Raw genomic sequence first — 216,917 nt, forward strand, 5'->3', positions numbered from 1 at the left:
TATCCACCGATTTGATTTTTAACATTCTCCTATAGGTACCCCATTTCAAAAGCTTTTTATCTTTCCTTCTCAGATACTCCAATTGTCAATGTTTCATTTCCATATAAAACGACACTCCAAATGTATACTATAAAAAATCTTTTCTTGTAATTTATATTAATTTTTAATGTAAACAAATTATGTTTCTGACGAAGGCTCGTTTCCCCTGTGCTATTTAGCATTTTATGTTGCTCCTGCTTCGTCAATTTTTAGTAATTCTACTTCGCAACTAACAAAATTCTTATACCTCCATAATCTTTTCTCCTCCTATTTTCACATTCAGTGAAATCTGATGTTTGTTATTTCTACTACATTTCATTACTTTTGTTTTGTTCTTGTTTATTTTCATGCGATAGTTCTTGCGTAGGACTTCATCTATGCCGTTCATTGTTTCTTCTAAATCCTTTTTACTCTCGGCTAGAATTACTATATCATCAGCAAATCGTAGCATCTTTATCTTTTCACCTTGTACTGTTACTCCGAATCTAAATTGTTCTTTAACATATGGCTTCTTTCTTATGTTCTTCAATTGCTACTGTTGCTGTTTGGTTCTACTTCGCAACTAACAAAATTCTTCTACCTCCATAATCTTTTCTCCTGCTATTTCCACATTCAGTTCTTTGTTATTTCAACTACAATTCATTTCTTTCATTTTGTTCTTGTTTATTTTCATGCAGTATTTCTTGCGTAGGACTTCATCTATGCCGTTCATTGTTTCTTCAAAATCCTTTTTATTCTGAGCTAGAATTACTATATCATCAGGAAATTGTAGCATCTTCATATTTTCACCTTGTACTGTTTCTCTGGATCTAAATTGTTCTTTAACATCATTAATTGCTAGTTATATGTAAAGATTAAAACGTAACGGTGATAGGGAACATCCTTGTCGGACTCTCTTTCTTATTACAGCTTATTTCTTATATTCTTCCATTATTATTGTTGCTGTTAGGTTCCTGTAAATATTAGCAATCATTCTTCTATCTCTGTATTTGAACCCTAATTTTTTAAATTGCTGAACATTTTATTCCAGTTTACGTTATCGAATGGCTTTTCTAGGTCTTTAAATGCCAAGTATGTTGGTTTGTTTTTCTTTAATCTTTCTTCTACTATTAATCTGGGCCTAAAATTGCGTCACTTGTCCCTATACTTTTCCTGAAACCAAATTGGTCTTCTCCTAACACTTCTTCCACTCTCCTCACAATTCTTCTGTACAGAATTCTTGTTAAGTTTTTGGTGCATGACTAGTTAAGCTAATTGTTCTGTATTCTTCACATTTATCTGCTCCTGTTTTCTTTGGTATCACGACTATAACACTTTTTTTGAAGTCTGAAGGAACTTCCCCTTTTCCATAAATATTACACACCAGTGTGTATAATCTATCAATCTCTTCCTCACCTGTACTGCGCAGTAATTCTACAGGTATTCTGTCTATTCCAGGCGCCGTTCTGCCATTCAAATCTCTTAATGCTTTCTAAAATTCAGATCTCAGTATTGTTTCTCCCCTTTCATTCTCTTCAACTTCCTCTTCTTCCTCTGTAACAATTTTCTAATTCATTTCCTCCGTATAACTCTTCAATATATCCCACCCACCTATCGACTTTACCTTTCATATTATAAATCTGTGTACCATCTTTGGTTTCTTCTTCCACGTTTCTTTAATCCATTCTTCTTTCGCTAGTTTGCACTTCCTGTTTGTTGTATTTCTTGTTGTTGTTCCACCTAAGTTCACTTCTGCTGATTTCCTTTATAAAATTCACCCATTCTTCTACATTTTCTGCTTTATCGTTTTTACTGAGACCTCTTGCGATGTCCTTTTCAAAAATCCTCTTACCTCCTCTTCATCAAGCTTCTCTAAATTCCACCGATTCATCTGACTCCTTTTCTTCAGGTTTTTAAACCCCAATCTACATGTCATTATCACCAAATTATGGTCGCTATCAATGTCTGCTCCAGGGTAAGTTTTGCAGTCGGTGAGTTGATTTCTAAATCTTTGCATAACCATGATATAATCTATCTGATACCTTGCAGTATCGCTTTGCTTTTTCCGTGTGTATATTCTTCTACTATGGTTTTTAAACTGGATGTTGGCAACTACTAAATTATACTTCGTGTAAAACTATAAGTCGGTCCCCTCTTTCATTCCTTTTGCCCAGCCCGTATTCACCCACTATATTTCCTTCCTTGCCTTTTGCAATGATTGCATTCCAGTCTCCTATCTGTTATTAAATTTTCATCTCCTTCTATGTATTTAATTGCTTTGTCAATTTCTTTGTATACACACTACTTCATCATCATCGTGGCCGCTTGTAAGCATATAGATGTTAACAATCATTGTCTGTTTAAGTTTTGATTTTATCCTTATTACAATGATTCTAATTAGAACTAGTTTACCTCCGGAATATTTTACCAAGGAAGATGCCTCCATCATTGCTATACCAAAATGCAGAGAGCTACATTTTCTTGGAAAAAAAGCTGCTGGAGTTTTCCATTGGTTTCAGTTCGCAGTATTCAGAGGACTGAGTACTACTGATAGGACTGAGTGATGTTGATATGACCCCGTCCTGACCTACACCCTTAACAACTACTGAAAGAGCTGCTGCCCTCATTCAGGAATCATTCCTTAGTCTGGCTCTCAAGAGATACCTCTCTGATATGGTTGCACCTTCGGTCCAGCTACTTTGTATCACTGAGCACTCAAGCCCCCATACCAACATCAAGGGTCTCATGTTCGTAGAGGGAGATGTTCACTAGCTAACGCTAAATGTCATTGCTGCATGTTAATTAATTTCGTTATGTTTTTAAAGATCTAAAGTTTGTTGCTCATATATTTATCTTAAAATCAGAACACATTTAAGAATCTTTTAAATAAGACCAATTATTCTTCAGCAGGTTATAAATTGCATTAAACACTTGTAGTATGAAACTGAATATATGTGATTTAGAAACATGATAACATTTCTCTAGAAATGTATAGCTCACTCTTGTAGGTAAATAACACAATTATTTCATTCAAGTTTAATCTCAGCAGACATTGTTTTTCTCATGGCACTCTCATTTTTGTGTATCAGAATGTATTAAAGAGAAATTAAAATCTTTGTTTGACATTTTCATGATCTACTAATATAATTTTGGATCTTCAGGATATAATTCTTTCATTATTAACTTGACTCACCCATCCAGTCCTAAACCTGTTTTCCCTTATTTTTCACTTCATTCAATTCTTCCAGTGGATGAATATCTAATGAAAATGATAAACTGATCTTATTACTCTTCTCTGTGTTTGATTTTTTAAGAACAAATGTAATGACCAATATCTTAATCTGTGGATGAGTTTGGAAAATACCTACACTTATTGTCAGGTTTCTATTTTCAGTTAATTTAAACAGAAATAAACTACAGTAATTATTTTTAAATTTGTTTTTTTTTATTCTGCATTATGAAATTGCTTGTTGACTGACCAGTTTTAATTTCTGCGCAATGTAGCATATAGTTTGATTGTGTTACATTTTGTCCTCTGTATTTTAACTGCTAATACTAATGAAATTTTTATTTTTGATAATTTGAAACAAACATAATGTGCTTGCTTAAATGTAAACATAAGATATTTAATATTAAAGTATAAGTTGCCAATTTGTAGTTGGAATTATTAAAAATAACAAAATTTTACGATAGATTTTTAACTTAACAGTTTTTTTTTTAGGATCTTATTGAAGAAGTTATCGATAATGTGGAGGAATGAATAACTGAAAGTAGTTTATAGAGATCAAAATGTGTGGTTTGCAATAAATTTAAATATAAGTGCATTTGTGATTATGTCATCGATGAAGAATATGATGATTTCAACACTTTTTCTTTTAAAAAAAAAAGTGCTTGCAAATTACAGAAAAACCAGTTAGAGAAAGGAATATCATATCTTCTCATCTTCCTATTCACACAAGTGTTTTTTGTAAGGAGTCTTTCACTCAGGGATCTACATTAGAGTCACACTTATCTATTCATGTTGTCAAAAAAAACTTAAAATGTAATTTTTCTAAAAAAATGTTTATTCGACACAGTAAGTTAAAATCACATATCTCTACTAATACAGATGAGAAAAAATACACTTGTAATTTTTGTAACAAAACATTTATTAAAAAGGGTAATTTATTAACACATCTCTCAATTCATACTGGTAATAAGAACTTCACTTGTAATTTTTGTAAGAAAATGTTTAATCATAGCAGTAATTTAAAAGCACATCTCTCTATTCATACTGGTGAGAAGAAATTCACTTGTAATTTTTGTAAGAAAACATTCAGTAGAAAGAGTAGTTTAAAAAGACATCTCTCTATTCATACTGGTGAGAAGAACTTCACTTGTAATTTTTGTAAGAAGACATTTAGACACAGCAATAGTTTTAAAACACGTCTCTCTATTAAGTTCACTTGTAATTTTTGTAAGAAATCATTTAGTCAAAAGAGTAATTTAAAAACTCATCTCTTTATTCATACCGTTGAGAAGAAATTCCCCTGAAATTTTTGTAACAAAACATTTAGTCAAAAGGGTAATTTATTAACACATCTCTCTATTCATACTGGTGAGAAGAACTTCGCTTGTAATCTTTGTAAGAAAACATTTAATCGAAAGGATAATTTAAAAATACACCTTTCTATTCATATTGGTTAGAAATATTTTACATGTAATTTTTATCTAAAACCTTTAAAACAAAAGTTAAATAAGGTTGACAGAGTGGTATAAATTATCTCTATTTAGTATAGGGTCTTTGCAGTTTGTAGCTATTTTTTTTTCTTTTGCATTGCATATACACTATTATTAAAACTAATTATTTTATACATAAGATGATTTGGAATGATTTATATAATGTATGTATAATTCTTTTAATAAAAAAACTTTTTAATAACTTGTTTATTAAATGATTCATATTTCCTTGTTTTCAGTTTGTCTAAGAAATATGGAGACATGTAGGACAAATTTGTGAATACATTTATGGTTATTGAAAATTAACTTTTTGAGACCACATGCAAGATTTTTTTTTGATAAACTTCTAAAATTTTTCCATCAACACCATAAACCCTACACTATAGAACTTCCATGGTTTCTATTCACCAACTTTTGGTTTATGGCTTATGGTTTCACAGACCTTTTTTGAAACTAATTTAACACCATTCAGGGTGTTGTTGCAGAGACTGAGACAAATTATATGCTAACGGTATTATGTACAGCTATATGGTGGACGCATCAGAACCTTACAGTCAAGTTCTCTCAATTGTTGACAGGTTGTTAAAGATGTATGTGGTGTGGCAGTTAACACCGTGTCGTATGAAGTCCTTTCTGTTGACCAATTGAGGTCGTTTCTTTTGAATTGCTAGGTGCAATAACTTAATTATCAACACTACAGGTCTGAGTCTGTCATACTGCCTGGCAGCAGCAGCTTGTGATGCACAGTGCCGTTCAAGTCTCGCTAAACACACAGCATAATCTTCCTGGTCATCAGCGTGGGCTTTGCCACAGACTATGGAGTTTCTCTTCACTTCAGTCACAATGTTTTTCGCACGTTGTTTTCTTAATTTTTAAGCTTCCATGTTGTCAAAATTAAAGACTTCTTACAGGGGATCTTTCATTTGTACAAATTCACGTTTAAAATTTATATTTTAAATACTGGTCTCGTTCGTACCCCGTGTTTTATTTCTATCGAAATAATTATTTACTTTTAGAAAAGGACATTTAAAATCAAACACAAAAAAATAAATAGATGTATAAACTATATTTATATTTGCATTTTTAAAATCAAAGGCGTTTAAAATTTTAATACCAAATTTAAAGAAAGAGAAATTAGATTCTTAACGATTCAGAAAATTGCACCTCGATTATTCTGATAAGTAGAAATAATAATAAAAAAGATAGATTTCTAAAAATCTTTATAATTCATTTTTTTTATTTTTAACGAGCTGATAAACTGCATTTGAAACACCGAAACACAAAATTTGAGTTTAATAATATTAACGTATTTATCTGAGTATTGAGAGTTAACCCCTCCCCATAGTTTACGCAAAACATTTAATGGGATAAACCGTTTTAAATAGTTCTTGGTATGTCATAATGAATAAACGAAAACAGAATTGTCACACAGTTATTATTGCTTGACTTGCAGTAAATAGTTTATGTTCAGCTTATGGTTTTTTGACAAAAATATAATACATACAGATACACACCAATTTAAAGTTATTTTATATAAGACATATGCATTTGAAAAGCAGATAATAATTAAATAATATTAAAGCCTTTTGTTTTAACGTGATTATAATTTATTTTAAACAAAAAATTTTGCGGCACGATCTTCTAATAAAATGTTATTACAAAAATTTATTTTTATTGAAATTCCTTAAATTCTATTCATAACAATCTATAGACAATCAGGAAAATGTATTGGGATTTGGGAAAAGGTTTCATACTACTCTTCTGATAGATTATTTCGGGATCGAAAATATTCTTTAAAGATTAATCAATGCAAAACTCTATTATTAATTTTACCTATAAATTAAAAAAAATTGTTTTTATTGTATAAAATTAGGGTATTTTTAAAAACTGTGAGAAAAATAGGATTAAATTCTTTAATTTCTAAAATTTTAGAAAAAAATTTTTTTCACTTCTTATTTTTATGTAATATTTAGTTAATCCTGTTTCTAACTTACTAGAAATTGTATAACTCGTTGAAAGGATGCTGATTTGTATACCCAGTCCATGAAGCGCTGAATACATCATCTACTTTTGAACGGCATTGTCATGCTGATACGTGAAAGTAAATTCGGTTCAGCGAAGAAGGTATGGAAAAAATACTTCAGGCCTCGTTTATTTTAGTAAGCCTGACACATGATGTTTGTAATTATCAGGAACGGCGACGTAATTTTTAGAGGTGATTTTTCCTGTGTCAGGTTGCCGATAATCTTTTTAATTACGATACCCGTTATAACGGGTACCGACTTAAAAGAGAACCGCTAACGACTAAACTCAGTCGCCGCATGTAACATTTTACGAATGAAATGAACGAGTTAAATTAAATTCTACAACAACATTACCAAAAGTTTATATATTTACCAAATTTTTACAAAACACGTTCGAAATAAGCGGTCCGACGGAAGCATGCATCTTTGTGCTCGAAAGAGCTTATTGAGAGACGCGTGACGCAAAATGTTGAAAATTCGTTATCAGTTCATCGATAATGTGGAGGATTTGGTTCGTAAACTCTTTCCTTGAAAAAGCCCCAAACGAAAATCTGAAGAGAAATACGGCAAACGCTGAATCCATCGTCCTCTACTGACAATTCGTTCTTTTACACACAAAAAACCGCACGAACGCGTGCTAGTGAATTTTTTTTATGTTTCTCCGTCGTATTTGAAGAAGCCGTCCCCTTTTCACCATTTGTTAACCGATAGTAGAAATCGACAAAAACTGTACGGTAATACTTCTGTACCGACAGTCCGGTCGCAAAATAAAGTGCTGTTCGATATCAGAATCGTATCATACACCGAATTTCTCATCATGAAATGGACGAATAAAAATCCGGTGTCGCTTTTCAGTCATCCTGTACCTTCTTTTCTTTTTTTTCTGTTTAGCCTCCGGTAACTACAGTTTAGATAATACTTCAGAGGATGATATGTATGACTGTAAATGAAGTGTAGTCTTGTACATTCTCAGTTCGATCATTCCTGAGATGTCTAGTCATCCTATACCTGGTGCCAATCGAATTAACACGCCCGGTTAAATGAAACCGTGTTTCGACCGACATGAAATTGAGTCTATTTCTTCATCGATAATGTTTTTTAAACGCCGGACAGAACAATTAAAACTTTTCAGTTTCTATTCTAATAGATTTTTGCAAAATTGTTACACGATACGATTTCAAATTAAAATCGTGAAGAATCTTACGGCAAGATCTGCATTTTTTAACGCTTTGTTGTGATAATTTATATATAAATGTTTTCCGACAGGCAGAAATTCTTTGAATATCAGCTTTTGCCTCCGGAATCGTTCATTTCGTTTTGCCTTTGAAACCTATCCCGTTGAACGTTACTTTTTAAACAAATCGCGTACGCTATTCTGCTGGGCTACTGGCATTCGGAAATCTTTCCGCGATTATTTGACGCGTTTCCTGAAAGGATCCAGAACGCACTTACCGTTTCCCTTTAAAACCTCTTCCCTCGACCGAATAAGGCGTTTTAGAAAAATACAACTGTAAAGAACGAAACTATACAGCGCTGAACCACGAACGGTTTGCAACCGACAGTTAACAGACGTAAACATCTGATTCTTTTTCAGTTCAATTCGATGTTTAACTTTAGATGTTTTAACAATTCGATGTTTTAACTTAGAAGCCTATCGCTTCTAATGCGCATGCTCTCTTTCTGTTCTTCGCCCGAGTTTAGCCGTTCATCTCTGTTCATACTCCTGTTCGACCCGGTTGAAAAAACATCTGATTTTTTTTCAACCGTTTATATTTTTTTATTTGGGCCTACTCAATTTCGTAAGATTTTTTTACTTTACATAATCAGAAGACGATTTTTTTCTAAATGTTTATCGGTATTATTTTTTTAAATCATTAGTTTTTACGTAAGTAGATATTTTATAAGCACTTTTAAAAAAGTATATTTTGTTTTTAAAATTATAAACATGAGCTGCAGAAAAAGAATCGCGTCTGGACTTGCTTTTCCGAAGCAAGCCCCGGAAAAGCTTTGTGTAATCTTTGCCGTAGTTCATTATCCTGTGCCGGTGGGACGACTAGTATCTATCTCGTCATATTAAAGTTAAACACCCAGGAGTTGATATTCCAAGACAAAAAAATCCTTGTCCTGATTATGTTTCAGAAATGCATTATAATTTAAATCCTACTACGTCTACTGCGACTGAACCAAATGAATCGCAGCAATTAGCCCTTAAATTAACAAAACTTGTTGAATCGCCTAATCCTTCTTCTGTGCTTCCAATAACATCTTTGTCCTCAATAAACAGAAAAATACAACAGTTGTCCCTTACTTTGTTACAAAACCTGTTCCTCAGAGTAAAAGCCGAGCGTTAGATATTCAATTAATTAGGTTAATAACTAAAGAATATCAACCTATTTCACTCGTTGAGGATGAAGAATTCAAGAAGTTTGTTCGTACGTTAAACCCTGGGTATTCGCTTCCTTGTCGGAAAATAATTACAACTAGTTTAATTCCACAATTATACGATAGAATTTCTTGTGAGATTCGTAAGTCATTATATAATATAGAAGCATGCGCAATAACCACTGACAGTTGGACATCAGTTTCAAATAATAATTATACCGCTATCCATTTCATTGACCGTGATTGCAATTTAAAAACCCAGTTACTTACTTGTATGGAAATCTGCAGTCAACATACGGCTGAAAACATTGCCATTGAATTACAAGGTAAATTCAATGAATGGGCTATTACTGACAAAATAGGAGCGGTTGTTAGTTACAATGCAGCAAATTTAACAGCTGCTACTTGCAATTGTCGGCTACGCCATATTCCTTGCTTAGCGCATACAATTAATTTGATTGTCCAAGCAGCAGTGTCTGAAGTAAAAGCAATTGTGGTAAAATCGAAGGTAATTGTTGAATTTTTTAAACGACGTTCTCAATAAACTGTCACTATTTCAAAAATGTGTTTATTGGCGCGAGCGATGACAAGACACGTACTTGAAATCGTTAAAGTATGTAACAAGATGTTAGACCAACCACAACATAGATTTAAGCATGTTGAAAATAATATTTTGCTTGAAAGCACGCTATTAGATCCTCGCTTTAAAGATGAAGCATCTTACCAAAATGCTTACACAATACTTTCACAGAAGGTTTTGTTTTTATTATTGAACTCTCCATTTCAACTGCATAGGAAGATTTCGATAAAAAGGTAACGCCAATTTTAACTAATTCAAACGCAACAATAGCAGGAATTTTAGAGCTAGATAAATAAATAAATGAACCGCTCATCTCAAGAACACAAAATCCTCTCTCTTGGTGGAAAAGGCGGTTAATTTAAACAAGATATTTAAAAATAACGCAAACTAGACTTTCCATTCTTACAACCTCTGTTCCCTGTGAACGAATTTTTTCAAAAGCGTCTTTTTTTTCATTTTTTTTTTTTTATTATTTTTTGTGATAATAGAACCAACAATTTTTAAAAACAAAATTTTTGTATTTGTCTGTATAAGTATTTAAGTATTTATTTTGTCTGTATTTCATAAAGTAAATTTAAAATAACATCAATGTGATAAAAGAAAACAAAGACTGAATCAATGGCCCGCTCAAAAATAAGGTACGGTACAAGCTATATTATTTTGCATTATTCATTTTTTCGTTTATAGCTTTAAAGAAATTAGTATAAGATAAATTTTCTAGTTGTAAATACTTTTACCCCCCCCCCCCCGGGTTGGTCTAGTGGTGAACGCGTTTACGCAAATCGGCTGATTTTGAAGTCGAGAATTCTAAGAGGTTCAAGTCCTAATTAAGGCAGATACTTTTATACGGATTTGAATACCAGACTGTGGATGCGGGTGATCTTTGGTGGTTGGGTTTCAATTAACCACACATTTCAGAACCGGTCGAACTGAGACTGTACAAGACTATACTTCAGTTACACTCATAGATATCACCCTTAATCACCTTCTGAAGTAATTCCTGACTGTGCTACCGAAGGTTAACAAGATATAAAAAAAGATATAAATATTTTTAATGAGTTGAAAAAAAATTTTGCTCTCATTTCGCTGTAGTTGATGATAAACAAAAATTGTTTTATGAGGCTTACAGATAAAATTTAATTGTTTAAGATTAACTCTGTTAAATAGCACAGTTAATGAAAATATTTTATAATCAGAAGTAATAAATTTGCCTAATGTCAATAAACATTTATTTTTTACTTTTCCCGCTAAAGCGATATTTACTGCTACAACAGCTGTAACGGGAAATAGCGAGTAAATCGGTCAAAAAAAATGTCTAAAAAATTAGTATTTTTTTTAAGTTTGGTACCTTAAGGTGACGTTAAAAAAAACCCACCCTTCCAAAAAAAAAATTTTAAATAATCTGCAATTTTTTTTTATTCCAATACTCCAAATTAAAAAAAAAAAAGTTTTATCAGTCGGACGTTTGTGCGTGTGTAGTTTGGCTTGTGTTTTGTCTCATAATTCTGGAACCCGTGGATCGATTTTCTTTAAACTTGGTAGACAACAGGCACTATCTTCGCGGTGGGGGGGTAATGTATTAAACGTTTGCGAAAACCGGTAAAAGGGATCAGGGTGTTTGGCCGAAATACAATTTCAAATTTTTAAACGAGGCACTTTAACAAACAAAAGTTGAAAACGTTTTTAATCGATATGAGAAATTACAAAAAAAAATATATATTTAATATTTTTCCCAAAGAATGTATATTTTTTATTTACTATACTTTAATTAGGGGTACGGTCGGACCGGGAATAAAATTTAATAGAATTATACTTATGCAGAGAAATATTTTTCCCGTTTTATGAATTTTTAGTTACCCGTTTCGGAAATATATTATAGAAACTCTATAACAGTTAAGCTACAAACTATCGACTGACAGACTTCGATACTGCAAACAACTGGTATATACAGCACTGTACCAAATTTTTAGATCCTATAATGCCTCTACAAAAATTAAAAATTTTTAATATTAAAAATTCTTGGGGGGCGATAAATACCCCCGCTTTTTTAAATAAGTTCAAAATTTTATGTTATCAATGCCTTATATTTATGTGTTGATATACAGCAATATATGAGCTAAATTTCAATTTTTAATGGTTAACGGGGTCACATTAAGCAGGTAATGAAAACAAATACAACAAATATAATTATAAATAAATAATATTTATTTTTCTTATTTTAAATGCGAATAAGGATACCAAAGATTAAATTCCACGAAAAACTAAATGAACTGTTCCGGCATTTGCCCTATTGTATCAAGGAAAACCGTTGCAAAACCTTGATAAGAACAGCTTGACAATATTTATGTCTATGATAACATTATCAGATTACAGGCATATAACATAAGTAAAAAAAAACTTATACGGTATGATAATACTGAAAGTTTAATTATAATAAATCTTTTTATTTATAAATTTTTTCCACATCTGATATCCATCCTTTTCCCCTGTACAAAAAAAAAAATATAATAACGATCTACAGTCGCTTATCAATAAAAAAATTGTTACATGTTACCCCCATCTTCAGGAGAATATAGAAAGAATTGAGTGAAAAAACACATCTATAATGATGGTTTATTGCAAGTAAAAGAAAATCAGTTATTTTCCCATTATAAATAAATAAAAAAATTATTATGCTTTAATGAGCAAAGATTGTTTAATATGCTCAATTTACAATGTATGAATAGAATTGTGCCTTTCATATGAACGACGTAAACAAACAAATCGATTTCAACTTTAGATGACGGAGATAACATTTAACGAATCAAACTTTTTTTTTTAACTAATATTTCTTCTGCTACCAATTTAGGCCACGTATCGATGGCATATAGACCCACAGTCCGATCTTTGGAACTCTTGCTAATTGTAATCTTACGTAGCAATAATTTTACTGATAAAGCTAAATATTTAAAACTTATATTTAGGTTTAAAATAAATAATAGGGTACATAGGCATGCTAGGGACAGACTTTACTTTTATGACTAGACTGATTTACCGTTAACAACTCTTCTTTTAGCTGGGCGATTATTGATGTGGTCGATGTCTGTACACCGTTATGGTCACAAGCATGAATTTAGCCGATGGCAGGATCTACCTTCACAAAAACAGACTGTTGTCTATAGTTGAATGAATCGACTGATTCCCGTACATTCACTTCAGCAGTAAGGCTTATACCATAATCGTCACCCTTAATGACAGACCGTTGTTCCTCTTGGCTATGTTACTGTCTAGCAACCAAGAGTGTTTATTTAATCGAGTTAATTAAATCTTGTATTCTGATCGTTAAATAATAAATAATACATTAAATACATCGTTATGCTACTCTGTGGATTATAACACAGCAGCGTTACAAAATCATAATTCTTAAAAAAAAAAAAATTGATGTGATTAAACATATATATATATATATATATATATATATATATATATATATATATATATGTACTTTTTTTTTTTTAAATTCAAATATTTCATCAGCATATTGACCACTGTGCTAATTAAATTTATAAAAATAAAAATTATAAATAACATTATTGAATATAATGAATGCTACAATAAAAAATATGTTAATTCCTGAATTTAAAAATCATAAAATTTGTTTACAAACATAACAAATGCCTAATTATTATTCAGAACTAATCCATTAGTGGAAAAAAAACTCTATAGAATTTTTAGATTTCTTAGTTCTAGTTTATTAAACTGGAAATGAAACTGTAATGTTGCAAAGAAAGAAAATGAGGTATAATATGAAATATGGAACAAAAGAACTAAGATTTGAAAGGGTTCAGAAAAAATTCTAACTTATTTTCCTTGAGTTTACTTGTTTCTTACAACTCATAATGACTTCTAATTAAAAATATAAGTACTGTATTTCTTTGATTTTGTTTTTGTCAGAATTATGAAAAATCATTTTAATATAATGATTTTTTATCCTGTTAGTAGTACTGCAAAAGAAACTTCTTTAACCCTTGCATTACCAAGCAGGGCATTCTGAATAATCCAGGTTTATTTTTTCCTATAATAATTTTATCCGAAGAGATACATAGTTGTGTTTCATGATTTTTAATCTAAAATGATTGATATTGTATTCGCACTTGTGAGTGACCAATGTTTATGATTTTTGTAGGTATTATTGACAGGATACATTGGAGGGATTGTGAGACTACCCTGCTTGGTATGGAAAGTCTTATCGTAAAACTGGCGAAAAAATTATCAATTGCCATTTTTGACAAATGTTTTCCCTTGGCTGCTAAACTACTAAAATGAAACAAGATACTGGTTGGCATCCAGCGCTCCAGTAAGAAAGAGATTCTGAAGGAATTTTTGTCTGACCGAAAGAAAAAAGTTCATTCTTTAATGTTTCGTCTCACAAATGACTCGACTGTAGTTTCCTATGTTCCAAAAAGGAGAAAATCGGTAATCTTACTCTCTACCTAGCATCATGAGAAGCAAGTGAATGGTGAAGAAAGTGAATACAATCCTGAACCACAAATTGCTTTCTACAGCATTATGTAGTGTTAAAAAATATAATATAAAACGAATAAAAGCAGGGTCTGATTTACGCCCATAAAAATGAAAACAGGAAGTTGATGTTGATGAAGTTAAATGTTAAAGTTATTAGTGCTGTATATTTGTAATACTGAATGTTACAACGACGTTATTCAATTAGACCAGAGAGGCAATGACCTCTTCCCAGATGCATCAGTAAGCCATCTACAGTTTTGTACTGGCTATTTCTGGATTCTGGGAAATTCCATTCCTCCACTATTTTACTGGTAGTAAGGCGATGGGAAGTATAAGTAATTTTACAGTATCTATGCCGCCCGCTCGCCGTTGGAATCCTTACATTACAAGAAGTGTCATAGGCTATAAAAATATGTATATATGTTTGTATAAAGTACAAACTTTAATGAACTGTGAGCCCCTATCACTGTGTTAGCTGGGTTTGAATTGAATGAACACAAACCAATCGAATTAATAAAATTACAAAAATAATAGAATTAAACTTACATTAAATAAAATAAAATAATAATAAAAAATAAATTTAACAAATTTGTGTTTATAATAATGGGATTCCTGTGGCAACTTGGTGTCATGCAAGCATCTCTTGCGAGGTTAGACCAGTTATCAACATCAAATTGTAAAAAATGGAGTGATATTTTGGGGCGTTGTTTTGGGAGGTGCTCTTATATCGCTGCAAACAGTCGTCTGATTTTCAAAATTCAAAAGAGGGTATTTGTTAGTGGACTGATGGCTAACTTTTGTATGCATCAGGTATAATCTCGATCTACCAGATGATGATTTTTCAGAAATGTTATATTTTCACAATCAAAGAATTCTTTTTTTGTCTCAGTAAGAAAAATATGTGATTCTGAGAGTATTTTATTTTTCTGAATTCAAATATGATCAACCAAGGTTTCTGAGAGACAGGCATTTATAATTCAAACATTTTAATACTTTCTGCATTCTTCATTACAAAATATTAAAACATTTTGCTCACCTAGAAAGTAAGAAATGACGATTTACTGTTACACTTCGCCTGTGGAGCATCCCTCTTGATGGTCAACAATAATCGGCCAGCATATTAGCATTCTATTTGCCTTAATACCTCTTTTCCGTAACTGAAATCTCCTGAGGAAAGTGTTCGTTGTGCTCATCGCTCACTGCGCCAAGATTTTTCGGGAACAAATCTATGTGCGTGTGCAGGAAGTGTACTTTTAAGGACATATTACGACCCAAGTTTTTATAAGATTGTCGACAATATCACAGTAATTTTCCGCCTTTCGATATCCCCAAAAAATCTGAATAATAAGATTTTTGAATGCTTGTCAAGCTGCTTTCTCCAAGGGATTCAATACTTTCTCAAACTTTTCATTATGCATTAGTGACCGTATTTGTAGATCCACAAATAATCCTTCTGTAATTTTTGCATCACTAATTTCAGAAAACTTTTAAGTACATGAACCAGGAGTCTCTTGCACGTCTGCAACATAGAGGCTGAAAATGAGAGGCGCAAGTACCGACCCTTGTGGAAGGCCGTTCTTGAGTTTCCTAGGTGAGCGTATATCCGATCCCATGATAACTTGGAACATTCTGTAGTTCAACATATTATTAAGAAAGGTAGCTGTTAGTTTGCATTTGATTACACGGGGATCTTACAAATCATGCCTTCTCCCCACATTTAAATATGTATTTTAATGTCTAATTGTGTACACGCATTTCTGAACTCGGATATTTAAAACAGTGAATATTGTTGTTCATATTCATAAAACTATATTTATATCGCAGAGAATATTTATTTTTTAAAAATTGTGTATCAAGTTTTGATGTATTTTATATTATGAGAAAAATTATATTACATAGAAAATAGTATCAGATAAATTCTTGATTTTGCATAAATAATTTGAAATTCACCAAAAACAAAATTTATGATAAATTTGACTATCATAAAATAAATCTCTTTGAATCATATTTTTCGTATCACAAACAGCTGGTAACACTCGTGTCATAGTGCATCGCCGTTCGAAGAATTAATAGAACTAAACTAATCGAAATATATTCGACGAACTTGTTTTACATGAAAGGGAATACTTCAATCCTTTTTAAACAGTATAAAATAAATATTATTTAAGTTGAGGATTATTTATTCAAACTTTAATTCGTGGTATTTAATGTCGTCAGTCGACAAATACCAAAGACAAAATGAAAATTGAAAAGTATACTGAAAACAGATTTTTTTGATCGACTCCAAAAGTTACATCGATTAATCGAACAATTGGATACAAAAAAACAATGTAATTATTATTTCGTATTGAATATTGAGTAAAGTAATAGAAAACGCCAGGAGGTAAGTAAAGTTTACTTACTTTTTGTGAAATAATGGGACCGAGTGATAATCGCCCTGTTGGAATATAGGAAATTAGTCATGATCAACAACAGACAGATATTCAGAATGATACAGAAGGCGTGGGTTCCACACACGTTTGTTCAGTAGAAGCCTTGAGAATCCATGGTGGTTGCTAACTGCCACCCAATTTCATTTTTTTACATATATTGCGGACTGTAAAGTGTGATTACGAACACCCTAATAGCACAGTAGTTTAATTGATATGCATTCCTTTCATGTGACATCCTCGTTAACATATATATGAAATCTGTTCTGTCACATAGTGGTTGGTAGTCATTAACGTTATTTTTATTAAGTGAAAAATGTGTGTTTTATATACGTGTCGTAAGTATATTAATATAACTAAATATAATACAGAAAACTCTATAATAACACATTTAATAATTAATCGTATTTGCATAGCTAGAAGGTAAGAAATCCTTACATTATTTTTGGTAAATTATAGAAGCTCACCCGTGATGGAGTAAGACTTCATAATTAGCAAACGGGAAATTAGACATGAACAACAAGAAACAGATATTCAGTCTTATTCTGGAGGCGATATACTTTGAAGTATTCTCAAACAAGTATAAGAAAAACAGTAAACATATTTATAGAAATAAGTAAATTTCGATGTGCTAGGGTTTTTTCAATTAAAATCTATCCTACATATATATTAAATTTTATGTACTGGTCGTGATTGTTCAGTTCTCTGAAAGATAGTTGTAGAAGGTTCTCGTAAACTTTCTATAAGAAGAGATAGATAATCTTTTATTTTTCTGTTAAATTTTTAACTTTTCCACAATGGCATCTTTGTACCACAGAAAATTAATGCAATCTGGCTTTACCAGAAACAGCGTAATAAATTTAGATGTTTAGTTAATCGTATGCTTCTCTCGAAATTTTCATCCAAAAAATCAGTTATGTGTTTATTAATGGTGCATAAGGGTTTATGAGAAGTTGCAGTATTAAAAGTTATACTGTCAAATGTTGCTGGCAGTTAGGTAAAAGGGAAAGTAGCTTGTCACTACAGTAAACAAATACTATGCTTGTGTTTAAAAACACAGTATAACGTTGAAATGTCATTTCATAATATGCTAATCGATAAGTATCAATTCTGGCATTTATCAGTTCAAGATGCTTGTGTGAGAGAGTTATAACTAGGGTCAGGTTAGGACACGCCTTTTTGACTCGCGTTCTTCTAATAGTTCATGGAAGACAGCCTTATTTTATGTTATACCCAGTGAATACTTTTCTTATAAAAAATATTGTATCATTTTTGGTAATAAAAAATTATGACCTCTACTGTTATTGTCTACTCATGTATATTTTTTGGAGATTTAGAAATTCATTTATACCATAAACTGTGGTTTTCATGTGGTGTTAGTTATAAATATAGATTATTTGTATAAAAAGTCATTTCCATACATAACAGACACAGGTTAGTGCATTAAAACCCGCTTTGATACATAAAAAGTCTTAACAATATAGTTAGTTCCAAGCTCTTGACTTCATCAGATGTTATGTTTGAGTAATATTTAATTTAACATGCTTATTTTAAATCACACTTTTGTAGTATATTAATATTACATTAAATTTTTTTTGCAGAGTATGGATGCACAAACTAATGATTCAGTTTTTGATGAAAATCCATTATCCTTGCCCGTTAAAAAAGAAAACATGCTTGAAACAGGGCAACAAGAACAATTGTTTGTACATCTTTAAAAGAGAGATGATCTTCTGACAATATTTAAACAAGTAAGCTATTTTCTTCTTTATCTTGTTTTAAGTTAAAAACATAAGACCTAGTTATTGTAAGAATTCTTATTTATGCTGTTCATTATGATATTTTTATTTATTGTTTATTGCTCACATATAATCATTTTGCATTTATGTCTAGAGATATTTTGGTTTATGGTGTAAAAAACATTTTAGTAGAGTATAGGGCGATATAATTTTTGGTAAATTATAGAAGCTCACCCGTGATGGAGTCAGATATCCGAATTAGCAAACGGAAAATTAGTCGTGAACAACAAGAGACAGATATTCAGTTTTATTCTGGAGGCGATATACTTTGAAGTATTCTCAAACAAGTAAAAGAAAAACAGTAAACATATTTATAGAAATAGGTAGATTTCGATGTGTTTGGGTTTTTTCAATTGAAGTCATATCCTACATATATATTAAATTTCTGAACTGGTCGTGATTGTTCAATTGTCTGAAAGATAGTTGTAGAAGGTTCTCGTAAACTTTCTATAAGAAAAGATAATCTCATATTTTTCTGTTAAATTTTTCACTTTTCCACAATGTCTTTTTTGTACCACAGAAAATTAATGCAGTCTGGCTTTACCAGAAACAGTGCAATAAATTTAGATGTTTAGTTAATCGTATGCTTCTCTTGAAATTTTCATCCAAAAAATCAGTAATATGTTTATTAATGGTGTATACGGGCTTATTATAGGCTGCAGTTTTACAAGTTTTCATGTCAAATGTTACTATGCCAGTTAATAAAAAGGGAAAGACGCTTGTCAATTACAGCAGCCGAATAGTATGCTTATGTTAAAAATACAGTATAACATTGAAATGTCATATTATGCTAATCGATAACTCTGGTGTTTGTCAGTCGGATTCTTGTGTGACAGAGTTATAACTCTATTATTATTAATCTATTATCTTATAATATTATATCTTTTTACCTCTGAAAATATTTTGATTCTGTAAAAATAAAAATTTCATCTTTTATACAAGTAAATTGGCTTCCATTAATACTTAAAAAACATGCAATAATCTTTGTTTAATTTAGCATCGAAGTCTATATACCCAGTGAATACTTTTCTTATGAAAAATATTGTATCATTTTAGGTAATAAAAAGTGATGATCTCTACTGTTATTGTCTACTCGTGTATATTTTTTGGAGTTTTAAAAATTCATTTATACCATAAACTGTGGTTTTCATGTGGTGTTATAAATATATATTATTTGTATAAAAAATCATTTCCAGCCATAACATACATGTTATTCCTTTAAAACCTGCTTTGATTAGTCACACTATAATAATAGAATATTATTATTACTTCATATTTTTTTTGCAGAGTATGGATTCACAAATTAGTGATTCAGTTTTGGAAGAAAATCCATTATCCTTGCCCATTAAAAAAGAAAGCACGCATGAAACAGGGCAACAAGAAGAATATTTATTTGTACATCTTGCCAAGACAGATGATGGTCTGTCAGTATTTAAACAAGTAAGATTTTTTCTTCTTTGTCTTGGTAAGTTAAAAACATAAAACCTAGTTATTATAAGAATTCTTAATTATTCTATTCATTATGATATTTTTATTTACATTTTATAGCCCACGTAACATTTTGCATTCATGTCTGACATGAGATATTTTGATATATAGTGTAAAAAACATTTATTAGTGCAGTATAGGGCGGTAAATAGCTTTGTTTAACAGATTGCATCTAACATTTTACGTTAGATAAACATTTTTTACAACAGTACATAACCAATAAAATACAGTAAGCAGATGCCGCATGCCTTAAACAAAGGTGATTAACATATTCATTTTATACCCACATTTAACATTTATACCCACTTTTAAAAGAGTACAAAGCTATCCCCTTGCCTTTATGAACCATGTTTAGTTACGAAAAACTTTGTTATCGGTTTCGATAATCCTTATTCTATGTCAATGCATTTTTGTTTCTAAACAAGGTTGATATGTTTTTTTATATTTACACCAACAACCTGTTTCTTTTACCAAACTATTTAGATTGTGGTTAAGCGCATTTTTCTATTCTATTAATTTACTTACAGTGCCTACAATATTTCACTTTTCTGGCACCATCATGTGCCAATATATTGAAAGGTTCCAGTTGAATATTATTATAGAAGTACTGAAATGGATGAGTTATTTCTATGAAAATCAATTTGTTTTATCATTGTAAGAAACATAGTAGATATATTTTTAATAGTTGTTAATTATATAAAGATAATAAATTATTATTATTATTATTACTTTATGTTTTCTGCAGAGTATGGATGCACAAACTGATAGTTCATTTTTTGATGAAGATCCATTATCTTCCAGTATTAAACAAGAAATCAAGCATGAAACAGAGCGAACAGAACATTTGATTGCTACTGTTGTTATGACAGATGATAAACCGACAACATCTAGACAAGTAAGATATTTTCATTTACTTTTTGATGGTTTACCTAATATTTAGCATTCTTGTTTAACACTTGATATTTTAACTAAAATCTTAAAAAAGTGTTATCAAACTGTATGTGAAATGATAAAACCGTATTTGTAGAATTGACAAGTCACATGTCACTCCTGAAAACTCATGGCTTTTGATAAAGAATAAACATTCAGACAGTGGTTTTATATGAGGTTTCTTGTTTCTATCTTTATAGTGCCAAAATATACTGTTTCACATCACACAACAAACCTACTGAAATGCAGCTGATATATTCTTGCAAGTAAATTTATAATCTTTTCACAGAAACCAGTTTTATAAAGAACATTGGTGTCCTCAGAGAAACTACTTCATTGTGTCTCTTATGGTACTGTAAATGTGGCATGGCCATAACAAATTCTGTGACATAACAAACTGTTTACTACCTCCCAAATGACAGCATATATATTTTTAATAGAAGTTAATTATATAAAGATAATAAATTATTATTATTATTACTTTATGTTTTGCTGCAGAGTATGGATGCACAAACTGATAGTTCATTTTTTGATGAAGATCCATTATCTTCCAGTATTAAACAAGAAATCAAGCATGAAACAGAGCGAACAGAACATTTGATTGCTACTGTTGCTATGACAGATGATAAACCAACAACATCTAGACAAGTAAGATATTTTCATTTACTTTTTGATGTATGTTATTTACCTACAAGAGTGAGTTACACATTTCTCAAGAATTGTTATAATGTTTCTAAATCACATATATTCAGATTCATACCACAAGTTTTTAATGCGATTTATAACCTGCTGAGGTATAAACTGAGTTATTTAAAAGATTCTTAAATGCGTTCTGATTTTAAGAAAACTCTATGAGCAACAAATAGATCTTTAAAAACATAACAAAATTAATGAACATGTGGCAATGACATTTAGTGTTAGCTAGTGAACATCACTTCAGGTCAATTATGGATGTGTTGTAGTATCAAAGCTACAGTTCATTGTGTCAAGGTTTATGAAAAACTCTTGCCCAATCTTGGCCTGTGATAAAACAGTACAATAGCATCTTAGCCTTAATTAACACCTGAGATTCAAATTCAATAACACATCATTTAGAAAAAATTAGTTGATTATGAAGTTACTTATTTTTCTTCAACAGTCAACATTGATAAAATTTTGAGTAGTGATGAAAGCATCTCTTTATAAATAAATTCTATAAATTTCATTGTTAAGATCTCTAAAAGTGAAAGTGAAAAAAATAAAAACATCAAACATATTCTTGGAAATAGGCAGATTTCTATGTGCTTGTGTTTTTTTAAATGAAATCATATTCTACATATAAATTATTATTTTGATTAAATTTAATGTACTTGTCGTGATTGTTCAGTTCTCTGAAAGATAGTTGTAGAAGGTTCTCGTAAACTTTCTGTACAAAGAGATACTCTCATATTTTTCTGTTAAATTTTTCACTTTTCCACAATGTCTTCCGTGTAACACAGAAAATTAATGTAGTCAGGCATCACCAGAAACGGTATAATAAATTTAGATGTTTAGTTAATCGTATGCTTCTCTTGAAATTTTCATCCAAAAAATCAGTAATATGTTTATTAATGGTGTATACGGGCTTATTATAGGCTGCAGTTTTACAAGTTTTCATGTCAAATGTTACTATGCCAGTTAATAAAAAGGGAAAGACGCTTGTCAATTACAGCAGCCGAATAGTATGCTTATGTTAAAAATACAGTATAACATTGAAATGTCATATTATGCTAATCGATAACTCTGGTGTTTGTCAGTCGGATTCTTGTGTGACAGAGTTATAACTCTATTATTATTAATCTATTATCTTATAATATTATATCTTTTTACCTCTGAAAATATTTTGATTCTGTAAAAATAAAAATTTCATCTTTTATACAAGTAAATTGGCTTCCATTAATACTTAAAAAACATGCAATAATCTTTGTTTAATTTAGCATCGAAGTCTATATACCCAGTGAATACTTTTCTTATGAAAAATATTGTATCATTTTAGGTAATAAAAAGTGATGATCTCTACTGTTATTGTCTACTCGTGTATATTTTTTGGAGTTTTAAAAATTCATTTATACCATAAACTGTGGTTTTCATGTGGTGTTAGTTATAAATATATATTATTTGTATAAAAAATCATTTCCAGCCATAACATACATGTTATTCCTTTAAAACCTGCTTTGATTAGTCACACTATAATAATAGAATATTATTATTACTTCATTTTTTTTTTGCAGAGTATGGATGCACAAATTAGTGATTCAGTTTTGGAAGAAAATCCATTATCCTTGCCCATTAAAAAAGAAAGCACGCATGAAACAGGGCAACAAGAAGAATATTTATTTGTACGTCTTGCCAAGACAGATGATGGTCTGTCAGTATTTAAACAAGTAAGATTTTTTCTTCTTTGTCTTGGTAAGTTAAAAACATAAAACCTAGTTATTATAAGAATTCTTAATTATTCTATTCATTATGATATTTTTATTTACATTTTATAACCCACGTAACATTTTGCATTCATGTCTGACATGAGATATTTTGATATATAGTGTAAAAAACATTTATTAGTGCAGTATAGGGCGGTAAATAGCTTTGTTTAACAGATTGCATCTAACATTTTACGTTAGATAAACATTTTTTACAACAGTACATAACCAATAAAATACAGTAAGCAGATGCCGCATGCCTTAAACAAAGGTGATTAACATATTCATTTTATACCCACATTTAACATTTATACCCACTTTTAAAAGAGTACAAAGCTATCCCCTTGCCTTTATGAACCATGTTTAGTTACGAAAAACTTTGTTATCGGTTTCGATAATCCTTATTCTATGTCAATGCATTTTTGTTTCTAAACAAGGTTGATATGTTTTTTTATATTTACACCAACAACCTGTTTCTTTTACCAAACTATTTAGATTGTGGTTAAGCGCATTTTTCTATTCTATTAATTTACTTACAGTGCCTACAATATTTCACTTTTCTGGCACCATCATGTGCCAATATATTGAAAGGTTCCAGTTGAATATTATTATAGAAGTACTGAAATGGATGAGTTATTTCTATGAAAATCAATTTGTTTTATCATTGTAAGAAACATAGTAGATATATTTTTAATAGATGTTAATTATATAAAGATAATAAATTATTATTATTATTATTACTTTATGTTTTCTGCAGAGTATGGATGCACAAACTGATAGTTCATTTTTTGATGAAGATCCATTATCTTCCAGTATTAAACAAGAAATCAAGCATGAAACAGAGCGAACAGAACATTTGATTGCTACTGTTGCTATGACAGATGATAAACCGACAACATCTAGACAAGTAAGATATTTTCATTTACTTTTTGATGTATGTTATTTACCTACAAGAGTGAGTTACACATTTCTCAAGAATTGTTATAATGTTTCTAAATCACATATATTCAGATTCATACCACAAGTTTTTAATGCGATTTATAACCTGCTGAGGTATAAACTGAGTTATTTAAAAGATTCTTAAATGCGTTCTGATTTTAAGAAAACTCTATGAGCAACAAATAGATCTTTAAAAACATAACAAAATTAATGAACATGTGGCAATGACATTTAGTGTTAGCTAGTGAACATCACTTCAGGTCAATTATGGATGTGTTGTAGTATCAAAGCTACAGTTCATTGTGTCAAGGTTTATGAAAAACTCTTGCCCAATCTTGGCCTGTGATAAAACAGTACAATAGCATCTTAGCCTTAATTAACACCTGAGATTCAAATTCAATAACACATCATTTAGAAAAAATTAGTTGATTATGAAGTTACTTATTTTTCTTCAACAGTCAACATTGATAAAATTTTGAGTAGTGATGAAAGCATCTCTTTATAAATAAATTCTATAAATTTCATTGTTAAGATCTCTAAAAGTGAAAGTGAAAAAAATAAAAACATCAAACATATTCTTGGAAATAGGCAGATTTCTATGTGCTTGTGTTTTTTTAAATGAAATCATATTCTACATATAAATTATTATTTTGATTAAATTTAATGTACTTGTCGTGATTGTTCAGTTCTCTGAAAGATAGTTGTAGAAGGTTCTCGTAAACTTTCTGTACAAAGAGATACTCTCATATTTTTCTGTTAAATTTTTCACTTTTCCACAATGTCTTCCGTGTAACACAGAAAATTAATGTAGTCAGGCATCACCAGAAACGGTATAATAAATTTAGATGTTTAGTTAATCGTTTGCTTCTCTTGAAATATTCACCCAAAAAATCAGTAATGTGTTTATTAATGGTGCATATGGGCTTATGAGAGGCTGCAGTTTTACAAGTTTTCATGTCAAATGTTACTATGCCAGTTAATTAAAAGGGAAAGACGCTTGTCAATTACAGTAGCTGAATAGTATGCTTGTGTTAAAAATACAGTATAACATTGAAATGTCATATGTCATATTATGCTAATCGATAAGTATCAACTCTGGCGTTTGTCAGTCGGATGCTTGTGTGACAGAGTTATAACTAGGGTCAGGTTAGGACACTCCTTTTTGACTCGTGTTCTTCTAATACTTCATGGAAGACAGCCTTATTTTATGTTACTGGTATCTTAACTCTTGAATTATCTTTTTACCTCTGAAAATGTTTTGATGCTGTAAAAATTAAATTTTCATTATTTATACAAGTGAATTGGCTTCCATTAATACTTAAAAAACATGCGATAACCTTTGTTTAATTTAGCATCGAAGTCTATATACCCAGTGAATACTTTACTTATGAAAAATATTGTATTATTTTAGGTAATAAAAAGTGATGATCTGTACTGTTATTGCATACTCATGTATATTTTTGGAAATTTAGAAATTCATTTATACCATAAACTCTGGTTTTTCATTATTATATGGTTAGTTATAAATATAGATTATTTGTATAAAAAATCATTTGCAGACATAACCGACACGTGTTAGTGCTTTAAAACCTGCTTTGATAGTCATACTATTATAATAGAATATTATTATTACTTCATTCTTTTTTTTGCAGAGTATGTATGCACAAACTAGTCATTCAGTTTTGGAAGAAAATACATTATCCTTGCCCATTAAAAACGAAAACACACATGAAAAAGGACAACAAGAATATTTGTTTGTACATCTTGCCAAGACAGATGATGGTCTGGCAATATTTAAACAAGTAAACTTTTTTCTTCTTTGTCTTGGTTTAAGTTAAAAACATAAAACCTAGTTAGAAGAATTCTTAATTATTCTATTCATTATGATATTTTTATTTACTGTTTATAGCCTACACATCATCATTTTGCATTTATATCTGGCTTGAGATATTTTGATTTATAGTCCAAAAAACATATATTATTGGAGTATAGGGGGGCGGTAAATTGCTTTGTTTAACAGATTGCATCTAACATTTTACATTAGATAAACATTTTGTACAACAGTACATAAGAAATAAAATACAGTGAGCAGATGCCTCATGCCTTAAACAAAGTTGATTAACATATTCATTTTATACCCACATTTAACATTGTTTATAAAAAGTGTACAAAGCTATCCTTGCCTTCATGAACCATGTTTAGTTACAAGAAACTTTATTAAAGGTTTCGATAATCCTTATTCTATGTCACTGCATTTTTGTTTCCAAACTAGGTTGATGTTTTATTTTATATTTACACCAGCAACCTGTTTCTTTTACCAAACCATTTAGATTGTGGTTAGAAACCTTGTTGGTAAGAAATCGTTACGTATTTTTTGTGAAATTATAGACCCCCACCCGTGATGGCGTCAGACTTCCTAATTAGCAAATAGAAAATTAGTCGTGAACAATATGAGAGATATTCAGAATTATTCTGGAGGTGAAATACTTTGAAGTATTCTGAAACAAGTTTAATAAAAACATTAAACTTATTTATAGAAATAGGCAGATTTCGATGTGCTTGTGTTTTTTCAGTTGAAATCATATCCTACATATATATTAAATTTTTGATTAAGTTTGATGTACTGGTTGTGATTGTTCAATTGTCTAAAAGGTACTTGTAGAAGGTTCTCGTAAACTTTCTACAAGAAGAGATAATCTCATATTTAAAATTTTTAACTTTTCCACAATCGCTTCTTTGTAGTACAGAAAATTAATGCAGTCTGGCTTTACCAGAAACAGTGTAATAAATTTAGATCTTTAGTTAATCGTAAGCTTCTCCTGAAATTTTCATCCGAAAAATCTGTAATGTGTTTATTAATGGTTGGTTGATAATGGCATATGTGAGGCTGTAGTTTTACAAGCTTTTCATGTCAAATGTTACTATGACAGATTAATTAAAAGGAAAAGAAGCTTGTCAATTACTGTAGCCAAATCGAATAGTATGCTTATGTTAACAACACAGTGTAACATTGCAATGTCATGTCATATTATGCTAATCAATAACTATCGATTCTGGCATTTGTCAGTTCAAGGTGCTTGTTTGATGGAGTTATAAGTAGGATCTGGGTAGGACACTCCCTTTGGACTCCTGTTCTTCTAATAGATTGTGGAATACAGCCTTATTTTATGTTACTGGCATCTTAATTCTTTAATTATATTTTTACATGTGAAAATTTTTTGATTCTGTAAAAATTAAATTTTCTACTTTTATACAACTGAATTGGCTTCCATTATTACTTAAAAAAATGCAATAATCCTTTTTTAATTTAGCATCAATGTCTATGTACCTAGTGAAAACTTTTCTTTTACAAAAAATTGTACCATTGTAGGTAATAAAAAAACGATGACCTCTATTGTTATCGTTAATTAATTCTTAATTATTCGATTCATGATAATATTTTTATTTATTGTTTATAGCCCACGTAACATTTTGCATTCATGTCTGACATGAGATATTTTGATATATAGTGTAAAAGACATTTATTAGTGCTGTATAAAGGGTTAAATAGCTTTGTTTAACAGATTACATCTTAACATTTTACATTAGATAAAACATTTTGTACAACAAGACGTAACAAATATAATACAGTGAGCTGATGCCTCATGCCTTAAACAAAGGTGACTAACATATTCATTTTATACCCACATTTAACATTGTTTATGAAAATGTTTTAAAAGAGTAGAAAGCTATCCCTGCCTTTATGAAGGGTATCGATAATGCTTATTCTATGTCACAGCATTATTGTTTCCAAACAAGGTTGATGTGTTTTTTTATATTTACACCAACAACCTGTTTCTTTTACCAAACTATTTAGATTGTGGTTAAGCGCATTTTTCTATTGATCTATTAATTTACTTACAGTGCCTACAATATTTCACTTTTCTGGCACCATCATGTGCCAATATATTGAAAGGTTCCAGTTGAATATTATTATAGAAGTACTGAAATGGATGAGTTATTTCTATGAAAATCAATTTGTTTTATCATTGTCAGAAAAATAGTAGATATATTTTTAATAGATGTTAATTACATAAAGATAATAAATTATTATTATTATTATTATTTCTTTATGTTTTGCTGCAGAGTATGGATGCACAAACTGATAGTTCATTTTTTGATGAAGATCCATTATCTTTCAGTATTAAACAAGAAATCAAGCATGAAATAGAGCGAACAGAACATTTGATATCTCCTGTTGCTATGACAGATAATAAACCTACAACATCTAGACAAGTAAGATATTTTCATTTACTTTTTGATGGTTTACCTAATATTTAGCATTCTTGTTTAACATTAGATAATTTGATTAAAAGCTTAAAAAAGTGATACCAAACTGTATGTGAAATGATAAAAAGTTACGTGTAGGATTGTATGATTGACAAGTCACAAGTCGCTCCTGGAAACTCGTGGCTTTTGATGAAGAATAAACATTCCGAGCGTGGTTTTATATAAGGTCTCTTGTTTCTTTCCTGATAGTGTCAAAATATACTGTTCCTCATCACACAACAAACCTACTGAAATGCAGCTGATATATTCTTGCAAGTAAATTTATAATCTATTCACAGAAACCAGTTTTAAAAATAACATTGTTGTCCTCAGAGAAACTACTTCATTGTGTCTCTTATGGTACTGTAAATGTGGCATGGCTATAACAAATTCTGTGACATAACAAACTGTTTACTACCACCCAATTGACAGCATGTTGTATTATTACTGTTAAAATATCCATAAAACATAGAAATGAATAAACGTAAGTAATATTGTACTTCATACTATTCCTATTGGTCTTTGATAACAGCCATGAGGCTACTCTTCCAGGATCTATACTTCATGCATAGTTTTTAGTGTGGTATTTATTCTGAGCGTTCCTTGTGATTTTTAATCTGTTTTTATGCTATATTTCTCTAGGATTTTTCAGTATTCATTGATTAGAATGTTTTTTTCATGTGTTTTAAATTATATTCGGTAATTATAATAAAATGATTATACGATAGTAATAAGAGTATTGCATGATATAAATCTGAAAATTAGTAGAATGTATTGAAATGCCACTATTTTTTACAAAAAAAAATTGCCTCTTTGAAACCATGGAGTGCATCAGCTTTCTCAAAACAATTTCTTAGAGTTTCTTTTCACTGACATATTTAGAAAAGTTCTGTTTTAAGTACATGAACCAGGAGTATTGTCCACGTCCTTGACGAAATTGTTCATTAATTCTTGTTTTGATATGTAACAGAGTAGATACACATTTTTAGGCCATGGGTTTAGGCTGTTCTTTTCTAATAAAATGTTTTTTTCTGTCCCTAGTATCCCATTCACACAATAAACATCAGTAGTTTGTGTAACTAAGCTGCAGACCAAGAATAAATGCAATCATTTTCAAATCACCACAAATACTCCATTTTGAAACTGCATATTGAAGCTTTTCCAATATAGATTTAAAGTTTTCATAAGTTTCTTTCATAGTAGCAGAGTGGGCCACAGGTACTGATGGGAATTTATTGCCATTATGCAGAAGCACAGCTTTTAAACTAACTTTAGAGGAATCTATGATGAACAAGTGCCATTCTGTTGGGTTATGTTCATTACAAAGTGGCTGCATAAGAGAAGAAATGTCATTACAAAACACTAAGGCACTTTCTTCAGAAAAATAACTTTAAATTCAGAATGATTACGATAAATGCTACATATCGTATTCCTTTATAAGAAGATTCCATCCTTTTTGCCGGGAAGCAAGCATTCCAGATTGTTTTTTGGATACGTTAAATCTTTTATGAGTTCGTTAATTTTTACTTGAATCAGTAAATGAGGCTCAGATGACATGCTTTGTTCATAAGTTGTATTACCAGAATCTGTTTATTTTTCTTTCTTACGTCCACCAGACTCTGAGCTCCCTTCGTCTAATGTCACATGTTCTGGATACTTTGGTGTTGTCAATTCTTCGCAGTATGGATCTGTTCACATTGCAGATTGTAAGTTTGATTACAACACTGTATGTTTTGATTTTGATGTAATCCCTTTAATGTTTGTTAAGCAGAAATAACAGTCAAAAGAGTGATTTTTGGGTTCCCTCCAAATCATAGGAAGAGCTATGGCATGTGGCGCTTACATTTTTCCACACAGTGAGAAACCTAGAACATGATAAACAACAGATATATGGGACCCAGGCCCTTGTTTTCAAGTTCAAGAAAGTAAAGTGATTTAACTAATATAATACAGATTCCTTCTCCAGTATCTTAACATCAATTTTTTTTCATGAAAATATTTTTGAAAACGTTATTCAATAATTTGGAAAACTGCTGCCAGTGAACATTGCATTAATAATTTTGTAATCCGTAAATTTGTTAAAAAGAAGATACAGTTTGCACAAAACCCCTCAAAGAATGATAACAAGATAGAGATCAGATCTAAAAGTACTAGAGTAAAACTCAAAATTATAAAAATAATTTATTTACACACAGTAAAAAAAGTTTTTTAATGATTTCTCAATTGAAGTTGAAGCTTAACATATAATCATATAAACACATCACGAGGTAACCGAATTTTAATGAGTAGTAGTATTTTAAATCTAGTTTTAAAATAACTATTTTTTCTTACTTAGTTTTGTTAGAACCAAGGGTTTTGCAGAATTGTAAAACAGCTTATAGTAACAATGCTGAACATGTGCTCATCCAGTGAGGTGATTGCATAATCCCTTTTTCCGTTTATCCAACTGAGTTTTTTAAACACTAAACTAACCTGTGGTACATTGAGATGTTGTACTATACAATCCCTTAAGATTTACCCTAAATTTACAAAGAAGTATGATTAGCTCACAGAAGAAAGTAACTGAATACAACTTCACTTCTAAATTTCTTAAGGAAGCTCATCATGGGATACTTTTATCATGAGATTGATTTTGCAACTTCAAGTGCCAAATATCTCATGTAATGTTGCCAATAACGATGGTCAACATGATTTTTGACTCACGAGTACCAATAGGTGTATTTAATGCAGTTCTTTATGCTGTTTTCAAATATGTATTCGTAATTTCTCAATTACCTGCAGCTTCTTTGTTATTTTAATTTTTTTAAATATAAAAAAAATTTTTTTTTGTCAATTTTCAACTAAAAGATCATAGAAAATTATAAATATGATTGAATCAAATGAGCTAACTCAAATAGTAGTGTTGCTATTGTTGTGTAGATTTAGACGTGTATAAATATGTACAAATGTTACCTAGTGCAGCGTAGTCATCGGAACAATGCCAGTTATGAGATAGTAGTGAACCAGTAAACATGTCATTGTAAGTGCTTTGTGTGTTTGAATTATTGTGTATTACATATTTACAATTTTATTTCTTTTAATTAGTCGTTAGTTACAAAATGTCTAGAGTTTTTTAAATCATTTAACTTCTTTTTTTATGGATGTGGTGAAGTAATGCTCTAGTCCCAAAGGCGAAACCCTTACTCTGTTACTTAAAGTGTAATGAACTTTATTTTGGGTGTAAAGTCAAGACCAAACAAGGGCCCGGATCCCATATATATCTGTTGTTTAGCATGTTCTAGGCTTCTCACTGTATGGAAAAATGCCACATGCGATTGTTAAATTTACTAAAATTACTCTTTTGACTAAATGATTTCTTACAAAAATTACAAGTGAATTTCTTCTCAACTGTATTAGTAGAGATAGATATGTGTTTTTAAATTACTCCGTCGAATAAACATTTTTTAGGAAAATTATATGTTACGTTTTTTGACAACATGAATAGTTAAGTGTGACTCTAAAGTAGATCTCTGAGTGAAAGACTCCTTACAAAAAACACATAACAAAAATTACTGTAGTTTAATTCTGTTAATATTAACTGAAAATAGAACCCTGGCAATAAGTGTAGATATTTTCCAAACTCATCCCCAGATTAAGATATTGGTCATTACATTTGTTCTTAAAACATCAAAGACAGAGAAGAGTAATAAGATCGGTTTATCATTTTTATTAGATATTCATCTACTGGAAGAATTGAATGAAATGAAAAATAAGAGAAAACAAGCTTAGTACTGGATGGGTGAGTCAAGTAAATAATGAAAGAATTATATACTGAAGGTCCAAAATTATATTAATTGACCATGAAGATGTCAAACAAATTATTTTAATTTCTCTTTAATACCTTCTGATGCACAAAAATGAGAGTGCCATGAGAAAAGCAGTGTATGATGAGATAAAACTTGAAATAATTGTATGTTATTTATCTACAAGATTGAGCTATACATTTCTAGAGAAATGTTATCATGTTTCTAAATCACATATATTCAGATACATATCACAAGTTTTTAATGCAATTTATAACCTGCTGAGGAATAATTTCTTAATTAAAAAATTCTTAAATTTGTTCTGATTTTAAGAGAACTCTATGAGCAACAACGTTAGATCATTAAAAACATAACAAAAGTAACATGTAGCAATGACATTTGGTGTTAGCTAGTGAACATCACTTCAGGTCAATTGTGGATTTGTTGTAGTATCAAAGCAACAGTTCATTGTGTCAAGGTTTGGGAAAAACTCTTGCCCAATTTTGGCCAGACAATGTGATAAAACAGCAGAATAGCATCTTAGCATGTAATTAACACCTGAGATCCAAATTCAATAACACATCATTCAAAAAAAATTAGTTGTTTATGAAGTTACTTATTTTTCTTTAACAGTCAACATTGATCAAATTTTGAGTAGTGATGAAAGCATCTCTATATAAATAAATTCTATAAATTTCATTGTTAAGATCTCTAAAAATGAAAGGGCCTTGGTCCAAGAGTGAAAGAAGCGTGTATTATTTACGTGTCGTAAGTATATTAATATAACTACATATAACATATGTCTATGTCTACATACTACATATGTCATATGTCATATTATGCTAATCGATAAGTATCAACTCTGGCGTTTTTCAGTAGGATGCTTGTGTGACAGAGTTATAACTAGGGTCAGGTTAGGACACGCGTTCTTCTAATATTTGATGGCAGACAGCATTATTTTATGTTACTGGCATCTTAACTGTTGAATTATCTTTTTACATCTGAAAATTTTTTGATTCTGTAAAAATTAAATTTTCTTCTTTTATACAACTGAATTGGCTTCCATTAATACTTAAGAAAACTTGCAATAATCTTTGTTTAATTTAGCATCTATACCCATTACATCCCACATAATTATAATTATACCATTATAATTTAGTCTATATACCCAGTGAATACTTTTCTTATGAAAAATATTGTATCATTTTTGGTAATAAAAAATGATGACCGCTACTGTTATTATCTACTCATGTAAATTTTTTGGAGATTTAGAAATTCATTTATACCATAAACTGTGGTTTTCATGTGGTGTTAGTTATATAAATCTACACTATTTGTATAACAAGTCATTTCAATATGTAACTGACACAGGTTAATGTATTAAAACCCGCTTTGATATATAACAAGTCTTAAATTATTTTTAACAAAATAGTTAGCTCCAAGCTGTTGACTTCATCAGATTTTACGTTTCAGTAATATTTCATTTAACATGCTTATTTTAAGGTATAGTTTTGTAATAGAATATTAATATTATTTAATATTTTTTGCAGATTATGGATGCACAAAGTAGTGATTCAGTTTTGGAAGAAAATCCATTATCCTTGCCCATTAAAAAAGAAGAACTGCAGGAATCTGTGCAAGAAGAACATTTTTTTGTACATCTTTCAAAGACAGATGATCGTCTGACAATATTTAAACAAGTAAGCTATTTTCTTCTTTACTTTGTTTTAAGTTAAAAACATAAAACCTAGTTATTGTAAGAATTCTTATTTATTCTGTTCATTATGTTATTTTTATTTATTGTTTATTGCTCACATATAATCATATTCCATTTATGTCTAGCTTGAGATATTTTGGTTTATGGTGTAAAAAACATTTTAGTAGAGTATAGGGCAATAAATAACTTTATTTAACAGATTGCATTAACATTTTATCAACAATACGTAACAAATAAAATACAGTGAGCAGGTGCCTCACGCCTTAAATGAAGGTGACTAACATAGTAATTTTATACCCACATTTAACATTGTTTATAAAAATGTTTTATAAGAATATAAAGCTATCCTTTCCTTTATGAACCTTGTTTACTTTGTTAGAGAAACTTTGTTATAGGTTTCGATAATTCTTATTCTATGGCATTTTTGTTTCCAAACAAGATTGATGTGTTTTTTATATTAATTTACTGCCAATACTTACAATATTTCACTTTTCTGGAACTATCATGTGTGATTATATATTGAAAGGTTCCAGTTGAATATTATTATAGAACTACTCACATGGATGAGTTATTTCTATGAAAACCAATTTGTTTTATCATTATAAGAAAAATAGATATATTTTTAATATATGTTATTTATATAAAGATAATAAATTATTATTATTACTTTGTTTTGCTGCAGAGTATGGATGCACAAACTGATAGTTCATTTTTTGATGAAGATCCATTATCTTCTAGTATTAAACAAGAAACCAAGCATGAAACAGAGGGAACAGAACATTTTATTTCTCCTGTTGCTATGGCAGATGATAAACCGACAACACCTAGACAAGTAACATATTTTCATTTACTTTTTGATGGTTTACCTAATATTTAGCATTCTTGTTTAACACTGGATATTTTGACTAAAACTTAAAAAAGTGATACCAAACTGTATGTGAAATGATCAAAAGTATGTGTAGGATTGTATGATTGACAAGTCACTGAAAACTCGTTGCTTTTGAGTAAGAATAAACATTCCGTGCAAGGTTTTATATAAGGTTCTTGTTTCTTTCTTCATAGTGCCAAAATATACTGTTCCTAATCACACAACAAACCTACTGAAATGCAGTTGATATATTCTTGCAAGTAAATTTATAATCTTTTCACAGAAACCAGTTTTATGAAGAACAATGTTGTCCTCAGAGAAACTACTTCATTGTGTCTCTTATGGTACTGTAAATGTGGCACAGCCAGAACAAATTGTTTGTTTACCTCCCAACATGTTGCATTATTGCTGTTAAATCATCCATAAAACATAGAAATGAATAAATGTAGGAAATATTGTACTTCTTAATACTTCATGTATAGTTTTTAGTGTGGTATTTATGTGTTTTCTGAGGGATCCTTGGGTTTTTAATGTGGTTTTTTTGCGATTTCTCTATGGTTTTTCAGTACTCATTGATTAGAATCTTTTTTTCATGTGTATTAAATTATAATCGGTAATATAATAAAATGATTATTCAGTAGTAATATGACTATTGCATGATATAAATCTGAAAATTAGTAGAATATATTGAAATGCTACTATTTTTTAGCAAAAAAACATGCCTTTTTGAAGCCATGGAGGGTATCGGCTTCCTCAATACAAAGTTAATTTCTTAGAATTTCTTTTCACAGAGAATTGAATTCATATTTAAATGGTAGTATAACGTCAAATTTGTGCTTAAATAGTTGGCAGCTTACAAACATCCACTAGAAACTGTAGAAACCATCCCCAGTATTGAATTCACTTTGCACAGTCTCTGGCCAATAACTTTTGAATTGCTTTACATGGGAAAAGACTGTGCTTATTACAAATTGCCTTGTTGCAGTTGTTTTTCTGTTAAGCTAACTTTTGCACGGATTTGTTAAGACTACATCACATAGTAGTCGATACGTCTTCATCAAGTACTTATGGTCTACCACTTCACTCATATTTCTTAACTGAACCAATCTCCCCAAAGTCTTCGATTAGTGTTCTTACGCTATATCGACCACTATACCTGGAAATCTAATAAAATACTAATCTTTCACTGTCTGTATATACTCCTTGTGCTTATGAAGATGTGTTAAATGAGAAATATTCACTGTTCAGTGTGCACATGGAAAGACAGCCTCAATCGTTTAAATATAATGAACAGACAGTGACAGGAAAGAATCATATCTTCTTTAGTTGAGACACATATACTTGTCGCAACATCCTGATCGGGTCATGGAAGCTAACTGCATTCAATACAGAATTACAAACCTTTGTAGAAAACATTACTATTATTAACACAGAATAAAATCCCTCAACCTATAATCATGTTTATGTCGGTATGTAGTTACTTTTCGAATGCACTGGATTATGAACTTCCTGTTAGAGCTTGCGCTTTAGAATGGTATATTTTCATCAAGTTGGATGGTACCAGTGAATTTAATTGACAGAATTTGATAACTGCTGAATATTTTGTCTACAAAGATGCTAATCTCGTTACTCAAAATTTTGTTACCAAAATAGCTGTGAAGAAAATATGTGTGGCTTTGTGTGAGTTGTAAACGGTGAGAAAAATTCAGTCTCCTTGTTTAAAAATTGACCATTAAATGCAAACAACTTAGTGATTGATTTGCCCTGTTAACCAATTTTAGAGATCTTAGCAATGAAATGTATATAATTTATTTATAAAGAGATGCTTTCATCATTACTCGAAATATGATCAATATTGACTGTTGAAGAAAAATAAGTAACTTCATAATCAACTAATTTTTCTAAATGGACACAATGAACTATAGCTTTGATACTGCAACAAATTCACAATTGATACGAAGTGATGTTAACTTTTTTTTTGTCTTCAGTCACTTGACTGGTTTGATGTAGCTCTCCAAGTTCCCCTATGTAGTGCTAGTCATTTCATTTCGGTATACCCCCTACATCCTGCATCCCTAACAGTTTGTTTTACATATTCGAAACATTGCCTGCCTACACAATTTTTTCCTTCTACCTGTACGTCCAATATTAAAGCGACTATTCCAGGTATTCTTAATATGTGGCCTATAAGTCTGTCTCTTCTTTTTGCTATATTTTTCCAAATGCTTCTTTCTTCATCTATTTGCCGCAAAACCTTTTCATTTGTCATTTTATCCACCGATTTGATTTTTAACATTCTCCTATAGGTACCCCATTTCAAAAGCTTTTTATCTTTCCTTCTCAGATACTCCAATTGTCAATGTTTCATTTCCATATAAAACGACACTCCAAATGTATACTATAAAAAATCTTTTCTTGTAATTTATATTAATTTTTAATGTAAACAAATTATGTTTCTGACGAAGGCTCGTTTCCCCTGTGCTATTTAGCATTTTATGTTGCTCCTGCTTCGTCAATTTTTAGTAATTCTACTTCGCAACTAACAAAATTCTTCTACCTCCATAATCTTTTCTCCTCCTATTTCCACATTCAGTGGTCTACTTCGCAAATAACAAAATTCTTCTACCTCCATAATCTTTTCTCCTCCTATTTCCACATTCAGTGGTCCATCTTTGTTATTTTAACTACAATTCATTTCTTTCATTTTGTTCTTGTTTATTTTCATGCAGTATTTCTTGCATAGGACTTCATCTATGCCGTTCATTGTTTCTTCAAAATCCTTTTTATTCTGAGCTAGAATTACTATATCATCAGCAAATTGTAGCATCTTCATATTTTCACCTTGTACTGTTTCTCTGGATCTAAATTGTTCTTTAACATCATTAATTGCTAGTTATATGTAAAGATTAAAACGTAACGGTGATAGGGAACATCCTTGTCAGACTCTCTTTCTTATTACAGCTTATTTCTTATATTCTTCCATTATTATTGTTGCTGTTAGGTTCCTGTAAATATTAGCAATCATTCTTCTATCTCTGTATTTGAACCCTAATTTTTTAAATTGCTGAACATTTCCAGTTTACGTTATTGAATGGCTTTTCTAGGTCTTTAAATGCCAAGTATGTTGGTTTGTTTTTCTTTAATCTTTCTTCTACTATTAATCTGGGCCTAAAATTGCGTCACTTGTCCCTATACTTTTCCTGAAACCAAATTGGTCTTCTCCTAACACTTCTTCCACTCTCCTCACAATTCTTCTGTACAGAATTCTTGTTTAGTTTTTGGTGCATGACTAGTTAAGCTAATTGTTCTGTATTCTTCACATTTATCTGCTCCTGCTTTCTTTGGTATCACGACTATAACTCTTTTTTTGAAGTCTGAAGGAACTTCCCCTTTTCCATAAATATTACACACCAGTGTGTACAATCTATCAATCTCTTCCTCACCTGTACTGCGCAGTAATTCTACAGGTATTCTGTCTATTCCAGGTGCCGTTCTGCCATTCAAATCTCTTAATGCTTTCTAAAATTCAGATCTCAGTATTGTTTCTCCCCTTTCATTCTCTTCAACTTCCTCTTCTTCCTCTGTAACAATTTTCTAATTCATTTCCTCCGTATAACTCTTCAATATATCCCACCCACCTATCGACTTTACCTTTCATATTATAAATCTGTGTACCATCTTTGGTTTCTTCTTCCACGTTTCTTTAATCCATTCTTCTTTCGCTAGTTCACTTCTGCTGATTAAAGAATTTCCTTTATAACATTCACCCATTCTTCTTCTACATTTTCTGCTTTATCGTTTTTACTGAGACCTCTTGCGATGTCCTTTTCAAAAATCCTCTTACCTCCTCTTCATCAAGCTTCTCTAAATTCCACCGATTCATCTGACTCCTTTTCTTCAGGTTTTTAAACCCCAACCTACATGTCATTATCACCAAATTAAGGTCGCTATCAATGTCTGCTCCAGGGTAAGTTTTGCAGTCAGTGAGTTGATTTCTAAATCTTTGCTTAACCATGATATAATCTATCTGATACCTTGCAGTATCGCTTTGCTTTTTCCGTGTGTATATTCTTCTAATATGATTTTTAAACTGGATGTTGGCAACTACTAAATTATACTTTGTGTAAAACTCTGTAAGTCGGTCCCCTCTTTCATTCCTTTTGCCCAGCCCGTATTCACCCACTATATTTCCTTCCTTGCCTTTTGCAATGCTTGCATTCCAGTCTCCTATCTGTTATTAAATTTTCATCTCCTTCTATGTATTTAATTGCTTTGTCAATTTCTTTGTATACACACTACTTCATCATCATCGTGGGCGCTTGTAGGCATATAGATGTTAACAATCATTGTCTGTTTAAGTTTTGATTTTATCCTTATTACAATGATTCTAATTAGAACTAGTTTACCTCCGGAATATTTTACCAAGGAAGATGCCTCCATCATTGCTATACGAAAATGCAGAGAGCTACATTTTCTTGGAAAAAAAGCTGCTGTAGTTTTCCATTGGTTTCAGTTCGCAGTATTCAGAGGACTGAGTACTGCTGATATGACTGATAGGACTGAGTGATGTTGATATGACCATTTAAGTCGTCCTGACCTACACCCTTAACAACTACTGAAAGAGCTGCTGCCCTCATTCAGGAATCATTCCTTAGTTTGGCTCTCAAGAGATACCTCTCTGATATGGTTGCACCTTCGGTCCAGCTACTTTGTATCACTGAGCACTCAAGCCCCCATACCAACATCAAGGGTCTCATGTTCGTAGAGGGAGATGTTCACTAGCTAAGCTAAATGTCATTTCTGCATGTTAATTAATTTTGTTATGTTTTTAAAGATCTAAAGTTTGTTGCTCATGGATTTATCTTAAAATCAGAACACATTTAAGAATCTTTTAAATAAGACCAATCATTCTTCAGCAGGTTATAAATTGCATTAAACACTTGTAGTATGAAACTGAATATACGTGATTTAGAAACATGATAACATTTCTAGAGAAATGTGTAGCTCACTCTTGTAGGTAAATAACACAATTATTTCATTCAAGTTTAATCTCAGCAGACATTGTTTTTCTCATGGCACTCTCATTTTTGTGTATCAGAATGTATTAAAGAGAAATTAAAATCTTTGTTTGACATTTTCATGATCTACTAATATAATTTTGGATCTTCAGGATATAATTCTTTCATTATTAACTTGACTCACCCATCCAGTCCTAAACCTGTTTTCCCTTATTTTTCACTTCATTCAATTCTTCCAGTGGATTAATATCTAATGAAAGTGATAAACTGATCTTATTACTCTTCTCTGTGTTTGATTTTTTAAGAACAAATGTAATGACCAATATCTTAATCCGTGGATGAGTTTGGAAAATACCTACACTTATTGTCAGGTTTCTATTTTCAGTTAATTTAAACAGAAATAAACTACAGTAATTATTTTTAAATTTGTTTTTTTTTTTATTCTGCATTATGAAATTGCTTGTTGACTGACCAGTTTTAATTTCTGCGCAATGTAGCATATAGTTTGATTGTGTTACATTTTGTCCTCTATTTTAACTACTAATACAAATGAAATTTTTATTTTTGCTACTCTGAAACAAACATATTGTGCTTGCTTAAATATGAACATAAGATATTTAATATTAAAGTATAAGTTGTCAATTTGTAGTTGGAATTATTAAAAATAAAAAATTTTCCGACAGACTTTTAAGTTAACAGTTACATTTTTTTTTTAGAATCTTATTGAAGAGGTTATCGATGATGTGGAGGAAAGAATTACTGAAAGTAGTTTTCAGAGATCAAAATGTGTGGTTTGCAATGAATTAAAATATAAGTGCATATGTGATAATGCCAGCGATGAAGAATATGATGATTTCAACACTTTTTCTTTTAACGAAAAGTGCCTGCAAATTACAGAAAAACCTGTTAAAGAAAGGAATGTCATATCTTCTCATCTTCCTATTCACACATGTGTTTTTTGTAAGGAGTCTTTCACTCAGGGATCTACATTAGAGTCACACTTATCTATTCATGTTGTCAAAAAAAACTTAAAATGTAATTTTTCTAAAAAAATGTTTATTCGACACAGTAAGTTAAAATCACATATCTCTACTGATACAGATGAGAAAAAATACCCTTGTAATTTTTGTAACAAAACATTTATTAAAAAGGGTAATTTATTAACACATCTCTCAATTCATACTGGTGATAAGAACTTCACTTGTAATTTTTGTAAGAAAATGTTTAATCATAGCAGTAATTTAAAAGCACATCTCTCTATTCACACTGGTGAGAAGAAATTCACTTGTAATTTTTGTAAAAAAACTTTTAGACAAAGCAGTCATTTAAAAAGACATCTCTCTATTCATACTGGTGAGAAGAAATTCACTTGTAATTTTTGTAAGAAAACATTTAGTCAAAAGAGTAGTTTAAAAAGTCATCTCTCTATTCATACTGGTGAGAAGAAATTCACTTGTAATTTTTGTAAAAAAACTTTTAGACTTAGCAGTCATTTAAAAAGACATCTCTCTATTCATACTGGTGAGAAGAAATTCACTTGTAATTTTTGTAAGAAAACATTTAGTCAAAAGAGTAGTTTAAAAAGTCATCTCTCTATTCATACTGGTGAGAAGAAATTCACTTGTAATTTTTGTAAAAAAACTTTTAGACTTAGCAGTCATTTAAAAAGACATCTCTCTATTCATACTGGTGAGAAGAAATTCACTTGTAATTTTTGTAAGAAAACATTTAGTCAAAAGAGTAGTTTAAAAAGTCATCTCTCTATTCATACTGGTGAGAAGAAATTCACTTGTAATTTTTGTAAAAAAACTTTTAGACTTAGCAGTCATTTAAAAAGACATCTCTCTATTCATACTGGTGAGAAGAAATTCACTTGTAATTTTTGTAAGAAAACATTTAGTCAAAAGAGTAGTTTAAAAAGTCATCTCTCTATTCATACTGGTGAGAAGAAATTCACTTGTAATTTTTGTGAAAAAACTTTTAGACTTAGCAGTCATTTAAAAAGACATCTCTCTATTCATACTGGTGAGAAGAAATTCACTTGTAATTTTTGTAAGAAAACATTTAGTCAAAAGAGTAGTTTAAAAAGTCATCTCTCTATTCATACTGGTGAGAAGAAATTCACTTGTAATTTTTGTAAAAAAACTTTTAGACTTAGCAGTCATTTAAAAAGACATCTCTCTATTCATACTGGTGAGAAGAAATTCACTTGTAATTTTTGTAAGAAAACATTTAGTCAAAAGAGTAGTTTAAAAAGTCATCTCTCTATTCATACTGGTGAGAAGAAATTCACTTGTAATTTTTGTAAAAAAACTTTTAGACTTAGCAGTCATTTAAAAAGACATCTCACTATTCATATTGGTGAGTAGAAATTCACTTGTAATTTTTGTAAGAAAACATTTAGTCAAAAGAGTAGTTTAAAAAGTCATCTCTCTATTCATACTGGTGAGAAGAAATTCACTTGTAATTTTTGTAAAAAAACTTTTAGACTTAGCAGTCATTTAAAAAGACATCTCTCTATTCATACTGGTGAGAAGAAATTCACTTGTAATTTTTGTAAGAAAACATTTAGTCAAAAGAGTAGTTTAAAAAGTCATCTCTCTATTCATACTGGTGAGAAGAAATTCACTTGTAATTTTTGTAAAAAAACTTTTAGACTTAGCAGTCATTTAAAAAGACATCTCACTATTCATATTGGTGAGTAGAAATTCACTTGTAATTTTTGTAAGAAAACATTTAGTCAAAAGAGTAGTTTAAAAAGTCATCTCTCTATTCATACTGGTGAGAAGAAATTCACTTGTAATTTTTGTAAAAAAACTTTTAGACTTAGCAGTCATTTAAAAAGACATCTCTCTATTCATACTGGTGAGAAGAAATTCACTTGTAATTTTTGTAAGAAAACATTTAGTCAAAAGAGTAGTTTAAAAAGTCATCTCTCTATTCATACTGGTGAGAAGAAATTCACTTGTAATTTTTGTAAAAAAACTTTTAGACTTAGCAGTCATTTAAAAAGACATCTCACTATTCATATTGGTGAGTAGAAATTCACTTGTAATTTTTGTAAGAAAACATTTAGTCAAAAGAGTTATTTAAAAAGTCATCTCTCTATTCATACTGGTGAGAAGAAATTCACTTGTAATTTTTGTAAAAAAACTTTTAGACTTAGCAGTCATTTAAAAAGACATCTCTCTATTCATACTGGTGAGAAGAAATTCACTTGTAATTTTTGTAAGAAAACATTTAGTCAAAAGAGTAGTTTAAAAAGTCATCTCTCTATTCATACTGGTGAGAAGAAATTCACTTGTAATTTTTGTAAAAAAACTTTTAGACTTAGCAGTCATTTAAAAAGACATCTCACTATTCATATTGGTGAGTAGAAATTCACTTGTAATTTTTGTAAGAAAACATTTAGTCAAAAGAGTAGTTTAAAAAGTCATCTCTCTATTCATACTGGTGAGAAGAAATTCACTTGTAATTTTTGTAAAAAAACTTTTAGACTTAGCAGTCATTTAAAAAGACATCTCTCTATTCATACTGGTGAGAAGAAATTCACTTGTAATTTTTGTAAGAAAACATTTAGTCAAAAGAGTAGTTTAAAAAGTCATCTCTCTATTCATACTGGTGAGAAGAAATTCACTTGTAATTTTTGTAAAAAAACTTTTAGACTTAGCAGTCATTTAAAAAGACATCTCACTATTCATATTGGTGAGTAGAAATTCACTTGTAATTTTTGTAAGAAAACATTTAGTCAAAAGAGTAGTTTAAAAAGTCATCTCTCTATTCATACTGGTGAGAAGAAATTCACTTGTAATTTTTGTAAAAAAACTTTTAGACTTAGCAGTCATTTAAAAAGACATCTCTCTATTCATACTGGTGAGAAGAAATTCACTTGTAATTTTTGTAAGAAAACATTTAGTCAAAAGAGTAGTTTAAAAAGTCATCTCTCTATTCATACTGGTGAGAAGAAATTCACTTGTAATTTTTGTAAAAAAACTTTTAGACTTAGCAGTCATTTAAAAAGACATCTCACTATTCATATTGGTGAGTAGAAATTCACTTGTAATTTTTGTAAGAAAACATTTAGTCAAAAGAGTAGTTTAAAAAGTCATCTCTCTATTCATACTGGTGAGAAGAAATTCACTTGTAATTTTTGTAAAAAAACTTTTAGACTTAGCAGTCATTTAAAAAGACATCTCTCTATTCATACTGGTGAGAAGAAATTCACTTGTAATTTTTGTAAGAAAACATTTAGTCAAAAGAGTAGTTTAAAAAGTCATCTCTCTATTCATACTGGTGAGAAGAAATTCACTTGTAATTTTTGTAAAAAAACTTTTAGACTTAGCAGTCATTTAAAAAGACATCTCTCTATTCATACTGGTGAGAAGAAATTCACTTGTAATTTTTGTAAGAAAACATTTAGTCAAAAGAGTAGTTTAAAAAGTCATCTCTCTATTCATACTGGTGAGAAGAAATTCACTTGTAATTTTTGTAAGAAAACATTTAATCGAAGGGATAATTTAAAAATACATCTTTCTATTCATATTGGTTAGAAAAATTTTACATGTAATTTTTATCTATAAACTTTTACACAAAAGTTAAATAAGGTTGACAGAGTGGTATAAATTATCTCTATTTAGTATAGGGTCTTTGCAGTTTGTAGCTATTTTCTTTTTCTTTTGTCATTGCATATACACTATTATTAAAACTAATTATTTTATACATAAGATGATTTGGAATGATTTATATAATGTATGTATAATTCTTTTAATAAAAAAACTTTTTAATAACTTGTTTATTAAATGATTCATATTTCCTTGTTTTCAGTTTGTCTAAGAAATATGGAGACATGTAGGACAAATTTGTGAATACATTTATGGTTATTGAAAATTAACTTTTTGAGACCACATGCAAGATTTTTTTTCGATAAACTTCTAAAATTTTTCCATCAACACCATAAACCCTACACTATAGAACTTCCATGGTTTCTATTCACCAACTTTTGGTTTATGGCTTATGGTTTCACAGACCTTTTTTGAAACTAATTTAACACCATTCAGGGTGTTGTTGCAGAGACTGAGACAAATTATATGCTAACGGTATTATGTACAGCTATATGGTGGACGCATCAGAACCTTACAGTCAAGTTCTCTCAATTGTTGACAGGTTGTTAAAGATGTATGTGGTGTGGCAGTTAACACCGAGTCGTATGAAGTCCTTTCTGTTGACCAATTGAGGTCGTTTCTTTTGAATTGCTAGGTGCAATAACTTAATTGTCAACACTACAGGTCTGAGTCTGTCATACTGCCTGGCAGCAGCAGCTTGTGATGCACAGTGCCGTTCAAGTCTCGCTAAACACACAGCATAATCTTCCTGGTCATCAGCGTGGGCTTTGCCACAGACTATGGAGTTTCTCTTCACTTCAGTCACAATGTTTTTCGCACGTTGTTTTCTTAATTTTTAAGCTTCCATGTTGTCAAAATTAAAGACTTCTTACAGGGGATCTTTCATTTGTACAAATTCACATTTAAAATTTATATTTTAAATACTGGTCTCGTTCGTACCCCGTGTTTTATTTCTATCGAAATAATTATTTACTTTTAAAAAAAAGACATTTAAAATCAAACACAAAAAAATAAATAGATGTATAAACTATATTTATACTTGCATTTTTAAAATCAAAGGCGTTTAAACTTTTAATACCAAATTTAAAGAAAGAGAAATTAGATTCTTAACGATTCAGAAAATTGCACCTCGATTATTCTGATAAGTAGAAATAATGATAAAGATAGATTTCTAAAAATCTTTATAATTCATTTTTTTTATTTTTAACGAGCTGATAAACTGCATTTGAAACACCGAAACACAAAATTTGAGTTTAATAATATTAACGTATTTATCCGAGTATTGAGAGTTAACCCCTCCCCATCGTTTACGCAAAACATTTAATGGGATAAACCGTTTTAAATAGTTCTTCGTATGTCAAAATGAATAAACGAAAACAGAATAGTCAGACGGTTATTATTGCTTGACTTGCAGTAAATAGTTTATGTTCAGCTTATGGTTTTTTGACAAAAATATAATACATACAGATACACACCAATTTAAAGTTATTTTATATAAGACATATGCATTTGAAAAGCAGATAATAATTAAATAATATTAAAGCCTTTTGCTTTAACGTGATTATAATTTATTTTAAACAAAAAATTTTGCAGCAAAATCTTCTAATAAAATGTTATTACAAAAATTTATTTTTATTGAAATTCCTTAAATTGTATTCATAACAATCTGTAGACAATCAGGAAAATGTATTGGGATTTGGGAAAAGGTTTCATACTACTCTTCTGATAGATTATTTCGGGATCGAAAATACTCTTTAAAGATTAATCAATGCTAAACTCTATTATTAATTTTAGCTATAAATTAAAAAAAATTGTTTTTATTGTATAAAATTAGGGTATTTTTAAAAACTGTGAGAAAAATATGATTAAATTCTTTAATTTCTAAAATTTCAGAAAACATTTTTTTTCACTTCTTATTTTTATGTAATATTTAGTTAATCCTGTTTCTAACTTACTAGAAATTGTATAACTCGTTGAAAGGATGCTGATTTGTATACCCAGTCCATGAAGCGCTGAATACATCATCTACTTTTGAACGGCATTGTCTTGCTGATACGTGAAAGTAAATTCGGTTCAGCGAAGAAGGTATGGAAAAAATACTTCAGGCCTCGTTTATTTTAGTAAGCCTGACACATGATGTTTGTAATTATCAGGAACGGCGACGTAATTTTTAGAGGTGATTTTTCCTGTGTCAGGTTGCCGATAATCTTTTTAATTACGATACCCGTTATAACGGGTACCGACTTAAAAGAGAACCGCTAACGACTAAACTCAGTCGCCGCATGTAACATTTTACGAATGAAATGAACGAGTTAAATTAAATTCTACAACTACATTAGCAAAAGTTTATATATTTACCAAATTTTTACAAAACACGTTCGAAATAAGCGGTCCGACGGAAGCATGCATCTTTGTGCTCGAAAGAGCTTATTGAGAGACGCGTGACGCAAAATGTTGAAAATTCGTTATCAGTTCATCGATAATGTGGAGGATTTGGTTCGTAAACTCTTTCCTTGACAAAGCCCCAAACGAAAATCTGAAGAGAAATCCGGCAAACGCTGAATCCATCGTCCTCTACTGACAATTCGTTCTTTTACACACAAAAAACCGCACGAACGCGTGCTAGTGAATTTTTTTTATGTTTCTCCGTCGTATTTGAAGAAGCCGTCCCCTTTTCACCGTTTGTTAACCGATAGTAGAAATCGACAAAAATTGTACGGTAATAGTTCTGTACCGACAGTCCGGTCGCAAAATATAGTGCTGTTCGATATCAGAATCGTATCATACACCGAATTTCTCATCATGAAATGGACGAATAAAAATACGGTGTCGCTTTTCAGTCATCCTGTACCTTCTTTTCTTTCTTTTCCTGTTTAGCCTCCGATAACTACAGTTTAGATAATACTTCAGAGGATGATATGTATGAGTGTAAATAAAGTGTAGTCGTGTACATTCTCAGTTCGACCATTCCTGATATGTGTAGTCATCCTACACCTGGTGCCAATCGAATTAACACGCCCGGTTAAATGAAACCGTGTTTCGACCGACATGAAATTGAGTCTATTAATTCAACGATAATGTTTTTTAAACGCCGGACAGAACAATTAAAACTTTTCAGTTTCTATTCTCTTAGATTTTTGCAAAATTGTTACACGATACGATTTCAAATTAAAATCGTGAAGAATCTTACGGCAAGATTTGCATTTTTTACCGCTTTGTTGTGATAACATATATAAATGTTTTCCGACCGGCAGAAATTCTTTGAATATCAGCTTTTGCCAACGGAATCGTTCATTTCGTTTTGCCTTTGAAACCGATCCCGTTGAACGTTACTTTTTAAACAAATCGCGTACGCTATTCTGCCGGGCTACTGGCATTCGGAAATCTTTCCGCGATTATTTGACGCGTTTCCTGAAAGGATCCAGAACGCACTTACCGTTTCCCTTTAAAACCTCTTCCCTCGACCGAATAAGGCGTTTTACAAAATACAACTGTAAAGAACGAAACTATACTGCGCTGAAGCACGAACGGTTTGCAACCGACAGTTAACAGACGTAGTAGTTGAAAGAAGCAGCGTTAAAAGCGACCTCAAATAATTGTATTTGGATCGGTTCGGTTCGGTTTTAACTCTCTCATCTTGTGCCAGACGTATGGAATGGAATGCAAAGTTGGCAGGAGTCTATTACTCCCTACTTTATCGCAGAACCTGGACAGAGTCCCTTGCTGCTGGATCTTTCTAATCGGGCTTGTTTTTAAAAGGGTTATTTTTTTAATCTCGGATCTAATTTTTCAAGTTTTGTCTATTATTATTTTAGTGAATTTAAGACGGATTTAATTGCATTCCAATCCGTTGTTAAACCAGCGTTATCGAACCCATTTCATGGGCCGACCGCGGAAGGCTAGGCTTATAAAGCGTGTCCTCCCGACGTAATTCCCCTTCAGACAGTCCACTGAAGTCCTTTCGGTGCTAACTCTTTAATAGGCTAGCAGGAATACGCCACAACGGGGCACTAGCTATAAGGAGGGAGCAATGTGTCCCCTTTTCCGGAGGAGTCGCAATTGCTGGGTTATTTTATCTTACTGTAAGTTTAACTTACAGATGGTGATACCTATTCGCGATCGCGGTTTTGGGGCGGCGATTTTCTGGAAAGAAGTAAACAGTAATTATTCTTTCCACGTAATTTATTAACCTTCAGACACGCGTGTGTCTGAGAAGGGGTTGGGGGGACCGCGTGGCTGCAGTGAAGAAACCATTTGTTTTTGTGGTGGCTGTTGGCATCTGCAACAAAAGAAGCAGAACACCTACACGAGAAAAATAAAAAAAAAAAAAAATTTAATTTTTACTTTCCTTTCGACTGGCAGGATGAGACGGCACGACGCGTCGTTCCACATCCACGTTTCTCCCGTTTCTGAAACTAGAGAAACAGAACAAAACACACGCGAGAAAAAGAAAGAAAAAAAAAAACCGCGTTTTTTCCCCTTCTTTCTCCTTTCTTTCCTTTTTAGACCGCGTTTTTGTTTTGTGCGCGACTTACCGTATTTGAAGTCTTCAAACTATATAACTCGCGAAAAAAACTATTCACTCGCGACCCCGGAAACGCGTCTGACGCACTATTCCGTTTATGGCTCATGCGATATGGAGGCCCCTAAGCCTGGTTTGTCGATTTTCGGCTACCGCACCGCACCATCACGGTGGTTCGTCCAGTACGGCGTGAGGCCGCTTCCTTACAACTGTCGGAGTTGGGTCCTCTCTGCAGATGTCCCGAAGATGACTGTGTTCGGACACAGCCGCTCTCCCGAACAGTCTGCGCGCCTGCGCCACCCCCACCTCGGACACGGATTGAAATCTCGCATCAGATCGGAGAGTGGCGTTCCTGACGAACCACGGAGCTCCAAAGATCGTCCGCAACGCGATGTTTTGGACGGCCTCGAAGTAGTACGGAAATGGTGGTACGGCGCCAAACATGACGTCATTCCAAGATGGCGGCTGTCCGCCATCTTGGATTCCAAGATGGCGACCGTCCGCCATTTTGGAAACGTCACTTCTGACGTCACTAATTCAAGATGGCGGTGGTCAGCCATCTTGGATTGTGACGTCATTGGCGCCGGTACCCCGTCAGTGTTGCCAACTTGATTTGTTTTATGTCGATGTGAGTCAGTGTTACCAACTTGATTTATTTTTTGTTGACATGTTTATATATTGAAGAAATATTTCAAAGGTTGGTATCACTGTTGTGTGGCGGTCGATTTGAATTAAATAAATAATATTTAAAGTGAAAAAAATTCTGTCGGCTAGAGGATTCGAACCCGGTCATGACGGGACGCGACCGACTGACGCCTTAAACCAATCGGCTGCGGTGACTCCCTGATGTAATGAGTGAAAAATGTTCTACGTAAGCTGTGAATTTTAACGTAACATCAGTCTGTACACACACACACACACAAACACACATGCACACATACACACGCGCACACACATACATATATATACACACAAGTGAATATAGACGTACCTCGAGGATGATCCTGGTCGTCCAGGCGATGGCGTCGGGAGGCGTTACAGGTTCTCGTCGTAGATCGTGCACCGGGAGGCGGTGGCGGCGATGTCTGCTGCAACACACAAACACACACACACGCGCACACACATACATATATATACACACAAGTGAATATAGACGTACCTCGAGGATGATCCTGGTCGTCCAGGCGATGGCGTCGGGAGGCGTTACCGTGACGGAGAGAGGTTCTCGTCGTGGATCGTGCACCGGGAGGCGGTGGCGGCGATGTCTGCTGCAACACACAAACACACACACACACACGCGCGCACACACATACATATACACACAAGTGAATATAGACGTACCTCGAGGATGATCCTGGTCGTCCAGGCGATGGCGTCGGGAGGCGTTACCGCGACGGAGAGAGGTTCTCGTCGTGGATCGTGCACCGGGAGGCGGTGGCGGCTGTGTTTGCGTGCGTGCGTGACAGCCGCCATCTTGGAATGACGTCATGTTTGGCGCCGTACCACCATTTCCGTACTACTCCTCGATCTTCTTTTGAAGCGAGGAGCTCAACATTGCCCCCCATGCCGGGTAAGCATATGTTAGAATCGGCAGTACGTACAGCCGAAAAATGAGAAGCTTAGTTGCCAGTGGGTATGGGCTGGCACTGTTCAGCACTGGGTATAGTGAGGCTCTGGCGGCCTTAGCCCTCCGGGTCGCATAATTTACATGTTCGCCGAAGGTAAGCCGCCTGTCCAACACCACCCCCAGGTACTTAACTGTTTTCTCAAAAGGGATTTTCTCCCCTGAGATTTCCAGCTCTCTGGTCGGTTTTCTTGTCTTGCATGTGAACATCACGGCCACCGATTTTTCACCGTTGACCCTGATTCTCCACATGTCGAGCCACGGTTCCACTAAGTCCAGCTGCCTTTGGAGCCTCCGGACCGCGTAATCCACATTTGCGGATTCGTAGAAATATGCCGTGTCGTCTGCGTAAAGGGCCGTTTTGAGCCCTTCCGACAGCGGCATATCGTTCACGTACAAAGTGTACAAGAACGGGGAAAGTACTGCTCCTTGGGGAACCCCAGCGGCTATTTCTCTGGTGGAGGAAATCGTTTCCCCTACGCGCACGACAAAATGTCGGTCTAGCAGATATGACCGCATCAGTCTGACATAGCGGTAGGGGATCGCCGATCGCGCTAGCTTATAAAGCAGCCCGCTATGCCAAACTTTGTCAAAGGCCTTGGCCACATCCAGAAAAACGGCTGCAGTCACCCGTTTCCTGTTCAGGCCTCCGACAAGGTCGTCTATTATTTTTACCAGTTGGAGGGTGGTTGAGTGACCCTCCCTGAACCCAAATTGCTCGGGCCGCACTTCTCCCTCCATGTATCGCCTCAGTTTTTCAAGAAAAATCCTCTCGAATAACTTAGACAATACCGGTAACAGGGAGATTGGCCTATAATTCCGTGGGAAAAGTAAACTTTTCCCCGGTTTGGGTAAACATACGACTTTGGCCGTTTTCCAACAATTCGGGAAATATCCAACGTACAAAATGGACGTGAATATCACCGAAATTGCTGTAATCACGGAGGCCGGTATGTTCCGGAATGCACGGGCGCTGATCCCGTCGACACCCGGGGCCTTGTCGGGGCTTGTGGCCTTAATGGCTGCGGAAACTTCTGCTTCAGTGACTTGTTCAATCTCTAGAGGGGCATCCTCCACCTGTGAGAAATAATCTACAAGAAAGGATTCCACCTCGGTTGTGTGCTCGTCGTTCGGGGAGGGAGGGGGGTTTGGAGTGAACTGCTCCTCCAAGGTATCAGCGGGGGACAGGGTGATTCGATATCTCCTCCTCAGTCTTCGTTTCTCCGTTATGGCTTCGGAGATATGAGGAGGGAGGTCGTTTCGAACAACTGCTCGAGTTTTGGCCGATGAGCTGCCTGCCAGGGCCTCAGTCATTGACGACGTGACGCGCCCGACAGTGTCGTCGATTTCCTCCGGGGTGTTCAGGAGCTCAGGAGCTCAGGATTTACCGGCCTGTACTCCCGCTGGAGGGTCTCGTAGAACCTTTTCCAGTTGACTGACCTTCGGGGTATAGGCGGGGGATCTCGGCCACCCCCTGCCTGACCTAGTTCCAACAGGACAGGGGAATGGTCCGAGCTGAGGTCTTCTATCGTTTCAATCATGAATGGGAGGGTACCCCCTTCATGACTGCGATATCCAGCACGTCAGGCCTAGATCTGCCTGAGCGATGCACGAACGTGGGCACCTCAGGGCCTACGACGACCAAGCGGCGGGCTCTCGCCCTTTCGTACAGCAATCTGCCATTCGGATTTGTCAGAATGCTGTTCCATGACACGTGTTTGGCATTGAGGTCACCCATGAGTATCATGGGCCCATCCCAATTTTCCAGCACGTCATCCAGATCTGCGCCGGTTACCGCGTCGTTCGGCTTGCTATAAGCCGAAACCAGCCGATACACCGTGCCCAGATGCTCCACATGCACACACGTTTGCTCCATCACGTTTGTATGAAGAACAACGCGCATATGCATGTGGCGTCTGTGGACTAAAACCGCAGTTCCACCAGAGGTGCGAGATCCGGGTCGAACTGGCCTATCCGTCCTATATGTAAAATAGTTCCGAAGGGTCAGTTGCTTGGTTGGGTTCAACCACGTCTCAGACAACAGTATCACGTCTATCAGTAGATCCTCGGCCAGACGGCATAGTTCCTCCGTCCGGCCTACTACTGAGTTGGCGTTCCACTGCAAGAGTCTGAGGGTGGGCCTAACCATACCTGGACAGTACAGCCATGAGGCACTCTATTAAGGACTGAATACAGTCCTTGAGAGATTTTGCCTGGAGCAGGCGTGGCAAAACCATCATGATATGTGGCAGGATATCCTTCACTGTCATCTGCCACAGGAAGTCCATGCCAGTGGTCTCCAACGGGGTAGCCGGTTTCGGATTGCCGCTGGAGGTGCCTTTTGGCGCGGCCGCCCTTTTGGTGGGGCGCGGGGTTACAGGGGCCGCGGTGTTTTAGCAGCCTGCTTGGCCTTCCCAGCCGGAGCAGGCTTTGCCTTTCCCGTCGAGGAAGGCTTGGCCTTCTTCGCCGGGGCCGGCTTTGACGCCGCCTTTTGTTTCACCACCTTCTTGGTGGTCGCCGCCGGTTTTGGCTTGGCGGGTGTTGGGGAGGGTACCTCCCCTTTTTTCACTACCGCCTTGGCCACAGGTGCCGGCACCTCCGGTTTGGGGGCTGATTTTCCCCCACCGGCAACACGGGCCCAGCTGCGGCCGTCAACAGTCGCGGGCTTTTTAATGCCCTTGACCTTATTGACTTGCTCCTTATAATAGGGGCAACCCCGGTAATTAGCCGGATGAGGTCCCTTGCAGTTAACGCATGAGGCTGGTTCCTCACGCGGCTTAACGCATGTGGCAGTGTCGTGGTCCCCACCACACTTGACACATTGCTGGGCCCTCTGGCAGTAATTGGACGAGTGTCCAAATTTCTGGCATCTGTGGCACTGGGGTGGCCCCCCTCGTGACACAAACGCAGTCACTGCGACCTTGCAGTAAAAAATACTGCCAAGGTCATAAATGGTCCGGGCCGAAGGGGTCCTCTTAAGGGCCACTAGGCAGGTCGGGGTTTCCCGACCGTCCCTTGTGAGGAGCTTCTTAACCGAAACCACCTCATAGCCAAGGGAGGTCAGTTCCTCCCTTACTTCCTCCGGGGCAGCCCCATAGGGGATTCCCCGTATAACCACCTTCAGCTCCCTGTCCTTCGGGAGCGATTCCCTTCGAGTGCAGAAAACTCTGCACCGCCCGGTAATCCGCCTCGCTGCCCAGCTGCAGCCTTATCGAGAGCCCGGTGCTTTTAGCCACCAGGCGCCCCCCGATCCGCGACTTAATGTCGCGCGCTAATGCTGGCCACTCCTTCGGGCAGTCCAGCATTTTTCTCCCGCCTGACGGTAGCAGGCTGTGATGGGGCCCCATCATCAGCCTGCGGGTAGGCGGCTGCTGCAGCCCGCTACGGGCTCCGTCTCCATAGGAGGCGCGGAGTCCCGGCGTTTCTGGCGCTTCCTAGCGCCAGACCCGCTTTCCTCTCCACCGACGGACAGTTCCGGGGTGGGAGAACGGGGCGGGGCAGGCCTTACTTTTCCTTCCATTGAGGAAAAATAAAGAATAAAATTTAAAAATTAAAATTAAACTTAATTAAACACTTCTTAATGTACACTTGCTGCAAAATAAAACCACTGACAAGAAAAATCAAAACAAGATATAACCTGTAGACCTAAATAGGTACAGATTATATCAAACAATTTAAAATAAAATTATTTTAAAATCAGCACAATAGTCCTATAATAATAGGCTATTAACTTAATGTGTTCGTAATGACTACAAGAGTTCACTTTACATTATTATAGAAATTTGAATAGAATAGAAATAAAATTAAGAAAAGGATTATCCTTTTCTTAATGTAACTGGCCTGTAATCCAGGTAGCTGGCCGCCCGGCTGATGTCCTAGCAGACCCTTCTCACATTGTCTGGCGACGCAGGTAGAAGAACTGTTGAACACCTGGCTGGACTGGTTACAACTCACAATCACAGAGCACAATAAGACACAACCTTTCACTACAAGAGCCAAGGATGGAATCGTGCCAGACGTAGTAGTTGAAAGAAGCAGCGTTAAAAGCGACCTCAAATAATTGTATTTGGATCGGTTCGGTTCGGTTTTAAGTCTGTCATCTTGTGCATATGAATGTAATTTCCCTCCGTAAATATCATTTGGAACTAATATAAACTGTAACATAATAAAATACAGAATTAGTAAACTGAGTAAAATATGTGAATTTTCCTTTTCAATTCTTATTCGACTCCTAGTAAACATCTGATTCTTTTTCAGTTCAATTCGATGTTTAGTAAACTTAGAAGCCTATCGCTTCTAATGCGCATGCTCTCTTTCTCTTCTTCGCCCGAGTTTAGCCGTTCATCTCTGTTAATACTCCTGTTCGACCCGGTTGAAAAAAACATCTGATTTTTTTTTCGGTTGAATACGATTTTTAGTAGCCTATCACTTGTAATACACATGCTCTATTCCCTTCCATCTACCCGACGATTCTCCTTATTTCATCTCTTATTCGATTCCTTTACGAAAAAAAGCTTATATCAACAAACCTCATCGCTAAATAGAGAAGGGAAAATTTAAACTGTTCATTATTCTTTTTTCTTTTAATTTCATTCGGGGGGAAGCTATGTTGCACAATATTAATTACTGTCGTTCTTTTACACGTACTATCATGCTGAAGATATTTGTTACAATTATTCTTAGTAGACGGATAAAAGACGACAGTGGATTCTGTTTTCATGGTGGATAATCTTTGCGTGTTTTATTTAGAGTTGTGTTTTTAGTTTGTTTATATTTTTTTATTTGGGCCTACTCAATTTCGTAAGATTTTTTACTTTACATAATCAGAAGACGATTTTTTTCTAAATGTTTATCGGTATTATTTTTTAAATCATTAGTTTTTACGTAAGTAGATATTTTATAAGCACTTTTAAAAAAGTATATTTTGTTTTTAAAATTATAAACATGAGCTGCAGAAAAAGAATCGCGTCTGGACTTGCTTTTCCGAAGCAAGCCCCGGAAAAGCTTTGTGTAATCTTTGCCGTAGTTCATTATCCTGTGCCGGTGGGACGACTAGTATCTATCTCGTCATATTAAAGTTAAACACCCAGGAGTTGATATTCCAAGACAAAAAAATCCTTGTCCTGATTATGTTTCAGAAATGCATTATAATTTAAATCCTACTACGTCTACTGCGACTGAACCAAATGAATCGCAGCAATTAGCCCTTAAATTAACAAAACTTGTTGAATCGCCTAATCCTTCTTCTGTGCTTCCAATAACATCTTTGTCCTCAATAAACAGAAAAATACAACAGTTGTCCCTTACTTTGTTACAAAACCTGTTCCTCAGAGTAAAAGCCGAGCGTTAGATATTCAATTAATTAGGTTAATAACTAAAGAATATCAACCTATTTCACTCGTTGAGGATGAAGAATTCAAGAAGTTTGTTCGTACGTTAAACCCTGGGTATTCGCTTCCTTGTCGGAAAATAATTACAACTAGTTTAATTCCACAATTATACGATAGAATTTCTTGTGAGATTCGTAAGTCATTATATAATATAGAAGCATGCGCAATAACCACTGACAGTTGGACATCAGTTTCAAATAATAATTATACCGCTATCCATTTCATTGACCGTGATTGCAATTTAAAAACCCAGTTACTTACTTGTATGGAAATCTGCAGTCAACATACGGCTGAAAACATTGCCATTGAATTACAAGGTAAATTCAATGAATGGGCTATTACTGACAAAATAGGAGCGGTTGTTAGTTACAATGCAGCAAATTTAACAGCTGCTACTTGCAATTGTCGGCTACGCCATATTCCTTGCTTAGCGCATACAATTAATTTGATTGTCCAAGCAGCAGTGTCTGAAGTAAAAGCAATTGTGGTAAAATCGAAGGTAATTGTTGAATTTTTTAAACGACGACTATTTCAAAAATGTGTTTATTGGCGCGAGCGATGACAAGACACGTACTTGAAATCGTTAAAGTATGTAACAAGATGTTAGACCAACCACAACATAGATTTAAGCATGTTGAAAATAATATTTTGCTTGAAAGCACGCTATTAGATCCTCGCTTTAAAGATGAAGCATCTTACCAAAATGCTTACACAATACTTTCACAGAAGGTTTTGTTTTTATTATTGAACTCTCCATTTCAACTGCATAGGAAGATTTCGATAAAAAGGTAACGCCAATTTTAACTAATTCAAACGCAACAATAGCAGGAATTTTAGAGCTAGATAAATAAATAAATGAACCGCTCATCTCAAGAACACAAAATCCTCTCTCTTGGTGGAAAAGGCGGTTAATTTAAACAAGATATTTAAAAATAACGCAAACTAGACTTTCCATTCTTACAACCTCTGTTCCCTGTGAACGAATTTTTTCAAAAGCGTCTTTTTTTTCATTTTTTTTTTTTTATTATTTTTTGTGATAATAGAACCAACAATTTTTAAAAACAAAATTTTTGTATTTGTCTGTATAAGTATTTAAGTATTTATTTTGTCTGTATTTCATAAAGTAAATTTAAAATAACATCAATGTGATAAAAGAAAACAAAGACTGAATCAATGGCCCGCTCAAAAATAAGGTACGGTACAAGCTATATTATTTTGCATTATTCATTTTTTCGTTTATAGCTTTAAAGAAATTAGTATAAGATAAATTTTCTAGTTGTAAATACTTTTACCCCCCCGGGTTGGTCTAGTGGTGAACGCGTTTACGCAAATCGGCTGATTTTGAAGTCGAGAATTCTAAGAGGTTCAAGTCCTAATTAAGGCAGATACTTTTATACGGATTTGAATACCAGACTGTGGATGCGGGTGATCTTTGGTGGTTGGGTTTCAATTAACCACACATTTCAGAACCGGTCGAACTGAGACTGTACAAGACTATACTTCAGTTACACTCATAGATATCACCCTTAATCACCTTCTGAAGTAATTCCTGACTGTGCTACCGAAGGTTAACAAGATATAAAAAAAGATATAAATATTTTTAATGAGTTGAAAAAAAATTTTGCTCTCATTTCGCTGTAGTTGATGATAAACAAAAATTGTTTTATGAGGCTTACAGATAAAATTTAATTGTTTAAGATTAACTCTGTTAAATAGCACAGTTAATGAAAATATTTTATAATCAGAAGTAATAAATTTGCCTAATGTCAATAAACATTTATTTTTTACTTTTCCCGCTAAAGCGATATTTACTGCTACAACAGCTGTAACGGGAAATAGCGAGTAAATCGGTCAAAAAAAATGTCTAAAAAATTAGTATTTTTTTTAAGTTTGGTACCTTAAGGTGACGTTAAAAAAAACCCACCCTTCCAAAAAAAAAATTTTAAATAATCTGCAATTTTTTTTTATTCCAATACTCCAAATTAAAAAAAAAAAAGTTTTATCAGTCGGACGTTTGTGCGTGTGTAGTTTGGCTTGTGTTTTGTCTCATAATTCTGGAACCCGTGGATCGATTTTCTTTAAACTTGGTAGACAACAGGCACTATCTTCGCGGTGGGGGGGTAATGTATTAAACGTTTGCGAAAACCGGTAAAAGGGATCAGGGTGTTTGGCCGAAATACAATTTCAAATTTTTAAACGAGGCACTTTAACAAACAAAAGTTGAAAACGTTTTTAATCGATATGAGAAATTACAAAAAAAAATATATATTTAATATTTTTCCCAAAGAATGTATATTTTTTATTTACTATACTTTAATTAGGGGTACGGTCGGACCGGGAATAAAATTTAATAGAATTATACTTATGCAGAGAAATATTTTTCCCGTTTTATGAATTTTTAGTTACCCGTTTCGGAAATATATTATAGAAACTCTATAACAGTTAAGCTACAAACTATCGACTGACAGACTTCGATACTGCAAACAACTGGTATATACAGCACTGTACCAAATTTTTAGATCCTATAATGCCTCTACAAAAATTAAAAATTTTTAATATTAAAAATTCTTGGGGGGCGATAAATACCCCCGCTTTTTTAAATAAGTTCAAAATTTTATGTTATCAATGCCTTATATTTATGTGTTGATATACAGCAATATATGAGCTAAATTTCAATTTTTAATGGTTAACGGGGTCACATTAAGCAGGTAATGAAAACAAATACAACAAATATAATTATAAATAAATAATATTTATTTTTCTTATTTTAAATGCGAATAAGGATACCAAAGATTAAATTCCACGAAAAACTAAATGAACTGTTCCGGCATTTGCCCTATTGTATCAAGGAAAACCGTTGCAAAACCTTGATAAGAACAGCTTGACAATATTTATGTCTATGATAACATTATCAGATTACAGGCATATAACATAAGTAAAAAAAAACTTATACGGTATGATAATACTGAAAGTTTAATTATAATAAATCTTTTTATTTATAAATTTTTTCCACATCTGATATCCATCCTTTTCCCCTGTACAAAAAAAAAAAATATAATAACGATCTACAGTCGCTTATCAATAAAAAAATTGTTACATGTTACCCCCATCTTCAGGAGAATATAGAAAGAATTGAGTGAAAAAACACATCTATAATGATGGTTTATTGCAAGTAAAAGAAAATCAGTTATTTTCCCATTATAAATAAATAAAAAAATTATTATGCTTTAATGAGCAAAGATTGTTTAATATGCTCAATTTACAATGTATGAATAGAATTGTGCCTTTCATATGAACGACGTAAACAAACAAATCGATTTCAACTTTAGATGACGGAGATAACATTTAACGAATCAAACTTTTTTTTTTAACTAATATTTCTTCTGCTACCAATTTAGGCCACGTATCGATGGCATATAGACCCACAGTCCGATCTTTGGAACTCTTGCTAATTGTAATCTTACGTAGCAATAATTTTACTGATAAAGCTAAATATTTAAAACTTATATTTAGGTTTAAAATAAATAATAGGGTACATAGGCATGCTAGGGACAGACTTTACTTTTATGACTAGACTGATTTACCGTTAACAACTCTTCTTTTAGCTGGGCGATTATTGATGTGGTCGATGTCTGTACACCGTTATGGTCACAAGCATGAATTTAGCCGATGGCAGGATCTACCTTCACAAAAACAGACTGTTGTCTATAGTTGAATGAATCGACTGATTCCCGTACATTCACTTCAGCAGTAAGGCTTATACCATAATCGTCACCCTTAATGACAGACCGTTGTTCCTCTTGGCTATGTTACTGTCTAGCAACCAAGAGTGTTTATTTAATCGAGTTAATTAAATCTTGTATTCTGATCGTTAAATAATAAATAATACATTAAATACATCGTTATGCTACTCTGTGGATTATAACACAGCAGCGTTACAAAATCATAATTCTTAAAAAAAAAAAAATTGATGTGATTAAACATATATATATATATATATATATATATATATATATATATGTACTTTTTTTTTTTTAAATTCAAATATTTCATCAGCATATTGACCACTGTGCTAATTAAATTTATAAAAATAAAAATTATAAATAACATTATTGAATATAATGAATGCTACAATAAAAAATATGTTAATTCCTGAATTTAAAAATCATAAAATTTGTTTACAAACATAACAAATGCCTAATTATTATTCAGAACTAATCCATTAGTGGAAAAAAAACTCTATAGAATTTTTAGATTTCTTAGTTCTAGTTTATTAAACTGGAAATGAAACTGTAATGTTGCAAAGAAAGAAAATGAGGTATAATATGAAATATGGAACAAAAGAACTAAGATTTGAAAGGGTTCAGAAAAAATTCTAACTTATTTTCCTTGAGTTTACTTGTTTCTTACAACTCATAATGACTTCTAATTAAAAATATAAGTACTGTATTTCTTTGATTTTGTTTTTGTCAGAATTATGAAAAATCATTTTAATATAATGATTTTTTATCCTGTTAGTAGTACTGCAAAAGAAACTTCTTTAACCCTTGCATTACCAAGCAGGGCATTCTGAATAATCCAGGTTTATTTTTTCCTATAATAATTTTATCCGAAGAGATACGTAGTTGTGTTTCATGATTTTTAATCTAAAATGATTGATATTGTATTCGCACTTGTGAGTGACCAATGTTTATGATTTTTGTAGGTATTATTGACAGGATACATTGGAGGGATTGTGAGACTACCCTGCTTGGTATGGAAAGTCTTATCGTAAAACTGGCGAAAAAATTATCAATTGCCATTTTTGACAAATGTTTTCCCTTGGCTGCTAAACTACTAAAATGAAACAAGATACTGGTTGGCATCCAGCGCTCCAGTAAGAAAGAGATTCTGAAGGAATTTTTGTCTGACCGAAAGAAAAAAGTTCATTCTTTAATGTTTCGTCTCACAAATGACTCGACTGTAGTTTCCTATGTTCCAAAAAGGAGAAAATCGGTAATCTTACTCTCTACCTAGCATAATGAGAAGCAAGTGAATGGTGAAGAAAGTGAATACAATCCTGAACCACAAATTGCTTTCTACAGCATTATGTAGTGTTAAAAAATATAATATAAAACGAATAAAAGCAGGGTCTGATTTACGCCCATAAAAATGAAAACAGGAAGTTGATGTTGATGAAGTTAAATGTTAAAGTTATTAGTGCTGTATATTTGTAATACTGAATGTTACAACGACGTTATTCAATTAGACCAGAGAGGCAATGACCTCTTCCCAGATGCATCAGTAAGCCATCTACAGTTTTGTACTGGCTATTTCTGGATTCTGGGAAATTCCATTCCTCCACTATTTTACTGGTAGTAAGGCGATGGGAAGTATAAGTAATTTTACAGTATCTATGCCGCCCGCTCGCCGTTGGAATCCTTACATTACAAGAAGTGTCATAGGCTATAAAAATATGTATATATGTTTGTATAAAGTACAAACTTTAATGAACTGTGAGCCCCTATCACTGTGTTAGCTGGGTTTGAATTGAATGAACACAAACCAATCGAATTAATAAAATTACAAAAATAATAGAATTAAACTTACATTAAATAAAATAAAATAATAATAAAAAATAAATTTAACAAATTTGTGTTTATAATAATGGGATTCCTGTGGCAACTTGGTGTCATGCAAGCATCTCTTGCGAGGTTAGACCAGTTATCAACATCAAATTGTAAAAAATGGAGTGATATTTTGGGGCGTTGTTTTGGGAGGTGCTCTTATATCGCTGCAAACAGTCGTCTGATTTTCAAAATTCAAAAGAGGGTATTTGTTAGTGGACTGATGGCTAACTTTTGTATGCATCAGGTATAATCTCGATCTACCAGATGATGATTTTTCAGAAATGTTATATTTTCACAATCAAAGAATTCTTTTTTTGTCTCAGTAAGAAAAATATGTGATTCTGAGAGTATTTTATTTTTCTGAATTCAAATATGATCAACCAAGGTTTCTGAGAGACAGGCATTTATAATTCAAACATTTTAATACTTTCTGCATTCTTCATTACAAAATATTAAAACATTTTGCTCACCTAGAAAGTAAGAAATGACGATTTACTGTTACACTTCGCCTGTGGAGCATCCCTCTTGATGGTCAACAATAATCGGCCAGCATATTAGCATTCTATTTGCCTTAATACCTCTTTTCCGTAACTGAAATCTCCTGAGGAAAGTGTTCGTTGTGCTCATCGCTCACTGCGCCAAGATTTTTCGGGAACAAATCTATGTGCGTGTGCAGGAAGTGTACTTTTAAGGACATATTACGACCCAAGTTTTTATAAGATTGTCGACAATATCACAGTAATTTTCCGCCTTTCGATATCCCCAAAAAATCTGAATAATAAGATTTTTGAATGCTTGTCAAGCTGCTTTCTCCAAGGGATTCAATACTTTCTCAAACTTTTCATTATGCATTAGTGACCGTATTTGTAGATCCACAAATAATCCTTCTGTAATTTTTGCATCACTAATTTCAGAAAACTTTTAAGTACATGAACCAGGAGTCTCTTGCACGTCTGCAACATAGAGGCTGAAAATGAGAGGCGCAAGTACCGACCCTTGTGGAAGGCCGTTCTTGAGTTTCCTAGGTGAGCGTATATCCGATCCCATGATAACTTGGAACATTCTGTAGTTCAACATATTATTAAGAAAGGTAGCTGTTAGTTTGCATTTGATTACACGGGGATCTTACAAATCATGCCTTCTCCCCACATTTAAATATGTATTTTAATGTCTAATTGTGTACACGCATTTCTGAACTCGGATATTTAAAACAGTGAATATTGTTGTTCATATTCATAAAACTATATTTATATCGCAGAGAATATTTATTTTTTAAAAATTGTGTATCAAGTTTTGATGTATTTTATATTATGAGAAAAATTATATTACATAGAAAATAGTATCAGATAAATTCTTGATTTTGCATAAATAATTTGAAATTCACCAAAAACAAAATTTATGATAAATTTGACTATCATAAAATAAATCTCTTTGAATCATATTTTTCGTATCACAAACAGCTGGTAACACTCGTGTCATAGTGCATCGCCGTTCGAAGAATTAATAGAACTAAACTAATCGAAATATATTCGACGAACTTGTTTTACATGAAAGGGAATACTTCAATCCTTTTTAAACAGTATAAAATAAATATTATTTAAGTTGAGGATTATTTATTCAAACTTTAATTCGTGGTATTTAATGTCGTCAGTCGACAAATACCAAAGACAAAATGAAAATTGAAAAGTATACTGAAAACAGATTTTTTTGATCGACTCCAAAAGTTACATCGATTAATCGAACAATTGGATACAAAAAAACAATGTAATTATTATTTCGTATTGAATATTGAGTAAAGTAATAGAAAACGCCAGGAGGTAAGTAAAGTTTACTTACTTTTTGTGAAATAATGGGACCGAGTGATAATCGCCCTGTTGGAATATAGGAAATTAGTCATGATCAACAACAGACAGATATTCAGAATGATACAGAAGGCGTGGGTTCCACACACGTTTGTTCAGTAGAAGCCTTGAGAATCCATGGTGGTTGCTAACTGCCACCCAATTTCATTTTTTTACATATATTGCGGACTGTAAAGTGTGATTACGAACACCCTAATAGCACAGTAGTTTAATTGATATGCATTCCTTTCATGTGACATCCTCGTTAACATATATATGAAATCTGTTCTGTCACATAGTGGTTGGTAGTCATTAACGTTATTTTTATTAAGTGAAAAATGTGTGTTTTATATACGTGTCGTAAGTATATTAATATAACTAAATATAATACAGAAAACTCTATAATAACACATTTAATAATTAATCGTATTTGCATAGCTAGAAGGTAAGAAATCCTTACATTATTTTTGGTAAATTATAGAAGCTCACCCGTGATGGAGTAAGACTTCATAATTAGCAAACGGGAAATTAGACATGAACAACAAGAAACAGATATTCAGTCTTATTCTGGAGGCGATATACTTTGAAGTATTCTCAAACAAGTATAAGAAAAACAGTAAACATATTTATAGAAATAAGTAAATTTCGATGTGCTAGGGTTTTTTCAATTAAAATCTATCCTACATATATATTAAATTTTATGTACTGGTCGTGATTGTTCAGTTCTCTGAAAGATAGTTGTAGAAGGTTCTCGTAAACTTTCTATAAGAAGAGATAGATAATCTTTTATTTTTCTGTTAAATTTTTAACTTTTCCACAATGGCATCTTTGTACCACAGAAAATTAATGCAATCTGGCTTTACCAGAAACAGCGTAATAAATTTAGATGTTTAGTTAATCGTATGCTTCTCTCGAAATTTTCATCCAAAAAATCAGTTATGTGTTTATTAATGGTGCATAAGGGTTTATGAGAAGTTGCAGTATTAAAAGTTATACTGTCAAATGTTGCTGGCAGTTAGGTAAAAGGGAAAGTAGCTTGTCACTACAGTAAACAAATACTATGCTTGTGTTTAAAAACACAGTATAACGTTGAAATGTCATTTCATAATATGCTAATCGATAAGTATCAATTCTGGCATTTATCAGTTCAAGATGCTTGTGTGAGAGAGTTATAACTAGGGTCAGGTTAGGACACGCCTTTTTGACTCGCGTTCTTCTAATAGTTCATGGAAGACAGCCTTATTTTATGTTATACCCAGTGAATACTTTTCTTATAAAAAATATTGTATCATTTTTGGTAATAAAAAATTATGACCTCTACTGTTATTGTCTACTCATGTATATTTTTTGGAGATTTAGAAATTCATTTATACCATAAACTGTGGTTTTCATGTGGTGTTAGTTATAAATATAGATTATTTGTATAAAAAGTCATTTCCATACATAACAGACACAGGTTAGTGCATTAAAACCCGCTTTGATACATAAAAAGTCTTAACAATATAGTTAGTTCCAAGCTCTTGACTTCATCAGATGTTATGTTTGAGTAATATTTAATTTAACATGCTTATTTTAAATCACACTTTTGTAGTATATTAATATTACATTAAATTTTTTTTGCAGAGTATGGATGCACAAACTAATGATTCAGTTTTTGATGAAAATCCATTATCCTTGCCCGTTAAAAAAGAAAACATGCTTGAAACAGGGCAACAAGAACAATTGTTTGTACATCTTTAAAAGAGAGATGATCTTCTGACAATATTTAAACAAGTAAGCTATTTTCTTCTTTATCTTGTTTTAAGTTAAAAACATAAGACCTAGTTATTGTAAGAATTCTTATTTATGCTGTTCATTATGATATTTTTATTTATTGTTTATTGCTCACATATAATCATTTTGCATTTATGTCTAGAGATATTTTGGTTTATGGTGTAAAAAACATTTTAGTAGAGTATAGGGCGATATAATTTTTGGTAAATTATAGAAGCTCACCCGTGATGGAGTCAGATATCCGAATTAGCAAACGGAAAATTAGTCGTGAACAACAAGAGACAGATATTCAGTTTTATTCTGGAGGCGATATACTTTGAAGTATTCTCAAACAAGTAAAAGAAAAACAGTAAACATATTTATAGAAATAGGTAGATTTCGATGTGTTTGGGTTTTTTCAATTGAAGTCATATCCTACATATATATTAAATTTCTGAACTGGTCGTGATTGTTCAATTGTCTGAAAGATAGTTGTAGAAGGTTCTCGTAAACTTTCTATAAGAAAAGATAATCTCATATTTTTCTGTTAAATTTTTCACTTTTCCACAATGTCTTTTTTGTACCACAGAAAATTAATGCAGTCTGGCTTTACCAGAAACAGTGCAATAAATTTAGATGTTTAGTTAATCGTATGCTTCTCTTGAAATTTTCATCCAAAAAATCAGTAATATGTTTATTAATGGTGTATACGGGCTTATTATAGGCTGCAGTTTTACAAGTTTTCATGTCAAATGTTACTATGCCAGTTAATAAAAAGGGAAAGACGCTTGTCAATTACAGCAGCCGAATAGTATGCTTATGTTAAAAATACAGTATAACATTGAAATGTCATATTATGCTAATCGATAACTCTGGTGTTTGTCAGTCGGATTCTTGTGTGACAGAGTTATAACTCTATTATTATTAATCTATTATCTTATAATATTATATCTTTTTACCTCTGAAAATATTTTGATTCTGTAAAAATAAAAATTTCATCTTTTATACAAGTAAATTGGCTTCCATTAATACTTAAAAAACATGCAATAATCTTTGTTTAATTTAGCATCGAAGTCTATATACCCAGTGAATACTTTTCTTATGAAAAATATTGTATCATTTTAGGTAATAAAAAGTGATGATCTCTACTGTTATTGTCTACTCGTGTATATTTTTTGGAGTTTTAAAAATTCATTTATACCATAAACTGTGGTTTTCATGTGGTGTTATAAATATATATTATTTGTATAAAAAATCATTTCCAGCCATAACATACATGTTATTCCTTTAAAACCTGCTTTGATTAGTCACACTATAATAATAGAATATTATTATTACTTCATATTTTTTTTGCAGAGTATGGATTCACAAATTAGTGATTCAGTTTTGGAAGAAAATCCATTATCCTTGCCCATTAAAAAAGAAAGCACGCATGAAACAGGGCAACAAGAAGAATATTTATTTGTACATCTTGCCAAGACAGATGATGGTCTGTCAGTATTTAAACAAGTAAGATTTTTTCTTCTTTGTCTTGGTAAGTTAAAAACATAAAACCTAGTTATTATAAGAATTCTTAATTATTCTATTCATTATGATATTTTTATTTACATTTTATAGCCCACGTAACATTTTGCATTCATGTCTGACATGAGATATTTTGATATATAGTGTAAAAAACATTTATTAGTGCAGTATAGGGCGGTAAATAGCTTTGTTTAACAGATTGCATCTAACATTTTACGTTAGATAAACATTTTTTACAACAGTACATAACCAATAAAATACAGTAAGCAGATGCCGCATGCCTTAAACAAAGGTGATTAACATATTCATTTTATACCCACATTTAACATTTATACCCACTTTTAAAAGAGTACAAAGCTATCCCCTTGCCTTTATGAACCATGTTTAGTTACGAAAAACTTTGTTATCGGTTTCGATAATCCTTATTCTATGTCAATGCATTTTTGTTTCTAAACAAGGTTGATATGTTTTTTTATATTTACACCAACAACCTGTTTCTTTTACCAAACTATTTAGATTGTGGTTAAGCGCATTTTTCTATTCTATTAATTTACTTACAGTGCCTACAATATTTCACTTTTCTGGCACCATCATGTGCCAATATATTGAAAGGTTCCAGTTGAATATTATTATAGAAGTACTGAAATGGATGAGTTATTTCTATGAAAATCAATTTGTTTTATCATTGTAAGAAACATAGTAGATATATTTTTAATAGTTGTTAATTATATAAAGATAATAAATTATTATTATTATTATTACTTTATGTTTTCTGCAGAGTATGGATGCACAAACTGATAGTTCATTTTTTGATGAAGATCCATTATCTTCCAGTATTAAACAAGAAATCAAGCATGAAACAGAGCGAACAGAACATTTGATTGCTACTGTTGTTATGACAGATGATAAACCGACAACATCTAGACAAGTAAGATATTTTCATTTACTTTTTGATGGTTTACCTAATATTTAGCATTCTTGTTTAACACTTGATATTTTAACTAAAATCTTAAAAAAGTGTTATCAAACTGTATGTGAAATGATAAAACCGTATTTGTAGAATTGACAAGTCACATGTCACTCCTGAAAACTCATGGCTTTTGATAAAGAATAAACATTCAGACAGTGGTTTTATATGAGGTTTCTTGTTTCTATCTTTATAGTGCCAAAATATACTGTTTCACATCACACAACAAACCTACTGAAATGCAGCTGATATATTCTTGCAAGTAAATTTATAATCTTTTCACAGAAACCAGTTTTATAAAGAACATTGGTGTCCTCAGAGAAACTACTTCATTGTGTCTCTTATGGTACTGTAAATGTGGCATGGCCATAACAAATTCTGTGACATAACAAACTGTTTACTACCTCCCAAATGACAGCATATATATTTTTAATAGAAGTTAATTATATAAAGATAATAAATTATTATTATTATTACTTTATGTTTTGCTGCAGAGTATGGATGCACAAACTGATAGTTCATTTTTTGATGAAGATCCATTATCTTCCAGTATTAAACAAGAAATCAAGCATGAAACAGAGCGAACAGAACATTTGATTGCTACTGTTGCTATGACAGATGATAAACCAACAACATCTAGACAAGTAAGATATTTTCATTTACTTTTTGATGTATGTTATTTACCTACAAGAGTGAGTTACACATTTCTCAAGAATTGTTATAATGTTTCTAAATCACATATATTCAGATTCATACCACAAGTTTTTAATGCGATTTATAACCTGCTGAGGTATAAACTGAGTTATTTAAAAGATTCTTAAATGCGTTCTGATTTTAAGAAAACTCTATGAGCAACAAATAGATCTTTAAAAACATAACAAAATTAATGAACATGTGGCAATGACATTTAGTGTTAGCTAGTGAACATCACTTCAGGTCAATTATGGATGTGTTGTAGTATCAAAGCTACAGTTCATTGTGTCAAGGTTTATGAAAAACTCTTGCCCAATCTTGGCCTGTGATAAAACAGTACAATAGCATCTTAGCCTTAATTAACACCTGAGATTCAAATTCAATAACACATCATTTAGAAAAAATTAGTTGATTATGAAGTTACTTATTTTTCTTCAACAGTCAACATTGATAAAATTTTGAGTAGTGATGAAAGCATCTCTTTATAAATAAATTCTATAAATTTCATTGTTAAGATCTCTAAAAGTGAAAGTGAAAAAAATAAAAACATCAAACATATTCTTGGAAATAGGCAGATTTCTATGTGCTTGTGTTTTTTTAAATGAAATCATATTCTACATATAAATTATTATTTTGATTAAATTTAATGTACTTGTCGTGATTGTTCAGTTCTCTGAAAGATAGTTGTAGAAGGTTCTCGTAAACTTTCTGTACAAAGAGATACTCTCATATTTTTCTGTTAAATTTTTCACTTTTCCACAATGTCTTCCGTGTAACACAGAAAATTAATGTAGTCAGGCATCACCAGAAACGGTATAATAAATTTAGATGTTTAGTTAATCGTATGCTTCTCTTGAAATTTTCATCCAAAAAATCAGTAATATGTTTATTAATGGTGTATACGGGCTTATTATAGGCTGCAGTTTTACAAGTTTTCATGTCAAATGTTACTATGCCAGTTAATAAAAAGGGAAAGACGCTTGTCAATTACAGCAGCCGAATAGTATGCTTATGTTAAAAATACAGTATAACATTGAAATGTCATATTATGCTAATCGATAACTCTGGTGTTTGTCAGTCGGATTCTTGTGTGACAGAGTTATAACTCTATTATTATTAATCTATTATCTTATAATATTATATCTTTTTACCTCTGAAAATATTTTGATTCTGTAAAAATAAAAATTTCATCTTTTATACAAGTAAATTGGCTTCCATTAATACTTAAAAAACATGCAATAATCTTTGTTTAATTTAGCATCGAAGTCTATATACCCAGTGAATACTTTTCTTATGAAAAATATTGTATCATTTTAGGTAATAAAAAGTGATGATCTCTACTGTTATTGTCTACTCGTGTATATTTTTTGGAGTTTTAAAAATTCATTTATACCATAAACTGTGGTTTTCATGTGGTGTTAGTTATAAATATATATTATTTGTATAAAAAATCATTTCCAGCCATAACATACATGTTATTCCTTTAAAACCTGCTTTGATTAGTCACACTATAATAATAGAATATTATTATTACTTCATTTTTTTTTTGCAGAGTATGGATGCACAAATTAGTGATTCAGTTTTGGAAGAAAATCCATTATCCTTGCCCATTAAAAAAGAAAGCACGCATGAAACAGGGCAACAAGAAGAATATTTATTTGTACGTCTTGCCAAGACAGATGATGGTCTGTCAGTATTTAAACAAGTAAGATTTTTTCTTCTTTGTCTTGGTAAGTTAAAAACATAAAACCTAGTTATTATAAGAATTCTTAATTATTCTATTCATTATGATATTTTTATTTACATTTTATAACCCACGTAACATTTTGCATTCATGTCTGACATGAGATATTTTGATATATAGTGTAAAAAACATTTATTAGTGCAGTATAGGGCGGTAAATAGCTTTGTTTAACAGATTGCATCTAACATTTTACGTTAGATAAACATTTTTTACAACAGTACATAACCAATAAAATACAGTAAGCAGATGCCGCATGCCTTAAACAAAGGTGATTAACATATTCATTTTATACCCACATTTAACATTTATACCCACTTTTAAAAGAGTACAAAGCTATCCCCTTGCCTTTATGAACCATGTTTAGTTACGAAAAACTTTGTTATCGGTTTCGATAATCCTTATTCTATGTCAATGCATTTTTGTTTCTAAACAAGGTTGATATGTTTTTTTATATTTACACCAACAACCTGTTTCTTTTACCAAACTATTTAGATTGTGGTTAAGCGCATTTTTCTATTCTATTAATTTACTTACAGTGCCTACAATATTTCACTTTTCTGGCACCATCATGTGCCAATATATTGAAAGGTTCCAGTTGAATATTATTATAGAAGTACTGAAATGGATGAGTTATTTCTATGAAAATCAATTTGTTTTATCATTGTAAGAAACATAGTAGATATATTTTTAATAGATGTTAATTATATAAAGATAATAAATTATTATTATTATTATTACTTTATGTTTTCTGCAGAGTATGGATGCACAAACTGATAGTTCATTTTTTGATGAAGATCCATTATCTTCCAGTATTAAACAAGAAATCAAGCATGAAACAGAGCGAACAGAACATTTGATTGCTACTGTTGCTATGACAGATGATAAACCGACAACATCTAGACAAGTAAGATATTTTCATTTACTTTTTGATGTATGTTATTTACCTACAAGAGTGAGTTACACATTTCTCAAGAATTGTTATAATGTTTCTAAATCACATATATTCAGATTCATACCACAAGTTTTTAATGCGATTTATAACCTGCTGAGGTATAAACTGAGTTATTTAAAAGATTCTTAAATGCGTTCTGATTTTAAGAAAACTCTATGAGCAACAAATAGATCTTTAAAAACATAACAAAATTAATGAACATGTGGCAATGACATTTAGTGTTAGCTAGTGAACATCACTTCAGGTCAATTATGGATGTGTTGTAGTATCAAAGCTACAGTTCATTGTGTCAAGGTTTATGAAAAACTCTTGCCCAATCTTGGCCTGTGATAAAACAGTACAATAGCATCTTAGCCTTAATTAACACCTGAGATTCAAATTCAATAACACATCATTTAGAAAAAATTAGTTGATTATGAAGTTACTTATTTTTCTTCAACAGTCAACATTGATAAAATTTTGAGTAGTGATGAAAGCATCTCTTTATAAATAAATTCTATAAATTTCATTGTTAAGATCTCTAAAAGTGAAAGTGAAAAAAATAAAAACATCAAACATATTCTTGGAAATAGGCAGATTTCTATGTGCTTGTGTTTTTTTAAATGAAATCATATTCTACATATAAATTATTATTTTGATTAAATTTAATGTACTTGTCGTGATTGTTCAGTTCTCTGAAAGATAGTTGTAGAAGGTTCTCGTAAACTTTCTGTACAAAGAGATACTCTCATATTTTTCTGTTAAATTTTTCACTTTTCCACAATGTCTTCCGTGTAACACAGAAAATTAATGTAGTCAGGCATCACCAGAAACGGTATAATAAATTTAGATGTTTAGTTAATCGTTTGCTTCTCTTGAAATATTCACCCAAAAAATCAGTAATGTGTTTATTAATGGTGCATATGGGCTTATGAGAGGCTGCAGTTTTACAAGTTTTCATGTCAAATGTTACTATGCCAGTTAATTAAAAGGGAAAGACGCTTGTCAATTACAGTAGCTGAATAGTATGCTTGTGTTAAAAATACAGTATAACATTGAAATGTCATATGTCATATTATGCTAATCGATAAGTATCAACTCTGGCGTTTGTCAGTCGGATGCTTGTGTGACAGAGTTATAACTAGGGTCAGGTTAGGACACTCCTTTTTGACTCGTGTTCTTCTAATACTTCATGGAAGACAGCCTTATTTTATGTTACTGGTATCTTAACTCTTGAATTATCTTTTTACCTCTGAAAATGTTTTGATGCTGTAAAAATTAAATTTTCATTATTTATACAAGTGAATTGGCTTCCATTAATACTTAAAAAACATGCGATAACCTTTGTTTAATTTAGCATCGAAGTCTATATACCCAGTGAATACTTTACTTATGAAAAATATTGTATTATTTTAGGTAATAAAAAGTGATGATCTGTACTGTTATTGCATACTCATGTATATTTTTGGAAATTTAGAAATTCATTTATACCATAAACTCTGGTTTTTCATTATTATATGGTTAGTTATAAATATAGATTATTTGTATAAAAAATCATTTGCAGACATAACCGACACGTGTTAGTGCTTTAAAACCTGCTTTGATAGTCATACTATTATAATAGAATATTATTATTACTTCATTCTTTTTTTTGCAGAGTATGTATGCACAAACTAGTCATTCAGTTTTGGAAGAAAATACATTATCCTTGCCCATTAAAAACGAAAACACACATGAAAAAGGACAACAAGAATATTTGTTTGTACATCTTGCCAAGACAGATGATGGTCTGGCAATATTTAAACAAGTAAACTTTTTTCTTCTTTGTCTTGGTTTAAGTTAAAAACATAAAACCTAGTTAGAAGAATTCTTAATTATTCTATTCATTATGATATTTTTATTTACTGTTTATAGCCTACACATCATCATTTTGCATTTATATCTGGCTTGAGATATTTTGATTTATAGTCCAAAAAACATATATTATTGGAGTATAGGGGGGCGGTAAATTGCTTTGTTTAACAGATTGCATCTAACATTTTACATTAGATAAACATTTTGTACAACAGTACATAAGAAATAAAATACAGTGAGCAGATGCCTCATGCCTTAAACAAAGTTGATTAACATATTCATTTTATACCCACATTTAACATTGTTTATAAAAAGTGTACAAAGCTATCCTTGCCTTCATGAACCATGTTTAGTTACAAGAAACTTTATTAAAGGTTTCGATAATCCTTATTCTATGTCACTGCATTTTTGTTTCCAAACTAGGTTGATGTTTTATTTTATATTTACACCAGCAACCTGTTTCTTTTACCAAACCATTTAGATTGTGGTTAGAAACCTTGTTGGTAAGAAATCGTTACGTATTTTTTGTGAAATTATAGACCCCCACCCGTGATGGCGTCAGACTTCCTAATTAGCAAATAGAAAATTAGTCGTGAACAATATGAGAGATATTCAGAATTATTCTGGAGGTGAAATACTTTGAAGTATTCTGAAACAAGTTTAATAAAAACATTAAACTTATTTATAGAAATAGGCAGATTTCGATGTGCTTGTGTTTTTTCAGTTGAAATCATATCCTACATATATATTAAATTTTTGATTAAGTTTGATGTACTGGTTGTGATTGTTCAATTGTCTAAAAGGTACTTGTAGAAGGTTCTCGTAAACTTTCTACAAGAAGAGATAATCTCATATTTAAAATTTTTAACTTTTCCACAATCGCTTCTTTGTAGTACAGAAAATTAATGCAGTCTGGCTTTACCAGAAACAGTGTAATAAATTTAGATCTTTAGTTAATCGTAAGCTTCTCCTGAAATTTTCATCCGAAAAATCTGTAATGTGTTTATTAATGGTTGGTTGATAATGGCATATGTGAGGCTGTAGTTTTACAAGCTTTTCATGTCAAATGTTACTATGACAGATTAATTAAAAGGAAAAGAAGCTTGTCAATTACTGTAGCCAAATCGAATAGTATGCTTATGTTAACAACACAGTGTAACATTGCAATGTCATGTCATATTATGCTAATCAATAACTATCGATTCTGGCATTTGTCAGTTCAAGGTGCTTGTTTGATGGAGTTATAAGTAGGATCTGGGTAGGACACTCCCTTTGGACTCCTGTTCTTCTAATAGATTGTGGAATACAGCCTTATTTTATGTTACTGGCATCTTAATTCTTTAATTATATTTTTACATGTGAAAATTTTTTGATTCTGTAAAAATTAAATTTTCTACTTTTATACAACTGAATTGGCTTCCATTATTACTTAAAAAAATGCAATAATCCTTTTTTAATTTAGCATCAATGTCTATGTACCTAGTGAAAACTTTTCTTTTACAAAAAATTGTACCATTGTAGGTAATAAAAAAACGATGACCTCTATTGTTATCGTTAATTAATTCTTAATTATTCGATTCATGATAATATTTTTATTTATTGTTTATAGCCCACGTAACATTTTGCATTCATGTCTGACATGAGATATTTTGATATATAGTGTAAAAGACATTTATTAGTGCTGTATAAAGGGTTAAATAGCTTTGTTTAACAGATTACATCTTAACATTTTACATTAGATAAAACATTTTGTACAACAAGACGTAACAAATATAATACAGTGAGCTGATGCCTCATGCCTTAAACAAAGGTGACTAACATATTCATTTTATACCCACATTTAACATTGTTTATGAAAATGTTTTAAAAGAGTAGAAAGCTATCCCTGCCTTTATGAAGGGTATCGATAATGCTTATTCTATGTCACAGCATTATTGTTTCCAAACAAGGTTGATGTGTTTTTTTATATTTACACCAACAACCTGTTTCTTTTACCAAACTATTTAGATTGTGGTTAAGCGCATTTTTCTATTGATCTATTAATTTACTTACAGTGCCTACAATATTTCACTTTTCTGGCACCATCATGTGCCAATATATTGAAAGGTTCCAGTTGAATATTATTATAGAAGTACTGAAATGGATGAGTTATTTCTATGAAAATCAATTTGTTTTATCATTGTCAGAAAAATAGTAGATATATTTTTAATAGATGTTAATTACATAAAGATAATAAATTATTATTATTATTATTATTTCTTTATGTTTTGCTGCAGAGTATGGATGCACAAACTGATAGTTCATTTTTTGATGAAGATCCATTATCTTTCAGTATTAAACAAGAAATCAAGCATGAAATAGAGCGAACAGAACATTTGATATCTCCTGTTGCTATGACAGATAATAAACCTACAACATCTAGACAAGTAAGATATTTTCATTTACTTTTTGATGGTTTACCTAATATTTAGCATTCTTGTTTAACATTAGATAATTTGATTAAAAGCTTAAAAAAGTGATACCAAACTGTATGTGAAATGATAAAAAGTTACGTGTAGGATTGTATGATTGACAAGTCACAAGTCGCTCCTGGAAACTCGTGGCTTTTGATGAAGAATAAACATTCCGAGCGTGGTTTTATATAAGGTCTCTTGTTTCTTTCCTGATAGTGTCAAAATATACTGTTCCTCATCACACAACAAACCTACTGAAATGCAGCTGATATATTCTTGCAAGTAAATTTATAATCTATTCACAGAAACCAGTTTTAAAAATAACATTGTTGTCCTCAGAGAAACTACTTCATTGTGTCTCTTATGGTACTGTAAATGTGGCATGGCTATAACAAATTCTGTGACATAACAAACTGTTTACTACCACCCAATTGACAGCATGTTGTATTATTACTGTTAAAATATCCATAAAACATAGAAATGAATAAACGTAAGTAATATTGTACTTCATACTATTCCTATTGGTCTTTGATAACAGCCATGAGGCTACTCTTCCAGGATCTATACTTCATGCATAGTTTTTAGTGTGGTATTTATTCTGAGCGTTCCTTGTGATTTTTAATCTGTTTTTATGCTATATTTCTCTAGGATTTTTCAGTATTCATTGATTAGAATGTTTTTTTCATGTGTTTTAAATTATATTCGGTAATTATAATAAAATGATTATACGATAGTAATAAGAGTATTGCATGATATAAATCTGAAAATTAGTAGAATGTATTGAAATGCCACTATTTTTTACAAAAAAAAATTGCCTCTTTGAAACCATGGAGTGCATCAGCTTTCTCAAAACAATTTCTTAGAGTTTCTTTTCACTGACATATTTAGAAAAGTTCTGTTTTAAGTACATGAACCAGGAGTATTGTCCACGTCCTTGACGAAATTGTTCATTAATTCTTGTTTTGATATGTAACAGAGTAGATACACATTTTTAGGCCATGGGTTTAGGCTGTTCTTTTCTAATAAAATGTTTTTTTCTGTCCCTAGTATCCCATTCACACAATAAACATCAGTAGTTTGTGTAACTAAGCTGCAGACCAAGAATAAATGCAATCATTTTCAAATCACCACAAATACTCCATTTTGAAACTGCATATTGAAGCTTTTCCAATATAGATTTAAAGTTTTCATAAGTTTCTTTCATAGTAGCAGAGTGGGCCACAGGTACTGATGGGAATTTATTGCCATTATGCAGAAGCACAGCTTTTAAACTAACTTTAGAGGAATCTATGATGAACAAGTGCCATTCTGTTGGGTTATGTTCATTACAAAGTGGCTGCATAAGAGAAGAAATGTCATTACAAAACACTAAGGCACTTTCTTCAGAAAAATAACTTTAAATTCAGAATGATTACGATAAATGCTACATATCGTATTCCTTTATAAGAAGATTCCATCCTTTTTGCCGGGAAGCAAGCATTCCAGATTGTTTTTTGGATACGTTAAATCTTTTATGAGTTCGTTAATTTTTACTTGAATCAGTAAATGAGGCTCAGATGACATGCTTTGTTCATAAGTTGTATTACCAGAATCTGTTTATTTTTCTTTCTTACGTCCACCAGACTCTGAGCTCCCTTCGTCTAATGTCACATGTTCTGGATACTTTGGTGTTGTCAATTCTTCGCAGTATGGATCTGTTCACATTGCAGATTGTAAGTTTGATTACAACACTGTATGTTTTGATTTTGATGTAATCCCTTTAATGTTTGTTAAGCAGAAATAACAGTCAAAAGAGTGATTTTTGGGTTCCCTCCAAATCATAGGAAGAGCTATGGCATGTGGCGCTTACATTTTTCCACACAGTGAGAAACCTAGAACATGATAAACAACAGATATATGGGACCCAGGCCCTTGTTTTCAAGTTCAAGAAAGTAAAGTGATTTAACTAATATAATACAGATTCCTTCTCCAGTATCTTAACATCAATTTTTTTTCATGAAAATATTTTTGAAAACGTTATTCAATAATTTGGAAAACTGCTGCCAGTGAACATTGCATTAATAATTTTGTAATCCGTAAATTTGTTAAAAAGAAGATACAGTTTGCACAAAACCCCTCAAAGAATGATAACAAGATAGAGATCAGATCTAAAAGTACTAGAGTAAAACTCAAAATTATAAAAATAATTTATTTACACACAGTAAAAAAAGTTTTTTAATGATTTCTCAATTGAAGTTGAAGCTTAACATATAATCATATAAACACATCACGAGGTAACCGAATTTTAATGAGTAGTAGTATTTTAAATCTAGTTTTAAAATAACTATTTTTTCTTACTTAGTTTTGTTAGAACCAAGGGTTTTGCAGAATTGTAAAACAGCTTATAGTAACAATGCTGAACATGTGCTCATCCAGTGAGGTGATTGCATAATCCCTTTTTCCGTTTATCCAACTGAGTTTTTTAAACACTAAACTAACCTGTGGTACATTGAGATGTTGTACTATACAATCCCTTAAGATTTACCCTAAATTTACAAAGAAGTATGATTAGCTCACAGAAGAAAGTAACTGAATACAACTTCACTTCTAAATTTCTTAAGGAAGCTCATCATGGGATACTTTTATCATGAGATTGATTTTGCAACTTCAAGTGCCAAATATCTCATGTAATGTTGCCAATAACGATGGTCAACATGATTTTTGACTCACGAGTACCAATAGGTGTATTTAATGCAGTTCTTTATGCTGTTTTCAAATATGTATTCGTAATTTCTCAATTACCTGCAGCTTCTTTGTTATTTTAATTTTTTTAAATATAAAAAAAATTTTTTTTTGTCAATTTTCAACTAAAAGATCATAGAAAATTATAAATATGATTGAATCAAATGAGCTAACTCAAATAGTAGTGTTGCTATTGTTGTGTAGATTTAGACGTGTATAAATATGTACAAATGTTACCTAGTGCAGCGTAGTCATCGGAACAATGCCAGTTATGAGATAGTAGTGAACCAGTAAACATGTCATTGTAAGTGCTTTGTGTGTTTGAATTATTGTGTATTACATATTTACAATTTTATTTCTTTTAATTAGTCGTTAGTTACAAAATGTCTAGAGTTTTTTAAATCATTTAACTTCTTTTTTTATGGATGTGGTGAAGTAATGCTCTAGTCCCAAAGGCGAAACCCTTACTCTGTTACTTAAAGTGTAATGAACTTTATTTTGGGTGTAAAGTCAAGACCAAACAAGGGCCCGGATCCCATATATATCTGTTGTTTAGCATGTTCTAGGCTTCTCACTGTATGGAAAAATGCCACATGCGATTGTTAAATTTACTAAAATTACTCTTTTGACTAAATGATTTCTTACAAAAATTACAAGTGAATTTCTTCTCAACTGTATTAGTAGAGATAGATATGTGTTTTTAAATTACTCCGTCGAATAAACATTTTTTAGGAAAATTATATGTTACGTTTTTTGACAACATGAATAGTTAAGTGTGACTCTAAAGTAGATCTCTGAGTGAAAGACTCCTTACAAAAAACACATAACAAAAATTACTGTAGTTTAATTCTGTTAATATTAACTGAAAATAGAACCCTGGCAATAAGTGTAGATATTTTCCAAACTCATCCCCAGATTAAGATATTGGTCATTACATTTGTTCTTAAAACATCAAAGACAGAGAAGAGTAATAAGATCGGTTTATCATTTTTATTAGATATTCATCTACTGGAAGAATTGAATGAAATGAAAAATAAGAGAAAACAAGCTTAGTACTGGATGGGTGAGTCAAGTAAATAATGAAAGAATTATATACTGAAGGTCCAAAATTATATTAATTGACCATGAAGATGTCAAACAAATTATTTTAATTTCTCTTTAATACCTTCTGATGCACAAAAATGAGAGTGCCATGAGAAAAGCAGTGTATGATGAGATAAAACTTGAAATAATTGTATGTTATTTATCTACAAGATTGAGCTATACATTTCTAGAGAAATGTTATCATGTTTCTAAATCACATATATTCAGATACATATCACAAGTTTTTAATGCAATTTATAACCTGCTGAGGAATAATTTCTTAATTAAAAAATTCTTAAATTTGTTCTGATTTTAAGAGAACTCTATGAGCAACAACGTTAGATCATTAAAAACATAACAAAAGTAACATGTAGCAATGACATTTGGTGTTAGCTAGTGAACATCACTTCAGGTCAATTGTGGATTTGTTGTAGTATCAAAGCAACAGTTCATTGTGTCAAGGTTTGGGAAAAACTCTTGCCCAATTTTGGCCAGACAATGTGATAAAACAGCAGAATAGCATCTTAGCATGTAATTAACACCTGAGATCCAAATTCAATAACACATCATTCAAAAAAAATTAGTTGTTTATGAAGTTACTTATTTTTCTTTAACAGTCAACATTGATCAAATTTTGAGTAGTGATGAAAGCATCTCTATATAAATAAATTCTATAAATTTCATTGTTAAGATCTCTAAAAATGAAAGGGCCTTGGTCCAAGAGTGAAAGAAGCGTGTATTATTTACGTGTCGTAAGTATATTAATATAACTACATATAACATATGTCTATGTCTACATACTACATATGTCATATGTCATATTATGCTAATCGATAAGTATCAACTCTGGCGTTTTTCAGTAGGATGCTTGTGTGACAGAGTTATAACTAGGGTCAGGTTAGGACACGCGTTCTTCTAATATTTGATGGCAGACAGCATTATTTTATGTTACTGGCATCTTAACTGTTGAATTATCTTTTTACATCTGAAAATTTTTTGATTCTGTAAAAATTAAATTTTCTTCTTTTATACAACTGAATTGGCTTCCATTAATACTTAAGAAAACTTGCAATAATCTTTGTTTAATTTAGCATCTATACCCATTACATCCCACATAATTATAATTATACCATTATAATTTAGTCTATATACCCAGTGAATACTTTTCTTATGAAAAATATTGTATCATTTTTGGTAATAAAAAATGATGACCGCTACTGTTATTATCTACTCATGTAAATTTTTTGGAGATTTAGAAATTCATTTATACCATAAACTGTGGTTTTCATGTGGTGTTAGTTATATAAATCTACACTATTTGTATAACAAGTCATTTCAATATGTAACTGACACAGGTTAATGTATTAAAACCCGCTTTGATATATAACAAGTCTTAAATTATTTTTAACAAAATAGTTAGCTCCAAGCTGTTGACTTCATCAGATTTTACGTTTCAGTAATATTTCATTTAACATGCTTATTTTAAGGTATAGTTTTGTAATAGAATATTAATATTATTTAATATTTTTTGCAGATTATGGATGCACAAAGTAGTGATTCAGTTTTGGAAGAAAATCCATTATCCTTGCCCATTAAAAAAGAAGAACTGCAGGAATCTGTGCAAGAAGAACATTTTTTTGTACATCTTTCAAAGACAGATGATCGTCTGACAATATTTAAACAAGTAAGCTATTTTCTTCTTTACTTTGTTTTAAGTTAAAAACATAAAACCTAGTTATTGTAAGAATTCTTATTTATTCTGTTCATTATGTTATTTTTATTTATTGTTTATTGCTCACATATAATCATATTCCATTTATGTCTAGCTTGAGATATTTTGGTTTATGGTGTAAAAAACATTTTAGTAGAGTATAGGGCAATAAATAACTTTATTTAACAGATTGCATTAACATTTTATCAACAATACGTAACAAATAAAATACAGTGAGCAGGTGCCTCACGCCTTAAATGAAGGTGACTAACATAGTAATTTTATACCCACATTTAACATTGTTTATAAAAATGTTTTATAAGAATATAAAGCTATCCTTTCCTTTATGAACCTTGTTTACTTTGTTAGAGAAACTTTGTTATAGGTTTCGATAATTCTTATTCTATGGCATTTTTGTTTCCAAACAAGATTGATGTGTTTTTTATATTAATTTACTGCCAATACTTACAATATTTCACTTTTCTGGAACTATCATGTGTGATTATATATTGAAAGGTTCCAGTTGAATATTATTATAGAACTACTCACATGGATGAGTTATTTCTATGAAAACCAATTTGTTTTATCATTATAAGAAAAATAGATATATTTTTAATATATGTTATTTATATAAAGATAATAAATTATTATTATTACTTTGTTTTGCTGCAGAGTATGGATGCACAAACTGATAGTTCATTTTTTGATGAAGATCCATTATCTTCTAGTATTAAACAAGAAACCAAGCATGAAACAGAGGGAACAGAACATTTTATTTCTCCTGTTGCTATGGCAGATGATAAACCGACAACACCTAGACAAGTAACATATTTTCATTTACTTTTTGATGGTTTACCTAATATTTAGCATTCTTGTTTAACACTGGATATTTTGACTAAAACTTAAAAAAGTGATACCAAACTGTATGTGAAATGATCAAAAGTATGTGTAGGATTGTATGATTGACAAGTCACTGAAAACTCGTTGCTTTTGAGTAAGAATAAACATTCCGTGCAAGGTTTTATATAAGGTTCTTGTTTCTTTCTTCATAGTGCCAAAATATACTGTTCCTAATCACACAACAAACCTACTGAAATGCAGTTGATATATTCTTGCAAGTAAATTTATAATCTTTTCACAGAAACCAGTTTTATGAAGAACAATGTTGTCCTCAGAGAAACTACTTCATTGTGTCTCTTATGGTACTGTAAATGTGGCACAGCCAGAACAAATTGTTTGTTTACCTCCCAACATGTTGCATTATTGCTGTTAAATCATCCATAAAACATAGAAATGAATAAATGTAGGAAATATTGTACTTCTTAATACTTCATGTATAGTTTTTAGTGTGGTATTTATGTGTTTTCTGAGGGATCCTTGGGTTTTTAATGTGGTTTTTTTGCGATTTCTCTATGGTTTTTCAGTACTCATTGATTAGAATCTTTTTTTCATGTGTATTAAATTATAATCGGTAATATAATAAAATGATTATTCAGTAGTAATATGACTATTGCATGATATAAATCTGAAAATTAGTAGAATATATTGAAATGCTACTATTTTTTAGCAAAAAAACATGCCTTTTTGAAGCCATGGAGGGTATCGGCTTCCTCAATACAAAGTTAATTTCTTAGAATTTCTTTTCACAGAGAATTGAATTCATATTTAAATGGTAGTATAACGTCAAATTTGTGCTTAAATAGTTGGCAGCTTACAAACATCCACTAGAAACTGTAGAAACCATCCCCAGTATTGAATTCACTTTGCACAGTCTCTGGCCAATAACTTTTGAATTGCTTTACATGGGAAAAGACTGTGCTTATTACAAATTGCCTTGTTGCAGTTGTTTTTCTGTTAAGCTAACTTTTGCACGGATTTGTTAAGACTACATCACATAGTAGTCGATACGTCTTCATCAAGTACTTATGGTCTACCACTTCACTCATATTTCTTAACTGAACCAATCTCCCCAAAGTCTTCGATTAGTGTTCTTACGCTATATCGACCACTATACCTGGAAATCTAATAAAATACTAATCTTTCACTGTCTGTATATACTCCTTGTGCTTATGAAGATGTGTTAAATGAGAAATATTCACTGTTCAGTGTGCACATGGAAAGACAGCCTCAATCGTTTAAATATAATGAACAGACAGTGACAGGAAAGAATCATATCTTCTTTAGTTGAGACACATATACTTGTCGCAACATCCTGATCGGGTCATGGAAGCTAACTGCATTCAATACAGAATTACAAACCTTTGTAGAAAACATTACTATTATTAACACAGAATAAAATCCCTCAACCTATAATCATGTTTATGTCGGTATGTAGTTACTTTTCGAATGCACTGGATTATGAACTTCCTGTTAGAGCTCGCGCTTTAGAATGGTATATTTTCATCAAGTTGGATGGTACCAGTGAATTTAATTGACAGAATTTGATAACTGCTGAATATTTTGTCTACAAAGATGCTAATCTCGTTACTCAAAATTTTGTTACCAAAATAGCTGTGAAGAAAATATGTGTGGCTTTGTGTGAGTTGTAAACGGTGAGAAAAATTCAGTCTCCTTGTTTAAAAATTGACCATTAAATGCAAACAACTTAGTGATTGATTTGCCCTGTTAACCAATTTTAGAGATCTTAGCAATGAAATGTATATAATTTATTTATAAAGAGATGCTTTCATCATTACTCGAAATATGATCAATATTGACTGTTGAAGAAAAATAAGTAACTTCATAATCAACTAATTTTTCTAAATGGACACAATGAACTATAGCTTTGATACTGCAACAAATTCACAATTGATACGAAGTGATGTTAACTTTTTTTTTGTCTTCAGTCACTTGACTGGTTTGATGTAGCTCTCCAAGTTCCCCTATGTAGTGCTAGTCATTTCATTTCGGTATACCCCCTACATCCTGCATCCCTAACAGTTTGTTTTACATATTCGAAACATTGCCTGCCTACACAATTTTTTCCTTCTACCTGTACGTCCAATATTAAAGCGACTATTCCAGGTATTCTTAATATGTGGCCTATAAGTCTGTCTCTTCTTTTTGCTATATTTTTCCAAATGCTTCTTTCTTCATCTATTTGCCGCAAAACCTTTTCATTTGTCATTTTATCCACCGATTTGATTTTTAACATTCTCCTATAGGTACCCCATTTCAAAAGCTTTTTATCTTTCCTTCTCAGATACTCCAATTGTCAATGTTTCATTTCCATATAAAACGACACTCCAAATGTATACTATAAAAAATCTTTTCTTGTAATTTATATTAATTTTTAATGTAAACAAATTATGTTTCTGACGAAGGCTCGTTTCCCCTGTGCTATTTAGCATTTTATGTTGCTCCTGCTTCGTCAATTTTTAGTAATTCTACTTCGCAACTAACAAAATTCTTCTACCTCCATAATCTTTTCTCCTCCTATTTCCACATTCAGTGGTCTACTTCGCAAATAACAAAATTCTTCTACCTCCATAATCTTTTCTCCTCCTATTTCCACATTCAGTGGTCCATCTTTGTTATTTTAACTACAATTCATTTCTTTCATTTTGTTCTTGTTTATTTTCATGCAGTATTTCTTGCATAGGACTTCATCTATGCCGTTCATTGTTTCTTCAAAATCCTTTTTATTCTGAGCTAGAATTACTATATCATCAGCAAATTGTAGCATCTTCATATTTTCACCTTGTACTGTTTCTCTGGATCTAAATTGTTCTTTAACATCATTAATTGCTAGTTATATGTAAAGATTAAAACGTAACGGTGATAGGGAACATCCTTGTCAGACTCTCTTTCTTATTACAGCTTATTTCTTATATTCTTCCATTATTATTGTTGCTGTTAGGTTCCTGTAAATATTAGCAATCATTCTTCTATCTCTGTATTTGAACCCTAATTTTTTAAATTGCTGAACATTTCCAGTTTACGTTATTGAATGGCTTTTCTAGGTCTTTAAATGCCAAGTATGTTGGTTTGTTTTTCTTTAATCTTTCTTCTACTATTAATCTGGGCCTAAAATTGCGTCACTTGTCCCTATACTTTTCCTGAAACCAAATTGGTCTTCTCCTAACACTTCTTCCACTCTCCTCACAATTCTTCTGTACAGAATTCTTGTTTAGTTTTTGGTGCATGACTAGTTAAGCTAATTGTTCTGTATTCTTCACATTTATCTGCTCCTGCTTTCTTTGGTATCACGACTATAACTCTTTTTTTGAAGTCTGAAGGAACTTCCCCTTTTCCATAAATATTACACACCAGTGTGTACAATCTATCAATCTCTTCCTCACCTGTACTGCGCAGTAATTCTACAGGTATTCTGTCTATTCCAGGTGCCGTTCTGCCATTCAAATCTCTTAATGCTTTCTAAAATTCAGATCTCAGTATTGTTTCTCCCCTTTCATTCTCTTCAACTTCCTCTTCTTCCTCTGTAACAATTTTCTAATTCATTTCCTCCGTATAACTCTTCAATATATCCCACCCACCTATCGACTTTACCTTTCATATTATAAATCTGTGTACCATCTTTGGTTTCTTCTTCCACGTTTCTTTAATCCATTCTTCTTTCGCTAGTTCACTTCTGCTGATTAAAGAATTTCCTTTATAACATTCACCCATTCTTCTTCTACATTTTCTGCTTTATCGTTTTTACTGAGACCTCTTGCGATGTCCTTTTCAAAAATCCTCTTACCTCCTCTTCATCAAGCTTCTCTAAATTCCACCGATTCATCTGACTCCTTTTCTTCAGGTTTTTAAACCCCAACCTACATGTCATTATCACCAAATTAAGGTCGCTATCAATGTCTGCTCCAGGGTAAGTTTTGCAGTCAGTGAGTTGATTTCTAAATCTTTGCTTAACCATGATATAATCTATCTGATACCTTGCAGTATCGCTTTGCTTTTTCCGTGTGTATATTCTTCTAATATGATTTTTAAACTGGATGTTGGCAACTACTAAATTATACTTTGTGTAAAACTCTGTAAGTCGGTCCCCTCTTTCATTCCTTTTGCCCAGCCCGTATTCACCCACTATATTTCCTTCCTTGCCTTTTGCAATGCTTGCATTCCAGTCTCCTATCTGTTATTAAATTTTCATCTCCTTCTATGTATTTAATTGCTTTGTCAATTTCTTTGTATACACACTACTTCATCATCATCGTGGGCGCTTGTAGGCATATAGATGTTAACAATCATTGTCTGTTTAAGTTTTGATTTTATCCTTATTACAATGATTCTAATTAGAACTAGTTTACCTCCGGAATATTTTACCAAGGAAGATGCCTCCATCATTGCTATACGAAAATGCAGAGAGCTACATTTTCTTGGAAAAAAAGCTGCTGTAGTTTTCCATTGGTTTCAGTTCGCAGTATTCAGAGGACTGAGTACTGCTGATATGACTGATAGGACTGAGTGATGTTGATATGACCATTTAAGTCGTCCTGACCTACACCCTTAACAACTACTGAAAGAGCTGCTGCCCTCATTCAGGAATCATTCCTTAGTTTGGCTCTCAAGAGATACCTCTCTGATATGGTTGCACCTTCGGTCCAGCTACTTTGTATCACTGAGCACTCAAGCCCCCATACCAACATCAAGGGTCTCATGTTCGTAGAGGGAGATGTTCACTAGCTAAGCTAAATGTCATTTCTGCATGTTAATTAATTTTGTTATGTTTTTAAAGATCTAAAGTTTGTTGCTCATGGATTTATCTTAAAATCAGAACACATTTAAGAATCTTTTAAATAAGACCAATCATTCTTCAGCAGGTTATAAATTGCATTAAACACTTGTAGTATGAAACTGAATATACGTGATTTAGAAACATGATAACATTTCTAGAGAAATGTGTAGCTCACTCTTGTAGGTAAATAACACAATTATTTCATTCAAGTTTAATCTCAGCAGACATTGTTTTTCTCATGGCACTCTCATTTTTGTGTATCAGAATGTATTAAAGAGAAATTAAAATCTTTGTTTGACATTTTCATGATCTACTAATATAATTTTGGATCTTCAGGATATAATTCTTTCATTATTAACTTGACTCACCCATCCAGTCCTAAACCTGTTTTCCCTTATTTTTCACTTCATTCAATTCTTCCAGTGGATTAATATCTAATGAAAGTGATAAACTGATCTTATTACTCTTCTCTGTGTTTGATTTTTTAAGAACAAATGTAATGACCAATATCTTAATCCGTGGATGAGTTTGGAAAATACCTACACTTATTGTCAGGTTTCTATTTTCAGTTAATTTAAACAGAAATAAACTACAGTAATTATTTTTAAATTTGTTTTTTTTTTTATTCTGCATTATGAAATTGCTTGTTGACTGACCAGTTTTAATTTCTGCGCAATGTAGCATATAGTTTGATTGTGTTACATTTTGTCCTCTATTTTAACTACTAATACAAATGAAATTTTTATTTTTGCTACTCTGAAACAAACATATTGTGCTTGCTTAAATATGAACATAAGATATTTAATATTAAAGTATAAGTTGTCAATTTGTAGTTGGAATTATTAAAAATAAAAAATTTTCCGACAGACTTTTAAGTTAACAGTTACATTTTTTTTTTAGAATCTTATTGAAGAGGTTATCGATGATGTGGAGGAAAGAATTACTGAAAGTAGTTTTCAGAGATCAAAATGTGTGGTTTGCAATGAATTAAAATATAAGTGCATATGTGATAATGCCAGCGATGAAGAATATGATGATTTCAACACTTTTTCTTTTAACGAAAAGTGCCTGCAAATTACAGAAAAACCTGTTAAAGAAAGGAATGTCATATCTTCTCATCTTCCTATTCACACATGTGTTTTTTGTAAGGAGTCTTTCACTCAGGGATCTACATTAGAGTCACACTTATCTATTCATGTTGTCAAAAAAAACTTAAAATGTAATTTTTCTAAAAAAATGTTTATTCGACACAGTAAGTTAAAATCACATATCTCTACTGATACAGATGAGAAAAAATACCCTTGTAATTTTTGTAACAAAACATTTATTAAAAAGGGTAATTTATTAACACATCTCTCAATTCATACTGGTGATAAGAACTTCACTTGTAATTTTTGTAAGAAAATGTTTAATCATAGCAGTAATTTAAAAGCACATCTCTCTATTCACACTGGTGAGAAGAAATTCACTTGTAATTTTTGTAAAAAAACTTTTAGACAAAGCAGTCATTTAAAAAGACATCTCTCTATTCATACTGGTGAGAAGAAATTCACTTGTAATTTTTGTAAGAAAACATTTAGTCAAAAGAGTAGTTTAAAAAGTCATCTCTCTATTCATACTGGTGAGAAGAAATTCACTTGTAATTTTTGTAAAAAAACTTTTAGACTTAGCAGTCATTTAAAAAGACATCTCTCTATTCATACTGGTGAGAAGAAATTCACTTGTAATTTTTGTAAGAAAACATTTAGTCAAAAGAGTAGTTTAAAAAGTCATCTCTCTATTCATACTGGTGAGAAGAAATTCACTTGTAATTTTTGTAAAAAAACTTTTAGACTTAGCAGTCATTTAAAAAGACATCTCTCTATTCATACTGGTGAGAAGAAATTCACTTGTAATTTTTGTAAGAAAACATTTAGTCAAAAGAGTAGTTTAAAAAGTCATCTCTCTATTCATACTGGTGAGAAGAAATTCACTTGTAATTTTTGTAAAAAAACTTTTAGACTTAGCAGTCATTTAAAAAGACATCTCTCTATTCATACTGGTGAGAAGAAATTCACTTGTAATTTTTGTAAGAAAACATTTAGTCAAAAGAGTAGTTTAAAAAGTCATCTCTCTATTCATACTGGTGAGAAGAAATTCACTTGTAATTTTTGTGAAAAAACTTTTAGACTTAGCAGTCATTTAAAAAGACATCTCTCTATTCATACTGGTGAGAAGAAATTCACTTGTAATTTTTGTAAGAAAACATTTAGTCAAAAGAGTAGTTTAAAAAGTCATCTCTCTATTCATACTGGTGAGAAGAAATTCACTTGTAATTTTTGTAAAAAAACTTTTAGACTTAGCAGTCATTTAAAAAGACATCTCTCTATTCATACTGGTGAGAAGAAATTCACTTGTAATTTTTGTAAGAAAACATTTAGTCAAAAGAGTAGTTTAAAAAGTCATCTCTCTATTCATACTGGTGAGAAGAAATTCACTTGTAATTTTTGTAAAAAAACTTTTAGACTTAGCAGTCATTTAAAAAGACATCTCTCTATTCATACTGGTGAGAAGAAATTCACTTGTAATTTTTGTAAGAAAACATTTAGTCAAAAGAGTAGTTTAAAAAGTCATCTCTCTATTCATACTGGTGAGAAGAAATTCACTTGTAATTTTTGTAAAAAAACTTTTAGACTTAGCAGTCATTTAAAAAGACATCTCACTATTCATATTGGTGAGTAGAAATTCACTTGTAATTTTTGTAAGAAAACATTTAGTCAAAAGAGTAGTTTAAAAAGTCATCTCTCTATTCATACTGGTGAGAAGAAATTCACTTGTAATTTTTGTAAAAAAACTTTTAGACTTAGCAGTCATTTAAAAAGACATCTCTCTATTCATACTGGTGAGAAGAAATTCACTTGTAATTTTTGTAAGAAAACATTTAGTCAAAAGAGTAGTTTAAAAAGTCATCTCTCTATTCATACTGGTGAGAAGAAATTCACTTGTAATTTTTGTAAAAAAACTTTTAGACTTAGCAGTCATTTAAAAAGACATCTCACTATTCATATTGGTGAGTAGAAATTCACTTGTAATTTTTGTAAGAAAACATTTAGTCAAAAGAGTTGTTTAAAAAGTCATCTCTCTATTCATACTGGTGAGAAGAAATTCACTTGTAATTTTTGTAAAAAAACTTTTAGACTTAGCAGTCATTTAAAAAGACATCTCTCTATTCATACTGGTGAGAAGAAATTCACTTGTAATTTTTGTAAGAAAACATTTAGTCAAAAGAGTAGTTTAAAAAGTCATCTCTCTATTCATACTGGTGAGAAGAAATTCACTTGTAATTTTTGTAAAAAAACTTTTAGACTTAGCAGTCATTTAAAAAGACATCTCACTATTCATATTGGTGAGTAGAAATTCACTTGTAATTTTTGTAAGAAAACATTTAGTCAAAAGAGTAGTTTAAAAAGTCATCTCTCTATTCATACTGGTGAGAAGAAATTCACTTGTAATTTTTGTAAAAAAACTTTTAGACTTAGCAGTCATTTAAAAAGACATCTCTCTATTCATACTGGTGAGAAGAAATTCACTTGTAATTTTTGTAAGAAAACATTTAGTCAAAAGAGTAGTTTAAAAAGTCATCTCTCTATTCATACTGGTGAGAAGAAATTCACTTGTAATTTTTGTAAAAAAACTTTTAGACTTAGCAGTCATTTAAAAAGACATCTCACTATTCATATTGGTGAGTAGAAATTCACTTGTAATTTTTGTAAGAAAACATTTAGTCAAAAGAGTAGTTTAAAAAGTCATCTCTCTATTCATACTGGTGAGAAGAAATTCACTTGTAATTTTTGTAAAAAAACTTTTAGACTTAGCAGTCATTTAAAAAGACATCTCTCTATTCATACTGGTGAGAAGAAATTCACTTGTAATTTTTGTAAGAAAACATTTAGTCAAAAGAGTAGTTTAAAAAGTCATCTCTCTATTCATACTGGTGAGAAGAAATTCACTTGTAATTTTTGTAAAAAAACTTTTAGACTTAGCAGTCATTTAAAAAGACATCTCACTATTCATATTGGTGAGTAGAAATTCACTTGTAATTTTTGTAAGAAAACATTTAGTCAAAAGAGTAGTTTAAAAAGTCATCTCTCTATTCATACTGGTGAGAAGAAATTCACTTGTAATTTTTGTAAAAAAACTTTTAGACTTAGCAGTCATTTAAAAAGACATCTCTCTATTCATACTGGTGAGAAGAAATTCACTTGTAATTTTTGTAAGAAAACATTTAGTCAAAAGAGTAGTTTAAAAAGTCATCTCTCTATTCATACTGGTGAGAAGAAATTCACTTGTAATTTTTGTAAGAAAACATTTAATCGAAGGGATAATTTAAAAATACATCTTTCTATTCATATTGGTTAGAAAAATTTTACATGTAATTTTTATCTATAAACTTTTACACAAAAGTTAAATAAGGTTGACAGAGTGGTATAAATTATCTCTATTTAGTATAGGGTCTTTGCAGTTTGTAGCTATTTTCTTTTTCTTTTGTCATTGCATATACACTATTATTAAAACTAATTATTTTATACATAAGATGATTTGGAATGATTTATATAATGTATGTATAATTCTTTTAATAAAAAAACTTTTTAATAACTTGTTTATTAAATGATTCATATTTCCTTGTTTTCAGTTTGTCTAAGAAATATGGAGACATGTAGGACAAATTTGTGAATACATTTATGGTTATTGAAAATTAACTTTTTGAGACCACATGCAAGATTTTTTTTCGATAAACTTCTAAAATTTTTCCATCAACACCATAAACCCTACACTATAGAACTTCCATGGTTTCTATTCACCAACTTTTGGTTTATGGCTTATGGTTTCACAGACCTTTTTTGAAACTAATTTAACACCATTCAGGGTGTTGTTGCAGAGACTGAGACAAATTATATGCTAACGGTATTATGTACAGCTATATGGTGGACGCATCAGAACCTTACAGTCAAGTTCTCTCAATTGTTGACAGGTTGTTAAAGATGTATGTGGTGTGGCAGTTAACACCGTGTCGTATGAAGTCCTTTCTGTTGACCAATTGAGGTCGTTTCTTTTGAATTGCTAGGTGCAATAACTTAATTGTCAACACTACAGGTCTGAGTCTGTCATACTGCCTGGCAGCAGCAGCTTGTGATGCACAGTGCCGTTCAAGTCTCGCTAAACACACAGCATAATCTTCCTGGTCATCAGCGTGGGCTTTGCCACAGACTATGGAGTTTCTCTTCACTTCAGTCACAATGTTTTTCGCACGTTGTTTTCTTAATTTTTAAGCTTCCATGTTGTCAAAATTAAAGACTTCTTACAGGGGATCTTTCATTTGTACAAATTCACATTTAAAATTTATATTTTAAATACTGGTCTCGTTCGTACCCCGTGTTTTATTTCTATCGAAATAATTATTTACTTTTAAAAAAAAGACATTTAAAATCAAACACAAAAAAATAAATAGATGTATAAACTATATTTATACTTGCATTTTTAAAATCAAAGGCGTTTAAACTTTTAATACCAAATTTAAAGAAAGAGAAATTAGATTCTTAACGATTCAGAAAATTGCACCTCGATTATTCTGATAAGTAGAAATAATGATAAAGATAGATTTCTAAAAATCTTTATAATTCATTTTTTTTATTTTTAACGAGCTGATAAACTGCATTTGAAACACCGAAACACAAAATTTGAGTTTAATAATATTAACGTATTTATCCGAGTATTGAGAGTTAACCCCTCCCCATCGTTTACGCAAAACATTTAATGGGATAAACCGTTTTAAATAGTTCTTCGTATGTCAAAATGAATAAACGAAAACAGAATAGTCAGACGGTTATTATTGCTTGACTTGCAGTAAATAGTTTATGTTCAGCTTATGGTTTTTTGACAAAAATATAATACATACAGATACACACCAATTTAAAGTTATTTTATATAAGACATATGCATTTGAAAAGCAGATAATAATTAAATAATATTAAAGCCTTTTGCTTTAACGTGATTATAATTTATTTTAAACAAAAAATTTTGCAGCAAAATCTTCTAATAAAATGTTATTACAAAAATTTATTTTTATTGAAATTCCTTAAATTGTATTCATAACAATCTGTAGACAATCAGGAAAATGTATTGGGATTTGGGAAAAGGTTTCATACTACTCTTCTGATAGATTATTTCGGGATCGAAAATACTCTTTAAAGATTAATCAATGCTAAACTCTATTATTAATTTTAGCTATAAATTAAAAAAAATTGTTTTTATTGTATAAAATTAGGGTATTTTTAAAAACTGTGAGAAAAATATGATTAAATTCTTTAATTTCTAAAATTTCAGAAAACATTTTTTTTCACTTCTTATTTTTATGTAATATTTAGTTAATCCTGTTTCTAACTTACTAGAAATTGTATAACTCGTTGAAAGGATGCTGATTTGTATACCCAGTCCATGAAGCGCTGAATACATCATCTACTTTTGAACGGCATTGTCTTGCTGATACGTGAAAGTAAATTCGGTTCAGCGAAGAAGGTATGGAAAAAATACTTCAGGCCTCGTTTATTTTAGTAAGCCTGACACATGATGTTTGTAATTATCAGGAACGGCGACGTAATTTTTAGAGGTGATTTTTCCTGTGTCAGGTTGCCGATAATCTTTTTAATTACGATACCCGTTATAACGGGTACCGACTTAAAAGAGAACCGCTAACGACTAAACTCAGTCGCCGCATGTAACATTTTACGAATGAAATGAACGAGTTAAATTAAATTCTACAACTACATTAGCAAAAGTTTATATATTTACCAAATTTTTACAAAACACGTTCGAAATAAGCGGTCCGACGGAAGCATGCATCTTTGTGCTCGAAAGAGCTTATTGAGAGACGCGTGACGCAAAATGTTGAAAATTCGTTATCAGTTCATCGATAATGTGGAGGATTTGGTTCGTAAACTCTTTCCTTGACAAAGCCCCAAACGAAAATCTGAAGAGAAATCCGGCAAACGCTGAATCCATCGTCCTCTACTGACAATTCGTTCTTTTACACACAAAAAACCGCACGAACGCGTGCTAGTGAATTTTTTTTATGTTTCTCCGTCGTATTTGAAGAAGCCGTCCCCTTTTCACCGTTTGTTAACCGATAGTAGAAATCGACAAAAATTGTACGGTAATAGTTCTGTACCGACAGTCCGGTCGCAAAATATAGTGCTGTTCGATATCAGAATCGTATCATACACCGAATTTCTCATCATGAAATGGACGAATAAAAATACGGTGTCGCTTTTCAGTCATCCTGTACCTTCTTTTCTTTCTTTTCCTGTTTAGCCTCCGATAACTACAGTTTAGATAATACTTCAGAGGATGATATGTATGAGTGTAAATAAAGTGTAGTCGTGTACATTCTCAGTTCGACCATTCCTGATATGTGTAGTCATCCTACACCTGGTGCCAATCGAATTAACACGCCCGGTTAAATGAAACCGTGTTTCGACCGACATGAAATTGAGTCTATTAATTCAACGATAATGTTTTTTAAACGCCGGACAGAACAATTAAAACTTTTCAGTTTCTATTCTCTTAGATTTTTGCAAAATTGTTACACGATACGATTTCAAATTAAAATCGTGAAGAATCTTACGGCAAGATTTGCATTTTTTACCGCTTTGTTGTGATAACATATATAAATGTTTTCCGACCGGCAGAAATTCTTTGAATATCAGCTTTTGCCAACGGAATCGTTCATTTCGTTTTGCCTTTGAAACCGATCCCGTTGAACGTTACTTTTTAAACAAATCGCGTACGCTATTCTGCCGGGCTACTGGCATTCGGAAATCTTTCCGCGATTATTTGACGCGTTTCCTGAAAGGATCCAGAACGCACTTACCGTTTCCCTTTAAAACCTCTTCCCTCGACCGAATAAGGCGTTTTACAAAATACAACTGTAAAGAACGAAACTATACTGCGCTGAAGCACGAACGGTTTGCAACCGACAGTTAACAGACGTAGTAGTTGAAAGAAGCAGCGTTAAAAGCGACCTCAAATAATTGTATTTGGATCGGTTCGGTTCGGTTTTAACTCTCTCATCTTGTGCCAGACGTATGGAATGGAATGCAAAGTTGGCAGGAGTCTATTACTCCCTACTTTATCGCAGAACCTGGACAGAGTCCCTTGCTGCTGGATCTTTCTAATCGGGCTTGTTTTTAAAAGGGTTATTTTTTTAATCTCGGATCTAATTTTTCAAGTTTTGTCTATTATTATTTTAGTGAATTTAAGACGGATTTAATTGCATTCCAATCCGTTGTTAAACCAGCGTTATCGAACCCATTTCATGGGCCGACCGCGGAAGGCTAGGCTTATAAAGCGTGTCCTCCCGACGTAATTCCCCTTCAGACAGTCCACTGAAGTCCTTTCGGTGCTAACTCTTTAATAGGCTAGCAGGAATACGCCACAACGGGGCACTAGCTATAAGGAGGGAGCAATGTGTCCCCTTTTCCGGAGGAGTCGCAATTGCTGGGTTATTTTATCTTACTGTAAGTTTAACTTACAGATGGTGATACCTATTCGCGATCGCGGTTTTGGGGCGGCGATTTTCTGGAAAGAAGTAAACAGTAATTATTCTTTCCACGTAATTTATTAACCTTCAGACACGCGTGTGTCTGAGAAGGGGTTGGGGGGACCGCGTGGCTGCAGTGAAGAAACCATTTGTTTTTGTGGTGGCTGTTGGCATCTGCAACAAAAGAAGCAGAACACCTACACGAGAAAAATAAAAAAAAAAAAAAATTTAATTTTTACTTTCCTTTCGACTGGCAGGATGAGACGGCACGACGCGTCGTTCCACATCCACGTTTCTCCCGTTTCTGAAACTAGAGAAACAGAACAAAACACACGCGAGAAAAAGAAAGAAAAAAAAAAAAACCGCGTTTTTTCCCCTTCTTTCTCCTTTCTTTCCTTTTTAGACCGCGTTTTTGTTTTGTGCGCGACTTACCGTATTTGAAGTCTTCAAACTATATAACTCGCGAAAAAAACTATTCACTCGCGACCCCGGAAACGCGTCTGACGCACTATTCCGTTTATGGCTCATGCGATATGGAGGCCCCTAAGCCTGGTTTGTCGATTTTCGGCTACCGCACCGCACCATCACGGTGGTTCGTCCAGTACGGCGTGAGGCCGCTTCCTTACAACTGTCGGAGTTGGGTCCTCTCTGCAGATGTCCCGAAGATGACTGTGTTCGGACACAGCCGCTCTCCCGAACAGTCTGCGCGCCTGCGCCACCCCCACCTCGGACACGGATTGAAATCTCGCATCAGATCGGAGAGTGGCGTTCCTGACGAACCACGGAGCTCCAAAGATCGTCCGCAACGCGATGTTTTGGACGGCCTCGAAGTAGTACGGAAATGGTGGTACGGCGCCAAACATGACGTCATTCCAAGATGGCGGCTGTCCGCCATCTTGGATTCCAAGATGGCGACCGTCCGCCATTTTGGAAACGTCACTTCTGACGTCACTAATTCAAGATGGCGGTGGTCAGCCATCTTGGATTGTGACGTCATTGGCGCCGGTACCCCGTCAGTGTTGCCAACTTGATTTGTTTTATGTCGATGTGAGTCAGTGTTACCAACTTGATTTATTTTTTGTTGACATGTTTATATATTGAAGAAATATTTCAAAGGTTGGTATCACTGTTGTGTGGCGGTCGATTTGAATTAAATAAATAATATTTAAAGTGAAAAAAATTCTGTCGGCTAGAGGATTCGAACCCGGTCATGACGGGACGCGACCGACTGACGCCTTAAACCAATCGGCTGCGGTGACTCCCTGATGTAATGAGTGAAAAATGTTCTACGTAAGCTGTGAATTTTAACGTAACATCAGTCTGTACACACACACACACACAAACACACATGCACACATACACACGCGCACACACATACATATATATACACACAAGTGAATATAGACGTACCTCGAGGATGATCCTGGTCGTCCAGGCGATGGCGTCGGGAGGCGTTACAGGTTCTCGTCGTAGATCGTGCACCGGGAGGCGGTGGCGGCGATGTCTGCTGCAACACACAAACACACACACACGCGCACACACATACATATATATACACACAAGTGAATATAGACGTACCTCGAGGATGATCCTGGTCGTCCAGGCGATGGCGTCGGGAGGCGTTACCGTGACGGAGAGAGGTTCTCGTCGTGGATCGTGCACCGGGAGGCGGTGGCGGCGATGTCTGCTGCAACACACAAACACACACACACACACGCGCGCACACACATACATATACACACAAGTGAATATAGACGTACCTCGAGGATGATCCTGGTCGTCCAGGCGATGGCGTCGGGAGGCGTTACCGCGACGGAGAGAGGTTCTCGTCGTGGATCGTGCACCGGGAGGCGGTGGCGGCTGTGTTTGCGTGCGTGCGTGACAGCCGCCATCTTGGAATGACGTCATGTTTGGCGCCGTACCACCATTTCCGTACTACTCCTCGATCTTCTTTTGAAGCGAGGAGCTCAACATTGCCCCCCATGCCGGGTAAGCATATGTTAGAATCGGCAGTACGTACAGCCGAAAAATGAGAAGCTTAGTTGCCAGTGGGTATGGGCTGGCACTGTTCAGCACTGGGTATAGTGAGGCTCTGGCGGCCTTAGCCCTCCGGGTCGCATAATTTACATGTTCGCCGAAGGTAAGCCGCCTGTCCAACACCACCCCCAGGTACTTAACTGTTTTCTCAAAAGGGATTTTCTCCCCTGAGATTTCCAGCTCTCTGGTCGGTTTTCTTGTCTTGCATGTGAACATCACGGCCACCGATTTTTCACCGTTGACCCTGATTCTCCACATGTCGAGCCACGGTTCCACTAAGTCCAGCTGCCTTTGGAGCCTCCGGACCGCGTAATCCACATTTGCGGATTCGTAGAAATATGCCGTGTCGTCTGCGTAAAGGGCCGTTTTGAGCCCTTCCGACAGCGGCATATCGTTCACGTACAAAGTGTACAAGAACGGGGAAAGTACTGCTCCTTGGGGAACCCCAGCGGCTATTTCTCTGGTGGAGGAAATCGTTTCCCCTACGCGCACGACAAAATGTCGGTCTAGCAGATATGACCGCATCAGTCTGACATAGCGGTAGGGGATCGCCGATCGCGCTAGCTTATAAAGCAGCCCGCTATGCCAAACTTTGTCAAAGGCCTTGGCCACATCCAGAAAAACGGCTGCAGTCACCCGTTTCCTGTTCAGGCCTCCGACAAGGTCGTCTATTATTTTTACCAGTTGGAGGGTGGTTGAGTGACCCTCCCTGAACCCAAATTGCTCGGGCCGCACTTCTCCCTCCATGTATCGCCTCAGTTTTTCAAGAAAAATCCTCTCGAATAACTTAGACAATACCGGTAACAGGGAGATTGGCCTATAATTCCGTGGGAAAAGTAAACTTTTCCCCGGTTTGGGTAAACATACGACTTTGGCCGTTTTCCAACAATTCGGGAAATATCCAACGTACAAAATGGACGTGAATATCACCGAAATTGCTGTAATCACGGAGGCCGGTATGTTCCGGAATGCACGGGCGCTGATCCCGTCGACACCCGGGGCCTTGTCGGGGCTTGTGGCCTTAATGGCTGCGGAAACTTCTGCTTCAGTGACTTGGTCAATCTCTAGAGGGGCATCCTCCACCTGTGAGAAATAATCTACAAGAAAGGATTCCACCTCGGTTGTGTGCTCGTCGTTCGGGGAGGGAGGGGGGTTTGGAGTGAACTGCTCCTCCAAGGTATCAGCGGGGGACAGGGTGATTCGATATCTCCTCCTCAGTCTTCGTTTCTCCGTTATGGCTTCGGAGATATGAGGAGGGAGGTCGTTTCGAACAACTGCTCGAGTTTTGGCCGATGAGCTGCCTGCCAGGGCCTCAGTCATTGACGACGTGACGCGCCCGACAGTGTCGTCGATTTCCTCCGGGGTGTTCAGGAGCTCAGGAGCTCAGGATTTACCGGCCTGTACTCCCGCTGGAGGGTCTCGTAGAACCTTTTCCAGTTGACTGACCTTCGGGGTATAGGCGGGGGATCTCGGCCACCCCCTGCCTGACCTAGTTCCAACAGGACAGGGGAATGGTCCGAGCTGAGGTCTTCTATCGTTTCAATCATGAATGGGAGGGTACCCCCTTCATGACTGCGATATCCAGCACGTCAGGCCTAGATCTGCCTGAGCGATGCACGAACGTGGGCACCTCAGGGCCTACGACGACCAAGCGGCGGGCTCTCGCCCTTTCGTACAGCAATCTGCCATTCGGATTTGTCAGAATGCTGTTCCATGACACGTGTTTGGCATTGAGGTCACCCATGAGTATCATGGGCCCATCCCAATTTTCCAGCACGTCATCCAGATCTGCGCCGGTTACCGCGTCGTTCGGCTTGCTATAAGCCGAAACCAGCCGATACACCGTGCCCAGATGCTCCACATGCACACACGTTTGCTCCATCACGTTTGTATGAAGAACAACGCGCATATGCATGTGGCGTCTGTGGACTAAAACCGCAGTTCCACCAGAGGTGCGAGATCCGGGTCGAACTGGCCTATCCGTCCTATATGTAAAATAGTTCCGAAGGGTCAGTTGCTTGGTTGGGTTCAACCACGTCTCAGACAACAGTATCACGTCTATCAGTAGATCCTCGGCCAGACGGCATAGTTCCTCCGTCCGGCCTACTACTGAGTTGGCGTTCCACTGCAAGAGTCTGAGGGTGGGCCTAACCATACCTGGACAGTACAGCCATGAGGCACTCTATTAAGGACTGAATACAGTCCTTGAGAGATTTTGCCTGGAGCAGGCGTGGCAAAACCATCATGATATGTGGCAGGATATCCTTCACTGTCATCTGCCACAGGAAGTCCATGCCAGTGGTCTCCAACGGGGTAGCCGGTTTCGGATTGCCGCTGGAGGTGCCTTTTGGCGCGGCCGCCCTTTTGGTGGGGCGCGGGGTTACAGGGGCCGCGGTGTTTTTAACAGCCTGCTTGGCCTTCCCAGCCGGAGCAGGCTTTGCCTTTCCCGTCGAGGAAGGCTTGGCCTTCTTCGCCGGGGCCGGCTTTGACGCCGCCTTTTGTTTCACCACCTTCTTGGTGGTCGCCGCCGGTTTTGGCTTGGCGGGTGTTGGGGAGGGTACCTCCCCTTTTTTCACTACCGCCTTGGCCTAAGGTGCCGGCACCTCCGGTTTGGGGGCTGATTTTCCCCCACCGGCAACACGGGCCCAGCTGCGGCCGTCAACAGTCGCGGGCTTTTTAATGCCCTTGACCTTATTGACTTGCTCCTTATAATAGGGGCAACCCCGGTAATTAGCCGGATGAGGTCCCTTGCAGTTAACGCATGAGGCTGGTTCCTCACGCGGCTTAACGCATGTGGCAGTGTCGTGGTCCCCACCACACTTGACACATTGCTGGGCCCTCTGGCAATAATTGGACGAGTGTCCAAATTTCTGGCATCTGTGGCACTGGGGTGGCCCCCCTCGTGACACAAACGCAGTCACTGCGACCTTGCAGTAAAAAATACTGCCAAGGTCATAAATGGTCCGGGCCGAAGGGGTCCTCTTAAGGGCCACTAGGCAGGTCGGGGTTTCCCGACCGTCCCTTGTGAGGAGCTTCTTAACCGAAACCACCTCATAGCCAAGGGAGGTCAGTTCCTCCCTTACTTCCTCCGGGGCAGCCCCATAGGGGATTCCCCGTATAACCACCTTCAGCTCCCTGTCCTTCGGGAGCGATTCCCTTCGAGTGCAGAAAACTCTGCACCGCCCGGTAATCCGCCTCGCTGCCCAGCTGCAGCCTTATCGAGAGCCCGGTGCTTTTAGCCACCAGGCGCCCCCCGATCCGCGACTTAATGTCGCGCGCTAATGCTGGCCACTCCTTCGGGCAGTCCAGCATTTTTCTCCCGCCTGACGGTAGCAGGCTGTGATGGGGCCCCATCATCAGCCTGCGGGTAGGCGGCTGCTGCAGCCTTGCTGCAGCCCGCTACGGGCTCCGTCTCCATAGGAGGCGCGGAGTCCCGGCGTTTCTGGCGCTTCCTAGCGCCAGACCCGCTTTCCTCTCCACCGACGGACAGTTCCGGGGTGGGAGAACGGGGCGGGGCAGGCCTTACTTTTCCTTCCATTGAGGAAAAATAAAGAATAAAATTTAAAAATTAAAATTAAACTTAATTAAACACTTCTTAATGTACACTTGCTGCAAAATAAAACCACTGACAAGAAAAATCAAAACAAGATATAACCTGTAGACCTAAATAGGTACAGATTATATCAAACAATTTAAAATAAAATTATTTTAAAATCAGCACAATAGTCCTATAATAATAGGCTATTAACTTAATGTGTTCGTAATGACTACAAGAGTTCACTTTACATTATTATAGAAATTTGAATAGAATAGAAATAAAATTAAGAAAAGGATTATCCTTTTCTTAATGTAACTGGCCTGTAATCCAGGTAGCTGGCCGCCCGGCTGATGTCCTAGCAGACCCTTCTCACATTGTCTGGCGACGCAGGTAGAAGAACTGTTGAACACCTGGCTGGACTGGTTACAACTCACAATCACAGAGCACAATAAGACACAACCTTTCACTACAAGAGCCAAGGATGGAATCGTGCCAGACGTAGTAGTTGAAAGAAGCAGCGTTAAAAGCGACCTCAAATAATTGTATTTGGATCGGTTCGGTTCGGTTTTAAGTCTGTCATCTTGTGCATATGAATGTAATTTCCCTCCGTAAATATCATTTGGAACTAATATAAACTGTAACATAATAAAATACAGAATTAGTAAACTGAGTAAAATATGTGAATTTTCCTTTTCAATTCTTATTCGACTCCTAGTAAACATCTGATTCTTTTTCAGTTCAATTCGATGTTTAGTAAACTTAGAAGCCTATCGCTTCTAATGCGCATGCTCTCTTTCTCTTCTTCGCCCGAGTTTAGCCGTTCATCTCTGTTAATACTCCTGTTCGACCCGGTTGAAAAAAACATCTGATTTTTTTTTCGGTTGAATACGATTTTTAGTAGCCTATCACTTGTAATACACATGCTCTATTCCCTTCCATCTACCCGACGATTCTCCTTATTTCATCTCTTATTCGATTCCTTTACGAAAAAAAGCTTATATCAACAAACCTCATCGCTAAATAGAGAAGGGAAAATTTAAACTGTTCATTATTCTTTTTTCTTTTAATTTCATTCGGGGGGAAGCTATGTTGCACAATATTAATTACTGTCGTTCTTTTACACGTACTATCATGCTGAAGATATTTGTTACAATTATTCTTAGTAGACGGATAAAAGACGACAGTGGATTCTGTTTTCATGGTGGATAATCTTTGCGTGTTTTATTTAGAGTTGTGTTTTTAGTTTGTTTATATTTTTTTATTTGGGCCTACTCAATTTCGTAAGATTTTTTTACTTTACATAATCAGAAGACGATTTTTTTCTAAATGTTTATCGGTATTATTTTTTAAATCATTAGTTTTTACGTAAGTAGATATTTTATAAGCACTTTTAAAAAAGTATATTTTGTTTTTAAAATTATAAACATGAGCTGCAGAAAAAGAATCGCGTCTGGACTTGCTTTTCCGAAGCAAGCCCCGGAAAAGCTTTGTGTAATCTTTGCCGTAGTTCATTATCCTGTGCCGGTGGGACGACTAGTATCTATCTCGTCATATTAAAGTTAAACACCCAGGAGTTGATATTCCAAGACAAAAAAATCCTTGTCCTGATTATGTTTCAGAAATGCATTATAATTTAAATCCTACTACGTCTACTGCGACTGAACCAAATGAATCGCAGCAATTAGCCCTTAAATTAACAAAACTTGTTGAATCGCCTAATCCTTCTTCTGTGCTTCCAATAACATCTTTGTCCTCAATAAACAGAAAAATACAACAGTTGTCCCTTACTTTGTTACAAAACCTGTTCCTCAGAGTAAAAGCCGAGCGTTAGATATTCAATTAATTAGGTTAATAACTAAAGAATATCAACCTATTTCACTCGTTGAGGATGAAGAATTCAAGAAGTTTGTTCGTACGTTAAACCCTGGGTATTCGCTTCCTTGTCGGAAAATAATTACAACTAGTTTAATTCCACAATTATACGATAGAATTTCTTGTGAGATTCGTAAGTCATTATATAATATAGAAGCATGCGCAATAACCACTGACAGTTGGACATCAGTTTCAAATAATAATTATACCGCTATCCATTTCATTGACCGTGATTGCAATTTAAAAACCCAGTTACTTACTTGTATGGAAATCTGCAGTCAACATACGGCTGAAAACATTGCCATTGAATTACAAGGTAAATTCAATGAATGGGCTATTACTGACAAAATAGGAGCGGTTGTTAGTTACAATGCAGCAAATTTAACAGCTGCTACTTGCAATTGTCGGCTACGCCATATTCCTTGCTTAGCGCATACAATTAATTTGATTGTCCAAGCAGCAGTGTCTGAAGTAAAAGCAATTGTGGTAAAATCGAAGGTAATTGTTGAATTTTTTAAACGACGACTATTTCAAAAATGTGTTTATTGGCGCGAGCGATGACAAGACACGTACTTGAAATCGTTAAAGTATGTAACAAGATGTTAGACCAACCACAACATAGATTTAAGCATGTTGAAAATAATATTTTGCTTGAAAGCACGCTATTAGATCCTCGCTTTAAAGATGAAGCATCTTACCAAAATGCTTACACAATACTTTCACAGAAGGTTTTGTTTTTATTATTGAACTCTCCATTTCAACTGCATAGGAAGATTTCGATAAAAAGGTAACGCCAATTTTAACTAATTCAAACGCAACAATAGCAGGAATTTTAGAGCTAGATAAATAAATAAATGAACCGCTCATCTCAAGAACACAAAATCCTCTCTCTTGGTGGAAAAGGCGGTTAATTTAAACAAGATATTTAAAAATAACGCAAACTAGACTTTCCATTCTTACAACCTCTGTTCCCTGTGAACGAATTTTTTCAAAAGCGTCTTTTTTTTCATTTTTTTTTTTTTATTATTTTTTGTGATAATAGAACCAACAATTTTTAAAAACAAAATTTTTGTATTTGTCTGTATAAGTATTTAAGTATTTATTTTGTCTGTATTTCATAAAGTAAATTTAAAATAACATCAATGTGATAAAAGAAAACAAAGACTGAATCAATGGCCCGCTCAAAAATAAGGTACGGTACAAGCTATATTATTTTGCATTATTCATTTTTTCGTTTATAGCTTTAAAGAAATTAGTATAAGATAAATTTTCTAGTTCTAAATACTTTTACCCCCCCGGGTTGGTCTAGTGGTGAACGCGTTTACGCAAATCGGCTGATTTTGAAGTCGAGAATTCTAAGGTTCAAGTCCTAATTAAGGCAGATACTTTTATACGGATTTGAATACTAGACTGTGGATGCGGGTGATCTTTGGTGGTTGGGTTTCAATTAACCACACATTTCAGAACCGGTCGAACTGAGACTGTACAAGACTATACTTCAGTTACACTCATAGATATCACCCTTAATCACCTTCTGAAGTAATTCCTGACTGTACTACCGAATGTTAACAAGATAAAAAAAAGATATAAATATTTTTAATGAGTTGAAAAAAAATTTTGCTCTCATTTCGCTGTAGTTGATGATAAACAAAAATTGTTTTATGAGGCTTACAGATAAAATTTAATTGTTTAAGATTAACTCTGTTAAATAGCACAGTTAATGAAAATATTTTATAATCAGAAGTAATAAATTTGCCTAATGTCAATAAACATTTATTTTTTACTTTTCCCGCTAAAGCGATATTTACTGCTACAACAGCTGTAACGGGAAATAGCGAGTAAATCGGTCAAAAAAAATGTCTAAAAAATTAGTATTTTTTTTAAGTTTGGTACCTTAAGGTGACGTTAAAAAAAACCCACCCTTCCAAAAAAAAAATTTTAAATAATCTACAATTTTTTTTTATTCCAATACTCCAAATTAAAAAAAAAAAAGTTTTATCAGTCGGACGTTTGTGCGTGTGTAGTTTGGCTTGTGTTTTGTCTCATAATTCTGGAACCCGTGGATCGATTTTCTTTAAACTTGGTAGACAACAGGCACTATCTTCGCGGTGGGGGGGTAATGTATTAAACGTTTGCGAAAACCGGTAAAAGGGATCAGGGTGTTTGGCCGAAATACAATTTCAAATTTTTAAACGAGGCACTTTAACAAACAAAAGTTGAAAACGTTTTTAATCGATATGAGAAATTACAAAAAAAAATATATATTTAATATTTTTCCCAAAGAATGTATATTTTTTATTTACTATACTTTAATTAGGGGTACGGTCGGACCGGGAATAAAATTTAATAGAATTATACTTATGCAGAGAAATATTTTTCCCGTTTTATGAATTTTTAGTTACCCGTTTCGGAAATATATTATAGAAACTCTATAACAGTTAAGCTACAAACTATCGACTGACAGACTTCGATACTGCAAACAACTGGTATATACAGCACTGTACCAAATTTTTAGATCCTATAATGCCTCTACAAAAATTAAAAATTTTTAATATTAAAAATTCTTGGGGGGCGATAAATACCCCCGCTTTTTTAAATAAGTTCAAAATTTTATGTTATCAATGCCTTATATTTATGTGTTGATATACAGCAATATATGAGCTAAATTTCAATTTTTAATGGTTAACGGGGTCACATTAAGCAGGTAATGAAAACAAATACAACAAATATAATTATAAATAAATAATATTTATTTTTCTTATTTTAAATGCGAATAAGGATACCAAAGATTAAATTCCACGAAAAACTAAATGAACTGTTCCGGCATTTGCCCTATTGTATCAAGGAAAACCGTTGCAAAACCTTGATAAGAACAGCTTGACAATATTTATGTCTATGATAACATTATCAGATTACAGGCATATAACATAAGTAAAAAAAAACTTATACGGTATGATAATACTGAAAGTTTAATTATAATAAATCTTTTTATTTATAAATTTTTTCCACATCTGATATCCATCCTTTTCCCCTGTACAAAAAAAAAAATATAATAACGATCTACAGTCGCTTATCAATAAAAAAATTGTTACATGTTACCCCCATCTTCAGGAGAATATAGAAAGAATTGAGTGAAAAAACACATCTATAATGATGGTTTATTGCAAGTAAAAGAAAATCAGTTATTTTCCCATTATAAATAAATAAAAAAATTATTATGCTTTAATGAGCAAAGATTGTTTAATATGCTCAATTTACAATGTATGAATAGAATTGTGCCTTTCATATGAACGACGTAAACAAACAAATCGATTTCAACTTTAGATGACGGAGATAACATTTAACGAATCAAACTTTTTTTTTTAACTAATATTTCTTCTGCTACCAATTTAGGCCACGTATCGATGGCATATAGACCCACAGTCCGATCTTTGGAACTCTTGCTAATTGTAATCTTACGTAGCAATAATTTTACTGATAAAGCTAAATATTTAAAACTTATATTTAGGTTTAAAATAAATAATAGGGTACATAGGCATGCTAGGGACAGACTTTACTTTTATGACTAGACTGATTTACCGTTAACAACTCTTCTTTTAGCTGGGCGATTATTGATGTGGTCGATGTCTGTACACCGTTATGGTCACAAGCATGAATTTAGCCGATGGCAGGATCTACCTTCACAAAAACAGACTGTTGTCTATAGTTGAATGAATCGACTGATTCCCGTACATTCACTTCAGCAGTAAGGCTTATACCTATGAGCAACAAATAGATCTTTAAAAACATAACAAAATTAATGAACATGTGGCAATGACATTTAGTGTTAGCTAGTGAACATCACTTCAGGTCAATTATGGATGTGTTGTAGTATCAAAGCTACAGTTCATTGTGTCAAGGTTTATGAAAAACTCTTGCCCAATCTTGGCCTGTGATAAAACAGTACAATAGCATCTTAGCCTTAATTAACACCTGAGATTCGAATTCAATAACACATCATTTAGAAAAAATTAGTTGATTATGAAGTTACTTATTTTTCTTCAACAGTCAACATTGATAAAATTTTGAGTAGTGATGAAAGCATCTCTTTATAAATAAATTCTATAAATTTCATTGTTAAGATCTCTAAAAGTGAAAGTGAAAAAAATAAAAACATCAAACATATTCTTGGAAATAGGCAGATTTCTATGTGCTTGTGTTTTTTTAAATGAAATCATATTCTACATATAAATTATTATTTTGATTAAATTTAATGTACTTGTCGTGATTGTTCAGTTCTCTGAAAGATAGTTGTAGAAGGTTCTCGTAAACTTTCTGTACAAAGAGATACTCTCATATTTTTCTGTTAAATTTTTCACTTTTCCACAATGTCTTCCGTGTAACACAGAAAATTAATGTAGTCAGGCATCACCAGAAACGGTATAATAAATTTAGATGTTTAGTTAATCGTTTGCTTCTCTTGAAATATTCACCCAAAAAATCAGTAATGTGTTTATTAATGGTGCATATGGGCTTATGAGAGGCTGCAGTTTTACAAGTTTTCATGTCAAATGTTACTATGCCAGTTAATTAAAAGGGAAAGACGCTTGTCAATTACAGTAGCTGAATAGTATGCTTATGTTAAAAATACAGTATAACATTGAAATGTCATATTATGCTAATCGATAACTCTGGTGTTTGTCAGTCGGATTCTTGTGTGACAGAGTTATAACTCTATTATTATTAATCTATTATCTTATAATATTATATCTTTTTACCTCTGAAAATATTTTGATGCTGTAAAAATAAAAATTTCATCTTTTATACAAGTAAATTGGCTTCCATTAATACTTAAAAAACATGCAATAATCTTTGTTTAATTTAGCATCGAAGTCTATATACCCAGTGAATACTTTTCTTATGAAAAATATTGTATCATTTTAGGTAATAAAAAGTGATGATCTCTACTGTTATTGTCTACTCGTGTATATTTTTTGAAGTTTTAAAAATTCATTTATACCATAAACTGTGGTTTTCATGTGGTGTTAGTTATAAATATATATTATTTGTATAAAAAATCATTTCCAGCCATAACATACATGTTATTCCTTTAAAACCTGCTTTGATTAGTCACACTATAATAATAGAATATTATTATTACTTCATATTTTTTTTGCAGAGTATGGATGCACAAATTAGTGATTCAGTTTTGGAAGAAAATCCATTATCCTTGCCCATTAAAAAAGAAAGCACGCATGAAACAGGGCAACAAGAAGAATATTTATTTGTACATCTTGCCAAGACAGATGATGGTCTGTCAGTATTTAAACAAGTAAGATTTTTTCTTCTTTGTCTTGGTAAATTAAAAACATAAAACCTAGTTATTATAAGAATTCTTAATTATTCTATTCATTATGATATTTTTATTTACATTTTATAGCCCACGTAACATTTTGCATTCATGTCTGACATGAGATATTTTGATATATAGTGTAAAAAACATTTATTAGTGCAGTATAAGGCGGTAAATAGCTTTGTTTAACAGATTGCATCTAACATTTTACGTTAGATAAACATTTTTTACAACAGTACATAACCAATAAAATACAGTAAGCAGATGCCGCATGCCTTAAACAAAGGTGATTAACATATTCATTTTATACCCACATTTAACATTTATACCCACTTTTAAAAGAGTACAAAGCTATCCCCTTGCCTTTATGAACCATGTTTAGTTACGAAAAACTTTGTTATCGGTTTCGATAATCCTTATTCTATGTCAATGCATTTTTGTTTCTAAACAAGGTTGATATGTTTTTTTATATTTACACCAACAACCTGTTTCTTTTACCAAACTATTTAGATTGTGGTTAAGCGCATTTTTCTATTCTATTAATTTACTTACAGTGCCTACAATATTTCACTTTTCTGGCACCATCATGTGCCAATATATTGAAAGGTTCCAGTTGAATATTATTATAGAAGTACTGAAATGGATGAGTTATTTCTATGAAAATCAATTTGTTTTATCATTGTAAGAAACATAGTAGATATATTTTTAATAGATGTTAATTATATAAAGATAATAAATTATTATTATTATTATTACTTTATGTTTTGTGCAGAGTATGGATGCACAAACTGATAGTTCATTTTTTGATGAAGATCCATTATCTTCCAGTATTAAACAAGAAATCAAGCATGAAACAGAGCGAACAGAACATTTGATTGCTACTGTTGCTATGACAGATGATAAACCGACAACATCTAGACAAGTAAGATATTTTCATTTACTTTTTGATGTATGTTATTTACCTACAAGAGTGAGTTACACATTTCTCAAGAATTGTTATAATGTTTCTAAATCACATATATTCAGATTCATACCACAAGTTTTTAATGCGATTTATAACCTGCTGAGGTATAAACTGAGTTATTTAAAAGATTCTTAAATGCGTTCTGATTTTAAGAAAACTCTATGAGCAACAAATAGATCTTTAAAAACATAACAAAATTAATGAACATGTGGCAATGACATTTAGTGTTAGCTAGTGAACATCACTTCAGGTCAATTATGGATGTGTTGTAGTATCAAAGCTACAGTTCATTGTGTCAAGGTTTATGAAAAACTCTTGCCCAATCTTGGCCTGTGATAAAAGAGTACAATAGCATCTTAGCCTTAATTAACACCTGAGATTCGAATTCAATAACACATCATTTAGAAAAAATTAGTTGATTATGAAGTTACTTATTTTTCTTCAACAGTCAACATTGATAAAATTTTGAGTAGTGATGAAAGCATCTCTTTATAAATAAATTCTATAAATTTCATTGTTAAGATCTCTAAAAGTGAAAGTGAAAAAAATAAAAACATCAAACATATTCTTGGAAATAGGCAGATTTCTATGTGCTTGTGTTTTTTTAAATGAAATCATATTCTACATATAAATTATTATTTTGATTAAATTTAATGTACTTGTCGTGATTGTTCAGTTCTCTGAAAGATAGTTGTAGAAGGTTCTCGTAAACTTTCTGTACAAAGAGATACTCTCATATTTTTCTGTTAAATTTTTCACTTTTCCACAATGTCTTCCGTGTAACACAGAAAATTAATGTAGTCAGGCATCACCAGAAACGGTATAATAAATTTAGATGTTTAGTTAATCGTTTGCTTCTCTTGAAATATTCACCCAAAAAATCAGTAATGTGTTTATTAATGGTGCATATGGGCTTATGAGAGGCTGCAGTTTTACAAGTTTTCATGTCAAATGTTACTATGCCAGTTAATTAAAAGGGAAAGACGCTTGTCAATTACAGTAGCTGAATAGTATGCTTATGTTAAAAATACAGTATAACATTGAAATGTCATATTATGCTAATCGATAACTCTGGTGTTTGTCAGTCGGATTCTTGTGTGACAGAGTTATAACTCTATTATTATTAATCTATTATCTTATAATATTATATCTTTTTACCTCTGAAAATATTTTGATTCTGTAAAAATAAAAATTTCATCTTTTATACAAGTAAATTGGCTTCCATTAATACTTAAAAAACATGCAATAATCTTTGTTTAATTTAGCATCGAAGTCTATATACCCAGTGAATACTTTTCCTATGAAAAATATTGTATCATTTTAGGTAATAAAAAGTGATGATCTCTACTGTTATTGTCTACTCGTGTATATTTTTTGAGTTTTAAAAATTCATTTATACCATAAACTGTGGTTTTCATGTGGTGTTAGTTATAAATATATATTATTTGTATAAAAAATCATTTCCAGCCATAACATACATGTTATTCCTTTAAAACCTGCTTTGATTAGTCACACTATAATAATAGAATATTATTATTACTTCATATTTTTTTTGCAGAGTATGGATGCACAAATTAGTGATTCAGTTTTGGAAGAAAATCCATTATCCTTGCCCATTAAAAAAGAAAGCACGCATGAAACAGGGCAACAAGAAGAATATTTATTTGTACATCTTGCCAAGACAGATGATGGTCTGTCAGTATTTAAACAAGTAAGATTTTTTCTTCTTTGTCTTGGTAAATTAAAAACATAAAACCTAGTTATTATAAGAATTCTTAATTATTCTATTCATTATGATATTTTTATTTACATTTTATAGCCCACGTAACATTTTGCATTCATGTCTGACATGAGATATTTTGATATATAGTGTAAAAAACATTTATTAGTGCAGTATAAGGCGGTAAATAGCTTTGTTTAACAGATTGCATCTAACATTTTACGTTAGATAAACATTTTTTACAACAGTACATAACCAATAAAATACAGTAAGCAGATGCCGCATGCCTTAAACAAAGGTGATTAACATATTCATTTTATACCCACATTTAACATTTATACCCACTTTTAAAAGAGTACAAAGCTATCCCCTTGCCTTTATGAACCATGTTTAGTTACGAAAAACTTTGTTATCGGTTTCGATAATCCTTATTCTATGTCAATGCATTTTTGTTTCTAAACAAGGTTGATATGTTTTTTTATATTTACACCAACAACCTGTTTCTTTTACCAAACTATTTAGATTGTGGTTAAGCGCATTTTTCTATTCTATTAATTTACTTACAGTGCCTACAATATTTCACTTTTCTGGCACCATCATGTGCCAATATATTGAAAGGTTCCAGTTGAATATTATTATAGAAGTACTGAAATGGATGAGTTATTTCTATGAAAATCAATTTGTTTTATCATTGTAAGAAACATAGTAGATATATTTTTAATAGATGTTAATTATATAAAGATAATAAATTATTATTATTATTATTACTTTATGTTTTGTGCAGAGTATGGATGCACAAACTGATAGTTCATTTTTTGATGAAGATCCATTATCTTCCAGTATTAAACAAGAAATCAAGCATGAAACAGAGCGAACAGAACATTTGATTGCTACTGTTGCTATGACAGATGATAAACCGACAACATCTAGACAAGTAAGATATTTTCATTTACTTTTTGATGTATGTTATTTACCTACAAGAGTGAGTTACACATTTCTCAAGAATTGTTATAATGTTTCTAAATCACATATATTCAGATTCATACCACAAGTTTTTAATGCGATTTATAACCTGCTGAGGTATAAACTGAGTTATTTAAAAGATTCTTAAATGCGTTCTGATTTTAAGAAAACTCTATGAGCAACAAATAGATCTTTAAAAACATAACAAAATTAATGAACATGTGGCAATGACATTTAGTGTTAGCTAGTGAACATCACTTCAGGTCAATTATGGATGTGTTGTAGTATCAAAGCTACAGTTCATTGTGTCAAGGTTTATGAAAAACTCTTGCCCAATCTTGGCCTGTGATAAAAGAGTACAATAGCATCTTAGCCTTAATTAACACCTGAGATTCGAATTCAATAACACATCATTTAGAAAAAATTAGTTGATTATGAAGTTACTTATTTTTCTTCAACAGTCAACATTGATAAAATTTTGAGTAGTGATGAAAGCATCTCTTTATAAATAAATTCTATAAATTTCATTGTTAAGATCTCTAAAAGTGAAAGTGAAAAAAATAAAAACATCAAACATATTCTTGGAAATAGGCAGATTTCTATGTGCTTGTGTTTTTTTAAATGAAATCATATTCTACATATAAATTATTATTTTGATTAAATTTAATGTACTTGTCGTGATTGTTCAGTTCTCTGAAAGATAGTTGTAGAAGGTTCTCGTAAACTTTCTGTACAAAGAGATACTCTCATATTTTTCTGTTAAATTTTTCACTTTTCCACAATGTCTTCCGTGTAACACAGAAAATTAATGTAGTCAGGCATCACCAGAAACGGTATAATAAATTTAGATGTTTAGTTAATCGTTTGCTTCTCTTGAAATATTCACCCAAAAAATCAGTAATGTGTTTATTAATGGTGCATATGGGCTTATGAGAGGCTGCAGTTTTACAAGTTTTCATGTCAAATGTTACTATGCCAGTTAATTAAAAGGGAAAGACGCTTGTCAATTACAGTAGCTGAATAGTATGCTTATGTTAAAAATACAGTATAACATTGAAATGTCATATTATGCTAATCGATAACTCTGGTGTTTGTCAGTCGGATTCTTGTGTGACAGAGTTATAACTCTATTATTATTAATCTATTATCTTATAATATTATATCTTTTTACCTCTGAAAATATTTTGATTCTGTAAAAATAAAAATTTCATCTTTTATACAAGTAAATTGGCTTCCATTAATACTTAAAAAACATGCAATAATCTTTGTTTAATTTAGCATCGAAGTCTATATACCCAGTGAATACTTTTCCTATGAAAAATATTGTATCATTTTAGGTAATAAAAAGTGATGATCTCTACTGTTATTGTCTACTCGTGTATATTTTTTGAGTTTTAAAAATTCATTTATACCATAAACTGTGGTTTTCATGTGGTGTTAGTTATAAATATATATTATTTGTATAAAAAATCATTTCCAGACATAACATACATGTTATTCCTTTAAAACCTGCTTTGATTAGTCACACTATAATAATAGAATATTATTATTACTTCATATTTTTTTTGCAGAGTATGGATGCACAAATTAGTGATTCAGTTTTGGAAGAAAATCCATTATCCTTGCCCATTAAAAAAGAAAGCACGCATGAAACAGGGCAACAAGAAGAATATTTATTTGTACATCTTGCCAAGACAGATGATGGTCTGTCAGTATTTAAACAAGTAAGATTTTTTCTTCTTTGTCTTGGTAAGTTAAAAACATAAAACCTAGTTATTATAAGAATTCTTAATTATTCTATTCATTATGATATTTTTATTTACATTTTATAGCCCACGTAACATTTTGCATTCATGTCTGACATGAGATATTTTGATATATAGTGTAAAAAACATTTATTAGTGCAGTATAGGGCGGTAAATAGCTTTGTTTAACAGATTGCATCTAACATTTTACGTTAGATAAACATTTTTTACAACAGTACATAACCAATAAAATACAGTAAGCAGATGCCGCATGCCTTAAACAAAGGTGATTAACATATTCATTTTATACCCACATTTAACATTTATACCCACTTTTAAAAGAGTACAAAGCTATCCCCTTGCCTTTATGAACCATGTTTAGTTACGAAAAACTTTGTTATCGGTTTCGATAATCCTTATTCTATGTCAATGCATTTTTGTTTCTAAACAAGGTTGATATGTTTTTTTATATTTACACCAACAACCTGTTTCTTTTACCAAACTATTTAGATTGTGGTTAAGCGCATTTTTCTATTCTATTAATTTACTTACAGTGCCTACAATATTTCACTTTTCTGGCACCATCATGTGCCAACATATTGAAAGGTTCCAGTTGAATATTATTATAGAAGTACTGAAATGGATGAGTTATTTCTATGAAAATCAATTTGTTTTATCATTGTAAGAAACATAGTAGATATATTTTTAATAGATGTTAATTATATAAAGATAATAAATTATTATTATTATTACTTTATGTTTTGTGCAGAGTATGGATGCACAAACTGATAGTTCATTTTTTGATGAAGATCCATTATCTTCCAGTATTAAACAAGAAATCAAGCATGAAACAGAGCGAACAGAACATTTGATTGCTACTGTTGTTATGACAGATGATAAACCGACAACATCTAGACAAGTAAGATATTTTCATTTACTTTTTGATGGTTTACCTAATATTTAGCATTCTTGTTTAACACTTTATATTTTAACTAAAATCTTAAAAAAGTGTTATCAAACTGTATGTGAAATGATAAAACCGTATTTGTAGAATTGACAAGTCACATGTCACTCCTGAAAACTCATGGCTTTTGATAAAGAATAAACATTCAGACAGTGGTTTTATATGAGGTTTCTTGTTTCTATCTTTATAGTGCCAAAATATACTGTTTCACATCACACAACAAACCTACTGAAATGCAGCTGATATATTCTTGCAAGTAAATTTATAATCTATTCACAGAAACCAGTTTTATAAAGAACATTGGTGTCCTCAGAGAAACTACTTCATTGTGTCTCTTATGGTACTGTAAATGTGGCATGGCCATAACAAATTCTGTGACATAACAAACTGTTTACTACCTCCCAATTGACAGCATATATATTTTTAATAGAAGTTAATTATATAAAGATAATAAATTATTATTATTATTACTTTATGTTTTGCTGCAGAGTATGGATGCACAAACTGATATTTAATTTGTTGATGAAGACCCATTATCTTTCAGTATTAAACAAGAAATCAAGCATAAAACAGAGCGAACAGAACATTTGATTGCTCCTGTTGCTATGACAGATGATAAACCGACAACATCTAGACAAGTAAGATATTTTCATTTACTTTTTGATGTATGTTATTTACCTACAAGAGTGAGTTACACATTTCTCAAGAATTGTTATAATGTTTCTAAATCACATATATTCAGATTCATACCACAAGTTTTTAATGCGATTTATAACCTGCTGAGGTATAAACTGAGTTATTTAAAAGATTCTTAAATGCGTTCTGATTTTAAGAAAACTCTATGAGCAACAAATAGATCTTTAAAAACATAACAAAATTAATGAACATGTGGCAATGACATTTAGTGTTAGCTAGTGAACATCACTTCAGGTCAATTATGGATGTGTTGTAGTATCAAAGCTACAGTTCATTGTGTCAAGGTTTATGAAAAACTCTTGCCCAATCTTGGCCTGTGATAAAAGAGTACAATAGCATCTTAGCCTTAATTAACACCTGAGATTCGAATTCAATAACACATCATTTAGAAAAAATTAGTTGATTATGAAGTTACTTATTTTTCTTCAACAGTCAACATTGATAAAATTTTGAGTAGTGATGAAAGCATCTCTTTATAAATAAATTCTATAAATTTCATTGTTAAGATCTCTAAAAGTGAAAGTGAAAAAAATAAAAACATCAAACATATTCTTGGAAATAGGCAGATTTCTATGTGCTTGTGTTTTTTTAAATGAAATCATATTCTACATATAAATTATTATTTTGATTAAATTTAATGTACTTGTCGTGATTGTTCAGTTCTCTGAAAGATAGTTGTAGAAGGTTCTCGTAAACTTTCTGTACAAAGAGATACTCTCATATTTTTCTGTTAAATTTTTCACTTTTCCACAATGTCTTCCGTGTAACACAGAAAATTAATGTAGTCAGGCATCACCAGAAACGGTATAATAAATTTAGATGTTTAGTTAATCGTTTGCTTCTCTTGAAATATTCACCCAAAAAATCAGTAATGTGTTTATTAATGGTGCATATGGGCTTATGAGAGGCTGCAGTTTTACAAGTTTTCATGTCAAATGTTACTATGCCAGTTAATTAAAAGGGAAAGACGCTTGTCAATTACAGTAGCTGAATAGTATGCTTGTGTTAAAAATACAGTATAACATTGAAATGTCATATGTCATATTATGCTAATCGATAAGTATCAACTCTGGCGTTTGTCAGTCGGATGCTTGTGTGACAGAGTTATAACTAGGGTCAGGTTAGGACACTCCTTTTTGACTCGTGTTCTTCTAATACTTCATGGAAGACAGCCTTATTTTATGTTACTGGTATCTTAACTCTTGAATTATCTTTTTACCTCTGAAAATGTTTTGATGCTGTAAAAATTAAATTTTCATTATTTATACAAGTGAATTGGCTTCCATTAATACTTAAAAAACATGCAATAACCTTTGTTTAATTTAGCATCGAAGTCTATATACCCAGTGAATACTTTACTTATGAAAAATATTGTATTATTTTAGGTAATAAAAAGTGATGATCTGTACTGTTATTGCATACTCATGTATATTTTTGGAAATTTAGAAATTCATTTATACCATAAACTCTGGTTTTTCATTATTATATGGTTAGTTATAAATATAGATTATTTGTATAAAAAATCATTTGCAGACATAACCGACACGTGTTAGTGCTTTAAAACCTGCTTTGATAGTCATACTATTATAATAGAATATTATTATTACTTCATTCTTTTTTTTGCAGAGTATGTATGCACAAACTAGTCATTCAGTTTTGGAAGAAAATACATTATCCTTGCCCATTAAAAACGAAAACACACATGAAAAAGGACAACAAGAATATTTGTTTGTACATCTTGCCAAGACAGATGATGGTGTGGCAATATTTAAACAAGTAAACTTTTTTCTTCTTTGTCTTGGTTTAAGTTAAAAACATAAAACCTAGTTAGAAGAATTCTTAATTATTCTATTCATTATGATATTTTTATTTACTGTTTATAGCCTACACATCATCATTTTGCATTTATATCTGGCTTGAGATATTTTGATTTATAGTCCAAAAAACATTTATTATTGGAGTATAGGGGAGCGGTAAATTGCTTTGTTTAACAGATTGCATCTAACATTTTACATTAGATAAACATTTTGTACAACAGTACATAAGAAATAAAATACAGTGAGCAGATGCCTCATGCCTTAAACAAAGTTGATTAACATATTCATTTTATACCCACATTTAACATTGTTTATAAAAAGTGTACAAAGCTATCCTTGCCTTCATGAACCATGTTTAGTTACAAGAAACTTTATTAAAGGTTTCGATAATGCTTATTCTATGTCACTGCATTTTTGTTTCCAAACTAGGTTGATGTTTTATTTTATATTTACACCAGCAACCTGTTTCTTTTACCAAACCATTTAGATTGTGGTTAGAAACCTTGTTGGTAAGAAATCGTTACGTATTTTTTGTGAAATTATAGACCCCCACCCGTGATGGCGTCAGACTTCCTAATTAGCAAATAGAAAATTAGTCGTGAACAATATGAGAGATATTCAGAATTATTCTGGAGGTGAAATACTTTGAAGTATTCTGAAACAAGTTTAATAAAAACATTAAACTTATTTATAGAAATAGGCAGATTTCGATGTGCTTGTGTTTTTTCAGTTGAAATCATATCCTACATATATATTAAATTTTTGATTAAGTTTGATGTACTGGTTGTGATTGTTCAATTGTCTAAAAGGTACTTGTAGAAGGTTCTCGTAAACTTTCTACAAGAAGAGATAATCTCATATTTAAAATTTTTAACTTTTCCACAATCGCTTCTTTGTAGTACAGAAAATTAATGCAGTCTGGCTTTACCAGAAACAGTGTAATAAATTTAGATCTTTAGTTAATCGTAAGCTTCTCCTGAAATTTTCATCCAAAAAATCTGTAATGTGTTTATTAATGGTTGGTTGATAATGGCATATGTGAGGCTGTAGTTTTACAAGCTTTTCATGTCAAATGTTACTATGACAGATTAATTAAAAGGAAAAGAAGCTTGTCAATTACTGTAGCCAAATCGAATAGTATGCTTATGTTAACAACACAGTGTAACATTGCAATGTCATGTCATATTATGCTAATCAATAACTATCGATTCTGGCATTTGTCAGTTCAAGGTGCTTGTTTGATGGAGTTATAAGTAGGATCTGGGTAGGACACTCCCTTTGGACTCCTGTTCTTCTAATAGATTGTGGAATACAGCCTTATTTTATGTTACTGGCATCTTAATTCTTTAATTATATTTTTACATGTGAAAATTTTTTGATTCTGTAAAAATTAAATTTTCTACTTTTATACAACTGAATTGGCTTCCATTATTACTTAAAAAAATGCAATAATCCTTTTTTAATTTAGCATCAATGTCTATGTACCTAGTGAAAACTTTTCTTTTACAAAAAATTGTACCATTGTAGGTAATAAAAAAACGATGACCTCTATTGTTATCGTTAATTAATTCTTAATTATTCGATTCATGATACGTAACATTTTGCATTCATGTCTGACATGAGATATTTTGATATATAGTGTAAAAGACATTTATTAGTGCTGTATAAAGGGTTAAATAGCTTTGTTTAACAGATTACATCTTAACATTTTACATTAGATAAAACATTTTGTACAACAAGACGTAACAAATATAATACAGTGAGCTGATGCCTCATGCCTTAAACAAAGGTGACTAACATATTCATTTTATACCCACATTTAACATTGTTTATGAAAATGTTTTAAAAGAGTAGAAAGCTATCCCTGCCTTTATGAAGGGTATCGATAATGCTTATTCTATGTCACAGCATTATTGTTTCCAAACAAGGTTGATGTGTTTTTTTTATATTTACACCAGGAACCTGTTTCTTTTACCAAACCATTTAGATTGTGGTTAAGCGCATTTTTCTATTGATCTATTAATTTATTGCCAGGGCCTACAATATTTCACTTTTCTGGCACTATCATGTGTGATTATATATTGAAAGGTTCCAGTTGAATATTATTATAGAAGTACTCAAATGGATGAGTTATTTCTATGAAAACCAATTTGTTTTATCATTGTCAGAAAAATAGTAGATATATTTTTAATAGATGTTAATTACATAAAGATAATAAATTATTATTATTATTATTTCTTTATGTTTTGCTGCAGAGTATGGATGCACAAACTGATAGTTCATTTTTTGATGAAGATCCATTATCTTTCAGTATTAAACAAGAAATCAAGCATGAAATAGAGCGAACAGAACATTTGATATCTCCTGTTGCTATGACAGATAATAAACCTACAACATCTAGACAAGTAAGATATTTTCATTTACTTTTTGATGGTTTACCTAATATTTAGCATTCTTGTTTAACATTAGATAATTTGATTAAAAGCTTAAAAAAGTGATACCAAACTGTATGTGAAATGATAAAAAGTTACGTGTAGGATTGTATGATTGACAAGTCACAAGTCGCTCCTGGAAACTCGTGGCTTTTGATGAAGAATAAACATTCCGAGCGTGGTTTTATATAAGGTCTCTTGTTTCTTTCCTGATAGTGTCAAAATATACTGTTCCTCATCACACAACAAACCTACTGAAATGCAGCTGATATATTCTTGCAAGTAAATTTATAATCTATTCACAGAAACCAGTTTTAAAAATAACATTGTTGTCCTCAGAGAAACTACTTCATTGTGTCTCTTATGGTACTGTAAATGTGGCATGGCTATAACAAATTCTGTGACATAACAAACTGTTTACTACCACCCAATTGACAGCATGTTGTATTATTACTGTTAAAATATCCATAAAACATAGAAATGAATAAACGTAAGTAATATTGTACTTCATACTATTCCTATTGGTCTTTGATAACAGCCATGAGGCTACTCTTCCAGGATCTATACTTCATGCATAGTTTTTAGTGTGGTATTTATTCTGAGCGTTCCTTGTGATTTTTAATCTGTTTTTATGCTATATTTCTCTAGGATTTTTCAGTATTCATTGATTAGAATGTTTTTTTCATGTGTTTTAAATTATATTCGGTAATTATAATAAAATGATTATACGATAGTAATAAGAGTATTGCATGATATAAATCTGAAAATTAGTAGAATGTATTGAAATGCCACTATTTTTTACAAAAAAAAATTGCCTCTTTGAAACCATGGAGTGCATCAGCTTTCTCAAAACAATTTCTTAGAGTTTCTTTTCACTGACATATTTAGAAAAGTTCTGTTTTAAGTACATGAACCAGGAGTATTGTCCACGTCCTTGACGAAATTGTTCATTAATTCTTGTTTTGATATGTAACAGAGTAGATACACATTTTTAGGCCATGGGTTTAGGCTGTTCTTTTCTAATAAAATGTTTTTTTCTGTCCCTAGTATCCCATTCACACAATAAACATCAGTAGTTTGTGTAACTAAGCTGCAGACCAAGAATAAATGCAATCATTTTCAAATCACCACAAATACTCCATTTTGAAACTGCATATTGAAGCTTTTCCAATATAGATTTAAAGTTTTCATAAGTTTCTTTCATAGTAGCAGAGTGGGCCACAGGTACTGATGGGAATTTATTGCCATTATGCAGAAGCACAGCTTTTAAACTAACTTTAGAGGAATCTATGATGAACAAGTGCCATTCTGTTGGGTTATGTTCATTACAAAGTGGCTGCATAAGAGAAGAAATGTCATTACAAAACACTAAGGCACTTTCTTCAGAAAAATAACTTTAAATTCAGAATGATTACGATAAATGCTACATATCGTATTCCTTTATAAGAAGATTCCATCCTTTTTGCCGGGAAGCAAGCATTCCAGATTGTTTTTTGGATACGTTAAATCTTTTATGAGTTCGTTAATTTTTACTTGAATCAGTAAATGAGGCTCAGATGACATGCTTTGTTCATAAGTTGTATTACCAGAATCTGTTTATTTTTCTTTCTTACGTCCACCAGACTCTGAGCTCCCTTCGTCTAATGTCACATGTTCTGGATACTTTGGTGTTGTCAATTCTTCGCAGTATGGATCTGTTCACATTGCAGATTGTAAGTTTGATTACAACACTGTATGTTTTGATTTTGATGTAATCCCTTTAATGTTTGTTAAGCAGAAATAACAGTCAAAAGAGTGATTTTTGGGTTCCCTCCAAATCATAGGAAGAGCTATGGCATGTGGCGCTTACATTTTTCCACACAGTGAGAAACCTAGAACATGATAAACAACAGATATATGGGACCCAGGCCCTTGTTTTCAAGTTCAAGAAAGTAAAGTGATTTAACTAATATAATACAGATTCCTTCTCCAGTATCTTAACATCAATTTTTTTTCATGAAAATATTTTTGAAAACGTTATTCAATAATTTGGAAAACTGCTGCCAGTGAACATTGCATTAATAATTTTGTAATCCGTAAATTTGTTAAAAAGAAGATACAGTTTGCACAAAACCCCTCAAAGAATGATAACAAGATAGAGATCAGATCTAAAAGTACTAGAGTAAAACTCAAAATTATAAAAATAATTTATTTACACACAGTAAAAAAAGTTTTTTAATGATTTCTCAATTGAAGTTGAAGCTTAACATATAATCATATAAACACATCACGAGGTAACCGAATTTTAATGAGTAGTAGTATTTTAAATCTAGTTTTAAAATAACTATTTTTTCTTACTTAGTTTTGTTAGAACCAAGGGTTTTGCAGAATTGTAAAACAGCTTATAGTAACAATGCTGAACATGTGCTCATCCAGTGAGGTGATTGCATAATCCCTTTTTCCGTTTATCCAACTGAGTTTTTTAAACACTAAACTAACCTGTGGTACATTGAGATGTTGTACTATACAATCCCTTAAGATTTACCCTAAATTTACAAAGAAGTATGATTAGCTCACAGAAGAAAGTAACTGAATACAACTTCACTTCTAAATTTCTTAAGGAAGCTCATCATGGGATACTTTTATCATGAGATTGATTTTGCAACTTCAAGTGCCAAATATCTCATGTAATGTTGCCAATAACGATGGTCAACATGATTTTTGACTCACGAGTACCAATAGGTGTATTTAATGCAGTTCTTTATGCTGTTTTCAAATATGTATTCGTAATTTCTCAATTACCTGCAGCTTCTTTGTTATTTTAATTTTTTTAAATATAAAAAAAATTTTTTTTTGTCAATTTTCAACTAAAAGATCATAGAAAATTATAAATATGATTGAATCAAATGAGCTAACTCAAATAGTAGTGTTGCTATTGTTGTGTAGATTTAGACGTGTATAAATATGTACAAATGTTACCTAGTGCAGCGTAGTCATCGGAACAATGCCAGTTATGAGATAGTAGTGAACCAGTAAACATGTCATTGTAAGTGCTTTGTGTGTTTGAATTATTGTGTATTACATATTTACAATTTTATTTCTTTTAATTAGTCGTTAGTTACAAAATGTCTAGAGTTTTTTAAATCATTTAACTTCTTTTTTTATGGATGTGGTGAAGTAATGCTCTAGTCCCAAAGGCGAAACCCTTACTCTGTTACTTAAAGTGTAATGAACTTTATTTTGGGTGTAAAGTCAAGACCAAACAAGGGCCCGGATCCCATATATCTGTTGTTTAGCATGTTCTAGGCTTCTCACTGTATGGAAAAATGCCACATGCGATTGTTAAATTTACTAAAATTACTCTTTTGACTAAATGATTTCTTACAAAAATTACAGGTGAATTTCTTCTCAACTGTATTAGTAGAGATAGATATGTGTTTTTAAATTACTCCGTCGAATAAACATTTTTTAGGAAAATTATATGTTACGTTTTTTGACAACATGAATAGTTAAGTGTGACTCTAAAGTAGATCTCTGAGTGAAAGACTCCTTACAAAAAACACATAACAAAAATTACTGTAGTTTAATTCTGTTAATATTAACTGAAAATAGAACCCTGGCAATAAGTGTAGATATTTTCCAAACTCATCCCCAGATTAAGATATTGGTCATTACATTTGTTCTTAAAACATCAAAGACAGAGAAGAGTAATAAGATCGGTTTATCATTTTTATTAGATATTCATCTACTGGAAGAATTGAATGAAATGAAAAATAAGAGAAAACAAGCTTAGTACTGGATGGGTGAGTCAAGTAAATAATGAAAGAATTATATACTGAAGGTCCAAAATTATATTAATTGACCATGAAGATGTCAAACAAATTATTTTAATTTCTCTTTAATACCTTCTGATGCACAAAAATGAGAGTGCCATGAGAAAAGCAGTGTATGATGAGATAAAACTTGAAATAATTGTATGTTATTTATCTACAAGATTGAGCTATACATTTCTAGAGAAATGTTATCATGTTTCTAAATCACATATATTCAGATACATATCACAAGTTTTTAATGCAATTTATAACCTGCTGAGGAATAATTTCTTAATTAAAAAATTCTTAAATTTGTTCTGATTTTAAGAGAACTCTATGAGCAACAACGTTAGATCATTAAAAACATAACAAAAGTAACATGTAGCAATGACATTTGGTGTTAGCTAGTGAACATCACTTCAGGTCAATTGTGGATTTGTTGTAGTATCAAAGCAACAGTTCATTGTGTCAAGGTTTGGGAAAAACTCTTGCCCAATTTTGGCCAGACAATGTGATAAAACAGCAGAATAGCATCTTAGCATGTAATTAACACCTGAGATCCAAATTCAATAACACATCATTCAAAAAAAATTAGTTGTTTATGAAGTTACTTATTTTTCTTTAACAGTCAACATTGATCAAATTTTGAGTAGTGATGAAAGCATCTCTATATAAATAAATTCTATAAATTTCATTGTTAAGATCTCTAAAAATGAAAGGGCCTTGGTCCAAGAGTGAAAGAAGCGTGTATTATTTACGTGTCGTAAGTATATTAATATAACTACATATAACATATGTCTATGTCTACATACTACATATGTCATATGTCATATTATGCTAATCGATAAGTATCAACTCTGGCGTTTTTCAGTAGGATGCTTGTGTGACAGAGTTATAACTAGGGTCAGGTTAGGACACACGTTCTTCTAATATTTGATGGCAGACAGCATTATTTTATGTTACTGGCATCTTAACTGTTGAATTATCTTTTTACATCTGAAAATTTTTTGATTCTGTAAAAATTAAATTTTCTTCTTTTATACAACTGAATTGGCTTCCATTAATACTTAAGAAAACTTGCAATAATCTTTGTTTAATTTAGCATCTATACCCATTACATCCCACATAATTATAATTATACCATTATAATTTAGTCTATATACCCAGTGAATACTTTTCTTATGAAAAATATTGTATCATTTTTGGTAATAAAAAATGATGACCGCTACTGTTATTATCTACTCATGTAAATTTTTTGGAGATTTAGAAATTCATTTATACCATAAACTGTGGTTTTCATGTGGTGTTAGTTATATAAATCTACAATATTTGTATAACAAGTCATTTCAATATGTAACTGACACAGGTTAATGTATTAAAACCCGCTTTGATATATAACAAGTCTTAAATTATTTTTAACAAAATAGTTAGCTCCAAGCTGTTGACTTCATCAGATTTTACGTTTCAGTAATATTTCATTTAACATGCTTATTTTAAGGTATAGTTTTGTAATAGAATATTAATATTACTTAATATTTTTTGCAGATTATGGATGCACAAACTAGTGATTCAGTTTTGGAAGAAAATCCATTATCCTTGCCCATTAAAAAAGAAGAACTGCAGGAATCTGTGCAAGAAGAACATTTTTTTGTACATCTTTCAAAGACAGATGATCGTCTGACAATATTTAAACAAGTAAGCTATTTTCTTCTTTACCTTGTTTTAAGTTAAAAACATAAAACCTAGTTATTGTAAGAATTCTTATTTATTCTGTTCATTATGTTATTTTTATTTATTGTTTATTGCTCACATATAATCATATTCCATTTATGTCTAGCTTGAGATATTTTGGTTTATGGTGTAAAAAACATTTTAGTAGAGTATAGGGCAATAAATAACTTTATTTAACAGATTGCATTAACATTTTATCAACAATACGTAACAAATAAAATACAGTGAGCAGGTGCCTCACGCCTTAAATGAAGGTGACTAACATAGTAATTTTATACCCACATTTAACATTGTTTATAAAAATGTTTTATAAGAATATAAAGCTATCCTTTCCTTTATGAACCTTGTTTACTTTGTTAGAGAAACTTTGTTATAGGTTTCGATAATTCTTATTCTATGGCATTTTTGTTTCCAAACAAGATTGATGTGTTTTTTATATTAATTTACTGCCAATACTTACAATATTTCACTTTTCTGGAACTATCATGTGTGATTATATATTGAAAGGTTCCAGTTGAATATTATTATAGAACTACTCATATGGATGAGTTATTTCTATGAAAACCAATTTGTTTTATCATTATAAGAAAAATAGATATATTTTTAATATATGTTATTTATATAAAGATAATAAATTATTATTATTATTACTTTGTTTTGCTGCAGAGTATGGATGCACAAACTGATAGTTCATTTTTTGATGAAGATCCATTATCTTCTAGTATTAAACAAGAAACCAAGCATGAAACAGAGCGAACAGAACATTTTATTTCTCCTGTTGCTATGGCAGATGATAAACTGACAACACCTAGACAAGTAACATATTTTCATTTACTTTTTGATGGTTTACCTAATATTTAGCATTCTTGTTTAACACTGGATATTTTGACTAAAACTTAAAAAAATGATACCAAACTGTATGTGAAATGATCAAAAGTATGTGTAGGATTGTATGATTGACAAGTCACTGAAAACTTGTTGCTTTTGAGTAAGAATAAACATTCCGTGCAAGGTTTTATATAAGGTTCTTGTTTCTTTCTTCATAGTGCCAAAATATACTGTTCCTAATCACACAACAAACCTACTGAAATGCAGTTGATATATTCTTGCAAGTAAATTTATAATCTTTTCACAGAAACCAGTTTTATGAAGAACAATGTTGTCCTCAGAGAAACTACTTCATTGTGTCTCTTATGGTACTGTAAATGTGGCACAGCCAGAACAAATTGTTTGTTTACCTCCCAACATGTTGCATTATTGCTGTTGAATCATCCATAAAACATAGAAATGAATAAATGTAGGAAATATTGTACTTCTTAATACTTCATGTATAGTTTTTAGTGTGGTATTTATGTGTTTTCTGAGGGATCCTTGGGTTTTTAATGTGGTTTTTTTGCGATTTCTCTATGGTTTTTCAGTACTCATTGATTAGAATCTTTTTTTCATGTGTATTAAATTATAATCGGTAATATAATAAAATGATTATTCAGTAGTAATATGACTATTGCATGATATAAATCTGAAAATTAGTAGAATATATTGAAATGCTACTATTTTTTAGCAAAAAAACATGCCTTTTTGAAGCCATGGAGGGTATCGGCTTCCTCAATACAAAGTTAATTTCTTAGAATTTCTTTTCACAGAGAATTGAATTCATATTTAAATGGTAGTATAACGTAAAATTTGTGCTTAAATAGTTGGCAGCTCACAAACATCCACTAGAAACTGTAGAAACCATCCCCAGTATTGAATTCACTTTGCACAGTCTCTGGCCAATAACTTTTGAATTGCTTTACATGGGAAAAGACTGTGCTTATTACAAATTGCCTTGTTGCAGTTGTTTTTCTGTTAAGCTAACTTTTGCACGGATTTGTTAAGACTACATCACGTAGTAGTCGATACGTCTTCATCAAGTACTTATGGTCTACCACTTCACTCATATTTCTTAACTGAACCAATCTCCCCAAAGTCTTCGATTAGTGTTCTTACGCTATATCGACCACTATACCTGGAAATCTAATAAAATACTAATCTTTCACTGTCTGTATATACTCCTTGTGCTTATGAAGATGTGTTAAATGAGAAATATTCACTGTTCAGTGTGCACATGGAAAGACAGCCTCAATCGTTTAAATATAATGAACAGACAGTGACAGGAAAGAATCATATCTTCTTTAGTTGAGACACATATACTTGTCGCAACATCCTGATCGGGTCATGGAAGCTAACTGCATTCAATACAGAATTACAAACCTTTGTAGAAAACATTACTATTATTAACACAGAATAAAATCCCTCAACCTATAATCATGTTTATGTCGGTATGTAGTTACTTTTCGAATGCACTGGATTATGAACTTCCTGTTAGAGCTCGCGCTTTAGAATGGTATATTTTCATCAAGTTGGATGGTACCAGTGAATTTAATTGACAGAATTTGATAACTGCTGAATATTTTGTCTACAAAGATGCTAATCTCGTTACTCAAAATTTTGTTACCAAAATAGCTGTGAAGAAAATATGTGTGGCTTTGTGTGAGTTGTAAACGGTGAGAAAAATTCAGTCTCCTTGTTTAAAAATTGACCATTAAATGCAAACAACTTAGTGATTGATTTGCCCTGTTAACCAATTTTAGAGATCTTAGCAATGAAATGTATATAATTTATTTATAAAGAGATGCTTTCATCATTACTCGAAATATGATCAATATTGACTGTTGAAGAAAAATAAGTAACTTCATAATCAACTAATTTTTCTAAATGGACACAATGAACTATAGCTTTGATACTGCAACAAATTCACAATTGATACGAAGTGATGTTAACTTTTTTTTTGTCTTCAGTCACTTGACTGGTTTGATGTAGCTCTCCAAGTTCCCCTATGTAGTGCTAGTCATTTCATTTCGGTATACCCCCTACATCCTGCATCCCTAACAGTTTGTTTTACATATTCGAAACATTGCCTGCCTACACAATTTTTTCCTTCTACCTGTACGTCCAATATTAAAGCGACTATTCCAGGTATTCTTAATATGTGGCCTATAAGTCTGTCTCTTCTTTTTGCTATATTTTTCCAAATGCTTCTTTCTTCATCTATTTGCCGCAAAACCTTTTCATTTGTCATTTTATCCACCGATTTGATTTTTAACATTCTCCTATAGGTACCCCATTTCAAAAGCTTTTTATCTTTCCTTCTCAGATACTCCAATTGTCAATGTTTCATTTCCATATAAAACGACACTCCAAATGTATACTATAAAAAATCTTTTCTTGTAATTTATATTAATTTTTAATGTAAACAAATTATGTTTCTGACGAAGGCTCGTTTCCCCTGTGCTATTTAGCATTTTATGTTGCTCCTGCTTCGTCAATTTTTAGTAATTCTACTTCGCAACTAACAAAATTCTTCTACCTCCATAATCTTTTCTCCTCCTATTTCCACATTCAGTGGTCCATCTTTGTTATTTTAACTACAATTCATTTCTTTCATTTTGTTCTTGTTTATTTTCATGCAGTATTTCTTGCATAGGACTTCATCTATGCCGTTCATTGTTTCTTCAAAATCCTTTTTATTCTGAGCTAGAATTACTATATCATCAGCAAATTGTAGCATCTTCATATTTTCACCTTGTACTGTTTCTCTGGATCTAAATTGTTCTTTAACATCATTAATTGCTAGTTATATGTAAAGATTAAAACGTAACGGTGATAGGGAACATCCTTGTCAGACTCTCTTTCTTATTACAGCTTATTTCTTATATTCTTCCATTATTATTGTTGCTGTTAGGTTCCTGTAAATATTAGCAATCATTCTTCTATCTCTGTATTTGAACCCTAATTTTTTAAATAGCTGAACATTTTATTCCAGTTTACATTATCGAATGGCTTTTCTAGGTCTTTAAATGCCAAGTATGTTGGTTTGTTTTTCTTTAATCTTTCTTCTACTATTAATCTGGGCCTAAAATTGCGTCACTTGTCCCTATACTTTTCCTGAAACCAAATTGGTCTTCTCCTAACACTTCCACTCTCCTCACAATTCTTCTGTACAGAATTCTTGTTAAGTTTTTGGTGCATGACTAGTTATTTAGTAATTCTACAGGTATTCTGTCTATTCCAGGTGCCGTTCTGCCATTCAAATCTCTTAATGCTTTCTAAAATTCAGATCTCAGTATTGTTTCTCCCCTTTCATTCTCTTCAACTTCCTCTTCTTCCTCTGTAACAATTTTCTAATTAATTTCCTCCGTATAACTCTTCAATATATCCCACCCACCTATCGACTTTACCTTTCATATTATAAATCTGTGTACCATCTTTGGTTTCTTCTTCCACGTTTCTTTAATCCATTCTTCTTTCGCTAGTTCACTTCTGCTGATTAAAGAATTTCCTTTATAACATTCACCCATTCTTCTTCTACATTTTCTGCTTTATCGTTTTTACTGAGACCTCTTGCGATGTCCTTTTCAAAAATCCTCTTACCTCCTCTTCATCAAGCTTCTCTAAATTCCACCGATTCATCTGACTCCTTTTCTTCAGGTTTTTAAACCCCAACCTACATGTCATTATCACCAAATTAAGGTCGCTATCAATGTCTGCTCCAGGGTAAGTTTTGCAGTCAGTGAGTTGATTTCTAAATCTTTGCTTAACCATGATATAATCTATCTGATACCTTGCAGTATCGCTTTGCTTTTTCCGTGTGTATATTCTTCTAATATGATTTTTAAACTGGATGTTGGCAACTACTAAATTATACTTTGTGTAAAACTCTGTAAGTCGGTCCCCTCTTTCATTCCTTTTGCCCAGCCCGTATTCACCCACTATATTTCCTTCCTTGCCTCTTGCAATGCTTGCATTCCAGTCTCCTATCTGTTATTAAATTTTCATCTCCTTCTATGTATTTAATTGCTTTGTCAATTTCTTTGTATACACACTACTTCATCATCATCGTGGGCGCTTGTAGGCATATAGATGTTAACAATCATTGTCTGTTTAAGTTTTGATTTTATCCTTATTACAATGATTCTAATTAGAACTAGTTTACCTCCGGAATATTTTACCAAGGAAGATGCCTCCATCATTGCTATACGAAAATGCAGAGAGCTACATTTTCTTGGAAAAAAAGCTGCTGTAGTTTTCCATTGGTTTCAGTTCGCAGTATTCAGAGGACTGAGTACTGCTGATATGACTGATAGGACTGAGTGATGTTGATATGACCATTTAAGTCGTCCTGACCTACACCCTTAACAACTACTGAAAGAGCTGCTGCCCTCATTCAGGAATCATTCCTTAGTTTGGCTCTCAAGAGATACCTCTCTGATATGGTTGCACCTTCGGTCCAGCTACTTTGTATCACTGAGCACTCAAGCCCCCATACCAACATCAAGGGTCTCATGTTCGTAGAGAGAGATGTTCACTAGCTAAGCTAAATGTCATTTCTGCATGTTAATTAATTTTGTTATGTTTTTAAAGATCTAAAGTTTGTTGCTCATAGATTTATCTTAAAATCAGAACACATTTAAGAATCTTTTAAATAAGACCAATCATTCTTCAGCAGGTTATAAATTGCATTAAACACTTGTAGTATGAAACTGAATATACGTGATTTAGAAACATGATAACATTTCTAGAGAAATGTGTAGCTCACTCTTGTAGGTAAATAACACAATTATTTCATTCAAGTTTAATCTCAGCAGACATTGTTTTTCTCATGGCACTCTCATTTTTGTGTATCAGAATGTATTAAAGAGAAATTAAAATCTTTGTTTGACATTTTCATGATCTACTAATATAATTTTGGATCTTCAGGATATAATTCTTTCATTATTAACTTGACTCACCCATCCAGTCCTAAACCTGTTTTCTCTTATTTTTCACTTCATTCAATTCTTCCAGTGGATTAATATCTAATGAAAGTGATAAACTGATCTTATTACTCTTCTCTGTGTTTGATTTTTTAAGAACAAATGTAATGACCAATATCTTAATCCGTGGATGAGTTTGGAAAATACCTACACTTATTGTCAGGTTTCTATTTTCAGTTAATTTAAACAGAAATAAACTACAGTAATTATTTTTAAATTTGTTTTTTTTTTATTCTGCATTATGAAATTGCTTGTTGACTGACCAGTTTTAATTTCTGCGCAATGTAGCATATAGTTTGATTGTGTTACATTTTGTCCTCTATTTTAACTACTAATACAAATGAAATTTTTATTTTTGCTACTCTGAAACAAACATATTGTGCTTGCTTAAATATGAACATAAGATATTTAATATTAAAGTATAAGTTGTCAATTTGTAGTTGGAATTATTAAAAATAAAAAATTTTCCGACAGACTTTTAAGTTAACAGTTACATTTTTTTTTTAGAATCTTATTGAAGAGGTTATCGATGATGTGGAGGAAAGAATTACTGAAAGTAGTTTTCAGAGATCAAAATGTGTGGTTTGCAATGAATTAAAATATAAGTGCATATGTGATAATGCCAGCGATGAAGAATATGATGATTTCAACACTTTTTCTTTTAACGAAAAGTGCCTGCAAATTACAGAAAAACCTGTTAAAGAAAGGAATGTCATATCTTCTCATCTTCCTATTCACACATGTGTTTTTTGTAAGGAGTCTTTCACTCAGGGATCTACATTAGAGTCACACTTATCTATTCATGTTGTCAAAAAAAACTTAAAATGTAATTTTTCTAAAAAAATGTTTATTCGACACAGTAAGTTAAAATCACATATCTCTACTAATACAGATGAGAAAAAATACACTTGTAATTTTTGTAACAAAACATTTAGTCGAAAGGGTAATTTATTAACACATCTCTCAATTCATACTGGTGATAAGAACTTCACTTGTAATTTTTGTAAGAAAATGTTTAATCATAGCAGTAATTTAAAAGCACATCTCTCTATTCATACTGGTGAGAAGAAATTCACTTGTAATTTTTGTAAGAAAACATTTAGTCAAAAGAGTAGTTTAAAAAGTCATCTCTCTATTCATACTGGTGAGAAGAAATTCACTTGTAATTTTTGTAAAAAAACTTTTAGACTTAGCAGTCATTTAAAAAGACATCTCTCTATTCATACTGGTGAGAAGAAATTCACTTGTAATTTTTGTAAGAAAACATTTAATCGAAGGGATAATTTAAAAATACATCTTTCTATTCATATTGGTTAGAAAAATTTTACATGTAATTTTTATCTATAAACTTTTACACAAAAGTTAAATAAGGTTGACAGAGTGGTATAAATTATCTCTATTTAGTATAGGGTCTTTGCAGTTTGTAGCTATTTTCTTTTTCTTTTGTCATTGCATATACACTATTATTAAAACTAATTATTTTATACATAAGATGATTTGGAATGATTTATATAATGTATGTATAATTCTTTTAATAAAAAAACTTTTTAATAACTTGTTTATTAAATGATTCATATTTCCTTGTTTTCAGTTTGTCTAAGAAATATGGAGACATGTAGGACAAATTTGTGAATACATTTATGGTTATTGAAAATTAACTTTTTGAGACCACATGCAAGATTTTTTTTCGATAAACTTCTAAAATTTTTCCATCAACACCATAAACCCTACACTATAGAACTTCCATGGTTTCTATTCACCAACTTTTGGTTTATGGCTTATGGTTTCACAGACCTTTTTTGAAACTAATTTAACACCATTCAGGGTGTTGTTGCAGAGACTGAGACAAATTATATGCTAACGGTATTATGTACAGCTATATGGTGGACGCATCAGAACCTTACAGTCAAGTTCTCTCAATTGTTGACAGGTTGTTAAAGATGTATGTGGTGTGGCAGTTAACACCGTGTCGTATGAAGTCCTTTCTGTTGACCAATTGAGGTCGTTTCTTTTGAATTGCTAGGTGCAATAACTTAATTGTCAACACTACAGGTCTGAGTCTGTCATACTGCCTGGCAGCAGCAGCTTGTGATGCACAGTGCCGTTCAAGTCTCGCTAAACACACAGCATAATCTTCCTGGTCATCAGCGTGGGCTTTGCCACAGACTATGGAGTTTCTCTTCACTTCAGTCACAATGTTTTTCGCACGTTGTTTTCTTAATTTTTAAGCTTCCATGTTGTCAAAATTAAAGACTTCTTACAGGGGATCTTTCATTTGTACAAATTCACATTTAAAATTTATATTTTAAATACTGGTCTCGTTCGTACCCCGTGTTTTATTTCTATCGAAATAATTATTTACTTTTAAAAAAAAGACATTTAAAATCAAACACAAAAAAATAAATAGATGTATAAACTATATTTATACTTGCATTTTTAAAATCAAAGGCGTTTAAACTTTTAATACCAAATTTAAAGAAAGAGAAATTAGATTCTTAACGATTCAGAAAATTGCACCTCGATTATTCTGATAAGTAGAAATAATGATAAAGATAGATTTCTAAAAATTTTTATAATTCATTTTTTTTATTTTTAACGAGCTGATAAACTGCATTTGAAACACCGAAACACAAAATTTGAGTTTAATAATATTAACGTATTTATCTGAGTATTGAGAGTATGAAATAACCCCTCCTCATCGTTTACGCAAAACATTTCATGGGATAAACCGTTTTAAATAGTTCTAGGTATGTCAAAATGAATAAACAGAATTGTCACATGGTTATTATTGCTTGACTTGCAGTAAATAGTTTATGTTCAGCTTATGGTTTTTTGAGAAAAATATAATACATACAGATACACACCAATTTAAAAAGTTATTTTATATAATACATATGCATTTGAAAAGCAGATAATAATTAAATAATATTAAAGCCTTTTGTTTTAACGTGATTATAATTTATTTTAAACAAAAAATTTTGCAGCAAGATCTTCTAATAAAATGTTATTACAAAAATTTATTTTTATTGAAATCCTTAAATTGTATTCATAACAATCTGTAGACAATCAGGAAAATGTATTGGGATTTGGGAAAAGGTTTCATACTACTCTTCTGATAGATTATTTCGGGATCGAAAATATTCTTTAAAGATTAATCAATACAAAACTGCATTATTAATTTTAGCTATAACATAAAAAAAATTTGTTTTTATTGTATAAAATTAGGGTATTTTTAAAAACTGTGAGAAAAATATGATTAAATTCTTTAATTTCTAAAATTTCAGAAAACATTTTTCTTCACTTCTTATTTTTATGTAATATTTAGTTAATCCTGTTTCTAACTTACTAGAAATTGTATAACTCGTTGAAAGGATGCTGATTTGTATACCCAGTCCATGAAGCGCTGAATACATCATCTACTTTTGAACGGCATTGTCTTGCTGATACGTGAAAGTAAATTCGGTTCAGCGAAGAAGGTATGGAAAAAATACTTCAGGCCTCGTTTATTTTAGTAAGCCTGGCACATGATGTTTGTAATTATCAGGAACGGCGACGTAATTTTTAGAGGTGATTTTTCCTGTGTCAGGTTGCCGATAATCATTTTAATTACGATACCCGTTATAACGGGTACCGACTTAAGAGAACCGCTAACGACTAAACTCAGTCGCCGCATGTAACATTTTACGAATGAAATGAACGAGTTAAATTAAATTCTACAACTACATTAGCAAAAGTTTATATATTTACCAAATTTTTACAAAACACGTTCGAAATAAGCGGTCCGACGGAAGCATGCATCTTTGTGCTCGAAAGAGCATATTGAGAGACGCGTGACGCAAAATGTTGTTGAAAATTCGTTTTCAGTTCATCGATAATGTGGAGGATTTGGTTCGTAAACTCTTTCCTTGAAAAAGCCCAAAACGAAAATCTGAAGAGAAATCCGGCAAACGCTGAATCCATCGACCTCTACTGACAATTCGTTCTTTTACACACAAAAAACCGCACGAACGCGAGCTAGTGAATTTTTTTTATGTTTCTCCGTCGTATTTGAAGAAGCCGTCCCCTTTTCACCATTTGTTAACCGATAGTAGAAATCGACAAAAATTGTACGGACAGTCCGGTCGCAAAATATAGTGCTGTTCGATATCAGAATCGTATCATACACCGAATTTCTCATCATGAAATGGACGAATAAAAATCCGGTGTCGCTTTTCAGTCATCCTGTACCTTCTTTTCTTTTTTTTCTGTTTAGCCTCCGGTAACTACCGTTTAGATAATACTTCAGAGGATGAATGAAGATGATATGTATGACTGTAAATGAAGTGTAGTCTTGTACATTCTCAGTTCGATCATTACTGAGATGTCTAGTCATCCTATACCTGGTGCCAATCGAATTAACACGCCCGGTTAAATGAAAGCGTGTTTCGACCGACATGAAATTGAGTCTATTTCTTCATCGATAATGTTTTTTAAACGCCGGACAGAACAATTAAAACTTTTCAGTTTCTATTCTAATAGATTTTTGCAAAATTGTTACACGATACGATTTCAAATTAAAATCGTGAAGAATCTTACGGCAAGATCTGCATTTTTTAACGCTTTGTTGTGATAATTTATATATAAATGTTTTCCGACAGGCAGAAATTCTTTGAATATCAGCTTTTGCCTCCGGAATCGTTCATTTTGTTTTGCCTTTGAAACCTATCCCGTTGAACGTTACTTTTTAAACAAATCGCGTACGCTATTCTGCTGGGCTACTGGCATTCGGAAATCTTTCCGCGATTATTTGACGCGTTTCCTGAAAGGATCCAGAACGCACTTACCGATTCCCTTTAAAACCTCTTCCCTCGACCGAATAAGGCGTTTTAGAAAAATACAACTGTAAAGAACGAAACTATACAGCACTGAACCACGAACGGTTTGCAACCGACAGTTAACAGACGTAAACATCTGATTCTTTTTCAGTTCAATTCGATGTTTAACTTTAGATGTTTTAACAATTCGATGTTTTAACTTAGAAGCCTATCGCTTCTAATGCGCATGCTCTCTTTCTCTTCTTCGCCCGAGTTTAGCCGTTCATCTCTGTTCATACTCCTGTTCGACCCGGTTGAAAAAACATCTGATTTTTTTTCAACCGTTTATATTTTTTTATTTGGGCCTACTCAATTTCGTAAGATTTTTTTACTTTACATAATCAGAAGACGATTTTTTCTAAATGTTTATCGGTATTATTTTTTTAAATCATTAGTTTTTACGTAAGTAGATATTTTATAAGCACTTTTAAAAAAGTATATTTTGTTTTTAAAATTATAAACATGAGCTGCAGAAAAAGAATTGCGTCTGGACTTGCTTTTCCGAAGCAAGCCCTGGAAAAGCTTTGTGTAATCTTTGCCGTAGTTCATTATCCTGTGCCGGTGGGACGACTAGTAATCTATCTCGTCATATTAAAGTTAAACACCCAGGAGTTGATATTCCAAGACAAAAAAATCCTTGTCCTGATTATGTTTCAGAAATGCATTATAATTTAAATCCTACTACGTCTACTGCGACTGAACCAAATGAATCGCAGCAATTAGCCCTTAAATTAACAAAACTTGTTGAATCGCCTAATCCTTCTTCTGTGCATCCAATAACATCTTTGTCCTCAATAAACAGAAAAATACAACAGTTGTCCCTTACTTTGTTACAAAACCTGTTCCTCAGAGTAAAAGCCGAGCGTTAGATATTCAATTAATTAGGTTAATAACTAAAGAATATCAACCTATTTCACTCGTTGAGGATGAAGAATTCAAGAAGTTTGTTCGTACGTTAAACCCTGGGTATTCGCTTCCTTGTCGGAAAATAATTACAACTAGTTTAATTCCACAATTATACGATAGAATTTCTTGTGAGATTCGTAAGTCATTATATAATATAGAAGCATGCGCAATAACCACTGACAGTTGGACATCAGTTTCAAATAATAATTATACGGCTATCCATTTCATTGATCGTGATTGCAATTTAAAAACCCAGTTACTTACTTGTATGGAAATCTGCAGTCAACATACGGCTGAAAACATTGCCATTGAATTACAAGATAAATTCAATGAATGGGCTATTACTGACAAAATAGGAGCGGTTGTTAGTTACAATGCAGCAAATTTAACAGCTGCTACTTGCAATTGTCGGCTACGCCATAATCCTTGCTTAGCGCATACAATTAATTTGATTGTCCAAGCAGCAGTGTCTGAAGTAAAAGCAATTGTGGTAAAATCGAAGGTAATTGTTGAATTCTTTAAACGACGTTCTCAATAAACTGTCACTATTTCAAAAATGTGTTATTAACTTTCACGGTAAAAAGAAAAAATAAAGAACTTTTTTCAAAAGTGTCTCATTCATGATAATGATTTAAAAACCCTCATAATGAAGAAAAAATTATATTTGTAAATTTTGTCAGAAAAGTTTTAATCAAAGTTCTACTTTAAAATTACATTTAAATATTCATATAAAAATAAAGATATACTTGTAACTTTTGTCAAAAGTTATTTAATCTCAGAGATTTTAAAGACATATCTTAATACTCATACAAAAGAGGAAAAATTATGTTTGTAACTTTTATGAAAAGTCATTTAATCGTAAAAACAATTTAAAGAGACATAATAATACTCATACGAAAAAGAAAAATTATGTTTGAAACCTCTGTTAAAAGGTTTTTTATCAACCTTCTTATTTAAAGATACACCTTAACATTCATACAAAAGAGAAAAATTATGTTTGTAACTTCTGCCAAAAGGTTTTTTATCAACCTTCTAGTTTAAAGGCGCATCTTAATATTCATACAAAAGAGAAAAATTATGTTTGCAACTTTTGTCAGAAGTCTTTTAATCGAAGTTCTGCTTTAAAATTGCATTTAAATATTCATAAAGAGAAAAATTATGTTTGTAACTTCTGCCAAAAGGGTTTCATTCATCTTTGTAATTTAAAGAGGCATATTAATTTACACCAAGAGAAAAAATAACATTTGACAAAAATTTTTAATGAGAGTTACACTTTGATTAAGGAGAAATTGATTAGGGAGAAACAAAATTTTTATAATTTAACATTAGATTTTTCTTATTTTTGTACCACCATTCTCATTGATGTAATACACCAATACTGCATCAGAGGATGAGATGAAATAGCAATTTTTACACTGTGAAAAATAACATACCTCACCTGAATTTGAACCCAGGACATCGGGATTAAAGAGCGAGACACTAGAACTCTCACCACAGAGGCCAGCCTAGGTTATAAACTTCTTAAAAAAAAAGTAGATTTTTCTATTACTCTGGTATATTTACTTTTGTTAGGGGGTTAAAATGAAAAAAAAACAGAGTGCTGGGTGAAAGGTCATCTAGGGGGCCCTCCTCTTAGAGGCAAGGCATAAAGGAAGACCAGAGTCCCAGGTGGAGGTCCCTCTGCTTAGAGGCAAGGCATTAGGAAAGACCCAGTCCCGGCCTACCACATGGTACCCCGTGCTTGGAAAGACATAGCCGGGTCCAGCATGGTCACTCGGGAGGTTAGAGACAAAGGCACTTTTGGGACTGAGTCGTGCTTCGCCAGTCTAGGTCTGGTCCCGAGGGGAAGGGATGAAAAAAAAAAGACTAAGACACTACTGCACAATCATTTCATTGGAAGCTCTATATCCAACTTAACATCTGACATTTGACAACAAACTTCTAATTAACAAAAAATGAATACTCAGAAAAAGTCTTTCAGCCCATCAAAGACAGAAAAGAAGACACAATAAGGAATGAACTATACATAAACATGGAGAAAATATCAGATTTAATCAGAAAAAAGAATCGCCTTTTATGGTCATCTACAAAGAATTAACCCCAATAGGCTATTTATACACTTTAAAAATCTAGAAACTAATAACAACTGAAACAGAGAAACTGAAAAAGACATAGAAGAAATGAAAATAATACAAGAAGACATCAAAGAACATTTACTACAAGCAAGAATTGCAAAATATTTCAGGTTTCCAGGAGAGAAAAAAACCATAGAAGAAATATTTCTTACCTGGACAGAAGAAAAATGTAAAATACTGGAAAATAATAAAGGAGATATGGAAGAAACAGAAACTGAAAAAAGAAATAACATGTACATAAAAGCAATTTGATTAAACAAGCGAGTTTAAAACTACAAATCAATCAAAAATAAATTTTGTAACTTATGACATCAAATATTGATATTAGTTATTTAACCCGCTTGTGTGTGATTAGGGGTGAAGATTGAATAAGTAGACGAATCCATATTGAGTTTATGTAGTATTTATTCATTTGTAGAATACATTTTTGATTAGATATATCTGGTAGTCTTGTTTGTTGTAGTTTGATTTCAGTTTAGTAATAACACATTGAATATTAATAATACAGAGTACTTGAAGTATATTGAATTGAATTAACGTAAATGAATGATTGAATAACTAAATGCATTGTGTGTTACCGTCCCACTACACCATCTAGCAACTTGTGCCACACCCCTGGTAACAAAGAAAAAGTGAACGCGTCTGGTCAGCCCTAGCGGCGTGAGATGTAACTACAACAACAAGCTACCATTACAATATTTTGAATAAGAAAACATGATATTAAAACTTAACACCCCTTAACGGTTTTTGATGAAACTACTCGTCATTAGAAATAGCTGATGAACTTCGAATTGTGAATTGTACCAAGAAGTGGCAGAGCGGGTCGGAAGAACTAATGCCATCTCTTATATTAACATTTAAGCTCCCAGTAATACCGAGAGCATTAAAATCTTGCTCGAAGATGGAGGTCCGTGCTCGATGTACTCAAGAAGGCCAAAATGACACAGACTGCCATGCGGATGAAAAATATGTGATCTATAGTGGTTCACACACAGCCCGCTCTCGAGACTGCCCAATTTTTAAAGAGGAAAAGGCGATTTTCAGACTTTCTACCGAGCACAAGCTATCTTTTCTGGCTGCATGCAGAGAATACAGAAAAAACTTAAATTCACAGAACCTTGTTAATTCAGATGTATCTTTTGCCACTGCTGCGTCAAAACAAGCTCCCATGAATTTAGGTATTCAGCAGTGTGGATCCTGCAATAAGCTGAAAAAACTTGTTCAGATGTTATCTGGTCAGGTCGCTTCACTTAAGGCCACTATTTCAGAGCTGAGGAAAATGAACAATAAGTCGTTAGTCACAGTTAGTGAATCCAATTGTGTGATCCTTCTTGTCGTAAAATTCTTCATGAATTAAAATTGAAAACATACCGCATTATAACTGTGACACAACTGAAGGAGACAGACAAACTGAAATGACTTGATTATTGCAACCGGCTTCTCGAAAACATTATTGGCAACAGTATTAGAGACAATATTAATTCACAGATCACGAAGTACTAAATGGCAAGGAATCCTCACAATGTATTCAAGCGTTCCCCTTCACGATGAGAAGATTGGTCTTACATACTGTTTCCGGTTATTGTATAGTGGGAACAATATTTTTTGACCAGACCGTCAATACACAAGTTACCTTGCAATTTTCAAAAAATTCTATGCACAAGTAACTGATAATGAAAAAGAATACTTTCAAAAAGATGGAGTAACTTGTCACACATAAAACATTCTGAAGGTGAACATTTAACAAAAAATCAACACAAATGACAACATTTTGAATCAGACAACACTCAATATGAACAGTTGAGCACAAAAGTGCATCGATGTCCAGGGTGGCCATTTTAAACATCTTTTGTAACAATAAGGTATATAAATGCAACATTTAAATTACGTTTTATGTTTTTCTTATTTAATTTATCTATATCATTTATAAAATTTCATTCCATAATAACCTACCAATTCTGCAGCGGTTACATTATGAGTTTGATTTTATGTTGCTCACCCTGTATTAAGGGATTTGTTAAACTAATTATAAAAGTAAATTTCTACACATAATTTTTTTTTACACCATACTAATGTGTCACATTACTTTTTTCTTACACTGTACATGTTCCAAATTTCTTTTTTATTTTAGTGACTTTTTTTTACTTCTACATAAATACTTTTTTTTTTACCCATTTAAACATTAGAATGATATATTATATATATATATATATATATATTAAACTTTTTAAATTATCTTTTCCAGTTATCCAGATCTGGCCTAGCAAAGGTCAATCTAGATAACTGGTATTCCACTGTATGCAAAATCTAATACTCTTACCACTTCATTTTCAACTTTTACATTTTTTGATTTAACTGAGATGTTCTCTTCAACCGATAAAGGATCTTTTGGAATATCACCATTAATCATATTAACCAGTTCCTCTTTCAGTTGTACTAAATCTACCTGCTGTAATGAAAACCAAAAAATGAATGCTAAAAATAAATATTTATGATTTTTTGTATAGTTTGTAAAATAAGAATAATCTGTACCTCTAATTTACTTACCACACACCATAACAGTACAGCCACAGTCAAATTATTATTATTATTATCATGACTTTAATAAGCCAGATTTTGTATGGGAGAACCTAGAAAATGTTTCTTACACCAAATTTTATCATCCAAATTTAAATGTTAAAAATGTCGCTACTCAACTACAGATTATTCTACAAATTGTAATCTTTTACAATCAAATAATTTGTTAAACTGCTGCGGTAATTTTCCTCATTTAGTTTTTTCTAATCTTAGAAACATTGTGTTAATATTGTCTATGGTAAAATTTTTGTTAGTCATAAATATACCTTTAAAGATAATGTTACCTAAAATTTTGAATTCTTATCTTATATCTGACAATACATACCAGATTATAAAAATAGAAATTTTTATAAGATTTTATAAGATTCAAATTCAATGACTGAAAGATAAATTCCAAACAATAGTTATTTATTTGTTATGTTGCCACATAACCTTGAAGCTTGTGTAGAATATGGAAATGCAATTTTGCAGCATAAGAATATTACAATGCCTGACCAGAATTTGATATTAATCATATACAGAAATTTTTGCGAGAAATTGCAATTATATTACAGTGGTCACTATGAAAAACGGCGCTAGTATTTAAACTACTGCATCTAAGTGAAAAATCCCACAATAAAAATTAAGGTATCATCAGAAAATGCAATTATTTTTGGGCTACCTGGATTCAGCCTCATTTTTCTGAAAATTAGGGGCATGAAAAACGAATTTTTTGCAGTTTTTTTGTTGAGATGTCGACTTAAATTGCTATAAAATCCAAACCGATAGAGATAAAAATTTTCTACTTTTGAAAGTAGATTAAACAATTAAAAAAATTATTTCAATAATATCAGGCAGTAATTTTTTAGAATTTTTATTTGTAGAGTTGAATTAATAAACATTAGTGTTTTACTGTCACATAATAGATTTAAAATTGTGGCAATATAAGGACTGAAGAAGCAGTCTCAGTGAGCAGTAAAGTCTCAATACTGATTACAGTATATTAATATTATATCGCTGTATATTAGTATAAATTAATTGCAATGCCAGTCTTCAGTCTGATGAGTTCATTAAGCCCTTAGTTGTGGTATCTAACAAGGTATATGATATTTTATTTCCATATGTTCAGTTCATGCTGTTTTTTTTTTTATTTAGCAGTGCTACATTATGCCAAAGACAGTTTATAATAATAAGTTAATCTGCATTTTTTTATCAGGTTTTAAGTTACAGATTTAAAAAAAAAACTACCTTCTTGTCCGAATATTTGACATAGTAAGAATATGTCGTGTTTTGAAAATATAAATGCGGTTTAAAAAACCCAGCCTTATATTAATCAATTTTATTAATTTTTTATTTTAAATTCAATTATATTACACAGCTTTAAGAGAAAAATATTTAGTTTGACAAAGATTTAAAAAAAACTACGTTATATTTATAATATGTATTAAATTTTATTACATATAAATATTTTTTTTTTAAATGTTCATGTGTTACCAGTTTAATTGACTTTGTAATGTGTTTCACTTAAATAAAAATACATCTTCATTAAGAAAATATTTTTGGATGTACTTTTTTTAATAAAGAATGCTGCTCTTAGTTTTTTAGCGAATAAAACATGTAATGACATAAGATATTTATTGAATAAGTTATTAAATTTATATTTGCATTTGTTAATATTATTTAATACAGGGAATCTACATTGGATCGCATTAATGTTTAATAAACAAAATTATTTTTGCAGCACCTTTTAAAACAATAAAAAAGTAATTATATTTGACTTTATCTGTTTTACTGATAATTTACATCCTTGGTTCAGAACATCAAGCATTTGTATCTAATTCAAAGAATTAGGGCTTGATACAGCTACCCTTTTTATTGGATTTCCATCACAGTCCTATGTTAAAGAACAATTGCCATGAGAGCTTGAGCGTTACAAATAATCCAGTCTACAATAATTACATTAACATTATTAAAAATATCAGCCATTAAAAAATACAAACACCTTACATTACAGTTATATTCAGCTTCTCGCACTCAGTCTATGAGAACCTATTTATTAAATATCTCTGCCATTACCATTTCATCCTTACTTCACACCCTTCTGTTTCCAGGATGCTCTGCCTGGACGTTCCAGGTGTGATGGAACAGTCGGTTAGTTGTAAAGGATGTAGTTTATATTATTACCTTCAGATGCGGTTTACATTTATTTTACCTTCAATATTTGTAATTAAAAAATATGTGCTCTTAGACTAAGAATCTGATCTGATACTATTTATTCTAACATTATGACACGGTGCAATCGATCAACAAAAACAGTGTTGTACCTTGTGAACTAACTCCTATAATTGCACTCTGTTCACCAGATGAAATATCCACCGCCTTATCCTATTCTGGATATATTGGTATTTATTCTACAAGAATAGCATCTCCCACCAAGTATTAAGTGCGTGCGGTAATTCGATTTCTTTAGGCTGAGGGGTGTAATGCGGCTGAAATTCATAGACGAATAAGTAATGTGTACGGTGAAACTTCAATCAGTTACGGCAAAGTGCAACAATGGTCCAGGACGTACAGATTTTCATGTTGCAGGCGGTCAGGGAAGGAAGCGACTGTCAACCGATGATCTCATTGAGAGAATGGATGTGGCAATTCGAGAAAATCGTCAGTTCACAATTTCTGTATTGAGTGATTCGTTTCCTGAAATTTCAAGGTCAGCTCTCTACACCGTTGTTAGTGAGAGACTTCAGTACCACAAACTGTGTGCGAGATGGGTTCCCAAGATGCTGTCCGACCATCACAAAACAATGAGAATGGACACCTCCCTAACGTTTCTCCAGTGAAGGAGAAGATTTTTTGAACAAAATTTTCACAGGCGACGAGACACAGGTCCATTTCAAAACTGAAGAAACAAAAGAACAATCCAAACAGTGTATTCGCATTCTCATTCTCCCAGAAAATTAAGTTCAAGCGAACCTTCTCCAACAGAAAGTATATGGCTACTGTGTTCTGGGACCAGAATGGAGTTCTCTTGGTGGAATTCATGAAACGTGGCACAACTATCACTGCAGCCTCAAACTGCGTGACTTCAACGTCTACGAAGGGCGATTCAGAATAAGCGGAGAGGAATGTTGTCATCAGGCATTGTCTTTCTCTATGACAATGCTCGGCCACACACTGCAGCTGTAACAAACAATTTCCTGCAGCGTTGTCGTTGGGAAGTGTTTGATCACCCACCGTACAGCCCGGACACTGCTCCATCCGATTTTTACCACTTTGTTCACATGAAACGCCAGCTAGGAGGACAACATTTTGGCACAGACATCGAGCTGCAGACTAGCGTAGAAACATGGCTGAAAACACAGGCGGCTCCGTTCTATGACGAGGGTATTGGAAAGTTGGTACCACGCTATGACAAATGTCTAAATCGGAGTGGCGACTATGTAGAGAGATAGCGTAACAATGTAAGTACTTGTTACAAATAAAAATTTTTTTATTTTCATTGTGGTTTTAATTTCGTGACCGATCGGAACTTGAAAAAAAACCCTCGTAATTGTGATATTTTTACTATAATACAAAAACATTAGACTTAACAAAAATATAGTTATATAAATATAGTTATCAAGTTTGTTAATAATGCTATTATTGCATTGAATTTGATGAAAATGTGTAATATATATTACTGGTTATATTTATTTAAGATTTAATTATGAGTCTTTCTGTTTATTTTGTTGAGATGGTTGGTGTGGTGACCTTAAAAATTAATTATACTGATAATTGAATATCATGTATGCTTTTAATATATTTATTGTTAATTATTTATTATTGATAATGTTGTAAAATGAAAAAAATTGTGTTTCAAAAATAAAATATTAAAATGTTTATTACACAATTACTATTCATTTTTAATTTCATTAAACATTCCTCTCAATTTAAAAATTTATTTTTATTTTAGTATTAATGAAAATCAATCTTATTTAGCATAGATATAGAGCTGAAATCAGGGTGAAATCTAGCTATGTTTATATGAATTTTTTTCCATTATTTTCACCAGTAGAAATTTCCTGAAAGTTTCTCCATACCTCCATAGGCAGGGACACCCTGCCTATATATATATATATATATATATATATATATATATATATAGGGTTAAGAAATTTACCCATTCATTACAATGAATTGGAGAAGAGAATGAATTTCTATAGGGTTTGTTACAAACAAGTTCAGGCCTCCACTACAGCTGCTAGTAAAGTAGCTCTGATTCCGTGTATTTTTTATCAATTGCATTTTTAAGAGTAATTTCATTATTACATACATGATTCATTGTTCAAAATAATAACTTAATAAATTCGTTATTGAGATAGTCTGTTTACCTTAAGATTTTATTAGATTTATTGATTTGATGAATTTTTATTTCATTAAGTGAAAATCCAACAAATTAGTCAGTACTTTCATTACTGCCAATGGTTGGTGATGGCTTATATGGGGCTATAGAATGAAGTATGTGATCGCTATTAATTTTGTTTGTATGTTATCAAAATAACAGAAAAAAATTACATAATGAGAGTTTAGTCTTAAAACATATGGTTGTTTTCAAGACCCGTAAATTATTTCATTATTATGAATCGGTTTGCAAAAACGCCCTTTTAGTTTTTTTGGGACAGTTTTGAAAGGAAACAGAAATATATAGTATTTAGTCTAGCATCACTTTTGTGCAAGTCAACATATTTTTAAAAGATGGCGAGAAATAAACAAGAACGGCCACAAATTAAAACTTGTTAACTTCAATTAATAATAATGAATAAATCAGTTCACAGTGTATGCTAATTTATTTATATAAAAACAGATATAGAAGATATCGATTATCCAACTGAGTGTAATAAACACATTGTAATTAAAATAATTCTTTACAGTAATCAGAACGAGAGTAGATAGTAAAGGACCGGTTACTGTCATATTGTAAGTGTGATTTGCTAGTTCTCCACAGAAACTTTTGATTATCTCCATAGAGACTTGGAAGTTTATAAAACAAGTCGGTTACTACAGAAGAAAAATTAGAGGCTTATTTATTTCATCATTGTTGGACTGGGGACAATTGAAGAGGCTTTAGATCCAACTCGGAACAGAAATTGAAAGATCGATTTTGCAAAGGTTGGTAGTGATACACAAATTAGAGCCATCAAACAAACAAATGTGAAAAAATGTAAATTCTACTTTTGCTGTTCAACCAAATTTGAAATAAAGTAGCTCGCTATCAGGCCCGATTCTATGTCAATGCTTTGGAATTTTTAAATATGGGGAAAGAGAAATTTACATTTAATCAGGGTTGGCTTGATCGACTGAAGTCGTAGACAATTAGTAAGATTTTGTCGGTGAAAACACTACAAAATTAAGAAAATAACTGATGCTGAAATCTTGAAATTTCAGTAAAGTTTTATTTTTCACATTTTCAAATTTTTTGAAACCGGTTTAAATTACAAAATACTATCATCAGAACTCTGTTTTTAAATAAGAAGTTAGCTCTTGGCGACAGTGAAGCAAAAAGAGGTTTAACCATCATGCTTACCGTTCAAATAAATTGGGGTTTAGTAAGTTTGTTCTCATTGATGAAGCCTAACACCCGAGAGCTTTTAAAAACATTAACTCCCTTCCTGTGAAGTATACTAAAAAAAAAGTGTACGGATGGATTTACAAAATGGTTTTATGAAGATCTTTTTTTTTGAATGTGTGAAGATAATCTATATAAATCATTCATGATGTTGGATAATTTTGTCAGATAAAATTAAATCGGTTAGTGGGAATATTCATGCTCTTTTCAATGTTATTAATGTAAAAGATATACTTTAATAACTGCCAGAATTTTGGGAAGCTGTCAAAACCGATGAATGACAGTTTAAAGTCTGGATAATATTTTAGCTCAACATCAACAAGAAACTGAGCGAGTCAAAAAGTCATCAAAACCTCTTTTTTGACTTGCAGTAATCTACAAACTACTGAGGGTCAACTGAAAAAGCCATTAAAAGGAGTAAGATTCTTCATTGACACTGGTGGCTGCGTAATGTTGCAGCATAGAAGCATTGAATAATGGCAGAACAAGGTCGTAAAAGGACTTCTTTCAACGTTTAAAATGATTTATAAAGTTATTTAATGTAAAATAATAAATTTTTGTTACTTTTATTTAGAGTAATTTTTACTTTTACTTTCAAATATTCACTTTAAATGTCATACTCTATATATATATATATATATATATCATTTTCTTAAAAATGCTATTTTATTGTCCTAATAGAATATTTTAAAATATAAGTTGTGGAAATGTTAAGCATAGATTTATTTTTAAACCAGAATTAATGGGGCCATACTGTATTACCTGAGCGTTTAGTTATCCAAGGTATGGTCCGTTTAATAAACTTGACTGAGCAATGTTCTACTGCAGTTTAAACAATAATGCTATAAATTAATTAAATTGGTTTTAAAAAATAATTTGAAGATCCTACAAAAAAAAACATCAAATAATTTTCACTTTCCAATTTGTTATTAAGCATCAGGATAAATCTATAAAATAAGAAAAAGTGTCAAACAATAAATACTCGCTGATCATAAATTCATTGAGTAAGGGTTTCTTATGAACACAGAAGGAGGCTTTGAAGAATTAGAAATTGGAAGACTTTTGTTGGATTTATCCAAGAATTCTTGGAACCACTGGTCATGGAATTTTGCTCTACAAAATTATTATTAAACATAAAAAAACCTTGAAAAATAATCTTAATACATCACTCAATCCACTGCATGAAAGGGGAAGATGAAAATCTCAATTAGTTCATAATTATTAGGCGGTGCAGCCCTCTGTAATACTTATGTTTAAAAATAGATGCATAATGGAAAAGTTTAAATTGCCATTAAATTAAATTACATTGTTCTTGTTCACCATGATCAAAACCGATTAGATATTAGGGTGGTATGATTTCTGCAAGGAGCATAGTCCATGCAAATATTTGCTTGGTACTTAGTGGAAATCAATATTTGTGAAAAAGTATAGGAACCTTTTCATTTCACTAGTCTCAAAATTTATAGAACCATAGCTAACCTGAATTGCACTCTTATCTTGAGGTTGCACTACTCCAAAACTGTTTTTGCATCAATGGAGTGAATGTAGTCAAAAAAAATTATAGGAATTGATCATTTAAGGTGTAAGGTAAAACGAGAACAAAATAAAAGACTTAGAATCAAATTGCTGGTGAATGGGAGGCCTAACACCCTAATTATTTTTTAAGATACAAAATATATCAAACTTAAGAAAGGAGGCCTTGGAAAATAAATAACATACGAATCTGTTTTGTTTAACACCACTTGAAACTAAAAGGAATTACAAATTAGGGATATGACATTATCAGGCGGTACTGGCAACTAAATTTTTTTTTTTTTGAGAAATGAAAAACCAAAACCTTCTAGGCATACATGTCTTGGCATTCTTGAACCTGATTACCTTATCAAGCTGTGTTAATTTTGAGGGGAGGGGGAGCCCACCAAAACTGATTTACCACCTAAGGATAAAACTGAAATACATTTGAACCTCTATATATAACGAACTTTGTTATTACAAAAACTTTGATTTTACAAATTGTTTTTCTGCACTGACATTTTAATAAGACTAAGTATAAATTTACCTCTATTTAACGTATTCATACCTCTATATAACAAAATGGTGACATACTGAATATTAACATGATAATGTAGTAACATCAGTAACTTTTATGCAATGTTTTTTAACAGTGACACTAAATTTAATATTTTGGACATCTCTGTGAGTTTAAGACATTCTTTTAATTTCTGCACTGAAATTATAAATGTATGCAAACACAAAGTATTCTTGACAACAGTCAAGAATGACAAGTTATTTTTACTGAAATGGTAAAGCAAAAATGTCCAAGATTCTCTTATAAGCCATTAACAATAAAACCTGTCTGTCTACATATTAAAGTAGCAGAATTTCCTGAAATCCATTAACTAATGCAGAGCACTCACTAAGATTGCTGTGCAAACCTTTATTCGTTTATCTAAACGAGACATTTGTCTACATTACATAGACATAACAAAAAAAAATACTTAGAAAACATTTACCGCATAATCCCTCTATTGTTCAGTGCATACATATGAAGGCGGTTCAGAATGTTTGCGACCTAAGGAAAAAACAAAATTTCTTACCAAATTTTTTTTATTTTTCAACATAGTCACCTTTTAAAGTAATAAACTTCGTCCATCGTTTTTCCAGCTAATTTATTCCTTCATTAAAATACAATTTCTCAAGCTCTGCAAACTAGGCGTCTATCTCGGCTATGACTTTGTAATTTGAGGCAAATCTTCGCCCACCAAGCCATTTCTTCAGATTCAGGAACAGGAAATAATCACTCTGAGCTAAATGTGGTGCATGTGGAAGCAATTTGAAGCGCAGTTTGTGAATTTTAGCAGCAACGAAGATGTGTGCACAGGTTCATTGTCAAGGTAAAAAAGCACTTTTTTCTCGCCTAAATGTGATAATGAAAGTAATAATGAATCCGCTTTTCATCAGCAGTAATGAAACATCGCAAAAATTCAGTCGAGTTACAGTTGAACATGTCCAAACACTGCTGAGAAATGTTCATTTGTCTGCGTTTCTGATCAACCGTTAAAAAACGCAGCACCCATTGTGCCGATAGCTATCTATATCCAAATGCTCATGTAAGATGCGAATACGGTCTACTGATATTTTTGCAAACTCTTGTATCTTCAACAGTCAAATCTTTTAAATCCGCATTGTGGATTTTTGCAACACTTTCATTGGTCATGGTGGTTGCAAGGCAACCTACAACCGAGTACAAGAAGCTTTTAAGTATAGCCTACAAGCATTCTAAGTTCTTACCTGAGATACATACATTTTACACAGAATGTATAATTAATATGTAATGCATGACATAAAAACTATTCAATTTTAATTCATTATAAAACGGGATAAAACATTCATAAAAAAATTAGACAGAATTTGTATTACTTCTAATGAAAATCTCTAACAAATTTTTCCTGGGATTCTCGATTTCATTATATAAAGATTTGACCGTATAGCACAGTTATATGACAGCGTAGCACTCCTTGGGTAAAAAGAAAATAGAAAATTATGGTTATGATGAGAATACTCAGACAGCTCAGTTTCTTGTAATTGTTTTATAAAAACAGAAACCAATCACAAAAACTGTAAAAACGTTTTGTTATACGCAAAAGTAAACAAAAGAAAAAAAAATCAAAAAATTGACTGATATAGTTCCAAACATTTTTTTAAATGTTCGAATATATACACACAAATTTTAACAGAGGATTAGCAATGAAAAAAAATAATTTTATTGCTCCCTATGATTAAAATTCTATACACGTGTTTTAAATTATGCGGTTGTAATATGTGGTATTTAATAAATTCTATAATTCAAGCTTTGAGCCCTCTACTCTACCTAATCCTCCCAAACAGTATTTGAATGTGAGGTAATAGAGAGAGAACTAGTACAAACATTTCTGCGAGACGTACCTTAAAAACTCTCAAAATTGTTGGCCAGATCAGTTGTAATCTAGTTAGTTTGCAGCCACCCAACTGTTTGCACAAATGGAGAACCGACTGGAAAAATTATACAGCGAGTTAAACTTTAGCTTCTGCTAAAGTTATGACTGAGGGGTGGAACTCTGTTTTATTAGAGATTGATGCTGGGATTTCTGAATGTTGTGTTGCTACCACTGGTTGCAATGTAGGTGTTCAAATCGGGTTTTGAAAGGTAATATTTATTTACAACAAGTACGAACAGCATGCATGATTTTAATTGTTTGCGTTCATTTAATTAAGCAAAGATCTTTTAAAACCTAATTAGAACACTAGTGCCTTGTCTAGAAGCAGAACTGGAACAATCCAGTGGCAGTCTCTGAATTAGCTTAACATAGAGCAAAAGGTGCAGTAGGAATGTTTTTTTTTCTTGTCTATAAAGATTCAGTAAGCCACTGACTGGTAGGAACTTTCACATTTTGGTAGGAAATCTGATGAGAAAATAATAATACCTGATAATGACCCTTTCCAGATGAATCGCACAAATGAAATTAATGCGCATCAGTTTTTAAGCCCTGAAAATCAGGACCGCTAAAAAATCAAAAGTATACAAAAGTATTGGTATATAGTCCCGACTTAATTTTCTGTTGTAACACAATATATTTAATTGAGAAATATCTTGAAAATCTTTGTACAGCTTTCTAAGTAAAGTAAAAGTGCAGGCGATGGTCCCAGTTCTTGCATGGAACAAATGTAACTTTAAAAATATTTTTATAGGTTAGTTTCAATAATTATAATAAAGATTAAGCGAACGTAATTTACTATACAACATAAATGCAATATACATTACAAGCATTATGTAAATTTTCAGAGAAGAAAATAAATCATACATAGATAACGTTTACCGCTTAATAACTTTATCATTATCATAACCTCTACAATATGTCACTGAAATAGTTTAAGATAAATATGAATTAACACAAGTAATCTGTCTTTATCATGATATGAAAAATAAATTTTAACTTAAGATTGTATACATATTCTTTTCTGACAGAATCACTTCTACTTAAAAATATTAAATGTTTAAAATATACAAGAAAAGTAAGTGTGTGTGTTTATATTTAAAAAATATAGGCAAAATCATTTAAAAAATTATATAATTGTACTCAGACACCATCATGTATAATTACATTCAAAATTGTTTTACACTTCATGTCGCTAAATGCATTATTTGAATTTACAATAAAAACCTTTGAACAACTAAGTTTCATTAAAAATATCTATAATTATTGGTGGTACTAATACAAGTACTGTAGTAAAGTTGAATTCTCCAGCAGATTAGCAGTTAACAATAATGGATTGCTTGATATTCCTGTAAATAAAACCAATAAGTTAAAGCCAATTCATGAACACAACATAAGTTATAATAAAAGTAGGTACAGAACAATAGATATATAAGTAAATAAAATAAGTAATTATACTGAATCGTACTAAATACTAAATTATACTAAAAAATAAATAATTGTGTAAGAAACAACACACACACACACACACATATAAAATTTATAACAAACCAGTTATGTTTATCAAACTGATATTTGAATAACGGTACTTCTAGAACTAAAGTAAATAACTGTTTTCCAATTAGTTTCCTTCAAATTTCTTAAAATTTGTTAAGATATTTTAACAGCAACATATTTTTTCCGTCAATATATTTCAGAAAAGTTTTAACGACTGAAGATTTAAGTTCTCCATTTATTTATTTACAGCAACCACCTAAAATTAAGAATAGTTTACGACGGTCTACTTAGGTTAAGAGATGGCTCTAAGAAGATACATGCATGTATATAGAGCTATTTTTTCTGTTTTATGTTAAATATTATGAAAACTGCAGGAAATGCAGTTCTGTGATCAATTTTATTTGATTTTTGAGGTTAAAAGTCATACAAAACCATCCGGTTTAACGCCAGAAAGTTTCAGTATGAACTCATTTCACCAGGAAAACTGAAATACAGAAAAAATCTTTCACAAGCTGTAACTCGATAACAAAATGTTTTTTAGATATATGTTTGTATCAACGTTCTCAAGTAGAGCTTATTTCAAACTACAGTATATATATTTTTTTGAAAGATTTATTGCATCCTTGCACCAGTAAGACATATACATAAAATCTGTATCCAAGAAAATATGCCATAAAGGAATATCCAATGTAACTGCTCTGGTTAAATCCATCAATGTAAATCGCTTCACCTTATAAAGAAGTATCTTTATTGCAGAAATTCTGTAATACTACAGGCTTATTGTCTGTTTTTCTTATAACTAATCACCTAAGTAAATATACTAATGAACAGTAAATGTAGCATTATTTAGTTTCATACTAAGGAAAGATAAAACAAACATTCCCCGAGCTTGAATAATCATAAAACTAAATTAAATGGGAATCTGTGGATTAAGACTGGAAAATAAAAACAAAATCACACAGAAGTTGCTAAGATTGTCCCTTTATGATGCATGTAAATCATTATTGGTCAGACTCGACCAGAGAGGGAAAGGCTCACCATTCTTCATTAAAGTGCTTACTATTTGACTAGACAGGAATGATCCGGTAGCAAATCAAATAAAATTTTACGAATGGTGATCCAACATACCAAGAATTGTACACTCTGAGGAGTAAACTACTAATTGAATTTAGACATTACCAAGATTCAGTAAAATTTAAGTACACATTTCATTTGCACCCCAAAAGCTGTTACTGTAAATATTATGCTGTTACTTGTTAACCTATCAAAATGTCTTAAACACTGAATTTTGAGTTCTCTTACATGGTTAATTCAGGCAATGCATTCATACTGAGATACTGAGATTTTTTTGTTAATTTAGATAATTTCACCTTATGACTCGTTCATAAATGAAGTTTTGAAGCAAACGTTTTGCAGCTGTCGATGGATGTAGGCTGTTAAATCATTTACATATAATGAACACATGAAGACAGTTTTTAATAAATTTTATAGTGTTGTTTACAGCCAAAGAAAATAAAATTATAGAACATCAGTACTTTAAGGTACATTTTCCAGTGTAAATGGTTCTGAAGTTAAAAACATTGTTCTCAAAGAATCTTACTATGAAGCCCAGAAAATTGCCATCTACATCCCATTCTTTTAAGATGCGCAGCATATCTATTCAGCAAGTCAATTTGTAAGCCTTTTCAGAATTGAAGAAGACAGCAAACGTGGCACTGGGATTCAAAGTATCCAATAAAACATTCTGCTTCAAGATTAATTCAGAGATCCAAGGGAGATCTAGCACTTCAAAATCTGCGCTCCTCTGATTCACCATTAGCCGGAAAGAATTTCTGGTTTCTTGTTTAAGCAATATCAATATTGAATCTCAACATCTTTATTTTCTTTCTTGTTGGTATCTTATTTTTTCTATTTCTTTCCTGATTGATTGTTATCAAATTTCTCCTTCAATTGTTTCTTTTAAACATAAATAGAATAGGAAAGGTGATAAGACCAATATGTCTGAGAAAAGGTTTTCTGGCCTTCCTAAATTTCAGCTTACTTTTCTAGATCTCTATCTTATCACAGCTACCGAATTCTTATACATATTCTAAACAAATTTTCTTTCTCTGTATTTCAATCCTAATATCCTAACACATTTATTCGGTTAGACAACAATATGTAAAAATTAATTAAATTAAGAGCTTTCTCAACTAAAGCAATCTGACCGGATGAAATTTTTAGATGGTTAATTGAGTATTTAGGTGGTCTTTATTTTAATAAGTTTTCCCAGAGTATGCCGACTGAGTATTTTAAACTCAATATCAGTCCCTTAGTTATAAAAAAAATAGTTTTCAATTTCTTTTACTCATTTTTTAAGCGAACAATTTTCTGGGAATTCAATTAAAGCATTTATTAAATACAGAATTTCTCTCTATATTATACCATCATCTGACAGAATAAATTTCAACCATATGTTACAGAGGGTGTCAACAGATGACAACACATGAAAGGAATGCATATCAATTGTAGAAGAACATTAATGGAAACAGCTGCAGTGCTGGACCTTATCTGTCTGAATACTGAGATGTTTTTACAATCAGGCGGGGTGCACAGGATCTATTGTTAACTTAACATTTGTGACTTCAGAGCTGACCATGCGTATTGGTAATTGGCAGGTGTGGGAGGGGTTCTCTGGTAGTGACCATCAGCCAGTCATAACGACAATAATGGAGGAAGAATTTGGTGGAGAAGGCCCTCCAACATTCATTGGTTAGAGCACCAAAAACCTGGATCCTGGTGCCTTTACACAGGTACTTGACCTCAGAAGAGTCAGCAAAGGATGCACAACACACAAGAAGGCATCTTGTTTAGTGGATTCAATTGAGGCAGTGTGTGCCAGTCTACTGCGAAGGTATTCCAGAAAGGGGCACTCACCAGTATACTGATGGACCCCTGAAATTGCAGAAAAGAGGAAGGCATGCCACAGGACTAGGAAACTCATGCCGAGAGTGTACCTCCCCGCCCTTAGAGACATCCTTAAATATAGATATCGTGAATGCAAAAAGAATCTTGTTAGATGCATCCGAGAAGCTAAGAAGAGGACACGAAAGAAACTAATTTTGGAAGTGAAATGGATCCATGGGGCAGGCCTTACAACATACTGGTAAGGGGGGAGCCTTAACCCCCTGTTACTCCTAGAGCCCCTGTTACTCAGGAGATTCACAATATAATAGATGGGCTCTTTCCTGAAGGAGAGGAGCTTAGGATTAATGAGAGGAGTGAACAGGAGAGCCCTCCTCCTTTCACTTTAAAACTTTTGGAGACATCAACATGATTACTTCTGGCTAAGGATCCGGGTCCGGACTGGCTGCTAAATTCATTGGTCAAGGTGGTGGTTTGGGCTGAGCCAGAGGTTTTTCTTAAGGCTTACAACAGTTTCCTCTGATGGAAGGCGTATTCCCCGAGATTTGGAAGCGCCAGTGACTGGTGCTTGTCGTGAAACCTGGAAGAGATCCGGCACTCCCTTCTTCTTACTAGCCGCTGGTAATGATAGACAACAACTATTTTTCCTACCTTGCTTAAAGCAAAGTAGGAAAACATCCAACATGTAACGAGAAATTTGTTAAATGAGAATGAATAAACAAGAATTACTCACAAGTTTACGACTTTTTATGATAATCCACTCCAACCAAAAGAAATGTTTGGATGAAAGTATTTTAGTAGCTATTATTCAGTTCATAGCCATTGGAAAAACAAACTGATTATCATGATTTGAACTATTTAAATAATTATTGGGGTCTGAATCCAAGTTTAAGAAAGCTGATTCAATTTTTTACAGATTGCATAATTTGGATCACGTACAAGTTGGAGAATTGGACCCAGTTTTTCCTAAGTTTGTTGCAAATATTTTACAAAAAGCTAGTTCTATTATGAGAAAAACATTGTCATCAAAATCAATAAGGGAAGGATATCAATAATGAAACTGTAGTCCATACTTTGGATATTGGGTCTTATAAAGAAAAATAAATTATAATAATAACTTTTAAAAACATGATGGAAGTTCCATATTATGTAGTTCATTGGTGTAGACAATTAATGCAAAGATATTGGTGAATGGTGGTACAAATGAATTCAATCAAGATTGTATTTTGGAGAAGATTTTTGTAGTAATTCTGAAAGATCATATCAGGAGTGAAAAAACAAAAACAAGTGAAAATTGATCCATCATCTTGATGTTGAGATATTGATGATCAGATACTTTTTGTGAAAACTCCGCTAATTTGGTCATAAAATGAGTCCTACTAAACTTAGGTGTATGCATCTATTATAATAAAAGAAAGGTGTTGCCAATGAAATTTATACTTAGATAAGCAGCACTTAAATATTGTTGACTCTATAAAATGCGTTGTGCCAAGATGTACATTAATAATTTCGCCAGTAATTACTTAGCTGACTGAGCAAAGTAATACGTTTGCATGATGGAATATACCATTTCATCATTACTAGCTGGTGACTTAGAATTAATATGACATTAATCGTGTAATTTTTTATTTTATTATAAAAGATTTTGCCGGCTGGCAATCGAAAGTTCTACATATCGGCTGAATGCGATTAATTAAATCTGTTATAAAATGACATCAATATTAATGGCAGTTCCAATAAAGTAGTAACTGTACAATCAATTTTGTTGGTACTTTAATTTAAGTAAGTAAAATTAAAGATTTTGAGTATCTGCCAATTCCTGATATATTTCTCAAGCGTATGTTAAGCATATAACTTACACTCGTCCACATTGTAATGTGTAAGTGCTTGTTACTTTTATGTTATACAGAAATCACTGGATATTTATGAGTTTACTCGATATAATTTTTATATTGATAATATTTGTTTAAAAAGGTATGAAAATTGTGAAATTTGAGGTTCATTATGTATATTTATCTGTATCTGTAATATCAGTTTGTTAATTAATAGAATATTAACGCTTCAGTTAAAGTTAATTCAATGTGCAATATTTTTCACAGTGAAATATAATTCCACAGGCAACACACCTGTGTAACATTGACTTCCTCCTTGTATCATTGATGAATCCGCCATTGTTGTTATAGTGTAGTGTGGAGTGAGTGTTTTGTTCGTCGTGTAGATGGGAACTGTGGAATTTGTTTGAAGAAATTTGTCTACTTGAATGTTAGTTTAAACTAAGAATAACGATTTAGTGGAATGAATTGATACTAATAGTTGCGTTAAGCTTCTTAAGACGTGTAGGAGAACTTTTATTTCTTGTTTCTGGCATAGCGTGGGTATCGTGTAAAACGTAATTGATGAAAATGAGTTCTTATTTGCAAGTTGCTGAAGATGAAGGCGAGGAACCCATAGAATTACCTTCGGAGGATGATGGTACTTTATTACTGTCGACGCTTTCTGCTCAGTTTCCTGGTACGTGTGGTTTGAAATACAGAAATCCAGAGTCGCGTGGTGTGAGACTAGTAGATGGCCGATTGCATCCTCCTGATGATGGTTGGGGAAATAACGTTTTTTACTGCGTTTTCCCAAAAGGTAAGCAATTAACCATTACTACAACCGAATTGAGTATATTTTCATGTAGTTGCTAATTTTTTTTTGTTTACCGTGAAAAGTTTTTTCTCGTGTTGTGTAATAATCACAAATGTAGGTTTTAAGCCGATGTAATGAAACATTGATTTTAAAACTATGATTTAATTGTTTAAACAATTTAATAACTTATAAAAAAAAATTCAGGAGAGAAATTATAGTATTGCGATAGTTAAGATAATTTTTTTTTAGGATTTGTGTCTTATCCTGTTTGTATTTAGGCGGCTTGTGTATGCGTCTAGTCAGTATGTAACCTTTTTATTTCTACTCATCTTATTTGAATAGTAATCCCAGTATTTATGATTTGTATATCACATGATTAGTTTGGTAGATTTAATAAAGTCTTCGAAAATATGTTCCTACTAAATGACATTCTGTTTAGAAATTTTGATATAGAGTTTATTGAAATAATTGTGGCACTGTGATAATCGGTTTTTCTATTTTGTCCTCAGATAATATAATTAAATTCTGAAATTACTTTTATTTTTGTATTTGTATTGGAACATAGTTGTAAAACTTTACAATTTCAGAATGAAACTGCTTTACATTCTTTTTATTCAGCTCTTTAATATTAATCAAATTGTTTTGTTCATATCAGTTTTTAACAGCCTAAACGATTTCATTGAAATTGTCAACAAAATAGGGCTATTGTCTTAGGTTATTTAGGTTTAGACAATCGTATTTATATTCTGGTGTTACATTTTCTCTGATATATTTTAATATTTAGTTTTAGATGAAATTTAGTTTTTGTTCAGAAATGGATAATTTTTATGAGTCATTAAAATGGATTTGGCTCTAATGCTATTTAATGTATCATAGTTTTGTTTATCATGAAACAAAATTATTGTCAGCATCTGTGAACACTTAATATGCATAAGTTCATTTAATTCAATAGATTTATTACATGTCAGTGTTAAGTATGTCAACATCATCTTCATTAGGCTAAAGATTATTGCTGGAAAGAATATGGATATAATATACAATCCATAAACTTTTCTTCATTAACTTCACAAATTAGGCCTGCATAATGTGTGAACATGTTTTTTAGCTGCATATTTTATCTAAGCCCCAATCTCCTAGTTAAAACTATTGTCATATAGTTGCTTGACTGTCTTGTTCTACTGATTTAGCAAAGTTATCAAAGTTGTGTCATAATGAAACTCCATGTTTGAGAAATACTTTCATTTAATTGTTCCTTTTTTCTCTCCTTAGTTTTGTCTTTTTTTAATACATATTTTTTCCCTGTTACAGGATGCTTTTTTCCTATTTCATTTTATTTCTCCTTCACACATTTATTTAAGCCGCTAGCAGTTATGCTCTTCCCAGGCTTAACTTTCATTCTTTTCTTTGGTTTTGGGTGTCCAGACTTGTTATTTTTCCTTCTGCTTAAACAGTTATTGAAAGAACACAAATTGTTCACATTAACAATCTTTTCAAGTAATATATGTTCATCTAAGGTTACATTCTCGTATGTTTTGTAGACATTAAATTTGACTAACCTAACCTAACCTTTCCCACAACCATTTCAATTTAATCTAATGGTGATGTAGGTAGTCTTGAAATCACCTTTAAGGTAAGAACCAAAAAATTCTAGATGGCAAGATAAGGTTTTTTTTAAATTGCTCAAACTCAGATTATTACCTATTAATTAAATTATAGTAATTTTCAATTATACTTTGCACTGAAAGCTGTTAAAAAAGAAAAACATAATCAATTTATCATTTTACATTTATGAACTTGAAAATGGATTTTATGGTAACCGATTTGAATTAATTGAAACTTTTAAAACACCTCCATAAATTTGGAAAATCTTTAAAAATTACTGGAATAAAATCTTAAGTAAATGTAGGAACAAAAGAACAGATATTTGGGATATACCTATGTGCCAGCAACAAAATTCTTTAAAGTTAAAAAAAAAAAGTGAAACTATTTTAAAATGATGTGACATCATAATTTGTTTTAAACATTTGATGATTTCCTTCCTTAATTGCCATTTTAACCCTAGGAATCGCATATGAGTCCCTATTCTAGCGCAAACAGTAATGTAAATATAGTGGAATTTCCCTCACAACTACCTACCTACCTACCTACCTACTGCCCAAAACATCACCAACTGCCATAATGAGTTTTGTACCTTTCAGGTGAGATAAAGTTTATCTCATGAGAAAAAATTAAATTCATATTTTTTTGAAATAAAAACATCTCCAGCTGTAACAAATTAAGTAGTTGGTTTGAAGTGTCAAATTAAGTTTAAATAAGGAAGTTTTAAAAATTTCACTGTAATATTTTAAAGAAATTTTTTAGCAACAAAATTGGCAGAAATTAGTATATTGTAAATTTTTGGTAGATTTATTATTTTTCTACCCCTGCATGATTTAACTTCTGAAAATACAGACAAAGATTCTTGGTTTTTGTAAATGTCTGTCTACTCTTGTAGTAAGTTTTGTTATCAAGGAAATGATGGTTTTTATCTTGTCAGATTAAATATTACATGCTTCAGTGTGAAGGGAAATTTTAATTTAAGTTTAAAGTAATCTGATTAGTCTCATAATCACTAATTTCTTTATGCTATATGTAACTAGATGTTAGATATTTATTACTGATAAATAATTATGTATTATGGACTGCCTTTTCAATGAAAACATGCTTTGAGTCCAGCAGATCCAGTTCTGTCATTTGTAAAATGTTATCGTCTTTCAAGTATAGATTGGCAGAAGTTTTTTTGCAGATAGTACAATTGTGGTGATTCTTCGTTGTTTATTCTGAATATTCCCTTTTTTCATTATGAAGTTTAGCTATTACTGTCACTGCTTATTTTTTAGATTTTATCATTGGAAACTTTTATCACCCTTTTTATTTCTTGTGTTATTTTAATTTGAGTTTGATTTATTGAAACTGTTGCATAAATTGTTTTATGGACAAATTTATCATTAGTATGTAAAGACTTAACTAGTATTGCAATTTATTTTCTTAGTGTAGTTGGTTTCATAATGTAGAAGGTTCAATGTGTCATGGGACTGGACTTTATTATGTGGTTGTTCATATATACTACTCAGAATAAGCAGATCATACAAGCTGATATTTTCATTATGTCCTAATTAGAATATTCTCTCATGCCTGTAATTTAAGATTTTTTCCCTATATTTATTTTTGAAGCTCTAGTTTGGGGTCTTTTCTGCTTTCCCCCACGATTGTTTTTTTATATTACGTATTAGTAATTGCTTGTGTTATAATTATACAGTATTTGGAGGTATTTGCAGAGGAATTATAATTAACCAAACCTAACTTTCTTTTTCTTGTTTGCCCTCTGGGAATTACCGTCTGATATTACTTCAGATGATAATTGAGGATGATATCTAAGATTGTAAGTGAAGTGCAGTCTAGTACAGTCTCAGGTTGGCCATTTCTGAAATGTGTGGTTAATTGAAACCCAACCATCACTGATATTCACGATCTAGTATTGAAATCTGTATGAAAGTAACTGCCTTCACCAGGACTTGAATGCTGTAACTCTCAACTTCCAAATAAGCTGATTTGCGAAGACGCGTTCACCACTAGACCAACCTGGTGGGTCAACCAAAAACTTAACCCGTGCACGTTAGTCAAGTTAGCACGCGTAGGCTAAGTTTGGTTAGATTATATTTATAATTGTAAGCATATAATTATAGCATGAGCAAAATTACTAATATGTAATGTAAAAAAAAAAAACATTGTGGGAGAAAACAGAAAACACCTCCCTAGTTTGTCAGCTAACATAAATGATACTTTGTGTTCATCAAAATTTTCCAATTTTAGTCATAAGTTTTTATTAACTTAAATTGTATATATCCATTAAAAAATTCTATTTCAAAATTTGTCGTATCCTTTTCTTTAAAGCTCTTCTGTATGGTGTTAGTATATTTATTTTATTACTTGCTCTGTATTTGTTTTATTGTTAATTAAAATTAAATATTTGTAAATAAAACAATATATTGGAAAAAAAAGAAATACATAAAATTAAAGAAAACTTGAAATAATGTCGCTTTAACAATAAATTGTTTTTATTCCAGTACACATACAGTATATTAGAACATTGAAATTTTGAAAATTGCTTGGATACACACATCCTTAGAAGTGGGTATGAAAATGTCCTTTTCTTGTTCTGCTTATTACAAAGATATGAGCAATGCAAAGTAAAATTTAACTTAACGTAATTATAGTTGGTCATAAAATTCAAATAATTGTATTGACATGGACGGACATTAATTTACTCATGCTTACACCCCTTTTTTATGCAGCCTACTTGTCACAAAATTTATGAATGCATTTTAATCAGTTGCCCAGAGCATAAGAATGATCTTATTAAAAAAAATTTATTATCGGATACTTTATTTATGCTTTTCAGAAAACAAAAGAAAGTCTGATGACCATTTGGAAAATTCTACAGCAAAAACAAAAAGGATGGAAACAAAAATGAAGTGCACAGATTTGATTATTCTTGGATTGCCGTGGAAAACTTCTGAACAGCAGTTGAGAGAATATTTTGAGTCATTTGGTGAAGTTTTAATGGCACAGGTAGGCTGTTTATGTTGTACTTTGTTAAGGGAATCACAAGAGGTTTATTTAATTTTTGTATTGTGATCTTTAATTTGTCGTGATAACATGTACTAAAACGTAATTACTCTAACAATATTTACATTTCTTAACAATTGAATAACATCATAAATATAATTTTGTTTTATGAATTGCTAAAACAGAATTATTGCTGAGTCTCTTGTAGGTGGCCTACTCCTTCAATATTAAATTAAATATGTTTAGTAATTTAAAGTTTAACTTATTTAGAACAGTCATTAGACCTGCAAAAGATTTATTTCAGTTGTGGAGTAAATTTAATCTATCATCGTAAATACACTTTACACATTTTTAACAGAAAAGACACCATTAAAAAGTCTTTTCTGTAATTTAAATTTACTCTTTCTGTAAATAAACATTTAGCCTTCCTAAATTTGAAACCTAAGCAAGTACTATATGTTGGTCAAACTCTCACATTGCTTGGTATGAAAGGCAGGTTCTACTTTAAGAAATATGATTTTCTAAATTTCCTGATTGTGAAAAAAAAGTTTCTAAGCCAGTTATGTGTAGAAGAAAAAATATATTACACTATGTGGCAGTAGTATTACTTTGCCTGAGTGTGTTAAAATTCAACTTGCAGCTTAGTATTTTGACCTTTTCCATTTTTGGGTTTATACTGGTTTTTCTTTTACCACTAATAATACAGGTCAACAGTAAAAAAAAATTTAGAACTGAGATAAAAGTAGGTGAATAAGAATGTGTTTTTTATGCTGAATCTTAAAATGAAATCAGTTTTTCTTTTATCACCCTCAGATTTTTAGTTATGATCTTTTAAAATATTGAGAAACTTCTCAGATTCACGAGATGAATCACAGATTCATCTCATAAATACAAGAATTCTCGGCAAATACAAGTCTAGGTTGTTCAGTTCTGCTTGTGTGATAAAGTGAGAGTTCAGTATTTGATTCTTCTGGTATGTAATTAATATCTATTGAAGTTGATTATTCATCGACTGAGTGTTGTAGGGAATCAGAAATTTCTTACCAAGAAATTGGAGCAATCTGAATCTGTAAATCAACACCATGAAGTACTGGTCTCAAAGCTGAATGAAGATTTGGGTATTCAATACTGATTTTATTGTTGGAATTGAAACCAGTTGCATTTGTTGCAGAAAAATAGCAGTCATCATAATGGTTAGTAGGAATCTTCAGTAACAATCTTCTTCATTGCCAAATCAGGTACACCAAAAGGCAAATGCTCTTTCTTTCCTTAAATGCTTTTCTTTAACCACTGGGTTAGTTTAACTTAGCAATTAATGATTGCTACATGTGGAGCCCAGGATTTATCTTGTCTCCCAAGGGACAGTCAAATGTTTATGTTCAATAAAATAATACAAAAAGTTGTTTTGTCATATAAATCTTTCACTAAATTTATGACACTGCTTATGAAACAATCTTTGTAATGTGTGTGTGTGATAAAAACCACTACTAAACAACACAGCAAGTCATACTAATAGCTGAATTCATTCTGAAGAAAATTTCATTACGTTGAATTACTTATTACTTGACTTGTACATGTCTGTACATGACTGGCTTGACATGAAATGACATCATTTGACTGTTATGTGTCAGATATAGGTCTACAGCATTGCATCACAATATAAATCAGATTTGAATAAGCAAAAATACGGAAGTACTAACTTATTTGTATTGCTTATTCTGTGAATGATGGAAAAAATAAATTTAAGGGGTTGTACCATGTTGTGTTAATGTTACGTGATGGGTTGTTTCGGAATATATATTCAGCTTATAAAATACTATATAGAACACCTCCCTTTTCAGTTTCAAACTTTTGTCTAGGCTAGTGTAATCTTTCCATAAATTGATAGTACAACTTCAGAAGCTAATTTTAACCGATTCTAATAATTCATTGATATTATATTTACATGCAGTTCGTATTCATTATTTTTATATATGTTTTTGTCATTAACAGTGTGCTTAAAAATGTTATAAACAATTTTTTTAACAACAGTTTGTAATAACAATTTGTTCCTATTCTGGGAAGATATGGGAGTATATATTCATTAGAAGAACTATTGTAAACTAATGTTTACAAAATTTAAACTTTTAAAATAGGGAATATAATCTAATGGGTAATTGAAATGCTTGCAGTATAGGTACTGATTAAGTAGTGGAAAAGTGTGGCCAGAGCATATATAATGAAAGAAAAAGGCTTATTGATTGCCTTAAAGAGAATAAAATGTCCACATAATAGATACTTAAAAACCATAAAAGAAAAATCTAAGCGTGGAAATTATAGGAGGTAAAATTGTGTATTGACTATGTAAATGAACACAAATTTAAAAACATTAACAAGAAACCTGGATTAACATAAGCTAAGGTACTTACATATTAACGCCACCGCAGCTACATCTTTATTTAAAAACAAAGTAGTCAATTGGATTTCGGTGGAAAATGGGCCGATGTAGAGTTTAACATAAATAAATATTTATTTTATAAATATAATTTAACCAAACTTAACCTACACTCGCTTTGCTCACTAACCTTGACTAATTAACACCGTAATTTTTTGAGTATTTATTTAATAAATTCAGTAATTAAAATTATTTATTATTTAAATAATCAAATTGCAATTATTACTGAATTTATTAAATAAATACTCAAAAAATTACGGTGCTAATTAGTCAAGGTTAGCGAGCATAGGTCAAGTTTGGTTAAATTATATTTATAAAATAAATAAATAAATATAAATAACCATTTATATTCTGTTTCGGACCATTTTCCACTGAAATCCGATTGACTACTTTGTTTTTAAATAAAGCTGTAGCTGCGGTGGCGTTAATACATAAGTACCTAAGCTAAAATTCAGAGTGTTCATACTAAGAATTTAAACCTTATTTATTTACAGTGTTAGGTAGGAAAGCCATTCCAAATTATTGAAATTCTTAATTTGTAAAACTTATTCAGACTTTGAGGACAGACAGCCTGAAGTACAAGGGGATAATGCTGCTACCACCGTAGAATAAATATTTTCAGTAATTCAGTGGATTTGAACAAGAGGTTGTAATACTTCTATTTTCAACTTCAACTCTGTGTAATTTTTTATGATTTCACATGCCATTATAATCTCAAAGTCTCATACTTCTTACTCAAGGAGTTAACTAACTAACAGTATATAAAAAAATAAATACAAAACTTAGTGAATGCATGAGTTAAAGTACGGTTTTAACATTAGTTGAAAAAAAAAAAATATATGAATGAATATTGGGAAATATTACTCAAAATAACAAGTTTTAAAACATATTAGAGTTGAAAAAATTTCAAACAGAAATTTTTATGAAATTTTATTATGAACATAATTTAGCTTATTTTGTCACAAATTAAGCTGAAGAAAAATCTATTACTAATATCACCTGTTTATTATGACATTAAAGTTAGAAAGTAACATTAAAAAAAAGCTCTAATTTTGAATAGTACACTCGATCAAACATTTAAGTTATGTTGTAATACTACACTATAATATATACTGCATACAAAAAAAAGTTTAGTATGTGATGATTAATTCTTAAGGTGTTGCAAAAGTACAAGTGTAAATATTTGTGTATATCAACTGTATTTAACTGTGCTGTGATTGATGTGCTGCTAAGAGATAAATTGGGCAATAGTTTTTATTGTGTCCAGAGTAATTCTCTGGTGTGTTTTTAATATGAAGTAACGAAATATATTCGTTTTTCTTCAGTTTAATTTTGATTTTAGTCTGATTAAAGAGGGGGCATTGTTCAAAATAGTAAGAATTCTAAATTATCTGCATGTGAAATAGGAAGGTTTTATCGTAAACAAACTCTAGGAAAATCAATCATGCTTGTAAAATAAATACTAGGAATAGAACAGTGACTCTTCATTAAGGGAAGAAGGCAATGATAGAGAGAAAATAAATGGAGGTAAGAAGATAAATGTGAAGGATGAGGAAGGTAGGCTCAATAAAAATTGAATGATGAATTAAAGAGATATAAAATGCAAAAGTGGCTGGCAGATTAATGTTGCTCAGACAGTGAAAGAAAAGAATTATACATATTAAAGTATAAAAAAGTAAAAGCAGTAATGAGTGGAGGAAGAGTACAGATTAATGAACTGGCCAGAAAAGATGGCAGAGTATTATGCAGAGAGGTAGACATGCTTAAAGAAAGAAATATCTGCACAGGATCTATTCTATATTATTAAAATAAAAAGCCAGTTAGTCTGTTTATAAATTCAGAATGAAGTAGAAGAGGTTATAGTAGAAGCAACAATCCTAAAGTTGAAAGTTGTACAAGCATATGTAGAATTGAAAAGTTATGGAGAGTGATGAGCTGTCAGTAAAATTATTAAATGTGTTATACGTGTAATTTAAATACAATTATATATACAATCTAATTATATTTTATGATATTATCACATGCTCATGGTTCAACAAGGATATTGGGGGATAGCACATGAAAGAATTTATTACTCTTAAATAACTTATACAAAATAGCAATTTGTATTAAACACTAAGTAATAATAATTAAATTATGAATTCTAAAATACAATTATGATTTACTATACACTTTAAAATTAATAGAAACTAATATGGAATTAACAGTAAGATAAAATTGAAAAATCAACAATTCACTAAATTCAAGTATTATTCACTTTTAGTGTTTACAAAAGAATTACACTACACTTTATAAATGAATAGAATTCAACCGCTGTCCAAAATGGAATACTGGTGGACATTCTTCACTTGTTTGTTACCAAACACTTATTCTAACTGCTCCTGCACATTGTGATCACTTTTATTGCACACTGAATTAAACTTGAAAAACTGTCACCATGCTGGTCCTCGGCAGTATTTTTTATCTCTTAACTTGCAATACCAATATCTGACTTGTCCTTTTGATTGTTCAAGTATGATAATGTCCATTTTCCATAGCTTCTACACTTTTAAGTTCTTTTCTAGAAAGAACCTGTTTGTCTTCTAAATTCTATATTCATTTTCTCTCTTTATGGGGAAGCTTCTGTACAATGTATTAATATAATTAATAATTATGTTTTGTGGCCATATGGTACTTGTTTTAGACCCCCTCACTAATTAATATTTTTAAATTAAATCTTTTAACAATTATTGTTTTTAAAAAACAATTTTTATTTTACACAATTAATATTACAATTTTATATTTTCATTTGATTTCTATTATTAACTATTATTATTGAATATTTATTTCAATAATTATTTATTAACATTCAGCATATATGCTAATGTGTAACTACTAGAGAATTGAATAAAATATTTCATAGACAAAGGCTTCAGCTATAATAAAAATTCTAAGAAATGAAAGATTACTAAGAATACACTCCAGTGTTAATGTTTGTTTACGCCATTGTGTAAAGTTGCGTTATTTCCAATGAATTCAAAGCTAGGGTTGGGTCTTGTTGTTTGTTACAGGCTTGGTAAATTTAGGCAGTCATTTCAAAATATTCATCAAATATTTAATTTTGTTTTATAATTATTATACAATGTAACAAATAATTTATAATAGGATACTTCAGAATTCTTCGTGTTTTTTTTTATTACACAAAAAATATATGTTATAATTTTATTACACTAAACATATATGTTTAACAAATACATACTTTTTTTTTTTTTAAACTAAACGTATCCAAACGATTTAATTCTAAGCAGTTGTGTATCGTATTAACAATCAAATAAAATTCGATAAAGGCTCCTGTGAATTTGTTCATTTAAAAATTAGAGAATTTAATGTTTATTTTATGTACATTAAATGACATAACCTAATTGTTGTAAATTACCTTACATGACTCCCAAAAAAGTTTGTAATCAATTAAAATAATTACTTTATTCTTGATAATTTATCAAGGAATATATGGTAAGAAGTGGTTTCTCTCTTACGTATACACATTTTCAAATATACAGGTTGACGTGTAATATAGAACTGTACATCAACTTATCAAACCCATTTATTTGTAGATTATGTTTAATGCAACATCCGATACCATAACTGATTGTTGAAAATGAGGTGATGTATTTTCATCTGATACTTTTGTGATATATGGAACGCTTTGCCCCTGAACATAAAAATGTAGTCATCAAAAAACAACATTTTTCCTGTTTTATTTTGTGCTTTGGATCAGAAGAGCCTTTTTTTGCACATAGCTGTGTTAGAAGCTGCTTTTTAGCTGGTCAACATGCTTTTCAACTGCAAGAAGTTGAAATCTATTTCCTTTATTATAAATTCAAGACCCACAGAACAAAAAAATAAGAAAGTATGATTTTGTATTAAAAAATGAAATAAACTTTCACAAAACACTATTTAAAACATGAAAATTGATCAATAACCAAAGGAAAATAATCTCTTATAACATGGACAACTTAAAGAATGGTATGGTCAAGCATTATAACCACAACATAGAAATAAACAAAAAATTCTCTGAATTCAGATTAATTTGTATGCTACTATACATTGTTTCCATTGTTATAATACTGCTTATTGTATTTAAATTGGCCCTATCCACTGATCCATTTTATTTTTGCAGGTTTATACAAGGGTTATTTTTTTTTCAAGGTCCGATCGGTCGCGAAATAAAAACCCGTGCAAAAATCAGATGAACCTATGCACAGCGTCTCTAGTATGGCCTTCAATCACGTCACATCACTTCGTTTAGTTCTGAACACGCAGCTAGCACGTAAACATGTCTTCAACAATAGCATCTTCTGCCAAGTGTGACGTGCTGGAATGGAATTCTCTTGGTGGAATTCATGGAACGTGGCACGACCATCACTGCAGCCTCATACTGCGTGACTCTTTTCTACGTCTACGAAGGGCAATTCAGAATAAGCGGAGAGGAATGTTGTCATCAGGCATTGTCTTTCTCCATGACAATGCTCGGCTGCACACTGCAGCTGTAACAAAGAAGCTCCTGCAGCGTTTTTGTTGGGAACTGTTTGATCACCCACCATACAGCCCGGACACTGCTCTATCCGATTTTCACCTCTTTGCTCACATGAATCGCTGGCTAGGAGGACAACATTTTGGTACAGACATCGAGCTGCAGACCGGCGTAGAAACATGGCTGAAAACACAACTATGTATGTACTTGTTACAAATAAAAAATTTTTTATTTTCACTGTGGTTTTAATTTCGTGACCGATCAGACCTTGAAAAAAAAAAATCCTTGTATTATTGCTAGTTTCATAATTATAATTTTTATTTATATAAATTTCTTGATAAGGTATTAAATTTACACTGCTTAATGGATCAACAGATATTCTTAATAAATTAAAACAAAGATTCTGTTCATTTTTATTGGTATTAACAACTGCGTTGTTTGTTTTAACTTCATGTTATAGTGTGTTATTTGTTTTAAAATAAAGCATTGGTTTTGGAACTGTTTAATATTTAATTTGTTTAAACTCAATTGGAAATTGATATAAACTTCAATATTTTACTTAAAAAATCGTTAAATTGCAATTCAAACTGTGTTGCAACAATGACATATCTTCAATACAGCACCTATTTCATATTTTAAATCTGATTGATGTGAATATCTTTTTACCTTTTTATAATCAATTAGATAGTTTCAATAAAACTTATAAATCTTTATTGAAAACTGAAAATAACCTGGCAAAAAATCTTGTAGTATGCATTAGGTTTATTTGATTTTAGGTATGAATGATAATTCAAATGTTAAATGATTATTTGGCATACTAGTGTACAAATGATAGCTTTCACTCAAAAATCATAAATAAATTTTATTAGCAGATCAGGATTATACTTGTTCAGATCCATTTCTCTTACCTTAATGGTCTTTATCATTAATTATTGACCTTATTGTTAATTCATTATAACTTTTCTTTTGCCCATACTGAATTTCCAAAGAATGATTTTCTTTATTGTTATCTAAGTAAGCAGACCTATATTGCTACTCTTATGACATCATTCTTAAATACTTCATAGGCAAAACTTGTTATGCTTTAAATTAAATTTTAAAGTAGATGAAAGATTATTTTCTTTAATGTTTCTATCATTCTTCATAATCAGTTGAAAATTATAATATTTCATCATAAAAGGTATTTGTAAATTTAATAAAATAGATTTTTGTTTTGTGATCTCAACAGGAAAATGTAATTTATATTTATTGTTAATAAATAAAAGGCATTTAAAATTTCAATAATACAGGGTGATTTTTTAGTCCTGTTATCCAATTGTTAATGTCTGGTAATTTTTTTCTAAGAAAAGGAAATTTTGTTTTGTGACACGAAGTTGGAAGCGCTACTCAACCGGTATAAATACGGCAGTGTGAGTTGATTCTCCTCGAGCTGTATAAACTCTTGTGCCGTTTCCGGTCGTGTTACAAACAGAATGTCTTTTACCACAGAACAACGTGTTTTCATTCTTGAACAATATTTTGCTATAAAATCATACGCGAGTGTAAAATAATAATTTCAAATTAAATTTGTTGGTGTTCCTGCGCCAGAAAAAATTAAATTTCTATCCTAGCAAACCGCTTTCGAGAGACAGGTAGTGTTTGCAACAGAAAATGTAGTGGTCGACCGACTTGCTTGACAGATGATTTTTTTTAGAGAATGTGAAAACAAGATTCCTCAATTCTCCAGGGAAAAGTTTAAAACTTTCCATGCAAGTCTATTTGTCATATTCAAGTGTTCAGAAAGCTGCTAAAAAATTGAAATCATATCCGTATCGCATACGATTATTCCAAGAGCTTCAGCCTCCAGATTTAAACAAGCAATTGTAATATTGCTGTCGGTTTAGGTCTCTCGTAAACGATAACGGAATCAAATTTTTAAATACAATGTTTTTTAGTGATGAAGCTTGAATCCACCTCGATGGTTATGCGAACAGTCAAAACTGTCGAATTGTTATGATTTGTTACGGTTTACAGAATTTGCTTGGTATGCAGAACGGTTAACATTGTGCCACCTTCTGTGTGTGTTCACCAGGAAGTGAAGTGGAGACCTCTGGATAGATAGGAATGGCAACCGAAGTGAACTCTGTGGTTGTCCAAGGCACTAGGACAACATTCTGCATCAGGTGGTTCTGAGTATGATTACTTTAACATTGCTGCATCACCTCTGCCAGATGCTAACTACAAATATCTTTTGTGATAATATGGTAAATATGTTAACTTTTTCTAATATAAATATGTAATTAAAATTTATTTTATTTTAATTTCATTATTTTTATTCTAATTTAATGCTGAAGCGATAGCATATTGTTTCTCTATTCTATATATCTTGTTTCTTATCATTCTGAAAAAGTGTTACTGTGCATATATTTTTGTTGTTTTGATTGCTCCATATGTTGAGTTAGTATTTTTCTTATTTCTTTGTGTAATCTATTGTTTTCTTTTATCGTTTTTGTAATTTTTGCTACTATTTTTGTGTAATTTTCGGTCATATTTTTATTTCCAACTCTTTGTATCTGTGGATGCGACCATATGTAAATGACAAATAACAGAGTTGTTTACTGCAACTATATTTTTTATGCGAGTAAATGATATTCATGTTATAAGAATCGCTTATTATTGTTTTAAAATATTACCGATATAAGAATTGGATATTGTAATGATATTTATTAGTTCAACATGGACTGATCATTATCTGTAAATGATAATGATATAATTGAACTTTTAAACGGTTCATCTGATAACGACTTGGACAGTGATTCTCATTTTCTTGTGAATATTACCGACGACTAGCACGATATAGAACAGGATTTATAACCTCCTGTCCAGAAAGGTAAAGATATTCGATGTAGGACCTCGAATATCTGTCGCTAAAAAAAAGACAATACATCGGGCTTAGAATGGCTGATGTATGATGTTACCACAAAGCTTTCCAACCCTCAAATATTTATCGGTACTCCAGGAATAAACTTCCCAATTGATGACCTTAAAAATGTATATTCATTATTAAAGTTATTTTTTACTAATAAAATAGTTGATATTCTAGTGAAGAAGACTAATCTTATGTCAAAAATGTCTTTAAAAAAATAATAAATAATAAACCGGTTTTTGAGGTTTCACCTGTGGAAACTGACTGATAATATGAGATGCTTTTGTTTGCAGCCGTATAAATGCAATCAGGAATCACTTGGAAGCCACAAATTGAAAGTTATTATACAAACAAGCCTCTTTTTACAATTCTTGGATCTAGAAAAATTTTATCCAAAAGTGTTAAACTTCTGTCGCATATCATCCATCTTACTGATGATAATACTAATCCATCTAAAAAAATAAGATCGATTATTGACTATCTTGTTAACAGATTCAGAGAAGTATACACACCAGAAAAAAAATTTAGCAACTGATGAAAGTTTACTGGAAAGGAGGACTTAACTTCATTCAGTTTATTAGAATAAAAAGAGCACGCTTTGACATTACGGTGTAAGTTATTTCAGCGTCAGAAACCGGTTATATATGTAACTTGAAAGTTCATGTAGGTAAAAAAGAAATGGAAAAAAAAGTAAAAAACCCTAATGATGGCTACACCACTAAGCAGCATTGTCATGAGTCTTTTAGAAATTAGTAATCTGTTAAAAGAATGGTTACTGTATTTACACTTATAACTATTATTGCCCCTGAGGGGTTGAGTGAGCGAAATATTGACTTATGGGTAAAGTCAGCAAATACAGGTGTAATATTTAAAAAAAAAATTAAATAAAAATGAAATTCATGCAGTATGCGGTAAGGTAGGAAAAATGATGCTGTTGAAGTGGCAAGATAAACAAGATGTCTTGTGTTTAACTAAACACAAATTAGACTGCAGTTTGTTAAACTAGTGAATAATAAAGCTACCCCACCACGGTCCAATGAGATAAGGATGATATGTATGACATATAAATAATGTGAAGTCTTGTACACTCAGGCGTACCATTCCTGAGACGTATGCTTAACTGAACCCCAACCACCAAAGTATATCGGTGTCCTCGGTTTAGTTATTAAATTTTTATAAAAGCAACTAACTTTTACTAGGATTTGAACCTGAGAACCTTTGACATTGAAAATCAGCAGTTAAACCACTGATTTGCCATAAGTTAACACTAGCCTGGTGGGCTAAATATATATATATATATATATATATATACACACACACACACACACGAGTTGAAAAGTGAACTATATGTATGTAATCCAAAATTTACATATTAGAAAATTATAATGAAAAGATAATACAGTGGGACGCCAATTTTCCAATGTCCAACTAACTGGACTACTTAAATTCAGACTAGGCAACTTAAAAAACGCTAGTACATTATTTGAAAAATTTAAACTATTCAAACAAACCCTTGCTTCAATAGGAATTTTTTTTATCAATCTTTATTACACTGGGTTTTTTAACTGCCTTTTTTGCAATTCGTTTATATATAATAATTTCATTTATTTATCATAACTATAAAAGTAAATTTCTACAAACGGTATTTTTTGTACCGCATTACTACATCTCTTTTTTCTTACATTGTACATATGTTCCAAATTTCTTCTTAATTTCACTGAAATACGTTTACTTTTTTTTAATTTTAATGTTTTCCTTAGTGTTACCCACTAAATATAGAATGATATGTGCAATATATATATATATATGCTAAACCTCTTTTAAATTATCCACATTTGGCCTTGCAAGGTCCATCTCGATAATTACACAATGTTCAGTTACCGAGGTGACAAATCGATTACAAAAATCAATGAGACACGAAAAATGATAAAGTTACTTTGTAATATCTAAGTATAATTTTTGAGATAAATCCATACTAAATGTGTGTCTGCGCGTTTGCGTTCGCGCGCTTGTTTGTATTAATAGACGGGCTGGGCTCTACTGTGAAATACGGTAGTCGGCTTGCTGAGGTAAATTGAGAAATAATCCTCTTATATCATAACCCCCTTATGTACTCATTAATATTTCTTATCTATATTAAAACAAATAATCCTTTTTTTTTCTTTCTTTTTTTCTGTGGTAAGTTACTAAAGACGATATGGTCTAAGTTATTGAAAAATTGTGTTCAGATCCTGACAGGGAATCGAACCCGACACCATTGGTGTAGCAGGCAAGCATGCTACTTTTTGTGACAGAAGTTTTTTTATATTAATATTATTTTAATATAGCCTAAATTTTTTTTTTGTCGTCTTCAGTCATTTGACTGGTTTGATGCAGCTCTCCAAGATTCACTATCTAGTGCTAGTCGTTTCATTTCAGTATACCCTCTACATCCTACATCCCTAACAATTTGTTTTACATATTCCAAACGTGGCCTGCCTACACAATTTTTCCCTTCTACCTGTCCTTCCAATATTAAAGCGACTATTCCATGATGCCTTAGTATGTGGCCTATAAGTCTGTTTCTTCTTTTAAGTATATTTTTCCAAATTGTTCTTTCTTCTAAATCAGGTAGCTATCATAATTATACTAGTATTTCTTTTGACCTTTCTGAAAAAATATTTAAGTCTTGACATGTGTTTAGCGACTGGATGACACATTTATAAAAATACCTAAAATTTAAATAACCTACTTCGGTTTGGGGTGATTTTATTATTCTGGCTGCAACTCTATTAAAATTTAATAAATTTTATCGTAAAAAAAGAATCTGTTCTAGATCAGATCAGCTGAAAAGGCATTATTTATTCATTTATATTATTTACAGGAAGTGAAACTTGGACAATCGGAGTATCTGAGAAGAAAAGGTTAGAAGCTTTTGAAATGTGGTGCTATAGGAGAATGTTAAAAATCAGATGGGTGGATAAAGTGACAAATGAAGAGGTATTGCGGCAAATAGATGAAGAAAGAAGCATTTGGAAAAACATAGTTAAAAGAAGAGACAGACTTATAGGCCACATCCTGGAATAGTCGCTTTAATATTGGAAGGACAGGTAGAAGGGAAAAATTGTGTAGGCAGGCCACGTTTGGAATATGTAAAACAAATTGTTAGGGATGTAGGATGTAGAGGGTATACTGAAATGAAACGACTAGTACTAGATAGGGAATCTTGGAGAGCTGCATCAAACCAGTCAAATGACTGAAGACAAAAAAATAATAAAATAATTTACAACCGGTTGACGGAAAAATATATCATAATTAGTGTTTTAAGGTATGCAATTAAATACATACACAGATGTGCGCGCGCACGCAAACTCGCACAAAAATCAACTATAATTTGATTATTATAAAGGATTAGGACACACACACACACACACACACACACAACCCCAGGTTTGAAACAAGTTTTTTAATACTATTTTTTATAACGTAATACATTATATTCTGTATTAACCATATCATTAAAAAGCGAAACATGTATGACTACTTAAAAATGAAATATATGCGTATTGAATTTTTTTAAATTAATATCCTTATGTGTAAAAAAACATACCAAAATGTTAAAATAACGATGATTCTTTTGTATAAATAACACACATTAACGAAACGTATACGTACACCTTATTGCCCGTAACAGTAAGCGGACAGATGGTCGACCGAGTTGTTATACATATCGTCAATCTCCGCGTACAATTGGAGATCTTCGGTGTATGATTACAGGACGCTAATTTATATAATATAGATTAACGTATAGTTAACGGTTTTATTATCAAATACACACGTGCGCGCGCCCTCACAGATACACTCAATGTCTATTTAAAACTACCTGCTAATATAAAGCGTTAAATGTAATTTAAAATTAATTTTATATATAAATACTTTGACTTATTATAAAAAATTAATTAGCTAAATAAAGGTTTATTTAAAAAAGAAAATAGATTAATATTAAAAAAATTAAATTAAAAAACCGTTTAGAAATCGAACAAAGGTTTAAAAAAATATACCGATATAATAAATTAAGCGTACCACTCTTCTGTCACCGTGGCTTTGTGGTAGCGTCTTGACATTTCATCCTGAGGTCCCGGATTCGAATACCGGTCAGGTGTAACATTTTGCTTACGCTAAAAATTTCCACTTTCACATTCGTTCGTAATAACTTCTTTGTAAGCTTGTGTGGTAAATCGTTCATCGATTGTAGAAAAAAGAATCGATAAGACTGGCCAGAAAAACTCCATAGGAATTAAAACTACTTGAGAATAAAATCTATTTAAGATCCTGTCCTTCACCGCGTCAGGATACACGAATGTCAAACGTGTTTCTGCCACTCTCAAACCAAGCCGCTGCTTGGTTAAAAGTGTTGGAAAAATCCGCTTATATTTTCCTTTTCCTTTTTGTTCGATATAGTGTTGAGCTCGGGTGTGTAACTTTGACTGGGCTATTAGGATTGGAGTAGGGAAAAATTAGTAATCTCAGTTATTTTTTAAAATTTCAAAATACGATTTTGAGTACTAAAAATTCAAAAAATAAACGATATATGGGATGTATCTTATTTAGAAAAAGAGAGTAGAATAATCGACTGTATGAGTAATATGTAACTGATATTTTATGCGACTGGAATAGTATCAACAAAAATTAGAATTAGGAAAAGTTTTTTTTTGTCTTCAGTCATTTGACTGGTTTGATGCAGCTCTCCAAGATTCCCTATATAGTGCTAACAAAAAGTAATGGAAAGATTTATGTTCATTTGAAATAATATCGATCGAGAAATAAATTGTGAAGATTTTATTATTTAATCTAGCGATACACAAGTAAGAATAGTAAATATGTTTCTTTAGATGTTAATTAAAATTTAATTAAACGGATATAACAGAGATGCAGTATTTTTTGTCAAGTGTGCCGCAAAAGGAAAAAATAAAAATTATTAGATTTTGTGGTCAAGGACACACGTCGCCAGCAGTTTTGTCGATTTCGCAATACCGGCTAGAATTTGTCAACAAATGTGAACGTTGTAATAAACAACTTGCCAACAAATTACACACGCAAGACTATTATTAATAATAATGGGTGGGGAGGACGATGTTACCAATCTATCGAGCATTTCTGTTCGTGAGGCGAGTACGAAAGCTTCGGTTGTGCAGTGTAAATTTTTTGTTATCGATAAATCATCCCGCTAAGCTCTTTACAAGATTTAAGTTATATAAATATTTTATTTAATTCTTACTTACTGTTCGCGGCTGTTTCTGGATTGTCGGAATATATTAAAAAAAGGTAAAATTATATTTTATTATTTTTGTATTTGCGAATGTAATGTGTATTCGATGCAGAGTGTATATTTTCTGGTTAGTCTTCTGTTCTTGTAGCGTAAATGTTATTTACCGTATTGTGTTTTCCTTTATTGTAGTTGACGTGTAAACTCTTCTTGCGATTCTGGTATATAATTATAAATTTAACAAACTTTAAATAGCGTTTATGCGATTTATTATGTTTTTCTTTTATCTTTCGTAACCGCTACCCGATCAGACCATCAGATCCTCTCAGAACATTAGGAAACGATAACGAAAAGACTTTAAGGAATAGGAACGTATCTCATCGACCGCAATAATAGTAAAATTTTATATAGAAATAACCCACTACTTTAAACAAGAAAGAGTTGCAGGAATCCAGATTTTTAGACGTTAGTGAATTAAATTTTTATAAGGCTCATATTTATTATGTATTGTAATCAGCAGCTCCCGGGTATTTTTGGGGGAAGGAGGAGTTAGTATTTAGCATATGCAAGCGTATTCCTGGAATAGTAGTAATTCTAACAGATATTACGTTGAAGTCTATGTTTTTTATTTTTATATAATTCTTGCACTAACTACATAGCAATGGCTGAGATGCGCAGAGCAGCATGGCGCATCACTTGTCCCATCTGCACCAATAGCAACAGAGTAGGGAAGCGCAGCTGGCCTGGCAGCACACAACACACACACACGCACACACAACAAGGATGAAGCCTCTTTATAAAGAAAATGGCTATAAGCAAAATTAATATTAAAAATAAAAACCGTAAAATTCTACAATAAATCAGAGAATCGTCCTAAAATTGATCAAATCACTTCAAAATGTTCACAAAAATGTACTCTGTGCCCTAATACTAATCGAGTAAATATTTAATAAAAAAAAGAAAACTGAGGGACGCGAAAACACGTGGTTTTAATACGGCCCTTTTACCTAAAATATATCCTCCTTTACACGTGAAAAAGATATTGTTTTAAACGGTTAATTACTTAGAGTTTAAAACTACATGAAGTTAATAAACGAACCCGTAATTTAAATGCAAATCGGAAAAACAAATAAAATAAATTCGCGTGATGTACACATTATTAAATATATAATCAACTTTTTAATTTAACCCTTAACTGGGCCCGAAAAGGGTAGTCTTACCCACGAGTGCGTGGGTTCGCTTTCTTTCATTAATTAAAATTTTATTGGGGGCTATAACTCTGGAACCGATGAAAACAAGTACCGCTTACGATATATCGTAGAAAACCTCTCGATCAGAGCTTATTACTGCAGTTAAGAAAAAGTAAAAAATCCAATTTTTTTAAATATTGGCTTTTTTTGGACGCTTTTGGTTCATCCGATTCTAATCAAAAGGGGAGGTGCACAAATAGATATGTTACAACAGTTTTAAATCCAAAATTCCAACATTCTACGGCTAATCGTTTTTGAGCTACGCGAGGTAATTACTTACGCACATACATATGTACAGACGTCACGCAGAAACAAGTCAAAATGTATATTTCCGTTGAAATCTGAAAACCGAATTTATTCGGGATTACAATACTTCCTTTTACGTAAAAATAAAAGTTGTAAATTATAAGTAAAAAATAACTAAAACACTTAATAACGGTAAAATTATATAAACAAATAACAGTATGCGATGAAAGTCGCGGGCATCCAAAACGATAATGAACTAAGTTTTGATAAGACTCGACGCACAGAATTTTATATAAATTTAAAAACATTAGATTTAGATAAAATTAATTTGTCACCTGTTAAAAAGAAAAAAAAATTATTACTAGTGAAATATCTATTAGAATTTTGTTATCGCATTTAATTTTGGTAATCGTTAATTGTGTAATGTAACGTAGAATATTAAAATAAAGATCACTCGTTACCAGAAGGACGTTTATTATTATTTAAAAAAATGTATTTTCGAACGGAAAATGTTAACACACTTAAAAAGCGCGTAACATTTTTTTATAATAAATAATAGAATCCGTATTTATAATTTTTCAGATTTTTCTTTCAGCGGTAAATCTATTTGATCTCTGATGTGTGTAATTTTCACGCGAATAAATAACAACCGACTTAGATATTTCAAAAGGGGTAAAGAAAGGTAAAAAAAAAATTGCACCTGACTCCGGTTAATTTACTAAAAAAACATAAATAAAAATAATAAATTTAACGAGATACGATGTACTGCTACCTCCAAGATTTTTACATTCAACAGTGTTTCCCATCCAGCGTTCTAAAAAAAAAAAAAAAAACAGAAGGTTAATTTTAAAAATAACATTTCAACGGATATAAAATTTATTTTATTACGCAAAAATAAAAAAATAAAAAAAACTTAAAATATGAATGCGATTTACCTATCTTAAAATAATAATCGCAATCTTGACGGGTAATTTACAAATAATATCTAATTTTTCATCTAAACTATTACTTACAACCAGCTCGAACAATATTTATCGTTAAAATTACAGCTTGTAAACATTACAATTACTTTGTATTTTAACTTTAACTTCATTGTAATTACGGCAGCTATCGTATTAATTTTGTCCGTAATTATAACCTAATTTTATTTTCCGAATTTAGAAATAATTGCAAATAAAATTACAGTTTACTCGCAGACGATAAGAAACCGATGAAAACGTTACTAATATAACACGATGGTGGATAAATTGAGAAAATGAAGACGGAAATGATTATAATTTTTTAAGGAATACGTTACCGTTCGTAATTTCAAAGAAAAATCTGTTGTTTAATTGAAATACATCCAAATCGTTTTCGGTAAACCGACCGGGTGTTGCGTGCTGAACGGATTTTGATGTCGGTTTTGCTTGCATTGTTTTATAAAGGTGTGATATTTGTTTGATACGTTTACGACCGTCGCCTATCAGTTTTACGTACCTGTAGTTTACAGAAATAAAAACTCCACTAACTCAAAGATGGAAAACTTCTTTTAATTTACGGTTATTATCAAAACGATATCCACCTTTCCTTTTCCTGATTACGATGAGTTAATCGATCTACGGATGTATTATGGATTTATTCTACCGAATATTTTTAAATCCCGTTAAAAAACGTAATAAATCTTTTAAAATGTTTAAACTTTCTACATCCGTTTATTAAATATAACGGAATAATTAACGAAACGTTAATTGTGTTTTAAGCACGATCTGAAGCAGAGTTCCAAAAATTTTGAGAAACTACGTTAACCGAATAAATTATCGTAAAATACGGTAAAAAATAAGAAATTATGTATTACTCGTATCTTAAAAGTTATTATGCGTATAATTTCTTAAAAATGTCGTTGTTGCCTTTCTAGTATTATTATGGGGATTAAAAATTCCACAGTAGAAATAAATGTACATTTTTAACGTGGATAACCTGATACGAGATATCAGTATCGTGTGATACGAGATATCATGTAATAGCGTATATAAGTAATTTAAGTGTTTATTGTGGCGATTTTGAAACCTGGATAAAGTTGTACATATTCATTATGCAGCATTTGTATGCTTTTTATATTTACAAAATGTAAAAAAAATATTTTGTTCTTGTGAAATAGTTTTCTCATTTTCGAGGTTTATTTATTAAATCGCTCGCTAATTTACGTAACTTATATTGGATTTTACTATAAGTTTCATTAATTTTTTATACTGTATTCACTTCTCTGTACATGTACAGCGTTTAAAAACAGCTGTCAAAAATGAGAAAATAGAATACGGGTCGAGTTGAAATTTAATAAAAATAAAATGTTGATACCAGTATTTTTAATAATATTCTTTTTTTTCTCTTTCCGTAGGGGGGGAAAAAGCTCTGCCAGCCGCCGTCAGACCAGCACTAATGGCAGTGCGGGGTTCTCCCCCGCTAAAAAAACCTGCCCCCCTATCGTGCAGGGTCCGGATCTAAGCCATATGGTATGTACAGTCCCTGCATGATCACGCAGGCACTCTACTATCCGAATCCGTATGACCGGAAGGCGTCCCCAAGGGGTGATCGACGAGCGACGACTCCCGAAAACATCTATGTCCAGACAGGAGCCGGGTAAATTCGTTGCCTGTGTTACCGTGCTTTCGCTCCACCCAGTTCCTGACGTCGCTTAATAATATTCATTGTATGTACTGTTTTGATACGGCGTAAACAGTTTAACAAATATGTAACGTTAGAATTATAACTAAATATGAAAAATTAAGTAATTTCAGCGATTAACATTTCTCGACCGCTAACGGAAAAGTCTATTTCGTCGAAATATAGTTCAAATATAATTTACGCAGACCAACAGGTCCTTTCGCCAACCGCGCGAGAAACCGAAAAAAGGATATTTTTATCCCTTTATAGGGGATTGAATAATACCGGAAAATATGTTCGCTAGGAAACATTTCTGCCCTTTGAATAAAATTTTGAGATACAGTATCCTTAAGGTCCATATCTCCTTGCCTCTTACACCTATCGTGACAAATTTAAAACAAGAATGAATCGATAGCAGAAAGCAGGATAATAATCTAATTCTACACTTTATTACATTCAAGAATACGGCACACCGTTTCTAAGCACATTACGCTTAAAGGCGTATTCGGTTTAATCGAATAAATAATAAAAATGTCAACGGATAATATTTTTTAGTAATATTAGTCCGCTTAAAAACACACTATACTCCAACGGTGGTTAATTTCAATTTCTATCTACGTAGAAACAAATACGTGATTAGTTTTTACTTATTATCTTCTCTTTAGCCCTTCTGATTTGGCGATCAAAGTGCCCTTACTTTCCGCGCCGTCTTCTGATCGCCTTGTGAAGATTACACAAGGCTTTTCCAGGGCTTGCTTCAGAAATGCAAGTCCAGATGCGACTTCTTTTTCTGCAGCTAACGTTTATAACTTTAGAAACAAATTATTCTTTTATAAAAATACTTATAAAATATCTACTTATGTACGATTTAAAAAATAGAATACCGATAAATCATTTAGAAAAAATCTGCTTCTGAATATATAAACTGAAAAAAAAAAATATTTAGTTTCAGTACGTCGATGAAAAATTTTCTTTTCCATGTTAAACTATAAAGCCTTTTTTTCTTAATATTAGTACTTCATTAAAAATAATATTTCATTTTTCGGATCAAGTTACGAGAATATATCCGATAAATAGATATATAAACACATAAAAACAAGTTGTAATATTAAACGTATTTCCATCTGTCCTTAAATAAGAAAAATAAATTTTTTGAAATTTTTTCTCTCAGGATGTAAGCTTTTTAATACACAAACAAAGAAAAAATCTTTATCTTTTACCAAATATATTGTAATGTAAATCGAAACTAATAATTTTTATTTTCCAAAGCTGTACGTAGAACAATCCAAAAATTCAGTTTAAATATCTCTTTTAACCGTTATCTTTTATTTATTTAACTTATAGCTTTTTAAATCGAATAAATAGCAAGCTAGTTTTCATTTTCACAAGGGTTATTATTTCATTGATACGACGTAAAGTAGCAGCAAACGAAAAATCTATCGTAATAGAATGAAGTAACATTAAGACTATTCTAATGAGATATTTATTAAGGGGCTGATTGAGGTCGCTGAAGAAAAAATATATAACGATTATAATCGACTACGTATAATATAATCTTTTCTTTTTCTTCTTTACAATCTTTTATAATCTTTGCTGATGATATAATTAACGGTAACTCCGGTAAAGATTCCTTGATACTAATTATAATACCGTTACGTGTAACAAATTTCAAACTTAATTGACCCACAGGGTTGGTCTAGTGGTGAACGCGTCTTCCCAAATCAGCTGATTTGGAAGTCGAGGGTTCCAGCGTTCAAGTCCTAGTAAAGCCAGATATTTTTACACGGATTAGAATACTAGATCGTGGATACCGGTGTTCTTTGGTGGTTGGGTTTTAATTAACCACACATCTCAGGAACGGTCGAACTGAGAATGTACAAGACTACACTTCAGTTACACTCATACATATCATCCTCATTCATCCTCTGAAGTATTATCTAAACGATAGTTACCGGAGGCTAAACAGGAAAAATAAAGGATTCAAACTTAATTAAACGGTCAGTAAGCGAAGTGATATTCGGGGCGATAGAATGATAAAGATGTATACTCGTGGAAAAATTTGCTAAATTTGTATATCTTAACTGCAACAACATATGTGGGGTTAATAAACCGGGAATCTTCGGCTGAAATTAAAATTTGAACCGAACAATCTCGAGCGATTTTCCTAAGGTTGAAAACGCTTATGCGGCCATTATCTCGAACCGTTACCGTCGAATGCGAACGGTTCGTCTTCTTGGTTTTCAGTGCTGTTATGTCACAGAGACATTGACGGTCAAAAAGCTTAAATATTGAACAATTTTAAATGTAGGTCGGCAAACGATTATGATATGATAATTGCAAAATTTTACATCTCATATTACACGACAAAATCTTTGATAAATATGGTCTTGATGAAGAATTTTATGACTTAAAAATTCGAGAAAATTTTCGTCTTGTTGAGAGGTTTTATTCCAGAGGCGGTATCGATGACAGCCATTGTATGATTTTTAATTATCATAAGAAAAAAGTAATTTAAAAGAAATAATGTGTATAAATGCACTCCATTTAGAATTAGTTTAAAACGATATGTTTAATGATGGATAAACGTAATAAAATATTTTTTTATAGTAAGAAATGTTTTAATAAATAAAAAAATTGTTCAATAGACAATTATAAATATGATAAATAATAATAATGTATCGGTCAAACGCTGATATAGGACTACTTTGCAAAGAGTAATTTTAGAAATAATTATTTTTTCGTTTAATTTTTTTTTTAGTAGCTGGTCGCATCAAGTAAAAGATTTGTCAATCGGTGACTAATGCGTTGATTATGTGATGATTAGAAGGGGTAGGAAAAAAAATACATAATAATTCAATGATAATAAAAAAAAATGAAAAAAATTATTAGCGAAATAAAATTCTACGTACTTTTAAAAATGTGTAAATTTAATTTAATAGGTATTACATATGTGTATATGTAATAGATGTTCGTGAAACATCTGATTATTTAATATTAATTGTAAATTATAATTTAAAATCGTATTATTTTTGGGTTTTCTAGTTTACTTACGTAACAAACATCTGTAAATAAGGAATATTTGAGTAGACACTAATTTAGTAAATACAATGATAGGTAGTTAAGTTATCGTTTGTGAACCAACGGAATAAAGACGGTTTTCGAGTGTTACATCGCACTCATTAATCTCAAAGGGGAGGGTTAATAAAATCTTTTGTGTGTATGTATGTGGGTTAACGTGAAATTTTATTTAAGGTAGCTTGAAGTGCATTTACATCATACTGAAGTACGTTCCTCTTTAAGTTAAATATTAAGTTTAATATTAAAAAAGTAAATAAAACTTATTATTTAATCAGTAATAAGTAATAAAAAGATTTACATTGGATGCGTTACAAGTGGATTAGGTTAGGTTAAACTGTGTGTTGGCTCGAGGCTTTATTTTTTATAAACATTACCCCAGACACACAGATGAAATTACACAATTAATGGGGTTCTAGTAACCCTAAAAAAGTAAATAAAATTTACGCGTCATAATTTTTCAAACAAATACATAAAATTAAACGAAGTAATAATAATTCTTATAATAATAATAATAATATTTTAATTATTTATATAATTTAAAAAAAATATATTTTACCCGTCGATTTCCGTGGTGGAGTGTTAGCATCTCGGTTTTTTATCCGGAGGTCCCGAGTTCGAATTCCCGTCAGGCATGGCATTTTTTATACGCTACTAAATTCCATTTCCATATTCCCATACATAAGCTTCTCTATAAAACGTCGTAGTAAATTAATTCATGAAATAAAAAAATAAGTAATTAAAAAAAATAAAGATAAATTTTATCTGTAATAGTAATCTAAAATCCGTTTTATAATTGTTAAAATTATAAACTTTTATATAACTTTATAAAAAGGTAGTCGACAAATATATATCTCCGACGCAGTTAATGAACACAGATATCGTATGTAGCCAGCTTCGGGCTTGAACGTATGTACGCGGAAATTAACGAACGTTAGTTTGAAGAACAACCTTTCTAGACGCTTGTTAGAGCATTAAAACATGTACATTTTTATTAAATCTTGCTTTCTTTTGAAACACCATAAATTGGTTTTATTATATTTATTACAATGTGAAATATTATTCAGGAATATGTTTAACAGTGGTATTACTATTAATTTGTAATTAAAACTAATAATTAAAACTAAACTTGTGTGTAAGAGATGTACAAAATTAATTGGGTTTTGATAAAAATTCAATGCAGCAAATTACCTAGTTTATATATATATGTATTTGTGTGTGTGTGTGTGTGTTTTATATATAAATAACCTTTATTTATCCACATGTTGATTACAATTAGTAATACTAGATGAAATGTTTCTTACAAATAACTATTAGTACATAAAATAACTCTTTCTATACTGTCATCTACATTTTGTCTTGGTTATATCTGTAATACTTGTAAAATATTTTAGTGTAACTGCTCATTTTAAAAAAAAATCTTGTACTAAGCTTTTAATATTTTCTTAACTTACACCTTAATTATAAATATAGTCTATGTAACGTACATTTCCTATTATAATGCAATTCTTAAATATATTCTAATGTATAATTTGCTCTTTTCTCCTAAAGTGTACATGTAAATGTTCAACGAGTAAATAATAAGCAACCCTCCATGACCCAATGATACGTATGACATGTAAATGAGGTGACTTAGGCTGACAATTCCCGAGACCTGTGGTTAATTGAATTTCAACCGTAAGTATTCTGGCATTTACTGTCTAGTACTCAATTTCATATAAAAGTAGCTAACTTGTACTAGGCTTTGAATCTCATAACCTTTGACTTCGAGAATCGGCTATTAAACAACTGATTTGTGGTGAGTTAATCAGTTCTGTGGGCTATCCAATATGAGTTTTTATACAGTAATTTAAAAAAGAAGTTTACACAAATTATATATTTGTAAGTACACAGTATTCAAAATAATTTGTTTACAAATTCTCTTAACAGATTTTTAATCACCTGTAAAATATTCTAATGTGCATGTACTTTGGATCTAAATTTCTTTCATTCTACCAAATCGTTTAAATGGAGAAAATTATCATATTTTTTTGGAAACTCTCCAATTAAGAGGAAATATGTGGTTTCACCACGATGGAGCCCCAGCACATTTCAGTCAGTCGGTATCAGATTTCAAAAATACTTGTTATATATATATATATATATATATATATATATATATATATACACATATAAAAACATGACGTAAGTCATTCATAATGAACGCCCATTAAAAACTACTGAAGATCGTGACGGGAAACACAAGTAAACCAAACAACGCCAACGAAGAGGCGATTGGGATGTTATATATATATATATATATATAACATCCCAATCGTATGTTATATATATATAACACACACGTATATATATATATATATATATATATATATATATATATATATGTGTGTGTGTTTTTCTGTGTGCGTGTGTTATGTTACCATTTGTTCCTGATGCGTTGATACTGTTATATGTCTTAAGTCCGATTCTTTGAGAGAATAAACACGTATAAAATTCACTGGAGCGAATATCTGTCAGATAAATGTATTTCTCTTATTTCATATATATATATATTACATACACACAAACACACACTCATACTCAGAGTGCAAATAAATAATCCTTGTTCCATGAAATTAAAAAGGAAATTTTAAACAATAATGCCCTTTAAACATTAAATAACCAATTTTTTTATTTGGGCTGAACATAACCACAAGATAAAATTAATCTTGTTTTAATGAATGAGTATAAAAATTGTAATAAATTTACAAATTAATACCATTAAATGATTAAAAAAAAAAAATATTTAAAAATTTATGATTAATGTAATTTATATTAATTTTAACTACATAGAATCTGATGTTGACAACACATGATTTTTTGTACGCCTATTAAATTACACTTACACTTTTTTTTTTTAATGTAAATACGTAAAATTTTATCTCATTAATAATTGTAGATATTTTTTCTTTTTTTTTGTTATTGAATTATTATTCATCGTAATTTTTTTTATAATGAAAGGTTAATAATTTTTAATAAATCAGTATATTTAAATTAAAAAAAATGTAGATGAAAAAGGAGATTTGAACCGATGTGCTTTCCCCTTTCAAATATTTCATTAATTAAAATTTTATTTGGCTATAACTGGAACAAATGAAAATAAATACCATTTACGATATATCGTTGAAATCCTTTCAATGTGGGCTTATTACTGCAGTTAGAAACAAGATTTTGGGCTTTTTTGGACACTTTTGGTTCAGTGGATTGCAATCAAAAGGGGAGGTGCACAACGAGATGTTGCAACAGTCCTAAACACAAAATTTTAACGTCCTACGGCTAATCGTTTTTGACTTATGCCCAATACTTAAGTACATACGTACGTACAGAAGTCACGCCGAAAGTAGTCAAATTGGATTGAGGGATGGTCAAAATGGATATTTCAGTTGAAATCTGAATATCGAAATTTTTCGCGATCACAATAATTTCTTACTTCGTACAAGGAAGTAAAAATGAACTAAAATTAAAACGTGTATTAAGTAAGAAACTATTTTTTTATGCGTTTTGATTTATTTATTATTAACAAAATGGATCACTTTTTACGGTTTTTTTTTATTTTTTAAGATAAATTCTCTCTAATGATAATCTTATAAGTGTTTTCGGAAATTTTTATTAAATGACTTTTTATTGTAATTTTTTTAATGTAAAAATACACAATATATATATAAACCGATCGAAAATATTTTTCATTCTATTTTCCTGGCATAGATATAAAGGTATACTGCAAGAAGGAAAAGTATGGTTATCAGTCAAAAATGGGGTATGGTTTTTTTTTTAATTTCTCGAAGTTTTATGTCTGAGGAATCCCAAAAAAGAAAAGATAAAGTGTTTTGAGGGGGGGTAAGTAAATTTCGTACTTATGAACGCGTGAAAAAAAAATCATTTTATTCCATTGTTAGTTGCTTTTCAAAAAAAAAGTAAAAGAAAAAGAAAAACGTTTTGAATCAGCATGCCGGTTCAAAATTTGAATTTTTTGTTTGCGCTTTAATATGAGGTACATAGTAGCAGATCGTTTGGTTTCGCTATTACAAAGAGACTGTTCACTATTGTCTACTAATAGACTTACTGAATTTGAACCTCAGTTCTGCTGTGTCAAACATTAGACGTAATAACAACTTCCTGATAGCCGTGCGTGATGACTCAATCCGCCACTGTTACCATCTATACAATGTTTATTGTTCGTTTATTTATTTATTTTTTCGATCGATGAAATAATTCACCGTAAAATCTTACAAAGAAACTTCTAAAGCGGGAACGTGAAAATGGAAATTTGTAGCGTATGAAAAATACCGTATCTGGCCGGGATTAGAACCCGGTACTGTGAATGAAAGGCCGAGACGGTACCGCTCAGCTACGGAAATCGAGTAATTAATTTTATTTTTCACTTTTAAGTCGGTTCAGGTATTAATTACGTTTTGATTGTTTTGTTATACGTTTACCATAACTAGGCGGGAATTCAACCCACGACTTTCAGTGCAACAGGGGGAGCAGTTCTTTTCCCGTTGTTGCAATTTTCATTCGTTTTACTTATTTAATTTTAAATATTTAGTGATATGCGATATCAAATTTCTATGCGCGCGCGTGCGATTGTTTTAATGTGCACTTTTGTATTAATAAAAAGTCACCTGATTTGAGTTTTGTCCGAAATGGAACATTAAATAAACGGTAACTATCAGTTCTATTTTATTTATCGTAAATACAGGGTGATTTTGGGGGAAAGGGAAATAATTTGGGAACCGATTCTAGATCTTGAAATAAAGGAACAAGTTCACATACAAACATATGTCCGAAAACGCTTCTTTGTAAAGTTACGGCTAGCGTAGATTTCGCTCGGATTTCAGTTCCCCTGTGAAATAAGTCATACTGAAATTTTTAAGGCGTTATATAAGGGGTAAAATTGATCGTTTTTTATGTTTTTTGACCTGAAAAATAGGATTAAAAAAAACAGTACTATCATCCCTTATTTTCGCGATATCCAGAGTAGAACAGAAAAGTTCAGTGACGAAAAACTCGTTTTTTTTAGGTTTGAAGTAGAATAACTCTGTAAAACAAACTTGTAGAGTTTAATTCTGAGAAAATCGTTGTAATATACTCTATGGAAAAAAACTTTAAGGATCAGTAAAAATAAAAACAACCGTTTTCTTTTTTTTTAGTAAAATACGTTTAACCTTGGAAAAATTAAAATAATAATTTTAATTTACTTTAAATAAAAAATACTCTGTGTGGTTTATATTTTTTAAATTTAAAATAAATGTTGGAAAATTCCACCGTTGACATCGATGCACTTTTCAACTAGTTTCCTTGACGTTCCTTGATGAGGGCAGCAGCACTGAGAATGCAAGCGACCAGTTCGTTACGTGCGTCTACGTTTTTCTAGTAAGAAAGGGCCTAATTTTTTTGTCGATCGTGCCGCATCAAACGTTCATCGAAAATTACGGCTGGAAATTTGATCCGACTGGAGCGTGTGGTTTTCTTCACACCACCGATGTGAATTTCACGTGTTGTTTACGCCGTTACGGATACACGTATCTTCGTCCGAAAATAGTACAAACGAGATTTAAAGGTAATTATGTTAACCCGCTGAAAAAACTCGTCCGACACGGTCACCCAAGCTGGAGGTGTTGTATTATCTGGACGTGACAAGGATTCAGCCCTTGAGCGTGTAATGTCCTCCGTACTGTACTTTGCAGAATGTCGAGTAGCGTAAAAATTATTCGCGTGCCCGTTTTAGAACTAAACCGTACTACTTGAAGAATTTTTTTTTCATCAACTTGTAACGGTCGGCGTTCAGATGAAACACGAGTGCTGCGAAGTGTACTACTCTCACGAAGATTATTAAATTCTACAAATCAATTTGTTGTTTGCGGTCTAAATTTATTACACTAAAAAGTTGTTTTTAATTTTCATAAATTCATTCACTTTGTTCTGTTTTGTTTTTAATAATAAAAGTTGATATTTTTTTTTGTTTTTCATAGACTTCGTTTCATCAATTTTCTCAAAATTAAGTTCTCTACACGGTACATCAATCAAATTTACGCATTTATCTGTCATTTAACAAAGTTATTGTGCTTCAAACCTAAAAAAACGAGTTTTTTTTGTCACGGAATTTTTCCGTTTTACGGTGGTTTTCATTAAACCTGTGGGAGATACAAATTTGAGACCTATTTATTAGATTTTTCAGGTCAAAATCATAAGAACCCATAAAGTTTACTCCTCCTATGACCCCCTAAAAATTTTAACATGACCTCATTTCACCGGGGAACTGAAATCCGAACGAAACCCACGCTAACCGTAACTCGACAAATAAGCGTTTTCGGACATATGTTGGTATATGAAGTTCTTTCTTTATTTCAAAATGTAGAATCGGTTCCAAACCCGTCTCCCCCCCCCCTCTCTTTGTAAATTAATGCTGTTCTAAAAAGTTTTAAAATTTAAAAAAGTGTAAAGTGATCGTTCTAAAAGAATAAAACGAAGTTAACTTAAATTCTATTATACCGTATTTAAAAATCTAGTAGTTTCTGAGAGTGTTTTTCACGCAAAAAACTACTAAACCGACTTTTCTGAAATGTTACGTAACCTGGAAGGACCATATGATTAGTCATCACGAATGTTTCACCGTTTCAAAATTGTGGGGGATCAACTAACTTACGGTAACAACCGGATTAGGTCCTTTTCGTTTCTTGCCCTTCCGTCCATAAGTTTGCAAGTTTCTTGCATGGAAATATCTCAAATAGTAGGAAATATCTCAAATAGTAGGAAATATTTTTTTACCCGTACGGAGGACAGGTAACCGACTATAACTACTATTTTTAAGATGGAAACCGACTTTTTTGAAACCCGTATACTTCAACTTATTAAAAGTTTCGAATCCTATACTGACCAAACTGTGGCTCTGCAGAGATTACAATAAGTGACATTTTTAAAAATTGAAGAGATTTTGATTGTTATTTGTCACAAGAAGGATAATGAACGCAGTAGGGCTAGACGGGAAGTATTCGGTGTAGTGACCGGTTAGTATTATAGATGAAAAAAGCCAGTAGCGTAATATTCGTTCAAATAATTACATAATGATTAAAATCTATCATATAAAAAGAAAATAGAGAAAAAAAATTTTAGAGGTAATTATTATTTATTAAAATTTTTGGTGGTAGCGTTGAGATGAATCGCTGGAAAACATTTGTCGTTGGGGATATATACTATATTTTTGTAATATATGTTTTATATTTGTAAAAATCTCTCTCTCTCTCTCTCTCTCTATATATATATATATATATATATATATATATATATATATATAGCAATAGCGAAGCATTACCGGGTCTACTGTATTTTAATAAAAATTAAAAAGCAAAAATTGTAATTATGGAGTAACAGATTTCATTTGCGCGCGGTGTGTGTGTGCGTGCGAAATCTTGCATTACTGATAAAGACATTACACAAGATTGAACATTAGATTTGATTAAATAATAGAAAGCTTCATCAACCCGATCTGTATCACCGGTATATTAGATCATTCTAGTTTTGAAGGTATTTTTATTAATTGTAATACTTCATTGTGCTAGATTTAAAAAAAAAACAGTTGATTAAAGGGAAATGTTTTATGATAAATAAATTTAATAAAATAAATTTCTTATAGTAACAAATGCTTTAATAAAATAAATAAATAGTTCAAGAGTTAATGATAAAATAATACAATAACATAATTAATAAAATTGTATAGTTTATATTATACGGTGACAGAGGACTTTAGCTAAGAGGAATTTTAGAGGTAAATCTTTTTTTATTTAATTTTTTTGGGATGAGGCATAAGTAAACACTTCTGTCAGTCTAACTAATGGACGAGGGGCGAAGGAGGGACGGGGTTTAACAAACGCAGGTGGCTTCCTTCGCTCTGATTGGCTACCGTCAGACAGTACTGAACAAGCGTTGTACAATTCAAATACAACCGTAAACATGTGTACATATGTGTGTGCGTACGTATGAGTATTGCTGTGCGAGTACACGTTAATATAGACGTTTTCTTATAAAGACATTTCTTATATAGACGTTCGATATAATTAAATTAAATCAAGATTTGTCGATTATTTTATATTTATTACGTTTTATTTAAAATAATAATTAATCACCTTAAATTTTAATAAATTAAATAAAAATATTACGATAAAGTTTATCCGTTTTGTAAAGTAATTTACAAAAAAAAGATTCTAATTTTACATAATAAGATAACATTTTCCAGTTTTATTTACAATTTGACCTCGTAATACCCTACACGTGTATTTTAACGAGCGAAGAATATGGTCGATGAAATTAATGAGTTATTAAAAAAAGTGAAATTTTTGCCCAGAATCAAACCCGAGACCGGTATATTTAGCAGCCAACATGCTAACAACTATATCGACTGATCGATCAGTTTTTAATATGATAAAACGTTATAAACTTATTTATAAAATGAAATACAGCATTAAAGGGTAAAAAAATGAATATGTAAAACTTTTGAAATATGGTGCTATAGCAGAATATTAAAAATCAGATGGGTGGATAAAGTGACAAATGAAGAGGTATTGTGGCAAATAGATGAAGAAAGAAGCGTTTGGAAAAATATAGTTAAAAGAAGAGACAGACTTATAGGCCACATCCTGGAATAGTCGCTTTAATATTGGAAGGACAGGTAGAAGGAAAAAATTGTGTAGGCAGGCCACGTTTGGAATACGTAAAACAAATTGTAAGGGATATAGGATGTAGAGGGTATACTGAAATGAAACGACTAGCACTAGATAGGGAATCTTGGAGAGCTGCATCAAACCAGTCAAATGACTGAAGACAAAAAAAAAATGTAAAACTTGTAATTAACTCGATTATATTTAAGGTTCTAATAATAAAAGTAAGAGACGTCCACATAAATACAACAATGTTAGCAACATTTACGTAATCGACCTACATTTATGTAATCCTTTTATGTTTTATAAGAACAGAAAATATAATGTTATTTAATTCTTCAACAAACATCAACTAAACCGTTTGCCGACTGATCTCCTAAATGGAATCTTCCGGAAGGTCCCGGGTCCGAATCTCAGTCGCCGTTAGAATTTTTAACTTAATTTAATAGAATGTACGTTATAGATTTAATTATTTATCAAAATATGAGTTATGTTGCAGCATGTATTTAGTGAAACGTTTAGCGTAGTCTTTTGGAGAGGAAGGGCGGTGTTACCTCGACAGCATCACGGCTACCAACGGTTAATAAGTCGCTCCACATTATCTTTATTAATGCTATTCCTTACACGTATTAGTACCTAATACATTTTTATATTTATTGATATGTATCGGCAATAGACCGACATCCGGTTCGTCACTTACGTTTATTTTCAATTTTAATAAAGCGTATATAAAAGCCAATTCTGACCGGAATTCGAACCCAGAACTTTCTGTCTACCAGTACTACCTACAATTCTGGTATCTTTTGCCATAATAATAACTAATAGACTTAGTACAGGGCTTTAATGAAACGCTCCTGTAACCAGACGGATAAATGAATGATGGACTGTATCGAGCGGTTACCCGTACGGACTTATAAGCTACGCATCTGTTGTCTACGCTGTAATATAAATGTAATGTAAAAAAAATAAATACTTCATTTCATTTTGTTTGAACAAAATTTTATTCCAATAATACTAGTATAAAGGATCCTTTAATTAAAATAACTAACAAAAGTAAATTTATTTGAAAATATTCAGCGATTTACAAAGTAAATGTCCATGAACTGGTAAAATGATTGTTTTCTATTTTGTATGAACCGTTTAAAACGGTTTACTTTAGAGAAATATAAATGTTTAAATTTTATTACCGATTTATTTAAAACTTTTCTCGACCTCTGTAAATATTAATTTTATAATATCGCCGTAGGTGGTTAAAGTAAATCTCTCTCTCTCTCTCTCATATATATATACATATATATATATATATATATATATATATATATATATATATATATATATATATATATATACACACACATAAGCATTGCCGGGTCTGCTAGTATCAAACAAGTATGAACAGTGGTCACGTACAAGTGACCACTGTTGAAATCATTACATATAATAGAGTCTGTTTTTTGTTTTGACTGTCACTTTTAACTGAAACTTCTTTTTTGTTTAGCACAAGCGTAGTGTAATTAAAAAGAGTTTTACTTTACAGTACATATATCTTATATACATAACTCTTGTACGAACAAATACAAAAAAAAAAAAAAAACATGTTACTATTAGATCTGTTATAATTTTCTTTTTCTGTCGTAGAGTATGCTCAGAGCAGAGAATGAAATAGCACGTACCTCACTCGATCGCGTTGCAAGTAAGTTTTTAATTTATATTTTGCATTGATTTTATGTTTATTATGATAATACTAACAAAAAAACGAAACAAAATACACACTAGAACCGTTTAAAAATTGCCTTCTAACTGTTGTAAATGTTTTGCAGATTAATTCGACAAAGAGTAAACGGTAACGGCCAGCAATGTCTGTAATAATGCCGTCTGCCATCATGTTCTTCTGTAGGGTGCCGATAAAGCATCGGTTGACAAACGCTGAAACCTGTCGTGCACCCGCTTAAACCTTTACGATTAATACGATTAGTTTTTCCTTGTAGAAGGAAGAACAGAGATCTGCCAGTGACTTTCTTTGTCGTGAAATGTAGACGTTAGTGTACAACTGAATTGTCACGATGCTTACACAAATAAATAACATTATTTACGTGTAACATTTAAATAGAAGGAAATTAACTCGTAAAATAAGAACGGTACATCCCAAAATTGACACGTAAAAATCAAAATATTATAGTTAAACAATGAATATACATTGTAATTAATTATTTTCTGGCACTTCGGGTAACGTGACAGGTCCTTTCAGTTGTGCAAGAATTTATTTAAATTATTCAAACGTTTCGCATTTTATCCATATTTTTTTTTTCTTTTAAAAGTATAACGCAAATTCATATTTTATATTTCGGTTTATATTTTTGACAATTCATGAGAAATAGTCGTGTGTCTTTCAAATATTACTCGCTACGATCTTAAAAATTACAGTCGACATCGATCAAAAATTTTTTGAACGTTTAGGATGTCGAGAAACAACTTGGAACGGTAACCTCATTCGTATGATTTTTGGTCAGGTAATCTTCAGAGACGAATTTGAATTTTCTTCAGATCCAAACATCCTGAATTACCACTCACAGTCGATTGAAAACTCATTTATTTGATTTCATAAATCGGACAAAAGTTTTAGGGGAAAAATGTGTAATTTTGTAGTAAATGCCATCGTGATTGCATAAGGAGGGGGGAAGCAAGATCTTTTGAACATATTCATTAAACATGTATTTAAAAAAGTCCTTTTTTTTGTTAACATTTTCTTTTTAACTACTTTTCTATTAGTAATTGGAGAAAATCGATTTTTAGACCGATCGATGTACTGGAACGCATTGCAAAAAAAAAATTGATCGGTAAATTTTCATAATGAATTTGTGATACAAATTTCTGTCATTGAGTTAAGAGAGAAATATTCTCAATTTTTTGTTAATTTTATAAAGGTATTCGTTTAAGCTAACGATGAACTGTAATCTTGTACTTCAAGTTGTGCTTTAAAGTCGGTCTGATATTAAAGAATGACAAATGCACAGAGCCGTACAGTTTCATGGATAAGATAAATTGACAAGTAAGGTTATCTAACTAATTTGAAATATAAAAAAAAATTGTACAGTTTCAAAACTGATTATATCGGTATCTAATATTTTGTATTGTTGTTTTAGTCATATTTATACTGAGGATTTTTACTTTCTTATACGAAGTAAAGAAAGTATTGTGATCGCAAAAAATTTCGGTTTTCAAATTTTAAAAAGTAGTTGAAATAAGTAAGTCATAACAAGACTGAAACAAAAAAATGCTCTAGTTAATTTTCAAGAGCAAAAAGTACGTTATATAAGATATACGTGCATGCTGCGGTTAGACATGGAGAGGGAAGGTTTAACTTTTAACCGTTTTACTGTTGCAATTCTGCTACGGTATAGAATAGGACTTTTTATTACACAGTTTTAAAAGTTTAACACACACACACACACACACTCTTTAAGAAAAATTAACTATAAAAATTTGTATATTTTGTGAATGCATTTTTAAATATTATTAAGAATTCAAGATTAAGTTGTACGGAAGATAGTGAGTGATTAAATTTTTTAACCTAGAAAAACAAAACCAAGTTTGTTTTTATTAAGACTTATTGAACGGCAATTTAATGAGTGAAATTCAAAAATTTATTAAACCTCATGATTAATAAATCAAAAATTTTACACGTTTTACTTTTACCGTGCTAGTAAATAATTGTTATAATTATGCCCAAGCTGAATTCAACGATATTTTTAATTAGCTGACAATAATACATTATTACTTATCGATCTTGTTTTTGTTTGATATCAATAATTTTTAGCTGACTTAAAATAATCTTAATTTGAGGAATAATTTGTTGTAAACGCATCATAATTAAAAATGTATATAAATTTTTCAATCTCTTAATAAGATTTAGAAACAATTTTATTCTGTTTATTTATTAATTATCATAAATATTTTTTGAACAAACAGTGGCAAAAAGTGTGTGTTTCAAGCTATATAATTTTTTTAATTATTATTAAATTTCTTATATGTAAAATTATGAATAATTTCTTTTAAAGTATTTATGATGCCATCTACCGATCTCAATTTCACTTCGTCGTTAACGTTTTGGTGTATGTACGTGGGTTTATAATGATGAACTTTTTTTTATAGAATATTCTAGAAAAATAACTGTTGAACACAATTTAGGACGTTATTTAAAGTAAGTAATAACTTTATTACTCATATATATATATATATATATATATATATATATATATATATATATATATATATATATATACAGATTTGGTAATTTTTTTTAAGCTAATAATACTTAAACTAAATTTAAACGAGTTGAAAATGTAATCGGATGATTTTATAAAGCTTATTATCAGGAATCTTAAACTGTTATATTTTGTTAGAGTTATTGATATGTAGAATGATTTTTATATTTTATTAAGGTCTATTCTAACGTTTAATTTTATTTAATAATTATTTTCAGACATACATTTTATTTAGTAAAAAAATAATGCATTTTACATTAGCTTGATTAACCAATATGACGGCGTTATTTTTATAAAATTAAATTTTATATAGGAACTGCAATGAGTTTTGAGAACTAAAAAACAAAATACTTTATTCTTTTAAATGACCCTATGAGAATTGTTTTGATTTTAAGTTTTGTAACAATACATATATAGCGGGTACTGAATAGCAAATCTGAGTATTTGAAATTGACAAGAAAAAATTTGTCTAGGCATGTTTAGCCTACTTTTTAAAAGCTGTTCTAATGAAGCACAGAATGCAGTTGTTTGTCTCTACTATACTATTTTATAGGAACTAAAATTGAATTTTCATATGAATGTAAATGAAAATATTATATACAAAAATATTTTCTGGCACAAAAATATATTGAAAAATACTTCAATTTGATTATACTTGAAAATTACAAATACTTGAACATTTGAATCTGTTTATTTTTATGGCTGCTGAAATAAAATATACTTTAGGAAACGATTGCATTCATAACTTTTATATGAATTTAGTTTAAAATTTACATCGCATAGTATTTTATCAGAATTATTCTGAAAATTTACAATTAATTTCTTTATCGTAAGAAGAATGGTACTTAAATGAAAAAAAAGTACCAAACCAGAGCAATAAGACCAATGGAGAGTTGCCAGGTAAAGTTGCCATAATTTCAGTTATAAATGATTTTATTACTTCATAAATCTTCTTTCTCAGATTAAGAACCTTAAATTTTACTGTACATTTTTAAATTTCTATATTACTTTTCAATTTATAAATTTCATTTACATATTTTTGTCCCTGAGTTTTCTTAAGATTTTTATTTCTACTTTTGCTATTTTTTGTTCTAAAAAAAAATGCATACATTCTACCCCATACAGTGCTTCTGGTAGAACTGCAGTTTTTTAGCGCCTCAATTTGGAGTTATATAACAGGGAATTTTTATGATAAACTTTCTTTATGAGATGATAGGCAGTTTCGATTTTTTGTACTGTATTCCTCATCCTACACATTTTTCAATTATATTTGATGTTATGATTTCTCTCAAATATTTACATTTTTGTACTCTACTTACTTCGTTGATGTCAGAAATTTTAAGGAATTTAGTTCTTTTTTCTTTTTCTTTGGAAAATTAATTAGTTTTTTTTCATAAGAAATTTGAAGACCAATTTGCTTGCAAATTCGCTTAGTAATTGAATTCTGATTTTAGCCTGAGTGGTTCTGAAAGTTACTTACTTTGAGTTTGAGTTCTGTTTTCTTTGTCGTTGGTAAATCAGTTAGTTTTTCACAGTGCAGGGGTATTATGTAGGGTTTTATTAAACAAGTTAAAATTGTCTTGCGGTTAGATATCGTACAAAGTATATTACTAACATTTTTTGGTAATCGACATGTTATATTTCGACACAGTGAAAAGAAAAATTAAATAGTATTTAATTTTTCTTTCAACTTTTTTGAAGAAATCTTTTTTATCCTCTACTTAGCACCGGTGAAATCTACCTAAACCTGAAATCTACCAAAAACCTAATTTTGTTTTTGGATTTTGGGCTTGATCGCAATCAAAAAGGGAGGAGCACAACTTGATGTTACAAGAGCCCTAAATCTAAAATTTCAACGCGCTACGACTATGTGTTACATACGTACGTACGTACGTACGTACAAACGTAACGCCAAACCAGTCAAAATGAAATCAGGGATCGTCAAAACGGATATTTTCGTCGAAATCTGAAAACCGAAATTTTTTGCTCTCACCTCCTTTACATCGTACAAGGAAGTAAAAATATATTCCTGCTATTAAATTAGAACTGTTTTCGTAAAACACAGTATAATACTTCGGCTTACGAGAAAAGATGTTACGCTTCTGTTACCGTTTTAATAAATTACCGAAGTGTTTATAAGATTTTCCCACCGATTTATTTAAAATAGCGTATGCGTTGCTCTTCAAGTCCTTGAGAACGTTCTTGCGTAGATTCACGTTGTTTGCGACCATAAATCATAGCACCCCTAGAAGTTCTTCTTTCTATCTGTGACTTTGGCGTTACGAAAATATTAATACCAGATTGAATGTCGAATCTATGCAGATTACGGATATGGCTTACCCTGATGTAAATTCTTAGTTCAGGTACTAAAGATGTAAAGAGTGGCTACTCTGTATACAGTCGTAAATTTGTAACGGTCGTCATTTCCTATAATTTTATTATCAAATTAATTTACTTTTACGTATATTATGATACTAATACAAATTAATATTTTATAGATAACGAATTAAATTTAGTAAATCACATAATTACTGTCTGAAGAAGTCGATATTAATATATACAACGCATTAAATTTTGTTAAAGGAAGTTATCGATTTTTATTTTTGTTTTATGATTTACATAGTAGTGAGATTGATTATTTAAACTGCGGTTGGTAACCTTCCAGTTTCATAAGAAAACTACAGGTAAAATTTCGTAGTTTTTGCGGTTCAGTAGTTTTTGCGGTTATCGGGAACAAACGAAAAGATGTCAATATATGTAGAACCGAGGTTAATTATTTTGTTTTCCTTCTGGACGCTACTTTGTGATTTTCAAAAAAAAATTATTTCTCAGAAACGGGTAAACTTACATTAATTAAATTTGGAAAATCTAAATTTTTATTTTACAAAATAAAAAAAATTAAACATCTTTACCTATTAAAAAATTTATTAAGCTTTTTATTTTGAATAAAATGACAAACGATCGAGTACACAATGAACCCGGCAGTACGCGTTTTTATCCGTTTCTATTTTCTCCATCAAATGTAATAAAAATTATTAATTACAAATAATAATAGTAAATTAATAAAAATTACCCGCTTTTAATATTTTTAAAACCATCGTGTCCCTTCGACGTTGTACGCTTGGAAATACAAAAAATTTGTAAATGTTTAATCTAGAACATTTATAACACAATATTCGTATAGATAATCTAGTATTAAAATAGGTCTTTCCTTTAGTTCTACAGTCTTAACATTTTTTGCTTTGCCTCTGCGCGTACGTGTGTATGTATTGAGACATAATAGCGCACAATTAGAGCACATATACAAAAAACCAAGAGAGTTAAAGAAGTGAACAGATTTGTTAGTAACTCATAAATCGTTTCTACTCGCTCAATCACTCTAACTTTCTCTCTACACAGATATATATGTGTATATATATATATATATATATATATATATATATATATATATATACACACACACACACACACATACATACATACATACATACATATATATTAAAACGTATTACACATGTACAAGAGATAGGGAATTTCAATCCGTCTTTTTTTAAAAGATAATTTTTTTGGACAGCTGTCATCTTGTCTACAAATAAGAGATGATTTATTATTGCATTTATGTCGAATGCTTTGTCTTAGATCAGTTCGGTTTCACTTCTTTTTTTAACGGGTTTTTTTATTACACTAGTTTGCAGCTGTTTTATATCTTTGCTAATGTACTTAAACCGGTCGTATTCTTTGTAATAAATATTATTTATACCATTTCTATCTAAAATTTTCCTTCAAAGATATTTTCACTCCCATTTGAATTATTAAAAAAAAACTACGTAATCATTTGTTTATTCTTTTTCTCTAAAATATATATATTTTTTCAACTTATATATTGATTTAGCTATTTGTCAATGCAAAAAATGCAAATACAGTATTATTATTATTATTTGATGGAACAGAGCAAGTACTTAAGATAGTGGAGAAATTACCTATTATATCATCGATTGAACCGATTACAGATATTTAAACTATACTTTTTACTTTAAAATAAATACCGGTCAAGTAAAGTAAACCCTTGAGACTAAGTGAATAATCTTTTACTTATACTTATAAGTAAACACTTGTAACATTCGTAGTTTTCCCATTTTGCTTTTACTTATCCAGTATTCTCTTTACTTATAAAGTAAACACTTGTATGATTAATATCCTGTACATCATCATGTTCAGACACGTTTGTCAATACATCAAACGTTTCATTTATTTTAATCTTTTCCCATCACAATGATCCGCGGTTGATTGGTATCCGCGAAAATATGTTGGTATCTGATTAATTGGAGAATTATTTTGCGCATTTGTAACGCGTTTTTTATTAGCGAATTTTTTGTTTTCTGTTATGAAACAAAGTTTGATGATTTTAAAAATAATACTTTCAAGCAAATCGGTTGAAAATTGGGCAAAATATGATGAAAAACCCGTGTCATAAATCACAGATTAGTATAAGTGAACGTAGATTCAGAAAACTACTTTTATAAAAATTCCCACCACTCAAAAGGCTATTCATATTGAAAAAACCCCATTTTTACTGTATACTCTTATTCATTACGAATCGTTATGTGTTACATGTTTACCGATATCGTTTGTCAGAAAATATATTTATAGACTTCAAATAAAGTGACGTATTTATTTCTAAGTGCGTGCAATCCACAGCACCTATTACGCTCGGCATTTTAAAGCGAGAACTCCATTTTCTCTTGGCTTCATTTAACTCATGAGCATTCTGTGGGAAGCGAATCCACTCAGATGCCTTTTCGTTTATTTTATTCAGAACGTAATCGAAAGTTTTGCATACCGTAGAACGGTGAATCCCGAAGTCTTCACAGACACCGTTTTGAAATCCAGGGTCTGATAAGTACCGCAAAAATACTTGCATCTTCTGTTGCGATGACAGAGCACCTCCTCGCTTTTCATTACTTTCTTCCAAAAAAGCGTTCGTCAAAAATTCAACTGATTCTTTTGTAAAACGAATTAGTTCTTCATATCTTCTTGGACTCAATATTCGCCTTTCTTTGTAAGTTTTTGGTTGACGAATGTTGACAAACGCAGCCATACCAAGTATAAAAAATTAAATGAAAGTTTGATTTTTTTTTTGTCTTCAGTCATTTGACCGGTTTGATGCAGCTCTCCAAGATTCCCTATCTAAAAAGTTAATCTAGAAAGTTTCATAAGGTTACTAAATAGCTACCTTGAAATTCTACCGGTAAATACTTGAATACTCTTCCGAACTTAGGATTTTATTCACTCGTTTTAAGTAAAGTCTGACCGGAATCAGTTGCGTATAGTTACAAGTAAACGCTTGATAAGTAAAGGTTATTCACTTCCCTATTTTACAAGTAAAGAGAATACTTGTCAAGTATTTGGTTTACAGTTGTTTATTCACAGAAGTGCAAGTAAACACTTGTATAATTGCAAGTAAAAGTAAATACTGGTTTTTATTCGCTTCACTAATAGTTGATAATCTATAGATCTCCTTATAACATATACGTACGATGGGTAAAGTTAGTTTAAAATATAATCAAAAGAATGATAGTTTGTTTTCAGATGAAGCAAAAAAAAAAAAAAACAAATCAAAAACGCGTAGTTGTTAGCCATAAATTATTTACGATGACCTAATGTGTCAAAATGTATTTTTTTTATTATTAAATAAAAGAAAACCTTTTATTTCATTTATTAATTTATAACATATCAGTGTGGATTTATATCTTAAATTCTTATTACAAAGAAATTACGCAACGTCAATGTATTTTTCGTAATAACGGTCATAAATATAAGGGGAAAGTAAACATTCAGAAAAAATTATTAAATCTATCGAATGAGATTACGTGTGTGTTGCGCGCGCGCGATATTGGTAAAGAATTAGTTTTATGTAAAGAAATTAAATAATAGTTCGTTGTTAAAGTAATTAACTTAAAAATATTTTTTCAGTCCATACGTGCATAAACCTTTGGAATTTTTTTTATCGCAATTTAAATCGAATTCAAATAGGCCATTTCTTTCTAGCTTTAGTTTGTTCCATTTTTCAATAATATACAAACATATATAATATATATATATATACTAGCCGCCGGAATATGCTAAAATGTTTTCCATTCTTCACTACCATCCACCATTCACAAGGTTTCGAGTTTTGTATTTATTATCGACTGAGAAAAAAACCAGCAAAAAATCTCAATTTTTTTCTTCGGTTGTAGAACAATTTACCCTACACTTGACACGCTTATTTCATGCCGTTTGAAAATTTAGCGTATTAGTCTTCGAACAGTCGTGGTAGGCAGGCTATCGATTAGTTTCTATTGCGTATTTCCGTAAACGCATTAGATGTAGTTAATATGCCAAGGTAGATCTAGAAACTGTAAGAAGGACTCTGAAATGAAAAGATTAGCGCAGAAACAAAAGCGTGTAGAAGAGCGTAAAACTAATAATATTTGATAAAATCAAATTATTTGTTATACTTATTTTTGTATTAGATTTGACGGAAAAATTTTCACGATTATTCAGTAGAATAATCATTTTTATAGATTTGCTAGAGGGGCAGGGGGCGATCGTGTTGAAGCTTATTTTGCTGTATTAATATGAGTACAAATTAATTGGGGTTAATTATTTAGTTGTTTCGAAGGCCGTGAAAATAATTTAAAAAAATTTAAATTAATTCAGTCTAAAATTAAATTACTTTAAATCGAATTATTTAATAATAGTAACAAAAAAATTCTATTAATATTTAATTTATTTGCAAGCGGGCATATAAAGGATTGTCTTCGCCCGTAAAAAGTAATTTCAAATGCGGATACTATACGACAAAGAAATTAAAGCCGAGTATGACCTCAGATTCGTCTTAATTACATAATATATCGAGGGAATCGTCCGTATAGTTTGATTTTGTGGTTTTAACCTAAAATATTTTGTCGATCAAGAATAATAGTTTTCTGGAAGCCTCCTTTTTGCGGTTACAATTTTTCATTCCTGTGCGTCTAATAGATGAGAAAATTTGCGACTTTGGTGTATCTTTTTTACCTGAACATGCACTCCACGAAAAACTTTTATTAACATAATAAAATCCCACCGATCGTAAAAATCATTCTTACTCTTTTAAAACGTTTTTGTCCGTATGTTTTTTAGGTTATAATTTTCTTAATCGGAATTTTTGGGGAATTAATTAGTTACATTAATTTTATTTATATTTTAAATATTTACTTTTTAAAAACGTTAATATCCTTCGGTTATTACAGCTAGTTAATTAAATTAAACTCCTTGAACCGTAATTTTTATTTCAATATAAACAAACTACGTATTTTCTACTTACGTTAAAAGTAATTTTATTTACGTCTAAGTTAGGAGTTTTTTGAAGTTTGAATTATTTTTGCTCCGAAATAAATTTATTGTGTTTTAAATAGCGCGGGCTTTGTGATATACCGGGGCGATTAACGATTCTATGTTTCGTAAGTGGGGTTTTTCTCTTTTATATATGCTTTTTTGTACATCATTCGTTTAAAATATTTATAAGAGTCTCATTTTGACTGTTTTCTCCGGTATTGAAGTATATTTTTGTGGAAAGTTAAAAGGCAAATTGTTTAAAAGCAATAAGAAATATTTTCTGACTTCCTTAAAGTTTAGTAGAAGTTATAACCGACTACCTTGAGCGATATTCTTTTTATTTTAATCGGAACGCTCGCTTCACCTTTACGTTTCTTGAGAACGGTCTATACGGACATTTTTATTTTTAATACTGCTTCTATTACAGATAAAAATAATTTTTTTTTTTTTAAATTGATGAACGCTTAAAAAAAACTAATAAATAATCTCCGCCAAATAAACAATTTGAAAAAGTTTCTGAATCAACCGAATTTCACAAAGTCGAAATTTAAAGAATTTATGAATAGTATTATTTTTTATTTTGGCCTTTTTTTTAAAAAAAAAACCTTTCTTGAAAGAAAAAACTGAATGTGTTATCGCTCTCTTGTCTCGTTTAATATTGCTATATACTCCGATAACTTCTTTTATTTTCTTTTTTGTCGTCATCACTTCGATTGACTGGTGTGATGTTACTCTTCGCCTTTTTTTGGACCTTCATGTATGTATTTTCTAAATTCTACATTCTTAATGAACTGTTTTATATATATATATTTATCTATCTTCGTATTACTTTTTTACCTTCTACCTAACCCTATAATATTAAACCAAATCGGTTAAAACAAAATACGTATAAGTTCACCGACCGAGTCGTTTATAAGATACTGCCACAAAAATCCCTCTTCTGCCTCCGTTTGGTTTGGACCTCTTCGACCCGTCAAATTTTCGAACTATTTTCATAAAAAATAGTATCGTTGATTTTCAAAGCTTTTCGTCCAGCGACCGCATCGAGAATCAAACATTTTCTATCGGCCCCCAAATGTAAAAATAACAATTGTAATTGCGGTTTTTAAGATGCGCTATTAAAAGCGGCAATTGAACAGCATTCTCGGTCGTTAAAATCTCGGCATAAAAGTCAAAAGACCTCACGATTTTTCATTAAGCTAGATGAAAACCCGTTAATGCCCTTATTTATTCGTATCGATACGTTGCTTAGATCGGGGGACGTGCGGCATTTAAGACAAAAGTGGCCTTTCTCATTAAAGCGGAATAATTTGTTTCAGAAAAGTTGTACAGACATAAAAAAAAAGAAATTGAAGCTAAATTGCAGTAATGTACCGACCGGGTTACTCGATTTGTTACTCCTTACCGGTATTTGTATAATACTTTATCGTCTGTCGCGGTTTGTCAGAGTTGATGTAACCTAAAATATAGCTGCCAAGTAATCAATTTATAAGTCGATTCGGTCGGCGCCGAATGAAAACATCAAATAAAAAAACGATTCGTTTCTACAGTATTTATTGTTATTTACTTTTATTAGGCTATTAATTCAAATCGCAACAAGTGTTCAACGATATGACAGACCGCTTTTCTACTTCTTACGAACTAATATTTATGAACCAAAACGGTCTTAAAAGTAATCGAATCGTTTGGACTTATAAGTCTAAAACTTTTACGTAATGTAGACAACGGAAATGTTACTCGCAATATTTGTCTTCCTGAGAAGCGGATTGCAAAACTTTTATCCGTATTTAAAGTTAGGATTTGTTTGGTGCGGTTCGTAACTTTACGTAAGAATTCTGTTTCCACGAGGAGGTTTTAAAAGTTTATTTTGTTTTGTGTCCTTTTTATTTTTTTTATTAATGCGTGTCCAATTTGCTTTATAAAGTAGAACGTAAAGCAGATACTGCAATTACTCTCAAATCGATATCTAAATAGGTTTACAAGCGATAATACTTATTTTTAACAACGATATCGCTAAGTTGGCGATCGTATAAAATTCCTGAAAAATGCTTTTCTAAGTGTTTTTGTAAAAAAATGTTAAGAAAATTTTATTCTGTTTTTCGATAAAAAGGTGAAAATCGCAAATAAAAATATTAATTTTTACCTTAATGTAATTAAATTAATTAAATTTAATGTAATTAAATCCTTTTTACTCTCGGCTAGAATTACTATATCATCGGCAAATCGTAGCATCTTTATCTTTATGATAAATTTTTTTTTAAGTATAAAAAATGTCCAAATACATTTAACTACATGTATGCAGGTATGCTCAAGTGTGTGTAGGGCTTGTTACAATAAGTTTGAAGGGGAAGTGATTGACGTAGAGAAGGAAGAAAGAACAAAGGAGGAGAAGTACTTTGTATTAATATTGACCGGAACTGCTACTTACCGAATCAAATCATAATGTTTCAGTTCCTTATAACTCATCATCACTGCTAATATTTAAATCACAATTATCACTTAAATCACTAAATTGCTATTAACACAGCACCTTTAATTATAAATCAAAGTGTATTGTTTTCATATTAAAAGGATATATACTATATTTATATGAATTGTTTTATTTTTATATCTGTGTAGTTCTGCTACATTGCAAAAGTCTTATACTTTCCATCTTAAAACTCTTTCCACCTTTAAACACTCTAATTCACTCATTTTTTAACTTCTCGTAACAGTATTTTTCTGTATTAATACTTAACTTTTATTATTTCTTACCTTTATGAATAAATTTTATTTTTTATAAATTTTTGACTTCTTAATTTTTTATAAAACTGTTACAGTTTAATTTTAGTTGTATTTTTTATAATTTTAATTGTAGTATGAATAATATTTTTTATTTTGTTTTAAGTTTTCATTTACGTTTATTTGACTTTAATTATATAAAATAAGTATACAATTTAGCTTATAACAAGATTAACAAAACAAAACCAACAGAAATTTGTGGTTCGTTTACACTGTGCAATTAGATAAACCGTTGAACTATTACATTAGAAGCAACTGAAAGAAGTAATTTCTTTTTGATAATATGTAAATTAATTTTATTATGTACTTCATTTTTATTTAAGATATTGACTTATAAAAGGATGTGGATCCAATTACACTTCAGCAATTGGTTTGTTGAGCTGAAATCGGACCTTACATAATTTTACGGTATAATTTAGTGGTGATTTGATTTAGTCCTATAGCCAAACCATTTACACACATTATGTTCAGTGCTTTGGTGGTCCCACTGGTACAGAACAAACTTTTTTTTTTTTTAATAAAAAAAAGCTTTCTTCTTAAAAAACATTTTTAATTACTCATGTGATTGGTTATGCAAATTGATATTCGTATGCATTGTTGGTTTTTTGTGTTGTGTTTTACTAAATATATTGCAATATAAAACATAATTATGTTGCAATTAGATGTTTGTAAATATACAGCGTGTGTCAAAATTAATATCACCATTTTAAAGTTATGTAATATTTCTCAAGTTTCACATACATTGATTAATTATATATTAAATGAAAGAGCAACTCAAACAGTTTTAGCTGTGCATAGACTCATAAAATGTTCCCTGTACCTTCTGTTTAAAAGCCCTAGTAGCAAAGATGGCGACCCCCCACCACCATCTGAAAACATTCTGTATTTTGCAGTTTACAAAATGTTATTCTGTAATTGCCGTTCAACATGCATTCTGTTTTAAGTTCTGTGATGGTCCTCCAAGTGACAGTAACAATCGTAGGTGGTATAAACAATATGAAACCACTGGCTGTATTTGTAAAGGGAAGAGTACAGGACAATCGAGTGTGTCCAAAGACAATGTTGAATTTGTAAGAGTCTTTTGTGCGTATTCATAGGAAATCTTTCTTTAATTGCAAATACAACTGCTAAAATTTCTTTGGCCTAAGATGGTGCACTTCCTCACTGGCATGATGCTGTATGCGATTGGTTGAATGAAATTCTTCCTGACTGCCAGATCGGTCACTAAGGACCAGATCACAGGGTTCTTTTGCCGTGGCCTCCACGATCACCCAATCTGACCGTGTGCAATTTTTTTCTTTGGGGGTTTATAAAGGATCAAATGCATGTGCCACTGTTACCAGCTGACCTAGTCGACTTGAGACGTAGGATTGAAGCTGCTGTCACATCAATTACTCCAGACTCTGTGATTAAAGTATTAGATGAACTCTCCTATCGGCTGGATGGTGTACCATGTGACAAATGGTACTCACATTGAACACTTGTAGGAAAAACTGTTTGAGTGAGTATTGCATTTTCATTTCATATATAATTTATCAATGTAAGTAAAACTTAATAAATATTAAATAATTTTTAAACCCTAATAATCATTTTGAAACACAATATATTGATATTTTATGGTTTTTTTTCTCCACGGGTAGTCCTTCAAGGACAATGCAGATATCATTTCATGTCATTTCTTTTTTCTTCCTGATGTTCTTCATTCTTTCAAACATTCATCTTATGAGTATTAGAAAAATCTTTTGCGAAGAAAGTTTATTATAAAAAAAAAATTTTGTTCTTTACCAATGGGTCCATGAGAGCATTGAACATAATGTGTTTAAATTGTTTTATCGATAGGATTAGATTAAATCACTAAATTACACCAAAACAGAAATATTAAGAAATTTTGAATCCATCTGATCTTTAACATTCTTCTATAGCACTGCATTTCAAAAGCTTCTAATCTTTTCTTCTCAAGTACTCTGATCATACATCCAAGTTTCACTTCCATATAAAGCGATGCTCCAGACACATACTTTCAAAAATGTCTTCCTGTTGTCTAAATTAATTTTTGATGTAAACAAATTATATTTCTGAGTGAAAGCTCGTTTTGCCTTTACTATTTGACATTTTATGTCGCTTCTGCTTCATCCATCTTTAGTAATTCTACTTCCCAAATAACAAAATTCTTCTACCCCCCATAATCTTTTCTCTTTCTATTTTTATATTCAGTGGTTTACCTAAGTTCTTTCTAATACATTTTATTACTGTCGTTTTTTTCTTGTTTATTTATATGCGGTAGTTCTTGCATAGGACTTCATCCATGCCATTCATTGTTTCTTTTAAATAATTTTTACTTTCAGTTAGAATTACTATATCAGCAAATCATAGCATCTTTATCTTTTCACCTTACACTGTTACTCCGGATCTAAATTGTTCTTTAACATCATTAACTCCTAGTTCTTTGTAAAGATTAAAAAGTAACAGGGATAGGGAACATCCTTGTCAGACTCTTGTTTTATTAGGGCTTCTTTCTTATGCTCTTCGATTATTACTGTTGCAGTTTGGTTCCTGTAAATTTTAGCAATTGTTCTTGTATCTCTATACTTGAACCCTAAATTTTTTAAAATGCTGAACATTTTATTCCAGTCTATGTTATTAAATGTCTTTTCTAAGTCTATAAATGCCATGTATGTTGGTTTGCTTTTTTTGATCTTCCTTCTACTATTAATCTGAGCACTAAAATTGCTTCCCATGTCCCTATACTTTTCCTGAAACCAATATGTCCTTCTCCTAACACTTCTTCCATTCTCCTCTCATTCTTCTGTACAGAATTCTAGTTAAGATTTTTGATGCATGAGTAGTTAAGCTAATTGTTCTGTACTCTTCACATCTATCTGATTCTACTTTCTTTGATATCATGTCATAACACTCTTTTTGAAGTCTGATGGAACTTTCCCTTTTTAATAAATATTTCACACTAGTTTGTATGTACTTCCTCACCTGCACTGCACAGTAATTCTGCAGGTATCTCATCTATCAAAGGTGCCTTCTGCCATTCAAATCTTTTAGTGTTCTATTAAATTCAGATCTCAGTATTGTATCTCTTTTTTCATCCTCTTTAACTTCCTCTTCTCTTTCTATAACACCAGTTTCTAATTCATTTCCTCCGTATAACTCTTCAATTTATATCACCCACCTATTGGCCTTTTCTTTCGTAGTATAAATCGGTGTGCCATCTTTATTTAACACATTATTAGATTTTAACTTATGTACTACAAAATTCTCCTTGTCATTCCTGTATGCTCTGTCTATTTTACCGATGATCATTTCTCTTTCCACTTCTGAACACTTTACTTTAATCCACTACTCTTTTGTCAATTTGCAAAATACTATATTAGAAATATGGTATTTCTTAAATTGTGCATAGTTCCTTTTACCTTCTTCGTCACTAGCATTCTTATACTTTCTATGTTCAACCATCAGTTGCAATATATCCTCTGATATCGAAGGTTTTCTACAAGTTTTCTTTGTTCCGCCTAAATTCTCTTCTGCTGATTTAAGAATTCCGTTTTTAACATTTTTCCATTCTTCTTCTGCATGTTTTAACTTATCTTTTTTACTCAGACCTCTTGCGATGTCCTCCTCAAAAATCTTCTTTACCTCCTCTTCCTCAAGCTTCTCTAAATTCCACCGATTCATCTGACAATATTGGTAATGAAGCGATTAATTTGGATAACAGCTAAAGTTCCAGGATGTCTTTCTTTCAAATTACTTCATATAAGAGATGAAGCATATTGTGGCAGGTTTTAATGTATCTACCAAAAAGAGAAACGATCTGTTTAATTTTCATGAGAAAGTTTTTTATGTTTTTTGGGGTAAGAGTGACATCTCCACTTTCACTGTTGGGAAATGATATTTATAACCACCGATATTCTTTTGCAGAATTTACAAAATCTGCTAGAGTATTATAATATTCAAATCATACAAACATTACTTATATATATATATTTTTTTTTTGAATAAGTGTTAAGAGAATAAAGCTCACAGAGACGAAAACCCTTTAAATCATTAACTCACTTTCAGGTGTGATTTTTAATTGCAACTTACCTGTAAATTATGGTAGTAAATAATTTACTTTGTTATTTACTAAACATATGTGTACACCTGCACTTACATGTAGTTTCTGCGTTAACTTAAAATTATATTTTAATAAATGATGTCATTTTGTGATAATAAAATTCATAACAGTTAAACTAAAAAATATAATTTAATAGTACATATGACATGAAGAGATAATCATTGAAAATTAACATACTCATGGCAGTTTATTTATCGACTAGTAAAGAAAAATTGTATTTTAAATCAAACTTTTAGCATTTTGCAATGTTGTTCAGGAGAGGTACAGTGGTGGGAAACTTTCTGTTATCAAACTATAATTTCTGAAAAAAATGAACTCACCTTATAGCTGCAGTCGATGTAGTCTACCATCGACATAATTTGTCACTTGCAATCTATTCTCAGCAATATCATATAAAATACACTTTCATGATTTATTACGCCTTAAAATATAACATTTGCCTCAGAGATCATTCTGTTATCATACAGTACTTTGTTCTAAGTACCATATTAAATTTTTAATCGTATAAATTTATTACTTTTCATTTTACCTTCATATCTTTTGTGATAAAAAAGAAAAAAACACAAAAAAAGGGATATAGACCAACTTTTAAAGTATTTTTGCTATAAATTTATATGTAAATTACAATACAATACAATACTATTGCAAACAATAATTCCATTTTACAATTTAATTTAATCTTCACTGTAGTTATTCTATCTCTTTTTAGAGCTTAATTTATTGTTAAATTTACTACAAAATGAAGCTGTATTTGTCACATATCTACTAGTTTATCTGAAAATGTAATAACTATATTATCAAGATATCTTAAAACTTACTAATGAGAAATAAATTTTTTAAAAACATAAAAGGGATTGATAATATAGATAGAATGGTTGATGATAATAAATTGATTTTTATTCTGTTTTTCATATACTGAATCGGTTCTTAAAGTACGTTCTGTATTACCTATCCAAATGCTGCTTGAACTGAGTAAGATGTGTATTATAATGTACTTAAAATATCATACTCAAATGCGTGATAATTAATAGACAGTGTATACTGCTATGTTAATTAAAGTCACGTATATAGCTATGTTTATTCTTGATAAATATTATTGTGCAGTGTACCGACAGGACAGCTTAACAGCAGGTGTACTACTATATTGATAAGGTAATTTAATTTTTAAGTTTCCATTAGCAAACGTCAACAAGACGTAGCAATTTCCTAGTTTTTAGAAAGTATTTTAAATTCTTTTAAGATAAACAAAAATGTCATTTTAAATTTTCTGATATATTTTTCGGAGGAGGAGAAACTTTCATTTCAAATTGTACCTCACAAATTGTGAACAAGTAGTAGAAATTTTATCTTTTGACAAAAATGCACATGTAAATTTAGGTTCACACTTCAAGTTGTAGAATGTGGATCACCTCAGATAAAAGTTTTTGCTTTCTTTATTGTTTATTAATGATGTGATTGTTCTCACAGGTAACACAACTACCTATTTCTAAACATATTATTAAAAATAAATTGAAAATTGCATAATTGCAGATTTAAAAAATTATTCACTAGATGTATTGTAACCATCTAACATAACACTGCAGATAGCATGGCCAGAATTCCCATTAATGATTGTGATACTATTTTTGTTGTCCATAAAGCAAAACGTCTGGGTTTTTTATTTGATAGATTCTTGTGGGATGATAAAATTGATTTTGTTTGTTAACAAAATGGAGTGAACCGTTTTACTCTGAAGAACCTTTACAAAACACTAAGCTTGTAATCATTATAAATAAATATTATGCCTAAATATTTTCTCGTATAATGTGTAATGTCCGGGTTTTGGTCTTCCTAAAATCATGAGCTTTAAAGAGAAAAAAAATGGGCTTTTAGATTATTAGCAACGCATACTTTATTAGAAAGGTAACTGTACAATCAGTTTATTTTACAATTAAAAAATTTACTTTTACAAAAACAATATTGTTCTGTTGATGAATTAAAAGAAGGACAAACATATGATTTATCTGCGACCACTTCAACATGTACAAATACAAGTATATGCTCGAAATAATTTTCTGTAACGATTTCTTAACCGTTAATTATTTTGTAGTAACATATTGTTGATGTATTTACATTAATATTATTTCATGTGTTTGATTAAATAGTTAATATGAACTTGAAATACAAGTATAATTTTTTTCTAATTTATATTTGTTCAGATCAGAAAAAACAATTATTTATAAAGTAGAAAGTTAGGTTAAACTTCATCTACACTCGCATATCATCCTCAGAAGTAATATCCGACTGATTCCCGGAGGCTAAATTGGATTGAGAGTGTATAAAAAAGTTCTCCCGGGATTTATAACATATTCTACACCTTAAATTTATGGAAAATTTCATATAAACATACGCCCTTAAATGCTTCATTTGTAACGGCTAATGACAGATTTCATTCAGACTTCAGCAACCCTGGTGAAACAGGTCATACTGAAATTTTTTGGACATTGATTAGGGGACAGAATTAGTGATTTCAATGGTTTTTTATCTTAAAAATTAAATAAAATACCTACCACAACTATATCTGTAGTAGTTTTTAAGGAATCTGGGATGAAAATCAATAAATTGGGTAAAAAACCTATTTTTATGTTTGATGTACAATAACTTTGTGAAATGTATTATAAACATCTAAAACCTTTAAATAAAACTTGTAGAGAACTTAATTCTGAACAAAATGGTATAAGATAATTCAAATAACAAAAAGAAAGTTTAGAAAAATTAGAATTTTATTTACAAACAATACAGAAGATCGTACCTATTGGTTTATAATAAACATTCAAAAATAAGCCTGCCAGTTTCAAAACATTTCTTGACTCGCTTCTGTACTGGTTATGTAACTCTTCATAGTTCTTCAGGGCTATCCTTAAGTAACTAGGCAGCATCCATAATGCGAACAATTAATTCCTCATTAGAATGTATTTTTGTTTTATATACAATATTTTTCATGCATCCCCAGACGCAAAAATCTAAAAGGTGTTAGATCAGGTGATCTTGATGGCTAGGAATCTGAACCTCCATGACCGCTCTATTTCTCAGGGAAATGACGGATACATTAATTATCCGTTATGTTTATTTATTTTAACAATTTTTTTCTAACGCAAGTATTTAAAAGACTATTTATATATCTTTGCAGATTTCATCAGATGTAGGATCATCATGACAGAGTGAGGACAGCACTTATAGTTAAGATTTCATCATATGATCACCGGATTCAGAAATTAAGGAACCAAATCGTCGAATAACATCTTAGTTGTTTCATATGACAGTCGCAAATTTCATCAAATTATAATTATTTTTGTTACCTTCATCGGTTTGTAAATATCAATGGTCTTAAAAATTACCTAAAAAGCTCTTTACAAGGTACTTAATATAAAAATCATTTTCACAATTAACTAACTTAAGAAGATGCATTAATTTAAGTATTACAGTAATATTATTTATATTTAAAATATTGATTCTTTTGAATACTGTTGTCGATGTATTGAAACATTAAGTTAGATGAATTTTTATTCCAGTAACAGGCTGTACTATATTATCTGTCTTACTGAGATCATGATTATAAACTATGAAGAAAGTTTAACATTTTGAGGTTGCAGAAGGATATACTTTTAAACTGATTTCATAATCGAATCATTTTCGTGTACTTTGTAGCAATTAATTATTAAAATTAATACAGAAAATCAGATTTTCAAGGAAAATAAAAACAAAATCCTAATTTATCTTTTTAATTCACGTTGTTTTATTATTAAATGTATTGTAATGTTATAAATCCTTATTTGGAAATATTGTGCAGAAATTTTTTATAATTCTTAGTTTTATATTATGTAAAATTAATTTTTTTTTGAGCTTGAAAGTTATATTGTTAATTATTATTTCAAGTACAATGTTTTTTTTTTTTATTTTTTTTTAATTTCTTTCTGATTTTGTTGTGTGTTAAATTTATATTAACAATTATTTTATTACTGAAAAACTTTTTATTAATTTAATTATATTTATACTATTTATTTATGTAATTGTGAAAATGGTTATTTCTTTTACAAAAGAAAAACTAAAAATATTTAGTGTTAATTACAAATATTATGAATAAAAACTTTCATGTTGCCCAGTAAGTATACATTAAGGTATTAAAACTTAATTTTTTGTATATCAAAACAAGGGTTTGTTCTTATTTATATTTATAATCATAAATGTGTAAAGACAATTGTAAATGTTTGATGTTAACTAATGTAGGGCTCCTTCCTGACAAGAATATGTTCAAAAAAATATGAGATTTTTCTTTCTCAATTTATTTTATTTCAGAATGTAATATAATTATTCGAACTTACAATTATTTCTGATCGTAACGTTTATTTTTTTGTAATGCTGTATGGTTTAAAATATTGTCGATGTTCTGACCAAGGTTTTTCCATGGTTTCCCTTGGTTGCAAGGCAAATGCCAGAACAGTTCATTTTGCTTCCGTGGTTTGTGGTTAAATTTTTTTGTGAGAACATACTTTAGTTTAATCAGAATAATCAACCAATATTTATTTTCTTATAACAAAGATTTGTTTGTAAATATTTAATAATAATAATGTACATATTATAAAACAATACAAGTATTAAGTGAATTTATTTATCTTCACCTTTTCTTCTATTTGGGTAGGTACTCAAATAAAATATAATATCACAAATATTTAAAACATATCTCCATTGCCTATGACATCTGAAAGTAAATGGGGGGGTAGAGCTTTTGTCATTTCAACATTGTTGTGAGAACACCAAACAACTTTGTTCAAACTCGCCATTGTACATACAGTACAGAAGCACCACATGAAATATTAATGACTGTGTTGTTTTATTTAAAACCTTTTTTTTGTCTTCAGTCATTTGACTGGTTTGATGCAGCTGTCCAAGATTTCCTATCTAGTGCCAGTCGTTCCATTTTGGTATACTCCCTACATCCCTAACAATTTGTTTTACATATTCCAAACGTTGCCTGG

At 31.5% G+C, this 216,917-nt stretch overlaps 4 protein-coding genes across 11 annotated transcripts; all 4 read left to right on the forward strand.

Annotated features, from left to right (window-relative positions):
* Window positions 1-16,758: 16,758 nt before the first annotated feature.
* On the forward strand, window positions 16,759-102,656 carry LOC142332812 (uncharacterized). Its single transcript, XM_075379427.1, has 17 exons — window positions 16,759-16,934; window positions 19,742-19,894; window positions 20,688-20,837; window positions 21,371-21,520; window positions 23,122-23,274; window positions 24,068-24,217; window positions 66,659-66,811; window positions 67,605-67,754; window positions 68,288-68,437; window positions 70,039-70,191; window positions 70,985-71,134; window positions 72,819-72,968; window positions 75,292-75,441; window positions 80,807-80,956; window positions 81,656-81,805; window positions 87,576-89,136; window positions 102,445-102,656. Exons 2-17 carry the CDS (start codon window positions 19,745-19,747, stop codon window positions 102,654-102,656), a joined length of 3,882 nt encoding a protein of 1,293 aa, XP_075235542.1. The 5' UTR covers window positions 16,759-16,934; window positions 19,742-19,744.
* Window positions 25,905-56,060, forward strand: LOC142333316 (uncharacterized). Its single transcript, XM_075380338.1, has 7 exons — window positions 25,905-26,051; window positions 28,375-28,524; window positions 33,890-34,039; window positions 34,739-34,888; window positions 40,659-41,402; window positions 41,679-41,799; window positions 55,849-56,060. The coding sequence occupies exons 1-7, from the start codon at window positions 25,905-25,907 to the stop codon at window positions 56,058-56,060; spliced, it is 1,674 nt and encodes a 557-aa protein (XP_075236453.1).
* Window positions 102,657-102,961: 305 nt separating the features above from the next.
* Window positions 102,962-136,429, forward strand: LOC142332813 (uncharacterized). Its single transcript, XM_075379428.1, has 13 exons — window positions 102,962-103,195; window positions 107,856-108,008; window positions 108,802-108,951; window positions 110,552-110,704; window positions 111,498-111,647; window positions 113,248-113,400; window positions 114,191-114,340; window positions 116,708-116,857; window positions 119,154-119,303; window positions 124,667-124,816; window positions 125,519-125,668; window positions 131,215-131,851; window positions 136,218-136,429. Exons 1-13 carry the CDS (start codon window positions 102,962-102,964, stop codon window positions 136,427-136,429), a joined length of 2,592 nt encoding a protein of 863 aa, XP_075235543.1.
* A 20,871-nt stretch (window positions 136,430-157,300) lies between these two features.
* LOC142332905 (TAR DNA-binding protein 43-like) lies at window positions 157,301-216,522 on the forward strand. Of its 8 annotated transcripts, none has more exons than XR_012758434.1 (5): window positions 157,303-157,768; window positions 162,207-162,376; window positions 171,334-171,563; window positions 195,013-195,067; window positions 215,072-216,522. XR_012758434.1 is itself a non-coding variant. In XM_075379600.1 (4 exons), exons 1-4 carry the CDS (start codon window positions 157,534-157,536, stop codon window positions 215,104-215,106), a joined length of 495 nt encoding a protein of 164 aa, XP_075235715.1. In that variant the 5' UTR covers window positions 157,303-157,533; the 3' UTR covers window positions 215,107-216,522. The 8 variants fall into 8 exon arrangements, 5 of the variants coding, with proteins under 5 accessions (XP_075235714.1, XP_075235715.1, XP_075235716.1 ...); XR_012758432.1 differs by having other exon boundaries at window positions 171,392-171,563; XR_012758433.1 differs by lacking the exon at window positions 195,013-195,067 and having other exon boundaries at window positions 171,392-171,563.
* Window positions 216,523-216,917: the final 395 nt, after the last annotated feature.

Source organism: Lycorma delicatula, chromosome 12, assembly GCF_047948215.1.
Source record: "Lycorma delicatula isolate Av1 chromosome 12, ASM4794821v1, whole genome shotgun sequence".
In the NCBI taxonomy this organism is placed as follows: Eukaryota; Metazoa; Arthropoda; class Insecta; order Hemiptera; family Fulgoridae; genus Lycorma; species Lycorma delicatula.

Excerpts from the sequence above, each read along its gene's own strand:
- LOC142332812 (XM_075379427.1), top strand. The coding sequence starts at position 19,745 with ATGGATTCACAAATTAGTGATTCAGTTTTGGAAGAAAATCCATTATCC. Across the intron at positions 75,442-80,806 it reads AACCTACAACATCTAGACAA|ATTATGGATGCACAAAGTAG; the intron begins GTAAGATATTTT and ends TATTTTTTGCAG. Across the intron at positions 89,137-102,444 it reads TCATCTCTCTATTCATACTG|AAATGCATTATAATTTAAAT; the intron begins GTGAGAAGAAAT and ends ATTATGTTTCAG.
- LOC142333316 (XM_075380338.1), top strand. The coding sequence starts at position 25,905 with ATGTATGCACAAACTAGTCATTCAGTTTTGGAAGAAAATACATTATCC. Across the intron at positions 28,525-33,889 it reads AACCTACAACATCTAGACAA|ATTATGGATGCACAAAGTAG; the intron begins GTAAGATATTTT and ends TATTTTTTGCAG. Across the intron at positions 34,889-40,658 it reads AACCGACAACACCTAGACAA|AATCTTATTGAAGAGGTTAT; the intron begins GTAACATATTTT and ends TTTTTTTTTTAG.
- LOC142332813 (XM_075379428.1), top strand. The coding sequence starts at position 102,962 with ATGGAAATCTGCAGTCAACATACGGCTGAAAACATTGCCATTGAATTA. Across the intron at positions 108,009-108,801 it reads GTCTGTCAGTATTTAAACAA|AGTATGGATGCACAAACTGA; the intron begins GTAAGATTTTTT and ends TGTTTTGTGCAG. Across the intron at positions 119,304-124,666 it reads AACCTACAACATCTAGACAA|ATTATGGATGCACAAACTAG; the intron begins GTAAGATATTTT and ends TATTTTTTGCAG.
- LOC142332905 (XM_075379599.1), top strand. The coding sequence starts at position 157,534 with ATGAAAATGAGTTCTTATTTGCAAGTTGCTGAAGATGAAGGCGAGGAA. Across the intron at positions 157,769-162,206 it reads TTACTGCGTTTTCCCAAAAG|AAAACAAAAGAAAGTCTGAT; the intron begins GTAAGCAATTAA and ends TATGCTTTTCAG. Across the intron at positions 162,377-168,966 it reads GTGAAGTTTTAATGGCACAG|GTTTATACAAGGGTTATTTT; the intron begins GTAGGCTGTTTA and ends TTATTTTTGCAG.